Source organism: Anastrepha ludens, chromosome 2, assembly GCF_028408465.1.
Source record: "Anastrepha ludens isolate Willacy chromosome 2, idAnaLude1.1, whole genome shotgun sequence".
NCBI classification, from domain to species: Eukaryota; Metazoa; Arthropoda; class Insecta; order Diptera; family Tephritidae; genus Anastrepha; species Anastrepha ludens.
The window spans coordinates 32,284,104-32,572,461 of NC_071498.1; the positions used below are offsets into that span (position 1 = coordinate 32,284,104).

At 36.7% G+C, this 288,358-nt stretch overlaps 11 protein-coding genes across 19 annotated transcripts; 5 read left to right on the forward strand and 6 right to left on the reverse strand.

Moving 5' to 3' along the window:
* Positions 1-436: 436 nt before the first annotated feature.
* On the reverse strand, positions 437-76,608 carry LOC128867954 (nicotinamidase). Of its 4 annotated transcripts, none has more exons than XM_054109621.1 (8): positions 76,431-76,608; positions 30,345-30,505; positions 26,303-26,489; positions 7,854-7,958; positions 5,512-5,646; positions 4,936-5,233; positions 4,665-4,807; positions 437-1,620 (listed from the first exon to the last, which is right to left on the reverse strand). In XM_054109621.1, the coding sequence occupies exons 2-8, from the start codon at positions 30,428-30,430 to the stop codon at positions 1,501-1,503; spliced, it is 1,074 nt and encodes a 357-aa protein (XP_053965596.1). In that variant the 5' UTR covers positions 30,431-30,505; positions 76,431-76,608; the 3' UTR covers positions 437-1,500. The 4 variants fall into 4 exon arrangements, with proteins under 4 accessions (XP_053965596.1, XP_053965581.1, XP_053965572.1 ...); XM_054109606.1 differs by having other exon boundaries at positions 76,369-76,608; XM_054109597.1 differs by having other exon boundaries at positions 76,268-76,608.
* On the forward strand, positions 63,034-67,923 carry LOC128856284 (uncharacterized). The gene has a single exon (XM_054091613.1). It carries the CDS (start codon positions 63,034-63,036, stop codon positions 67,921-67,923), a length of 4,890 nt encoding a protein of 1,629 aa, XP_053947588.1.
* Positions 76,609-87,033: 10,425 nt separating the features above from the next.
* LOC128856381 (uncharacterized) lies at positions 87,034-93,989 on the reverse strand. Its single transcript, XM_054091712.1, has 6 exons — positions 93,974-93,989; positions 90,195-90,290; positions 88,648-90,109; positions 88,475-88,585; positions 88,100-88,412; positions 87,034-88,042 (listed from the first exon to the last, which is right to left on the reverse strand). Exons 1-6 carry the CDS (start codon positions 93,987-93,989, stop codon positions 87,884-87,886), a joined length of 2,157 nt encoding a protein of 718 aa, XP_053947687.1. The 3' UTR covers positions 87,034-87,883.
* An 821-nt stretch (positions 93,990-94,810) lies between these two features.
* On the reverse strand, positions 94,811-133,314 carry LOC128867974 (uncharacterized). Its single transcript, XM_054109636.1, has 6 exons — positions 132,003-133,314; positions 97,993-98,088; positions 96,446-97,907; positions 96,273-96,383; positions 95,898-96,210; positions 94,811-95,840 (listed from the first exon to the last, which is right to left on the reverse strand). Exons 1-6 carry the CDS (start codon positions 132,037-132,039, stop codon positions 95,682-95,684), a joined length of 2,178 nt encoding a protein of 725 aa, XP_053965611.1. The 5' UTR covers positions 132,040-133,314; the 3' UTR covers positions 94,811-95,681.
* Positions 133,315-168,129: 34,815 nt separating this feature from the next.
* LOC128867978 (cyclin G) lies at positions 168,130-213,633 on the reverse strand. 3 transcript variants are annotated; one of them, XM_054109648.1, is made up of 6 exons: positions 213,502-213,633; positions 176,329-177,449; positions 175,065-175,319; positions 174,315-174,689; positions 173,988-174,205; positions 168,130-169,064 (listed from the first exon to the last, which is right to left on the reverse strand). In XM_054109648.1, the coding sequence occupies exons 2-6, from the start codon at positions 177,427-177,429 to the stop codon at positions 168,989-168,991; spliced, it is 2,025 nt and encodes a 674-aa protein (XP_053965623.1). In that variant the 5' UTR covers positions 177,430-177,449; positions 213,502-213,633; the 3' UTR covers positions 168,130-168,988. The 3 variants fall into 3 exon arrangements, with proteins under 3 accessions (XP_053965623.1, XP_053965637.1, XP_053965631.1); XM_054109662.1 differs by having other exon boundaries at positions 175,080-175,319; positions 213,502-213,632; XM_054109656.1 differs by lacking the exon at positions 213,502-213,633 and adding an exon at positions 203,811-204,582.
* Positions 213,634-217,237: 3,604 nt separating this feature from the next.
* On the reverse strand, positions 217,238-237,217 carry LOC128868018 (cyclin-dependent kinases regulatory subunit). Its single transcript, XM_054109724.1, has 3 exons — positions 237,023-237,217; positions 218,063-218,318; positions 217,238-217,961 (listed from the first exon to the last, which is right to left on the reverse strand). The coding sequence occupies exons 2-3, from the start codon at positions 218,119-218,121 to the stop codon at positions 217,676-217,678; spliced, it is 345 nt and encodes a 114-aa protein (XP_053965699.1). The 5' UTR covers positions 218,122-218,318; positions 237,023-237,217; the 3' UTR covers positions 217,238-217,675.
* LOC128868009 (uncharacterized) lies at positions 224,591-251,175 on the forward strand. Of its 2 annotated transcripts, XR_008455047.1 has the most exons (4): positions 224,591-225,277; positions 226,440-228,529; positions 236,130-237,083; positions 251,087-251,175. XR_008455047.1 is itself a non-coding variant. In XM_054109707.1 (2 exons), the coding sequence occupies exons 1-2, from the start codon at positions 228,307-228,309 to the stop codon at positions 236,321-236,323; spliced, it is 417 nt and encodes a 138-aa protein (XP_053965682.1). In that variant the 5' UTR covers positions 224,591-228,306; the 3' UTR covers positions 236,324-237,029. The 2 variants fall into 2 exon arrangements, 1 of the variants encoding a protein (XP_053965682.1); XM_054109707.1 differs by lacking the exon at positions 251,087-251,175 and having other exon boundaries at positions 224,591-228,529; positions 236,130-237,029.
* Positions 242,368-252,347, forward strand: LOC128867996 (transmembrane protein 216). 3 transcript variants are annotated; one of them, XM_054109686.1, is made up of 3 exons: positions 242,368-242,557; positions 242,673-243,031; positions 251,087-252,347. In XM_054109686.1, the coding sequence occupies exons 2-3, from the start codon at positions 242,773-242,775 to the stop codon at positions 251,278-251,280; spliced, it is 453 nt and encodes a 150-aa protein (XP_053965661.1). In that variant the 5' UTR covers positions 242,368-242,557; positions 242,673-242,772; the 3' UTR covers positions 251,281-252,347. The 3 variants fall into 3 exon arrangements, with proteins under 3 accessions (XP_053965661.1, XP_053965652.1, XP_053965670.1); XM_054109695.1 differs by having other exon boundaries at positions 242,415-242,465; XM_054109677.1 differs by having other exon boundaries at positions 242,368-243,031.
* Positions 252,348-262,293: 9,946 nt separating this feature from the next.
* LOC128857095 (uncharacterized) lies at positions 262,294-263,890 on the forward strand. Its single transcript, XM_054092673.1, has 2 exons — positions 262,294-262,568; positions 262,642-263,890. Exons 1-2 carry the CDS (start codon positions 262,541-262,543, stop codon positions 263,751-263,753), a joined length of 1,140 nt encoding a protein of 379 aa, XP_053948648.1. The 5' UTR covers positions 262,294-262,540; the 3' UTR covers positions 263,754-263,890.
* A 6,179-nt stretch (positions 263,891-270,069) lies between these two features.
* Positions 270,070-281,141, forward strand: LOC128868023 (DNA polymerase alpha catalytic subunit). Its single transcript, XM_054109739.1, has 9 exons — positions 270,070-270,219; positions 270,282-270,476; positions 270,547-271,637; positions 271,702-271,887; positions 271,953-272,802; positions 272,887-273,855; positions 273,918-274,476; positions 274,549-275,021; positions 280,651-281,141. Exons 1-9 carry the CDS (start codon positions 270,204-270,206, stop codon positions 280,860-280,862), a joined length of 4,551 nt encoding a protein of 1,516 aa, XP_053965714.1. The 5' UTR covers positions 270,070-270,203; the 3' UTR covers positions 280,863-281,141.
* On the reverse strand, positions 281,076-287,487 carry LOC128868030 (uncharacterized). The gene is made up of 3 exons (XM_054109749.1): positions 287,398-287,487; positions 281,798-282,230; positions 281,076-281,715 (listed from the first exon to the last, which is right to left on the reverse strand). Exons 2-3 carry the CDS (start codon positions 282,144-282,146, stop codon positions 281,141-281,143), a joined length of 924 nt encoding a protein of 307 aa, XP_053965724.1. The 5' UTR covers positions 282,147-282,230; positions 287,398-287,487; the 3' UTR covers positions 281,076-281,140.
* Between the last annotated feature and the right edge of the window lie 871 nt (positions 287,488-288,358).

The following is a 288,358-nucleotide window of genomic DNA, read 5'->3' on the forward strand; positions in this document are numbered from 1 at the left end:
CACAGTGCGACTCACTTGAGCGAATGATAATTAGTTAAAAAGTTGAATATTGCCAAGGGTAATCCAGGGAATTTGCTCAGTCAGAATCAATTAGCGCAACATTTGACTGCTTATGACTTTTTATGATTATTTTTTGCTCTTTTTTTTGTGGTTTTCATTTTTTTGTTCTTGGTTTTTGGGTTCTGCTTCTTCCACTACACTGCTATCAAACATTTTTTTTGCCATATCGGAAACTTTCATATGTCATTTCTCGCGCAGGGGAACATAAAAAATTAAAACAACCGCTAAGCGCTCCTCTCTAAGCCCTCATCTGCAGCACATTGCCACCGCAAAGTCTAGCGCAGCCAACTTGAACTCTACAAAAATATTGTGCGAGCGCATATGGCCATAACGCAGTGCCTAGCTTTTCATATTACTCGTTCTCGCTTTGCCGGAAGTTTTATCCAATTTGCGGTTGTGCTAACGAAGCGTTTTTCCGCCTTTGGTTTTCGTCTCGTTTTTGTGGCACTTCGTAAATTTTTAAGGTTATGCTGCAAGCACAGCAACAGCATAGCAACAGTCAGGGGCCAAGTGGTAAAGGGGCAAAGAGGTGGGTAAAAGGGTGGACAAAGTGAGGCAAGCGAATTAGAATTGTTAAACTTATTAATGTCGCATTTCAAGTGAATTCAATTAGTCACATGTTGCCTTGACGCTGCATTTGGAAATATGTGAGTGGAAAATTATTCATATTTTGTGGCATTTGCGAGTTTGCAGCTTCATTTTGAGCGAAAGCCCTAAAAGCGCTTAAGACTTAAAGCAGTGAATACTGAAATATTAAAAATTCAGGCTCCCCATAAATACATACACATGCACAGATATATTTGCATTTTTTCTAGTTTTATTTAATTTAGTTTTCTATCTTTAATATCGCATTTCTTCACTTTCACACTTTACACACTCAATGTTCATATACCCTTTCCCATCCAAAATGTTCATGTATGTACGTAAGTATGTATGTATTGTACTATAAATATTGTAAATGTAAGCGTTGCCTTTTCACTGTCATGCGCGCGAGATTTCAATATTTCACTCAGTAAGCGTAAATACCTGGGTTTGGTACAATGTTGTTAAGTATCATTCTTGTATAGTATCTATGTATGTATTATCTATTATTTGTATGTAATAAGTTAAAATATTTAAAATAATTTATTCTTTGTTTTATAAGTTAGGCCACTACTCTACAAATATTCGCTTTTTTGTGTCTTTAAATAGCTCCGTCTCATATCGGCGCATATCCTCACCACTGATATGCACTAGTAAGTATGCGTGTATGTATGTATGTATATTTAATTGTGGTATTTTAACTATTTGTGTATTTTTCTAGAACGTTTCTACCGCATGTCTTTAAAGCTGCTTTGAAAGCTCTTTATGTAAGCGTTTTCATATAGGAAACTGGAAAAATTGGTTCACTCCTGTACTTCTGGCGCGCCGGCGGTTCTTATGTTTCGAATGCAGCGCCATTTAATCGATTGGACGTATGCCGTTACGCTGTGAAAGCGCCGATTCGGGATTCTTCAGTTCCATTGCCAGTTTGTAGCCTAGCTCTGGGCGTCGATCGCGACCCTCGATCATGCCGCGAACCTGAAAAGGAGGAAAGCATAAAAGTTATTTTCCTGCGTCATCGTTATTTCTCATTCTCTATTTTATACTTATTCTATTTATATATACGGCGCAAAATTAATCATCCAATTTTGTTTCTGAATAATTTTTTTATCAAATAGCTAAAAATGATTTTGAGTGGTGAAAATGTTAGATACATACATACCTACAAAGTGGCGCAAAATTAATCACCCTTATGGAAGATTAATAACTATTGCAAATGACATTGGTTCTCAATGTTGTTTTCGTGATTGTTGTAATTCACTAAGGTCCACCAGTGCGGTGTAGTCACCGATTGTCTTTGTCTAACTCATCTTACGATAAGCCTGTGCTGTTTCGACAGGTTGGGTCCAGAGACAGAAGAGTGTTAGATGAGTGGATTTGATGCGGCATGTGAATAGGTGGTTAAAGGCGTGCGGTGTGCCTTCGCATGCTGGTAATATATGGGATATGTCGGGGTCGATTCCGGATAAGTTGTCGTTTAAGAAGTAACATACGTCCAGAATTAAAAACAAAATCGATTTTTTCCCAGATTATTATTCTTTATAGTTTTGGGCGTATTTCTGTGGAAGTCGATTCTGAAAATTCCCCACACATACAAAGTTATGGTAGAAAATGTAACTACCCGACGAGAGAGAGAGAAAGTTTAAGCACTAATAAACAAGGTATAACATTTTTGTATATTCATTTCTATTGTTATCCCTTCTAAAAACAATTTTTCTTTTAACGCATTTTTGGCGCTGCTGGACATATGTAACCCCTTAACCTACTACAATATCCAGAACGAATTGGGCCAAAGATACGCGGGTCTCGCGAGGCAGCTGAAGCTCTTCATCCGCAATAACTCGGGGTTGGAGTCCGATAGCGGCATTCGGGTGGCTGAAGTTTAGGAAGCTACTAAGGGTCTCCCAATCGTTTAATGTCTGTATGTATACTGTCCAGTCCAGTAGTTGGAGTTGTGTTTCGTCCTCATATTTGACAACTGTGAACTGAGCAGCTATACTGGACAGTATACAAACAGACATTCAATAGAGCGCGTAAAGGTCGAAATAAAGATTTTCATCACTTGTATGTAGAGTAATTTGCGGCCACATATTTTTCAGTTGCTAGGCCAAGTTTCCTCTAATTTTAAATTTGCATCTTGATGTTATCCTACTTCTATGCTCCCACCAAGCGGCAGATAGTTTCTGTGAGATTTTGTTCTATGACAGACAGAGGCGTATGCGGAGGTTTGCCATTACCCGCAAAAGGGCCACCGCAATTAGAAAAGGCTTTTACTCTCATTCGATATTTCTTGACCATAGTGGGTCTGGAACGTATGGAACCGGGAAGCAAGTAAATGGTACTCTCGCACAATCTGGTTATGCTATGCGGCCGCATGCAGTTCCAAGAATGCGTGGAGAATTCAGGCTATAGCAGAAAAGCCTACCGAGGCAATGTTCCCTGCACCTAACCTCGTTGATTCACACCATTTCATATTATATAACATTGAGTAAAATAAGACTTAAATGAAACTGTAAAACTCCTTTAGCATTACTCTTTAAGACTGTCCGAAAACATGATTAGTAGCGTAGAGTTTGGGGCGAATGTCTTGTCAGACTATCCAGGAGTAAGAACATCTTTCCATTTGGGAAATTTTTTCAGACAAAACTATTGGTCATCCCCGGGAGATAACGACTTTTGTCGGGTAAGACCTGCCTTTTGTAACTAAATCTATTTAAGCAATGAAAAGCTCTGCTGGAAGGAATCAGCTCTTGGTAGAATTAGTATTTCAGTCGCCGATAATAGAAACACTCCCGAAAACGAAGTTGTGAACGAGCGAGTTACTCAGAGAAGGTTTCTTGATGCTCTCAAACAAGTATCGAATTTCGCACCCGGTAGAAAAACAGAAACATTTCTATTTCCATCAAGCCAAGCTCTTTTGAACCAATTATGAACTCAAACGAAACCTGATATTCGTAAACGAGGTCTGGATGTTGGAAACCAATTTCAGGTTCTTATTACGGATTGGCCTGTTAGTACACACGCTAGAAGATCGGGTACTAATAAGCTGCTACAACAACAACAACCGGGTACTTCATACTTGGCCTAGCCACTATTAACTTGTGCTCCTACGATTTTTTCTCATATATCAGAACATCCCGTTGCAGAATTATAAGTATAAACACTCCACTAATTTTTTATAGAAATTTAGCTCATACCAGAACAAAGACCATACAATGTTTCAAACTTTGTACAAAATTTTTAAACTTTTTCCAATATTCCGTCAAAATTTTCAACTTTTCAACCAAAATTTCTAAAAATTTTCTGGGTATGCAGTTTTATAGCCCATCGGATTTAGGTATTAAAAAGGGCAAATTTCAACTGACTTCAAAATACCATTAATTTTTGACAATTTTTTTCATTGAGGTGTCACGTACTAAGTAAATGTTGGAATTTTTTTATATGGAAGACAAAAAATCAAGCAGCATTTTGAGTCACTTCAAACTTGCAATTCAATATCCTAGAAAAAAATAAACCGCATACTCAAAAATTTTATAAAAATTCGGAATAAAAAATGTGAAATTTTATTGGAAACTAACTGAATTTTTAAAATTAAAGTTTGAAACTTGGATTTATGTGTGTGTTTTTTATAGAACGAAATATATTTTTATAAAAAAGAATTATTGAAATTAATTTGTAAAAACATAGTCAAAATGTACTAATAAATGGGGGCCTTATCACCAACTCACCCACTTTATGCGTATGTAACATATTTGTATGTACAAAGTGACGTAAAATTAATTATCCAAATTTATTTTTAAACAACTTTTTTATTATTATTATTAAAAAAAAAAATTTGATGATGGAGATCTGTGTCTGGACCTTTACGCTCTCCATTATTTCACTCTCTCTATACTGCAGCTGTCTAATTCACAAGTGTCAAATATGATTGATGTACGACGCCATTTGCAATAATTATAAATCTTCCGATAGGTTGACTAATTTTGCGCCACCTTGTATATTAAAATTAATTTTTGGCTTACCTCATTCGAATGCACAACCACACCATGATTACTTATCACCTTCTCCTTGGTATGTTCGATATCATGGAAATCGGTGCCGCGACAACAGTCATCAATCAAAATTGTACGATAACCAACTGACAAGGCGTCGACAGCAGTTGCGCCTGAAAAATTATTAAAAATTATTTTGCGAAAAATTTCTACTATTTCTAATATTTATTATATTATTTTTCTAATATTTTTACATTCTAAATTTATGCTCTCAAAACATACTTTCTTCGCATTCACTCACCCACACACACATCATACGCCAATCCGCACACGTAGATGTCTGTCGTGCCCTTCAACTTCAGCTGGCCATTCAGTGTAGTATCGGAGAGTTTCTTATTGTCCCAGAACACCGAATACGAATCGACTTCAGGATTTGTGCCTTTATAAATTTTGACGCCGTTATCTACTACTTTTAATTCCTTATGCAACTCAGCGCCCCACGAATCCTGCACGCAATGACGTGGCCAAAGGCGTTGCTTCATTGGTGGTGGACCAGCAAAGATGACAGTGTCGAAAACTTGCGCCGAATCAGCGTCGATCTGAAATGAGTGAAAGGAGTTTCTTATAAATAGAGATATGAAATGGAAAGATAATTGTTATATTTTTTTGTTAATATATGAGCAAAAGGAGATATAAAAATTGTGAGAATTTAATTGTTGAATTTATTAAGACTTTTAAAATTTAAAATTTTCTCAAATGACCATCGTCTAAGTGAAATATTTAATAGACCTTTGATGGCGTCTAACAAAGCCAAATCTGCCACAAAGCAAACATAAAATATATATTGTAATTAATCCTACTTGTTTTTTTTTCTTACCGGCGACGACTCATCCAAAGGCCGCATTTTCACATTATCTATAAACGAAACGTGATCGCTTGGATGCCAATCCAGTGAATAGAAAATAGCATCAAAGTCCACAGTCTCCAGCAGATTGTTGATGGGTTCCAAAATCTAAGCAGGAAAGAAAAATTAATTTCAGAAATTTTATAAATATTTCGTTAATGTTGTGCAAAACAAATTCATTTGAAATTTGGGCACAAGACACTCAACCATCTAAAGCTAAGACACAATGGCAAGCAAGGCAAAGGCAACAAGCGAGGAAGTTACTCGAGTAGAGTACTTCCGTTCTCACTTCCCAGCAAAGCTGAAGCTTAATAACATGTCGACAGACACGCGACGTTCTCACTATATCCGTTCGCCGGTCGTTGAATGCATACACATATACACACATATATGTATGTATATGTATACATTTTTATATGCAATGTACTCGTGGTATGAGCGATTCCATGTTAAGTGAACCAAGTATTTTGGACAAGGTCGTACATTTTTCTGAAAATTGATTTATTTGCAGGCTTGGGATAATAAGAAGTAATTTGAAAACATTTTGAAAAAATTGTTTATACATTTTCATTTATTATTATTTTTTGCGAGAAAATATACTTTGAAACAAGAAGTGAAACAATTTTGAGATTTATACCATATTGAAAATTTTGGTGTAGAGTTTTTAAAGTCGAAAATAGTCTGGTCTTTTAACATTTTTATAGATTTTTATGTGTTCTTATTCTTTAGGACAAAATAGACTTAAAACAAAAGCGCTGAAGAAGTTTTGGAAATTTTGGGATTCATTCAGTTTTGAAAATTTTTGTGTAGAGTTTGTAAAGTGAAATATAGTCGGTTTATTTATTATTTTTAAAAATTTTGATTTGTTCTTTTTTTTTGATAAAATATACTTTTTACAAAAACTGAAGAAATTTTGAAAATAATCTTACAATTTTAAGATTTTGTTTAATATTGAAAATTTCTGTGTAGAAATTTTTTAAATTATCTATATTCCGCACTTTTAGTGTTTTTATAAATTTTTATTTGTTCTTATCTTTTACGATAAAATATACTGGTAGTTAAGAAAAGGAGGTGGAAAAAATGTTGAGAAAAATTTTGTAATTTTAGGATTTACTTAACATTGAAAATTTTTGTGTAGACTTTTTTAAAGTCAAACATATTCGGCTCTTCGGTTCTTATAATTTGCGATAAAATATACTTAAAAACAAGAGCTGAAACAATTTTGGAAAAAATTTTATTATTTTGAGAGTTATTCAATATTGAAAATTTTTGTGTAGAAATTTTTTAAATCAGATATATTAGGTTCTTTTTAACTTTTTATAATTTTGTATCGTTCTTCTCTTTTACGATAAAATATAGCTAAAAGAAAAGATGCAAAAAATGTTGAGAGAAATTTTCTAATTTGAAGATTTATTCAATATTCAAAACTTTTGTGTAGAGTATATAATCAAATACATTTAATCAATTTCAGCTTCATAAATTTTTATTCGTTTTTATTTTTTAGGATAAAATAAAATTAAAACAAAAAAACAGAAAATATGTTGATGAAAAAAAATGAATGATTCTACGATTTTTTCGAAGTTGAAAATTTTTGTGTAGAGTTTTTTAAAATGAAATATATTCGTTTCTTTTTAACATTTTTAACAAATTTTGTTTGTTCTTTATTTTTACGATAAACTGAGAATATATTGATACAAAATTTATAATTTCGAGTTTTTGTTTTAATTTTTTTTTTTAATTTTATAATTTTGCTGTAGAGTTTTTAAAGTGAAATATATTCATTGTTTTTACTATTTAGATGAGGCAAAAAATACAGGTGTATTTTTACACCAGTTTAGACGAGTTAAAAAATGAGTAGCCTTTATCTACTACAAAAATATATATTATTTCAAATAGAACATCTACTATAGGGAAAATTTGGAACATAAATATATATAAGCGCAAGATTTCGCCCATTTTTTTACATTTCAACCAATTTTCGTTATCTGACCTAGCTTTCGTCGCGCAGCACCTTATGAAATACATTCTCCTTGAATCTACTTGAATGCTCGCCCACAGGACATGTTTTGTATTTTCGCCTTCGACTACATCTTCGCCTTCACCTTTGCCAGCGAGCTAACTTTTCTTTTTCTTCTTGTTTTCATTTTCTATTATTCCCACTTTATTTCCCTTTCTTCTCTCTTGTATGCAGGCCATCTAAACACACTCACGCATAGGAGAGTACGGATTCATTTTCGCAGTCAGCATCCCCGGCTATCCAACCCGACACAACGCATCCCTACTTGAGTACGCCAAGCGCACTTTTAAGCACTCACCTCATGTCCTTTCTGCTGTGCACTGCAATTACTTATATCCAAGGATCCACTTATAAAATCATTCTGTACATCAATAATGAGGAAAGCGTTCACCGGTCGTACAATCTGCGCCAATGTGGGATGTAGCCATGTTTGTATGTGCAAATAATGGAGAAAGAAAGTAAAGTTAATGTGGGAAAAATTTCGGAGTACTCTGCAGGCACACACGCGCTCGCAGAAAATAATATATAAAAGTTATATATATATATATTGTATATCTACACACACACACACACTAACATTATTTGGTAGAGGCGAAGTTGAGCATAGCAGAGAGTCAAGTAAAATTTACAATAGCCGGTAAGTAGCGGAAGGAAGCTGGTAGGATATGAAATTTGACGATGGCAGCGCAGCAATACTTGTGGTTTAGGTGGTTTGGGGTATATGAAATGTCGGATATTCATGAGGAGCAAATGAATTTTTCAAACATATTTTTGGCATATAATTTCCAGTTTGTAAAAGTCACAAACTCACACAATCACCCTTGTTTTCAAGCATTTGGTCAACGAAAAGCAAACAACCAGCTGCGACATTAACATTAAAAACATCGCTAAGAATAACAAGACTGACCAAAGTAGAATCACAACTGGACAATAAATTTTATTAGGGAGAGAAACAAGTTTCTAGATGGCATTGGGCATTGGACAGTGGTGAATATTGAGGAATATTAAAATAAAAAATTTCAATATTACGATCGTACAAAGCAGTATTATTTTTTATTTATATTCTTCTCCCTTCGTATTAATGATTATATTTGGCCTCTTCATATTTTCTCGCTACCGAAAACTATCGAGGGGTTTCAAACTATTCGTCACTCTCAATGGACATGGGGTCTAAGAGCGGCGATAGTACACGGGTTGTACATCAACCTGATTAGACCCATTATTACATACGCCTCAGTAATCGGGTGGAAGGCTACTCAAGTTAATTCCAGAGTAAAACCCCTAACCAGGCTACAGATGTGTGCGTTCTTGGGTCTCTTTGAGTACTATGAGTCCGGTATCTGGTGATGCCGTTAATGCCATCCTGAACTTGCGACCTCCAGATCTTCAAATTCGAAGGGAAGCGATGAAAGTGGCGTGCATGCTCAAGTTAAACGGAGTCTGGGGAAACGAAGAAAATCCTAGTCACTGTCAGATATGCTGCCAGTCGTCGGAACGGTGCACACTGCTCTCGATGCCAGCGGACAATCGGGTGCCTTACGTTAGCTTCGATAGGAAATATGATGTTTTGATCCCAGATAGACCCATTCAGCATACTTTCTACACCGACAGATCCAAAGCCAGTGATGGATGGTATTTAGACGAAGACACTAAGTATTTCTATGCTAAAGGGGAGATGTCAACGATATTTTTAACGGAAGACTAACCATCTTGAGTTTAGCATACTGGCAAATTAAGAAAAAGTGCCTGGAATTTGTTAAAAATCAAGCTGCACCAAGAGCCCTTGCTAAACTAAGCTGCTTTTCAAATTTACTCGGTCAATATCAGACTAAACTGAACAGTATTGCAAAACACAATAAAGTTTGTCTTGTTTCAGTGCCTGGACATTGCGGTATTACAGGGAGCGAGTTGGCTGATAAACTGGCTAATGAAGGCTCTGTAAGCTTACCATGAAGCCCTTAACCTCGTCTAGGTGTAGATCTAATAAATGGTGCCCACTTTAGATACTCGTAGTTTCACATTTCAAACCTACCCAAAGTCATAGAAATTCACAATTGTTTTTAAATAGAGGACAGAATAGCGTAACTTTTTGCACCGGCTATATGAAAACTTTTCTATATATTTGCTTCGAGTTGTCTTTAATCCATCGAAAATAGGGGATAATAGACACCAGACAGACCAGGTAAGACTTGCACTATAGCTCATTCTTATGACATCATAATAACAATTATTATATTGATCGTTCAGTATGAAATTTCCAATTGCTTGTACTGAAATATAACGCGGAAGTAAGCTGGACGAAATCCTTTTCCAGCTTTGAAAGTACAAAACTGGTGGCGTTGCTGAAACCTCTCAACGCCTGATGAGTTGGTGGTTATAAGATCAAGAAATCAAGTGGCTACTAAATAATTTCATATCCGACATTAGTTTGGACCTTTGAACTCTTATCAGATTTCGAAAAAAATCATATCATTATATTTCATTAAAAAAATCATGAATTGAAACCTATTCGCATGGAAGCCAAAATAATGCAATAAGAAGCATGCAAAAGTCGTTTCGTTTTTCAGTGATTACAAAATTTTTTGGTTTAATAATAAAACGCCAATTTTTCACAAGTAAAAGCCCACCCTGCACACAGCACTGCGCGCAGCCACAAAAGCATTTTAATGCAATAAAGTTTAGTTGCTTTATTAATAGGTCTTCCGCACAATGAATAAGCTGGCCATTATTTTAAAAGTTAATGGTTCATGACCTTAATACAACCACGGGTCAAAGAACTTTGCACAGAGAAAAGCAAGTATACAAATTTATTAAAATCGCCACCCAAAACATGTCAATGCTTTGATTCCAGGAATCACATGCGCGGGACACAGGAAGCCCAGAATAAGTAACAATAATCACTTCATAATTTGTGTGATTTTGAGCAGGTAAGTGAAGGTTCGAATTTTTCTAAAAAAAAACAAGGGAATGCACGCACTCGCGGTCAATAAAATACAGTCTGTCTAATATAAGGCGGTCGCCATAGCCAAATGAGTGGTGCGTGTCTACAATTCTTGAGTGCGTAGGTTCGAATCTCCATGCATGAACATCAGATAATAGAAAGTTTCTATTTGCCGTTCAGAGTCGGCTTAAAACTGTAGTCTCTCCATTTGTGGAACAACATCAAGAAGCAGGAGCTCGGGCAAACTTCTAACAAAAATGTACGCGCCAATTATTTATTTATTTTTATTTAATAGAAGCGTCACCACTCGCATACTGCGAGAAGCATATGCGTTTTTAGCAGCATTTTATTTTTTTTTATAACGGAACTCAATTCAATTCAATTTTGCTGGTTACGCTTCTATTACACAGACTGTAGATGTGCGACATTTTGACTCGCTGCGATTATTTTATTTTTATTTTTTTGGAGTTATTAATTTTTTATAAAAGTTGAACTCATTCTACAGTAAAAACCATGTAACACAAAATTTTGAGCTCTCTGCAAAAATTATGAAAATTCTGCAAATTTACCACAGCTCAAAACTTTGCAATCAGAATATTTTGAATACTTTTTAGTTTGCAATTAAATTTGGAGTGCAATAAAGTGCAAGGTGGAAGTGCTTACAAAATATAAAGCACATAATACAATTTTCGGCAGCCATTTTGTTTTGGTGACATCTGTCAAATCTTTTGTTTATTATTCAGTTGTTTATACCAAATCATCATGGCAAGTTACAGCACGTTCAAATGATAAAACTTTATTATCAAAATGAGTGTTCATTAACGCAAACGTTGCGCGCATTGCGCCCATTTTTCGGTAGCCGTGGAGGCCCTTCCAATTTCTTATGGCCCATATTGAACCATATGGACCTAGACGGCATGTGGTTCCAACAGGACGGCGCTACGTGCCACACAGCAAACGCCATTTTATTCCATTTGAACATCTACCCGCCCTTATTGAAAACCCTTTATAAACAAATTGTCGAAAGTACTTTGTATGGAGGAAAATGCGTGACACATTTAGCAAAAAAATTATCAAAAATCAACGGTATTATTTAGTCACTTGTAATTTGTACTTTATTATAATACAATTCAATGGATTATAAAACTGTGTTCTAAAAATTATTCTAAAGATTCTGATTAAAATGTGTGAAATTTGGTGACAATTTTCATAATTTTCATAGTTTTCGTTCATAGCGTGAAAAAACGATTAAAATGGCTTTTGTTATATAATAAAAAAATTTAATTCAAAAAAAAATAATTAATTATAAAAAATTACTAGACACTAAATAAACAAACGTAAAATAGCCACAGCTGGTCAAAATGTCGCATGGGTGGAAAATTCCATAAGAAGAAAGTATTTTGACGCGGCAGCTGCGATTAATTTAAGCCGGAATTTCATTGCTTACATAGCATATATGTACATTAGGGTGGGTTAGGTTTTTGCTCTACTTGTTTTCGGCGACTGCAGTATTCTACTGACAATTTTTCTTTCACAGTAGCTTTAACAATATCCCACGTATCAATTTTTATAATATTAGAGATCTCGCATACGAATGCGTCTCGCCATTCATTGCTCTCAGGCCCACGCAATGCGCTCTTCATATTGACCTCAGCTGCACGAACAAAACATTACTGGCAGCAGACTCATAATCGTTAGAAACATTACTGCCTACAGAGTCCGGTACTCGAAGTGTAGCCAATTATAAAAGGCCCTAAATTTAGTTTGGAAAATTACTTTTATTAAATTCAAACTAAAAAATGTGTGAAAATAATACAAAATTAGGAAATAATTTACTTTTGCTCGATATGGCCACCTTTTGCCTTGAGACGGTCCAGAAACGAATCGCAAGCTGTCCGAATGTGACTTGCAGGTATTTTAACCCACTCGCGGACAATGGCTTTTTTCAGCGCTTCGAGACTGGATAGTCTTTTTGTTCGGATCTTGCTGCCAAAATGGCCCAATGGTCAAAAATGAATAATCCATCGGATTCGCATCTGGTGAATTTGAGAGCCATTGCGTGGACGTCATGAAGTTCGGAACGTTGCGTTTTAGCCATTCTTGGTTCACTCGAGCTTTGTGAAACAGTGCCGAGTCCTGTTGAAAAGTCCATGGTCTGCCACTGAAATGCTTGCCTGCCCACGGCTTCAAAGCAACCTCCAGAATACATTCCCGAGAGAATATTTCGCATTCACCTTGACGCGAGACTCGATGTAAACGATTGGAAAGCGACCATATGCGGTTAAAGCGGCCCAAACCATTATCTGTGGCGGGTGCTGCCTCCTGGTGGCCAATCGATGACTCAAATTCTCGTACGAACGGTCGGTCAAATAAATCCTATCGTTTTGGGAGTTTACGAATTGCTCAATTTGAAATATTTTCTCGTCAGAAAACAAAATGTTGAGAAATTGACCGCTTTCGGCCAAGCGAAGCAACTCCGTCGCTCTCTCAAGTCTGACTTGTTGCTGCTTTGGTGTGAGATCATGCGCCTTTTGGATGTTGTAAGGCTTGTATTTGAGATCAATTTTCAATATACGGCGGAAGCTATGGTCAGATATTTTCAGTTCTTTCACCATTTGATTGGCACTTCGTAGGGGATGTCGCTCAAGACGCTTCTTCACTTTTTGAACCATTTCACGTGACGTTGCAGTCTTTTGGTGACCACCTCCATAACGTTTCGCGATGCTACCAGTAACATTGTAACGAGTAATGGTGCAATAAACAAAAACTTTATTTACTTTAAGGTGCTCGAGCTCAAGAAAAATCGCTGGTTGTGAGTTTCCAGCCAAATATAATGATTTTCTTTTTTTTTTACTCTCGGCAAAATGCCTCCGCGCGCTTGTAAACAATACTCTGAACTGCCATTTAGTCAACTAACAAACAGCGTAAGCACGGGCGGTCTGAATTTGGTTACACTTCGAGTGCCGGACCCTGTATGTCGCCCCCTAGCATAGTGCTAAATTTTATATAATTATGGGCTGTAATATATGTAGGCCCCTTCACTTCTCATCAGAATGAGCCCTATGACTGAGCGGCAAAACACTTCCGAATGGTTTGGTGGCACAAAAATATGGGCAAATAACTTAAAGCAATCAGTTAATTCAACAGTTAGTTATTTGAAAAAGCGAGCAAGCTTTAAATTGCATAACATACACAAAATATATTATAAAGGGTTTTCCAATAACAGATGTTATCTATCGCTAACGAGAGATGATTAACGATTTTTTATGGCCGCAATTGGGTGATATTGATCTGGACAACGTTTATTTTCAACAACTCGACACTACGTGCCACACAAGCAACGAAACCATTGATATTTTACGGGAAAAGTTTCCGGACTGTGTTATCTCTCGAAGAGGTGATCACAATTGGCCACCGAGATCCTGTGATTTAACACTTTGTGACTTTTTTCTTTGGAGCCACATGAAAGTTAAGGTCTACGCCAACAGCCCAGGGTCCATTCAAAACCTCTAAGATGGAATTCGTGAGGCTATCGAGGACATAGGGCAGCCACTTTGCAATTCGGTTATGGAGCATTTCATGAAAAGGATATTGTCCTGTAAGCGTGGTCGTGGTGGTCATTTGCCTGATGTTATTTTTCACTATTAACGGCATACCTTCCTCTTTATAATGAAGTAAACATCCGATTGGGTTGGTGCGTTATTACCATTCGGAATTCACAGAGAGGTCGTTGGTTCGAATCTCGGTGAAAGCAAAATTAATAAAAATATTTTTCTAATAGCGGTCGCCCCTCGGCAGACAATGGCAAACCTCCGAGGGTATTTCTGCCATGAAAAAGCTCCTCATAAAAATATCTGTCGTTCGGAGTCGGCTTGAAACTGTAGGTCCCTCCATTTGTGGAACAACATCAAGACGCACACCACAAATAGGAGGAGGAGCTCGGCCAAACACCTAACAGAAGTGTACGCGCCAATTATTATTTTTTTTTTAAACATCCGATCATTTATATTAAAAAGTAGCATTTTTCTTTGAATATGAAAATAACTACTCTTCTTGGAAAACCTCGTTATACGGAAATTGTTCATTTCCAACTACAAACAAGGAGTACCAGCTGCCAAGGCTTAATAAAGCTGCATTTCTCCAAGCATGAATGACTGACTAGCTGACAGGCAAAACAAGCTGACAAGCCAAAGCAAATAGTCTATTATACCACACAGGCAGCGCACTGGAGCAGATATGCAGGTAAACATGACTTGTATAAACAAAAACAACAATGGTATGGGCTGGTTTAGTGCTTTGCTTTAGTCTGGCCCCTAGCCTTGTTATTTGTAATTCAAATCATACTTCCATATAACATAATTTCATGAGCACAAATACATATATACTCGTACTTGTATATACCTTTACATATGTGTCACACTTATACATACATTAGAATGCCCAAAAACAAATAATGTAATCCAAGTAGTACGCCGTTAACTGGGGTTCATTTGGCTTGGATATAACAACATATACAATATAAAAAACATATTATACAATATATAAAAAAAATTTTGTAGTTTTCAGATTTATTCAATGCTAAATTTTGGTGTCGAGAGTTCTAAATCAAATATCTTAGATTTTTTTTAACATATTTTTATGAAATTTTTTTTTTCTATTTAGAAACAAATGTACTTGAGGAAAAAAATTTTTGGGAAATTTTTTTGATGAAAATTTTTGAAATTGTTTTTTTTTTTTGTTTTTTTTATACACTCTATTAACACCACCCTGTCCATATTGTTGCATTCACATTTTGCGCATCAAAAGTCAGTTTGGTCGTGCTTTTTCACCAATTTGTGGTGTGCTTCTTCACGTTATCCGATTTAAAAATGTATCCGGAGGAACCGAAAAATAGATAGTTTTTATTTGAAGCCTTTTTAAGGATGAAAAACATTCAGAGGTTTGCCATTGTCAGCTGAGAGGCAACTATAAGAAAGCTTTTGCAATAATTTTAAGTTTAATGTCCACAGAGGGCTTAGAACAAGGCACAGAAGAAGCTTAAAATCAAAAACATCGGCAGACGCTCCTGTTTTGTAAAGGGTTTTCCAATAAGAAGTGTTGGAGAGGTAAAAGATCAATGGTTTCGTTGCTTGTGTGGCACGTAGCGCCGTCTTGTTGAAAATAAACGTTGTCCAGATCAATACCATCCAATTCCGACCATAAGAAATCGTTAATAATTTCTCGATAGCGCAATCCATTCACCGTAACAGTTGCTCCAGTTTCATTTTCGAAAAAATAAGTTCCAATGACTACGCCGGACCATAAACCACACCAAACAGTCACATGTTGAGGATAGAGAGGATTTTCAATAATAAGGGGGCATCCATAAATTACGTGAGGTGTTTTTTTCAATTTTCTGAACCTCCCTCCCCCCCTGGTGAGATGTCGTGAGATTTTATTCAACCCCCTCCCCCATCCCCCAATCTCACGTGAGATTTTTCAAAATGTAGGTTTCTTATGTAAACGCGTTGGATTTTTATTGTAAAAAGAAAAAAAAGTTGCTTCGTGCTTTTATTTACGACTAGTTAAGACTAGTAATCAATATTGCTGAGAGTTATAAGTGTAATAAAAATTTAACAATACTCGTAGAAGACTTAAATCGTAACTACTGCGATTAAAAAAAGAAATCTACTCTAATTCAGTCCATGGAGAATCATGCGCGGTTTCAAGAGAGACTATTGGGGCCAACATGTCCATATGATTTTCAATAAAATCATGTGCTCCTTCAACTTCGTTCTAATCTAGCCACTCTAAGCCGTTGATGCTTGCGCACAGTAACTCATTAGCTCGTCTTGTGACAATCCGTGAGGGTCGCACTTTGCGGAACATACGCGCTTGCTTAGCTGGTGCAATGTGAGCTGCTCGCCTGTGCTCTGCAGCTCTTGTGATAGATGCGAAGTAAATACCGCATGTACTGTAGCATATTTTCTCTAAATCATCACGTATACTTGGGCAATAGAGATCAATAGGCGTGCTGATGAAGGCATTCAGCGGTTCAATCGGTACGCGTATTAGAAATGGAGCAAATGATTTTCCGTCTTGTTCTTTAAAGTCCGGAATTGTCAAACGTCAACCTGAGTGATAGGGCGTTCGGCTCATAGTGGCGCGAAAACAACCGACGGGCTGCACTGTACCGCAAATTCAGATTAAATTGAGCTATTTGGTATAAAACAAATATGGTGGTTTGACAGTAGTAATGTATAACGTCGAAGTATTAATGAAATTATTTTCTTTTGAACGAATTAGTGAATGATCTTAATCATACTAATATACGATTACGCTTGAGATTAAATCTTAAGCATGTACAATTTTTTTGTTTCAATCAGAAAAAAATTGCGTAATATTTGCCGAGACCCCCCCTCTCTCCAACGTAAGATTAGATGAGATTTGACTCGACGAAGAAGGACGAGGAATGGACAAACCTGGGTTTTCTTCAATACTTTCGGCTACAACAACAATATTTTGGGCTGTTCTTGAGCGACCATCGCGGATTTTATTCTTCACATCACTAACTTGTCCCAACAGCTCGAATTTAGTCACCAATTTCTGTATTGCGGTGCGACAAGGTGCTTCACGATGAGCTAAAAATGTTCGAGTTTTACGAACCGTCTCTGCCAAATTTTCACCCTTTTTATAGTGAATTTTAATAAGTTCAATGCGTTGTTTAAGCTATCGTTCCATTTTTATTAATGGCGTAGTTTCTACTTGTCAAATATCAAAAAAGGACAGGTTCAAAAGTGGCATCTACCGAAATAGCGGGCTATTCAAAATAACACCTGTTATTGGAAAACCAATTATGAGAAATTTTTTGACGTTTAGAATTCGAAAATATGACATTAAAGCTAAGACGAACCATACTTTTGTAAAGTCTTTCGTCTACAAAAGACGAAGAGAGTTGATCGGCACACGCATAGAAAATTACGATTTAATTTAACTTTTTTTCTAAGATGAATATTTCATGTATTTATAAAGCACGCAAAATTACTCGTATGAAAAAATATTCTGAGTGCAATTACCATTAAAAATGTTACAATTTACAATGGCAATGCCAGGTTTGACCTATTCATGCTAGTGTTGCCATATCTCAAAACTTAAGCAGTACTTTATTTACGGTACTCAACATTTGTTCCAGAATTTCCGGTTTAAATTTATTTTTTTGTTAACATTTACTTATGCACCCCTTCACTTACGTCCAAGCATATTTTTTAACACCACTTTAAAATATGAAAAAAAATTTTAGTAACCAAACTCGCTCCCTTCAACCATTTTCTGCAACCGCCAGTGGATGTCCTTGCACAACTGCAACCATCAACAGCCGGAAATTACTTTAACACCTTTTCTACTCCACACACACACACACTTGCAAAAACACATAAGTAGTTGGCCTACACTTCTGCCATATTTACATGTGCACGCGCACGAATGCATGCCAACTTATTTTGTTCACGTCAACTGCAAGAATTTTAACTTCTAACCTTCTAACGCTAAGTTTTCACACATTGCTTTCACTTCGGCTCTCCGCTCTCGGCCGCACTTGATTGTAAACGTCATTGCAATATGAAATTGAAATTGAATTGAGCTGCTTGCCAGACAGGAAGGCGAACTCACACCCACCCACACACACGATGGTAAATGTCGGAAAAGTAAGTAAAATAAATTTGCAATAAAAAGTCAATTCCGCTCAAACAACAAAAAATTGCAAAACACTTTCTTGGTTTTTGTGGTTCGAAAGTGCCCTTTCTACTCTTAGCTGGCGGAAGTATTTCGATTTATGATTTGCATAAGTTATGCAATAAAAATTGAAGGAAACTTCAATTGAAGTAATTTTTCTTACCAAGCGCATGGCTGGGAGGGAAGACAAATAAAAAAAGGTTTGGGAAAGGCGTACGATTTTAATTAAAATTTAAACTTAAGGCATAGAAGACTTAATTAATATTCCACGAGAGAGATTAAAATAAAATTTAATTGTGATAAATGTTGGCACTGCCTCCCGAAAATATTTTTCAGAGAATATCTGATATGTGGCTGAAGTCTTCAGAGAAATCCAAAGCCATGCGAAGATTATTTTATTTCGCTTACTCTTAAGAGTTTAAGCCCCATATTTTAATATTAAGTTTTCACGAAGAGTAAAAGCAGGCGGTTTGATGAATTTTTATGCTAGTCAAATGCAAAAATTTCTCCGCACACAGAAAATCTCAAGAAAGGCAAATGAGCGTACAGCTCAAGGAGGTATCTTTTCATTCATAATGTGGAAAGGAAAGGGGTATTATTCTTTCTCAATGACGCATAAGCAATCTAAACGAATCTGGCCAGTTAAAAAAAGGGTCTCAGTTGTTAGTGCCTCGTGGTAGCCCACGTCAATTAAAGCACTAAATAAAGCCAGTTTCTTGTTTGCTCGTCCTTGCCAACTTTCTGCCTTGTATCTAAGTCCTAATTACTCAAAGCGCAAAGGTACATAAATCTTCCGTTGAATAAGTGGCTATCGAACTCAAAAGGGGCCGCCTCAATGCAGGTTGCCTCTTGCATCACTGAAATATTGATTTTAATACTTTAGAGGGCATTAAATGAAATCTACAACTTGATAAAAAAGGTGGCAACGGATTTAAGTCCAGACATGAAAAGAAAGCACAATATTCTCGTTCGGTCTTCTTCCAAGCATGTGAATACCCCGCTCAAACCTAAATCACCAATGAAATACATTTACGATATTTTGGACAAAAAACTGTAGCAGAGATTGAATTATCAACTTTCGTATCGCTGACCTGCACTTTGAAAAATACATTCTGGTCTCCTGTACTCACTAAATGAAATTTTAGACTAATGTATCAGTAATTTACAAAAAACTGGAAGAATAGTACGAGATAAAGCTGCCTGCATGATCCGAACAAAGTATCCTAGAATCGGTTTCGAGATCGTTGTTGATCAGTCAAATTAACGTAACCTGCCCTAAATGAAAATTTTACTTGAACTCCGTGCAGAGTTGCTTGTCTCCCAACGGAAGCATCCCCAGATGCCGGATCGAGCGATGCCCTGCAGATATGTGGGGTAGGTGGGAAATGAAATACCACCCGTAGACCAAAACTTACACACGCCTATTGTATTTGGAGGAGCACATGGACATCCCATCAGCAAGATGGGATAGGCGGTGATACCTATCTGAAACTCCTTTGGCTAACGCATCGGCACATTTACTGCCTCTGATATTCGAGACCAAGCAAAAACTCTTTTTTGTGCGTAAATCTAAATATATGCATTCAATAAGAGATATTGCTGGCGTGGTTCAAGACACACGGTGCGCAAATTTGTATCCAAAATGCAGGCTTGTGGCAGATCACCGGGCAAGAACCAATCCAAAAAGTGATAAGAGGTCGCAAATGGCGATGGATCGGGTACACTCTCAGAAAGACCACAAATTACCCGATCGTCCACGAAATATGTGGAGGCGTTCTAACCTTCGTGATGTAGAAGCAGTTGACCAAGTGATCTATTTTATAGGCACGTAAGCCAAGATTTTCATGTAAAATGTTCCAAGGAGTCAAAGGACAAACGCTAAAAAGTTGATAACGACGACGAATCCATATTTTGGCGTCTTCTTCAACACTTCATTCTATGAACTTCGCGAACACATTCTGTTGACACATGTTGAGTTGCCAAACCTTACTGAACAAAAATGTCAACCAAATTTGCCATTCTCAGTTGTCAGACCATAGTTATCGAAGTCGATAGTTCTCAGTGCAGCTAAAGAAGCACCCAATATTACATACTTCCAAATGGCCTAAACCTCCTTAATCTCTCTTCAACATATTTGGAATTGTATAAATTGTAATAAAATTTCTATCGCCTTCGCGGTTAAATGAATATTACTCTGGCTGTAGCTGGCAAAACAAGTAAATATATCTACAAAATTACAAACAAAATATCATAACCAAAATATTACGCAAATAAATTTAATATTTTAAGTGGAATTTATATATGCGTTAGTTAATAGCAAAAATAGGTTCTGCTAAAATACATAAATCAGTCTTACTGAAAATTTCACTCATTCACTCCTCCATTTTGCGTTATTTACTGTGACAGCGCAAATCCAATCGAATGAAAAAGCGTCGCTCGCGTATGTGTGTGTGTAAGTATAAAGTGCATGCAGTTATTGGCGGGCGGCTAATCGATTCGTCGAATCGAGCTTTGCATTCTCGTTTGAGGTATGGGTAATTTTGCTTATTGAAACGTAAATAATTTTTCATGTATTTTGCAGCTCTTTAAAGCTTCACTGAAGCATTTGGGACACCTCGAAAATAGTTGAAATTTTTATAAAAACCTAAAATGCGAACTGGCAAGCAAAATGCTTTTTCGAATTTATTTGCTGTGTCTTATTAAAGTTTGTTTTATATTATTTTCTATTTATTTTTATTTAAAATTTTTATTTTCCCGTATGAGCAGAGCAAAGGTGGCTTAAGAAAGTATTTTTTACAGCTTTTTGGAAATCAATTTCGAAAAGGAAATTTTCATTATAACACTTTTTAAATAAATGTTGCTTTTTTCAATTTTAAAATCATTAATCATAAATAATAAAATCGAATGCTGACTTATACCGAATTAACATCAACCGCGCTGTTAGTTCGGCATTTTCTAAGCTGGATAAAGAAGCAAAGCGCAAGAGTCTGGTGTTGAACGAGGACAAGACGAAGTACCTCATGTCGTCAAACAAACAGTCAGCGCACTCGCGTTGTGGCGTCCACCTCACTGTTGGCAGTTATCAAGAGACCTCCATTCTTCTTCTTCTTAATTGGCGAGATAACCGCTTACGCGATTTTGGCCGAGTTTAACAAAGCGCGCCAGTCGATTCTTTCTCGTGCTAACCGGCGCCAATTGGACACACCAAGTGAAGCCAAGTTCTTCTCCACCTGATCTTTCCAACGCAGAGGAGGCCTTCCTCTTCCTCTGCTACCACCAGCTGGTACCGCATCGAATACTTTCAAAGCCGGAGCGTTTGTATCCATTCGGACGACATGACCCACCCAACGTAACCGCTGGATCTTTATGCCGTCGTAAAGCTCATACAGCTCATTGTTCCATCGCCTGCGATATTCGCCGTTGCCAACGTGCAAAGGTCCAAAATCTTACGCAGAATCTTTCTCTCAAACACTCCAAGCGTCCCTTCATCGGATGGTGTCATGGTCCACGCTTCTGCGCCATATGTTAGGACGGGTATGATGAGAGCCTTGTAGAGTGTTAGTTTTGTTCGTCGAGAGAGGACCTGCATTAACACCGATAATAATGTCAGCCTTGAAATCCAACGAAGAATCTCTCTACCAACAAGTGCTACTTCGGACTGAGTAGGCTATTGAGTAGTTAAGTCCTCTCTCGACGAACAAAACTAACACTTTCTAAATCTCTCATCATGCCCGTCCTATTGTATAGCGCAGAGGATGACAATACTCGATGAGGCATCCTTTGGAGAATAATTATAAAGGATTCTTCAAAAGTGGTACCTAGAAGTCAGTAGTTAATAATTCCTACACCGTATAGTTTTTTTATCATTCTTGCCGTTTGTCAAGTCTTATGAAAATAGCCAATCTTTAAAAAAACATATCACAAAAATTGGTCTCCGCCATGCTACTAGAATTGAACGAATCGAGAAAGTATTCTTACATTTCGCGTTGCGTTATTTACGCTTTTCGGATCCTATCCCTGCCTACGAAGCTCGATGCTTTTTATCAACTCAAAAACATTGCAGGGCAGGAAAATAATCCCATCTCTGTCTTTCATTTTTGATTTGATTTGTGGTGCTGAATGCTCGGTGAGAGGAATTTGTGTAATATTCCGGCCAGAGCTCTGCGTAGTTCGGAGTTCTTCTATGTAGATCTCTCAAAATCTCTTTATGCTCGAAGAGCTCCTATTGGTTGGTTGATGTAGGTGTTGTCTGAGCGACACAGCCCAGACCCAATTAGCACAAAAGATGTAATTTTGATTCACCACTTGTGCAGGGTGGGCCAAATAAGACCTACTAATGTTAAGCACAAATAACTTTTTTATTTTTCTCTTTTTGTAGGTTATAATTGAGTTGTTGGAAATTTATTATGGAACCACCAACAACGACTACAATACGCTATTCGTTTTACACAATTAGCCACACAAATTGATTTTTTAAATAATGTTTTGATGTCGGATGAAGCGCATTTCCATTTAAATGGTTATGTCAACAAACAAAACTGTAGATTGCGGGGCTCTGAAAATCCAAGGGCAACACACCAACATCAGTTGCACCCATCTAAATGTACTGTTTGGTGCGGTGTTATGGCCACTAGAGTTATCGGTCCATATTTCTTCGAAAATGAGGATGAAACGCCGGAATCGATTTCAGAAGCTTCTTACAGAACATTTATTGAAAACTTTTTGCGGCCAATGGCGGAGCAGTATCCTAATTTGTGGTTTCAATAAGATAGGTCTTATTTGGCATACATTAGTAGGTCTTATTTGGTCCACCCTGTACTTGCCACTGCTTTTTCTTAGATTTTGATTTGACTATAAATCTGCCTGAGTCGTCAATTTTCTTTTCTGCAATTTCGTTCAAGTTGGCCATCAAGAATTCCCCCTAGAGAACACAGACTTGGGCACTCCTATAACTCGAGCCTTAAGTGAATTTAATAAAATCTTTAAATTTTCTGAGATACATTTTTCATTTTCAAAAGATTGAAAATGGTTGAATATTTATTATAAATAGTTTAGTTGTACCTACTTCCTTTTTTAATGCCTATTAACCTTAAATATGTCCACTTAGCCTGTAAGAATCTATTATATTTATTGACTTAATAAATATTTAAATAAATAAAAATTCGAGACTTTTTTGGTGGAATTAATCGTCCGAATGAGTTGAATTGGTAAAAAAAGTTCAAGAAACTGGTTCAGTTGACGATAGAAAGAGGACTGGCAGGCCTAACCTTGGGCATTTTGTTGGAAAGATGCTGCTGTAACGCAAAGTGTCGCTGCACAACCAAAAACAACAACATCGACATCCCGACGTTCTCAAAAATGTGTCATTCATGAGTCGACTGTTTGGTGGGTTTTTGCCTGTAGATGTGTTCGTGGTGGGCATTTAAATTATGCCATTTTCCCGTATAAATTTTAAGAGCCATATTTGGAATAAAAATAGTGAATCTTAAGAGAATCTTAATTTTTACATGTTTTATTTTAAAACAACATCTTAGCGCGTCTTCTGACAGACCTTTTCCAATGTGGCGCAAAATTAATCATCCAATTTTTTTTAATAATTTTTAATGAACATTTTTGATAAAAAAATAAATTTCCAAAATTAATCATCCGCTTTTTCTTTTAAAATTATTTTTAATGAACATTTTTAGTAAAACAAATTATTATTTTTTCTTTGGATTTTATGAAAATTCTTAATAAAAAAAGAAATCTTTTAAATATATTTAATGAAAATGTTTAATAAAAAAAATATTTCCAGTGTTGAAAATCTTTATTTTGACCATTACGCACTGCACTGCTTGTCTGTTTGTGTATGCTGCAACTGTATAATTTATATTATTTATATTACAATATATTATAATTTATTTGTCAAATATGGTGAGGTGCAACGCAAAATTATAAATCTTACAATAGAGTGATTAATTTTTCGCCACTATATGCAGTTTCAGAATTCCGCCTTTATCAATTTCCACCTACTTCGCCTTAGAACGAACTCCCTAACTTCTCTTCCAAAGCCTCGTGCCATTGTTGCTTCTAGCAGATTCATAAATTTACATATTAATTGAGTTTTTGCAGCTAGCAATAAATGCGAGTGTAAATACATTCGTATGTAGCACTTCAACTGCCACTCAAGGATAGCAAACCCACACATATGCACATATATTTGCGTATATACTTTCATACGCATGTGCTCCATATTATGTATTTATCAACTGATGCGAGCAGCGTGCAAATTGCAATTTATGTCAAACGGCCTTCAACGCTTTGCTCGCTATACGTCGTATGAGCAGCGCTTGCAGGATTCAATTATACGCACCACAGTGAAGTTAAGCTTTTCTCAGAATTTAGCATTTTTTCTGTACCACTACTCGCAGAAAATACGAGAATGGAGTGGAAACAAATGCTTAGAAACTCAGAGCAAATGTAAAAACGGATGCATAAAATATAGCAAAAAAAAAAAACGGAAAAAACGGTTGTTGACAGCCATATTAATACGGTTTAATATTTCCGAATATTTAACGGCACCGATGCGTTCCAGCAGCTCTGGTTAATAGAATAAAACTCACACCAGCACAATTCATGGAATAATAACTCAATCAAGCAGTGACAAGCGAGTTAAGCGTCATTTACATAGGAGAATCTGTTTATTTTTTTTGTGTGTAAATATTTGTATGTATGTATATAAAGTAGGTATGTATGTATGTAGTTCTATAAATATGTGGTGTGCTGTACCATATATTCAGACATAGCAAGTACGCAGCAGTCAAATGTAGAAGGTGGCGCAAAATTAACCACCCTATCGGAAGATTTACAATTTTGGCACTCACTTTTAAATTAGACAGCTGCAGCAACAAACAGACAAGCAATGGAACGCGTAAAGACCAAAGTTTGCCAACACTTAAAAAAATATAAGAAAAATTTAAAAAATTTCAAACTATTTTGGTTTGCTTTTGAATAGTTTTTTTTTTAATTTTTGTTTGATTTTGAATATTTTTTTTTTTTTAATTTCCTAACGTTTCCAACAGTCAGAATAATTTTTTTATTTAATAAAACAAAATTGGATGATTATTTTTGGCGCCTGACTTTGTATAAGTCAGTTTAATAATAATGAATTTTATAATTTACTTTCTCGACTAATGAAGTCCTTGAATTGAGACAGGAGTCGTTTTCCATCACTCAAAATCTTTTTTTTTTAATTAGTAAAAAATGATTCAAAAACAAAATAGATGATTAATTTTGCGCCACCATGTGCTAATGGTAATCTACCACGCAACTAGTATTAGTCTCAGGCCCAATTAGTTAAGCAACTGTCCTTTTCCCATAAAAGTCACTGGTATTTTTTGCATGGCGATGGCCGACGGGACGTCAGTCGTCAGGTTTCGATGCATCAGTCTCATAGTAGTTCAAAATAGACACACAAAAAAAGTCCAGTTATAGAACAAAACCACTAATTTCAGATTTAAAAGGGTGATTAAAAAATAAAACAAATTCATGGATACATAACAAAAATCTTGTTTTTTTTTTTGTTTAGTCTAATTTTAGATCTCACATAGTTTTATTTCACTGCCTTAGATTAGCTAACAATGATACAAAGTAAAATATATTCAAGGGTTCATCTTAGTTATACTAAGGCCACGAGTAAGAAATTGTTTTTTATCTTTCTCAACAATATTAAAGCGGTTTCCGTCGTTAAAGTGACGATATATTCAGTTGTAATGTGTCCAACATACCCAATCAAAAGTTACTTAAAAGGATGAATTCAAATATCGTTAATGTGAATAAATCGTTTTATATTCGGTACAAATCTCGACCAGTTTTTTTCGGACTAGTTGCAAACTAGTATGTTTTCTGACCAGTTTGGTTTTCACTGCAGGGATACTATGCATTCCCACATAGCTTGTGACGACATACAACCACATAACTGTAAATGTGTGCGTATACCATTTTATCTCAGTACACTTACATTTTTACTTTCCCAGATTCCCAGATTAAACATTTCCATCCGACCATACCCTTCATGCACTCAAACGCACTTACACCCATTTGTTTGTCCTACATACCGTTTTTATCCAGCGATTCCAGCAAAATTTGAATTCCTCCCTATCGATGAAGCCGTCGCCATCCGTATCGAATACCTCGAAAATATGCTGCAATCGATCCGTTGGCACATCGTAAATGTGTCCCTTGTCGTTGCGGAACAAAGCCCGACAGATGAGCGTAAATTCGGCCAAACTCAGACGGTCATCACTGCAAAGGGAAATAAAAAGGAAAACTATTAAGAAAGACGCATGCAAAAATGTGCATATGTACAGGGTCTTTCAAGCTCGAGTTTTTTATTATAATTTTTTATACCATATTTTGAAATAAATACATTTTTATATATTTAGCTGTATGTTAACATAATACAATAGTGGAAAAACTAAGGGATCAAAAACGTACTTCCCAATTTTTTCGATTCTTCAAATAGCGGTATCTCACTAAAAATGATCACCCAGGAAAATAAAAAAATGTAACCTTTAAGTGTATAATTCCTAGATGTTTTGACAAAAAAATTCATTAAAATTAAATTTTATTAAATTTTTTACATTTTATTAAATTTTTTAAATTTTATTAAATTTTCTTTAATTAATTTTTTTGAATACATAATTCTTAGATTTTTTTGTGAAAAATTAATTTTTTTTCTTAATTTTTTTTTTAATTGAAACAATTTTTTATTTATTTATTAGGAGCACAACTAAGTTCTCGCTATTTTTTTGATGAACATACAACTTTATTCTGAAAAAATGACTACAAGTGAATCATTGAAAGTATTGCCCATCGCTGGCTATTACTTCTTCTCATCTTTCTGGTAGATCTCGTATACCGTCGCGGTAAACTGTTCATCTTTTGAGGCTATCCACGGATCAAGCCATTTTTTGATGTTTTCATACGAATGGAACTGCTGGTCAGCTAGACCATGTGCCATCGATCGGAACAGGTGCTAAAGGACGGCGCAATATCTGGAGAATATGACGGGTGAGGTAGGATTTCCCATTTCAGTGTTTCCAGGTAGGTTTTAACGGGCTTGGCAACGAGAGGCCGAGCGTTGTAATGCTGTAGAATCACTTTTTCATGCCTATCCGCGTATTGCGGCCGCTTCTCGCGCAGTGCTCGGTTCAATCGCATCAATCATAATAAATAACACCAACTTGCAGGCCCGGGGAGAGGGGGGGAGATCCGGGACTTATTACCCCAGGCCCGGAGTTATCAGAGGGGCCCGGACTCGAGAGTAATTCGAATTATATGAATTAGACATAATTGGAAAGGGCCGGCATTTGCAATTTTCCCCCGGGGCCCGGATATGCTCTCTACGGCCCTGCCAACTTGGACCTACCAAATACATAGCATAACCTACGCAGTGTAAATATTCGGCCGAAGCGACGACGTAGAAACATGACCGGGCAGTCCCCATGACTTTATTTTCTTTGGATTGCTGTTATGAATCCATTTTTCATCACCCGTCACGATGCGATGAAGAAAACCCTTCCTTTTTTGCCGCTGGAGCAGTTGTTCACAGGCGAAAAAACCACGTTCAACATCCCTTGGTTTTAACTCATAAGGAGCCCAAGTCCCCTGTTTTGGAATCATTCCCAAAGCAATCCCATACAATCGCTTGGAAATGGATTTGCGGGTAACTCCTAATACTGAAGCAAGCTCTTCTTGCATTTGACACGGATCCTCATTGAGCAATGCCTCCAATTCAGCGTCTTCGAAGGTTTCTGGTCTTCCTTCACGCGGACGGTCGTCAACCTTAAAATCACCGTCTTTGAAGCGACGGAACCAATCTCGGCACGTTGTTTCACTTAAACCAGCATCTCCATAAACTTTTTGTAGCTCTCGATGCGCTTCAGCCGCCGTTTTTGTTCGGATGAAAGAGGAAAATCAACACTTCCCGCAAATGACGATTATTCGGCACAAAATCAGACATTTTTACAAATCCAAACGTATATGATATCAGTACAAACTCACTAATGTGTCGAAGCAGTTTGTTTACCATATATCTATGCTTGGTTTATAACGTTTAGGTTATGTTAGAACCGATTAGCACACACTGCTGGTGGCATCTGTTGACAAACAGCGGGAACTTAGTTGCGCACCTAATAATATTTTTTTAATTGTGAAAGTTTTTTTTAATCTTGGAAAATTTTTTTAAACAAAACAAATTTCATTAATAGTTAGAAATTTTTAAAAATATCTTTTTTAATTTTGGAAAATATTTTTAAATAAAATATTTTTTTAAATTTAAAAATTTGTATTTTTGATTTTGGAAAACATTTTTAATTAAAAAATTTTTTTCACAACACAACAAAACTCAGTACTTTGTTTTTACTTCTTTTTAATTTAATTTTTTTTTTTTTGTAATTTTTTTTTTTTAATTTTTGAAAACACGACTATTCATAAATAAAAAAAAAAATTCAAAGCACACCAGAAAACAATATTACCGTCTGCATTGGCCCTACTCAAAGTGCTCCATGTGTACGTTGCACGATAAATTTTGCGCTTCCACACACATAGATGTATTTCGAAAATTTTGTTTTTCTTTCATTTCGACGTCAACTCATGCCTGTGGAAATTTTCAATGAGCTCAAAACTGCATATAAAACGGACACTATATCTCTTAAGACTCTTTGTGAGTGGTATCAAAGATTTCACACTGGACATTTTTCTCTGCAGGACGAACCTCGAAAAGGACGGCCAAAATTGTCGACCGACGAGATAAACGTGGTTCTGGTGAGGCGAAAAATTTACGGAGACCCACGAATGAGACAGGAAATGAAATGTAGCGAATTGGGCTTGAGTGCTATGGCAGTACTGCGAATATTGCATTATAATTTGCAATACACAAAAAACTCCGCACGCTGGGTTCCACGAATTTTGAATCAGAGCCAAAAGGTAGTAAAGTAAGTTTTGCTCAACAATTTGTAAGAAAATTCGAAAACAGCGATTCTAGTAACTTTGATATGATCGTAATAAGTGGCGAAGCTTGGTTGGTTTTAAGTATGACCTGGATACCAAATAGCCATGGTAGTCCATGGTATGGAGCCCGAGAGGAGCAAATCTACCTGTGAAAGCCAGGCAACAAATGTCAGCAACAAAAGTGAGGATCTCGATTCACTTCACCAGAGCAAAAATATAATAGGTGCTGCTATTTCGTTAAATTCTTCTCAGGTATCAAAATGTAACTGCCAAATGATCTACTTAAAATAGCTTACCAAAAGTGTTCAAAAATTTACTTGAAATGAGGAAAAACGAGGAACTGCGTCGCTACTTCTAACAACACGAAAATGTGCCAGTGCACGCTGCTGAAAAGATAATTAACTTCATTGCGCCTTTTGGCTTTGAAGAAGTACATCCATCGCCATATTCTTCGGATCTAGTGCCGTGTATTTTCTAGTTATTTCCGAAACTTAAGAAAAATTGTAAGGGAAAAGTCTTGTCTAGCAATGAAGAGAAAATAAATGCGGTTAATTCTGCACTTAAGAGGCTGCAAAACCGCGATTTTGAGAACTGTGTTCAACAGTGGATTTACAGATTTAAGAAAATTTATTGAAATTAATGATAATTGTGCGCAGAAGATAAGAAATAATGAAGATTAAAAATAAAAAATTTAAAAAAAAATGTATAATTTTTTTCAATTTAATTTACTGAACTTCTGTTTGTCCACGCTTATATGGGAAAAAAACATAGGGGCACGAGTTAATACTTAGTGGTTAGGGCAGGTATGTATTGCAGCCTACAATAATCGCACTCGACCCGCTGTTTTGTTTATGTTTTTCGAAAAAACAAGTTTCACAAATCTAAATTAGGCATTTTTTATATGCAAATTTTTTTTTAATCTCCATTTTTTTTGTTCCCACACAAAACGCTTTTATTATGTAATTTATTGCATTTGAGAATCACGACACATAGTAAAAAAGTTACAGTCTTTGCGCTAAAATTTAATAGTTGCATAAATTTTTATCGTTCTTTCTACGCTCCAAAGCTATCTACACTCTTTTTTAACCATTAAAAATTCGCTGAATTCCAAATGCATTTTATTGCAACTCAGCTTTCAACACTCACCCGTCCTTATCGAATGCAGTGAAGCAGGCGTCCATTGCTGAACCGTTTGGATCGTCGATTACAATTGGCGGTGTTGGTGAGTCCATTCTCGCGGAAATGTCTCGTTGCAGCCAAATTTTATAGCGTCAAGAAAGTCAACAACAATCACAACAACACAGCACCTGCAAGCAGAAAGCAAACGAAAGTGGAGTATGAGTAAATCGTCAAGTAGCACTGACACTCAGACACACACCACAGACGCACACACATACACACACACACAATGGCAAATGCAAGCTCAATGAAACGCACACAAAAACCTACAAAACTCACGTTCTTTCAGCTAAAACCTCAAGTTGAAGCACGAAAGCGTCTCAGTTAAGATACTCCAAATTGGCACTAACACACTGAGGAAAGCGGCTAAGTCGTTCGTTGACGTCCTAAGGTCAAATATTCACCCAAGAATTATATACTTGCACATTAAGAATATCTTGGCGCGGAAATGTAGGCCTCGCAAAATGAAATATTCACCAAAATTGTGCTGCCGACCTATGACTGCGCCACTGCGCCGTGCGACTGATGGCTAAATGCTTAAGCGACAGCGTTTTTGTTGTCACCAAGCGCAGCTTTTTCAAGTTAAACGCTTCAATGATTTATCGAAATAACAAAGCGTACTGCACTCAATGCTACGGAAGTGTTGTAGGTGTGGTCGTCATGGTGAGCTGTTCATGTGGAACGAGGAGTTACCGCTGCTTGGTCCTATGTATGTACGTTTTGTTTTTGAAACTTTTCATTCAGCGGTTTTGTGGGGACTCGACAATACACCTACAGACCAATTTACCTGAAAACAGACCAATTTACCTGAAAACTGCCGCAATTAGAATTTCTGTAAGTCGCGCACGAAACATGGGCAGCGCGGAAAGCGAGAAAGCGTCACAAAAGGTAGTGGAGGCGGTGGTAGGCGTATGCGACCGCCCGCCGCATCAAATGAGTAATACGTAAATGATAAATCATTTGAAAGCATTTGGGGATTTTTTTATTTATATTTTTGCACAGTCGCGAGAAATTGTTAGTCGTAACGCCATTTAGGCGCTTCAGTACAAAAGTAGTTAAATTTAGGTATCCAATTACGCTTTTCATAGTTGAACTATGGTTTTTACTTCATTTGAGTTCTACGGGGTAAAGAGTTGGACCTGAGCCGCATGTTTCTTATTCACATTTACATAATATACTAGCCGAAAGTATGAAAATAAATGTTTCTTTTGCGCGTATAAACGAGTTAATGAATTTATGGGTTAAATGCGTGTATGTGCGCTTGTATGTGCATGAAAATTGAAACTGTCGCTGAGACTCTCATAGTGGTACACTAACCAACGCAACTTTCAAGGCAACACAAAGTCATTAAACTCACACGCAGACCGCAGGCATAAAACCAGCAGACAAAAGCGACAGACAATGCAAATTTCCATCTCATACTGAATAGATGAACATACACGCACGCATACGTGGAAGTCCCATAGCAGGATGAATTGCGAGACTAACTTAGAATGCTCATTAGAGTATTTGGAAGGCATGCAAGTAAATATACAATATTTGTGACTAATTTAATTCATTTTAACCCAAAAACATTTCAACAACATTTAGTGCTACGGGTAGAGGAAGGAGAATAGCACATGTTTTGTGGTTTTTTGCTAAAACTTTCGGCACGGACTGTGTAAGTAATGTTTAATTTCATTTATCTCAAGTTTAAAATATAATAAAAGTTTTTACAGCCCTCTCAAAGTTAATATGAGCATACGTTACTAACAAAAATAGAATTAAGAAACAGAGCTAGAAACTGAAAAATCAAAAGAAATTCAAGTCGAGATCACATAAAAATTTCTAAGTGCACGAGCATTACGCCCACAAGTAGTGATAAACAATTAAAGATGAAATGGGCAAGCTTTGCGGAGAGTTCTAGTGAATTTCCCATAACAGAGATGAACAATCAACTTCTTCTTTAATTACACTAAAAAAAGGTATTGATAATAGAGACCTTTTACTTTACGGAGGCTATAAATTAATTAAAATCAAACGTTAATTATAGGAAGAAATAGGATTGAAGAATTTTAGTCAACGTTCAACTTTTCAAATTTCAAATTGATGGCAAGGCCTCTAGATAAATGTTGCATACTCGAATCTAGATCGAGCGAAGGAAGTCAACGGTACATTCAGTTTGTAAGGATCCGAGATCTTAGAGTAATTACGCCGTATAAAACTTAAATTTTACCCAAATGATGCAACGATTTCCCACACAATTTTTCACACAGCTGCAAGTATACTGCTTTACAAATAATTAATGATTTTTTAACCAAAAACCAGACCATCAAATCCTGACACAAATCAAGTTTTAGAGATTCTGGAGTGGTGCTGCCACTTACCTGTATATGGTACAAAACTTGATTTTTAAAATTTTTGTCATTTAAATTTTGTAAAAAAAGATTTAAGGTGCCGTTAGAACTCTAACCAAGCTCAAAAACTAAATTTCTTTCAAATTCTAGAGTGGTGTTGTCACTTAATTTTGTTTGGTGAAAAACCAAAAAAACTTCAAGGATCCCATTAAGACTATAACTAAGTTCACAGATTTAATTCTTCAAAAATTCTAGAATGGCGCTGCCACTTAATTGTAATTGGTGTAAGGCTAAATTTTTAAAATTTTGTTCATTTAAACTTTGTAAAAAAATGTTAAGGTGCAGTTAAGACTCTAACCGAGTCCAAAAAGTAAATTTCTCTAAAATTCCAGAGGGATGTTGCCATTTAATATTGTTTGGTCTAAGACTAACATTATTTTGAAAGTCCGTTGAGACTCTAACCAAGTTCATAGACTTAATTCTTCTAAAATTGTAAAGTGGAGTTGCCACGTAATTGTATTTGGTACAAAACTTAATTTTTAAAATTTTTCTCCTTTAAATTTTGTAAAATAATTTTGAGGTTCCAGTAAAACTCTACCCAAGTCCAACAACTCAAGTTTTCTAAAACTCTAGTGTAGTGTTGCCACTTAATTTTGTTTCTTCCGAAACTAAAAAAAAGTTGAAGGACCCGTTGAGACTCTGGCCAAGTCCAAAAACACAATTTTTCTAAAATTCTAGAGTGGTGTTGCCACTTAACTTTGGTTAGTCCAAAACTAAATAAGTTTTTCATTTAAATTATGCAAACAAATTTAAGGTCTCGTTAAGACTTAAACCAAGTTCAAAATCTCAATTTTTCTGAAATTTTGGAGTGGTGTTGTCACTTAATTTTGTTTGGTCCTAAGCTAAAAAAAGTTGAAGGACCCGTTGAGACTCTAACCGAGTCCAAAACACAATTACACAATTTTTCTAAAATTCTAGAGTGGTGTTGCCATTTAATTTTGTTTGTCCCAAAACTAAATTTTTACATTTTTTTTCATTTAAATTTTGCGAACTAATTTAAGGTCTCGGTAAGATTTAAGCTCGTTAAGTTCAAAATCTCAATTTTTCTGAAATTCGGGAGGGGTGCTGCCACTTAATTTTGTTTAGTCCAAAACTAAGTTTCTACAATATTTTCATTTAATTTTTGTAAAACAATTAATTTTTGTAAAACAACAATAAGACTTTAACCAAGTCCAAAAACACAATTTTTCTAAAATTCTAGACTGGTGCTGCCACTTAATTATAATTAGACCAAAAACAAATTTAATTTTTTTAAATTTAAATTTTGTATAAAAAAAAGTTAAGACTCTAACCAAGTTCACAGACTTAATTCTTCTAAAATTCTAGAGTGGTGTTGCCACTTAAATTAGATTTGTTTAAAACTAAAAAAAATTAAAGTTCCGTTCAGACTCTAACCAAGTCTAAAATCTAATTTTTCCAAATTCTAGGGCGGTACTGCTACTTAATTTTGTTTAAATTAATTTTTTTCATTTAAATTTTATAAACAAATTTAAGTTCCGTTCAAATTTATACTTTATACTAGTTTATAGTTTATATATACTTATAAATAGTTTATACTATTTTATAATTTATACAATTTTAAAGTCTTTAATATAAAACATGTCATTTAATACCATGATTTGTTGGTGCAGATTTTTTGTTTGAAAAGAAAGGCGCTTGCGAGAAGCCACTCAAGTGGCACCCAGTGTATGCATGTGTGTGTACACAAGTTTGTATTTTTGTACAAACACTTCTTAAGGCCAATTTATTTCCATACTTACATGCAATCATGTAAGCAGACGGATTACTTAAATGAATCGCAAAAATAATGCAATGCGATTATTCAACGCTTCAAGACAGCAGAGGCGAACCTTCAAACATAAAACGCAACGCCCATCCGCAAAATAATATTTTTGGAATATCACAGCGTAATATTGAATGGTGTAGTCAAAAGTTGAATGAAGACTTTGCGACGTGTGGCATTGTGAGCTCATAGATACACACACACACACAAATAAAAATATATCGTAGTTTTGCAACTTAGAAATAGCTGACAAAAGGGGTAAACGTGAAAAATTTATAGGTGGCGCTCGGAAAAGGTGAGCGAGACGCATGAAAACTTAATGCCACTCAACTGAGATGCAAACAACGGAACGGCACGTCATCGTTTCAACTGGCTTTAGCTACGTCGAATGTGGCAAATGTGCACGTGCACGCCAACTTTTATTTGCTTTCGGAAATTTGCCAAATTTTCGTTATACTTAAAATTTGTTTTCCTTTCCATTTGCAATTTCTTTTGTTATAGCGCACTTTTTTCGGCGCCAATAGGCATTGATGCCACACACAAAAGTTTTCTATTTTTAACGTCAAATCTAACAAATATCACCGCAAAAAAACGCCAAAATCGTTAAAAACGGAAATAGACTAAACTCACATGAGCGTGTGTGTGTGTGTGTGTGTGCGCATGTGTGGAAGCTCCTATGGCACGTGGATGGGTAGCGATCCTTATTTTCATGCACAGTTGTGTGAGCTGCTCATGTTTAGTTGTGTGATTTTTTACCAACAGAGTTTTTACGCTTGGTTGCGGTTAATTTTTACACGCCACTCAATCCCCTGCGTGCCTGCAACTCGAATCAATTTAACTACTAAGCGAATTAACCACTTTTCGGCATTGAAGTTACAGGGTGTGATGTGTGGTGTCAGCCCATTCACTCATTAGTGACAGTGGAAAATAATTTCTTTCTTGCTCACCTCCACATCCAGGCCAGCGCTAACTGCCTATTAGACATTTCGTTCCGCCTTTTCGATAAAGTGAAAAGATTAAAAAAGTTTTCTTTCGCTGCCATGGCTCACTTCGAAATGCAAACGTCATTGTTTGGAATACTTTCCATTTGCAATGCTACAGCAGATCGACAGTAGCGTGCAATAAAAATGAAACTGTTGGAGAAATGCAACAGTGCGAAGCAATTTCGTCTACGAGTTTCTTGCGCCATCTATAAATCATTTTTGTAATTATTCAACATTATTAATCTGTCAACTATTTTTTTAACATACATTCAATATTTCGCATTTCCGTTTTCTTGATAATTGTTTCTGTTCATTGAATAAAGCGTACTCTGAGCAACAGGTTATGGGCCCAGGCACGAAATCGAAAAGAAAAATAAAATTTTTTTCAATTACGTTGGATAAAACTATCGGGACAGATAGTTTAGTTAGATAATAGCCCGACCGTTTAAAATAACTATGGCTGGCACATCTATAAGGATTGATCCGCTAAACGCGGATAATTATGATAGCTGGAAATTACACATGCGTGCTATTCTGATAAAGGCTGACCTGTGGAGCTACGCGTCGGGAGAGAAAGCCTGCCCAACCGGCGAAAATGCAACAAAGTGGAAAGAGTTCGATCAAAAGGCGTGTGCTGATATAACGCTTGCAATATCTTCCTCGGAATTAGGTTTGATCTCCGAATGTGAAACGTCGTATGATATGTGGAGGAAATTGGAGTCTACTTTTCAATCAAAAGGTCCTGCAAGAAAAGCAACACTCCTAAAACGCATAGCCCTCGCGCGAATGAAGGAAGGAGATAACATCCGTGAACATCTAAATGAGTTTTTCCACGCCGTGACTAAGCTAAAAGAAATAAATGTTACTGTGGGTGATGATCTTTTAACAATTTTGCTTCTTTATAGTTTGCCTGATTCCTTCGAGACCTTTCGATGCGCCTTGGAGACACGTGATGAACTCCCCAAGCCGGATGTTCTTCGTGTAAAGATACTGGAGGAAGAACAATCGCGAAAAGCAAAGGAGGCAGCTGCGGAACAGAACGTATTCAATGTTCAACCAAAATTTAAAAATATTCACAAGCAAACCGGCAATGCTAGCAGCAACTATAAACGAAAAGGAAATTCAGTGCCAAAATTGGTTGATCATAGAACTTGCTATAAGTGTGGCGAGGTTGGTCGCATATCGCGAAATTGTCGATCACAACAAAACAACAAAACTTCCAACTGGAATGCACGTCACGCTACTGAAGAAAAGATCGAAAAATCAATGTTGTTCGAATCGGCTCTTTTGCTAAAGAATTCAAGCGAATATTGGTGTATGGATAGTGGTTGTTCCTCTCACATGAGTTCCAACAAAAATAACTTCACTAGCTTCAAAGAAACAAACAAAACACTTAGTTTGGCAAACAGCGATACAGCGAATATCGCTGGCATAGGCAACGTCAGGGTTGTTATTAACGAAGAAGGGAAAGAAGCACCGATAAAATTCGAACAAGTTATGTACGTGCCAGATCTGAGAACAAATTTACTTTCAGTCTCGAAGATTACAGAAAAGGGATTTGAGGTAATATTTAAGCGAGATAAAGCACTTATTATAGAGAAAGGTAAGCCAGTACTTACTGCCACACGCATTGGTGGGTTATATTATCTTAAAAGTTCACAGCCGACAGCAAATATTTCTGAAGCGAATCCTATCAAACTTAACACCTGGCATGTTCGTATGGGTCACCTCAATGAAACCGATTTAAAACGTACCGCAGGTATGGTACATGGTATGAATTTTGACAGCAATGAAAAATTAGCGACTTGTAAGATTTGTGTTAGCCAAAAACAAACACAAGAGAGCTTTCCTAAGCAAAGTGAGCAGCGTACCACAGAACTGCTTGAAATTGTGCACAGTGATGTCTGTGGGCCTATGAGGGTTTGCTCACACTCAGGTGCGAAATATTTTGTGACATTCACGGACGATTTTTCTCGTTACAGTGAAGTTTATTTTATAAAACGAAAATCTGACGTACTGCCAATGTTTAAAATTTTCAAAAATTCTGCCGAAACATTCACAGGAAAGAAAATAAAGTTTCTCCAATCAGACAACGGCTTAGAATATATTAACGGCAACTTTCAAAAATATCTGGACGATTGTGGAATTAGGAGGCGGTTGAGTGCGCCTTATACACCACAGCAAAACGGCATCGCAGAACGAAAAAATAGAACGCTTTTGGAAATGTCTAGATGCATGTTGGCGCAGGCGAATCTACCAGGGACATTTTGGGCAGAAGCAATTAACACAGCGAACTATATCAGGAATAGGTGCCCAACTAAAGTTCTTAAAAGTGAGGTACCGTTAAAACTCTGGTCGGCAAAAACCCCCACAGTTGTTCATTTCAGACCGTTCGGTGCTAAATGTTACGTGTTGATGAAAGGCAACCAAAGCGGTAAATTTGACCCACGATCTGAAGAGTGTATTTTAGTGGGATATTCAAATGAGGCTAAAGCTTATCAAGTTCTTCGAAGAAAGGTTTCACAAATCTGATAACGAGAAAAAAGATTTCGAAATAGAATTGGAGTTGAAAGCGGTTAGAAACGAATCTTGTTGCGAAGACATTGCTGAAAAATCAGTCAGTGAATGTGAAAGTGAAGATGTTTCTCCATCTTCGAAATCGAAATACGGCAGAGGTAGGCCAAGATTAATGAGAGTTGGCTTAAGGGGACGACCTCGAAAGATATATCAAAAGGCGGCCAGTAACAAAAAGGAACAAGCAAATGACAGTGTGTCAGAATCGAGCTCTGATTTTGAAGATTGTGAATATGTTAATATGGCAACGTGTGAAGATCCAGTGACACTAAAAGAGGCATTTAGCAGCGACGAAGCAGCAGCATGGCAAGTAGCTATTGAAAATGAGTACATCGCACAGATTTCGAATGAAACATGGGACATCGTGGAGCAACCTATCAAGCGAAAGATTATTGGCAATCGATTTGTTTTTCGAACAAAAGAGGGAAATAAGAAGAAGGCACGTCTCGTAGCAAAAGGGTGCTCGCAACGTCCAGGGGAGGATTTCAACGTCACATATTCACCAGTCACGCGATTGACATCAATCAGAACAATGGCAGCTTTGGCAGCGGAAATGAATCTTCAGATACACCAAATGGATGTCATCACTGCTTATTTGAATGGTGATCTAGATGAAAGCGTTTATATGCAAATACCAGAATATATGGAAGGGATCCTCAAAAAGGTCATCTCAGGTAAGATTCCGGACACAGCTGATCCAAAAGCTAGTAAAATTCGAACTATAGCAGACAAATGGCTGACAGCTTTATCCGAAAACAAGAACCCCGTATGCAAATTGCGAAAATCGCTTTATGGCTTAAGACAATCTGGTTTTCAGTGGTACCAGAAATTGAGTACTAAATTACGTGAAATGGGATTTCATTCATCGAAATGTGATCCATGCCTTTTTATTATGCGTAAGAATTCGAGTCTTGCACTGATTACCGTTTACGTGGACGATTTATTAATAGCTACAAATGATCAATCGCTCTTAATTGAAATCAAACAGTCTCTTGCCGCAAGCTTTGAGATGAAGGACATAGGTCCAGTAAAAACTTGTTTGGGCATAGAATTTCACCAAGATCTCAAAAAACACAGTGTGTTCCTAAATCAACGTGAATATGCAGAACAAATTTTAAAACGTTTTAATATGGAGGACTGCAAACCAGTCAAAACTCCACTAGAATTCAACACTAAGCTAGAAAAACCCGCTGTACGTGATGAAACTGAAATGAAAAAATATCCATATCAAAGTTTGATTGGTGCCTTATTATATTTGGCTGTTACAACGCGTCCTGACTTGGCTTTCAGCATTAATTTTTTGAGCCAATTCAACTCGAACTACACCGAAATTCATTGGAAGGCAGCTAAGCGTGTTTTAAGATACTTAAAAGGTACAATAAACTACGGCATTCTCTACAAAGAATCAAATAAAAAATTATATGCAATTGCTGATGCAGATTGGGGCGCGAATATGGCGGATAGGCGATCTTATTCCGGCTACGCCTTTATACTTGCTGGAGCTGCAATATCGTGGGAGGCACGCAAGCAGAGGACTGTCGAGCACTGAATCCGAGTATATGGCTTTATGTGAAGCGACAAGAGAGGCCTTATACCTGCGTAATCTTATAAAGGAGATTGGATTAAAGGATAGCTCAATTATAATATATAACGACAGCCAAAGTGCACAAAAGTTAGTGCAGAGTAGCGCTTATCACTCGCGAACCAAGCACATAGATGTACGTCACCACTTCATACGAGAAAAACATCAAAACGGCGATATCATACTAAATTTTATGCCAACTGAAGATATGCCTGCAGATGTGCTCACAAAAGGATTACCTGCCGAAAAACACTACCGGTGCATCACAGATCTGGGTATGGTTGATGCGAATTGATTGTTGCCGCATCCGGAATTCTTCGAGGGGAGGTGTTGGAGAAATGCAACAGTGCGAAGCAATTTCGTCTACGAGTTTCTTGCGCCATCTATAAATCATTTTTGTAATTATTCAACATTATTAATCTGTCAACTATTTTTTTAACATACATTCAATATTTCGCATTTCCGTTTTCTTGATAATTGTTTCTGTTCATTGAATAAAGCGTACTCTGAGCAACAGAAACTATTCTATTTGAAATGCTAAAATTAGCTCCGAGGTGGTTGGTTTATCCTTAATAAGAGCATTTCATTTGCTTCTGGTTTGATTTTTATGCTCGGTTTGAAGATTGTAACCTATTTGGGCTTTATTTCCTACACAAAACGCTTCTTATTTGGAAACCTATGCAAACTTTGTTGAATGAAAAATTTTAGTTGAATATAAGTTTGCCGTTGGAGAGCTGCGCAGGTGCTTACAACAACTAGCATAAAAAGTTATACTTCTGGGCTCACATGCTGATGTTAAAGCCATTCTTGAATGGTCCCGCCTACAAGTACTCAGATGTCGTGCTAACAAACCCCCTGTAATAATAGTAACAATAAGGAAATAACTCAACATTTTGTATACTGCTGGATCTAACCTGACTAAATATTATGGACCTGGATTTCACAGCATCCATTCTATAAGTTCATAAGACCTATTATAAACTGTAGAAAAATCCACTGTAAGGTAGTAATACCAAGCAAAGGAAAATACCTCACATTTGGTATATTAAGCGATCTAATCCAGCGGCTGTTATAGCCGAGTAGGTTTGAACATGACCACCATTTGGTAGAACCAAGGCTCGCAATCCAATAAAATATGAATGATGAATTACCAAATGATAGAAGAGATTGTTTCAAATATCGCTCGCTCCTCGGCTTCTCAAGCAGCCATTAGTTACTCGGAGGTAGCGTAATACTGTAGGGCTCTGCATTTGTGAAAAACTTCATGACGCGCACCACAAATTGAAAACACCACGTGCTGCTCAATCGTCTAATTTGCTAGTTTGATGATTTGGCATCAATGAATAATAAAGAAGAGGAACAATAAACAACAGATTTGATAGACACCAACAAAAGATATGGCCGCCACAGCTTGTCATCGAGTCGTCACTAATAGAGATCTCTTCAAATAGCCGGTCTTACATTTTGCGAGCATTCCGACGGTCAAGTTTTAAAAAGTATATTTCAGAGATTGTCAATATTGCCGCTATTTTAATTTATACTCCAAAAATGAATATTCCAAGTTACGCCGTTTTTAACTAGGACGCTAGTGTTATTTTACCCCTTGAGGGTGGAGTTATTGTAATGAATGTTGCAAGGTGTGCAAATACAAATAATTATTGTGTGGCAATTTTTCGGCTACTTGGCTCTTGCTACGGAAATTATGGCCTACCGTGAGCAGATACTACTTTGTTATTATAATTCTACAATGCAAATAGAAACGATGTGAAACGATATCTTCGACTCTTTTGAAACATTTTTTTCCAATTTTTTTTTTATTTTTCAATTAAATTTTTTATTTAAATTTAATTTTTTTTATTTAAATTAAAAATAAAAAAAATTGTTTAAAAAGAGTCGAAGATATCGTCTAACATTGTTTTTTAAATTAAAAAACAAAAATTTAAGAAAAATGTGTAAGAAACATTTTTTTTGAAAAATGTCGCCTAACCTACCAGCAGAGATCTGAATGGTGCTTTACTGACCTCCAATGATGACCAGATCCACGGATAGAAAGAACACTTTGAAGCAATTAGCAACATCGCTCTTAGCAGCGAATCTGGCATCGCAATGGGCAACACAACAACCTGCAGCAAAATAACAACATCCTGCTGTAGTCAAGCGGAGATCAAGGATACAATCAAGAAGTTGAAGCACAAAAAAGCCGCGGGCGAGGATGGCATACAGCCAGAACTATTGATCATCAAGCCGCAAATTTCAGCGGAAAATCTGCCTCCTCACATCACCGCCGTCTGGAACAATGAAAACTTGCCTGCGTCCTCGACAAAATGCATCATCTTAAAGCTGCACAAGAAAGGCGATTTGCGTGACTGCGGTAATTAGCACCTACAAAGTGCTAGTCACGGTCATACAAGGCAGACTCCAATGTAACGAACGCTCTTTAAGAGACGAACAAGCGAACACTCTTCGCAGCAGCAGTTGAGTGCTGCTCCGCGCTTTACATGCTGTTCGTCGACTTCAAGAAGGCATTCGACGCAATTAAACGAGACTCAATATGACTAGCGTTGAGGAGAAAGAGAATTCCCGCTAAGATAATCCGTTTCATCACGTCCCTTTACGAGAACTCCGAACTGGCAGTGCTCCACAACGGCAAAATTAGCGATCCGTTCACCACCAACGCAGGCGTAAGGCAAGGTTGTTCCCTGTCGCCGCTTCTCTTCGCCATCGTCCTAGACGACGTTATGAGCCAATTGATGCTACACAATGAGGTATGAACCTTGACTTCGCCGTTGACATCTGCCTCCTCTCTCACAAACTCTTTGACATGCAAGCGGAGGCGGACAGACTAGTCAAGCTGGCATGCCCTGTCGCACTGGAGATTAACATTGCCAAGACCAAGGCTATGAGAGTCAACCACAATAAAGCAAGACCTATAATGATTGACGGGTGTTCGGTGGAATTTGTCGAAAGCTTCTGCTACCTTGGCTGCATTATCGGAACGTTAGGTGGCGTAGCAAATGAAGATGTCAACTGTAGGCTAAACAAAGCAAAGGCGGCGTTCCGGCGAATATGTAATATACATACATACAGTATGGGCGAGTTCAGAAATCACCATTCGCACTGAACTGTGAATATTCAGCTCATGTATATTATAAAGTCTGTATTTTTGTACGGAAGTGAAACATAGCTGGTCTCCAACAGTATCTAAAATCTTTCGTAAAGAATAAATGCCTGCGCATCATCTGTAGAATATTCTGCTCGAACACCATCAGCAACGACGCACTGTAGAGATCAACGAATCAGAAACCCATCCCATTAAATGAAGAAAGTGGCGATGGATAGATCCCACGCTTAGAAAACCACCAGATAGCATCACGTGAATGGCACTGGGCTGAGATCTGTAAGGGAGCAGAGGTCGCGGTCGGGCAAAGATCACTAAGCGAAAGTCGATGTTGCATAAACTAGCATGCCGACATCTAATGAAACAACAGCCCAGAACGGTGTACGATGGAAGAGTCTTGTCCGGGCTCTATGCTCCCGATCGGAGTGCACAAGGATATAAAAAAATAAATTGATAATGAAATTTTTCAAAACGAACAATAAAAGGTACTACTTTTACATGAAATTTGGAAATCCAACCTCAATTTCTTTTGCTATTTTTTTTTTTTTTTTTTTTTTTTTTTTATATTTTGTTATCTTTCCATTGAATTGCGCAGAAAGGTGACGCCAACTCACACGAAATGATAAATTACCTTTTTGACTGCATTGCCTGCACACGCGAATTCCTCCATAAATATTTTTTTTTTTTTATTTGGCCACACAAAGCATCAAGAAACTGATGACGTTTTGCGGTGCTCAGCAAATACAAAGGACGGTTAAACTCTACTTTGTTTAGATTATTGGCGTACTTTGTGGCGTATTTTGGGACTAAGTGCCTATAAACGATTGAAGCCGCTTTAAAAGAAATTTTTGGATAGAAGCGGAAATGTAGTTATATGTTTGAACAGGGTAGGCAAAACCGAAAAAAACACACGAAAAAATTCATATTTTTCTTTTCAGGAATACTCTTATTCTTACATAATTTTTTTTTTTTTTTTTTGTAACCATCCCTTTGTATATGGGTAATCGGTGCTTCTCGAGGCGGTAGGGTATGCGATACTGCTTTGTTGAAACAAAAGAATTCCTTCAATTTTTAGGATAAAACTGGTTGGAAATGTCTTCATTGACGACAACAGCCAGAAATAAGTCTGTACTGAATGAAATTTATCATTTCAGCATTTTTTGCTAAACACTAAAGTAGGTTTCCACAAGCTTTTGCAAAATGAAATATGCAGCTGCAAGCACCAAATAAAGTGATGTTGCGACTTATTAAATTAACTGTCAGAATATCAGAATTTCACCCAGTTAAAAGAAACACTTCTTGCTGGCATTTCGAAGCTTCCCAGACTCATGAACTATGGGTGTATATTCCAGACATCTGGGGATATCTTTCAGCTTTCGGCCTCCAGACCAGTGTAGTGTTTTCTATGCTGGATTGAGGGAAATAATAATAGCCGTAAAACGATACCTGGAGATGAAATTTACAAGTTCACTGTTGGCCAGGCAACAATAAAATCCCTCGCAAAGCAGACGACAATTTCCAAGTTATCCATGAAATTCCGCACATATCTGAACGATATAACTGAGTCATTTCACCTAAATGTACCATGGGTTCCTGTTCATTATGACATTGAGAGTAACCGCAGGACTGATGAATCAGCGGATGAACTAGTATTTTTGTTATTAAAGACAGTGTCTGCTCACCTTTCACACAGAAACCTCATAGGTCATGCTAACTTTTACCCTATGATCAGAAAGTACCGGAAATGTTTAAATAAAACAAAAAAGAGTTAAAGTTCAGGCAAATTTATTTTATCTACTTCAAAATATAGCCCGTCTGAAGCAACACACATCTCCGAACATTTAACCCAGTCCACCATGCACCCCTGGTAGGCCGACGAAGGGATGGCCTTCAGCTCCTTCGTCGCATTCTCTTTGCTCTCCTCTATCGACTGAAATCTACTTCCACGAAGTGGTAACTTCAACTTGGGAAACAAAAGGAAGTCGCACGGGGGCATATCAGGTGAATACGGTGCTTGCACGATGGTATTTACTTGGTGTTTGGTCAAATAATCCAGCACAATTTGGGCTCGATGCGATGGCGCGTTATCATCATGCAAAACCCAAAAATTGTTTTCCCACATTTCCGGCCGCTTGCAACGTGTACAGCATCTCTCAAACGCTTCAAAACGCATAAATAGTGACAGATGTGTATCTTACAGTCCTACCGGTTCCCATATACGCGGTTCGTTTAAATTAAACATTCCCGGTACTTTTTGATCATAGAGTATACCGCGCCGTGTATACTCCGTTTCTGCCGTTCTATGTCGGGGGTTGCTAATTTGTTAAAACTTATTGGCAATAAACCTGCTACTACACGCCGTCCGGCTATGCGCAACGGCGGCCCCTACGGTAGCTTAGAGCCCAGCTTAGTCGTCCACTTCCGAAGAACCGAAAACCTCCGTGCTCTGGAACTCGCTCTGTATTGCACTCTATTTGATTTTAGTTGGTAACAGTCTACCTTTTGTTTTTCAAGCTTAACTTATCTTATGTAGACCGGACACTCCGGACTAAATGGGTTATGTTCGGTATCCACATTCAGCCACCAAATCTTTGTTAGCATCACAATAATTTCCACAGAATGAAATTGAAATTTGAAAAAGGCGAGTCAAGAAGCTGTCGAGACATTGAAAACTCCTAAAACACTCAGGCTAAGAACCCCATTGTGTTTAAAGCTCTGGAAAGTAACGATAAAGGAGAGAAGTAACAGAAAGAAAGAGATAGAGTAGAATAGAGACAGAGATAGTTAGTCCAGTGAGAGTTTTTCAGTTTCTTTGGCAAATCTGAAAATATCTCCCAGTTCGAGCAACGAGTCATTATCTTGACATCGGAACTCAAAATTCGTAGCCGTACTCTAGCAAAGGCAAGACACTCATAGAGAAATTGCTCAGTGCTACCCGCCTGCTCTATGGTAAGCAAGACAGGGAGGTAGGGTCCTCAATGATTCCAAAGGTGGTCCGACCATCAACCGAACGTCTTTCCTTCCAAGTTTTAGAAGAGAGTTCTACAGCTTTCTATTTGGGCTTGTCACAGATGTGTTTTGGACTGCTCGTACTGCCTCTCACTCATTGCCCCATACATTTGCTACACTTGAACTCTTTGTTGCAGTTGTTAGAGCCATGGTTGAAACCCAAACACTTATAGCATCTTTTTACTGTTTGTCCATCATGGACGGGGCAGTGACCCCAACTAACATTTAGTTTCTTTGAATCTAAGACCAGTAAGAAAAATTTGCGCTCGATTTCAATTGTCGCAATGAATTCTCCCTTATTGGCTTTTGAATAACAAAACAAAAACACGATTTAGATGGTCGAGGCGAAAGTAGTTTCGCAAGACGAACCCAAATTCTATAATTTCACTTTCAATTTTATAATTCTTTTTGCACTCCCTAAAATGGGTAGCAGTATTTCCTCTTTTCAATGCATACATTTTACTGCGCTACAATGAATCGCCCATTTGGCAAACAGATTTTATGATAGTATGACAACCGTACCTCCTATTCACCTCCTGTTTACATGTGTCAGCCGCTCCGCATTGCATGCCGACAAACATTTCGAATGAATTTTAGTTATCGTTGGCCCATTCATTTAGATTAAGGTTAGAAGTCATGAAAATAATATGAAACAAACAATAGTTAGCTTAAAGTTTGCCGCAGAACAGGGGCAACGACGACTGCAACCTGCCACTGGTAGCAACGACAGCCCGACAGGCTCTGCAATGTGTGACCTTAGCGCAGCAAAAACTTCAAGGCAAAATTTCACAAAAGCAAATTTACATTTTCAATAATTTTCAGTAAACGATTACAATTGCAAACACGTGCAAACGACAAAACGCATACACGCACACACACACACACAGACATGTAGGCATGCACTCAAATGGGCAACGAATAAATGCGCCAAAAAGCTCCGACCAAAGTAACGCACAGCTTCAATATATTTCTGTGGATGTATGTGTATATGAGTAAGTGCAAGCATGTTTGCTACGCACACCAATAAATAAGAAAGCAATTAAAGCCTTTGTCCGTTGCAACATAAATTCCGTTCGCACAAATACCTGCTGTCCTGGCGCAATTGCACAATTATTTTTTGTTGCTGCCACTTCTGCTGGTGCTGAGACCAGTTGGCATCGTTGTTGTTGTACCACAGCTGCCCAAAATTACAGCTGTTCACAAGAGCACAGGCCACAGCAAGCTGGTTGGTTGGTAGGCTTACTTTCGTACGCCATAAAATGGCATGTCGCTCATACGCCCCGGAGGTCATACGACAGAAAACGCGAGGACACGTGAAACTGATGCGGATTCTGTAGTTTAAACTGAATTTGCAGCAATAGCTATTTATATTGTTGTTATTGTTAGAGCTGTAGCAGGGCAAAACTATTAGGAATTTCTGTATAATTTTTAAGCAATGACAGGAATGAACTCGCAAAATTTCCCAATACCTGCCGAAGAGCGAAATTTGGATGTTTATGGTTTTTGTTAGGCAATAAAGTATAATTTTATAAAAAAATTCATTACATTCCTCAAACCTTTATACCTAGAAAATAAATTCAAAATGTTTAGTACCAGAAGCGACTCGAAGTAATGTTGAGTCTCACTACACTGATTTCCAACGAACAAATATCCGTCAAAAATAAACCCCAAAAACAAGAGTTGCGGCCGCGTTAGGACCTGAAGTTCTCTTGGTCACCTCTGAGGGGTTCATAGGGGTGGTCAAAAAGACTTTTCAACTTTGCCAGACAATCATGTTGTCCACCGCGCCCGTTGAGCTGATTCGATGCCCAGGTGTCGAAAAGCTAGGGGGAGATAGCCAAAGGAATCTCCACATTCTATTTGCAAGGTGGAAATACCTCAAGGGTGCTCTACACAAGCAGCTCATCAGTTCCTTGCACAGTTGTTATGACCAAAATGTCAGATATTCCTCGGCTTATTTCGATTTTACCATCAGAGTCCTTAGCACCTTGAATGTCACTAAACTATTATAATAATATAAATTTTTACCTTCCAACAGAATATTGCACTATTCAGCTGCAAAAATGTATGCCTAATGGATACTTCCCTGCAAAATATTTGCTCCTCCACCAATGTGGATAATGCTCCCACAAACCCTATAACATTCCTCCTCCTCGGCTGATTTCCACCCTGGGACCGCTGTAAGCATTTCATCGAGGTGGAGCCGCGTTTATGTCTATTGACAAAACCAGGTATCTGCGTCTAGGTCTCTTTTGTGGACGTATGGAGATGTTACGACGGCGACAGTATCCACTTCTCCCACTCTTTTCATAAGTGGTTCTGGAGGAAATGGAACAACGGAAAATTTGCGATAGCGCAGTATTTACGAACTATCGTCTTGCCTTCTGTCTGATGTTATTGCGAGGGATTAACCCAAGTATCTGCTTTGATGGAAAGGATCTACTTGAACCTGACATGCATATACACTGGTCAGTTCCACCGGCAAGGAGTCAAAAATTTCTGAGAAATCCCGGGTACCAGGTCTGTAATCCGAGTCTACTTTCTTAATCGCGATATGAACAGTAGAAGTCCTGCCTGCAATATTTAAGTTAGGCTACTTGATTGCCTATGCGGAACCCATTTACACGAAAACACAAAATTTCGTCCGGATAAAAAAGGATAAATACCGCAAAAACCGGATATAAAGAGGGGGACGAAGGACTATCTTTGAGGGTTATGGAGAAGACCAAGCAATGAATACTTACAGTTGAGTTAATCGCTTCATATTATTGATGAAATTCATCAATCATCTAACCAAGGCTTCTAAATTATCCATCTAACCTGCTATATCCACAGGTGTAACACAAAAGACGAGAGCCAAGATGTCTAAAGCTCACGTTCCCACGACAGTCGGTTCCACGTTACCGGAACGACTCGGATTTATATCCGGCCAAGGACGGGGGAATTTTTATGCTGCTACAACAGCAACATGTCTAAAGCTCAGCCCGTGGAGAGGTGGACAACGATAAGAGAGAGTGAAGATGTTGAAATGATTTCACCTCATCCTCCTGGCAGCTTCTGCAAAACGGACTCGAAACAGTACCATGTCTCTCTGCATAGACACCCAATGCACAATGCTCGGTAAGAATACCCACAAAGTTCGAGAGCTTTGTTAGCCTTAGAAGTTCCCTCAAGTATGTGCGCTCTACCGGCGGCCAGAAAGATCTTACGACTTTGCGCGTTTGTGCACTAACCCTGCGCTCGCAGAGCTGACGTAAAGCTCACTTTTTCAGGAGCTAATCACAGGTTTTGAGGAAACACCAAAACTCTCATTTCGTGCCGAAATTACCTTAAATATTCTCTGACGCCTGCTTAGCTCATCCGCCCAGCAGTTGCTCATAATATCTCAGTGACCAGGAACCCAAATGAAGCTAATTCGAAGTATTGGAATGCAGTCAAGAGAGAAGTCAGGCATTCTCAGACTAATTTCGAGCACACCAAGAACGGGTCCCGAAGCCTATTAGCAGCTTGGCTGGCGGATACATTATCGTTTGCTAGTATCTTATTCAGCAAAGAGTTACGCGCTAGAGCAGGGCTGGTCCGCAGTGGTCCACTCTCTAGAACTTTTTAGTTAGCGAAGTTTCCTCCAGGAATGTTATAAGAAAAAAACGTTTGTAATTTATTAAAAAAATTTGCCAACATTCGCAGAATTTTTCTCCATTTAGACTCCTCTTTATTTGCTACAATAAAATGTAAAACAGAAAATGTGCCGCTATTTCCAACCGGCTTCGTAAAACTACAAATGGTCACGTCTCTCGAATGAATTACAAAAATGCAAAATCCCATAAAGCAAATTAAATAAACCAATCAAATACCCACAACCCATCGAGCTGGTCAACCAACAATTTGGGGCAGCCTAAATTGAAGGTTCTTGCAACTTTAATCTACAATATTAAAATTGCACTCGCATCGATTGAGCTGTGGCTGTCAAATGCATACAAATAATCAAATCTACATGCGATTTATTGTATGGCACTCATTTACATGTATGTGTGTTTGTGTGTGTACGTATCGGACATTCATGAATGCATCTTCTCGAGTGATGTACTGCATAAAATATTCCATATGCATATTCAAATGCATTCATGCCACGCTCCAAGCAACATTTGGAGCATGCAGATGTATGTGTGTGTGTGTGTGTATGTCATGCTTATTGTTGTTATCGTTATTGTTGACTTTATTTTGTTGTTGTTCACTGTATCCCATATATTGACATTGCCCATAAAATATCGCACGGTCACAAATAACAAATGATCGCACAAAACGTGTGTGGCCTACAGAGGCAAAAAGTTCGACATGTGCCGCATGCCACACACGCACCATGACTACGAAATATTGCAACATCGGTTGCCCGTTCGTGCGTCAAGAAATCACAAATGAATGTTTCAACTGCTCCCTTTGTTGCTACCGCCAGTATTTCACTCTGCAATCAACAATGGGCCTACAGCAACCATACAGATAAAGTGGTTGGAAAACCAAGCAGGGAAAATCAGACCTAGTGAAAGCGTATCTGTTTTTTTTTAGTTTTTTTTTAAGCGCTTGAAAACTTAAAATAATAATACCAAACAGAAATTTTGATGGAATGAACTTTTCATTATAATCTGGTAGATAATTTCATGGCGGCTACGAGTTACGTAGTCCATTCGCTCAGTCCAGTTTTTTGACTACTTTTTTCAATAAATCTGAATAATAAATCTAAATGAGTCCAATCAGCAAAATGGCGACGCAAGCGATGGTCATTTGGCTTTAATTCTTTTACGACCTGTATTTTAGAGGCAGGTAAGCCAAGGTCCCTAAGTAAAATTGTTCACGTAGTCAAATGGCAAACACCCAAAAGTTGAATACGACGATGAATTGATATTTCGGCGGCTTCTTCAACACTTCGCTCTATGAACTTCGCGAACAGATATATTTATTTATTTTTTTTTGTTTCAAAATAAATTTTCACAACCTGGAAGCGTTGTTCTGACATTGAATGATTCATGATGACTTGCCAGAACTGCTTTACTGAACCGAAATATCTACACAGTTTGCCATTCTAGTTTGCCAGTTATCGATATCGATAGTTCTCATGCAGCTAAAAAAAATGTCCCATACAATGAAGAACCAGTACGATTTCCCAAACTTCAAACCACTTCCATACCTACTTGAGGCGGCTGTTAGCACTACGATCTAAGGTACTCAACGATGACTCATCAACTCATTGCTAGTAACAATAATTGGAGCATAAAGGAGCATCTCCTATTTTTATTTTCTTCATTAACAGTTATTCCTGAAATACGCAACAACACTACCATGTCAGCGGAAACTGAAGATTGTCGTTGGAACGCCGTGCTGTGATTAAATTTTTTGTTAAGAATGGCAACAATTTTCGAAGAAACGTCATGGGCTTTTGAGGATTCCACCCGGCCATATACTTGTGCGATAGTAAAAAAATGGGTTCTGCTATTTCAACAAGGTAAAACAACTTGTGAAGAGAATCTCCACCCGGGTCGCCAGTGATGCTACGGATCAAGGAAATTTACAAAAGGTCCAAAATTTAATGCAGGCCGATCGAAGAATTAAATTTCGACAGGTAGCATTAGAAGCTGCAGGGCTTCAGAGAGATGGTATCCCTGAAAAATTAAAACAACTATGCAATAAACGTTGAGCAATGCCACCTGCTGCCGCCGTAGCCGAATAGGTTGGTGCGTGACTACCGTTCGGCAGTGCGTAGGTACAAAATCTCCGTGCATGAAATACCAAAATGAAGAAAAAGTGTTTTCTAATAGAGGTCGCCCCTCGTCAGGCAATAACAAACTTCCGAATGTATTTCTGTCATGAAAAATCTTCCCATAAAAATCAATTTGTCATTCGGAGTCGGCTTAGAACGGTAGGTTCCTCCATTTGTAGAACAACATCAAGACACACGCCATAAATAAGAGGAGGAGGTCGGCCAAACACCTAACAGAAGTGAACGCGCCAATTATTTATTTATTTTTGTAATACCACCAGCTCCGTCAAAGTTGTGACGGAGCTCTGCGAACTAGTTGAAGTTTCAGGCAGGGCGACTTTCTATCGTGCGATTTATGCAGCCTGATGTTGGAGAAGATAGTTTGAGATAAAGAACTGAATCGAGCTGCCATAATTTTATACAAAAGCATGCAACTACTGGCATACTATATGCCGCTGCTATCGATATCTTCTTCTTCGAGATCCGCAACGTTTGTGCCCATTCGAACGACATGACCCAGCCAACGAAGGCGGCTGCACGACATAGACCATCATAAAGCTCATACAGCTCACTGCTCCATTGCCTACAATACTCGCCGTCACCAACGTGCAAAGGTCAAAAAATCTTCCGCAGAATCTTTCTCTCAACCAATTCAAGGGACACTCTATCAGATATTTTCATCGACAGACATAATGGGAGATTTGGAAAGTGTTCGTTTTATTCGTCGAAAGAGGACTTTACTACTTAATTAGCCACTTAGTCCCAAGTAATATCGATATCAGCGGCCTTAATAACGACGCTCGACGATGTTAGTCGAGAGAGTCTGGTAGTGAACGACGGCAAAACAAAGTTGTATAGGCACAAAAAGGTAACACATTCGTGCCTTAGCAGCCCAGTCTTTGTTGATAGTTAAGACAGATGATAGAAAAAGTAGAGAACTTCGTCTACTTGGGAACCAGCATCAACAACGATAACAATGTCAGCCTGGAAATCTCTCTTGCAAATAAGTGTTACTTTGGACTACGTAAGCAATCGAGTAGTAGAGTCCTCTCTCGATGAGCAAAACTAACTAACACTCTATATGTCAATCATAATGTGCGCTCTATGGTATGCCACAAGAGCTTAGACGACAACAAGACCCGATGCAGTTTAGCCCTTGAGATCTTCGAGAGAAAGGTTCAGTAAAGTTCGATGTAATGCTGTATGAGCTGCGTGAGATTCAGCAGCTTCGCTAGCTAGGTCAAGTCGTACGAATAGACACAAACGCACCGACCCTAAAAGTAAGAATCATATTTGAGTGGGCTATTATTACTAAGTAGAAGCAGTCCGACGTCAGGGATACCATATAATAATATGAAGCCGAAAAGAAAGCGTTTCGGCTCATCTTCCTAATCATTGTAACGTTTGCCAGGCCATATCAATTCTGCTTAAGCAAAAATGTGACTACCGTTAGAGAAATCTATAGTTATTCTAATAGCCAAGCGGCAATTAAATCTCTTGGTGGGCTTGTCACTAGTTCCATCATTGCTCGCAAATGCCGGGCATCTCTTAACGAGATGGCGGAATATTTCCGCATCCATTTTATATGGTTCACGGGGCACTGTAAGGGTAGGGAAAATTATAAGACAGACAAATTAACGAGATCTGTTGGTGTCATCAGGGTTATAGAGAGTGCCCCAAGGCGGTGTGCTGTCTCCATTGATCTGGTGCATGGTGATCGATCTTCCGCTCACCATCTTAAACGACTTGGGAGTCTACGCACAAGCATATGCGGACGACGTTGGCTGTTTGGTAACAGGCCCTTCGCTTATCGAATATCTGTAGGAAAGTGCAGAAAACTCTGGATATGATTGGCACTTGGTGCTGTGCGAATGGACTATCGGCAACCCCCACCAAGACTGGCATTGCCTTCTTCACCAAAAGGAAAAAGCTTCCAAAGAAATAAAATTTCTTGGAGTAATTCTCGATATTAAACTTCTTTGGAAGTCACACGTTGAAACAAAAACATCCAAAGCACTGATAGCCTTCTGGCAGTGCAAGGGTGTTTGGCAGTGCTGGTTGGACTGATGACGGGCCATTTTCTATGGGCAAAGCACATGGAAGAGGTGGGCATCTCAGACAATGCACTCTGCTCAGCATGTGGAGAGGAGGATGAGACGGCGGATGACTTTCTGTGCGTCTGCCCAGCCTTCGCTCGAATCAGGCTTGAGGTCTTTGGCACTGATGTATTAAGAAGCGACCACCTTGGCTCCTTGGTATCACAAGATCTACTCAGATTTCTTTGGAGGTCGAAGAAAATTAAAAGGGAATCCAAATGTAGTACAATAGACTCAATTAATGTATGAGTGCTGCACTTGCTAGTTGTCCCGACAAAAAAAAAAAAAAAAAAAGAAAAATTGCCAATTGTTCATATTCTATGTATGCAGACGACATTGGCATATTTTATTCGAATGCGTTTGGTAACCAAATCGTAACCAAACTTCAAGATGCACAACAAAACATGGCAGACTACTTGTGTACTTGGAAAATAAAATTAAACATTGGTAAGACGCAAGCTATCTTTTTCACTAGAAAAAGAAGTCATTGCTTTATACCAAGTACAGGTTTGAAATTAGGTAGTTATGATATCCCGTGGGCCAATACCGTACGATATCTGGGGGTGATTTTTGATAAAAAAGTATCTTTTTGCGATCATGTAAAGTACATACAGGAGAAAGTAAATTTGGCGATTAAAATGTTATATCCCCTAATAAATAGCCTGAGCTTAAGTGATGAAAATAAACTAATAATTTATAAGTCTATATTTCAGCCAATAATATTATATGCCTGTCCAGCTTGGAGTAATTTCGCAAAGTCACATGTTAAGAAACTGCAAATCTGCCAAAATAAGGTACTCAAAATAATGATACGACTCCCATGGCATTTCTCCACCAGAAAGCTTCATGATGAATCAAAAACTAAGATTTTGTCAGATCAAATACAAAATTTGACTAAAAGATTCAAAATTCGTTCCAGTTTTTCGGACAATCTGCTAATAACTGAACTTTCTTAATGTTCAATTAGGCCGTGGTACTTAAATGCGTATAGATTAACCCTAGCTTGTAAGATGTAAAACGGAGGTTTTTCATAGTAGTTTTTTCCTTCGAAAAAAGAAAAAATCGTTTAAAAAACCGAAACCTGTGATAAATATATATTTATAATGAAATGTAGTATTAAGATTTATGTATATCATATTCTGCAAATTGTGCGATAACATAAATATTGTAACGTTTTTCTACTTAATAAACTCTTATCTTAATCTTAAAAACGAAGCCCGAGTGCAGTACAATGGACTTTAAATGTGTCTGAGTGCTATGCTTGCTAGACTGCCCGACAAAAAAACAAACAAAAACGAGTGAAGGCACCACCACTCGCCTCCCTCTTGATACATACTCCTTCAAACCTACAAACTACGTGGTACAAGTAGTGAATTTACGTCGCTCCAAATTCGGCTGGCTCTCTCCTTCACTAAAGGCGATTTTTTTCTGACACAGAGCGCAAAAGGAGCACTGATTTTGATAATAAGTTTCAACGCCATCTTGAACCCTGGCTAAATTTCAGAACTAGACAAGTCTTCCCCCCAAATTGAAATCATGAAATTGAATAAGTAAAATGAAATTATATGGAAGAGAGAAGTAGCTCGAGCTTGGCATAGTAAATTTTCCTGCAGGCCACATTCGAATGTATGGATTTATTTGGTGCTGGTTTTTGCGGGCACCTACCAATAAGCGCCCTTTATCTCCCCTACCAGCTCTGTACTGTAGTGAGAAACAAAAAGAAATATATACCATACATCGAGGAAGGCAGCAAATTGCATGAATTTGCTCCTCTGAGTCCTATTCAGAAATCCTGCAAAAGTATAGCCATATTTGCTAGCACGCGATTGTTTTCAGCTATTGTGGATTGTTTTTGTTTTTGGCTCTAAATATACGTATGTATGTATACATGTATTGTTCCGGTCGCAATTGGTTTCTGTTATTTTTGTCGCATCTTTTGTTACTGCTGATAGTAGCGACAGAATTCCAGTCAGCTGAATGGCGAGCGAATAATGAAGTATTTCATACTCTTTCCTTTTACTTTTGGATGCTATTTTTATTGCCTGCTCTTTGCATAATAGTCAATAAATGATGCAGATTTGCAATAAAATTATTGTGCACCCGAGTTATTGATATTTCATTTTTCGGCTCATAGTTTTTCATTCAGCTCTTTATTTGACTCTGTAATAAAGAATGCGGCCGCTTATTGTAGTGCAATACTTGAGAGTAGCAAAGGACGGTATTTTTTTAATTATAATTCATTTAAAAAAGGATTAAGCCTGGACCAAAGACTAATCCTATAGTCTGAAATAAACCACACAGCAGAGAAAGATACTAAGATGGCATCCCTACTCAGTAAACTGATGGCAGACAAGGAGGAGCCAACTCGAAGGATAAGGAAAATAATGATGGCTACCATCCCTTCTCTTATACAAACCTAAACTGTGGGTAAAGGCGCTAAAGGTAAATTACCGGTGTAAATTCCTAGCATCGGTACAACGAACAGCAGCTCTGAGAGTTGTGTCTGCCTACCGCACCGTATCAGGGCCAGCTGTTCAAGTGATAAGCGGCTCAATGTCGATAGGTTTATTAGCTTTTGAGAAGGAAAAGCTGTGGGCTTTAAAAAATGAGAGGATGGAAGTGCGCAAAATAAAGGACGAAACGATAGAGCTATGGCAAGATCGCTGAAGAAACGAAGCACGCGGCAGATGTACGGCCAGTCCAATAAAAGACGTGGCACAGCAGAAACTTCGGCGCAGTAAATTTGTATACAGTCTAGGCTTTCGAGGCACGGGTATTTCCAGAAATACCCTTTCAAAATAGGGAAATGCAGTAGGCATTTTAAACCCCCTCATACGCAAAACAAAAAAAAACAAAGAAATGCTTTATTTATTATTTTATCCATTTGTGGAAAACATCAAGACGCACTCCACAAATACGAGGTGGAGCTCAGCGAAACACCTAAAAAAGGTGTACGCGCAAATTATATATGTATATGTATATATATTATTTTATTTATTGTATTTTTTTTGACTCATTTTATATATATATTTCTTTTTTTCATTTATTATTTGATTCATTTTATTTATTAATTTTGTTTATTTTATTTTATTCAATTGATTTATTTCATTCATTTTCTATATTTTAATCTATTTTGTCCTTTTATTTTATTCATTTTATTTCTTTCAGTTTTAATTTTTTTTTACTCATTTTATTTATTTTGTTTTATTTATTTTTCTTTCATTTTTTTATTTTATAATATACTTTTTTCATTTTTTTATTTTGTTTATTTTTTTTATTAATTTTATTTTATTTTTTTTTCATTTATTTATTTCATTGATTTTATATATTGTATTTTAATTTATTTTATTCTTTCATTTATTTTCTCTATTTCATTTATTTTATTTTATTTTTTTTCATTTATTTTTTTATTTTTTCTTTTTATTTAATTTTTTTATTTTATTTTATTTTATTTTATTTATTTTTGTATTTATTTCATTCATTTTGTTTATTTTTTTCATTTATTTTATTCATTTCATTTTATTTTATCCATTTTATTTTTTTATTTATTTCCTTTATTGTATTTTATATATTTTAATTACTTTATCCTTTCACTTATTTAATTTATTTTATTTTATTAATCTTTTTATTTATTATTTTATTTTATTTATTCCATTTGTTTTATTTACTTTACTTTATTCATTTTATTTATTTTATTTTATTTTATTTTTTAAAATCGAATCTGTCAATTTTTGGACATCATTTCGTATAACCAACTTAATCAAAAATTACCTAAATAATAATGCCCTTAAGTATCAAATGCGACTTCCCCGGTAACTCTGTATAAAAACACGTGGATTTCGTTTGTGGCATAAAGTAATTTATCAAAAAACGCATTACAGTTACTTCTTTCTTTGCCAAACAGCATTTGTGGTTAATTGTGCCCAGAAAATCTGCGTACGCTTAATGCGAATAGCGTTTTTTTTAATTTACCCTAATGAAACTATTGTATAGAAAGTAACAGCAACGCAAAAATTTTAAACTCAACAAACAGAAGGGGCATTCAACATTAAACAAACAAACAAAATAGTTTACTCTTTCTTTTGTACATCAATCATACACACATACACACACACATACTATGCACAAAGCTAACCTCAAAGCCATCACTCATTGAATACTAATTGCAAATGTTGCAAATTAATTTGTGGGCAACCTTTGAATAACCTCACGGCAGCAGCAAACCTCCATAGTACATATACATACTACCTCACCCCTCTACCACAACACGCCTCTACACAACTCACTCAGATTCTCATGAGCAATCATTTGTCCGTCAATCACAAATCAACTTTTCTACAGTAAACGATTAAAAGACATTCATTGGACAATGTCATTTGTATGTAGGTATGTATGAGTACCTTGCGGGAAATCTTCTAGTAGATACTGAACTAATGAAATCAGACTCAGGCAACAAATGTTACATCATTAGTCTGTAAGACCATTTGAGTTCGTTGACTAATTTTTACTTCAATAAATATATAAAGTTAAAAAAATACAATAAGCAACAGGGTTTTTTTTCGTAATCGTATACATACAATATATGCAAGTGCTAACAGCAAAGTCAGTAGTTGTGTGGGAATATTTATTCAACAATCCAACATAGTCCCCTACATTATTTCTCCATGATCTTATACATAGAATCAACATTTAAGTTAACATTAGCACTCACTATATACTTATATGTATGCACACATAGGTTTTGTGTCTTGCTTGTGCTCTGTTATGTACGCATTACAGTAGTTGAGCTCCCTCGCTTGAGAATCGCAGGTGAACAGCGCTCTTATGTGGGCGTGTATGTTAGATGCTCTATGATTTTTAAAGTCCTGCAGTTTCGTCCCTGAGCTTTATGAACAGAAAAAAATTTAAAAAATATTTATATATTAGCGCAGATTCAATAGTTACCATTTCATTACAATTCAAATGAAATATAGGGTGGGCCATGTAAAATTTGCCTTTTGAATCGGCTATAAAAAAAAAGCTAATCAATATTTTTTCAAAATTTTTTTTAATTTTATTTGTCATTTATGAACGAAAAATAATATCGGTCAAATGACTGCCACAACTTGCTTTACAGTAGGCCATTCGATCAACCCAATTTTAAAGCACATTTTCGATTGTTTGGGCTCCAATTTCATGAATGGCAACTTCGATTTCGTGTTTTAAAGCATCAATCGGCTCTGAATGGTTTGCATAGCATTTGTTCTTAACGGCTCCCCACAAAAAATAGTCCAACGGGCTTAAATCACAGCTCCGAGGCGGCCAATTGATATTGGAATTTCGGCTGATTATTCGGTTTCAAAAACGGTAGCCAAAAGTTCGAGTGTAACTTTGGCAGTGTGACAAGTTGCACCGTCCTGTTGAAACCAAATGTCGTCCAAGTCATCCTCTTCAATTTTTGGAAACAACTCGTTGAGCAAGTCACGGTAATGCTCGCCATTTACTGTAACCGCGGCCCCTCGCTCATTTTCGAAAAAAAATGGCCCGATGATGCCGCCAGACCAAAAACTGCACCAAACAGTGACTCGTTGTGGATGCATTTGCTTCTCTACAGTAGCGTGTGGATTTTCTGAGCCACAAATCCGACAATTTTGCTTATTGACGTGAAAATCAGAAAAGAAGAAGAAGACTCTCCACTTTGGAAATAGGTTTTCAATATTTGCCAATTTTGTTCAAGCGTATAGCGTCCCATTTCGTAAATGTCAAACCTTTAAGTAAATTATGAACACATTTGACATGTCATTTGTGTTACCATTCTCAAAAAGATATGTGGTTCAAAAAGCAAACGCTATATGGCCCACCCTGTACAATAACATCAATTTATTGATTTTGAAAAATTTACATCATTTTCAAAATCAAATTGAAAGAGTAGCCTAACTCATCAGAAGTCGCAATCTTAACACGACGACCGGCACGTGAGGCGCGAGATGCGCCTTTGCTAGCGTCTACTAATTGACTTTGGCACTGCCATACTTTCAAGACGAAGGTCAGCATTCTTCGCATCAGCACCGAAGTGGCTCGCGATTGACGAAATTCAAAAGAAATTCAAAAGATCAGATTTTCTCTACAGGGTATTTTATGTATATTCTATGCATTTATGTATGTATTGCGCAATTGAGGGTGCGTGTATTTCTTTATATTTGACCACAAATTAATTGACGCAATTAAAGAACGAATAATGGAGAAACCCCAGAAGCTGAGGAAACGACAAAGGGGGTTAACCAACAAATGCCAATAAATGGCTATGTAAAGTGGGGGATTGGATATACCATTACAAATCTCAATGTAGGCGAAACTGAAGTCTGTTACCCTGTTGGAAAAAGCATTGGAATATATTGAAGAAAAATTTCAGAAATTCAGAGAAGAGGTAAGGGAGGATGTGGCTTATCTTGTAAAGTGTTTCTGGACCTTCTCTAAAGACATTTCATTTTCATAAATAACTTCGCGCGGTTTTTATTTCGGCTGACGCTTCCATTTACACAGTCTCTCCCATAAATCATTCTCCCAGTGTTATAGCATAAACAGGAAATTAGCATTATAGAAAAAGAAAAATTGCGCTTTATGTGGACCAGTTATTTTCGGTATTTGATTTAAACTCACTGACTAACGGTTTTTTAGACATTCTAAGGCATACCTTATTGGAAAATTGATCTAGAAATGTAGAAAAAAGTAGCTAATATGAATAAACATCAATTTGGAGATGCATCAAACTTTTAATTTCTGAAAGTCAACAACTAACGAAATTGCCTACGAAAATTTGGACTAATGGATAAAAGTTTGTATGCAAAATAGCATTTTTGTATGTAAATAATATATGTGTGCGCATAAGAATGTGTTTACACGTGATTGACTTTTTTGTTTTGCATGCAAATGCTATTTACACCTACTAACAAACCAGGCCGCCAACTTTGGATGAACAATGTTAAAAGTTCGGTAACAATAGGTGCCACTGCACATCGACTTATTTCCAGACACACACAAGCACTTACATATGCTCGTACATATGTACGTATATCAAACATCAATTTCAGTCTCATAACACATACTCCCACAGCTTCTAAAAGCCAAACTTTATTTCTTTGTTTTGGCAGCGAGGACTTGCAACATTTTGTAAAAAAAGGGAGGTTTTTGCTGGCCTACGATTTTTCAACCAAATACCAGCCGAAGAAAAAAGGTGCATCAAGCAGTAAAAGTGAAGCGATAAAGCCACAGCACAAACACATGCACCCCCGCTTGCACAACGAGCGAGACAATAGGCCGACTTTCACATGCACACACATACTTATAAACAACCAGCGCACTGAAATCCAATTTTTTACAAACTCAAATATCTATGCCAAAAAACTCGAATTCAAGCCAATATGTCAAAAGGTAAAAAGTCAAAAAAGAAAAAAAGAAAAACAGCAAATAGGCATAACTGTATATGCAGTACGAGTACAAGGCAATAGAGAATACAAAGTGGGTGACGGCTCGCAACCCAATATTATGTGAATGAATGTACTCACACAAGGGTAGATATGTATGTGTGTATGTGCATATGCATATCTGAACAGCAAAGAACTCTTTGTAAACTTAGTTAGTGTGTTGCTTAACACACTTTTCCCATTTCCCACTTTACTTCGTACAATCTTCTCCACTCGCCTATTGTGTAATAAAATGTTTAAACAAAATGTTCATAGTCGAAATCGGAAAGGAATATTGGAAAATAAGTTAACTTTTTATTGTACAAAGTAAAAAAAAATTCTTTCAAATTTCTAAACAAAGTGTATGCTATTTAAAGTAAAAAAAGTTAAAAAGTTGACCTTCTAAACTGCTACTTTACCACTTCTTCCTCATCACTGCAACTTCTCGCTTCTAACTGTGAGAGCCGGAGTAGAGAACAATGTTCTCAATACCCAGAGGAATCAACTGGAGAGAAATCGACTCAAATGACACTGCAGTATGTTATAGGTACAAATGAGAGAACTATATATATTATATATAATTCATGATGGAAAGAATAATGAGATGGCGCCTATCGTGGTCCCGTTACTTTGCGCTCAGCGAATTTGACAACTAGTTACGTGATTTTAGCTCCAGTATGGCCAGATTACCATTTTCGTAGCTTGATTTAGCATTTTTTTTGTTATTTAGTCTCGGAGTTTTAGTTCTTTCTTCATGACATTTTTCTAGCTGTTCTAATTAAGATGTCATGTTTATAATTTTGTAAAATATACATTTTTTAGTAATTATTTAAATAATTCACTCAGTTTTATTTAGCTTTACTTTTTTTAACATCTGGTGGCATTGCCCGCGATTGCAGGTGTTGTTGGTGTTCTTCTGCTTTCGGCAGTAAAATCTCTCTCTCGCTACTGCAGTGTTGCCTAGCTTTGGATATAAAAACGCCCTAAAATGCCCATTCAAAGAGAATAACCTAACAAATTTTTATTGAATCACTTAAAGAACTTTGTATGCGTGACAAATTGTCTTTAAAATGTGCGTTTTTTTAAATAAATGTGTTATGCTTATGTACAATTTAATTTATGAGGTTTTTTTGTTAAGCGAGACTCTTTTGTTAAGGGAACGACTTTTTTGCTATATTTGAAGTTATGTAAGTAGATAAGGTACTCTTTTTGTAAAAATGTTAGTATGGTTTCTTTAGTTTTTTTCTGGTATTTTCTTGTTTATTTTTACAATGAATATAACTCTTAATGTCCTATGTCTCACTAAGGATTGATGACCGGAAGAAACGATTACACCTCTATGGTTTTAATTCGCATTCAATAAATTCAAAGGCTTTTTAAAATGTGTAAAAAGGTTTTCAATCTTAAAAAGAGTTGAGAGATGGGCATTTAATATTTTTGCATAACCTTAAATGGAGCCAAAAATTAAATTTGCACTTTCAAATTATCAAATTTTTTAAGAGTAAAAAAATGTTCACTAGCACTAAAATCTTCTCAGAGTGACCTTTTTTAACTTTTTTTTGTTTAATAATGTTGGGTTCATTTCGACAACATCGATATACCTCTTGTTGAGTTCACTTCAACAACATCGATATACCTTTTTCATCGCTATACATATTTGCATTTCATTATTCTTTTTATCGCTCTTACGCATTGTTCGTCAGTCAACTCGGATGTTAACTCTCTATCTAAATAAATCATTGTATTAAATAAATTTTAGTTTTTCTTTCAACGGATTTAATTGTGAATTTAAGTGCCTTTCAAAGCAGAAAAAACCGCCGCAACCATTTCTGGTCCTTCGAGCCGGATTACCGCGATCATTTAATTCCATATAGTCTACACCGCGTTATATTAACATAACCTATTTTACCGCACCCGCAAAATGTCCGCATTCGTAAAAACACGTGATTCCGCGCTAAATGCTATAAAAAGGTACATGACCAAGAGCAACGACGAAGCATTTGTGTTAGATTTAGAAAATGTCGAAAGTTATCTGCAGTTATTAAATGAACAGTGGGTACGATTTAAGACAGCCCAAGATGAAGTCGAGCTTTCTTGTGGTGCAGATAACATCGATGTCGAACAGAGCGCGCGCATCCAGGCCGAGACCTGGTACGTTACAGCGCTATCACAATTTAGGCGTGTACAGAAGTGTAGAGCCGAATCAGTTGCGAATTCTACAAATCCGCATCCCACTGTGTCAGCAGCAATTAAACTACCTAAAATGGAACTTCCATCCTTCGCGGGCAATTCCACTGAGTGGATCGCCTTCTACGACGCTTTTGTTACCCTCGTAGATTCTAACTCTTCATTGTCAGGTGGTCAAAAGCTACACTATTTACGTAGCTGCTTAAAGGGTGATGCGCTTAGCATTATCAGCGGTTTCCAAATTTGCGATGCCAACTATACGGAGGCATGGAATCTTCTAAAGTCGCGATATAAAGTCATGCGAGTTATTGTCGAAGCGCACTTTCGGGCAATTGCAGAGATACGTAAATCGACGAGCGACACTGCTGACTCCATTAAGAACGTGTTGAATGCATTCCAACAACACATAAGGGAACTTAAGGCTTTAGGGCGACCAGTGGATTTTTGGGACGATTGGTTAGTACATGAAACTGTAACCAGACTCTCCTACGAAACTCGCAAACAGTGGGAGTTGTCACTCACTAGCGACGATCCTCCTACCTTCGAAGACCTTTCGTCCTTTTTGGAAATAAGGTGTCGCTCATTATCGATGATATCAACGCCGGCAACCCAGTCATGGCCAGGAAAACCGAACAATCAAAAATTGGTCGGAAAATCGGCAAAGGTTTTTCATGCCACCGCAGATCAATCGCGTTGTACGTATTGTAACGCAGGTCACAGAATTTATTCTTGTGAAAAATTCCGTAGTTTAGATGCAAACGCTAGACTCAATTTTGTGAAAGATTTCAAGGCGTGCTTAAACTGCCTAAGTACCGGACATTTTAAGGAACGCTGCAATAGCGCGTCTTCCTGTCGAATATGTCGGCAGCGCCACCATACATTGCTTCATAGTTCGCCAGAGGCATCCACCTCTTCCCACGTCGTCGTCTCACCCCGCACCGCTGCAGGTACGTTACCCGCCGCTAGCTTGCTCCCGCAAACCGCTGTCACATCCGCCTCCGCTTGCCTTAATTCGAAGGTTAACCCAATGCATAAACCACAAAACGCTGTGTTGCTATCAACTGCCCTAGTAAAGGTACGTGATTCTGCTGATCGATGGCAGAATGCTCGCTTATTATTCGATTCAGGTTCTCACGCCACATTCATAACTGAGGCATGCGTACAACGTCTAGGTCTAGCTCGCAAATCTTCGTCCATATTTGTAACGGGAATTGGCGCTTCTCAGGGTGGCCGTTGCAGAGGCGAAACGACGTTATTCCTTTCTTCGCGACATTCAAGTGAATGCTACCCCATCAACGCATTAATTTTACAAAAGATTACGGGCGATTTGCCGTCGCAGAGTTTAAGCGTTCCTGAATGGTCTCACATCAAGGGATTGTTCTTAGCTGACCCGCACTTCATGGAACCCGGCCGTGTAGACATCTTAGTGGGCATGGACTATATGGATCGATTCATTTTAACTGAGCTGCGTAAAGGCCCACCTGGCACGCCAATAATACAGAAAACAGTCTTTGGCTGGACGTTGTGTGGAAACGTAGATACATCCGTTCCACCCGCAAACCATATACAATCATTACACTGTGATGTACATTTAGATAGAGCATTGGCTAGATTGTGGGAACTTGAAGAAGCGCCGCAAACACGATATCTTACCCACGAGGAGCGGTACTGCGAAGAACATTTTGAATCAACTCATATTAGGAAGCCGGACGGACGCTTTGTAGTGGAGTTGCCACTCAAGGTCGACGTGCCATTAGGTGAATCAAGGAGTCTCGCCGTACGAAACTTATTACGCATGGAGCGCAGATTTGCCGGTGATCAGGATCTGTGGACACGCTATAACGAATTCATGCAGGAATTAATTGAAATGGGTCATATGGAGGTCGTGCCTAAAACGAACTATGCGAAATATTATATGCCACACCATGCTGTCGTAAAGGAGTCCAGCGTTACGACAAAATTGCGAGTTGTGTTTAACGCGTCTGCTAAAACCACAACGGGGAATTCCCTCAACGATGCGCTTTATGTTGGTCCTCAATTACAAGAAGACTTGTACTCCATACTTCTGCGCTTTAGAATGCACAAATTCGCAGTAACTGCAGACGTTGCAAAAATGTATCGACAAATCTGTGTTTCAGCTAAACATGTCGACTTACATCGAATTGTTTGGCGCTCTAACCCATCTTTACCTATTACAGATTACCGCATGCTACGCGTAACTTATGGAATTGCGTCCGCCTCGCATTTGGCTGTCAAATCGATGCAACAAACCGCGAAACAATCTTCCAATACGTTTCAGAAAGCAGTCGACGTAATTCTTAAAGACTTTTACATGGACGATCTTCTCACTGGTGCGTCTAGCAAGTCGGAACTTAAAGCATTGCAGCGAAATGTGTCCGATATTCTACGGGAAGGTGGGTTCGAGTTAAGAAAATGGGCGTCAAATTGTACAGAGCTAAATGAGACTATCGCTAGAGAATCCAAGAACATATCACACTACACCGTAGATGGCAACAATGTACATGCTCTGGGACTAATTTGGTATATGGAAGAGGACTATTTTACATTTTCCATTTCTCTAGGAGAACCGCCCCACGTCTTAACTAAGAGAGCATTTCTGGTCGATGCCAGCAAACTTTTTGATCCATTGAGTTTACTTTCACCCGCAACAATCAGGTCGAAAATGTTGTTTCAGGACATCTGGCGTTCCAACACTGGATGGGACGACCCAGTACCAGATACGATAGGCAAGGTGTGGCTTGATCATCGCTCGCAATTACAACTTTTATCTGAACTTAAGGTCAACCGTTGGGTTGGAGTCGGGACGATAGGCTCATTTACTGAGTTGCACGTTTTTGCCGACGCTTCCGAGCGCGCCTATGCCGCAGTCATATATGCGCGCACTGTACATAGGGATGGTCACATTACAATCGGCTTAATTTCATCAAAGACTAAAGTTGCCCCGCTAAAAACAACAACGCTACCTCGCCTCGAGTTGTGTGCTGCACATCTCGCCGCAAAATTGGTCAAGGCCGTCATGCAAAGTTGGAAGGATTTTTGCTGTCCACTGGTAGCATGGACAGATTCCACCATTACGTTGGCGTGGCTGCAAGCACATCCTAATAAATGGGAAACATTCGTCGCAAACCGTGTCGCCTATATTCACGAGGTCCTGCCTCCCGAGTGCTGGAACCATATACGCTCTGAAAGCAATCCTGCGGACTGCGCATCCAGAGGTATATCTCCGCTTCAACTTATGCATCATGAGTTATGGTGGTTCGGACCTGACTTCTTACGCGAAGAGGAACAGTTCTGGAAGCAGCCCGCGCAAATAATGCATAAAACCGAAATAGGCTTACGAAAGGTTAAGGCTTGTATCGCAGCTACTGACGTTCACTGGTCGGTCATCACAAAATACTCATCTTATTCGAAATTAAGAAGAATTATCGCTTATGTATTGAGATTTATACACAATACCCGCTCTAGCTCGCTTGGAATCAATAACAAAAAAACGTGGTTTCCTAATTGTCAGGAGTTGCTGGAATCCGAGCGAAGATTAATCAGCTATACACAAAATTTCTATTTTTCTAATGAAATACGTTGTTGCAGGGAAAAAAGGCCAATTAAACTGCGTAGTAGTTTGCTGCGATTACAACCGTTTCTCGATTCGTTCGGAATCCTTCGTGTTGGAGGTCGGCTGAAATCCGCAGATATTGCAAATGATGTCAGACACCCCGTTATACTGCCAAAAAACTCTCCGCTTTCAAAACTCGTTGTTTTGGACATACATCACTATACGCTACATGCAGGCCCCCGTATAATGCAAGTGATCCTGCAACGCCGGTATTGGGTCGTTGGTGCCCGCAACTTAATTCGTAATATCTATCGCAAATGTGTAAAATGTACCGCTTTAAATCGCAAGCTCGCAACACAATCAATGGGTGATCTTCCTTCGTCCCGCATAACGTACGCTCGCTGCTTCGTTCGTACAGCAGTAGACTTTGCTGGTCCTTATATGTTCAAATTTACGCATGGAAGAGGAGCTAAATCCGTAAAAGGTTATATATCTTCATTTGTCTGCATGTGCACAGGTGCAATGCACCTCGAGTTTGTTGGAGATCTCTCAAGTTCTTCGTTTCTAAACGCCTTTAAACGATTCATCAACCGCAGAGGCTATTGTAAAGAAATGTTTTCGGATAACGGGACGAATTTCGTTGGTGCAGAAAGGGAACTCCGTGAGAAATATCAAGAGTGCATGCAAGACTCCCAACTTCAATCGTTTTTTGCAGACTCTGCTATTGAGTGGCGATTCAATCCACCGTCCGCACCTCACATGGGAGGATATTGGGAAACTGGAATCAAACGCATAAAATATCATCTAAAACGCTCCCTCGGAGAAATTCTTTTAAGCTATGAGGAGTTTAGTACGCTCTTAACGGAGGTGGAAGCTTTTGTCAATTCCCGCCCATTATGCGACATTTCGACGGATGCAGGCGACTTATCGATTTTAACGCCTGGCCATTTTCTGGTAGGCGAACCATTGCGGGCAATTCCAGAACCTGAGGGTCAAGGGTTTTCTGGAACCCTGCAACAAAGGTGGCAGTTGGTCTCTTCTATTCGTTAACACTTTTGGCGCCGTTGGAGAGACGAATACCTCGTTAGCTTGCAACGACGTGCTAAGTGGTTTCGTCCATCACGAAATTTTCAAGAAGGAGACGTCGTCGCTGTCTTTAATGAATCTTCTCCTCCAACAAAGTGGACACTCGCAAGAGTAATTCATTGTCATCCTGGTAGAGATGGTCACGTACGTGTCGTAACGATAAAAACCGCAAACGGACAATTTACTCGCCCAATACCTAAGCTGTGTCTTCTACCAACTCAAGGGGACGTATTTTCCGAAGAAAGCTAAAATGTAGTTATTTAACTTATTTAAAGTCTGAAATTCCTATTTTGCTTAAGTTTGTATTCGAATTTATTTCCTTTGTAATGTACATTTTGAACATATCATGATAGTTCAAGGGTGGCGGTATGTTGGGTTCATTTCGACAACATCGATATACCTCTTGTTGAGTTCACTTCAACAACATCGATATACCTTTTTCATCGCTATACATATTTGCATTTCATTATTCTTTTTATCGCTCTTACGCATTGTTCGTCAGTCAACTCGGATGTTAACTCTCTATCTAAATAAATCATTGTATTAAATAAATTTTAGTTTTTCTTTCAACGGATTTAATTGTGAATTTAAGTGCCTTTCAAAGCAGAAAAAACCGCCGCAACCAAATAATATAGTTTGTTTTTTAACTTAAAGTTTCGGTAGCTTTAAATGAAAAAAAAGAAACCAACACGAAACTTAAAAATTTTTGCATTTTGGGTATAAAAAAGCAGTAAATTTATTGCGAAGAGCAAATGGTTGGCAATACTGCACAACTCAGCAAACGTGACATCACGTACGCTCTGATGGGCGCAATCTTCTTTCTATCATTCTTGTATATAATTGGTGCGTACACCCTTTTGTGTGTTTTTGTACGCATGTTGTGTTTTTTATAATTTGGTGTTTCACCGAGATTCGAGCCAACGTTCTCTCTGTGAATTCCGAATGGTAGTCGCGCACCAACCCATTGGGCATTACAGAAACATTATATTGGATTCTGCAGATATATTGGACACTACAAAATTTCTATGAATTGCAAAAAAATCGGTTTTTTATTGAAAATTTTAAGTTAATGGCATAATATAAACGATTTCTTTCGGATGATGTTGTTGTAACAGCCATACATGTTGGGAGTGCTGCTTGAGGGATAGTCCTTGGCCGGATATAAAACTGGGTCGTTCCGGTTACGTAGAACCGAGTGTCGTGGGATGGAGGGCTCATCATCAATGATTGAAACCATCCATTGGTTTACTCAATTTCGACATGGCTCGTACCAGCACAAATGTCTCCGATCATTCTGGTCACCCAATTCAGGAAATTGTCGAGCAAATCCATAGTACGATACTCGACTGAACACGCGCAAACTTGAAGAAGCTGAAAACTTATCACTTAGATCAATTTTATATATCAGTTTTGCATAAATATTTGACATAAAAGCGCCGTTCGTCAGATATGGGACGCATTTTCTTACAATTGCCAAAAAAAGCAATTATTTTGTAATTTCAAAGAAATGTTCTACACTCCGGCTCTGAAAGTATTCGATGCTGGTGGGAGCAGAGGAAGAGGAAGGCCTCCTCTGCGTTGGAAAGATCAGATGGAGGGCTTCGCTGCACTTGGTGTTTCCAACTGCCGTCGATTAACACGAGAAAGAAACGACTGGTGCGCTTTGTTAAACTCGGCCGAAATCGAAGTTCTTTGTGATGTACAATCGAAAATCAAGTAACCGTGGATAAATTGCGGCTGCATCACAACACACGAAGGGACCAAGCAACAGTCAATGCAGTGACAAGACTTCTCGTAGTAAGCCGAGGCTTTCCAAACTGAGCCGAAAAAGACCGAGGTGATCATGTCGGCCAGGACTCATATTATAGTTCTTTAGAAAGTGCGTAATGTCAATCATACTAATTACCGTAAGGATTGTGCGTCATGATGTTGTTCCACAAATTGAGGGACTGACAGTTTTAAGCCGACTCCGAACGTCAAATGTCTTTTATGAGGAACTTTTCCATGGCAGAAATGCACTCAGAGTTTTGCCATTGGCAACGAACGCTATTAGAAAAAACTTGTCCTATCATTTTGCTGTTTCATACACGGAAACTCGAGCCTACGCGCTCCAAAATGGTACTCACGCAGCAACCCATTCAGCTACGACGGCCGACTGTAATTCCGTAGGGAGAGAGGATTGATTTCAGAAGACCACCTGAGGGTAGCGCGCTACCACAACGGCTTCGAAAAAAAAACAAAAAAAATTCACGATACCGGCAAAGTCCTTTAAGGGTTATATACAGTTAGAAGCCTGAAAAAAGCGAATTTTCTAGAATTTTTTCTGAGAAAACTTTTAAATTTATTGATCTAAAAATTCGTACACATATTGTGTTATATTTAAACTGTATTTTAAGACTTAGTATCAGTAAAAATATTTATTTGGAAAGGAGCTACAGCACAGCTGATCTCGGGAGCGCTTCTCAAAAAAGACGTTTTTGCGGTGACCACTATATCTCTGAACTGGATCTTCTGAAATTAAAAAAAACCAAAAAAATTTCGTTAAAGTAAGGTTAAATCTAGCAATTAATCGAAGGAATGAGCAAAATAAATTTTTTCGGCCTTAAATTGTTTATAAAAAAAAAAATGTATCGGTGGGAAAAAATCTCTCCACTAATTACTAAAAAAATATATTTAAGAAGCTCGTGCTTATATTTGAGGCTAATCGGTTTAGCTGTTTTCGAGTAATGTTGGTCACCGACTTTGAAAACACCATTTTGACAAAAAACGCGTTTAAAGAACGGCCTTGTACTTTCAAGCACTCTGAAACGCCTTTTCAAATTTGCGTATAACTTCGAAAATATTCAGCGGAACGATATTAAATTTTCTATGTCTATTCTTTTATATATGTACATTAAGAAAAAAATTAAAAAAATTAATTTTTTCAAAACTCTAACTGTATATAACCCCTTAATAAAATTCACATAAAATTATATTCTCTTGTTCTCTCTCGCTTAAAATGCCAACTCTTCAAAAAATTTCTTATTGCCGTAAACCTAAGAGCGCAAGTTTCCTTCGCAGCGCAGCATCAGCTGCCAACTTCCAATTGCCACAGATTTAACTTAATTTGTCTGTACGGGTAAGTGCCCAAGCAAAATAAATGAAGTGAAAAAATTGTTTGAATTGGGAAAAGGGGCCAAAATAAGTAACAAAAAATAAAAGCAACAAAAACAAGTTGAATACCTCAAAGCAGTAAAATTGTTTTGGCAACTTATCAAGGTAATAAAATCCCGTAAATGGTTACAAGATTGATTTGGCAATGTGTTTATTTTGATTTCATTTTCGCACACGTTACATTCGGGCTACATAGGAGCATAATTTGTGTACACATGCACACCCTTACAAACCTCCACGCTGGAGTTTCTCCCAAGAACATTAAATATTAAGCATGACCGTTAAATGGGGTGGTCATCGATATTGGACAGATCGGCTAACAGCTGCTGCAATAAAATATACTTGCCCGAAGCTCCATAAATACAACTGTGCACTTTTTTATAGACTTGCCAATTTTTTATTACTTAGTTCAGTGCGCGTTGCATATTTTCAACTTAACTTCCATGACAGCAAAAGTACAGTGTTTTCATATTTGCATACATCCATACCTTCCATGGCTTTCCATGGCAATACTGAAGACATCGATAGTTTTAAATATTATCGATAGTGGTCGATGCCCTCGAGCCTATCTAACTGCGGTTTACATGTCAAATTAATTTTTTATTCGATTAAACTGTTAACAACCCTCGTAGATTTATGTAATTTGTTTTTTACGGCAAATGCGCCATTACTTTTTGGCCAGTAAATAGCGATTTTGGAGTTTTTCGTCGCATGGGCATGCTGTTTACCATTCCGTTAGTCGCAATTTCGATGCGATGGCAAACCTCCGAATGCATTTCTGCTTTCAACGATAGCATAAAACTGGAGCTCTGTCAAGTCAAGGAGATTAGTCAAGGAGAAATTTTGCGAATAAATTCGGCGCCACGCCACCGGGTAATTGACAACAAAATCTTGCTCCATGGTATAAAGATTTTTAGAGGTGAGCTCTTTAGCAGACCGTTATTCGGCTCTGAGCGAATTTGACAGAAGCAGCTTATGGGCTAACATCACTTGGGATGTGTTTACAAAAAATCTAAGATTGTGTTGGTGATATCAACACAAAAATCAAACAATGACACTTCGTTACCATCTGAACAACGACTGTTTAGACGAGTCCGTGAGTATGTGTGAAATGATCGTGGAAATTTCGGCTGGTGATAAGATTGTGCTAGTGAGATACGAAAAAAAATCAACACAGCCTTCGCTCAGGTTGCTTCGTTGACTGCTGACTGATTGGACAAGTGTGTGAATATGAGTGAAATGATCGTGCAGAATTCGACTGAATCTCCCAAGTGACGTGGCTGCCGAAGTTCCCCCCTCACTTTTCTTTTTCACCATAGTTAAAGAACAAGCCTGGTAAATCTATTATCCTTCTGCTCGCTCGTTTCACACTTATTTAAACACTCGTCCAATCAGTTATTCTTCAGATGGCATCGAAGTAAAGTGAGCAGACACTATGCAGATTTTTTTCGTATATCACCCAGTTTTTTCGTAAACAGACCACTACCATGACCCCAGTTACGTCAGCCAATTAGCTGATTCACGGTCTGATGTTGGCCACACCTTCTGAATTTTTTTCACCATGGGTCAAATGCATAATAAAGAACATAGGTGACATTAGCGATTTTGGCGATTTTCGTCACATGAAAATTTTGCCTACCATTCGGCTAGTGGCAAGTTCGATGCGATGGCAGATCTCCGAATACATTTCTGCTTCGAAAAAACCATCAAAGGTAGCATAAAACTATAAGTGCATAAATTTTGAAAGTAACATCAGCAACGCACTTGACAAATTGTGGAAGGAGTTCTTTCAAATACATAATAATTTTCTTGCTAATTTTATTTCTTGCCGTTGATCGTTCTCTCTTTGCAAATTTTGTGTTGTGCAAAGAATTTCAAAACATGTAAATAGTTCCATGGGATAATTTTACAGAGAGATACAAGGCCTGACTTAGCATGAATGAAAACTGAATGAATTGGGTCATTCATAGAACTTTACCGACTTTCTCGGGCACAGCCTAATGGAACACATAGAAAACCTATGGAGTTTTCTGACACAGCTGCAGGAACGAGAGGGGTGAGGAGAGCGATGAATAATTTCTCTGCAACTGCCCGCTCTTGCAATAATACGTCTAAATTCTTCCCTTCTTGGATGTCCAGCAGGCCAAGAATCCGCAGTCATCCACAATATTTCGTCGTTTATATGACAGTAGAGGCACCCATGGTGAAAAGATTTTTAGAGGTGTACTACCTAGCACACCGGTATTCGGCCGTCATTCGTTTTGTGCTTCACAAAATTTAGCTTTAGCTTAGTGAATCCAAAGTGCCTTTCAAATTTTTTTTCACCATACTTAACGAGCAAACCTGGTATCTATCATCCTTGGGAATTAGAGCGTGAACGTGAGCCATTGCTAATGATATCACAATGAGCTTATAAGCGCGGAACTTGGGTCCAGGCTAATGGTATCACTATAGCCCTACTAGCGTAAGTGGGCCTTCTCTACCCTTATGGAGAGTGGCTATCACCGCAAACTAATGTAAACTCACTAGAATTAAAATATAAATGACGAAAGCGTTTCAAATGATCACATTGCTTATAAAATGTAACTATGGCAACCAGTTTAGCGTCCCCCAAAAGAATTCTTCAAAGGCTACACAAGTTTTAAATCTGCAGCGCGACGGATTGTAAAAGTTTTTTTACTTTTTCATACTTTCATTCGATGCAACGAAACCATCTTCCGTAGGTTCCTTTACGACACACTGAAATGCATCAATGCAACTTCGAGGTAAACGAGCAAAAACCTTCGAGGTTTTTTTTCCTGACATCCCTACGACAGCCGCATCATCGGTGCAGCATTGCTGAAAAAATCTTAATAAATCTGAAAGATCTAAGTAGATAGATTACAAGGTTTGGCCCGTAGCGAAATTGTGAGAGCAACTTCGGATGCCACATCATCGGGGATTCGGCAGCAGAATTCTGCGCGCTCATTTCACACGTATTCACACACTTGCCATTGCTGCCTAGAGGTAAGCGCTATTAGAAAAAACGTTTCCGTCATTTCATGTTTTATCCCCGCAATGGGTTTCACACTCAGACTCTACCGAATGATAGTCACGCTCAAACCATTCGACACGACTGCCACCAATTTATTTGAAAAATTTTCCTGCATTTTCAATTCATATTTACGGACACCGTGAAATAAAAAGGAATGCATTGATTATACCATATTTATTTAAAATAAAGGGTTTTCCAATAAGAGGTGTTATTTTGATATTCAATCAATGTTTTCGTTGCTTGTGTGGCACGTAGCGCCGTTTCGTTGAAAATAAACGTTGTCCAGATCAATACCATCCAATTCCGACCATAAAAAATCGTTAATCATCTCTCGATAGCGCAATCCATTCACCGTAACTGTTGCTTCAGCTTCATTTTCGAAAAAGTAAGGTCCAATGACTACGCCGGACCATAAACCGCACCAAAGAGTCACACGTTGAGAATAGAGAGGCTTTTCAATAATAACTCTTGGATTTTCTGAGCCCCAGATCCGGCAATTTTGCTTGTGGTGGAAATGGGCCTCATCAGTCAAGATGATTATTCGATGGAATTCCGGATCATTTTCATGCATTTCGACGATCCAATCAGTTGTTGATTATCGGCAGGCTTGAGTTCTTGTGTTAAATGGACTTTATAAGCCTTAAGACCAAAATTTTTATGGAAAATACGGTGTAATGACGTTCGTGAAATGCCCAATTCCAAAGAACGACGAGGAATGGACAAATGTGGGTTTTCTTCAACACTTTCGGCTACAACAGCAATATTTTCGGCTGTTCTTGAGCGACGTGCACGGGTTTTATTCTTGACATCACTAACTTTTCCCAACAGCTCGGATTCTCTCACCAATTTCTGTATTGCAGTCCGACATGATGCTTCAGGATGACCCAAAAATGTTCGAGCTCCCCGAACCGTCTCTGTCAAGATTTCAACGTTTTATAGTGAAATTTAATCATTTCAATGCGTTGTTTAAGCGTGCATCGTTCCATTTTTATTAATGGCGAAGTTTTTACTTGTCAAATATCAAAAAATGACAGTTTCAAAAGTGACATCTACCGAAATAGCGGGCTATTCAAAATAACACCTGTCCAACTCGCGACCACTTTTTACATCAAAATTAATTTCACATCTGTAACGGATTATTTTACAGCTGACCAAAATGATATGCAGCGCTCTCTAGCGAACAATAGTGTCACGACCATCCAAGGGGACATCTAGCGTTAGCAATGCAAAATTAAATCAGAGTTGAGTTTTTACATGACAAACATATTTTCACTGGATTGAAAAACTCTCGTAACTATAAAATGTACAGAACATAAGCAGTTTAATGCGCGCGATTCTGTCTCTCAAAATCTTTAAATTTTTTTTAACATAGCTTTTTACAACGAATTTCAGGTTAAAGTTTCACAAAGCCTATAAAGTTTCAAAATTAAATATTCACTTGCTTAGAACTACCTAGTTTTGATATATACAATTAATTTCAGTTTGAAAAGTACGAATGTTATTTCACTCAATTCGTTTCTTAGAATATTATAATTGCTTTTATTCATTATTTTTACAAGATTTTACGTTGTAAACAAATGCCTACGTTCCCTTGTGGGTAAAGTAGCGTTGTCATGCCAACAAGTCTGTATTTGAGATACTTACACACGTGCGTACACATGCACGTATGTATGTATGTTCGCGCACACTCTGCCGAGTTGTTATCAATTTGACATTACTGCATTCTCATGCTCAGAGAAAGTAGGAATCTCGCTACTTTACCGCACTCCCAAATATTTTCAACTGATTGCTCAGAACCGGCAAACTTTCAGTAGATATGTACATAGATGAAGATATGTGGAAGGGTACTGCGGAGAACAACAAACACTACGTTCTCTGAACCACTCTTGGGAGCGTGTGAATGATTCAAGGTGCGACACACATTTGTATGCGCATACATATGTATACGTGTGCGTGTGTGTATGCTTCCATTCCACATTCAAATACATAGTTACAACCACTCATATACTTTTGCTGTGCACAACGTGCTTTCTTACACGGGCATATTGATTTATTCTTTACACAATTTTGTTTACATCCAACAATTGTTGGCACTTAATCATTTTATTAGGAAGAACTCACTCTGTGACGTAAACACACACTTCCTTCCATGCGCTCAACTCATTTTCATACTTTTTTTTGCATTGTGTATACTCTTTTATTATTTCTTATACAATATATACACATTTATACTTTGCACTTTAATTTATGGGATTTATAGATTTAAAGAACTGCATTGAATTACTATTTGTTTGTTCACATTTGTCACGCTTTCGTATTTGGCATTCCCGCTAGTCACTTAACACATTTTAATAAATTATAAAGAAACGATAAGCAATGAAAGTCAATCGCGCGACTAGAAGCCATCAAAGAAGTGAAAGCGCTTCCACCTGACGTTACTGTGATCTATCGGCAGCTTTGGGTGTCCGTTTGCTACTAAAGGGCATTATTTGGCGCTCTTGTGGAGCCAGCAGCTGTTTTAGCCAGGGTAACCAGGGTACAATTTTTATTAATATACTTTTTATAAGTGTAGAATTTTAAGTTAGAATGTTTTTTAGCAAACATTTTATACACTTTTATTAAAAGTTAATGATTTTTACTAATTATCTACTTTATGCAGAGTGGGCATAAAGTATACTAGAGTGGCAATATCAAGCATCATTTGGTTAATTTTTCGTTCGGCACTTAAAAATTGTATACATTTTTTTTTAATATATTTAACTCTTTCCGGGGCGCTGGTATAAAATTTATACCACTTATTTAAATGTATTTCCGGCATTTTATGCGCATTGGTATAATTCTTTTCCCACTTATACAGGCATATTTAAACTTATATTTTCTAAAAAAAAAATATAACAAGTGTTTGAAAGAGATAAACATATATGTTTTTTACGCGCAAAATGAGTAGAATATTGAAGTATTAAAGTGTTACTCACAATTTATCATATTTTGTAAATAAAAGCACGTGCAACATCGGTTTCCTACAATTTTAATAAAATAAAGTGTTTATGAATTAATTACTCAGCCAATGGAATAAAAATAATCAAAAGACTTTGTGTGGAAAGTGTTTAAAGTTCCTGGTACAAAGAGTATACCACCGCGCGGTATATATACTTAAGCAGGGTGATATATGCAAAATATTTTATATATTGTTATCGAAAGCATACCATCACACGACAATTTTTCAATTTTCACTTCAATTGTAACTCCAGCTGTGGTTGAGCATATAGTATTCCAAACTAATTTGTATGCCCAGCAATCTAGTAAGTCATACATTCCAACAAGTGTATCAGAAATATATGCATTTATTGGAATCAACTTTTTGATGGGAATAAAGCATCAGGCCAGTTATCGAGATTAGCTATATATCCAAAATAATGCCCGTGAAAAGATTTGACTGGACTTTAAGCAATTTGCATTTGAACGACTCTTCTGTAATGCCAAAAAGAGGATCACCATCATTCAACAAACTCTTCAAAGTTCAACCATATTTGGATATGCTGCAAGAACGCTTTAAACGGTGCTTCAATCCTGGCGAGTACCTTGCGTTAGACGAATCAATGATAAGATTCAAAGGTAATTTTTAAGATACGTTGATATTTGTATTCTACAGAAACTGTTTTAATAGGACGATCAACTTTGATCCAGTATATGCCGAAGAAGCCAATAAAAATAGGGTTCAAAACTTGGATGTTGTATGACAGCACCGGTTATGTCCATCGGTTCGAGATATATACGGTGAAAAAGGAGATCTAGTCGAAAAAAAACTTGGAGAACGGTTCGTTCTCGGCTTAACTACTGATTTTGGGGGGAAACACCATAAAGTGTTTTTCGATAATTTTTTCACTTCGTTCAACTTGATTCTTGAACTGAAAAAGCAGTTGATAAATGGATGCGGAACAGTGCGAACCAATCGAAAATTTCTTCCTACCGATATTAGACCTAGTAAGCACTTAAAACGGGGCGACTATGATTCGCAAATTAGTGATTCTGGTATACTCTTTATGAAGTGGATTGACAAAAGAGAGGTTACAGCTTTATCTAACTTTCATGATCCGAGTAAATTTGTAAAGGTACAACAACGCCAAAGCGATGGTTCTGTCAAAGAAATCGAAAAGCCTGAAATAATACACGACTATTACATATATGCACATGAATAACGTTGACAAGTTAGATCAGCTAAAGAAGTACTACGAGCTGAACAAAAAAAGCCGCAAGTGGTGGCACCGAATATTTTTTCACTTTCTTGATATTGCAGTCGTGAATTCTTTTATTATTTCTAAAAGTATAGGGTACCACTTACCCCTTAAGAACTTCAAACTTGATTTGATTTCAATACTATGCAGTTCAGCCTCACCACCTACTCTTGGAACCAAAAATAAAAAGCAAGCTAGAGTCCGCATAAAGAAAAACAAACCGTATGTAGATCCAAGAAAAAAATTAAACCACTAACTGTATGTAATTTGATAATATACATATACGAGTATTTGGATGACACATGATGGACGGCGTTGCGTAGAAAAAAACGTTCAATTTGGCATCCAAAATAATAACAAAATATACCCTTTGAACGGAAATGAAAACCCAACCCAGAGGCTGTCTCTCTGAAATAAATACTTGACACACTTTCGCTAAATATTGAAATTCTAACATCTTTATTGTCTATGTAAATATAAAATTACTTTAATTAAAGTCACGCACAAGCCCATTCGGCTACTGCGGCCGCTTAACTTGAAGAAATTTTAAATTTTTTGATACCAAATCAAAATTGCATTTTAATGCTGATTTTATGTAACTTCGTTGGCAACTCTGCTACGAACCAGTTGCAAAACCGGCAAGTTTATTTGTTTTTGTTGTTTTACATTTTTTGCATTTTTGTTCGTTTTATTTAAAACATCAGTTTGCCTGCGTTTCATTACTTTTTTACACATTTTTTCTGCGGGTATTTTCGCCAGCTAATTGCTAGTGTTGATTGATATTGACAATTCGAAGGGACTTTTTCCTCAATGACATGGGAGAATTCGGTATTTTTCCACAATGTATTATAATTATATTAGCTTAATTTTTACCTCAGCCACAAGCGAAACTCCAAAAATCGTGCCATTGAACTTTGTTCTATTGAATTTCTGAATTAAAAATAAAAGCAAATGAGGTTTAAGCAATGCGAGGTTGAGCAAATACTTAGAAATTCCATACATATTTTTATATACATACACGTATACATACAAATAAATATAAATCAACTAATCGCCAAACCCGTTTTTTACATATTTGCAGTATACTCGTACAGTGAAATGGAGTCACTGCAACAACAAACCAAGCAATGGAGAAATTAAGTATTAAGAAATGAAAATACCATAAAATATTTGCTTTGAACTCTAATTGAGGCTTGAACGTTCGAATAATTGAGAATTTTTCACTTTAACCCATTAGCTACCTCTCAATATGAGAGGTTTACCCCTTTAGTGTAGACATTTCTAAAGGCTCTACAGGAGCATAATTTTTTTTTTTTTGTCCCCATTTATTTTATACATCTGTCCTTTGACATTAAGTATGTTGTTTAACAATTTGGTCAGGATTTATATACATCGCTTAATGGCCAGTGTCAAAAGCGATAAAATTAAAATAAACGAAATAATAGCAATTAAATAATATATATTACAATAATTCAATACAAGTTTCACTTTACATGATTACATTTTACAACTATTTTTAATTATTTTTTTTTTTACATATATCGTTTTTTAGCATTTATCATACTAGGTCGCTTGGACGGGTTCTCTTTAAACGCCTTTTCCCGTTTATTTCCTTTTCAAGAAGTTTGTTAATTTTTGCATTACTGTGTGTGCGTATTTTTTCAAAGTGCCTTGTTGTTATCTTTTTGATTTCTTCGTCTACTCTTGCTATATTAAAAGTCCTGTGGATGTCATCATTTTTTGTGTACCTGTCAGACATGGTCAAAATTCGAAGAATATTTGATTGCTGTCGTTGAATTTTTTCTATATGAGTTTTTTTAGCCGTTCCCCACACCTGTAATCCATATAGCCAGATTGGTTTAATCATAGTTTTGTACACTAATAGCTTGTTTTGTGTAGTGAGCCTGGATTTAGAGCAGACTAACCAATGAAGTTGTCGAAGTTTTTCTTTTATTTGTTTGACCTTTTGCTTTATGTGGTGACTCCAATTTAGTTTGGAGTCCAAGTGAATTCCCAGATATTTAGTAGTTGATTCTATTGTAATTGCTTTATCATTTATTTTAATTGGAACTGCGGTAAAGTTATCAAATCATTCCTTAACTGCGTTTGTGTGTCGCTGCAGTTTTTCAGTAGCGATAATTAAGCTTTTGTCTGACGCTAATAGTATTGTATCGTCTGCGAACGTAGCAATTGAAGAATTACTTTCGTCAGGAGGTGGTATATCTGCGGTGAATAAAACATATAGTAGAGGGCCAAAAACGCTTCCTTGCGGAACTTCAGCAGTTATTTGATGAATACCTGAACATTGATTGTCAAATTTAATATAGAAGTTTCGGTCGGTTAGATAGCTTTTTATGATGAGATAGTAGTCAAAAGGTAGCATTCTTTTTATTTTGTGGAGTAAGCCTTCATGCCACACTTTGTCAAACGCTTTAGCTACGTCCAAAAATACTGCGGCACAGTATCGATTGTTTTCAAGGTCTGATTGGATTTTATTTGTAATTGGATCTGTTGAATAGTCGAATGTTTTTTTCTAAATCCAAATTAATGATCCGGTATTATACGTTTTTCGTCTAGAAGTTGGCTTATCCGATCATGCAGTAATTTTTCAGCAATTTTAGATATTGTCGGTAATAAGCTTATTGGTCTATATGATGACACGGTAGTTGGATCTTTACCCGGTTTTGGCAATGCTATAATCTCTGCCACTTTCCAGAGCTTCGGAAAGTATTGTAAGCGAAACATTGCATTAAAAACGTTTCGCAAGTATATATATGCCTTGGTTGGTAGCTCCGCTATTGCTTTTCCTGTTATCATGTCATATCCGGGAGCTTTTTTTATGTTTTATTCCTTTTTTGATGCAAGCTATTATTTCGTGTGTATTCGTCCTTTTTATTTTTGTAAAATCATAGTGGAAACTGTTTTGGTTGTTGATTTACTTTTCTTCGTCATTTGATAGAACTTTTTCGAAGTAATTTGCCAATGTTTTCGCTTTTTCCTCTTTTGTAACAGCCCATGAATTGTCATATTTTTTTAGTGGTAGTTGATGTTTTATTTGAGTTTTTAATTTTATAGTACATTTCCATAAAGAGTAGTTTGTATCTTGATAGGGAGTAAGATTCTTCAAATAGTTTTCGATTTCTTTGTTATTTCTCTTATTTAAGGTATCCTTAAGAATTTTTGTAGCTAGGTTTAGTTTTCTCTTGTCGTCAGGTGATCTAGTTTTTTGCCATCTTTTTCTTAACTTTCTTTTTTCTATAATTTGCTTTTTAATAGTAATGTCAGTTGTTGGTGTATTTGTTCTATTTGCTTGCTTTGGTGCCGATCTGATCCCTGCTTCTAGTACTACGTCATTAAAATGGATAATGGCATGTTCAATGTCAAGTAGCGTTTTTAATATCACATTTGGTATAAGTTGATCGTCAATATGGTGGCCGAATTTTTCCCAGTTGGTTCTGTCATTAAGTATGCGAAAAGATGTATCTATAGATTTTATGTGACTTACATATTCAAGTAATATCGGCGAGTGGTCAGAAGAAAGTTCATAGCACGACTGAATTGTCAATTGGTTATGGCTTATGTTTTTGGTTATGCAGAAATCGATCAAGTCTGGAATTTTCTTTACGTCAGTTGGCCAATAGGTAGGTTCTCCGGTACTTATAAATCTGCAATTGTTTTTATTAATTGCGTTAATAAGAATACGCCCCTTTTTGTTGGTGAGTCTTGAGCTCCAATCAATGTGTTTTGCATTGAGATCTCCAGCTGCAATAAATCTATTGTTAAGCGTCTTTATGTATTTGTCATATTGATCCGAGTTTATTATGTGTCTAGGTGGACAGTATATGGAGGAGATAGATACTGGTCCATTTTTGTCATAGATTTGTACTGTCGTGGATTGAAGATAAGGCGTCGAATATTGGAGTTGTTCATTGCGCGTTATGCTTGATTTAATAATTATAGCAGTCCCTCCGTGGGCTCTTCCATCAAGATGGTTTGTCACATACACTTTGTATTTAGGAAATTTCAGAAGACTTTTATCAGGGAAGTGTGTTTCTGCAATCAATGCTATGTCAATATCTTTTTCTACTAAAAATTGTTTCAGTTCTAAATAGTGCTGTGTTAGTCCATTTGCATTCCAAATTAGAATTTTAATTTTTTCACTTTTGTCCATTCATATTCTTTAAAAGCATTGTAATTATATTTATCATATTTGTCATTTGGTTGACTAGGGATTTCACCATGGCTTTAAGCTCTTCAATATCATTGTTTTTTTCAGATCTGTTAATCAGTTCCTGCTCTGCTTTATGTTCCCTTGAAGAAGATGCTACGTCAGCATAGCTTACTCCGGGAATTATGTTTGTTACGGCTGTTGTTATTGGTGTATTATTTTTATTTGTATTTAAAGGAGCATAATGCTCTAGAATATTATTCCTCACCCAATTTCACTAGAGATTTTCTCAGGAAAAATCTGCATAAAAACAACGTACTCGTAAAAGCCTGCAGAGAGTAAATAGTTCCCCATGGCAAAAATAATTGAGAAGGTGAGGCCAATACCAAACCGTTTACTTAGGTTTCAGCGAATTTGACAGAATCAACTGATAGGCTGACGTAACTGGGTCACGAAACGGTTTGTTTACGAAAAAACTAGGATTGTGTTGGTGATATATGAAAAAAATCAACCAATGACACTCCGTTGACGTCTGAACAACGACTGATTGGACGAATGTGTGAATACAGGTGAAATGATCGTGCAGAATTCGGAAATTCGGAATTCGGAAAAATTTGTTTCACCATACCTAACGAGCAAACCTGGTATCTATCATCCTTGATAGCAACCGAAGTACCTCTCATAATTTCCATCACCATAATTTTTTTCTTCACCATGTAAACCTATCATCATTTCCCCTTAAGATATGCAGCACTTTTTATTATCATATTTCTTTAGGGGGCGTCCATAAATTACGTGAGATGTTTAAGGGGGGGCGGCGGTTGGTCGAGTCAAATCTCATCTAATTTTACGTTGGAGAGAGGGGGGGTCTCGGCAAATATCACGCAATTTTTTTTCTGATTGAAACAAAAAAATTGTACATGCTTAAGATTTAATCTCAAGCGTAATCGTAGCATGATTAAGATCATTCACTAATTCGTTCGAAAGAAAATAATTTCATTCATACTTCGACGTTATACATTACTGCTGTCAAACCACCATATTTGTTTTATACCAAATAGCTCAATTTAATCTGAATTTGCGGTACAGTGTAGCCCGTCGGTTGTTTTCGCGCCACTATGAGCCGAACGCCCTATCACTCAGGTTGACGTTTGACAATTCCGGACTTTAAAGAACATGACGGAAAATCATTTGCTCCATTTCTAATACGCGTACCGATTGAACCGCTGAATGCCTTCATCAGCACGCCTATTGATCTCTATTGCCCAAGTATACGTGATGATTTAGAGAAAATATGCTACAGTACATGCGGTATTTACTTCGCATCTATCACAAGAGCTGCAGAGCACAGGCGAGCAGCTCACATTGCACCAGCTAAGCAAGCGCGTATGTTCCGCAAAGTGCGACCCTCACGGATTGTCACAAGACGAGCTAATGAGTTACTGTGCGCAAGCGTCAACGGCTTAGAGTGGCTAGATTAGAACGAAGCTGAAGGAGCACATGATTTTACTGAAAATCATATGGACATGTTGGTCCCAATAGTCTCTCTTGAAACTGCGCATGATTCTCCATGGACTGAATTAGAGTAGATATTCTTTTTTTAATCGCAGTAGTTACGATTTAAGTCTTCTACGAGTATTGTTAAATTTTTATTACACTTATAACTCTCAGCAATATTGATTACTAGTCTTAACTAGTCGTAAATAAAAGCACGAAGCAACTTTTTTTCTTTTTACAATAACAATCCAACGCGTTTACATAAGAAAAATTTTGAAAAATCTCACGTGAGATTGGGGGATGGGGGAGGGGGTTGAATAAAATCTCACGACATCTCACCAGGGGGGGAGGGAGGGTCAGAAAATTGAAAAAAACACCTCACGTAATTTATGGACGCCCCCTTACTAAATTAGTTGTGAATGCAAGCTGCTGCGTATGTCGGCAATTCCATTTTTAGTACCTTAGAAAAGGCTTTCTTGTTGTCCAATACTTGCTCAGAATTTTCTTGGAGTCCAATTTTGCATAAGTGCCTGGCTATAAGCAATAAATATCTTTAGATAAATATAAAGGGTTTTCCAATAACAGATGTTATCTATCGCTATCAAGAGATGATTAACAATTTTTATAGTCGGAATTGGATGGTATTGATCTGGACAACATTTATTTTTAACAAGACGACACTACGTGCCACACAAGCAACGAAACCATTGATCTTTGACGTGAAAAGTGTCCGGACCGTGTTATCTCTCGGTGATCACAATTGTGATTTAACACCTCGTGACTTTTTTCTTTGGGGCCACGTGAAAGAGAAGATCTTCGCCAACAGCCCAGGGTCTATTCAAGACCTCAAAGATGGAATTCGTGAGGCTATCAAGGACATAGGGCAGCCATTTTGTAATTCGGTTATGGGAAATTTCATGAAAAGGATATTGTCCTGTAAGCGGGGTCTTGATGGTCATTTGCCTTATGTTATTTTCCACTTTTCATTTTAACGGCATAGCTTCCTCTTTATAATGAAATAAACATCCGATCATTTATATTAAAAAATAACATTTTTCTTTGAATATCAAAATAACACCTCTTATTGGAAACCCCTGTATTTCTCTTGAAAAATTAGCAGTTGGTAATGAAATGGCGTATTGTAGTTTTAAAAAGTTTTATTTTAAATTTTTGTTATTGTTTTATTTAAATAAAAACTTTTTCGTTTATAAATGTAAGTCTGCATATATCTTTTCGACGATTCAGGGTTAGAGTTGTCACTATCGCAATCATCGCTGTCATCAGAATCTGAATCGCACAGAGTATCCAATCGTGGTTCTGCTGTTCTTTCTAAATGTTCTTCGTTATCAGAATTAGATTCGCCTAAGAAACTTGTTTACTGCAGCACAAGTTTCTACAAAAAGTGCAATTGCTCCACAAGAGAAGTAAGCAACTGTATTCGCTCCGATCTAGATCATCGGCATCACGTTACCTTCCATACTTTGGAGCCCACGAAAGTCAACAAACCTTTAAATCTATGAGATAACTATGAGACAAACTCTCAACACAAGCCTGAGCTGCACACAGCTTACACCATGTGAGATCTCCGAGTAAACCTCCACAACTCCACAGTTCATTTTAAAGCCATCCATTAGGATTGATACAAAGGAGAGTTTGGAAAAAGTAAGTCTTTCATTTCTTTCTTTTCAAACACATGAGCCTAAGCTTTAATAAAAACTAAAAAAAGAAAATTTATTCCCTTCCACAGAATGCGCTGATCTGTAGGTGGAATGTTAGAGATCACTTTGAAGCTTTCCGTTTGATATGACCTCCAGCGATCGCATCGCATACCTACCATAGTGCTCTGCCCCTAAAACACGAACTATAAGAATAATTGGAACGAGCCCCACCTTATATTTATAATTATGCCATAAGATCGGAGCGCGAAACTCAACCCCTTCTTGCAAGATTAAATATAATAAAATCGTAGTCTTCTTTAACACCTATTGACTACTTACGTGTCCAGTTCAACTCCATCGTCACAATGAAACCCGCTTGTAAAATATTTGGCAAGGAGATCTTTGAAATGAGAGAGAAAGCGACTGACCATCTAACGTAAGAGATTCCGAAATGTTCTTTATTGCTAAACAAAGGTAGTTCAAACTCTCTGGGAATCCTGGCTTTAAAACTATTACGTTTTCCTGATTTGGGTACCATGAAGGTCACGAACGAAACGAAAAGGCAGAATTGTATGCTAAAAAAGGGTGAAAGGGCCATTTATGGGACCAACCCCATTTTTCGTCTGAAAGGAGACCATCTCACAAAGAACATGGTAGCATTTATAGGCAGTTAACACCGCATTTCTCTGAACTTCGGTCGCGCGGACAATCTTTCCAAATAGGCAGGATTGGATAGAGGGGAAAATCTGCACCGAAGCTTGCACCTCTGTCTTCACTGACGGCTCAAAGATGGCTCCCGATTCCATTTTCTCTAAATTAGCCAAAATATCTATTTCCTTAAAGCCGCCGAGCACTGTTAGTGTTTTTCAAGCAGAAGTCTTTGCGATCCTGCAGGCACGCAAAATGCTTAGGGAACGCGGGAGCGAGGGAGATATTAAGTCAAGTCACGATTAAGGCTTAGATAACGTCATGGGGCAGATCGAATTTTGCCAACTCCTGTAAGGAAAACTTCAAATCTCTTGGATGTGCATGTAGCATTTCTCTGGTCTGGGTTCCAGGAAAAAGGAACATGGAAGGAAATGAAACTTCTGATGGGCTCGCCAGAAAGTGGTCGACTTAATTGATCTCATAGATGTCCTGCCCGTTCATTGGCATCCCCCTAACTGTTGTTAAAGGGGAATTGCACGACTTATTTCTCAAAAAAGCGCAGTACAGATGAAGCTCCACTTCTTTGTACGCTATTTCAAAAACCCTGGTAACTTAGCATATAGACTCAGAACTCAGAAAGTCCTGGGGACTCCACGTTATTCAATTTCCAAACTCGTTGTTGTGTTTATCGGTTATTGAACGTTCGGCACACACTTAGGAAAGCAATGATTATCTTTTAATCCACATTGCAGAAGCTGCGGGTAGCTTTCAGAGAAGAAGATTGTTGAGCACTTTCTCTGTAAATCAGCGGCTTTGGCTGTTAGACCGTCAAGGTCGCTGGATGCTCTTTCTTCGACAGCTCAGGGCAGTGCTCAAACCTAAATCCCATCTATCTTCTCCATTACAGCTGTAGCTCTAGCTGCGTCTTGATGTTGTTCCACAAATGGAAGGACCTATAGTTTTAAGCCGACTCCTAATGGCAGATATTTTTTATGAGGAGCTTTTTCATAGCTGAAATACACTCGGAGGTTTGAAATTACCTGCCGAGGAGAGCCGCTACTGGAAAAACCTTTCTCTATCAATTTACTGTTTCAAGCTCGGAGACTCGATCCTACGCACTGCCGAATGGTAGTTACGCACCAACCCATTCACCTTCTTACCTACGTAATATTTCCTTCCACAATAAGGCTTTATAGTCTCTACTACTGAGCTCCCTTCCAATGTTCGGGCAGAAGAACAATTTTAGGCTTAAGTTAATTAAGATCTAAATAAAAAAGTGAGCATCGCAATTTTACATTATCAAATACGTGTATTACCTGGTAAATATTATAATTTATGCATTACATACAAACTAATATGGTTTTTTTTTGTCAGGGTAATAAATATCGAAACTATGTAAATAGGCGACGCACATAAAAAAATTATGTAGACTAGTGATTCGTAACAATGTTTAAATTAGATTAAAAACAAAAAACGTTTAGAACTAAATCAACATCTACAGTTAAAATATATCAATCCACTTAGTGACACACTAGTCACGCGTGTGATCACGAATCCAATCCAAATATTGCGAAACTCTTGTATAGACGCCAGGATAGCCAGGCTCTCCGCATTTGTTGCCGAACGACACCACGCCGAGTTGCACCCAGCGCGAGTCAAAGCGCATCATAAGTGGTCCGCCAGAGTCGCCCTGAGAAAGCAGTTTACTTTAGTATAAAAATAAGCAAAAAATATAGAAAAATGTTACCTGGCACGCATCCACGCCACCATCCGAGTAGCCGGCGCACACAAAGTTCTCATTGATGGGTTGGAAGTAGGAACGATCGCAGTCCTCATTCCGCCAAATCGGCAATTCAGCTTGGCGCTGTGTTGTCGACTCTTTGCCACCATAGTAGGTGGTGCCCCAACCAACTACAGTCGCACGACGCCCAGGCAGACGTTCCTTAGGCGGCGCACGTCCCGCACGCGGCAAACAAACTGGGATGACATATTTGGACTTACGCACCGGCTTGTCCAGCACCAAAATGGCGATGTCGTTATAGAAGCCAATACGTGAGAAACTGTGCAATGAAAGGAGTGTTTGAGTTACAGAACCAATCCACTATCTAAAAGATCTACATACCGCTCATGTGCGCGCACTTCTTTCACGGTAAAGGTGACCGGTGCGGAGGGCTCAGCATCGGTGGATAAATCAATATCGCCCAGACGCACAGTGAATTGACGCGCCGCAAAGCTGTAAGAGAAGATAAGTGGTCAAAATTTAGTTTAATAAAAAATGTTAGCCTTTTTACTTACGGTTTTTGTCGTGAGTCCCTCGTGCAATGCGCTGCAGTTAGAATATACTTCGTGCCAATAAGCGAGCCGCCACACCAGAACTCGGTACGTTTGGGACCATGCAAGAAGATCGCCGCCATCCATGGCCATTGGCCATTCGGTGCTTCAACTCCGCCCACAATACGTCCTGCCGAATATTCCTGCTGTCCGCACTCTTCCGGATCAACTATGTTATTGTTGCCTATGAGTTCCAATTCATTGCCCAACGGGTTCGGTGTGGTCGTGGTTGTTGTTGTTGTCGAGGGTTTAAGCTGTGGTATCAACACCAAGCTCGGTGAGGAGGCTGGGCGTTGTGTAGTTGGTCGCTTCGTTGTGAGCGCCACAGTCGGCGCTTTCGTGGTCAGCCTGAGCGGTCGCTGTGTTGTAAGCACTGTTGAAGACTCTGCTAATGGACAACAGACACCTGGCACGAATAAGCTCTTAAAGCAGAGCGACTCGCGCAGACTACTCAAATTCAGCAGCAAAGCTGGACAGCTGCTCAAATCTTCGCAACGACCCAGACGTCCGCTAGGTGTTTTGCAATAGTTCTCCACATCTTTCCCAGAAATATCCTCAGTAGTGGTTGTAATCTGATCAATGCGATCATTTGCGATGTGGCTGGTTGTTGGCAGCGTCGTGGTGGTGGGTCTTAAGGTGGTTGGTGGTTTGTTTAACTGTTGGGATTGTCCGGTTGCACTGCCATTGGCTGGGTTGGTTGCCGCGGGTTTCTTCACCTTATTGCGGTTCTTCTTCTTCTTTTTCTTCTTCTTTGTCTCCTTGGTTTCGACAAACATCGGCTTAGCAGGCGTTCCGTTTTCACCCACACGCTTGTCGGCCATCAACAAACCGGTCAATTTTTGCTCTGTGATTAGATTACTTTGATTAAGCAGTGGCGCGAGAATTTTCGCTGTTGGGCTTATATCATTGAACTTTCTAGATGGCGTTGCGGTCGTTGTTGCAATAGTCGTAGCGCTTGTAGTACTTAGAATGCCAGCAGTGGTCGATTCAACACCACTAGCACTAACTTCATTCGCCGCTGGTGCCTCATATGAATCCGGTTTCGAGTCATGACCACCGCGCGTTATGTCCACCAACAGATGGCCCATTGTGTTGAGAGCACCCAAAGTTTCCGAAATGCGATTGAAAGCCGATTGTGACAACAAACGTGGCACTGACTCATCACTACTGCTATCTGTGCTGCTCTCCTCACCGCTGTCATCATAGTACTCGTCGCCATCATCATCATCCTCATATTCAGAATTTGTATCTCGACTTTCAGATTCTGAATCGGAATCAGAGTCGGAATATGTTGACTCATTGCTAATCTTCAGGCGATTTGTCTGATTCCATTTGTTAGTCTCCACTCGTCCAACTCGTCGAACATTCTCACCCTTTGCGGGGGCTCGTGAGAATGGTGAGTCCGATTGCGACTGAAAAAAAGACGCTGCCTTAAAAGTAGATATGAATCCAAACTTTATGCTTAACTAAATAAACCGATGCTCTGTTCAGTTTGAAACATCTTAACTTACATTGGTCGTTGGTCAAGTGTCTCGGCTCGTAGTCGTCATCTGAATCCGAGCTGGTTGCTTGTACCAGCCCTTGCGACAGGAAAATTACAGAGAGCGCTGAAAATGGAGCAAGAGAAATGTATTATAAATATGGTGGTAGAATTTACTAATGAAGAAAGTACTATTTATAACAAATATGCTGGGATGCTGAAAATGATATTATTCGAACCCTAAGAATTTTTCCGATTTTATTGAAACTAACCGGAAAAATTAAGGATTGCCGTATTTGATGATGTGCTAAAGCTTTGCCTATTTCCCAATCAATACTAAAGGTTTTTATATCCTCTTAGACCCACCGAACCACCCAACAAGGCCTGGACAAAATATCGGCTTGTGTACTAAAAAAATAAACTCATGACGCTTTCAAACAGCATTTTTTTACAGAATTGTATTCAGATTATGCCGAAACACATGAGTTGCCCACTTTTGTATAATAAAATTATTTATTTATATTTACTTAATCCAAGAATTAACAATCTTACAGACTACGAATAGCAAAGAAAAACTTAAAACTAAAAACGTAATAAATTCGAAAGCTTGAAAAAAGGTACCCTTGAAACAGAAAAGTCAAGGAAGACGGCATAACTAATAGCACTAAATTCACAATTCACGATAAATAGGTCGAGCGATTGGAGCATTAGAGAAATAGTTAATTCTCACGTAATCCTCATCCATGTATACACAGATGGCTCAAAACTCGAGCGCAGGTGGGTGGAGGTGTATACTCCGAGCATCTGGGGATCTCCTTCAGTTTTCGGCTCCCCGACTACTGTAGTGTCTTTCAGGCTGAACTGATGGCAATAATGAAAGCCGCGACACTGGTACAGTGTGATGCGATATCTGGAAATGACTTCTACATTTTCACTGACAGTCAGGCGGCGATAAAATCCCTCGCAAAACAGTCGACAACCTCAGAGGTAGCCATGAAATGCCGCACATCTCTTAAAGAGATGCCTGAGTCATTTCGCTTAAGGATAATATGGACGCCTGGCCATTGCGACACTAAGGGTAACTGCGGGACCGATGAACTAGCGACGAGGACCGAGGAAATAGACAATAACATAGGCATATCCTTACAAATATGTAAGCTACTTATCTTTGAAGAAATCGTAAGAAAAGCAAACGAAAGATGGCGTAATGAAGCCACCTGCAAAATCGCCCGGCAACTGTGGCCGACTCTCAATGCTAAACGCACAGAATCTTCGCTAAGCCAAAATAAACACAGCCTTCGCAGACTGATTTCAGTCATAACAAATTGGAAGATCACAGTTCTGCAGAAATAGGAGGTATTCTAAAATTTTTGAAAAGCACACACTGGTTTTTGGAGAATTAAGGAAAGCTCCCCACGCGGCATCACAATGGGCTATGAGCCTGAGTGTGTCCCACAGGACAACCGTTTCAACCTAACCTAACCTAACCTAATCCCCATAGAACGGAAGTAAGCTACGAAAAGTAAGATCGCCTGAAAAGTGAAAAAATTGAATAGTGAATATTCATATCTAAAATATAACAACAGTAAGTACAAAAAATATACATATCTTTTGAATTTGTTACGTGGATTATCCTTTTTTTCAATTTAACCAGTTTTTTTTAGAAAATGGGCCGAAAGTCGGATTTGACATCGGGACAAAAGCAAAAAATTGCAGTTCTTTTGAAAGCCAAGAACCTGAACTATGCAGACATAGCAAAAACCGTTGGCGTCTGTGGTAATTGTTGCCAAAAAGTGGAAATATGCCAACAACGTTTTAGCGGTAACTTCAAACAATCGCCAAAATTGTCGCCGAGAACGCATCACCTCAACCCGGCAGGATCGCAAAATCGTCCAAACAGTTCTCTGGAACAGAAATGCTTCAAGTCGGATGATTTTAGGAGAGGAATCTGGAGTAAATATTTCGGGAAGAACGTTACAACGACGCCTATACGAAAATGAACTTTTTTACAGACGCCCAGAGAAAAACCAAAACTGACACCGTGTATGCGAAATCGGCGGAAACTTTGGGCACAACTTCACAGAGACTTCGACGCGAAATATTGGAAAAAAATAAGTTAAAAAAAAATATTTTTTCCTTTGTCAAATAGCACTTTTTTGCTGTTTTGTTTTTCTTCTTACAGATCGTCTTCAGCGATGAGTGCCGATTGGAAGCGGTCACAAAAACAGCAAATTTTGTTCGCAGAAGAGCTGGAGAACGATATTCTCAAGATTGTGTGCTTCCAAGGGTCAAACACCCCCCAGAGTTGTGGTTTGGAGCTGTATAATCTCAGAGGGATCAGGTTTCCCACAATTTGTTGAGGGAACAATGCCCTGTGTCCAGTAAGTGGACGTGCTGGAAAACGTTTTGCCGCCATATTTAGAAACCCTGAAGTGTCCGAGAGACGAATACACCTTTATGCAAGATGGAGCTCCTGTCACACATCCAGGATGAGCATGAATTGTCTGAATTCAATTGAAATAATGGTTTTGCCATGGCCTGGCAATTCACTGGACCTTAACCCCATCGAAATTTGTTGGACATACCTCAAATCGGCAGTATACCAGCGGAATAATACCAAGGAAAACATCAAAGATGTGTAGTATAATGACCAAAATCTTAAGGTGAAGATAACACAGTGCGTAGTCAGTATGCCTCAACGAATTGCGGCCGCCTTAACAGCAAGGGGAGGAGCCATAAATATTTTTAATGCAAAAATGTCAAGAAGCTTTTAATAAAAACAAATATGTAAACTTTTTTAAATGCTTTAAAGCCGTTTGCTTTTTATTCGCTCTCAAAGCCACAAATATATCATTTTTATCATCGGTCATAATTCAAGGGCCAGGTACTGTATATACACCTGTGCTCACATAGTTGAGACACTTCGAAACTCTAAATTTTTTCGTTCTAAATTTTTTTCGTTATTTAATTATTATAAAAATTTATGTAGTTTAAAATACTGTATTATGGAACAAAAACCTTTGTAGGAAATTTGCGAAAATTTCAAAAATTTCAAAAAATGATCATCAAAATTCTTAACTTTCTAATCGGCATCTTTAGAAAGCTTCTGAGTATGTAACTTTATACATAGTACATTAAATTTTAGTACAATAAAGTGAAAGTTTAGAGTCGCTCAAATGACGCGCTGATTTTTGCCAACTTTTTTTTTGTAAGCAATGTTGACAATTTTCCTCCATATCAAAAACTTCTAAACGCATGCTATGAGGCAAGGCGAATCTATTAAAGGTGGTGTTGGTAAATCAGCTGATATGCTTTTTTTTTCTTTCGCTGTGTCCATGTGGCTGTCAGCACAGAATAAAACAAGGCGAATTAATTTTTTGTTTTCTACTTTTCCAATACTTTGCCGTGACAATCAAACATACAAAAGATTGTTGTTGGTCTAGTGCCACCACCTTTGTTAAATGCGCTTTGCTATGAGAAAAAATTCAAAATTTTCTAAAACTTCAGATTACAAATTATAATTTTTTTTAATTTGTTAAAATATTTTGAAATTTGCACTGAGGTTGACACTTCGTTTATAAAGTTTTTGTTACAAAATGAGCTGTAATTTAATCAAAAAAAAATATGACGAATATTGTAAAAAGATGAAGTGACTTAATTATGTGGGCGCAAGTGTGTATTAAAAACACAGATAAATAAAATATATCAAAAATTAGTTTTTTTTTAATTCGTTTTCTTTTTCAGAGAAGAAGATACCAAAGCACATGTGCTAAATATGTCGATCGGCAATCCGAGCTCTTGTTTACAAACGATTTTTAGCAGCCATTTTTTGCGCATTGCTTTTGCATAATTTTTTGCTCACTTCGTAATTTAAACACTTAATAAATGCAACTTAAAGTAATAAAAATATTTATGTAGGTTAGTTATAAAAAAATGGATTTTTAAACACGCGAAATGTTGGTCAAACTTTAATGGTTCATTGATTACTCACAGCAGTGGCATCATAAAGTAGTGAAACGGAAAGAAAAATAATAAAAAAGATGGGATTGGTGTTAAGTACGGGTGAACTCCGCGGAAGTCATGTAAAGTTGTTTGGGTTTCTTTAATTATTTATTTTTTTTTTGTTTATTTATTGCGACTTTTAGTGAAAGTGAACAACATTTTTGAAGTAAGAAGTGTAAGGAGCAATGGGAAGGCATACAAATAATTGTCAGTAAGCGCTGAAAAGCTTTTGCTACAATCTTTATTCGTACAAATATGTCATCGCTGTAAATTTTGTAATCCCAAAAATATACAAATTTTGCTCATCTCCACCACTATAAGTAAATGCGAGCTCACAAAAAACATACTTTTTGAGAAGTACTTAGTGTTGCCATAAATTCTGTGACAAATTTTGCAATGTATACGGCGAGAACAAATTCACAGTAAAAAGTTCCATTACTTTTGATTTTGCATTGTCTATTCATAGATTATAAACCGTTTCGTGGCAAATTTCGCTAGTTAATATTGGACTGGGGAATTGCACGACTTATTTCTCAAAAAAGCGCAGTACAGATGAAGCTCCACTTCTTTGTACGCTATTTCAAAAACCCTGGTAACTTAGCATATAGACTCAGAACTCAGAAAGTCCTGGGGACTCCACGTTATTCAATTTCCAAACTCGTTGTTGTGTTTATCGGTTATTGAACGTTCGGCACACACTTAGGAAAGCAATGATTATCTTTTAATCCACATTGCAGAAGCTGCGGGTAGCTTTCAGAGAAGAAGATTGTTGAGCACTTTCTCTGTAAATCAGCGGCTTTGGCTGTTAGACCGTCAAGGTCGCTGGATGCTCTTTCTTCGACAGCTCAGGGCAGTGCTCAAACCTAAATCCCATCTATCTTCTCCATTACAGCTGTAGCTCTAGCTGCGTCTTGATGTTGTTCCACAAATGGAAGGACCTATAGTTTTAAGCCGACTCCTAATGGCAGATATTTTTTATGAGGAGCTTTTTCATAGCTGAAATACACTCGGAGGTTTGAAATTACCTGCCGAGGAGAGCCGCTACTGGAAAAACCTTTCTCTATCAATTTACTGTTTCAAGCTCGGAGACTCGATCCTACGCACTGCCGAATGGTAGTTACGCACCAACCCATTCACCTTCTTACCTACGTAATATTTCCTTCCACAATAAGGCTTTATAGTCTCTACTACTGAGCTCCCTTCCAATGTTCGGGCAGAAGAACAATTTTAGGCTTAAGTTAATTAAGATCTAAATAAAAAAGTGAGCATCGCAATTTTACATTATCAAATACGTGTATTACCTGGTAAATATTATAATTTATGCATTACATACAAACTAATATGGTTTTTTTTTGTCAGGGTAATAAATATCGAAACTATGTAAATAGGCGACGCACATAAAAAAATTATGTAGACTAGTGATTCGTAACAATGTTTAAATTAGATTAAAAACAAAAAACGTTTAGAACTAAATCAACATCTACAGTTAAAATATATCAATCCACTTAGTGACACACTAGTCACGCGTGTGATCACGAATCCAATCCAAATATTGCGAAACTCTTGTATAGACGCCAGGATAGCCAGGCTCTCCGCATTTGTTGCCGAACGACACCACGCCGAGTTGCACCCAGCGCGAGTCAAAGCGCATCATAAGTGGTCCGCCAGAGTCGCCCTGAGAAAGCAGTTTACTTTAGTATAAAAATAAGCAAAAAATATAGAAAAATGTTACCTGGCACGCATCCACGCCACCATCCGAGTAGCCGGCGCACACAAAGTTCTCATTGATGGGTTGGAAGTAGGAACGATCGCAGTCCTCATTCCGCCAAATCGGCAATTCAGCTTGGCGCTGTGTTGTCGACTCTTTGCCACCATAGTAGGTGGTGCCCCAACCAACTACAGTCGCACGACGCCCAGGCAGACGTTCCTTAGGCGGCGCACGTCCCGCACGCGGCAAACAAACTGGGATGACATATTTGGACTTACGCACCGGCTTGTCCAGCACCAAAATGGCGATGTCGTTATAGAAGCCAATACGTGAGAAACTGTGCAATGAAAGGAGTGTTTGAGTTACAGAACCAATCCACTATCTAAAAGATCTACATACCGCTCATGTGCGCGCACTTCTTTCACGGTAAAGGTGACCGGTGCGGAGGGCTCAGCATCGGTGGATAAATCAATATCGCCCAGACGCACAGTGAATTGACGCGCCGCAAAGCTGTAAGAGAAGATAAGTGGTCAAAATTTAGTTTAATAAAAAATGTTAGCCTTTTTACTTACGGTTTTTGTCGTGAGTCCCTCGTGCAATGCGCTGCAGTTAGAATATACTTCGTGCCAATAAGCGAGCCGCCACACCAGAACTCGGTACGTTTGGGACCATGCAAGAAGATCGCCGCCATCCATGGCCATTGGCCATTCGGTGCTTCAACTCCGCCCACAATACGTCCTGCCGAATATTCCTGCTGTCCGCACTCTTCCGGATCAACTATGTTATTGTTGCCTATGAGTTCCAATTCATTGCCCAACGGGTTCGGTGTGGTCGTGGTTGTTGTTGTTGTCGAGGGTTTAAGCTGTGGTATCAACACCAAGCTCGGTGAGGAGGCTGGGCGTTGTGTAGTTGGTCGCTTCGTTGTGAGCGCCACAGTCGGCGCTTTCGTGGTCAGCCTGAGCGGTCGCTGTGTTGTAAGCACTGTTGAAGACTCTGCTAATGGACAACAGACACCTGGCACGAATAAGCTCTTAAAGCAGAGCGACTCGCGCAGACTACTCAAATTCAGCAGCAAAGCTGGACAGCTGCTCAAATCTTCGCAACGACCCAGACGTCCGCTAGGTGTTTTGCAATAGTTCTCCACATCTTTCCCAGAAATATCCTCAGTAGTGGTTGTAATCTGATCAATGCGATCATTTGCGATGTGGCTGGTTGTTGGCAGCGTCGTGGTGGTGGGTCTTAAGGTGGTTGGTGGTTTGTTTAACTGTTGGGATTGTCCGGTTGCACTGCCATTGGCTGGGTTGGTTGCCGCGGGTTTCTTCACCTTATTGCGGTTCTTCTTCTTCTTTTTCTTCTTCTTTGTCTCCTTGGTTTCGACAAACATCGGCTTAGCAGGCGTTCCGTTTTCACCCACACGCTTGTCGGCCATCAACAAACCGGTCAATTTTTGCTCTGTGATTAGATTACTTTGATTAAGCAGTGGCGCGAGAATTTTCGCTGTTGGGCTTATATCATTGAACTTTCTAGATGGCGTTGCGGTCGTTGTTGCAATAGTCGTAGCGCTTGTAGTACTTAGAATGCCAGCAGTGGTCGATTCAACACCACTAGCACTAACTTCATTCGCCGCTGGTGCCTCATATGAATCCGGTTTCGAGTCATGACCACCGCGCGTTATGTCCACCAACAGATGGCCCATTGTGTTGAGAGCACCCAAAGTTTCCGAAATGCGATTGAAAGCCGATTGTGACAACAAACGTGGCACTGACTCATCACTACTGCTATCTGTGCTGCTCTCCTCACCGCTGTCATCATAGTACTCGTCGCCATCATCATCATCCTCATATTCAGAATTTGTATCTCGACTTTCAGATTCTGAATCGGAATCAGAGTCGGAATATGTTGACTCATTGCTAATCTTCAGGCGATTTGTCTGATTCCATTTGTTAGTCTCCACTCGTCCAACTCGTCGAACATTCTCACCCTTTGCGGGGGCTCGTGAGAATGGTGAGTCCGATTGCGACTGAAAAAAAGACGCTGCCTTAAAAGTAGATATGAATCCAAACTTTATGCTTAACTAAATAAACCGATGCTCTGTTCAGTTTGAAACATCTTAACTTACATTGGTCGTTGGTCAAGTGTCTCGGCTCGTAGTCGTCATCTGAATCCGAGCTGGTTGCTTGTACCAGCCCTTGCGACAGGAAAATTACAGAGAGCGCTGAAAATGGAGCAAGAGAAATGTATTATAAATATGGTGGTAGAATTTACTAATGAAGAAAGTACTATTTATAACAAATATGCTGGGATGCTGAAAATGATATTATTCGAACCCTAAGAATTTTTCCGATTTTATTGAAACTAACCGGAAAAATTAAGGATTGCCGTATTTGATGATGTGCTAAAGCTTTGCCTATTTCCCAATCAATACTAAAGGTTTTTATATCCTCTTAGACCCACCGAACCACCCAACAAGGCCTGGACAAAATATCGGCTTGTGTACTAAAAAAATAAACTCATGACGCTTTCAAACAGCATTTTTTTACAGAATTGTATTCAGATTATGCCGAAACACATGAGTTGCCCACTTTTGTATAATAAAATTATTTATTTATATTTACTTAATCCAAGAATTAACAATCTTACAGACTACGAATAGCAAAGAAAAACTTAAAACTAAAAACGTAATAAATTCGAAAGCTTGAAAAAAGGTACCCTTGAAACAGAAAAGTCAAGGAAGACGGCATAACTAATAGCACTAAATTCACAATTCACGATAAATAGGTCGAGCGATTGGAGCATTAGAGAAATAGTTAATTCTCACGTAATCCTCATCCATGTATACACAGATGGCTCAAAACTCGAGCGCAGGTGGGTGGAGGTGTATACTCCGAGCATCTGGGGATCTCCTTCAGTTTTCGGCTCCCCGACTACTGTAGTGTCTTTCAGGCTGAACTGATGGCAATAATGAAAGCCGCGACACTGGTACAGTGTGATGCGATATCTGGAAATGACTTCTACATTTTCACTGACAGTCAGGCGGCGATAAAATCCCTCGCAAAACAGTCGACAACCTCAGAGGTAGCCATGAAATGCCGCACATCTCTTAAAGAGATGCCTGAGTCATTTCGCTTAAGGATAATATGGACGCCTGGCCATTGCGACACTAAGGGTAACTGCGGGACCGATGAACTAGCGACGAGGACCGAGGAAATAGACAATAACATAGGCATATCCTTACAAATATGTAAGCTACTTATCTTTGAAGAAATCGTAAGAAAAGCAAACGAAAGATGGCGTAATGAAGCCACCTGCAAAATCGCCCGGCAACTGTGGCCGACTCTCAATGCTAAACGCACAGAATCTTCGCTAAGCCAAAATAAACACAGCCTTCGCAGACTGATTTCAGTCATAACAAATTGGAAGATCACAGTTCTGCAGAAATAGGAGGTATTCTAAAATTTTTGAAAAGCACACACTGGTTTTTGGAGAATTAAGGAAAGCTCCCCACGCGGCATCACAATGGGCTATGAGCCTGAGTGTGTCCCACAGGACAACCGTTTCAACCTAACCTAACCTAACCTAATCCCCATAGAACGGAAGTAAGCTACGAAAAGTAAGATCGCCTGAAAAGTGAAAAAATTGAATAGTGAATATTCATATCTAAAATATAACAACAGTAAGTACAAAAAATATACATATCTTTTGAATTTGTTACGTGGATTATCCTTTTTTTCAATTTAACCAGTTTTTTTTAGAAAATGGGCCGAAAGTCGGATTTGACATCGGGACAAAAGCAAAAAATTGCAGTTCTTTTGAAAGCCAAGAACCTGAACTATGCAGACATAGCAAAAACCGTTGGCGTCTGTGGTAATTGTTGCCAAAAAGTGGAAATATGCCAACAACGTTTTAGCGGTAACTTCAAACAATCGCCAAAATTGTCGCCGAGAACGCATCACCTCAACCCGGCAGGATCGCAAAATCGTCCAAACAGTTCTCTGGAACAGAAATGCTTCAAGTCGGATGATTTTAGGAGAGGAATCTGGAGTAAATATTTCGGGAAGAACGTTACAACGACGCCTATACGAAAATGAACTTTTTTACAGACGCCCAGAGAAAAACCAAAACTGACACCGTGTATGCGAAATCGGCGGAAACTTTGGGCACAACTTCACAGAGACTTCGACGCGAAATATTGGAAAAAAATAAGTTAAAAAAAAATATTTTTTCCTTTGTCAAATAGCACTTTTTTGCTGTTTTGTTTTTCTTCTTACAGATCGTCTTCAGCGATGAGTGCCGATTGGAAGCGGTCACAAAAACAGCAAATTTTGTTCGCAGAAGAGCTGGAGAACGATATTCTCAAGATTGTGTGCTTCCAAGGGTCAAACACCCCCCAGAGTTGTGGTTTGGAGCTGTATAATCTCAGAGGGATCAGGTTTCCCACAATTTGTTGAGGGAACAATGCCCTGTGTCCAGTAAGTGGACGTGCTGGAAAACGTTTTGCCGCCATATTTAGAAACCCTGAAGTGTCCGAGAGACGAATACACCTTTATGCAAGATGGAGCTCCTGTCACACATCCAGGATGAGCATGAATTGTCTGAATTCAATTGAAATAATGGTTTTGCCATGGCCTGGCAATTCACTGGACCTTAACCCCATCGAAATTTGTTGGACATACCTCAAATCGGCAGTATACCAGCGGAATAATACCAAGGAAAACATCAAAGATGTGTAGTATAATGACCAAAATCTTAAGGTGAAGATAACACAGTGCGTAGTCAGTATGCCTCAACGAATTGCGGCCGCCTTAACAGCAAGGGGAGGAGCCATAAATATTTTTAATGCAAAAATGTCAAGAAGCTTTTAATAAAAACAAATATGTAAACTTTTTTAAATGCTTTAAAGCCGTTTGCTTTTTATTCGCTCTCAAAGCCACAAATATATCATTTTTATCATCGGTCATAATTCAAGGGCCAGGTACTGTATATACACCTGTGCTCACATAGTTGAGACACTTCGAAACTCTAAATTTTTTCGTTCTAAATTTTTTTCGTTATTTAATTATTATAAAAATTTATGTAGTTTAAAATACTGTATTATGGAACAAAAACCTTTGTAGGAAATTTGCGAAAATTTCAAAAATTTCAAAAAATGATCATCAAAATTCTTAACTTTCTAATCGGCATCTTTAGAAAGCTTCTGAGTATGTAACTTTATACATAGTACATTAAATTTTAGTACAATAAAGTGAAAGTTTAGAGTCGCTCAAATGACGCGCTGATTTTTGCCAACTTTTTTTTTGTAAGCAATGTTGACAATTTTCCTCCATATCAAAAACTTCTAAACGCATGCTATGAGGCAAGGCGAATCTATTAAAGGTGGTGTTGGTAAATCAGCTGATATGCTTTTTTTTTCTTTCGCTGTGTCCATGTGGCTGTCAGCACAGAATAAAACAAGGCGAATTAATTTTTTGTTTTCTACTTTTCCAATACTTTGCCGTGACAATCAAACATACAAAAGATTGTTGTTGGTCTAGTGCCACCACCTTTGTTAAATGCGCTTTGCTATGAGAAAAAATTCAAAATTTTCTAAAACTTCAGATTACAAATTATAATTTTTTTTAATTTGTTAAAATATTTTGAAATTTGCACTGAGGTTGACACTTCGTTTATAAAGTTTTTGTTACAAAATGAGCTGTAATTTAATCAAAAAAAAATATGACGAATATTGTAAAAAGATGAAGTGACTTAATTATGTGGGCGCAAGTGTGTATTAAAAACACAGATAAATAAAATATATCAAAAATTAGTTTTTTTTTAATTCGTTTTCTTTTTCAGAGAAGAAGATACCAAAGCACATGTGCTAAATATGTCGATCGGCAATCCGAGCTCTTGTTTACAAACGATTTTTAGCAGCCATTTTTTGCGCATTGCTTTTGCATAATTTTTTGCTCACTTCGTAATTTAAACACTTAATAAATGCAACTTAAAGTAATAAAAATATTTATGTAGGTTAGTTATAAAAAAATGGATTTTTAAACACGCGAAATGTTGGTCAAACTTTAATGGTTCATTGATTACTCACAGCAGTGGCATCATAAAGTAGTGAAACGGAAAGAAAAATAATAAAAAAGATGGGATTGGTGTTAAGTACGGGTGAACTCCGCGGAAGTCATGTAAAGTTGTTTGGGTTTCTTTAATTATTTATTTTTTTTTTGTTTATTTATTGCGACTTTTAGTGAAAGTGAACAACATTTTTGAAGTAAGAAGTGTAAGGAGCAATGGGAAGGCATACAAATAATTGTCAGTAAGCGCTGAAAAGCTTTTGCTACAATCTTTATTCGTACAAATATGTCATCGCTGTAAATTTTGTAATCCCAAAAATATACAAATTTTGCTCATCTCCACCACTATAAGTAAATGCGAGCTCACAAAAAACATACTTTTTGAGAAGTACTTAGTGTTGCCATAAATTCTGTGACAAATTTTGCAATGTATACGGCGAGAACAAATTCACAGTAAAAAGTTCCATTACTTTTGATTTTGCATTGTCTATTCATAGATTATAAACCGTTTCGTGGCAAATTTCGCTAGTTAATATTGGACTGGGGAGTTAAATAAAATCGCAGTGCAGTGATTGCATTACTGAAGTGTGGTAAAAGTGCAAGTCAGATTTACGAATGGCTGAAAAACAACTTAATATTTCGGGAATGTTTGTTTACCGCACGATCAAACGTTTTTTCCAAAAGTCTGAAGTCACAGATAGAAAAAGAAGAGGTCGCCTTCGCGTCGTTCGAGCCAGTGCAGCCATAAAAGCTGTTTGAGAAAGAATTGGCAGAAATCCCCTTAAAAAGCAGAAAATCATATCCAGGGAAATAAATGCATCGACCAGATCCATATCAAGACTAATTAGAGATGATTTCTACATGAAAGCCTTCAGTCGCTCAACTGGTCATCTTTTGGTAACGCGCTTGAAGAAAATTAGACTCGACAGATGCAAGGGGCTTCTTCGGTGGCACGGTGTAGAAAATTTTCACTGTTAATGAAATTTTTCTTAATAAATTGAAACTAAGCAGGCGTACAAAATTTCATTACTCTAGGAGCACACCGTCTATTTTTTTGTCAACAAATGTGTGAAACCATACCACTGTACCTCGTATTGTCAGAAAGATCGTCACTAGCAGCCACTTAGCCATCATTAAAAAGTAATACTCTAAAAACACTCTCACGCATAAATTGTTTTAGTCCCAGGCATACCCTACAAAAACACAAACACTTTCTACTGAAAAAGAATTCGCACAGCTGCATGACGTAGCAAATGATAATAAAGGCTGATTACACAAATACACAAATACAGCTAGGCGCAACCTTGAACTATAAATATTACGTAAGTTTTGATAATTCACTTCTTAAGCTGCTTATCAAGAATCCAAAATATATTAGATTGTTATGAAAAAAAGGTTTGAATTACTTAGTACATTACAATGATTATGCGGTTTTTTTTCAATTACGAATTATCTTTTGATATCTGAACAAGCGGACCTAGAATGATGTTGACTCTTTTGAATTACATGCGTTCTTCTTCTTCTTAATTGGCGCTATAACCGCTTACGCGATTTTGGCCGAGTTCCGGCGCCAGTTGGACACACCAAGTGAAGCCAAGTCCTTCTCCACCTGATCTTTCCATCGCAGAGGAGGCCGCCCTCTTCCTCTGCTACCACCAGCTGGTACCGCATCGAATACTTTCAAAGCCGGAGCGTTTGTATCCATTCGGACGACATGACCCAGCCAACGTAGCCGCTGGATCTTTATTCGCTGCGCTATGTCTATGTCGTCGTAAAGCTCATACAGCTCATCGTTCCATCGTCTGCGATATTCGCTATTGCCAACGTGCAAAGGTCCAAAAATCTTACGCAGAATCTTTCTCTCGAACACTCCAAGCGTCGCTTCATCGGATGTTGTCATCGTCCAAGCTTCTGCGCCATACGTTAGGACGGGCATGATGAGAGTCTTGTAGAGTGTTAGTTTTGTTCGTCGAGAGAGGGCTTTACTGCTCAGTTGCCTACTTAGTCCAAAGTAGCACTTGTTGGCAAGAGAGATTCTACGTCGGATTTCAAGGCTGACATTGTTATCGGTGTTAATGCTGGTTCCTAAGTATACGAAGTCTTTTACAACCTCGAAATTATAACTGTCTACAGTGACGTGGGTGCCGATACGCGAGTGCGCCGACTGTTTGTTTGAAGACAGGAGGTACTTCGTTTTGTCCTCGTTCACCACCAGACCCATTCGCTTTGCCTCTTTATCCAGTTTGGAGAAGGCAGACTAACAGCGCGGTTGTTAAGGCCGATGATGTCAATATCATCGGCATACGCCAACAATTGTACGCTCTTATAAAAAATTGTGCCTGAGCGATTAAGTTCTGCGGCTCGTACGATTCTCTCCAACATCAGGTTAAAGAAGTCATACGACAGCAAGTCACCCTGTCTGAAACCTCGTTTGGTATCAAACGGCTCGGAGAGGTCCTTCCCAATTCTGACGGCGCTTCTGGTGTTGAGCAACGTCATCTTACATAGCCGTATTAGTTTTGCGGGGATACCAAATTCAGGCATCGCGGCATACAGGTAACTTCTTTCCGTACTGTCGAATGCAGCTTTGAAGTCGACGAAAAGATGGTGTGTGTCGATTCTCCTTTCATTTGTCTTTTCCAAAATTTGGCGTATTGAGAATATTTGGTCGATGGTAGACTTTCCAGGTCTGAAGCCACACTGATAAGGTCCAATCAGTTGGTTGACGGTGGGCTTCAGCCTTTCACACAATACGCTCGCTAGGACCTTATAGGCGATATTTAGAAGACTAATCCCGCGGTAATTGACACAAATTGCAGGATCGTCCTTCTTATGGATTGGGCAGAGCACACTTAAATTCCAATCGGCAGGCATGCTTTCATCCGACCATATTTTGCATAGAAGCTGATGCATGCACCTTACCAGCTCCTCGCCGCCATGTTTGAATAGCTCACCCGACAGTCCGTCGGCGCCCGCGGCTTTGATGTTCTTTAGCCGCATTATCGCTATTCTCACCTCGTCATGATCGGGTAGCGGAACGACAATTCCGTCGTCAACGATTGGGGTATCGGGATCTTCACTTTCTCGGTGACATGCGCAGCTGTCACTGTTTAATAGGTTCGAGAAGTGTTCCCTCCATAATTTAAGATTGCTCTGTACGTCAGTCACCAGTTCACCGTCTTTGTTCTTACAGGAAAAACATACGTTGCCTCTCATTAATCTAAAGATTTATAAGCATACTTTAACTAAAAGTTTGATAATAATATTATAAAAGAAGAGCGAGTCTCCTTTAGTAACAAAGATATTCAAAACAAAATTGGATGATTCAATTTTAGCCACCTACTACATATAAAGCCCTCGCCTCATTTGACATGGTGTTTTTTGGGTGTTTCTTTAAACCATTGTTAAAAAATAAAAATTTTTGTTTTTCGTTCGTTAAAAAAGTTGTCAGCCTTTAAACAATGGTCTTCACATGGGAATGGACACAGACATAGCCGGTTCTACTACACCGATTTTGATGAAATAAATTGTAAATAACGTAGAGTTGATTTCGTCATTGTGTCGTTATCGATCATTTGGAAAAAAATCTGTTTAGTATTTTTTCGGACCTTTAAAGTAAAAAAAGGGTCAAAAAACGATTTTTTCATCTTTTAAGGATCTCAGATCACACGATAATTACATTCATACCGAACAAGAACCTTTTTGTCTTTTTGATTTCAGACACTTGTGAGTTTCGGAATCCGCTTGTTTTTTGTGGAAGACCATTTTTTAAAGGCTGACATTGTCTTGAACGAACCTCGTATCGGCAAAAAATTTTTTATCAGTAGATTAACAAATAAAATACTGAAAACAAAAATAAAAACTCTTTTTTCGTTTGCGTTTTCCTCGCTCTTAGAGAAACACCGAAAACAACACCATTTCGAATGAGGCGTAATACCGTGAATTTTATATCCGTTAAGTGCTATCTGATCCATGAACATACAAAAGGTCTAAAAAAAAAAGGTCAGTGTATATTTTTTAAAACTTTCATATCTTTTAAGACTTTCGCCAAAATATTTTGGAAAAATATTATAAAGATTTTAACCCCGAGATCTCAAGATTGTGATGTTTTTCGAGTAACAAAAATGCAGCCATCAGTTGATACTAAAGCAAAAAAATATATATATTTTACCAAAAGAAAGTTCCCATGAATCCAAATTACAAAAAAATGCTTAAGAGCAAATTCTCTTACTGACTTAAACGACTTTTTGGTCATATAGAACTGATAAAAATGTTCCTTAAAAAAATTAAGCAAAACCTCAAAAATCATACACCTGTGTTCAAAACAATAGGAGCGCGACGAATTAACGAGTTTTAACATTTCTTTTTGTGCATATAATTTTTTTTTATGTTTTTATACATTCTACAGCGAAAACCATTTGACTTAAGACTCCAAACTTTGTACAGAATTCATAGTACTTTTTATTTAAAACTAAAAAACAAATATTCTGCGCATGAAGTTGTATAACCCATTTAATTCTTGTATAACAAGGTGCAAGTTTGAAGTGGCTAAAATTTCTCGCTGATTTTTGAAAATTTTTTTTCGCTGAGTTGTAGAGAGGGGATAGAGCTTCAAAGTTTACTTAGATTCGCAAAAGACGCAGACGTATTACAAGATGTCTACTACAAAGAAACGTAAGGGTCTAGCTCCATCTGATAACACTAAGGTTCAAAAGGTCTATGTGAAGGCTTTCAGCCAGCCAGGTCAACCTAACCTAACCTTCGCAGAGTTGTTGAGCAGTTTCTTCTTCATGAAAGATTTCCGAACGAGTGCTTTATATGGAAGAAAACAGTCAACATTGTATGCAATTGTGGAAAATCAACGCCATTTTCGAGCAACTTCAAACTTATATTTTCTTATATGGTACTAAAATTCAATGGCTATAAAACTGCATACCTTGAAGTTTTCTAAAAGTTCTGATTAAAAAGTTGAGTTCTTACAAAATTTCGGGATTTGAGGTATTTGGTAGAATACACTTTACTTTTATAGCCAAGTAAAAACTGAAATTAAATTAAAAAAAGGAAGTTGAAATTTGGAAATTCGCACTCCCCTAGAGCAGAGGTGTATGATTATTGATTTTGGGGGTTTTGATTTAGATTTGTCTGACTAAAAGATACATTCCTGCTTTATTTTATTGTTTTTATATTACTTCAATTCAATATTAATTAAATAAAATTACACTAAATTGAAAAAATATATAGGTATTGAAATAATAGACTAAAGCAGGGACACATTTTTTTGTCAGAAATTATAATTTTTTTAATATTTTTTTTTTATTTAAATTGTTTTTTGTCTTTTTTTTTAATTTAAAATGTTTTTTATTTTTTTTTTTTAACTAATAGGACTATGAATAAGTTCGTTTCGGTTTTACAACAGATGGCGTAACTTGATTATTATTCCATCGATCCACATTTCCAAACATTCATTGGAGAGCTACTATCGTAAGGCACAAACGTCAGTATAAGTTTTTTATTTGAAGCGTAAACAACAATATTTTTACCACACTTGAAAATGTCGAATTTCGTGCCAAATAATGTGTTTTTGCGGGGAATTCTTCTTCATTATTTTAATATGAAGAAAAAAGCTGCCGAAAGTCATCGTATCTTGGTGGAAGTTTATGGTGAGCATGCTCTATCTGAGCGAACGTGCCAGAAGTGGTTTGCACGCTTTAAAAGTGGTGATTTTGGCTTGGAAGACGAAGAACGCGAGGGTGCGCCGCCAAAGTTCATGGATACCGAATTGGAGGAATTGCTCGATCAAGATCCGGCTCAAACGCAAGAGGAGGTTGCAAAAACTTTGGGAGTTGATCAATCAACCATTTCCAAACGTTTAAAAGCCATGGGAATGATCCGAAAGGTAGGCCATTGGGTGCCGTATGAATTGAAGCCAAGAGACGTTGAACGCCGTTTTATGGCATGCGAACAACTGCTTCAACGGCACAAAAGAAAGGGTTTTTTGCATCGAATTGTGACTGGCGATGAAAAGTGGGTCCATTACGACAATCCAAAACGTCGGGCAACGTATGGATACCCTGGCCATGCTTCAACATCGACGTCGGCGCAGAATATTCATGGCCTGAAGGTTATGCTGTGTATCTGGTGGGACCAGCTGGGTGTTGTGTATTATGAGCTACTGAAACCGAATGAAACGATTACGGGGGATGTCTACCGACGATAATTGATGCGTTTGAGCCGAGCACTGCGAGAAAAACGGCCGCAATACGCCGATAGACACGACAAAGTTATTTTGCAACATGACAATGCTCGGCCACATGTTGCACAAGTGGTCAAAACATACTTAGAAACGCTCAAATGGGATGTCCTACCCCACCCGCCGTATAGTCCAGACCTTGCGCCATCCGATTACTATCTCTTCCGATCGATGCAACATGGCCTGGCTGACCAGCACTTCCGTAATTACGATGAAGTCAAAAAATGGATCGATTCGTGGATTGCGGCAAAACCGACCGAATTTTTCACAAAGGGAATCCGTGAATTGCCAGAAAGATGGGAAAAAGTAGTAGTAAGCGATGGACAATATTTTGAATATTAAATTTGTAACCATTTTACGTCAATAAAGTTTCAAATTTCGAAAAAAAACCGCACGAACTTATTCATAGTCCTATTAAAAAAATAGTAGAGCGATATCTATTAAAATTCATAAAACGAGATGCTAAAATAGTACTTCTAGTTTCCATAAAAAACATTATGGGTATTGAATATCGCTTGTTAAAACCATTTTTCGTCAAACAATTTTCGATGGCATGGATCATAACAATTAACAAAAAAATACTTTTCTTTACAGCAATTCTTAAATTTTCCCATATTTTCAAACCGAACAGGCGAGACTAACTTGCACTGATGTTTCTATGTCTTGTACCGAGACACTCCACTTAAATTTCTCGAATGACTTCTTAATTTTTTTCACTGTTGGTCGATTATCGACGACGAACGAAAATATCCACAACTTTAAAAATTTAGAATTTTCGCGGATCTACCATTTTCGTAGTACATTTAATTATTTTTATACATTCCTTGTGAAATCTAAGTAATATTTATTTCACAACTGTCAAATAAGAAGCCAACGAACTGGGGCAGCTGTCAAAAATAGAAGCGCTGAAAAAAAGTTGAATTTGAAAAGGAGGTATGGAAATGGGTTAAAATATTTATTTTTATTTTTATTTTTTACAAGCCAGCTGTGATAAAATATCTAGTATGGCCTATATTTATTGAAATATTTCAACTTCCGGTTGATGATTAACTTTTATTCAAAAATATTGACAGCCAATACTAAATAGTTTCCTTCTAACCATTACAAATGTTGTGGCCATTTGAATAAAAGAGATGGCAACATCAAAATTCAGTAATTAAGTACGACTTACAGTTATGTCATATGCAAGTACTTAACCTCATCTGCTATGTAAGACACAAGGCGCGCACACACAAACACACACAAAACAAAAATAGCCCAAACGGTCACAATGACGCAGCAACAAACTAAATAAATAAATAGCCGTAAAGTAAGCAGACGGAGGTGACCTAGCCAACAATCAACGTATTGGCACATGCACAGGTGGGCGAGTAAATGCCCAGCAGGAAAAACGTAACTTCAATCGTTAGTACAAATTTGAGTAAATGCGGCGAATTAGACTAAGTATATTAAGACGAAATTCAAGTAAGACACATACAGTCAAGCACTCAAGTCTGCATACAGGACACACAGTGCATGTAATTTTAATACTTTTTATGAATAAATAATTCATTCTTCTACAAAGATTATATTTATCCAAGTTTCACACAAGCAGCAAATTAAAAAAAATTCAAATTCAATTATATTCAAAAAAAATTTGAATTCAATAAAATTCAAAAAATTCAAACTTCATCTAAATTTCAAACTATTTAATTACAACATTTAGAAAAAATGCAATTATGCAGTTTTATAGCCAATTAAATTTTGGTATAACCAACTTTTACATTAGAATATTTAGACAAACTTTCATAGTGCTGTTTTATAGCCCAATGAATTTTGGTACAATAAAATGCAAATTTGAAGTAGCTCCAAAACCATTGATTATTGACAATTTTTTTTTTTTTTTTGCTGGCACTGTTGCACATTTTCTCCATATAACGATTACAATTTTTTTATATGAAAAAAACACCCAATACCGTCTATAAAAGAAATTAGCTATAAAACTGCATGTTTTAAATTTTTCTAAAAAATTCTGATTAAAATGTTTGAAATTTTTATGAAAAATGTGAGGAACTTTTTTAACTCAAAATACTTTATTCCAATCGATGACGCATGGAAAGTACTTTAGAAAAATACCAAAAGTTAGTTCGATCCGTAAATCGCCTCAAAATACGAGGAATTTTATAGACGCGGTATTAATGAGCCACCCAAGGGTGGAAAAAATAAAAATATTTACTAAAAAAAAGGCAGAATTTTTCTATTTGTACACCAAACTAAGTGTCAAAACTTGTAAAAGTCATATCATCATACTTGCATCGCTATGTTTACGTAAAATAAATATGCTTCGTACCACCAATCTATTTGTCGATTCAATTTTCCTACATGCCCATATTTTTTATGTTTGTAGGCCCATACGCGCACTTGAGCGATATGCGTCATGCATGCCAATGTCTATACTCGCATGGGTGAAAACAGATAAGCGGGTGCGTTACGGCATACTTTTCCTAATAAGAGCGTAAAAACCACACAAAAAAAGTGCAAGACAATTAAAAACTTTTAATCTCGGTTGAGCTGTCTGAAAATTTACACAATTTGACGAAATAGGAAAATATGAACAGACTTTTTTCGAGGTTTGCGCGTACAGCCAAAAAACCCAAATACTAAGAATTTTCAATTGACCACCAAAATCTATACCATTATTTCTAATACTTCACTTAATTTCGATTTATCCGATTTTATTGTTTAGAATTACAGATTTACAGATTACAGATTTTCTTACAGAGATATCTAAATTGTCACTATACACCCTCCATTCCAAAAAAAAAATGAACTTTTTTACAAATAAAAAAAATGTATGATAAAACTGATGTAAAACATTTTAATGATGTATTGTTAAGCAATCTTAATACAAACTATTTACCAATCAATTGTAACGTAACAAGAAATGAAATTGATAACTGCATTATAAATTTAAATAAAGCCATCGACACGGCTCTTAACTCAGGAGCTGTTCCTAAAGTAGAAGTGCGCAATCGTGGGCTTATAAACCTACCTAGTGATATACTACATTTAATTTCTGAAAAGAAACGATTACGTCGCACTGCGTCAAGATGTGTTAATCCTCAGAGAAAAAACACTTTGACAGCTATAGTGCGTAATATTAGTAATATAAGATTATAGAAGAGCGTATTTGTATACACGAAGAAAAATACTGGACAAATTACTTTTCTAATATACGCATGAATATCAAAACATACAATAAAATTAAGGGATTATGTGGATTAAAAAAAGTGTTAAAGATACCAGACCTTGTAATTAATAAAGACGATATTGATATTGACTTCCCTTATGCAAATCCGGCTGGTAACAATAGTAATGACAACATTGTTCTTACAGAAAACTTACATAAAATAAATGCATTAGCCTATAAGTTTGAACAAATACATCGCCAGAACCAGCAACTCGGAGATACAAATTTTACAGCTCATGTTGAAAGTAGTGTGTTAGAATTAGCTAACTCAGCTGAGCCAATTGTACATTTTACGAACAGCATAACAGCTGATGGTGAGCAAACTACAGTTGAATCTCAATACACTTTTATAAATGCGGAGAAAATTGACATAATCTTACGATTAAAAAATAATAAAAAGAAAAAATAATAAAGAAAACAACAAACACTTTCTGGAGATTCTTAGCAATTATCTTTAATCACTCACTTAATATAGGCTATTTCCCACTGGAATGGAAAACAGCAAAAATAAAATGCATTCCGAAACCAAACACTGACCTTAGTTATCTTGTTAATTATCGCCCTATATCTCTTCTTTCAAATATTAGTAAATTATTGGAAGATTTTTTGCTTAAAAAAATAAAACAACATATCGAAGAGCGACATGTCTTAAAAGACTATCAATTTGGGTTCCGGCCATATCATTCAACATGCCACGCACTAACTTTACTCTCTGATTTTATTTGTAGTAATTTAAATCAACGACAGGCGACGATATTAGTCAGTCTAGATTTGGAAAAAGCATTCGATACTGCTTGTGTGGAAGGAATCTTATTTAAAATGTACAGGAATTTCAATTTCGAAGAAAATCTTCGCATAATGTTGTATAGTTATTTAAAAGAGCGATCATTTTATGTTAATGAAGGTATATTTAATTCTTTGACAAGAGACGTTAGCTCAGATGTGCCACAAGGTTCTTTGTTGGGGCCAATTCTCTATAACATCTTCTTAGCTGATTCCCCTGACCCACCATTAAGTTCTGAAATTAATAATTGCGATATTAAAGTGCTCATATACGCAGATGATATAATTATATTGGGATCTCACCAACGCATAACCAAAGCTAATGAAGCCGTTAACTCATATCTAAATGAATTAAATACATACTTTCACAAATGGAAGCTAAAACTAAACTTCAATAAAAGCGAAACAACTATTGTTAAAGGAATACGTAAAAACTTATATCCAAATGCTCGTAAATATGAGCCTCAAATTAAAATAAATGAATTCAACATAAAATACAAAGAACAAATCAAATACTTGGGCATAATTTTCGATAGCAAATTCACCTTTGTAAGACATATAGATTTCATTTTGACAAAAGCAAAAAAAATGTTCTTTAGCTATTGTAATTTATTAAGAAGGCAGGGTGGACTATCGAACTGTATTAAAATAAATATTTACAAACAAATAATTAGACCAATCATATCTTATGCTCATCCGATATGGTTCAACATTTCTTCGAGCCAAATGGAGAGACTCAGACGATTTGAACGATATGTTTTAAGAATTTGTAGCGGTATTAATCGCCAACCTTACAGAAGTGGTACTTTTCGGAAAAGAGTTTCTAATAAAAGTTTGTATGAAAAATGTAAAATATCATGCATAGACTTTTTCTTAATGAAATCGTCAGTAAGATTTGTTGATAAACTGACATTCATAGAAAATGAACTGATAAACAAATATCTGTCAAAGGCAAGGGAAATATCATTACCTCTAACAGAAAAATATTTATCACCAATATATTTAAAAATACTAAAAAATAATAATATGTTACATAAAAATAGTAAAGCAATATATTATCATAGGCGATACAATACTTACAACTTCAACGATGAAAATTTAGTTTATAACATTGATCAATTTATAGCCAAATAAATTATAGAAGTTTATTATACGTTATCTCCTTTTTAAGCCCTTTTTGGGAGAATATAAATAAGTTTTAAAATTATGCCAAAGACATTCCAAATAATAATGATAACCTATTGTATAATCAAAAGAAAAATAAGTTTTAAACTCCTAGATAAATACAAATGTATGTTAGGATAATGCTAAATAATCTAATTTTATCAAAACTTTGTAAACTCCTATGTTAAAATGATTTTGGGCAATAAATGAAATGAAAATGAAAAAAATGTATGGCGCTGTGATTCGGAAAACTTTTGAAATCGAGTTACTATATTAGTCCGGCAGTGCCAAATTTCGAAACTATCATCTGTGTTGATATGAAGGAATTATATAATAAATGTGTAACCTCTCCTAACGGACCCTCCTATAAGCGGACACCTCGCCTGAGCGCATATTTTTTTACTAGACCAAATCCTTGAAGTTGTCCTCTTTGGCTTGGACACCTCTCTTTGACGGACAATAGCAGTCCACCCAAAAGAGGTTTCACTGCATGTAATTGGCGCTTAAATACTTTACTTTTATAAGGAAATTTTTCATGGCAGAAATACACTCGGAGATTTGCAATTACCTGTCGTGGAGCGACCGCTTTTAGAAAAAAACTTTTCCTATCAATTGGCATTTCATGCCCAGAGATTCGAATCCCTGCACTTCCGAGTGGAAGTCACGCATCAGCTCATTCGGCTACATTGGCCGCTCTAAAAATCTCTGAAATTTAAATGGATTTGGAGACTTCTCAGACTCTGCCGGTAATGAGCATTTTGATCGAGTTTTAAGTCTCTGTAAGCCTGCACCATGAGAAACTTGCAGCTGGTCACGATGATGCATTATCTAAAGGATCAAGAGTTGTGAGTGAATAGCTGACAAAAATCGCAATAATTACGTTGCACCATTCGCTGTATTCATTTGGTGAGTACTAAGCCACTAACTAAATATTAGCCTTTTCGGGAGCTCATTAAAACGATTCAAGCAGAACATATCGCTGGTGCAGTCGAGATGACTTGCAGAGTAACAACCTTTAGGTTAGGTTAGATTAAATGGCTGCCCATGTAAGCGCCCACTTCCGCAAAGAACTAAATTCGTACTGCCATCCTGAAGAAAACAGAGGGTGGTGAACAGAACAGAGAGAGAAAAAAAAGGAAAAAGGGGGGCTTTGGTGACGAATAACAAATGCGTTAACCGGCTCAAGCTACTACTGAAATCCACCAGATGTGTGATTCTTAAACCCTCTATATTAGCAGGTGCAGCAAAAAAGGTGGGAGCCAAGATGATTAGGACTTACCGTGGCGAGAGAAGGACAACTAAGGAGTGGAGCACCTCATCCTCCAAGCAACTGCAGAAAGTACTTCGAGCAATATTAAGTCTCATCGCATGGATACCTAACGAACAATGCCCGGTAAGAATACCCACAAAATTCGAGAGTTGCGGCTTTGTTAGCCTCAGAAGATCCCTCAAACGCCTATCGCCAAACGTCGATCTACAAATGGCCAGAAGGATCTTGCGGGTTTGCGCGTTTGCACACTAACTAAGCACTCGCTGAGCTGACGCGAGGCCCATCTTTCCAGAAGTAGACTACAAGTTATCAAGATAAGCCCATTCCTCTCATTTCGGGAGGCAATCGTCTCGAGGATCTCATGCCTATCAAGCTCATCAGCCCGACAGTTTTACGCTATGCCACTAAAACTATTCGAAATGAGCCTAGTGCCATATTCGGATGTAGTCAAGAGAGAAGTCAGACACTAATGCGTGGAGCTTCTCCAAAGACTGCATCCCACCCACTCCTTCCTTGAAGGAATATGAATGGAAAAAGTGCCGCTCGGAACAACCTCTAAGTCTCTTTGAAAACTAAGTTAAGTCGAAGTCTGGGATAACAGAATTCTTGGATTTCCGAAAAGTAGAAACTTATTTTTAGGTATTTACGCACGAACCCAGACATTACTGACAGGAAACTGAGTCAGATCATTAGATGATCGGTACTCACGCAGTAAAACTGGGCTTACCATTTAATCCCTCACAGCAGACGCTGTGGGGACCTTTCCGAGAAAGAGACTATTGAACACTTTCTCTGTAAAGGTCCGAGTTTGGCAGCTAGACGATTAAGGTCACTGGGTGCTACTCCCTTCGACAACCTGGAGTACTGCTCCAACCTAAATCTCATTAACCTTCTTCGTTAAATCAACAGCTCTGGTTGGATACAGATATATTCTCATTGAAGGTCTCAAAATGGTATCAAATCAGCACTTTAGTGCTACTTGGGAAAGGAGAGTCTGGTACTTCAACCATGTCACCTACCTACCTACTAATATTTTAAATACACGCGGCGCAAAATTGAATTTTGTTTTTGAATAACTTTTTTACTAAGTAAAAAATGTTTATACATATGGAACCAAGTGAATACTTAAATCTTCTACAAATGTATTTTTGGATTATAAGTAAAGATTTAGAGTAGTAATTTATTAATCTGGGATTGCAGTTTTTTCTGCTTGCACAAGCCTGCAACTTAAGTTGTGCCTTACGAAAAGTACTTTTTCACTTTCGCTTATTTAATGAGGCAAAAATGGGTCATGCATCGATCACCTTTGCGTAACTAAAAAAGCAATAATAATTTCAAAATTGGAAAGATAACAATAATATTGACATAACCGTACAAAATTTTAATTAAGACTTGCCTCTTTAAAAAAGGAGTTCGTTTATGGTATAAAGAAATATTAACGAGTGCAATTTACTACGCATAGAAAATACAAAAGTGTACTAAATATTTCATTATATAATATTTATATTTATATTTATATATATACGAGTATATTATTTTTTTTTGGTTGTTGCTTTCCCTTTTCTGGTTGCTCACTGCTATGTTACTTAGGGAAAATACTGAACTCATTGTTATTGCCACAAAGAATTACTACTACTACTACTGAACTTATCGGATACGTTTTAATTTTTTGCCAATATTTATTTTAATTTCAGCCACAGAAATTTTGTGGCTGACTCACGAAACCTTGTAAGCATTGGAATGCGATACAATAAGTAATTTTTTTAACTACAGTTATTTTTTGCTCTATAATTAAAATCCATTGCATGACTTTTATATAACTAATGCTCCCTTTTTCAATCTAGCAGAGGTTGAAGACACATTGCTAACCCGCTTATCAAAGAATAAGCACGAGATTTAAGGTCTGGTCAAATACTCAATTTTTATAGATATTTTTAAGGAATTTTTTTTTTTTTTTAATAAAATGCGATTTTTTTATTTTATGGTATGTTATTATTGACATCAAAAAGTATACAAAAACAATTTTTTTTTACATATTTTTTTTAGTAGTGTGGCACCAAAGTAAGCGTCTTAAAAAAACGATAGGTGGCTTGTCAACTTAATTATTACTCTGTAGGCTTGTCATTCTTGAGCTTTACGACAGCATAGCCAAAGCGCAGCGAATAAAGATCCAGCGGCTACGCCGGCTGGGTCATGTTGCCCGAATGGATACAAACGCTCCGGCTTTGAAAGTATTCGGTGCGGTACCAGCTGGTGGTAGCAGAGGAAGAGGAATGCCTCCTCTGCGTTTTAGAGATCAGGTGCAGAAGGACGGGCCTTCACTTGGTGTGTCCAACTGGCGCCGGTTAGCACGAGAAAGAAACGACTGGCGCGCTTTGTTAAACTCGGCCAAAATCACGTAAGCGGTTATAGCGCCAGTTAAGAAGAAGAAGTAGGCTTGTCATTCTGGCAGGTGCTACTTTCGTTTCTTTTCCGCCATAACTTTCCATACTACAGTCTGATTTCCACCCGAAAAACATACTTTTTTTTCAAAAGTCCGACATTTTGTTATTTTCCAAAAAAATTTCCCCAAAAAAAAATATGTGAAAAAAAATTGTTTTTGTGTACTAATTAATGTTAATAATAACATACTATAAAATCAAAACGATCGCATTTTAATTTCTTAAAATAAAAATTCCTAAAAAATATCTATCAAAAATGAGTATTTGACCAGACTACTACCTTAAGACAAGCACATACCTGCCTTGGTATACAAATACTTTAGCTGCTAACAAATCTTACTATTCCAACATGCAGCTGCTTAAATCAAAACTGATATCCCCTGAGTCAGCCCATGCTCACCTACGGTTGTGAGCTTTGGGCGCTGAAAATTGCTAACATTAAGCAGCTAATTTATTTTTAAAGAAAAGCAAGATGGTTCCTGCCGAATTGGCTAAAATCATGAGTTGGAGCTATTAATCAGAAATGGAACCGTAATACAATTTATTAAGCCCCAGAAGAGAAGAAAGCTCGAAAAGCGCTTGAATTATGTCCAGTAAGAGATCAAAGAAGAGGACACTCAAAAAAAGATGGCTCGAAAATATAGAAGCAGACCTTAAAAAGCTAAGCGTGAGGCGTTGGCTGTGACTGTGAATAAGGGAAGATGCCGCTTGGTTATGAATGAAGCAATGGTTCATCAAGAACTGTGATGCTAAGAAGAAGAAAGCGAAGAATGCACCATTTAGGTTGCTTATTTTGAAATACAGTGTACTCTCTTCTAAGCGGACACCTAAAAATACGTTCACATATGGAGTGATTGGCAATAAATTCAGAAAACTTAATCTATCCGTTCACGTATAGCAGATTGGCTGCAAAATTGATAATCAGCTGTCAAGGCTGTTTTGAAAAGTGTTTCTTCGTAGAAATTGGTTTGGTAGAATATTTTAGTGTTTTCAGTTTGTTTAATTATTTAATGAAGTTGAAAATTAAATAATATTAAGATTATTATTTATATTACCGGATTTGGGGGAGGGGAACATTTTTGTGTGGGAAATTTCGCTTTTTAATTATGAATTGGGATTCAAGCTCGAAAAGGAGATAAACAAGTTATATGTGGACCTATTATAAGGGACTGTAAAATTTGTCCGCTTATGGGAGATGTCCGCTTATAAGAAAAGTGTAAAGAAGAGTTAATAAAATAATAAAAGTTATAGGAGGGTTAAGGTATTATGCGAGTGTTGTCCGCTCAAGAGATAACAATTTAAATAAATTCTTAAGGATTTGTGGTACTGAAAAAAATGCCTGCTTAAGAGAGGTGTCCATTAGGAGAGAGTACACTGTATACATATAGTGGACATTCTGTCAAAAAAATATCGGGAAATGTTCATTTAAAAAGCTCGCGTTACCCAGATGTCTAATTTTTGTCTGGTGTAATGTTGACACAACTGTCCTCTATACTGTCGCAGAGTTTGAGCGTGATCTGTCAATTAGCTTGTTTTTGGCATTTAATTATATCAGTCAACCTCAGGTGTGCTCTGCGATTTTCACTATGGCTAAAATGATGAAATAAAGAATATGTTTTAAATTTTGTGTTTTGATTAAGATTTTGTGTTTTTGATTTGATTTGATTTGATTTGATTCGGATTTCGTGTGCCGAATCGTTGAAAAGGTTGCAGAAATCCTATGGTGAATGTGCTTTATCAAAAACACAGACCTACGAGTGGTATAAGGCTTTTGCAGAGGGCCGAGAAGTCGTTGAAAATTTGTCCAGAGTTGGCCGCCTATCAACGTCGGATGAAAAAGTCGACAAAGTCAAGGAAATGGTGCTGGAAAACCATCATTTAAGTTGAGGAGGGTAGCTCGTGACCTTAGTGGACTTCACGAATCAATTCGCAACCTTTTACACTATCAATTGGGCATAAGAGGCGTGGCTGCTCGACTCGTTCCAAAAGAGTTGAATTTCTTTCAAAAATTTCACCAGAAAAAGGTGGCCAAAGACATGCTTGAGCAAGTGAATTCGGACCAAACGTTTATCCACCGCATCATGACATGCAAACCAGTCAATAGGCAGCTGAATGGCGCTATCTACATGAGTCAACACCTAAAAAACCAAGTCAAAGTCGGTACAAGCCATTTAAGTCGATAGAGGCCATTAAGGAGAATTCGCTGAAGAAGTAGAAGAAGATCTCTTCAAGTGCATTTAAAAGGTGATTTGATGACTGGACTAATCGTTGGCGTATGTGTATATATTTTGTGTTGAATAAGAACTGTGCTCTTCGTGTCCACCTCTCAAGAATCAAACTATTCTAAAACATCAGAAAAGTACCTAAAGATTAAAAAAACTTCCACTTTCATGAAGGCAATTTTGTTTGTTATATATAAACTTGTAATAGTGTGAATGGTAGAAATGCTAATCCCGGAATTCGCGGATCCCGTTTGCACCTTCTCGTTTTATGTTTTTTTTTTAAATATAAAAAGCTATACACATTTGCATACAAAAGGTAGCGCAAAATGAATCATCTAGTTTTGTTATTGAATAACGTTTTTAATAAATAAAGATAGAAAATGATTTTGAGTGGTAGAAATCTTTATTTTAAGTGCAATTTGGGTTTCTTCGATTCCGTGCAGGTGTTTTTGATGTTAAAGAAAATGACGATAATGTTGAAAATGTCACTGTCATTCCAGAAATAATCGACGTTGGCCGGGTTGTTAGTAGTCGTAGCATCGCCCAGGACCTGGGCTGAGTTGATGCAGAGTTTGAGGTGGTTACTGAAGAATCGAAATCTTGATTCGGCATCCCTCCACAGACTTCTCTAATGTATTAAGAACTCTAAGAGAAGAGAGAAGCATAACTTCCCTTCATCTCTGTTTTCCCTATACTATTTATGCCTCAACACCTCAAACACAACGCAGAGATGATTCGAAAATCAGCCTCCTCGAATCCAGAATACTCCAAGATACTCATACAAGTAAAAAGTTATTTGCTAAATCAGTAAAAGTCTCATATTGGGATGGATTGCTCTTAAAGCACTTTTTATCTTGTTGTAAAATACATCAAATAAAAAATTAATTGCACTTATGAGCGAACTTTAAAACCAACTACAACTCGGCATTATTTCATAAACTCATTAGTCATTATAAACACAGACTGTTGCAGGAAGTCATAACATCAAAGAGATAAGCGTAAAAACACAAACTACTCACGTAACAAGGTGTGCTGGCTCCAACGCCAACACTAAGGATCGTGACCCCAATCTCTGAACTTTATTGTTGTTTTTCATTACTACAATACGACGTAACGGCTTTTTTGTTGTATGTATTTGGAAATAACAACTCTACACCTCAGTATTGAATTTTGGTTTTTTTTTGTACGGTTTTTGCCATAAAATTTTCCTCCAAACGAAAGTGAAAATAAAAACTGGTGACGAAATTGCAACAACGCGCTGGTGATATGTATGTATGTGTGTGTGTTTGTGCAAGAGTGCATATGTGGCTGTGTGTTCGTGCACATGTCCGCATTTGCAGTTGTCAAATCGCATTTATTTCAGAAATTAAACACGTCATGCTGCTGGGATGCTGCATTATTGCTTTCGTAGTTGTTTTTGTTGTTCTTGTTACTGTTTGCCATGCATACCACTCGTATTTCACACTTGCAACATGCACACAACCACATTCATGGGCAGCCCGTTATGGTTGGAAAAACTTGTTCGCCTGCTGCTTGGTTTTTTACGATCTCGCCAGCCTCTGTCTGTGCATTTCGTTGTTGCAGATGTTTGAGTGATACGCCGTTTTTTTTCTTCAGTTGCGTAACTTGAGGATTAACCTAGCACTACAGCAATAATCCAGGCAATTAAACCCGCTGAAATAACAAAACAGTGCATAAGTGCAGAGGCACCGCCCCTAGAGGAAAGCAGCAAGCGGCTGGTATTAAATAACCAAACAGCCGTAAAAAAATTATCTGTAAAAGTAAATACGTGTATCTGCGAAGAGGAAAATGCGGCATGGCGGAACAAGCGGCTACGCCTCTATGCGCATGCGTAGCTCCTACATCTCAAGCCAAGAGATAAATGTGCGCGATAAAAAAATTGCTCATGCGCTCCGGCTGCCATGAAATGTGAATGGAAAAGGTATGCGGAGCACGAAAAAAATAAAATAAATAAAAAAGGAGTGTAGCATTAAAAAAAATGTAAAAGTAGTTTGAAATGATGAAGTAATAAAATGCGTAACTCGGCAGCTTGACATTAGCGCAGCAGCCTCAGTCCAAAACGCACCGTTCCCTGCCTGCTATGCCTGCTTGCCGGCCGGTTCGTTATGGTGGTTGTCAGCTCTTTTTGTTGTTGTGTCTGCAATGCTTTTGTGACTTGGTTTAAGTGACGTCATGGGCAGCTTGAGGAAGCAATAAGACACGCTCATGTAATACCATATGAACTCACACATACGGACTCACTTTTCCCTCTTTTGTTTATTTTAGTGTTTATCTGCATTACTTTCAAAAATTCCACTTCAATGAACTAATTGGAGTTTTGGTTTATTTTGTAGCTACTGTTTGTCTTATTATGCAGAAATTGTCAGGCAATTACGTTGTTCACCGAAATTGATTGCCAGTTTTATAATAACAGGTACACGACATATTTTTATATGGAAGAAAATGCACATCGGCTTCAAGGAAAAAATTATAAAAAGTGAACGCAATTTTTTAGCCACTAAGGTTAGGTTCAAATGGTTGCCCAGAGAGAGGGCACATTTGGATGAAGAAATCAAATTCGTCCTCTGTGCTACGACAAGGAAGAGGAAACTAATATGACAGAAAAAAAGGGGTAAGGGGAATTATGGATGTCAACCGAGCAGTGACGAGCCGACCATTATCGAGCCCAGGTCCTTGATCGGTGCTTGGCTGTCGTAGTAGATATTTACTTCCATGGCAAGTATTACACAAGTGAGCAGCAACAAGTTTTACACTCAGCTGCTTCTTTGATAAGCTGAACTTGAGTCTGATGGAGAGCTCCTCGTAGAATACTCCTTTGCCAACTCTTCCATCCAACTTCGAGCCATCCGTGAACAGGTTCAGCAGGCCCTGTCACCAAATGGTGCACTAGAGTAAATGTGAGTGGAGAATGAATGTCCCGCTTGGACTAAGAGGGGCTGTACAATAATCAGTCGCCAAGGGGATGAACTCTTTCTGATGATACTTGAGTGTCCGTAAGGCAGGTCGATCCTGTAAGCTTGAGCCTCCTAGTATTATGTAGGTTCCACATTTAGCATTGGGTTAAGTGCTAGAGTAGAAGTAGTTCGAAATGCCCCACTGATTCCAATGAGAGCAGACCTATAACTGGCTTCAAAATACAACTCTAGGTGAGAGGCCCCATCTTTTTCTAATATCACTCTTGCATCCATATAAGTCAACAGTTACCATCCTTATCCTCAATGTTGGGCTTCCATGTTAGCATTCTAGACTTAGGTACCACTAATTAATGAACGCATGCAACGAACTCAGTTCACCTAGGACAGGACTGATTACATCGTCCCAACGGTGGCGTTCAATACTAATTTTACCACTCTCTTTCAATCTCGGGATGAATGGAGTAGGGGACTCTCACCAAACAACTTCGACACTCCAGTCTACGTAGATAAGTCAAAATTGGATTGTGGTATTGGAGCAAGAATTATTATCATAGACTTAGAATTGAAAAATCTGTATGTCTTCCTAATACTTGCAGTTACTTCCAGGTGAAAGTGCTGGCAATTGGGGAAGTTTGTATGCTATAAATAGCAGATTCCTCTTTTAATGTCAATATCGCTTCTCCTTCGGATAGCCAAACTGTAATCCAGATACTGACCTCGACCACATCAACCTCTAAACTGGTGGAACAAAGCATGAATAGCCGTATCCCCTTGAGTGAAAACTATAACATTACCTTAATCTAGCTCCCAGGAGAACGGAATATTGAAGGAAAGGAAAAAGTAAACGAACTGACAAGATCTGCCAAGGGTAACATTCTTGCTCAATCGGTATTCCCACTCCTCAAAATATCTTCGAATCACAGATTGTAGATGGCATACAGACGGTTAGCAAAACGTTATGGCCCACCTACAACCGCAAACAAACGTGAACATTAAACAAATATGAAACGAAGGGATGCCTGCAGACTCACGGTAGTGCTAATTGATTTCTGGCCCACAGGAAAGCAAGCAGCCAAAATGGGTGTCCCTTACAATAAAGGGAGTGGCAATTTAAGGTTTGGGAAAAGGAAAACAGAGGGGAAACCGGTGAATACCGTGGTTGTTCGATGATATTTTTCGAGTTTTTGGTCAAAAAAGTGTCCACAATATGGGCCTTGTGAGACGGTGCGTTATCATGATGCAAGATCCATGAGTTTTCTTTCCACAAATTGGACCGTTTCAGTAGCACATTCTCTCTCAAACGTCGCATAACTTCCAAATAATATTCTTTATTTATCGTAGAACCATTTGGAATGAATTTCGAATGCACAAAACCATGATAATCAAAGAGAACGAGTAGCGTGACTTTCACTTTTGACCGACTTTCACGTGGTTTTTTGGGTTTCAGCTCATGTGGGTATCGCCATTGAGCCGCCTGTTGACTGGTTTGCATGTTAAACTCATATACCCACGTCTCATCACCTGCTATAATACGCTGGATAAACGTTTGGTCCGAATTCACTTGCTCAGGCATGTCTTCGGCCACCTTCTTCCGATGAATTTTTTGAAAGAAATTCAACTCTTTTGGGAAGAGTCGGGCAGCCACGCGTCCCATGCCCAATTGATGGTGTAAAAGGTTGCGAATTGATTCGTGAGGTCTACTAAGGTCACGAGCTACCCTCCTCAACTTAAGTGATGGTTTTTCAGCACCATTTCATTGACTTTGTCGACTTTTTCATTCGTTGAAGACGTTGTTGGGCGACCAAATCGAGGCAAATTTTCCACGACTTCTCGGCCCTCTGCAAAAGCCTTATACCATTCGAAGATCCGTGTTTTTGATAAATCACATTCACCATAGGATTTCTGCAATATTTTCAACGATTTGGCACACGAAATCCGAATCAAATCAAATCAAATCAAATCAAAAACACAAAATCTTAATCAAAACACAAAATTTAAGACCAATTCTTTGTTCCATCTTTTTACCCATACTGAAAATCGCAGAGCACACCTGCGGTTGACTGATATTAAATTCCAAAAACAAGCTAATTGAGAGATCACGCCCAAACTTTGCGACACTATACTGTCCTCTGTAACAACATTCCAGCAAAAAAAATATAGACATATGTGTAACGCACGCTTTTTAAATGAACAACAGACAGAATGTATGTCCCTACATTTGATACCAGATTTATCAATCGGTAACGCTTTTATATGCACTAAGGAACAAATATCATAAAAAGTGAAATAGTCTAATTTAAATTGTAATGCAATGGCATTTAAATGCCTTTTTTAACAACCGAGCAAATTAATATACATAAATAACTAAATAAAGTCGCAAAGAGTTACAACAAAAACAGCTGCCATCAACCATAGCAGCTTTAGCATTAATAAAAGCAATAATAATAACAACTTGCGGCGTCTACCAATGCAAACTAAAAACAAAAGCAATAAAATATAACGACAGTAATAAAAGCAACAACTGTAATAAGAGCAACAACCACATGACCACTTCATTCCGCTTGGGCTTTACACTCATAGTTTTCACTTTCTTTTCCTCAGTCACGGAACCAGTTTCGGTGATTTCTTCCAGCGTTACCAGTGTTTCCTCATTTTCGCCTGTTTTCGCTTTTATTTGCATATGCCCAGTTACAAATTTGTATACTTATATACATATACATACAACGTTGGCTTTTTTTCTTATTTATAAGTCATAGTATGATTTTTATTATGGAGACTTTTTGATGGCTGTCAATGGGCAGCAGAATAAAAGCGAATTGTAAATTTTACCAATATCTGTGCTATGAGTGTACGAGTACGTACAAATATTTAGTTGTTAAATAAATAATTCAACTACATAAAGAGTATAATAAGTATTTCAGAATATTAGCGGCCGTATGAAGTACTGGCAACTGTACGAAAAATGAGGTTAAAGTAGTTGCAAAGCTGTAATCTATGGCCATATTCCAAGCACAGTGAAGAAGTTCATTGTGTTAAAGCAATTTAGTGAGCTTTTCCGTATTCGAAAATATACTGCTTAGATATTTTAAAAGAAACTATGTAGATAAAGTTATGTGCGAAGGCAAAATGTGTCGCTGGATTTGTAAAAAGTATTCAAATCAAGAATTAATATGACCAGGGCTACACCAGAGCCATAAATATTTGGGTCTATCATCAACCCAAGCATGAAAAATCGAGTGTATCTGATAAGCTTAAATGGCTTTGAAGGATTGAAAATATGTCAGAATTAGAAAATCTTGTAAACCATTATCGATCGTCTGAAAGATACATACTCATACATACATATGGGGTAGTCAGAATTTTCAAAAACTTTGATTTATTGTTTTTAAATTTTCTGAAAATATAATATATTTGAAGTGCATCTGACAAATACTTTTCGAGTTATTCAACAATTAACAAAGGGCGCTCGGGCGCTGCGGAGAGTTCGAGAGCAAGTAGCTAGCAGCAGCAACATACCTATGAAAGTGACAGATAAGCGCGTCAACGATAACACGAATGCTACGTAGGCAACAGCAAATCAATATTTTGGAAACTGCTATGACGCTGACACTTTAAATGCACTTTTCTCAAAACTATGTTTTTTGAACTGGTGATCAGTCAACTTAAAAACCGCTTGGTAGATTTTAATAAAATGTATACTGCTTTTGAAAAACATAAAAAACTCGTGCCTGATTGAAGGATTTTTTTCATAAATTTCGTTATTTTTTTAACAATTAATTGTCGGTTTTTTTAGAAAATTTTGAAAGTATTTCCTGATGCCACCATTTTCGTTAATTTTGAAAGAAAATCTTCGTTCAGACACAAGATCTTCAATTAATAAAACTAATTTCTCTTATCCGATGGACTTATGATGATCACCTCAAGGGACTTCTGGAGAAACGGGATCCACACAAACAGCGATAACTTTTACAATTATGATTTTTTTTTTAATTTTGCTAAAGTCAAGTCGAAACCTGCTGTATTAATGCTACAATATGTTTTTATTTTTGTCAAATAAAACAATTGACTAGGAAAATAAATTTATTGAAAATCATAAGGAAGATTGAAAATACGTTATTATGTACGAAGAAGTTAAGGCTGCATACTTGTATAAGCAAAGAAATAATTCAATTCTGAACAGCACTCCTGAGCAAAATAGAGAAACAAATGTTAAACGTAAATATCGCTCATTTACGGAAAGAATGTCAATGATGTGAAAAAAACCGAAATGTCGAAAAAACTATCCCAAATTTTTCCATTTACTATGCCTTTCTAAGGAAAAGTAAAGACACATTTTTATCTAATGAGATACTGTTAGTAGATATCGCAATGATTTTTTTTACACAGCATAAAAAAAAGCTTGTGGCCATTTCTGCATATTTATCTAAAAAATAAATTCTTTCCCAAATTATGACACTATTAAAGGATATAAGCGATATGTAAAGAGTTTTTGTTTTGTTTTAGCAGCTTAAAAATCCATAAACAGTATAAACATCAATAAAATGGCCAAATACAATATATGATTTTATGTGTGGGGAACCAAATCGTAGTTGCGAATAATTTTCCTGCATCTTTCATCATTCACGATAACTTGGACTGCATCTTCAATTTTGACAAAGTGTGGACCATTGATGCCTCTGACAAGTAAATCATACTAAACTGTGACTTTTTCAGGATGAACTGAGATTTCGTAGACCGCCGTAGCCGTATGGAATAGTGCGTGGCTACATTCGGTAGTGCCCAGAAAAACCCCTGGAATCACAGCGCATGAAGCGCCAAATAATAGAAAGATTTTTTTAAGCGGTCGCCCTACGGAAGACAATGGCAAACCTCCCAGAGTATTTCTACTATGAAAAAGTTGCTCATAAAAACATTTGCCATTCGAAACCGGCATAAAATTGTAGGTCCCTCCATTTGAGCAAAAAATCGTATGACGCACACCACAAATAGGAGGAAAAGCTTGGCCAAGCACACAATAAAGTCTGCAAGCGTCAATTATATATGGAGGGCCAAAATACGCGCCTAGATGTTGTTTTAAATTAAAACATATACGTTTAGGTTAGGTTGACTTGTCTGGCTGAAAGCCATCGCATAGACCTATGGTTCTTTAATGGTACCAGATGGAGCTTGACCCTTACGTTTCCTTGTAGTAGGCTTCTTGTATCATAATAAGCTTGCGTCTTTTGCGAATATAAGTAAGCTCTGAAGCTCTAACCTTCAAGAGACAATCTAACCTCTCATTTTGTAGACCTCCTAAACATTTCATTCGGATTCTAGCTAATGCAGGGCAAGAACATAGAAGGGGTTCAAGAGTTTCTTCTAGTTCATTGCAAAATCTGCAGCTGTTTTCGTGTGCCGCTCGCAAGTTGTGGCCTGTCAGTAGACCTACGATAATTCTGATTTCCTTTCTAGGCAGGGCTAGTACGAATCTGGCGTATTTATCTGCATTCTGTGCACACATGATTTTCGTGGTTTTACAAGTGGCTAGAATATTCCACCTCCTGTCTATCCGTGTTTTCATGTCCACAGCGATGTCATTGTATACCGTATTTCAGGTTTCAATATGTCATTTTCTTGTTCGAATTGTATGTAAACAGCGGTTTTGGCAATCTCATCTACAATTTCGTTTTCTGCAATGCCCTTATGCCCGAGTACCCAATGATGTGTAACCGTCTGTCTGCGGCTAGTCGCGCTATGGCTTTCCTGGTTCTAAGAAAGTTTTTAGATGAAATTTCATATGAGTTTATTGCCTTTATTGCCGTTTGACTGTCCAACATATATAGGTGTTGCTCGGTGTCCTTGCTAGCGCTATTTGTGCAGCCTTTCCTACCCCAAAGACTTCCGCTTGAAAAATACTGCAATGGTCAGGGAGCTTAATTGGCCGCCTGATGTCCAACATTTGTTACATAGAAAAAATTTAAGACATAGAATTATAAAAAATCAAGGAGTTTTTTGTTTGCAAAATAAAGTGTACTTTGTTGCACTAGAATTTAATAAACTATAAAAAAATCTTCCTAAATTTTATTGTAATTAAAAATCGTGGAGTTGGGATACAAAATTTGAGGCTATTTTCAATTTATTTTTAATTAAAGTTTGTACATTTCATTTAAATAGTTTTTGTAAACATGCAAAAACAAAGCAAAATATATTGAAAACTGGTCAATATGTTGAGGCGCTATCGCTATGGCAAAGTGGTTTTCATATTTAGAACTTTATTCTGTCGACTTATCGACAATTGCTTTGGTTTTTAGGACATTTTTTTGGTTGGCAGTGTTGGCTGTTTTCATTATATAAAGAAAAAGCACGATACCAGCAGAAAAAAATGTGAAAAACCAACGAGATTTTGAGTCTCTACAAACCGAAATTAACTGGACTATAAGCCTCCTTGGGCGGCCGCCGTAGCCGAATGGGTTGGTGCGTGATTACCATTCGGAATTCACAGAGAGGTCGTTGGTTCGAATCTCGGTGAAGGCAAAATTAATAAAAACATTTTTCTAATAGCGGTCGCCCCTCGGCAGGTATTTCTGCCATGAAAAAGCTCCTCATAAAAATATCTGCCGTTCGGAGTCGGCTTGAAACTGTAGGTCCCTCCATTTGTGGAACAACATCAAGACGCACACCACAAATAGGAGGAGGAGCTCGGCCAAACACCTAACAGAAGTGTACGCGCCAATTATTTATTTTTTTTTTTTTATAAGCCTCCGTAGTTAAAATTATTGTAAAAATTCTGATTAAAATGTACGACATTTTGATGCATTTTTTGGGCTTCGTTATAAATTTGCACTTAGTTTGAAACTTGGATTTATATGAATGTTGTAAGTAAATAAGCTAAAAAAATTATATAAAAAATAATTCAATTTCCAAAACTTTAAAAATAGGTCCCTGTGCTTTATATATTAAGGGGTTAGGGGTAGTCAAAGGCCCGAAAAATGATGACTTTCAATAATTTTTTTTTTTTTTGCGAGTCAATTGCTTTATTTTACAAAATTAAAAACATATTGTAGCATTAATACATCATGTTTCGACTTGACTTTAGCAAAATTTAAAAAAAAAATTAATAATTGAAAAAGTTATCACTGTTTGTGTGGAACCCGTTTCTCCAGACGTCCCTTGCGGAGACCATCACAAGTCCTTGGAGATTCATCTAAAATCAGTTGGACAAGAGAAATTAATTTTATTAATAGATAACCTTGTGCCTGGTCGAATCTTTATTTTTCAAAATTAACGGCGGCCTCAGGAAATATTTTTCAGGTTTTCGAGAAAAAACGACAATTAATTGTTTAAAAAAATCGAAATTAAAAAAAAAAATCCTTCGATCAAGCACGAGTTTTTTATGTTTTTCAAAAGCATTAATAATTTTATTGAAATCTACCAAGCGGTTCTTAAGTTACAGTGCATTTAAAGCGTTTAAAGTTTTGCGAACGCTCCGGAGCGCCCGAGTGCCCTTTTTTAATTGTTGAATAGCTCGAAAAGTATTCGTCAGATTCACTTCAAATTTTCACACAATATTTTTAAGATATTATACTTTCAGAAAATGCAAAACTCAAAATCCAATTTTTTGAAAATTCTGACTGTCCCTGACCCCTTAAACTTTTATTATTTGTTTTAATTAGGCAGAATCACTTAAAATCAATCCCTCGCGTCCTCTGGGACCCTGTCCGATAGAAACAACATAACTATGAAGCTCTATGTAAAATATTATTTATGTACTTGTATTTCGAAAATTTTTAACTTTTTCAGGAAAGTAGTCTTCGATGCTTAGCTCATTTTTGATTAATTTTGTTAAATTCTATGGTATTCCAAACTCAAGCGTTGTTGAGATACTCGATTTTAAGAAATATTAAAAAAAAGTGTTTTTTAATTAAAAAAATATTGTTTTCTATTTTTAATTAAAAAGTATATCAATTTGACGAAATTATCAATAAAATTTGAACCTAGCCCTAACACTGGCTTGACAAAGTTTTAAATTTACAATTTCTCACTTAGTGTCTCCTCCTGCACATCATTAAAAGAGAAATTTTTAAGGAAACTATTCTGCAAATATTTTAAAAACTAGTATGTCTTCTTAGCTACCCGAAAATAAATAATAAGAATTAAAATCATGCATACACACACATACATTTTTCGAGAGCGATGCTTCTAATTAAAAATGAAAGTTTATGGCAGTGACAATCAGAAACTTTCTTAGAAACTGCAGCATCTACTTTACAAATTAAAAATAAATCAATCAATACAATTAGCACTTGCTGATGTTCCAAGGTACTTTCACTGTTTGAAAAGTGCCAACAGAAGTGGCTCAGAATAAAAGGCGCACGCGCACAAAGCAGGCACTTCAAATAAGTTCAAATAAGAGCACTTGCAATCAAGTTCGTTGCTTAAGTCTTTTGTGCACATGAATGCATGCATGTGTGTATGCGTGTATGCGTGTATGGGTGTAGTTAGTCACCTTTTCAGACGTTTGACATTGAAACTGTGGTGTTGAAATGCGTGGTGTTGAAATGCGTAACTGCATTTCATTTGCAATTTGGCAAGCGTAGGCTGGTAGAGGGTGTCTCATTAAGGACGGATATTTTGGAACTGGAAAAAATGCGCATTGTTTATTTACACAGTGCTAATGGTATTATTGTTAAAAAGAGTGGAGAGACATGCAAGGTGGCGCAAAATTAGTCACCCTGCCGGAAGATTTATAATTTTTGTAATTGTCATATTTGATGCTTGAATGCGTGAATTAGACAGTTGCAGTATGCAAACAGACATGCAATGCAGCGCGTGAAGGTCAAAATTCCGATTTGCATCACTTAAAATCATTTTTGTATTTAGTTTAGTAAAAAAGTTATTCAAAAACCAGATTTAATGATTAATTTTGCACCACCTTGTATTTTCATTAGATTTTTATAGAAACTAACAGGCGATAAATGGCAACCTTCAGGCAATTTTTAAGCAGTTAAGCATTTTTTAAAGAAATATATATATAATATATATAATTGGCGCGTACACCCTTTTTGGGTGTTTGGCCGAGCTCCTCCTTCTATTTGTGCTATGCGTTTAGATGTTGTTCCACAATTTTAAAGAAATACCCCATAGAATTTGGTTATAAACTTTGCGCAATTTTCTTATTGACACAACGAATTTCGTCTTTGAGTTCTGCATGCATATAACCCTACTTTCGCAAGTTCCCAAAGAGAGCCACTTCACTAACTTCAAATCGTATGATTTTGGTGCCCAATTCAATCTGTCTTGGTGCGAGTTGTGAACCTCTTGCCATTTCGTTAGTGAATTTTTACAATTTATCTGAGGGCTGCTGCACTAGAAATCTGTGTCATAAATGCTCACAGCTGACAAACTACAACACTGCGTGATTGACGCAAAAAAATAGTGCTAAATCCGAAGTAGCGACCCATTTGGGCATACCCAGTAGCCGTTGAACTTAATTTTATTTTTATATTTTATTTCTATACCTTTGTTTTGGCAAACACCTGGAAATCCGTTAATAAATAATTTGTGTAAATGTTTACTTTAGTTCCGCACATTGGTGGCACATTTTGTAGGTGTATTTAAGCAACATTTTTTTGTTATTTAATTTTATTTGCCTAAGCATTACAAAATTTTCGTGCCAAGTGCTGCCTTTGTGTCGGCAATTAGCGTCCTTGAGACGCGCTCATCAAGCCGCTGGCGAATGGCAAAAATAATTGTATTTTTTTTTTATATTTTAATGCTTCAAATTCGCACTACTTACCACCACAAAATAGTAGAGATGTTGCGGCAAAACGCATTTTGTCGAATTGTGTAAGCGTTTAGACGCCGTTTTGTACAATTCGGTGTTGACTGCTGCCCGAAAATGATGTACAATCTTTTTTCGGTTTCGGTTTTTTTTTTTTTTTGTCTTCGCTATTGCCTAATAGTGCAGTTAACGAGGCGACAAATAAAATTCCGTTTTACTGCCGGAAGTGTTTTGAGAGTTTTGCACTTTTGTGTTGAAAATCCTGGACGCTGTGTTGGCTGGCGATTGTTGCTGGGTACTTCCCAACTGCACACACACACGCTTTCAAACCGGCCGCCTAATGTGCAGCACTTGAGATTGCAATTTCAGATTAGCAACTTTATATTGTTGGTCGGTCGAGCGCTTAATTGGTTGGATTGTTAGTTGGTCGTGAATGTCCGACTCTTGGCAACTACCACTTCAATGGCCTTCATATGCGCTGATGCGTTGTGCCCACAGCGTTTTGCTACCAACTACCAAAGAAAATGAAAGTGATTTGCTGCTAAATTTAACGCGCTGTTGTTATTTTAAGCATTTAAATGTGGCTTTTTACGCTTTTGTTTTTATTTTTACCATAAATTTATGAATTTATATACTTTTTTACTTCGGCATTTTGCAATTTGTCTGCTTGTTCACTTATTAACTTTGTTGCTGTATTTAGTTGCAACTATTTATCGCTTTATATTTTTAGCAGTAATTGTTGTTGTTGTTGTTTTTAATGCATACACTCCAATTGAAAAAGTAAATAAACACTTGAGATTATTACAGCATCGCACACGGTTTCGATTTTTTTCTCAATAAAATCACGCATAAAATTGCAGCACTTAAACGAGCAAATATTAGTTTCACTTTCGTTGCGAAGTGGCTTGTAGCAAAAAGAAAACTAATGAACGCTATTCAATATTTTTTTTTTTTACCAATTCTTCGCTATCCACCACTTTCATATATTCAACGTCATATTTCATGGTACGAACGCTTTTGCAATGTCGCAATACGCTGTGTTGTTGTAAATATGTAAAAAACAAAAAATAAAAAAAATGTTTCGTTCAGTAACTCAAATTAGGTTTTCTAGCCGAAATATCTTCACCGAAGCGTGCAGCAAGTTAAAGAAATGTCTTGTCGCTTCTTTCAAACACATTTACATGCAAGCTTGAAATTTATTTAAATTTATAATTTTTGTTTTGTTACATTTATTTTACATTAATATCCTCGCTACTGTTTCGACTTGAGCGCGCGCACCTCAAACACCTTCCGTTGCCGCCTGTTGTACATCACCAACTGAATTGTACTGCAAAAATATTTTGAATTTTGTCGTTGCCGTTGTCTGCTTGCTGCTATCTGCTGCTGTATGTTGGTCGTTGTTATTGTTTTATATATATATATATATATTTATTGTGCTTTATGCGGGCTGCGCGCGTGCACACGTCGGTTGCGCATGCGCTTGTAGCGCTGAAGTGTTGCAGTAGTCATCGAAGCGCAGACGCAGGCGGAGTTGTAAGCAGCTCGCGAATACTTGCTGGAGTTTAAACGACTGCTAGCACTACCAGTGCCTCCATTGTTGTATCTGTTAAGCAAACGACGCTAATAATGTCGCCGCGCCTATTGTTTATAGTGTTTCCATAAGGTACTGTGGTGCAGTTTGCTTAAATCGTATATAAAAAATTGTAGGCTGTGCTTCCAGCATCATCTCTTAATTGGTAGTGTGTGCGTAATTCAGTATAAAATGACTGATTTGGCCCAATGATTCTTTTTTTTTAATTTTATTAAATTTTATCTGGAAAAAGTATTTATTTTGCCATACTCATGGCTATTATAAAAAAAATTTTTTAGCGCATTTCTCGATTTCCTCATCAGTTTTTTCAGCTAAACCAGATTTTTTAAACATAGGCTCGTTAATGCAATGCTCACCATCTCAAACTTTATTGGGAAACTTAGACTTGCAAGTACCGGTTACTTTGGGGAAAAAGAAATCCATTGTTTGTGAGCAGAATTTTTGCGCAAATGGTTTAAAACTGATCCTATTGAAAATATTTGATGCTAACGGGAAGTCGATGTTCTGTATGGATGTGAAATATGGAACTTAACAACAAGCATATCAGAATTATTGCAATCCCTCCTAAACCGTTGCCTATGAAAGATAATGCGGATATTCTGGCCTGATATTATAAGCAACGATGATCTTTAGGCGGCTACCGGTCAAACACCAGTTCACATAGAAATTATGCGCCGCTAGTGGAAATGTATCGGACACAAATTGCGCAAACCACGGGCTGACATCGCAAGGACAGCGCTAGACTGGAATCCCCAAGGAAGCCATAGGTGCGGACGACCAGCCAACACTGGGAGGTCACAAGTAGCAACAGAGGCGGACAGAGCAGGCCGTTCCTGGAGTCAATCTAAACAAACGAAATTATAACTTGTTTATTGAGGCCCTATACTTCATCTAGGAACTATGGGAAAATATATATATATTATCCACCTTTAGCTCCTGGGCGATACTACAACTACTAACATCCCGGTCAAGTTCGATTATATCTGTGATTTTATCGCCATTTTCCTTCATTTTCTTTAACATCAAAAATGCCTGAATGAAATCAACGAAACCAGAATTCCACGCAATTAGCTGTTACAGTATCTTATGGTGCCGATACTGTAACAGTTAAGCACCATTCACAATTTCAGCCACTTGGCTAGCATTTTCGCCTTTATCAAAGAAAAACCAAAATGTGCCGAATTTTCTCTTTGTTGACTTCCATACAAACACCCTGTAACTCACAACTGAATGGAACAAACAAAAAACAGCAAACAAATTTTCACCCTTGACAAGGAGCATAAACTTTAAATTGACTTACTTTACTTTTGATACTTTACGAGACATCGACCACAACAGCCTTCTACCGAGGAAATAATAGATTTATTTTCCCCCAAACTAATATATAAATATTGTTTAATTACATCTGAGAAAAAATGGGGAATCTCCCATACTTCATTGCGAGAAATTTACGAGGTCTGTTAGAAAAGTATCTGACTTTGTTTTTTATTTCTAACACCTGACAAATTTGAATTACGCGCGCTTACATAAGCAGACCTATAACCTTCCTGCACATATGTGAATTTTTTCCCGCCTGTCGCTAGCGTCAGTTGCTGTCAAGCAGTGTGAACATAACATGGTACATAGTGCTCTCGTCGGTTTTTGAATACAAGCAAATTGACGGAACGATATGTAAGTGTTTGTTGCAGATGAAGTCACCCGTGAGGCCGCCTGTGAGAGTGCAATGCTCTTTTTGTTTAACGTGAGGGCCATGTTAGCTCTTTTAGCATTGAAACTTAAGAACTTTTTGGAGCGTCTAAGACCCTCTACGTTGTTCCAATGCTGATTTATTAGGGTTTAGGCGCAGTGTTTTACTTTTTGTTTTAGGCTGTTTTTGTGAAATCCAAACATGGGACTAGGTCCGATGAAATTTACATCTGCCCCTTTTTTGGCTTGAAAGTCTGCCTTTTCGTTGCCGTCATATCTCTCATGTCCTGGTACCCAAATTAATGAGACATTGTTTTTGATGCCAGGTTGTTGGGTGCCTTGTGGCATTCTAAGAGAGTTTTTGAGTTGTAGGTATAGCTATCTAAAGCTTTTAGAACTGATTGGCTGTCCGAGAGTATTCTAATCTTTACTCTCTTGTGGTTTCTACGTTGCATGATATTTGCTGCTTCCATTATTGCATATAATTCCGCTGGGAAGATGGTGGTGTTCCTGGTGAGAGTGAATGATTTGTGGATCCTGGGCCCCCTACTCCTGCTCCTGTACCATAAGGTGTTTTTGATCCATCAGTGTACCATTTTTGTGAATCATCATTCATCCATTTTGGGTTTGTTTTCCACTCGTTCCTCTCAGGAAAGGTAACTGTGTATCCTTTTGTGAAACAGAGGGTTGGGTCAATGTGGTCTGAAACTTGAGCCAGGCTTATGGTGTTTTTGACTTTATTTAGGATACTTAGGTGACCGGTGAGGTTGAAACCCATTACTGATTTTCTTTTTCGTGTTTGCTCTCGGCAAAATGCTTCCGCGCGCTTGTAAACAATACACTGAACTGTTATTTAGCCAACTAACAGGCATCTGAAGCCCGTGTAACAGCTGCGCGTGCGCTCTGAAATTGGTTACACTTCAAGTGCCGGGCCCAGTATAGGTTTACATAGAGTACAGAATATCTTAAAGTTGAGATTTTTTTTAATATTTAATTGATTTCGCCAGTTTTTCACACAACTTAGTGCGCATTATATTATTCCTTAAAATTTCAGCTTTCTTTAAAAGAAAAGAAAAATATAACAGTTGTGGTACTTTTTGAGATATCGTGCATCGTGAGCTAGCGTTGTGCTCAGAATACGTAAAGCTTGTCCAAGTTGTCATCGTCTTTATTTTCATCGCCTCACAGAAATGACTTGTTACTAACCATTTTTACTACACTGTATAGCACAGCCTAACTGAAGACAATATCTGCTTTCCTTAATGCTGAGCAACCATACGACATACTAAACGCACTTGAAGCATTCCGAGTCCATAAATTAAAGTTTCCTTACATTATTTTATTTATTTTTTATTGTAACTATATTTCATTTTTTCAATTTTTGGTATATTTTTTCCTGTGCTCGTTTTCTTGAAACACAACACAAAATGCAAAGTTTCCCGCCATATTCACACCTTTTGCTACTCTGCTCTGCAAGACATGCATGCACATATACAAACACACACTCGCACACTTATTCTTTTTAGCGTTAACTGCATTCAGTTCAGTTAGTTATCTATCCAGCAAATTTTTCAACACCAAAAACAAACTCGACTTACCGAAGGTGAGAGTAATCGGCTCTGCTATATTTCCAAGCAGCCACCAATGTATGGTATTCACTCATGTGTGTGTGTGTGTGTGTGTTAGTTTATTGTTTTCGTTTGTTGTGCCACTTATAGTTATGGGCCGCATAGTTTTTATTGTAATTTTTTCTCATACTTTTGTTAACAACTTTTTTCATTCATTAGCTTTGGCTGTTCACACACAAAGAGTTTGGTGGCACTTTTGTAAGTTGGTAACTTCCAATTAGTCGGGGCGAAACAATGCAGGCGAACAAAGTGGTGCAGATGTACGAGTATGTATGTATGCATGTGTGTATGTTTTTGAAGCGGTAAATAATGACTCTGCACCGTAAAAACGATCATCTCAAATATTCACATCCACACTTATCTGGGTATACGAGGGTCGGTCAATTAGTATCTAAAAATATGAAGGAATCCAACATTTTGCTTGTCAAAAGCAGCTTTCAGAGGAAGCAAATATCATGACAATCCACTGGCGCATCAGTCCACAGTCGCAATGGCAAATTTTCTTAAATTATGTTAAGAATTTATTTTTCAAAAGATGGGAAAATGGCTTGGCTATCAGAAATATGGTTGGTATGAAGAGTTCAGTGATGAAACACATCCCTACTTCGAAGGTTTCGAGAAGTCAGAGTAAATTTATTTAAATTTTTAGGGACTTACTAAACTACGAAAGTTGCTGTTTATGCAAGGTGGACGTGACGCCATTTGCAAAAATTATGTTTCTTCCGATAGGGTGATTAATTTTGCGCCACCTTTTATCTCTGGCCACCAACGAAAAAATTAGCATTTGTGGTTGAAAACGGTTTTTTGTTTTTCAAAATATTTGGTCCAGTCGTGTTTTCAGGGTGTTTTTTTTAATTGTGCGGAATCCAACGCGAGAACACCTCTTTTACCAGAAGGTGATCACGCAAAGTCTTATTGCTAAAGATGCTCGTCATACTAATGCCCAAGGCTATCTCAATCACACAACATCGGAAAACTTATAATTTTTCCAAATGACGTCGTATACATTATCCAGGCAGACAAACAGTGGAGCCCGTAAAGGTCCAAATAAAGATTTGCATCGCTTTTTTCGGGAAGGGAAGGACCTCTCCCAGCCGTTTAATACCAAATGAGGTTTCAGATGACTCGCTGATACTGGAAAAGATCGTGCAATCCGCAGAACTTTAGCCTTAGGAACCGCGCTGTTGGTTCTGCCTTTTCCAAACTGGATAAAGAAGCAAAGCGAATGGGTTCTGGTGGTGAACGAGGATAAAACGAAGTACATCTTGTCATCAAACAAATAGTCGGCGGACTCGCGTATCGGCACCCACGTAACTGTTGACAGTTGTGTTTTCGAGGTTGGATAACAATATCAGCCTGGAAAGCCAACAAGTGCTACTTTGGACTAAGTAGGCAAATGAGTAGTGATGAAGTCCTCTCTCGACGAACAAAACGAACACTTTCTAAATCTCTCATCATGCCCGTTCTATTGTATAGCGCAGAGGATGGCAATACTCGATGAGGCATCCTTTGGAGTGTTGAGAAAAAGATTCTGCGGAAGATTTTTGGACCTTTGTACGTTGACGACGGTGAGTATAGCAGTTGATGGAACAATAAACTGTATGAGCTTTCCCACAACAAAGACATAGTTCCGTGAATAAAGATCCACTGGCTTCGTTGGCTGCGTCATGTTGTCCGAATGGATACAAACCTTCTGGCTCTGAAAGTATTCGATGCGGTACCAGCTGGTGATAGCAGATGAAAGGCAAGGGAATTTCAGGTGGATCACAACTTTGCTTCACTTTTTGTGTCTGGCGCCGGTTAGAATGAGAAAGAAACGACTGGCACGCTTTGTCAAACTCGCACGAAATCGCTTAAGCGATTATCGCACCACTCAAGAAGAAGAAAGTTAGGTGCTTGCTCGTCGTATAATGATTTTAGTTCATCTATTAATTCTTATCTTGATAATCCGCGTCAAAAATTGTGGAAAATAATCGCGCGAAAATGCTTATGATTTAATGCCATTTTTCCCCGCAATAAATTTTTAAAGCGACTTTAAACAACACTCATATGACTCACAGGCTCACATATGGCGTTCTGAGTTCGTTTATGGTAAAGTATGTCAAGTTTTCCGATTAAAACGTCAGTTGGCGCCCGACAACACCAGAAGTGCCCAAGACTAGAAATATATAATAGCAACCCTCGTAAACACATGGGAACATGAGCACAAGCCATTCCATTTATTTACTTCAGTCCTTAACTTTCTGCAGCATACTTTGTTTTAATTACCCATATTTCTGGAATGGCCTACCTTCACCCTCTGCGCTAGAGTATTTTCACGGTCATTAGTCGGTGACACCTAGGCACCCATTGTATCGCGCAATTATGTGGAAATTTCAATTGGTTAACGCTCCGTTCATTTGTTGGCTTTTTATTGTTTATCACGCGCTTATACACCCACACACACACGCGCACACTGTTTGTTTAACAAAATTAGTTTAAGAAAATTCCAAAAATATTGGGAATCCCAAATTCAATTTCGTAAGCGTTCATGTTTTGGAATAAATGCATTTCAGTCTGTTGGCGTTAGCACACGTCTTAACTTAAGTGTAAACAGTTTGTTCTACAGGTATTACAATTATCTGTTTTACTTTGCTGAACTGCAGTAGCGATAAGGAAAAAGTGGGGCTGAGTGTAGTTCACACATCTTCCCTTCAGACATCTCTAAATTGCATTTGCACTTAAGTAAAGCTTAAGGGGCTCAAACTCAGCAAAGATGCAATAAAGTAACTCCTCCTCTTAGGCTGTTAACCGCTGGTGAGAACAGTGACGAGCTAATCACCGTCAGGGCCAAGCAAGGATGTCTCCAAGGGGTGTTCTTTCTCCGCTGCTGTGGTGCTTGTTCGTAGACTCTCTACTAGCGGGGATGCAGGAACTCGGTTTTCATGTCCAAGCATATGCGGACGATGTTTGTGCGCTATCATTGAATAAATCCCTAAGGAAGCTTTGCACGAAAATGCAGACGACTCTGGACAAAATCGATGACTGCTGCATGAGACAAGGTCTTTCCGTTAATCCGAACAAAACCACCACAGTCTTGTTTACGAGAAAACAGAAATTGGATGGACTCAATCTTCCAACACTGAAAGATGTGACACTTGGTCTTTCCGATGAAGTTAAATATCTAGAAGTAATCTTCGATAAGAAGCTGACTTGGGAGTCACACGTTTCACTGAAGGTGAATCGCGCGTTAAGGATTTTTCAGCAATGCCGCAGAGCCTTTGGTAAAACCTGGGGTCTGAAACCTGCTGTGGCTCTATGGATATAAACAGCACTTATCAGACCAATCATCACTTACTCCTTTGTGGTCTGGTGGCGGCGGAGCATGGTTAAGTCCACAATCCGAGAACTATACAGGCTGTAAAGAAGTGTATGTTTATGGGTTTACGGGTGCCATGAGTACAACCTCTAGTGGTGCCCTAAATACTATGCTTGATTTGCTCCCCTTGGATCTTAAGATACAACAGGAAACAATAAAAGCAATGTGTATACTCCATAAATATGGTTTCTGGCACGAAGACGGAACTTCCAGTCACAGAGATCTCTTTGAGTTGCTATCTGAGCAGTATCCACTGTTTCTGGCACTTAAAGATGAAGGAAATTTGATGTCAGATTTCCATAGCGTGAGCAATGGAGCAATACAGAATTCATTCAGAGGGGTTTGACGGATATTTTCTTTACCGATGGGTCCAAGAATGAAATAGGGTCTGGGGCCGGATGGTACTTAAACGATAGTAATATTATCACTATGCTATGGGGGAATCTTACTTTGCCATCCTGAAAGTAGCCGAATGGATAATCGGGAGGAGATGGAGCGGGAAACAGATTGGAGTTTTCATTTACAGTCAGGCTGAACTGAAGGCCCTGGAGAGTGCGAAGCAAAACCTCAAAGATTGTTCAAGAATGTAAGAAGAAGCTTAATTCTGTCGCAAGACAAAAGAGGCTTGCACTTATATGGATTCCAGCACACTCCGGTGTTCAAGGAAACGAAATTGCCGTTGAATTGGCCAACCGTGGATCAGCCGTTCCCCCCTAAGGGCTAGAGCCAATAATCGGAATCAGTTCCGCAGGAATCATGAATTGGATCAGCGATTATGTAGGCAATCTACATAAAGAGCGATGATCCGGTCTAGAACGCTGAAGAACTGCAAAGAGTTTTGTGACAAGTCCGAACAGAAAACTGTCAACTTTCTACTAAAACTTAGAAGGAAAGACGTGCGGTTGATGGTCGGTGTCATTACAGGACACAACTCATGGGGTCAGCATATGACCCCCATTGAAATCATTGAGAACCCAATGTGCCTATCGTGCTTGGAGGAGGCCGATAGCACAGAACACTTTCTCTGTGAGTGTCCTGCCTTTGCTAGAGCACGACTACGAGTTTTGGGTTCCGATGTCGTGAGAATGAATAATATTCGTTCTCTAAAACTGGAGGATATTTACAGATTTGCCAGAGAATCTGGAAAATTCTCACAGGACTAACTATCTCTATCTCTGTCTCTATTCTTTCCTATCTCTTTCTCTGATACTTTTCTCTTTCCCTCCTTGACTATCTACCCCCTTTCCAGAGCTTTAAATACCATGGGCTTTTTAGCCAGAGTGGTTTAGGAGCCACCAAATGTCCTCGTGCTGCTTGGCTCGAACTTTTCAAATTTCTATTTCAAGCAAAGATTCAACAATGTATCTTCTGTTATCGAAATAAAAATAAAACAAACACAAAAAGGATCACTACCATCTATTTAGTTTATTTACAGCACCCGAATTCTGGCACTTAGGATGCTCGATATAAAGTTTGGCCAAAAAATTGATGAACCCTTGCCAAATAGCGGGCTGTATGAGCTAAGGCGCATGACTTAAAAATCATGACACTAGAGCAACAACAACGATTTGTACATTGAAATGTCACGCCAGAAGAAAATAGAAAAGAAAAGGACGAACTGCATTGAACAGTCGACATGCATTTGTAGCTGGAAGCATACGACGATGGTGAATATGGAACGGTTTTTCGACTATTCATTTTGTGCTGGCATCCGAGTACACTTAGCGAAAAAAAACAAATCAGCTGGTCTACTGATATCACCTTTACTAGATGTGATTTGGGTATCGATCGTTTTTATCCACTATCGGTAGAGAGATTTTTTTATTATATACACTTCGCCTGTACTGAGGCAAAGCACTTGGCTGTGGAACTAAAATTTAAGTAATGCATAAAATTTAAGATAATAAAATGTCAAAGCATAATTCGTTTTAAATCAACTTTTATTTGTGTGAACAAGGATAAGTTCTTAATCGATCCCAATAAGGGATCCCTAGCAACAACCACGAAATCTGAACGAATGCAATGAAATACTTTTTTTTCGTTATTCACTCCACTCGGGAGCATAAGGCCACGACAAGACTCAGTCTTGCGTTGGTTTTGTTAATCTATGTGTATTTTGCTTTCTGGCAGGGTAGGTGATTAGCAATGAAATATAAATATAAAATAAATAAAATAATGTAAGGAGACTTTAATTTATGGACTCGGAATGCTTTAAGTGCGCTTAGTCTGCCGTATGGTTGCTCAGCATTTTGAATGGATCTCATAATAGCATAAGTTGTTATGTTTAGCATTTAAATGACTCTTCTTTTTACTTAATTTTTTCCTTGTTTAAACAATGTGAAAAGGTACATTGTATTCTAAAAATGTGAACGCCACTATCGATAGTATCAAATTTAGTAAGATTGTGCGCATCCAAGTTTGACGTGGGCGATCACTGCATCGCATATGTAATTGTAAAAGTGATCGCTGTTTCTCTAGAAGTCCCTTGCGGTGACCATCTCAAGTCCTTGGAGATTCATCTAAAATCAATCGGACAAGAGAAATTAGTTTTATTAATAGATACTCTTGATCCTGATCGAAGCTTTTTTTTTCAAAAATAGCAATATGGCGGCCTCAGAAATATTTTTCAGATTTTCGAAAAAAAAATCAACAATTAATTATTAAAACAAATAACGAAATTTTTGAAAAAAAAATCCTTCGATCAGGCACGAGTTTTTTATGTTTTTCAAAAGCAATATTTTTGTTTTTTTGTGTGGTGGGTGAGGAGGGTTTAAAATGCATTCGCACTTACAGCGACCGTCGTCAACTGCGTCGAATGGTGTAGCCTCCTCCTCTTCTGGGGAGACTCCCTTCCCGGATCTACCTTGCATTACTTCGGGAAGGCCCAGAACGGTGTCCATTAAATGAACCAAATCTATTCACCCACGTCTGAGTCCATCATATTTGCAGCCAGCTGCATGCTATAGGCTCGTCTTCTAATGTCTTAGTGCCGTCGTACCAGTGGTATGTGTGGTCTGCTCTCAGGTTCCTCTCACATGGGCGTATGGATGTTATACGCTATCGAGGTTTCTTTTGCATCTGCAGCAAAGCAGATGTTGCGGTAATATTATACCGTCTTATGCCGTCGTGAGCACATGACTCGAGGGCTGATTTGTTTTTCCCTACGTTTTGCGCTCCGCGCATTGCAGGTGCATCATTATCCTCTTTGCAAAACTTTTAACTGTGTTCCAACAGTCACGTGATGCACACATGTTACTGATTAAGCGTCTGGGCTCAGCTGTTCGCCTAAGACTAACTCAAGCGTTCGGTGTTCTTCGTTGAAGCGAGTGCAGTAGAAAAACACATGCTCCTCGCTTTCTGTTGCATTGTTGCAGCTTGGACAGAACGAAGTGCCATCAATGTGAAAACGATGGAGGTACTCCAAGAAACATCCGTGACCGCTCAATATTTGGGTTCAATAGTAGTATACGTCACCGTGCCTTCTGGCCACTCATTGGCTAATTTAGGGGATAAGTCTATAGGTCCAACGTCCGTTAACAGTCGAGGCCCATCTGCTTTGCCATTTTTCTAACGAACGCACACGTTCTGCAGCTTTCGCTTCAGTTGTCGGCTTTACTCCTTGTCTGTCATAAAGTTGTCCCATTTCCTGTACAAGTATATCTATTGGGAGATTTCCAGCGATGACGCAAATCGCGTCGTCTGATACGGTCTTGTATGCGCAAGCGACTCTTAGTGCATTTCGCCGGTGATAGTGCACCGATGGCTTAGCTCCTGTCCATATAGGAGCAGTATATAAGATGACTGAATCCACCACACTTGCCAGGAGGTTTGGAAGAATTCTTGTAAGAGCACCGTTGACTGCCGCTGCTTTGGAACCCACAGTTACTAAATGTTGCTTAAAGCAGAGCCGTGCATCAATCATTACGCCTAAATACTTTATTGCCTGTTGCGACTGTATTTCATGGCCACCTATTCGCAATTTCATGCACTTTTTTTTTGTTCGCGCAGTTACGAGGACCGCTTCTGTTTTTTGTACGGCCAACTTCACCCTAGCTGCTGGATCACTACACTTCTCCTGCAGGTGGTCTAGCTTCTTGTCCGTAACCACGAGAGCGATATCATCGGCATAGCCTACCGGTGTTGCTTTATCCGGCAATTTTAACCTAAGTACTCCGTCGTACATGGAATTCCACAGTGAGGGTCCAAGGACTGATCCCTGAAGGACGCCACCAGTGACTTTATATGTATTTAGACCGTCATCCGAATCATACTGCAAGATTCTATCCCTAAAGTAGCTTTGTATTATGTATTAGATATCCTTGGAGATTTCTTAGAGACAGCAAAATGTTTGACCACCTCGCCGAATTGAACGCATTTTTAACGACTAGCGTGAGAATTTAACAGAACTTCATCCGTGTGTGTTCTCCGCCAATGGCGTCGCGCGCTATATTTGTCACCGTTCTAATATATTAGCATCCACAGTCGATCTAGCCCGTCTGAAGCCAAACACAGTATAAAATGTGTTAAAATCTACCAAGCGGTTTTTAAGTAACAGTGATCACCAGTTCAAAAAACATAGTTTTGAGAAAAACGCATTTAAAGTTTTGCTACTTGCTCTCGAACGCTACGGAGCGCCCGAGCGCCCTTTGTTAATTGTCGAATAAATCGAAAAGTATTTGTCGGATTCACTTCAAATTTTCACACAATATTTTTAAGATATTATACTTTAAGAAAATGCAAAAAAAAAAAAATCCAATTTTTGGAAAATTCTGACTACTCCTAACCCCTTAAGCTTATGAAACGCAGTTCGTGATTTACAAATACGTGCTGCCACATCTACAACTGCGCCACCATCTTTAATGATTTGGCTACTGAGGTAACAGAAACATTGGCCGTCATAAAAATCTGCTCATCCATCAATCAGCAAAATTTGGCGATCGCTCAAAAACACAGGTTGTTGTTGTCATCGTTGTAATAACGTAAATATTCAATATAAATGTTTGGGAAATGCTGCTGGCGTGACAGTCCTTGATCAAATATAAATCCGGGTCGTTCCGGTAACGTAGAACCAACTGACGTCGCACGCTCAATCAAAGGATCGGGACGGTTGGTGAAAAGAAATATTGACAAAATTTAAACAGCGAATAGTAAATCCATATATATGAACTCGAAACTAAATAAAAAAACTTAATACGAGTATACGATCATTTTAATACGGTCGCCGTAACTGGTACGGTAGGTGCGTGATTACCATTCGGAAGTGCCCTGGTGCGAAACCTCGGTCATGAAACATATTTTCTACCTTTGAACTATTACTACACAGTAATCATAGTCCAAGTGCATACACATTTTGATGCTATTGGCATATTTAAAACAAAATCAATAAATAAACAATTAATTCGATGGAAACCACACACCAAAAAACCAAAAAAAAACACACACAAAAAAATAACCAACTCAAGGATATTTTCTACGAAATCGCCATCTAAAATTCACTCTATATGCATATTTGACAGTATTTTTTGTTATTTTCATATTTTTTAATTATTGTCAGCCCACACAGAGATCTCGATTTTCCCAGTAAGAAGCCAAAAAAAATTTAATTTGACTTTATCTTCAACCAACTGTCATTCATCTTAACTGACTGATGGAATGGGTTTTTTAGGTTTGGTTTTAGACTGAAAAACAAAAAAATAAAAAACTTAGAAAATTAACACAAATAAGCCAAAGTTAAAACAACAACAAAAATTAATATAAGTAGATAAAAAGTTTACATTTTAAGTAGGCCACGACGATGTCGCGCGACAATTCGAAGTTTTTGTCTGCTCGAGTGTTTTGCTAATATTTTTTTTGTTTTTTGTTATTTGTGAATGAATCGTAGGAGCACTACTGCTGGTTGACTATGGAGTGCAGCGTTTTTTCAGCGAGCGAGCCCACATACATATATGTACATTAGGGCGCTTCATTTTGCATACAAAAAAAAGGTGATATAATATTTTTTCATCGGAAGTATAAAATTTATTGTATTTTAAGACTTTCTAATTCATAAATAAATAAATCTATAAAATATAAAAAAATTTTAAAACTTACGTGAACGAGGTCGAATTAAAAAAACCTCCAAAAATATCATTATTTTGATTTAAAAAAATAAATAAAAATAAATTTTGATTACATTGAACAAATTCGTAAACTTTTTATGCAGACGTAAACTACTCGTATTTTATCATCTCAGGTGATTTTTTGGAAAAAAAATATTTTTATAAACTAATAAACGGCCGCCGTATCCGAATGGGTTGGTGCATGACTACCATTCAAAACCTACGCACGGTTCGAATCTCTGAGCGTGAAACACCAAAATGATAGAAAAGGTTAGGTTAGGTTAGCCTGGTTGGCAATAAGCCACGCATAGACCTTTTGGTCCCTAGCGATACCAGATGGAGACCGACCTCTATGAATACCGAAAGTAGACATCATGTAGGATGTCAGCGCTTTTGGTGAATCTAAGTAGAGCTGGGAGATCCGTTTTTGAGACGTCCTCCAGACTCTCAAACAGTGGGGCTCCTAGGCATTTTAGTCGCGTTTTTAATAATGTCGGACAAACGCACAGAAGGTGTTCTAAAGTTTCCTCAACATCCTCTCTGCATTTCCTGCATTTGTCCATGTTAGCAATCCCTATCTTCTTCACATGTGCAGCCAATAGATTATGACCAGTTAGCATACCTATGGTTGTTCTGCAGTCCTTTCGTGAGGCGGTGGTTAGGAATGGAGTCAGTTTTTTGTCGTTAGTTCTACACATGACTTTTGCTGTTTTGCATGTGGTCAGGTTAGTACACCTAGCTTCCACTTGCCTTTTCATGTGGTCGTCCATTTTGTTGTATATTGTGTTTAGCGGTCTTGGTATGTCGTTCTCTTGTTCAAATGGTAGTTTCACAGCACTTTTTGCTATCTCATCTACTATTTCGTTCCCCATAACGCCTTTGTGACCAGGTACCCAGTAGATATGCAGCCTACTGTTTGCGGCTAGCCTTTCTATGGCCTCCCTGCTCCGTCGAACATTTTTGGACTTAATACAATATGAGCTATTGCTCTTATTGCTGCTCGACTATCCACGTATATATTAATTGTTGAGTTCTTTCTTGTTCTGGTGTAGGCTAGCTCTGTGGCTTTCCCCACAGCAAAAACTTCCGCTTGGAAAATACTGCTGTGGTCTGGCAGCTTGATAGGCTGCCTTATCCCTAGTTTTGAGCAGTAAATACCCGCTCCCACTCCGTCTGGAGTTTTCGAGCCGTCTGTATAGATGTGAAAAGTTCTATGGTCAGGCTTCATGCCTTTGAGCCATCCCTCCTCTTCAATTGTAGTGGCGAAACCTTCTCTCCCAACTAAAGTACGGAGTCATGTAGTGTGTGCAACCTGAGCTTCACTTTCCTATTGAGCTGTGACCGAAGGTTCTGCAGGTGAATATTCCAGCAGCCACTAGCCTCCTCGCGGATTTCGCTGCCAGATTTTCCGCCATAAGGTCAATGGGTGGCATGCTGAGAATCATTTCCAGCGCCGCCGTTGGAGTGGTTTTCATCGCTCGTGTTATGCACAGAGCAGCGAGTCGTCGAATCCTTTCTGGTGGCATTAAGTATGTCAGTTTTCTTGTCGCAGTCCACCATTCTAAGGCCCCATACAGCAATATCGGTCTAACTACTGCCGTGTAGCACCAATGCATCAGAGAGGGTGATAGACATCAAGTAACGCCCAGTATTCTTTTACATGCGTACAACGCGTTACTGGCATTTTTCACCCTTTCCTCAACATTGCGCTTCCACAGCAATTTACTGTCTAGTATTACTCCGAGGTATCTTGCATGATCTTTGAGAAGTAGTTCGTTGTTGCCTAGCTTCGTGGGGGTAGTGATAGAAAAGGTTGTTCCTAATAGCGGTCGTCCCTTGGCAGGCAATGGCAAGCCTCCGAGTGTATTTCTGCCATGAAAAAAGCTCTTCATAAAAACCATTTGCCGTTCGGAGTCGATTTAAAATTGTGGATCGCTCCATTTGTGGTGGAACAACATCAAGACGCACGCTACAAATAGGAGGGGAACTCGGTCAAACACCTTAAAAAAGCTTACACACCATTAATTTTTATTTATAACTTTTATTAAAAAAAATCTCGGTTTTGGTGGTATTTTCAAATCAACTCATTTCACGTGAAAAATACGACGTGCAAAGTATTTTATTTTTTATTTATTTATTAGTGCGTCTTAAAATGCAATAAATTTTAAAGTTTTGATGGAATAACCTGTATGAATTTTTTTTTTTAAGAAGAGTAACGCACTCTAATGTGCAGAAATGTGGACTCGCTCGATGAAAAACACGGCACACTACAGTCAACCAACAATAATGCTCCTATGATTCATTGAAAAGGTGTAAAATATAATCATCATCATCGTTTCGCGCTTCAATTTCTTGTGGGTTTCAACCTGCAAGACGACTTTTCACTATTCTTGCCATTCAGATGCTGTCCTCTCCCAGAGGATTTTTTACCAGAAGATCCTCTGCCACTTCGCCTTTCCACTTTCCATTGTGCCTTCCTTAGCTTTGTACGCTTGCCATCTTAGCCTTCAGTAATCTCTTCTGCACTCACTTCGCCCTCATGCATGTCACATGTCCAGTCCATGTCTTCTCCTGGGACTTCGTAAATTTCACTATGTCTGCCTCTTACATTAACTCATTAATGTCGCCATTGCTAAGAAGCAGAATAAGAATTGTCCAATTAAAATATAAAAACTTTCTAATTCCGTGGGAAAAACCGCAACTTTTTTTGATGAACCACCCTAATTTACATACATACAATAAAACTACCGAAAAATAAATGTGTATGTATGGGCGAGTATATTTCATATGTAAGTGTGTGTATATATGTCAATATATTGCGCGTACGGAATTTGAAGTTGCGTAAACGTCTGAGTGCCCCAAAGCGATGCCTCACTTGTGACATGGACGCTTAGTCAGCCACTCTTCCAATAGCAGTTCAATGCAGTTTAGGCCGAAGGTTAATTTGTAAGCGTTTAAAAAACCATATAAGACCAAACTAATCAAAAATTATTTTCAGTAACAAAAAATAAAAAAATAAAAACAGAGACAGACTGAGCCGCCAGTTGTAGAGAAGAGAAGAAAATTTGTAGTTAATACTTACATAGCTCTCAGAGTATAAAATGTACAGTATTTATCTATGCTTGAAATTTCCGGTTAGCTTTCGCAGTCAATTTAATGTCTCTCAGGCTGATTAAAGACTGATCGCCAGTAATTGAATGTCAAGCGGACTTACGGTGTCGAACTCTAAGATTAAATTAGGGTTTGCAAGCATCAATCAATTCAGCGGGACCTTCTTTAAACCCATTAAGAATTGTATGGCAAGAAGAGGCCTGTGAAAGGTTAACCGGGGTGCAGTGAAGTACTTTTATTCAATACAAAATTTCTAATAAAAAATCATGCCCGCGGAATATCTAACTGCTGCGAAGCCTTTGATTGTCAGATTGTTGGTTTAGCAAAGACCCTTGGGCCGCTTGAGAGTAAAACTAATAAGCCTTTATTTTTAACAAAATTTAATGAAACTTCACGAATTTTTTGCACAACATTCAATAAAATTACCTACGTTCTCTCCAAGCGATTAAGAACTGGGAAATTAGGCAACTATAACTTCGATGTTATGCGGTCAGGAAAGTCTTCGGCTATCCAATCTTGTGTCGCCATCGCTTCGTTTGAAGGTACACAGTCTTGTTGAAAGATGTATGGGCTGACAGCGCGTACACAATCACACGTATCAATCCAGGGTTTCAATATTGTCTCTAGACCCTCAATGTATGCAGCAGAATTCAGTTTTCAATTTAAAACCTGTACTTGGAAATTCTGAAATTTCGAAAGTAGTAGTTTTAATGTCTCTAAATATAGCAAATTTAAATACCTTTAATTTGATATATCATTCGTTTTCATCAACGCTAACGCATTCTCCAGATTTTAAAAACATTTATTAGCTACCTTTTTTTCTTTAATCCAATAGCACTATTCTTTACGAACGATTTAGCAATAACGTAACCTCGTATATTAGTATTATTCTTAAAAAATATATTAACACGTTGGCTGCCACGTCGCACGTTTTCATGCGACACCTAAATGTTACCCTGAGGCCACGTCGCACAATTTCATGCGACACGTAAATGTTACCCTGAGGCCACGTCACACATTTTTGTACATTTTAATATGGAATTTTACATAGAATTTGGATTCTCTGGCCTGTGGTGAATATTTTGGTGTATTTCCCATGGCTGTTGTATATTTTTAATGGTATTTTTTTGGATAATAAAAAAGTTGTTAATTAAAATTTGTCTTATTATTAATTCTTTTAAAAATTAATTCATTTATGAACAAAACAAATATAAAAATATATATGTATGTAAATTCAAATGGAAATCAGTAGAAAAACAATAAACTTAAAATTAAAAATTCAATTTTTTAATGGAGATCAGTGCAAAAATTAATTTTTCTGGTGGGAATATTTAGGAAAACATTCTACACATAGTTGCGGTTTATTGGGCAGTAGGTGGTGGCCCTTTTCAAGCTCTTTCTGGCTGTTCCTCTATCAGCAGATTTTTTTGACATAGCATAATACAATACACAAGCACGCCTTATTGTTTTTCCGTTGTCGTCCTTTCTTTTTTCTATAAAATGTTTTCCTTTTGTTATGGGTTCTGGAGACATGAAGTCCAACAAAGCATTTGAAGTCTCCTGCCGGAACTTGGTTATTGAAATTTGTTTGTTTGTAGCCTTTTTATATATTATAAAGGCATTTACGACAGACATTCCTAGTAACAGTTCAAAAGCCACTTTGCGGTACCACTTAACATCTCTTCTGAGAGTGGTGGCGTAGGCGGTCATTTGATCGGATATATCAACACCTAATTTGGCTTTGTTGTAATCAATAACAGCAAGAGGTTTTTCAAAAGCTCGTTGCCTTCGCTTCCTGGTGGAAAACTAAGTAAAATAAACCAAAAATATCAAATACAACTCAAAAACTACAAAAAATTACTGTCGCACATTTTCGTGCGACGTGGCCCCACAACATGTTTTATGATCTCCCAGGCCATGTCGCACGAAAATGTGCGACACAAAAAAACCATTATAACTGCAAAATTAGCGACCAAAATAAAGTCGCGAGTAGACAAAACTTATTTTTAGGTACTAAGAAACAAAAAAGAACATGAATAAGTTGTTGGCCTCAGGTGGCCAAAATTGTTAAATGGCACTGCTACTGAACGATCAAAATTCTAAAAAGGCTTTGGCAGCCAACGTGTTAATAAATGTATTCTTTTTCATCTGCCAATGAAATATTTTTCAAATCATAAATTCAACATTTTTTTTTTTTGATTAGTCAGATTCAGCCATATTATTGTTTGCAGTGCAATATACAACAAGCAAGATTCGTGCAAGACTCTTGCATACTTATAAGCATTTAAGTTAGCACAACAGGGGGTAATTTATGTAGATGAACTCAAAAACTTAAAAAGGCATATTAGTACTGGTCACATTTTTATAAATTGCTTATAATTCAAAACTTTATCTAATTTTAACCCTTTGAGGACGAGTGTCGACATATAGCCGCCCAAGCCGCTTTACCGTTGCGGATGCGTGTCGGCATTTAGCCGCCCAAATTAGTTCATAGCTGTAAGGCTCGCGACGTCTGTCGTTTTGAGCGATAAGATACGCTTAAGTATAGTAAAAGGGTCACGTTTTCATTTAAAGACATTAGGGGCCATTAGCGATGAAGTCTTCTATCTATCCATATCCCTTATAATGTAAACATACGATGTGAGACGACGGTAGATTCAGAACGAATTTCAGTTCTTCGATTCAGTCTCTCAGTGTCACTGCCTGAGGGACCAGCACGTTTTTTATATATTTTATATTTTATCCTACGCACGATGGCTAAGCGATCTAGAGATGATACGTTAGATAGTGACAGTTCTGACGAATATTACTTTGAATCTGATAAGACGGAAGATGATGACATTATTACGTCAATTCGAACGATACCACACAATGCCGGAATATAAAACGTATACATAAATACAACCAAACGTCTTTTTGTTGTTTTTTTTTTCAATTTGTTTGTTTATAATTATTTTTTGATTTTATGAAAATTTTTTCTTGTTTTAAATAAAGTCTTAGTTTTTATAAATAATAAATACGAATGGCAGATGATTTTTATGAGGAGCTTTTTCGAGGCAGAAATACACTCGGAAGCGCGCCATTGCCTGCCGAGGGGCGAACGCTATTAGAAAGAACCTTTCCACCATTTTGTTGTTTCGTGCCCACAACATTTTTCGAACTGCCGACTGGGAGCCATACACAAATCCATTCGACAACGACGGCATCCACTATTAAGAGCCCAATAAATATCGCGAAAAATCTTAACCTTCCACTAGAAACAAATATCAGAACGCTTACTTGAAACCTTGAACTCTATCAAAATTTCCTTAGCATTAACGAATTACCAAAGGTTAATAATTAGCGGCAGGCTAATCACCTACTCTGCCAAAAATCAAATAGAATAACGAAACCAACGCAAGACAAGTCTTGTCGAGGCTCTATGCTCCAAGGAAAAGTAATAATAATAATCCAGCAACGATATTTACATATGTAGCAGTTTTTCAATCCGTTAAAGCGTCATGCTCATCACTAGCTAATCAAACGCCATATAAAATTCTTCACAGCGGATGTGAAACGGAAGAGGAAAAGTAAGTTTTCGTTCAATAAATACCACTTTTAAGTTTTTAGCGCAAAATTAAGCTCAAATGGAACGAAGTTATGCTTCATATTCCCGTATTTTCAAATAACACGTTCGACGCAAACTTCTACAATATAGAACACACACTTATCGCTTACCACAGACATCCGAACATGTAAAGCACATGGAAGAAAATAGTCAACAATGTATGCAAAAAATAAAATTGTCAGAAATCGAGGCAATTATTGAGAGACTCAAAACTTTTACTTTACTTTACTAAAATTAAATGGACAGTAAAACTACCTACCCCGCGGTTTTTGCTATACACTGAACTATACTTTATAATAAAATTTACAAAAAAAATAATGCATGGAAAATTACGACTTTTGTAAAAAATTTTTGTTTTCCTTTTTCACTCCTCCCGGGAGCATATGGCCTCGACAAGACTCTCCCATCGTACACGGTTCTGTGCTGTTGTTTTTGCACAGTCCCATGAGATGTCGGCATCTGCTAGTTCGCACAACATCGACCTTCTACAAGTGTTTTTTGGTCGACCGCGGCCTCTCCCCATTGCGAGTAAAAAAGAAAAGGTGGCTTTATTCTGTAAGCACAAGTGTTCGTCGTACCTCTCTTGCATGGCAGAAAATCACGCTATTCAACATATCCTACAATCCCAGGACTACAATCAATTCGGCACTTAAAAAAAAAAAAAAGGAAAAATTGAAGTCCGGTTCTCTTGATTAGAGGCAAGACCTAAATATCTGCAAATACTGCAATACCTCAGCTCCAAACATCAAACACATCCTAGACGACTGTACACATTTTACAAACCACAGAAGATCACTAAACAACACAAAACCTACTGATCTACTTTTAAACAATTATACAGAGAACATTATTAAACTTATAAACTATTTAAAATATTGTAATATCTTGAATGAAATTTAGCTAACACCCTACATACACATATATACACACCCAGTATATTAGCTTAAGGCCACAGTAGCCATAGCTTTTTTGTTTGTATTTTATAATTAACTATAAATACAATTGTCAATAAAAAAAAAATAAAAAAAATTTATGGGAAAAAATTACTGTTAAAGCTATCGTATTTGATCTATTAACCCAAGGTTTTATGATAATTCAAGTGAAAACTACAAGTATTGGTTTATTTGAATAGAGACTCTAACCAATTAAGAAAAAATAATAACAAATATAGGAAATTTTTTTTACATTTATGCAGCCCTATCATGCAATTCATCGTAGACTGTTTTTCGTAGAAACTAAGAAATTGTAATCATACAATTCGAATAGCTCCGAACGTACATTCGAAATCCATAGTGTAGCATTCACCGAATACACTCGTAACGTCAAATCTTAGAGTTTCGTACAATTTTTCTACGACACGTTAGACTAACGGGCAAAAATTAGAACGAGTAATCAAAAGAAGATTTAAAAGGAAACAAATAAAAAAGCTGTAAAATGGAAGTCCTGTATCATCTAAACTATAAATAAAAAGACATTTTTGAAGTGTATGTACTTTTATGTGACTTCCACTGGAGTAAAGTTGTAAAAACACGGCAGCAGTACGCCACTTTGTTGGAGCTAATAAAGGAGAAATCAATCATGGCATTGATACTGCAGTAGCCCTTCCGGTGGAGGAAATCATTTTTATGTGCGTCCTATCGACACACAAAATGATGCTAGGAAATCTATATTTTTGATAAAATTCCATCTTGTTGCATTGCCGTTTTTCATTGGCACTCATGTCGAGATTTATCTACTGAGGACACAATCGTGTTTGCAGTGACAACCAACACGTCATTTAGTGCATATATGTACTAGCTATGTGTCTCGACTACCCCACTGGCACTGCGAAATCTTTACCAACTCCGTGCTGATAGCCCCAAGAAACCGCAAAACAGAGGATAGTCGGAGAACTGGAGTTATGGACGACGACCTCGCTGAGCTTGCGCTGCTTTCAATAAAACTCAAAACTTATGTAAATGCAGCTTTATCTGACCGGTAATTTTTGATAAACTTGTTTTAAACCGTATTTAAGTAAACTTTTTCTTTAAGGGGTAACACCACTGTACACGCGTAAAATAAACACGATTTTTAAAGAATTTTTTTGTACAGAAGGAAAGAGAAAGGAATCACTCTGATTTGGGAAGTTATTACTTATATACTAAAATACAAAACTACAAAGTTTGATCGAAAATTTTTACAAAATGACGGCATTGGAGACATTTTTGTAATGTGGTTTCTCTTGAAGGAGCTCCGCGGCACGCAGCACAGAGGGTGCAAATTTTAATCTGGAACAAAGAAACATTTTTTTTCTTAATCTAGATAAAAATAGTTAGAGAAACACGTAGGGGATTTAAAAAATATTTATTTTTGTGGAATTAGCAAGCATTTCAAGGAAAAAACTCCATTTTGGACTAAAAAAACGGCATTTAAATAATTATAACAATCGTTTAAATTAATCTATCGAAAAACCCCTACGCTCTTCTCTTAAGAAGGTTATTATACAGACGTAGTGAAAAACCTGACTAAAAATATTAAAAATTGTTTGAGTTATGCTGCGTGCCAATTTCAGAAAACGTGTTTTGAGAAAAACGCATTTAAAGTATGGAAATTTGGAGAAGTCGTTAGGTAGCAGTCACTAACGATTGGTTAAAAGCTTAAAATATTTAAGAAATAAACTTCGGTAACGTATAAAATTTTTTGTTCTGTGTTTTAAAAGGTTCAAAGAATTTTTTAAGCTTATAAAAAAAAATCAATTTTTTGAAATTTCTACAGTGGTGTTACCCCTTAAGGGGTTAGGTGGGTTTCAGAGGTTGAAAAAAAGAAGATTTTGACTATTTTTTGTTTTAGTATATAAAAGCATATATTTTATTTAAACAATTCACTATATCAAAGATACATATATAAACAGCATTTTGTGAAATTTTTATTTAAAAACTCAGCCGTTGGTACCTCATCTTCCTTGACGTCTCAAAAAAAATGCTCTTGCCGTGGACAGCATAACTCATTATTGGTTCCTCTAAAATCAAAACACCAAACGGATTTCGTTAGTAAATGGATAAATCTCGTTGTTGTACGAAGGAAAAAAATCAAAATTTGAATTTTTCACAGGCTTTGAACCAAAAAACACATTTTTTAATGAAATTTTCGACATACATTGGCTCAAAAAAAAATAGTTGTACTTAAAAAAAAACCGTCGTTCAATAACTAGATAATGTTATTTCAAAGATTTGTTCAAAATTTGAACTAAATCGCTTCATAACTTTCCGAGATATCGTGTCCACCGACTTAAAAAACGGAGTTTTGAAATAAACACGTATACCAGCGAAGCGCTCAACTGACGTGGCCTAATAATGGGCAGAACTTCTGAAGGGTATATCTCTTAGAATTTTACTCGGATCGACTTAAAATTTTAGGCGAGTATTTTAAACATACTGTACTATTTAATGAGACAAAAAAAATCGATTTTTTGAAATTTTCAAACCCACCTAACCCCTTAACAAAAAGACGAACACTTACATTGGTTCGTCCATATCGAAATCATATCAATTCTGAGACTCCGTTTGCTTCTCTCACTTTTCTTCTCCATTAACACAGCCGCACATGTCAACGAATACCTTTTAATTTGAAAATTCAGCTAACTTGACAAAAAACTTAAAGATTATTTGCAAAATTGTCTTGTTTACATTGAAGTGAGCTGATGTCGAAATATCAAAATTTTACATTTGAGTTTGCCAGCACTTTTTTCGTATTCACATGCATGATTCAATAATAAAAGGTTTGCTCAGTAAGCAGCTTTCTCATTCCCTCTTGACAAATCGGCTCCCTTAGCAAGACACTGGGTTGCTAGCTCTAGAAATTTTGACTAAAAGTGGAGGAAAAGTAAAATTTGTAGAAAAAACATTTCATTTTCAAAATGGACTCCTTATGAGCAACAACTCGCTCAAGAGTTTTCATCGGTATGTTCAGGACTATGGTAGTATGACATGAAATATATATCGCTTAAGTCAGGACATGATCGAGTATTTGACGCCATCCGAGATCGAGATGGAGAATTTACAAAGCTTTATTTCGTATGATGTGGTGATTTAAACGGAACTCATGTTTTGCAAAGAGCTAGCGTTTGCTAAAGAGTTACAGCAGGGAGAGTTATTGAATAGTCCCGACGCAATCGATTACATTGCAGATCTCATTATAAAAATGTTGGCAGAACTTGTTTCCAATGAGCCGACCTTCCTATGGATGGATGAAGTGTCGAGAGGAGGCTTAGAAAAGCACAGTACCAGTATGAAAAAGCTTCTCATAAAAAACCATCTACCGGAATAGGCTTCCAATTGTGGAACGCGCGCTACAAATAGGAGGAGGATCTCGGCGAAACACCTAACAGAATTGTGCGTACCAATTATTTATTTATTTTTAACAAAATGGTTTCATATTGGCGAAACGTTGCGATTGGTTTTAAATTTAAAAATTAATTCACAAAATAAAATCTTGGATTATGTAAAATAATTTCTTGTTTTAATATTAGACTTGGCAATTTCCGCTAATCACTTCTATCTATACCATTATTTATATTCAAATATTATATTAATTAAAATTTATTTTTTAAACCGTTCGCAGTTTGTTTCCATTTAAGTAACAAAATACTATTTTGCTACCATTTTTACCAAAAAGGATTTAATTTTTTCCTTTTTATGCACCTTCTTAAATACAACCTTTTGTAAGGGAGTGTCAAAATTCGAATGTCACTAGTGAGCAAACCTTTAATTATTGAATCATGTTCACATGGAACCCACGATTTCAATTTTTTTCGTATTCGTAGTAGACATGCGTATTCGAAGGTTTTCTACGACGGGTTCATGAAAGCGCTGATTATTTATTTATAAATTACTTCGTACATATGTATGTTAATGGATTTGTACAAATTTGTGGATTTGCTGGTTGCAACATTTGCCAATTGTTTAATTTTTACTGTTGGAAGGGCGGAATTTGATGCAATCCTAGGAATTTTGCGGTTTTCTTTCGGTGTAAAAGCCATCGCAGTGCTGCTTTGTACTTCGTACCACATGAGGCACCTTGATTGACATAAATGTCCACAACGTTTGGACTTCGACCAATCGTTTTGTCAATTTGGCGATTTGAAAATCCCTCTTAGGTCAAAATATCGATTTGGCTTCGCTTTCGCGATCTGTTAAACCTTTCTGCTTTCCCATTTTATTAGAATTAACAAGTTTTCGACCAAATGCAATGGAAGCTTAAGGCAGTAGTCTGCTTTAGAAGCCGAAAAAAAGCGTTTTTTTAGCAATTTTTTTTGAAAGGGAAGGAAATGATTGCGGTAAACGGAAATTTAAGACGATAGTGTACTATATTTAAGGTTTAAAAAACAATATTTATTTTTAAAAAATATTGAAATTTTTTAAAGTTGTAAGTATTTTTCTGGAGCGCCTGGAGTCTGCACTTGTAAATCGGTGCCGGTGATGGAGGTCGTGCGATGCATCTGAAACAGTCGAACCAAATTTTTTTTTAATTTTTATAAGTTTCTTTTCTTTATGAACTAAAAAAATACCGAAGAAGTTATAAAATTCCAAATTTTTTCGAAGTTTGAAAAAAAAATTCACTTTTTTAAGAAAAAAAATTGACTTTAAGTTGCAAAACAAGTAGTTTAAATAATACTTTTGTCCAACTTTTTTAGTTCAAATAGAAGATAATTTAATACTGAAGCTAGATCACTTTGGTTTTTTTCGATCGGACATATATTCTTTTTGCTATCGCCGGCACCGTTTTCTAACACTTGTGAAAATGAAAACTCGAGAAAACGCGCTTTAAAGTTTTCGGTCTGCCTTCGCACCTGCTCGACGCTCGGCCACCAAAACTGCTCTAGCTTCGAAAATATGTCGAATTGGCCTCTGGAATTTTAAAGACATATTCTTGGATAGTTTTGGAAGAGATTTAAAACAAAACAAAAAAATCGATTTTTTGAAGCCTGTAAAGCAGACTACTGCCTTAAAGAAACGGACCCTTTTCAAGTGACTGATGACCGTTTTTGTAGCTGGAATTTTTTTTTTTTTTAGCATCAAATCAAACAAACAAATTTTTCGTTTACATAATACTCAGGTTTATTAAATTTAATTTCAATCAGTTGCATTTTTTTATGCATACGTATTACAATATTTTTTTTGTATATATATTTTTTTTAAATTTTTTCTTGATTTACTTTTTTCTCACACATTCTATGCTGTCACTATGGATTTTTCTCGTTTCTACGGTTACTCTTTAATGTGTGTATGCATTTTTGCGTAGTAGAAAGAACTCAACATTTCAAGTCTTAAAAGCTTTTATGTAAAATAAAGAATATACGTACGTACATATGTATGGATGTGTTTAGCAATTTTTTTCTTACATTCTTTTTCACAAACACAGGACAGTAATACTAAAATATTCAAACCTAACCTCACATATTCATACTTAATAAAATAAATTTTTTCTTAAAAATAAATTAAGTCGATTACAATGAATTTCAGAGTTTACAGGAAAGTACAAAATGCATTTCGTAAGAAAATAAAATTTTTCTTATAAATGAAATGAATTTCCGAGTTTTAAAGGAAAGTACAATACAAAATGCAAGTTCGTGAAAATATATGTATGTAGGTATGTATATACTTATATAGTACATATGTATGTATGACGTATGAGTATCAGCGAGCATTTCAGGATGCACACTGCGTTGCTAGCAAATTTTTGCTTACGAAGTTCTTTACCATTTTTCTAATTAATGATTTTTTTTTACAATCTTCTTTTTCATTTTTTATTTGCTGTTTCTTTAGTGAATGTTAAAGTACTTTTACATTTGCTTATAAATTTGATGTTATTACTTTTGGTAACTTTATTGGTTTGTTTCTATAAATTTTAAGTTAATTTAAAAAAAATTCATTCTTAACTAAGTTTTGTTTTCTTTGAATAGATATTTTATAAATATATATATAAATTTCTGTCTCAGTAAATAAATTATATAAAATAATTTAAATAATTTTTGTTCTCTTCTTATAGATTTAAGTCAGATTTAAAAAAACATTTTTTATTCACTTTTTTTTCTTTTATTGTTTTCGACACACTCCCAACAACATAACGCTAAATAAATTACCACTTTTTTATCGAAAATTAACGCTCCAATTAACGAGATTCACATTCAAAAGGCGTCGCCTCTCTGCAACTTTGTTCTTGCGCTTTGCTTTGTTGCCGTTTTTCACGCGGCGAAAGGCCGTCATAGGATTAGTAAATGAATTGATTATTTTAATCTTATTTTAATGTATGATTGAACCGCTTTGCGTGAAAAATGGGGATTACATGCGTAATTGTGTTAGTTAGTATTGCATAAGAAAGAAATGAAAAATATGTTTGCCTCTTCCTCACTTAAAAACTTAGATAACTGAGCGATAAGCCAGTGTGTAATCTGATTGCGATGAAAATTTCAAGGTAAAATAAATGCATCACAGCAGTAGGAATAAATAAAATTTTAAAAGCTGGGATTAGCAACTTATTAAAGCTCAATTGAAAATTACGAAAGTTTGGCATGAATTTAGCAAAAAACAGCAATTAATTTTTTTCTTAAATCATTTTCTCACTAAAAATTAAAAACATTTGAAATGCGCTGTAGCAAGAATACTTTTTCTCAAGCCTTGCCGCCTTACATTATTCTGGCAAATACACTAAATACTATAGGCATTAAAAAATCTTATACTTCACTATATAATTTCACTAATTGCTGGCACATCAAGGCCAAGCATAAAAAGTCATATTGAATTCAGATATGATTGTGAAAAAAGATTTTGCTACTATCTCACATACACGCATACATTAATACCATATATATGTAAGTATGTATGCCAATTATAAAAACTACATTGGATAATTTACGTACACCGTTACTGTGAACAAATGCATTTCACACATACATACATACAATTAAACTTTTGCATATGAAACTACTTCAATAGATTTTGCTAAAAAATGTAGCGTGAAATGTGATAATTGTTATTGTAATTCGCTTCGTTTTCCACTTTTTTCTCTATTATCACCATTTTTAACATTAAAATTGTCCTTATTTGTTCCTTTTTAATATTTTTCACGTTCAGGTTAATATAAAAATTAAAGATTTTGTAACTTAAATAGTGAGTGCGTGAAATAGCTGAAGCAGTTTTAGATGAACCATGACGAAAATATAGTAGGGTAGAACCCAAAGTGAACCTATTATTAAAGGTGGTATCGGTAAATCAGCTGATTTGTTTATTTTTCTCTCGCCGTGTCCATGTGGCTGTCAGCCCAAAATGAAACAAAGCGTAAGTATTGTCTTCTTCTTTGACAATCAAACGTACAAAACATTGTTGTTGGTAAGGTAAGGTCCACTACCACTAGACAAGGCTAGTTTACTAGGGCGACAGCCCTCGGTCGAGAAAACCCCGAGTCATTCCACCACCTTTAATGCATGCGCTTTGATAGAGCAGATAAGAGACACTTTTAGCATTTTTGACGCTTTCAAACCATTTAGTCTCTCTCACACTCTTATTTTAATTTCGCATATACTTGTTTTGGTTTTATATTTTCATACGTATTTCATTCATAAATTAGAAATCGACAGCATTTTTATAAAAAAAAATGTTTAATTTGAAAACTTAATTTTTATAAAAAGAATTTAATTTAAGAAATAAATTTCTATAAAAAAAAAATTTTATTTAAGAAATAAAAATTTATAAAAACAAAAATTTAATTTAAGAAATTAATTCTTAAAACAAAACAAAGGTATTCAAAACAATTTAAAAATTAATTCTTATACAAAAAAAATGTTTACATAAAAACTAAATTAAAAAATTTTTTCTTACACAAAAAACAAATTTATACAAAAAGAAATTTAAAAAATTAACTTTTTTTTTTAATTTAAAAAAATAAAATTTTTTGTTTTTAATTTAAAAATATTTTTTTTTTAACTAACATTTTGTTTTATAAATATACTTCGAGTTCTAAATTTTTAATTTTAATTTTTTTTTTTTATGAAAATATTTCGATTTGTAATTTTTTTTTTTTAATTTTCGATTTGTTATTTATGAATGAAATACGAAATTAAAAAAAAATGTTTATAAACATATAAAGCTCCTACACCGCTAAGGTGTGTGTGAAAAACCATGCTAGTATTTGGATTTTAGTCCTTCAATTCCAATACCATGTACATAAATGGATGTGTATGAGTGTGCGAATAACTGAAAGGTTAGCGCAAGTATGGGCGAATTCTTTTGCCACATCTTTACTCCAAAGAATGGATGCTGCAACCTTGAACGCTACAAGAAGCCTAACCAGTTGCGAATAGGACCACCAGTAGATTCGTTCCCACGATAGTCTGTTTGTACGTTAGCGGAATGTCCCTGACTGGTATTCGGCTAAAGACTGTCGTCACTTCAGCTGCGTTGCTCGTACATGTACAATATGTTGCTACAACAACAACAATAAAGTCAGTATATTACTTTAATAGAGTTCCTTTGCGCTTATATTTAAGTACAGTGTACTCTCTCTTAAGTGGACTAAAAAATCGAAAATAAATACAAAAATACAAAAAATATACAAAACAAAAATTTAAAAGTAAAAAAAAAAAAAAAAAAAAATACAAAATAAAAATATACAAAAAAAATAAAAATATACAAAAAAAAAACAATAAAAATATACAAAAAAAACATTAAAAATATACAAAAAAAACTACAAATATACAAAAAAAAATTATTAAAAAATATATAAAAAACAAATTTACAAAAAAAAGCCAATAGTGGCCGACGCATTGCGATAACAGTTCTACCTTACTAAGTTTTTATCATGATTTCAACAGTAGGAAACTATGTTCATATGAAATGAATTTATGAATTTGTGAAAAAAAATGTAACCCTAACCTAAAATATTTCCAATTGTTAAATATTGCTGTTGATGGAGTCATTGGTGGAAGTAGATGCGATAGTTTGAAGCTCAATCTGTATATCAAAGCGGATTAAGTATTCCTATACACATATGATTTTAATAGATAACTACCTCGGAATCGGTTTGAATATTCGAATCAGCAAACCATCAGATATTCGAATCCGAAAGAAATCCAAATTTGCCTACAGCCTCAATTGAGCTAAGAAATCCCCATTTTTCGAGAACAAACTCAACAAATGAAGTAATTCAAATGATGTTCGGTACTGTCGTCTGTCTCTCATCCTGCTCTAGCTTGAAAAATATGCTTTGAAATACATAAAAAAAATTACACTTGATCTTAATCAGTCGTTGTAAGGCATTTAATGGAAACAGTACAACTAGAAAAACTAAATTATTTTCTTAAGCAAAAATTCACTCAAAATATGTCTATCGATTCGCAACATTTCGCTTGATTAATCGTGTGTTGTAGGGGAGGCTATAGGGAGCTTTCGAAATTTAATGGCGCTTCGTTGCAATCGTGTGGGTAGAGTGACACGCTTTGATTGAAATGAAATGGAATAAAATAACGGGATCTTATAAATTAAATCTCAGATTTAGCCGTCATACGATTTTAGAATGTTTCGGAAACTGATTTGATTTTATTTTGATATTCTACTATGTCAGACCGATTGTGTAAACTTGGGAATTATCAGCGTAATGTGTTCGTATTTTTTCATCTTGCTTTCTTCAAACCCACTGCACACTTGAAAAAAGAAAGATAAAACGCAATTGGCTGAAATATTTTTGAATTTGATAAAAAAAAATTTCAAGGTTCGTTCGATCTACCAGCAGCCACTTCAACCTAACCAAACCTGGTTACCTGGACGACAGTCGGTTCTACGTAACCGGAACGACCCGGATTTATATCCTGCAAAGGGCTGTCACTTCGGCAGCATTCCTCGTATATGCACAGGAAATGTTTATGTTGTTACAACAACAACAACTTCGATCATTTTTAAATCGAGTACTTTTCATATGAAGTTTTAATTTATATTGTTGTTGTCAAAAATGTTACAAAGTTTAATTGACTATTAACAACAACAAACTGAAAATAGCTTAGTTGCTACATATATAAGAAAATCGAGGAATTAGAAGAAAATTATTATGAGTGGAATTTTCTGAAACAGTTTCGAGGCTGTACAAGTTCCCAATTTTTGTCTCGTTTCACGGCACTCACCACCCACCCACACTCTTACTTACAGAAAGCAGCAATCTCGCTCACATATTGCGTGTACTCACTTAGGTTGGATGTAGCAGACGGACGAATAGGCGCAGTTACAAACCACACAGGCGGACAAAGTAAGTAGTAAAGTAGGCCAGCCAGGCACAGCCGGTTTGTGGAGTCTAAAGCGCACCTCCTTACGTGCATTCATAGATGCTCGCTTTTGTCTGTTTTGTTGCGTTCACGCGGTTGGCTGAAAAAAGCCTGCATATTTTCCTAGCAACTTTTATAGAAACTTTTCATTTTTAGTTCTTTACTTGAAGCAAGAAAATAGAAAATCGCTTTGTTTTTTTGTTTTGTAATTTAGTTTTGTGTTGGCATTTGAAATGTGTTTTTGGCGTTATCAAAAATGATACGCAAAAATGCCAGCTACATGTATTTATTTTCATCATTCGTACAGAATTTCACAATTTAAATTAAAAAAATTAAACATTTCATATTCTTGTTGCACTTTTATGCTTACAAAATGCGCTAAATTGCATGTACTTGTATATAGATTTGTATGTATTTACATATTAAAGACTGTTGCACGACGGTGTCTACTCATTTTTCGCACTTTTTACATTCAAAAGCCATACAAAAATAAAAATAAATAAAAAAATAGAATCCTTCAATACATTTTAAAAATAAAATAGTTTGGCGAAAATTTCGTAGTTTCTTAAATTTCCATATACTTGCAATTTGTTTGTTTTTCTTTGCTTGTTTACTTAATTTCTGATTGGACAATTTGTCTTTACATAGGCTTCAGGCTTCATATGCACGACACTTCATAATCAAATATGCCTATGGATATGAGATGTGTGTGTGTATGTGTTTGTTGCTTTAATGTATGCATGTATGTATGTATAACAGGTTCTGCGACCGTACAACTAACTAATAATTTAATTTAAGTTGTTTTTTTGCAAATACTTTCTAGTTTCCACTTTTGTGTATATTTTTTTCCATTTGTATGCATCATAATTTCATTCAAGTAAAATATTATGATTAACATAACCTAGAAATGATTTAACATAATATAATTATTATAATAAAAATAATTAGAAGGAAAAGCTGTTAACATTTTGTTAATTTCGCATTTACGTTGTTTTTTTACAAAAGAATTTCTAAAATAAACCTATGAAAAAAACATGGTTGCTTTCGCTAGATTTACTTTTTCTTCTTCTTCTTCAACTTCGTTCCAGTTGTTTTTGTTTAAGTCAATAATAAAACTCGAAACTAAACGATTTTCAAAAGTCACAATTTGTTGCTTGCTTGCATTATTTACGTTTGTGTGTGTGCATGTGTGTGTGTATACTTAAAAATTAGCAAATAAAATTATTAACAAAAAAGAAATTCTAAAAAATACTTTGCCTTCAAAAATAGTTTGTAGCAAAAAAATTAAATAAAAAAAGATCACTCAATTGAATTTGATTCGAGAAGAACGTATGCGAGCGAGCGTCACGTTTCAAAAGCAGGCTTTGTGAGTGTAAAAGTAACGAAGATAATACAAATAGAGGCATTCACGATATACACGAAATGTAATGGTGTGACCAACAGGAAACCGTTAGAAGCTCTCAAAGAATTTTAAGAAATCAGCTGACTTGCCGGCGCACAACAGAGGTCTTCGAAAACTGCGATTGTACTGGTAATGTAGGAAACAAATTAATGCAGCCACTGCCCACTGATTCGCAGAGCGTCAGAATACGCGTGAAATGGGTGCACACAATTGCGCTCTCAAGTCCCCTAAGACGTATTTGTCAAAGTTGAACTCACAATTTCCCTTCGGTTGACCAAATCTTGTAATCTTTCATTCGTGCAGGGCACTCACAAGCCCATTACGCAAGTGCGTTAAATGTTGAACGCAGAAAAGTGAATGCCGCTAATTTATTTTCATTTTAGCACTAAGCCTGTGAATAAAATCTCATTGTTTTTTCATATCTCAACTATCCTAACTTTTTTCAGTCAAATATGGTATATGAATTCAGTTGAAACTTTTTAGCGCCAAACGCGCCGTTTCACATCACATGACCGCTCGCGCTGCTGTCTCGCTCAATTCATTGGCTCCGAGCGCCAGCTGCAGAGCGCGCAACTCAAATGTAATGCACCACAATGCGTCCGCTTGCCTATGGCAACGACCAAAAACAGCCGGCCAAGGCGAAAAGTGCGCAGACTGCGGCACATAAAAATTGCGCAATATTGTATGTCATATTTTCGAAATAGGCATACAAAAAGGTATGGAATATTGCGTGTGAGGCAAAGTGGGGGTGGTGGATCGGTGCCACTTACACACCTCACCTCGACTCGAGTCGAGAAATATTAGAATTTATACCAAACACTTCAAATTTCGAAATGCTTCCTTGCTGCTGACTATTTGGATTCAAGCTAATGACTTTTAAAATGTAACCAACAGCCAACAAAGGTTTTTTGTCTACAAAAAAAAAAACAAAAAAAAAAAAAGAAACTGAATGGACTTTCAATCCGTGTTTGTGTTTACATAAAATTTACTTTGTTTTATTATTGTTTGTCCATTATATTTTCATGATCTTGCATATTCACTTACAATGAAAGTCTCGAAATTATCAAAATGCTTACTGCTGTATTTACTGCTAAGTTTTTGCCTCCACTTCGCTTGTCGCTGGCATGAATTGTGTCGGAATGTGGTGTGTAGAATTGATTTGTTACAAACACAAGGCAGTACATTTTTTCATATTCTCAAACTTCAACACAATTTATGCCAGAAACGGGTGTGCTCATATTTTAACCCTTTTTCAGTTTGGTTTTTGTTGATTATTTCTTAACTTGGCAGCAGTCATCAATTTGGAAATTCTTAAAACCAGCTCTCGTTATCCTTTAAACTTATCGCGTCATAATCAATTTAAAATTTTCAGTATTTTCATAGTTTTATTGAAAAATAAAATTGCTGTTCCTTTTTTTAAGTTAATTTTAAAATATTTTTGTACTTTTTTAATTAAATTTTCATATAATTTTCTGGTTACTACAAATTTTGCGTGACTATAAATAGAACTAAAAGAAATTTGGAATAAAACGGTAAATTTTAAGTTTTGGCATATTTCTGCACATTTAATTTGTAGTAATATGTTTGTTGTATACAATGATAACATTACAATATTGACTTGTTATAGTAGTAGCGGTGATATATTTACTTTCTTTTTGATTTGTATACTTTAATTGAATACGTGCTTTTATCTATTTTAATTATTTAATTTTTGATTTTAATTTTTGTATTTTTTTTCGTTTTGTTTGTTTTATTTTTACTACCAGAAACAAATACTATAATAAAAGCAAAATTAAACAGCAGATGAACATAACAGAACTGATATTGATTGTAGATTGCAATAATTTGCTTTCTTTGTTTTTTTTTTTCTTGTAATTACTTAATTAAAATTTATAAATTTTTTCTTGTGGGTGTTTTAATACCCTTTAGTTTTCTTTATACATTTTTTGGATATTTTTTTTTTTTGAATTTGCGTGAGCGAACCAAAAATGCTTTGCGCCGCTCTAAGCGGACACATACCAATTAACAAACGTGCCACCTGGCCGCGCATGCGTCTGTGCGTTTTGGAGACAATCAAAGAAAGCGCATCAAGCTTTGCATATGGTTAAGTGCCTGTCTGTCGTTCGTTCCATGCACTCGTTCAATCAAATTTTACCGATTGCACTCAAACACTCAAAGCGTTGACCGGCCTGATTTTTAATCGCCTCCAGAGCGCACATTTCACGCTTGTCAACTGTTAAAGGTGTTCTACCTGTTTGATTGAAAACTCAATTTCCTCGAAGTGTTTGCAGTGAATTAATTGTAATTTATTCTGCCAGGAGTTTCTCGCTACCACTTCGACTAATCAACGAAAAATGTACCAGAACTGCATCTATCCTTGGTATGTTGGTCCGCAACATTTATTTAGTTTTTTTTTTTTTTTGTTTGTTTTTGTGGAATTTTGTTTTTTAAACTTTTTTATTTTTCTTTCGTGTTTTTCCCTTAAGTTTTGAAAAAGAATTAAACATCTTTCCTACAATATACGAGCTTTTCTAACTGTCTACTGTCACACGACTGCGCCGCTTACTAACCCATATTCATTTTTTTTCTCGCTTCCTTTCTTTCGCTTACCTTATGTACGTACATACATATTTAAAAACAAGATTTTAAATTTTCCGTAATTATGATGCATAGCAAAATATACACACATCGCAGAGTGGGGAGTTGGATTTTAGTGTTAAAAAATTGAATATTTTGATAGTTTTTCTCGTTAAACCTTTGCTCACTCCTCGCTTACGTTGTTACGTTGACGGGTTGACTCTCTCGCTTCATCCGCATTTTTAAACCATGTGTTTGCTTTTTAAATATTTTTTCCTTGATTTCAAATAAAAACAAAATGGCTGTTGTGGTAGTTTCTTGCTGGTATGCAGGATATGTTGTTGTTGTTGTTATTATTGTTGTTGTTGTCATCTCTCAACGATTTGTGTTGGGCTCACTGCTGCGCTTCAACTCCACTTTGTTGGCTTTCGTTCGCAATTTGCTCAACAATTGTGCGCCTTCATGTGAAGCAAACTATTTTGTTTTTATTTTATTTCATTTTTTTATATATTTTTTTTTTTGTATTTTTGTTTTTTTGGCATACTCCTCTACTCAAACCGCCTAACCGAAACAAATATCCTGCAGTTATTTGTTGAGTTCGTAAGCAAAAATCTGATGTATTGATCGCATCCTGTAATGCGTGTGTACCGTTGTTACTAACACTGTTCAAAAATCGGAATTATGGGCGAGGTTGGCCAGTCCTCCTCCTCCTCAGAGCTGATGCTTTCGGTTCTGCAAGGAAAATACAAAAGGTTATATAAATGAAAACAAAAACTAAATAATAAATTATTTCAATTATTCAAGCAATTTTTTCGATGGTTTCAAAACACAACAAAAACTCATTAATGGAAAAAAGTATTTGCGCATTGAAATTACAAAAATTATTGAGTTGGATTAAAAACAAAAACAAGGAAATAAGAAAAAACAAAAAAATAAAAATAAAAAAAAATAAAAAATTAAAAAAAATTAAAAGAAAAAATAAATAAATAAAAACAATTAAAAAAAACATAAAAACAAAAGTAAAAGTAAAGTAACAAACACAAAAATTAAATAAAAAACAGCAAAAGTAAAAATACAACAAAAAAAAGCAAACACAAAACATGTTTGTATAATTTCTTGTAACACTCAATAAACGAAGTCGACCAAGAAATTTGAGTAAAGCTCGCACAAATTTCATTGAATTTTCCGGATTGAATTATTTAAAATGTATGTCTATACAAGCTTTTTTCTCTTATACAATATTCAAGATAAAAATCCAAAATTTAGTAAAAAAAGAAATATTAAAAACAAATGTAAAAAACAATATAAAAAAATATAAAAAAATATAAAAAAAAAAATAAAAAAAGTAATTAATTAATAAATCAAAACGAATACATAAAAAATAATTAAAAAAAAATACAAATAAAAAAATGCAAAACAACAATGCAAAAAAAAAAAATAATGAATAAATAAAAAAAAAAAAAATAAAAAAAAAATATATAAAAAAAAAAATATAAAAAAAAAATAAAAATAACAAAAAATGAATAAATAAAAATAATAAAAAATGAATGAATAAAAATAATAAAAAATAAATAAAAATAAAATAAAAAACCAACACTAAATTTTTTTATTGAAATTTGAAGGTGGGGTCTACTCCCACCCTCTTAGCAACGCAATTAAGGTTTTTATTCTTTTTTTTTATAAACCAAGGCTACTCATCTTTCTGCGATATACATGGTGGCGCAATATTAATCACCCCACCGGAAAATTTATAATTTTTGCAAATGCTTAGTCAAATTACGTCAATCGTATTTGACACTCGTGAATTAGACCGCTGCAGTATACAAACAGACAAGCCATGGAGCGCGTAAAGATCAAAATGAGGATTTCCATCACTCAAAATATATATTCTTTCAATTTAGTAAAACAAGTTATTCAAAAACAAAATTGGATGATTAATTTTGCGCCAGCTTGCACATACATCTATTTTTTCTTTTTTTGTGTCGATATATGCAAGAGTATTTCTCATTCAAAATTTTCAATTTTATCTGAGTATTTATTCAATCAAAACTAAGATTAATTAGCGTTTACGTCAAATAATCATCATACAAATTACGAGTGCAGAGTAGGCGGTACATACAAAAATTTCCAGGTAAGCTAATTTGCTATCAATTTTTCCAACTACATGGAAAAGCTGCTAATATCCGCTAATAGTCACTCCCTTTTCCTCACTCCCTCAAATATTTATTCATTAAATTCACAATCAATATTCACCCATCAATTGCGTAACAATTGTTGATAAGGAGGCAGTTGTTTGGTAATGAAGACTTTGAAAGGCAGGCCGGAAAATGAGCATTTGAAAAATAAGTAGAAAATCGCAAACGGTAAAGTATATCACGTGACTCGTTTAAGTGCAATGAACTTCATTCTACGCTGAGATAATAATTTTCATGTTATTCAATTTTTAACTAACGCAAGCAACTAAGTAAGTTCTACGTAAGTGCCTACGTAAATGACGCTTTGGGTATTTATAGAAGAAATTTAGGTAAACAACTCGAAAAGAGTGATTAAAAGCATTAAAAAGTTTGGCTGGTTCAGCAGCAGTAAAACTGATTCGAAAGATAGGTCGAGGCGAAAGAAAGCAAACAAATTTATTAAAAAATCTCGCTTTCAATTGTGTTTATGTTGTATTTGCACCTGTTGTTTTTTTTTTGTTTTTGTTTGTTTTTGCACGTCTTCAACTTGTTTACCACATGAAAAAATATTTATCTGTAAAAAAAAATAGCTTTTGAACCAACAACAAAGCACAGATAATATATGTGTACAAACACAAACACATAAACATACACATATGCATATGCATATAAGCAGTTCGGGTACAAGCGGATGTTTTCGCACAGCTGTACATATGAAACACATAAACACACTTATTCGTATGTATGAATGTACGTACAGTACGCAACATACGTCAAGGCGGACATAAATATGTACCCAAATATGTTAGGGGAAAAATAAATCCATTATTTTCTCGGCAGTTGGCTGTACTGATCGATATCTCGTAAAGTATCGATCAAACTATTTAAAATGTATGCTCGTTCTCAAGTTGACATTTCACATTAAAAAAATTATTTTACTGTTTTTTATTTGTTCCATGCCGTTGTGAGTTACAGGGTGTTTGCACGGGAAATCAACAAAGAGAAAATTCGGTACATTTTAGTTCTTCTTTGATAAAGGCGAAAATGCTGGCCAGGCGGCTGAAATTGTGAATGGGGTTTATGGTGCCGATACTGTAACGGCTAATTACGTGGAATTTTGGTTTCGTCGATTCCGTTCAGACATTTTTGATGTTAAAGAAAATGTCACAAAATTAATCATAACTTAACAACAACTTCTTTACCAAAAAAAATTACATTGAGAGATGGAAGATTTTATTTTGACGTTTACGCGCTACATTGCTTGCCTATTTGTATACTACAACTGTCTCATTCACGAGTGTCATTTGACAAAACTATAAATCTTTCGATAGGTGATTAATTTTGTGCTCCCTGTTATATGTTTGTTGACTTTACAGAACTCTTCGAGTTTTTGAACTATTCAAAATTATATAAATTTATTTGAAATTTGTCAATGAATTTACTATTAAAATTAGGTAAAATAAAATATAATAAAATATAATAAAATAAAATTTAAAAATAACAATTAACTTAATTAAAAAAAATTAAAAAAAAATTAAAAACAAATTAAAAAAATTAAATTAAAAAATGTAAAGAATAAACAAAATAATTTTTTTAAAATTTAAAAAATTAAAAAAAAAATAAAATAAAAAATAAGTTAAAGGAGCAAACATATTGCATAATAATGAGTTTAATTGAGACTTAACCCACTGTTGGGCACATTTTTTAAAACCTTCGGTTGGACACGCGGGTCTGACCTTTTTCGTCCTGTTCGAGGATCTTTTTTAAAAGTCGTATCCATAAATCGATAGTAAATTAATTTCTAGGAAGCTACTTGGAAAATCAAGTCGAAAGCTAAATATAACAGAAATATGTTACATTCACGTTCAAAGTTGAAAAGCCAGTCTGGCCAGACCCGGGTGCCCAACGGAGGGTTAAAACTAAACTCACTGACCGAGAGAGATCAAAATACCATAAAACAAAGAGCATAAATTCCACTCGAAGAGTGAGTGCTCTATTAATCGAGTCATAAAAGCCACATACATACATATGTATATAAACAAAGTCTAGTTGGTGGCAAAGTGAAACCAACAAAATGGCGCAAGACTCTACAAAGAACGTACATATGTATGTAATATATATATGAACCTACATACTATTTATATTTATATTTATGTTGAGGCGAATCTACACGCGCCAACGTCGATAAACAACGTTGGAAAGTAAACAGATTTTTTTTTCGACAACGTTTTTCTCGAATGTGTACTCACTCCTAAAGGCAGTGTTTATTTATATAATCGCAGCAATATGCGCAAAGCAAAGACTTGAAAAAATATGTACACTCATATATGTACGTGCGTAAATTTGTGGCTGAGATTTTAGAGATTGATTTAAGAACTTGTTTATGTGCAAAAACTTCTAGAATTTATGCAGGAATAATACATGAAAAATATTTGCAAATAAGTGAGAGTTTTTTTGTAAACAGTCTTTCAAAAGTTACGCCTAGATGTCAATAGTGAGTAATTCCTAGACGGTGACGGTACCTTTTTTATGTAATCTTTGACATTTTTCAAGTAGACAGATAGCGATAGCGTAAGACGCAAAATTATTGAAACTTATTATGGAAAAGGTACATCTTTAAGAACAACATAACGTAAAATTCGTGATTTTTTTTTGATGGAAACAGTCTCCAAACGAGTCGACAATTCAAAGGTTGGTGGGAAAATGTACAAGAATCTGGTTCTGTGGAGATCAGGACAAGAGACTGGCAGACCAGACTAAGATTTTTTGAAAAGTAAAGTCTATGCTGAATAAGCAACAAACGATTTCAGAGCTAAAACACAACATTCGGATCGAGTTTGCTGAGCTGAGTGCGATAATATATGAGCGAGTCTTTGAAAATTTTAATTCTCGTACACTTTTGTTAGGTTTTGGCAGAGCTCTTCCTCCTATTTGTGGTGTGCGTCTTGATGTTGTTCCATCACAAATGGAGGAACCTCTAGTTTTAAGCCTGCTCCGAACGGCAAATGGTTTTATAAGGACCTTTTTTCATGGCAGAAATACCCTTGAAGGTTTGCCATTGCCTGCCGAGGGACGACCGCTATTAAAAAAAAACGATTCCTATTATTTGATATTCATGCACGGAGATTCGCACCTATGCACTTCCGAATGGTAGTTACGCACCAATCCATTCAGCCACGGCGATAGGAAGTCGGAAAGAATCTATATTTGTACATGCTTTATTTTAAAACACGATCTAGACGCGCACTTTGGATGACCCTTTACTTTCCTAAAATCTTTTTGTACTTTGTATTTTAAAACCTATAAATTCTCAATAGCTTCATCATAACCGATGTAGTAAAAATTTAAAGCAATTTAATTGAACACAAAATGAAGAGCTTTGCAATGCAACAAATCTGCGTTCAAGTTTTCATTTAGAAACTACACACCAACTTCTTCTATGAAGCCATAAAGCACTGGTTATAGATTTTAGAAAACTCACCTTGAGCGACAACAGCCTTCATCCATGGCAATCGTTTGGCCTTCATCGATGGTGGGTAGGTCGGTTGAAAAACGATTGGTTGGGCGCAGCACTTTCAGTGTACGACTGGATAACTTCCAAACTAGACGTTGTTTGTACGGCTGCTTGTTCTGGCCATTATAGTGCGACAAAATGTCGGACACAATGGAGAAGCCGCATGTGAATACCTGATCGGGAATCTACAGAAAATTGAAAACAAGTGAAAAATAATTAGTATATATAGTAAATACACACGTATTGAATCCAATTATGCAACTACTTGCAAGCAATGCCAGAATCTCTACTTACACCCAAATACTCCTGGAGAGACAGTATAAACTCAAATACGGGCTTTAACTCGGGCCGATGACGTTTGTAAGACGCCTTGATGTGGAAATCCAAATGTAGACACATCAGTATCAATGCCAAAGTTGATGGCGTGACGACAGTAGTTTTAACATCACATAGCAAATTCTCCAAACGATTTTCTAAATCTTCCAATTTGATCATACGCAGATAGAATTCATAGAATTCCTCGCATATGCTCTTGGCCAAGTTACGGAAAAGTGCGTAAAAAACGCGCAGAATGGTGACGGCAGTGACCGGTGTGGTGCCCATTTGGACACCCAGTTTATTAGCAATAACATCGGCCATACGCTCCAAATCACCGGCAGTGCAACCACACTGTAGGGCAAGAGAAATTGGCGTATATGGATTAATTTAAATGAATAATCATAAACTTGCATAAAAAGTCATTACTCATTACACTACGATACAAGGTTTGCGTCCGAATGGTTAGTTTTCTTTATTTATCCAAAGTTTGTGCTTCGAAAATTAGAAAAAACAAACACAATCCTTTCAAGCTACTCGACGGCGCTGTGCTGCCCACAACAGCACAGTAGGTCATTGTTAGTTAAATGAACTACCATTTTTTTTAAGTCTATACTTTTTTTTTTGGGTTATATTATTTTAGTTATTTTCCAATTCTACCATTCAAAAAAACTAGATTACTTTCGTTTTGAATAAATAATGAAAAACCAAACCTTTCGTGACACTTACTTTGCTGAGATTTACCTGAGAAATAGTTGCTAACTCATCGGCAGGTATTGGTTTCAATCCCTGCTGCTTGATAGCCAAGTAGAACGATGCGACACTCATGCAAGCCATATGCTTCGGCTTCACGGCCATGCGGTCGAGGAAGCGATCCACAAGGCTCATCGCTAAGAATAATACATCGGAGGGCAGCTCATACCACATTTTAAGGCAACGTAAAACATACGCGGAGCCATCACGTCCACCGGCTGTCACTTCACGCTGTAAGAGATAAAGAAAATGTAATTTCAGGTTCTATACCTTGCAATTGAACATTTCAGCATTTAATTATTTTAATCTACTTTTTTATTTATTTTTAATCTACTTTTCTATTTAATTTTTTTATATTTAATTTATTTTTTATTTGTTTTTTAATCTACTTTTTTTTTTTTTAATCTACTTTTTTATTTATTTTTTAATCTACTTTTTTATTTATTTTTTAATCTACTTTTTTATTTATTTTTTAATCTACTTTTTCGTTTTTATTTTAATTTATTGTTTTAAATTTAATGTTTTTATTTTATTTAATCATTAAATTTTTTTATTAATGTTTTTACTTAACTGTTTTTCTTATTTATTTATTTATTTAGTTTTAGTTTTCGTATTTTAGGATTTTTTAATTTTAGTTTTTTAATTTTAGTTTTTTATTTAAGTTTTTTTTTTAATTTAGGTTTTTTTTTTTTACTTTTTTTTTTATTTTAGTTTTTTTGTTTATTTTAGTTTTATTGTTTATTTTAATTTTTTTTGTTTATTTTACTTTTTTTATTTTAGTTTTTTTTTTACTATACTTTTTTTATTTAACTTTTCTTTATTTTGGTTTTTTTTATTTTCGTTTTTTTTTTATTTTAGTTTTTTTTATTATTTTAGTTTTTTTTATTATTTTAGTTTTTTTTTATTTTAGTTTTTTTTTTAGTTTTTTTTTTATTTTCGTTTTTTTTTTATTTTCGTTTTTTTTTTTATTTTCGTTTTTTTCTTTTATTTTCGTTTTTTTTTTATTTTCGTTTTTTTATTTTAGTTGTTTTTTAATGTTAGCTTCTTTTGTTTTATTGTTTTTTATTTTAGCTTCTTTTATTCTATTGTTTCTTATTTTAGCTTCTTTTATTTTATTATTTTTTATCTTGCTTCTTTTTAGTTTTTTTTTTTTTTGTGTTTTAGTTCTTTTATTTTATTTTTTTATGATTTTTACTTTTTCTGTACTATTACTGACAAAATTATCGAACCGCAAACTCACCTTGGATTCTCTGGGCAGCAACAATATAGTGTGGTATTTATCCTGCAACACATTGTACTCGTTCAACATACGATACAACTCCTCCGACGATAAACCAATCAGTTCGTTCTCCTTCTTTGTCGAATTCGGAGCGTCAGTGGAGTTATCGGCATCGCTGTTGACAGTGTTGTTCTTCTTGCTGTTGTTATTTTTCATATTGTCGTTGGTGTTCTTCTTCATATTCCTATTCTCATTGTCCATTAGCGAAGACTCCATTGGTTGGTTCATCATGTTAGCAGGTGATTCTTGTTGTTGTTGTTGTTCTAGCTCATATTTTTGATATTCCAAGCCAGCAGCACCCGGTGTCCCATACCGGCCCTCGTCAGACATCCTCCACTCATCCACATCTACATCCACGGCGTGCATTTCTGCACTGCCGCTTCCATTCGCCGCTGCCACCGCCGCCGTCGCTGACGTTGACGCTCCCAACATAGCTGAATTCGTACCTTCCGCCACCGTTACCACTCCACCGCCCAACGATACGCCACTCGACGACGACAATTCCGATTGCTCGCATGTCGACATTTCAGCGCTCATTGCCAAATGATTATCGAAATGTTGTTGTTGTTGTTGATATTGTGATGCATGATGCATATTATGAAGATGCTCTTCCTTCTCCTGCAGGACATTGATATTATTTATGTTCAAGTTGTCCATGTTTGAAGCTGAAATCTGATTATTGTTGATGACGATGTTGCGGTGGTGGTTGCTGATGTTGATGTTGCTGTTGGCGGGTAATCCAGTTGTTGGCGAAACCGACGACGCAATCGATGACCGCTGCTGCATCAACTGCTGCTGTACCTCAAAGCCGTTAACGTAGTTGCTGCACTCACCCAAACCTAAACTGTTGTTGTTATTGCTATGGATGATATTAGCGTTGGCGTTCACGTTGACGTTGGCGTTGGCGACAAACTGGCAATACAACTGTTGTTGATGTTGCTGTTGTTGTTGCTGTTGCTGTTGGTATTGGTGGTATTGCTCTTCTTCTTGTAGAGTATTTGACAAACCACTTTCAACGACGGCGTAATTGGCGGCAGCAGAGTAGCGTACAGGGACAGACATTGTGAGGGCTGGCCTAGTACCTATTTTTATGAATTGAATATTTGTTGTTTGATTTAAGAAATTGAAATTAACGTAATAAATTGGTTCTCTTTTTGCTATTTGTAAAATTGCAATGCCCAAAAATATGCGTTTTCCGCTTGCTTTGGTAATAGGCCAACGAAAAATTTGTTTGATTTTATTTTCAGCCACAAGTGGAGAATTTGATTTGATTTATTCTTAAGCTTACACTACCTTTTCTGTGGTAGGTGAATTTGGCGATATCAGCGAGAAGCACCACAAAAGCGATTGCTCGTCTTTTCTATGAGTGGGTTCTCTCAATCTCTAGCTTAAAAATTTCTTTCTGTCGAATTTCCACACTTTGCAGACGAGAAATAAAATTCGTTTGCAGCAACAATACAAATTCTCCCAAAAAAGAAAAGCCAAGGGAAGAAACTAAATTGCGCCACAAAACCACTTTTCGTAGTAGTAAATCAGATGAAATTTGACTTCTGCTCGCTCCTTCGCTGTGGGGGTGACCGGATGTTGAGTGTATTTGGGTTGTGGATTAGCTTTGCAAGTGAATGCAAAGCTGCACAATTTAGTTATTCTTACCGACCGAAAATAAAATTTATTACTTGCTACTTGTGTCGTACACACCGGTCACAATGACAGTAGTCGAGCGTGTGCGTGCACTGAGAACAGTTGCTGGGAACAGTCAAAATGCTGCTGCTAAACTACTTTTGCGTTCAAAGGACCTTCGTACAATTCCTTTCCTCGATTTTTTAGATAGAGGAAAATAGACAATTTGCAAGCAACAAACAAATAAAACCCTCAACTGATTTTTGGTTGTGGAATATTTTAAAATAAAATATGTCCCTTTAATAATTTAGCACCAAAGTAAATATAAAATTCACTTTGATTGGAATTAAAGTAAATAAAAGCACTGAATAGGTTTATTATGTGAGCCTCGCAGCTTTTTTACGATAATAAACACTTGCGCTTTTAAAATGTTTTTATATATTTTTTTTCTAATTTACTGTTTGTGTGTGAAACACAGTGTACTTGAATTTTGGCGATTCTTGTACAAATTTTAGAAAATATGCGTCAAATTGATGCTCTCCTTCTCTCACTCGAAAGTTAACGCTCTTTTGTGCGAACAAATGTTTGCGGTACTTGAAAAATCCTTTTTATCTCTAAAACTTACGTTCTGCGTGTGAGAAAATGATTTAAAAAATAATAATGTGATTAATTCATGAAATAAATTGGATGGGAAGTGACACAATAAAATGAAAAAAATTCATAAAGCTGGAAAAAATTTGTTGATTTTGTTTATATGTAATCAGGAAAGTGCTGGAATAATTAATACTATAGTGGGTATTATTTTTCATAATTTAATAAAAAAGGTTGGAAAATTAGGTTATGAATTTTGTACAACAACGCTGTTGGTGTATGAAACTAAAAATTTAAATTAAAATTTCAAAAAATAGGCAATAAAAAAGGAGTAAATTATTTAAAAAATGAAGATGGAATTTTTATAAATGAAAAATATATATTTTTGAATGAGTAAGGAATATTAAATTTTCTGTAAATAGTATAAAATTAAATGTGAAGCTGAAATGTGCAAAAGTCTTTGAAATGAAATTAAAAAATTTATAAGCAAACTTGAATTTTTGAATTGGTGTGAAATGAGTTGAAATAAAATGAATCTTTGAAATGAGTGTAATTTCGACGGCTATTTTAATTAATAAAATTTATATTTGTAAATCAAATACGAAATGTAAAAGCATTAAAATGTTTATACTAAGTTAAATATGCCACTGGTATCCTAAAGCGCGGATTAAAGACAAATCATTCTGCCTAAAAACTAAAAACAAAAAAATAGTTGCTAGTTAATTAATTATTACTAATAAAGACATGCAGTGGCGTACACCTACTTGGAAAAGCGATATTTTCACCAATGTTGACTACTTTTTTTCTACAAAACCAAAATAAATTCCAAACATTACTTTTTGCAAAAGAAAAAAAAAAATAATAAAAAACAGGAAACTTAAAAAGAGATTATGGAAAGTAAAAAAAAAACTTATGAAAATTTAAAATCTATGAAATGTAAAAAAAAGTTATGAAAAATAAAAACAAAAGTTATGACAATTAAAAAAAAATATTATGAAAAATAAAAATTATAAAAAAAGAAAAATATATGAAGCGTAAAAAAAGATTATGTAAAGTAAAAAAAACCAAAAAATGCTCAAAACTGGTCAAAATATAGCATTTCTAATTAGGTACAATGAATTACAGGGCGCATTTTTCTAAAGTAATAATTAAAACTAGCACAATTAAAATAACTAAGCCCAACCCTAGCTTTCTTAAAAACGGCATAACCCAACACAAAAAAAAATGTATTACTCTAGTTATATAATTGTATCAACACAACAAACACCGAAAGATAAAACTCGAACTAGCAAATGGAGGGCAGCTGAATTACCTAAATATTACAAACTTTATTTTAAAAAATCTTTCTCTTTGTATTCATTCAAAGAAAAATAAACCATATCCCAACTTAAAACTAAAAAAAAACTATACAAACCAAAAAAAGAACTTTCGAACCTCCTCCCCACTTGTCACAATGACTTTTTTCAATGATTTTTATTTAGTGGGCAAGAAAATATTATTCGCCTCTGCCATTGTTTTGAAACTAATTCTATTTTTACAACGTTTGGAAAATGAAAATAAATATTTGTTTGAAAATATTTACATGTTGACATTTATTAATTAAAAAAAAAAAACTATACACTTTGCAAGGTTATATATTTCGTTGTAAGTGGATGTAGGTGTAGGCGACGGGAGTGTTTCACGTAAACAATTTTTTGCATAGAGGCAAGTGATTGAACTTCTTTTCTTCATCAACATTTTTTCATTTTTTTCAATAACAAATTCATTTTAATGAATCATCGGCCTCTTTAAGTATTTAAAAATTTTCAGAACAAAATAAAAAAGGTAGGTACAATTTGCTTGTTGAGCAACTTCTGAGTGAAAATATTCCATAAGAATTGTCAAAGTTTAGAGTGCTATTGAGAGAAGCGCAGCAAACTATTATCGACCGACCGTTTCCACGACAGTCGGTTCTACGTTACCGAAACGACCCGGATTTATATCCGGCCAAGGACTGTCACTCCAGCAGCATTCCCCGTATGTAAGTATGGGGAATGTTTATGCTGCTACAACAACAACAACATTATCGACCGACCAAAGGCACGTAAAAATGTTATAATTGAACAATTATAATACCAATCATAGATTGAATTTTCAAAAAGACAGCAGAGACGTTAAAGCAGAAACAATATGGCTATGTCAAAGTTCAGAGGTGTGAACATCAGAAAGCTTGACACTGCTGTCGCTGGTGCACCGACTGAGTTATGACTAGCAAGGCTAGCGAGTGGTTGGCAGACAAGCAGTAAATAAACTTGTGTTCAACGTGATATACTAAGGCAGCATATGCTACAAAGAAGAGCAGCAATCATCATGTTTAATACAAAAAAAAATCATTACAAAAATATTTTAGTTTATAAATATAACATAAATTACAGTGCAGATGGAAAAAACGAATAATTGAAAATAATGCACTGAAATTCAATGCAAATAGCACTCACAGTCGCATTCATTCAACTATAATTTATCTAACGGATGTTGTGGCATAGTGCACAGCAGTAAAGCAGCACAGCATCAGCCACAACAGCAGCGCTCGGCAAGCACCAGCTGGCCACAGCTGATGGTTGTGATGTTGATTGAGCCGTTAAGTGCTATTTGGAGCGCTTGAATATGCACTTACTGCACCGCATTGGATGTACATAATACTCCGTTCTCCATTGTGGCACGTACTGAAAATGAAATGTTGCAAAGTAGTGGAAAATAAGCAAGCAAAGAAATGTGTAGTCTGTTCTAGTGCGCGACCTATGACGATGAAGATGAATAGCAGCGGTACTAAACCGCTGGCAGCGGCCATCTTATAAGTGCAAAGGGGAAAGTTATGTCGAAATCTGCACTACAGCATAGTTTACTCACTATTTGTATTTACACCAATCATTTTTTCATTAATTATTTTATTCTTGCGCACTTTTGTCCGCATTTTAACAAAATATGTTTGTGTGTTTGCATACCGCTTGCTGTGCGAACAATTCAATTACACACAAATAAGAATGATTGGATTGAGCGATTGGTTAGGCTATCTGCGGTCTGCAGACAATTGACTGTACGCATTTATGTGTGCATATACACAAAGTCAATCAATAATACACAAATTAACATCAAGTTAAAGATAAAAGAAAACCAAATTTCGAAACTCAGAAAACGAGGTTGAATAAATAACTAGAAGTAAATATAAAAATAAATCATGAAATGCAAATGAAAGCACGTACTCGGCTCTACACTTACGCGTGCACGAGTAGTAAGTGCGTGAGACGACGAGCATAGTACTCGTCGATTTCAAGCAAAAAAAAACTTGTAAATAGAAAAAAGAGGGGAAGTTAGTGATTGCCAATGCTGATTGAAGCTAAAGCGAACAGCACTTTGAAGTGAGTTTTGCTTTTTCTATAAAAAAGTCTATAATTTATATGAATAATAAAAAATATATGCCAGCAGGAAGAAAAATATTTAACAAAGGAGCTGCATGGAGGTATAAAAAGAGGTAACAATTTGAAGATTTTTTTAACCCTGTCTGCCAAATGTTAGTTGTTTCGAATACTAACATTTAACTAACATATAAAAAATATCATTGGTCATGATTGGACGAGTGAAAAATAACGCGTTGCCAAATGTATTTCTTATTAAAATTCTTTCTCTTTGAGGTCTTGAAATTCATGAAAATAAAATCTCACACTATGTAGGTTAACAGTTTAGAACACCAGTTTAATATGTATGTATGTATGTACATATGTATATATACAAATATAACAAAAACAAACTTGACAACTCCTAGAGGGTTATTGGAAAAAATCTGATTTAACAGTTTGAAATTTTGTTAACCTTTTGGAGGTATTTTAAAAGGTCAGGGCATTATTTTGTTTATGTACAATAAATTTACAAAAAAATACGCGTTCTAAAATAATAAGTAAACCATTTTAAGCTGCACTGGCTGTGAATATATTTTGCTGTGAAAGCATGCCTGCCGATTGGAATTTAAGTGTGCTCTGCCCAATCCATAAGAAGGGCGATCCTGCAATTTGTGCCAATTACCGCGGGATTAGTCTTCTAAATATCGCCTATAAGGTCCTAGCGAGCGTATTGTGTGAAAGGCTGAAGCCCACCGTCAACCAACTGATTGGACCTTATCAGTGTGGCTTCAGACCTGGAAAGTCTACCATCGACCAAATATTCACAATACGCCAAATCTTGGAAAAGACCCATGAAAGGAGAATCGACACACACCATCTTTTCGTCGACTTCAAAGCTGCATTCGACAGTACGGAAAGGAGTTACCTGTATGCCGCTATGTCTGAATTTGGTATCCCCGCAAAACTAATACGGCTGTGTAAGATGACGTTGCTCAACACCAGCAGCACCGTCAGAATTGGGAAGGACCTCTCCGAGCCGTTTGATACCAAACGAGGTTTCAGACAGGGTGACTCGCTGTCGTGTGACTTCTTTAACCTGATGTTGGAGAGCATCGTACGAGCCGCAGAACTTAATCGCTCAGGCACAATATTTTATAAGAGCGTACAATTGTTGGCGTATGCCGATGATATTGACATCATCGGCCTTAACAACCGCGCTGTGAGTTCTGCCTTCTCCAAACTCGATAAAGAGGCAAAGCGAATGGGTTTGGTGGTGAACGAGGACAAAACGAAGTACCTCCTGTCTTCAAACAAACAGTCGGCGCACTCGCGTATCGGCACTCACGTCACTGTTGACAGTTATAATTTTGAGGTTGTAAAAGACTTCGTTTATTTAGGAACCAGCATTAACACCGATAACAATGACAGCCTTGAAATCCAACGTAGAATCTCTCTTGCCAACAAGTGCTACTTTGGACTGAGTAGGCAACTTAGCAGTAAAGTCCTCTCTCGACGAACAAAACTAACACTCTACAAGACTCTCATCATGCCCGTCCTAACGTATGGCGCAGAAGCTTGGACGATGGCAACATCCGATGAAGCGACGCTTGGAGTGTTCGAGAGAAAGATTCTGCGTAAGATTTTTGGACCTTTGCACGTTGGCAACGGCGAATATCGCAGACGATGGAACGATGAGCTGTATGAGCTTTACGACGACATAGACATAGCGCAGCGAATAAAGATCCAGCGGCTTCGTTGGCTGGGTCATGTCGTCCGAATGGATACAAACGCTCCGGCTTTGAAAGTATTCGATGCGGTACCAGCTGGTGGTAGTAGAGGAAGAGGAAGGCCTCCTCTGCGTTGGAAAGATCAGGTGGAGAAGGACTTGGCTTCACTTGGTGTGTCCAATTGGCGCCGGTTAGCACGAGAAAGAAACGACTGGCGCGCTTTGTTAAACTCGGCCAAAATCGCGTAAGCGGTTATCGCGCCAATTAAGAAGAAGAAGGCTGTGAATATACAGTAGAACCTGTTCTATTATAAACATATTTTTATTTGTTATCGGCATTGAGAGTTGAACTTCTAATTAAAAAGTGAGGTAAACCTGGTTTTGTATAAAGCTAATAGAAAATATATGTAAAAAAATCATTTCTTTAAGATTGTCCTAAAATAAAACTGGTCTCAAACAGCTTCATTTAAATAGGCATTTATTAAACGCCTACAAATATAAAAATGCCAATCGACATATGGAAGCCAAGTAAATGAGCTTGCAGATACACTTAATTTATTCCTTACATACATATGTACATACAGTGGTGCTCACGATTTTAGCACACTATACACAACCTTGACACTGTCCCACTTTCCTCTTTGCTTTTCGACAATTCAATACGAATATTTTTCTCTGGGTGTTGTTTACAATTAAAATAACAAGAACCGTTATAATCCGTAGTATTTGTTTTGCAATTTTTTTCTTAAAATTCAGTTGAGTGCAAGAGCTGCTTGTTTGAGCTGGACACGAAGTTAGCACATATCAATAAATAATTCCTCCCACTAAATATTTTCTAAGTATTTGAACTTTATGGTAAGTTTTTATATTTTAGCTATTATGTTGATTGTAATTAATGTGAAAAAAAAATATGTTAGACATGGCGAAAGGTTCTTGGTGCTCCGAAGCGCAGCGGGAAGTAATTCAACGAATGAATTCTTCTGGGAGCTCTGTGTCTTAGATATCTCGACTTCTAAGGTGTTCACGCAAAATGATTTATAATGCTCTTGCTCATATTAAGCGCCATAAGACATTTAAGAAGGTAAAACAACGCCCACGACGCCGAAAGACAACAGCTAGGGAGGATTTACTAATATCCAAAGCCTCGCGAACAGACCCTTTTAAGAGTTCTAATGCCATAAAATCGCAAGTTTTATCGGAATATGGAATAAATGTTTCTTCTAAAACCATTAGAAGGCGTTTAAATGAAAACGGGTTGCGTGGGTGCATAGCTCAACACAAACCTTTGGTGTCAAAAAAAAATTTGGAGGCCAGGCTGAACTTTGCAAGGGAACATATCCATAAACCAATAAATTTCTGGAAAAATATTTTATGGAGCGATGAATCGAAGTTCTGTCGTCTCGGATATGACGGGAAACAATATGTTTGGAGACCGCAAAATAAGGAACATGATCCTCGCTACACATTAAAAACGGTGAAGTATGGTGGTGGGAGCGTCATGGTTTGGGCATCATTTTCCTGGCGAGGTATTGGACCCATACACAAAATAGATTCGCGTATGGATCAATATGTTTACAAAAACATACTAACTGATGTCATGATTCCTTATGCGGAGGAAAATATGCCCTTAATATGGACGTTTCATGCATAAAAATGATCCTAAGCACACTTCACGATTGGTGAAGAGTTGCTTGGAGGATCACAAAATTAGTGTTTTGAAGTGGCCAGCTCAATCACCGGATCTCAATCCAATTGAGAATTTATGGAATGATGTCGAGAAGCATATTCGAGCCGTGAAACCGAGGAATTTGAACGATTTGTGGTCGGAGATTAAGACTGCTTGGTATGGAATACCCCAGACGAGATGTGCTGCCCTAGTGGAAAGTCTACCACGCCGATGCGATGCTGTTCTCAAGAGTGGTGGATATCCACCTAAATATTAAGTTTTTCTTTCACTAATGTGTTGTTCTTTGAAAATAAATGAAATTCGTGTCCTCCATTATTATAGGGTGCTTGTATTTAAACCAGTTTCAATAAGTAAGGAGAAAAAAACAAGGTTCTGATTATAAGGCCTCTCTTTCTCCTTTCTACAAAGACCCGCCAGGGATAAATATTGCCGCTAGATTATTTGAATATAAGCAATAAACGCAAAATGAATGTTACTGCATTATAGTGTGCTAAAATCGTGACCACCACTGTATGTATATCTCTGCGCTTTCGACATAATAATTTAAAGTAATAAAATCGAATTACAATTTCCACATGTCAAGTACTAAAATGTTGGAATCTAATAAAAAAAAAAAAAATAATAATTGGCGCGTACACTTCTGTTAGGTGTTTGGCTGAGCTCCTCCTCCTATTTGTGGTGTGCGTCTTGATGTTGTTCCACAAATGGGGGGGGGGGGCCTACAGTTTCAAGCCGACTTCGAACGGCAGATATTTTTATGAGGAGCTTTTTCATGGTTGGAATCTAATATTTTTATAAATAATTAATAGATCCAAGTTAAGAAATTGTAATTACAATTTTGAATCATTCTGTGAAAGATCCAGATAACAGCGGAACTGCTTAATTCAGGTAGGTACTGCAGTCACAGGTCTACAGATTTGCACATACATACATATGTACGTAAGTGGGCAAAGAAATGAATATGCATAAGTAAATATATTTATGTGAGTATATAAATATGAATTTACCTATCCCATTCAGCATTCTGTTGTGTATTTATAGCCGAGCGCGAACAAGTACAAGTAGCCGACAAACTGCAGCGAATGCATATGCATACAATACATACGTACATATGTCTACTCAAGTACAAAGTTAATTTAAATATATGTATGTATACACATGCGCTTCGAAAATAATTTGCTAAAGACGCAATACGTTTATTTTGCAACACAAACCAGATTATGTATGTTTTTAACAGCGCATTAAATGCATAAAAGTAGAAGTAATTAAAGCTGCCGAAAGCTTAATAGGAAATCAAGCATGTTTGTATGTGAACAAAAACAAAATACAGACAAAAAAAATCTAAAACGTTAAAAAGAAACCATAACAAAGTTCCAATGCTCAACAGACTAAAAAATAATTAACATTTATTTGTTGTATAATTTTTAAAATTATCAGCACATCAAAACAAAAACAAGGTTGAATATTATGTTTCAATGCGTGTGCCGAAAGTGCAACAACCAGCATATGGAGTACAGTGACTTTGAAAAACAAAGGTTAAGCAGTGCAAACGGCTGCATTCAAACGTGATTTCGATTTTCGATTACCAACACGATGCTTTTATTTTTGTAATACACTACAAATAAGTAATTTGTTATGCCCATTGCCATGAATAAGCAGGTGGTTTTACAGAAATTCACACGAAAACGCGTCATTTTGTGCGTTTGCATGGAAATAAAATTGAGTGTATATATTTATGTATTTATGTAGTTGAATCATAAGTTATTGAAGTTATGCTTTGCTAAACAAAGAAACTCGATTTCGAACTACCGCTTCAACATCTTGTACTTCGCGATCTTGAACTGCAGGAAGCAAAAACAAAACAAATATGTGCATACATATGTACATATATAACCGAAAGTGACTAAGGGGAATTTCGAATAAAAAAAATTGAACAAAAAATTAAAATAAAAGTGTACACAAAAAAGCAAAAAACAGAAAACAAATTTCAAGGCCAGCCCACTAATAGCCAATTAAATTAAAATTCACAACATATTTCGGAAACAAGTATATTTATTTGTACTATATGTTGTAAATTTTCAATGGGGAAGACACACAGAGCATTGCCAGAAACTAAATTCGTTGGTGGGAATGATCAGCCAAATATTATTATGTGCATAATAAGCCTTAGCGAAAAATTCCAAATTCTAGCCATCATATGTGGACGGTAAAGCGGTGTACTTTTAGACAGCTTAACATGTATGTACTGGCCAATCGCGTTACCAACTATCTGTTGTATTACGGAACAACATTAACACACATCTTTATGACAACAATCGTTGGCAAAGAAGAAGAGCAGAAATTAGCAAATTGTGCTTGGACTTTATAATGCATAGCCTTTGACTTTGTTTACTCGTACTAACGATAAACGATTAGTGATTGAATGTCATGTGAGGGCAGCGGGTGATAAGAAGAACACGCTCCTTACGACCGTAACGAATTAATCTACAATGAACGGAACGACTTTCAATGCCATTACTAATTGAAAATGAGCGACCCGTGTCTGAGTGGTCAGACAGTTTTGATGATTTCTTTCAGTTTATCTACATATGATAGGATTCAGTATTCAGTATGCACTGCGGTTGCATTTGTTAAATATGGAAAAAAGATAGAACTACGCTGCTTTATCCTAAGCCGCACTAGGTGCAGATAAAAAAACATAGATTTTTTGTGCTGAAGATAAATTTAATCTGTGCATACACAATTGTATGTGTAATCAGAATGGGGCAAATAGTTTGAAAAAAATATAAATATAAATAAAAATAGAAAAATATAAATAATAATAGAAGTAAAAAAATAAAGTGTTGAAAACAAATTCAAATTGTTTGAGGTCATTCGAAACATCACCAATCACCATCACAAATAATTGTCAAAATGCAAAAAAAAAACACATTATCTCAGACCCCAGGAAAAAAATAGAATTAGTGCGCTACTTACTTTGTAATTACGAAAAAATAAATAAAAGCAAACACGTCAGTAATTAAAAAGAAACAACTTTCCTCCAGGGAACACTTCACAACACTGGCCTGACAAAATTCAAGCGATAATCTCGAAAATGTAGAAGTGTGGTGAATACAATACTGAAGAAAAGATACATACATACATACATTTTGGAGAACCACTTGAGCGTGATAACTCACAAACCAGAATTCGCTAGAACAGCCAAAATCTCTATTGTCGAAAAATAAGAATAAAGGCAAAAAGAAACAAAAAAAAAAAACAAGTACGAGTATGTACCCACTATTTCAGTGTGGTAGCTCAGTGGAAAAGTACTGGACAAAAACTAGCGAATTAAAGATGAAGAAAGAAAATGTTAAGCAACATAAAATATACACCTTCTCCATGCTATACCCTCGCCTTGAAACTTTGAACTTTAAATAACGGTAATTATACTTGGAAGCTAATAAAAACGAGGAGAAGACGAAAGCAGCAAAATTTAAAGAAGCAAAACCAGTCAAAATTAAAGCATAGAAAGTCTTCAAATGTAACGGTGTAAAGCACTTAACAAAGCTGAAGTCTAACGAAAAAAAACGGCGAACAAAAACAAAATACCCAGTACGAAAGGAAAAAACACCAACGATTAAATATGGCAAACTTGGCTAACGAAAATACGTGAATGACTGATGGAGAAAAAATCACAAGACATGCCCAGCCATGACAGAAAGACAAACCGACCAACAAGTAAGAAGTGGGCAAATGTTTTGCCGCTTCGTCTAACGACTAACACGCGTATTTTTTTCTTATAATTTTTTCCCTTTTCTTTTTTTGATATTTTTCGATATCTTCACTTTGGCCAGGCACCATAAAATAAGCGCGTAAGTAAATAAATTTATAATATGACGTGACATGCGAATTTCTACACCAGTCAACCGAGTGAGCAAAAAATAAATCGCTTGCCAGTCAGCTAGACTAAAACAAATTGGGCACGGGAAATTTAGACGAACTCACGTACGCGGAGGATGTAGAGACAGTGGAGACGAGTCAGAAGAGCAACATAATATAATATTGAATAGATTGAGCTTTAAAATTGCATGACTATAAGCGGTAGATTTTAAATATTCATGTTTTCAAGAGAGTACACAGAAAAGTATGTTGCGAAGTGTGGCGCAAGCCCCCAAACCTAACGCAACAACACTGAACCGAAATGCAAACGAGAAAGTTGTTCAGCCTTTTCATTGTTTTGTAGTACACACCTAAGTTGTGCAAAAAACCAAAAATAAATAAAAAAATATTTAGCTATACAGTAAACAGATGCAATAACAGAAAAAACGCTTTCAAGCTGAACAAGTAAAATCATAAAAACAAATAAAAAAACCGAGCAAAGGTGTATAGTAAACAACAATCAGGCGAATAAAGTCTCGCGAGCGTTAAACTCGCACCAATTTGCCATTGAACAAACACAAGCGTGAAAAAAATGTGGCTTTACAAAAATGAAATTTCGTCAACAACAAATTTTATTACATTCAAGATTTTCCATAAATGCAAGCACCCCTTTTTTACCCATTTTTCTCATGTTTCTTTGTTTTTATTTGCATTTATAACGCCAAAGTCGACAAATTGTTGCACATTTCTGCGGCACCACGCAAGAGGCGCTAATACCAATTGGATATATTTATGTATGTATGTATGTTAACCATTTTCGGAAATTGAGGTTAGGTATGACGGAAAAAATATATTGACAAATTGCACGCGCCTGTACGAAGGCAAAGGCGAAGAGAGAAGAAAAAAAAACATAAATAATTTATTGACATTTTCGTAGCGGCAGTTGTTTTACAACAAAAATGAAAGTTAAGCCACCTTTGCACGAGCCAATTTTTGTCGGCTGGAATGTCGACTAGTCAAAGCATTTAAAAGGGTCGAAAAGACGTGCACACACTTGTTTAAAAATATGGCTTAAGAAAAAAACTTTTTTAAGTGCATATTTTTGATTTAGGTAATACTTAAAAATTTTCAAAAGTTTATTTTTTAGAAAAATTAACAAAAAAACTGTCAATTGGAAAAACTGGTAAGGCCAAGAATCTGTCAAAATGTAAACAAACGAATAACCAAACATTCTCCAATGTTGCTTCGGTGCGAAATCGACTGCAGTTGTTTGTATTGCCTCACAATGAGTAGAAATGCAAAAACTCCTGTTAAACAACAGAATCTCATAAGCGAAAAGTTCATCAATGCGAAAGCAACACTGTTCGTCAGCTAATCGAAGCATTTCCATCGAAAACGTGCTCTTAGCGAATTTAACAGAATCAACTAAGGGGCTGACGTAGTAGATATTTCGAAATGTTATTAGCAACGTTTCCTTAGCAAAATTCGAGGCAAAATAAATTGCACAGAAAAGAGAAGAAAGCTTGACTTGGCAGTATTCGAAGCAGCTGAACCGCCGCACATTTCAATTATAAATTAAATATTTTTATTTGTTGCTGTTATAGTCAACGTTTCTTATCGCTATAAATCATGGCGATGGCGAGGATAACCCAATAAATAAAACAAAAACAAAGTAGAGCAACTCAAACAAAAATCGCCACCTTCTTTTTCTGGTGTTCATGACTTTGACATCATGATTCGCTTATAACGCTTGTTTCTTACAATTTTTTCCTAGTTTTTTACTCGGCATGCCTTTTTGATTTTGTATTTTTATTTAAGTGTTTTTTTTTTCGCTGCTCGACTTTTTTTTTGGCTTTTGAAGGTCATTCATGACGGCTTGACTAAGAAAAAAGTGCATGATTGGAAAACAACAAAATTCAAGTTCGCCAGCCAAAAAATTGATTTTTACTTTGTATAAGCAAATCAGGCAGTAAAAACAAAAAGGAGATTGTTTTCGAGATTGTCTTTGCACACAAACACGGAAGCATATCGAAAAGTGGCGAGACGTTAAGTTAATTTTCGTTTATGAGTAATAATTTTAAAGACAGTAGTTGGCAATTTATTTATGATGATTGTGTTTCCATTGTGAAGTAAATATCGGTTGCTAAATAATAACTATTGTTATTTACAGGCATTAAAAATTAATAGAATATACAAAATGGAAAGATAAGTTTAAAAATCCATTATATCACTCAAAAAACATCACGTAATAGCATCAGCTTTTTTTCTAGCTAGATTAAAATGGGAAGCAGAAAGTGAACTGGTCAGAGTGCGCACAACAATCTTTCAAATCATATCAGTTTTTTTGCAACTCATAAAATTAAAAAAAAAATGCGCAATCTGTGATTAGCTTGACTTGAGGTGGAAAGAATGTGTAGAAGAAGGAAATATTTTGCAATTTTTTATTTGTTACATATTTTTCTTAATTGACTCATTATTTCAATTCCACCTCGTAACTCTTCGTTATACGCACCAAAAAACAAAAACGCTTCCATTATAAACACAGCGCATTTCATTACCACACGAGCCAACATATGGGTCAATAAACGAAAGGTGAGCAAAATTATTAGCAGTCAGGTAAACTGGCAATAAACTCATTAACGTAAAATAACTACATTCCGAATTGCATCCCGCTGAGTTTAAACACCTTTGCCTGAGGTAAAACAGAATGATGAGCTGGATAAAGATGGCAGTGTACAACTGAAATTTACTTGTTGTAGGGGCAGTAATTTTCGCAAAGACGTGACTCAAATGGGATTGCAAAAACTGTGTTCATAAATTTTGGGAGAGTGGGCGACCGGAAAGGTAGAGGATTACCGAGCTGCTGCTCGTGCTCGGACAACACGCTTAGTATTCTCATTTCTCTCAATGGTGTTGTTGAGTGTAGACTTATGCAATTGATAGGTGCGAACGCAGTCAAAAGACATATTTAGGGATGATTTTCGTTAGTCATATGAGTTGGATTCATTTAATTACCACCCGGTGGAACAGAATGCGACTTTAAAGCCACATTACCACATTACCTGTTTGTGTATACATTCGTAAAAGGCATAAATGCTTGGAGGAAAGTACACTCATACACGCATACACCCATAAACGACACAATGATTACTCATTAAAGGCTTCAACGTGTGTCATATTTAAGGTGACTTTTGACTTTTCCTTGAAAAATAATACTTTTATCTTGCAAAAGTAAAATTAACACCTAAAAAATAATCCAAGTTCCTTTCTGTTATTTGAGAAGTAGAGCAACCCTCAGTTAAGCCAATTGATCATTATTCCGTAGCCCTTGCAAAAATATGTATAATGAATTGTGTTTGTTTCTTGATTAAGAAAAAAAAAAACTTTTTCTTAGTACATTGCCAGCCAGTCTAGCCGAGTCGCTTTGCCAACGTAATTGTCAATCAGTTGTTAAAACTGAAATGTGTTATTTACACACACACCTTACCATGCACGACAGTGGTTCGTGCACCTGATAAAACCAATTTTTATGTATTTTCGTGCTATTGAATTTACTTGACTTATTACACTCTAGCAAACTCTGGTTAAATAAGCGACGTAATTTGATATGATAAGCCCTAACAAGCTAAATATGTACTTACATATGTATGTATGTATTTGTTGACAGCCGCAGATAGATAATTGAAACTATTGGGTGGTTGGAAATTACAATAAAAACAAATGTAAGAAAAATCAGCCTACATAAGCAGAGAAAAACGAACGCCTAATATCGTCACTCATAAACGTGTTGTGTGTAGTTGTTATGAAGAACACAGGGGGACTAAACTAAATAATTGCTTTTATCCCTACGCTTCAAGTAAAAACTAGGTTACAGTTATGTAATGCATAAAATAAGATTACATAATTGGCAGAACTCACAGAAAAACTGTTAAAAAATTAATTTAAAATAAAATAACAGGCGTGTATTCAAATAAAAATAAAAATCAATGCTTCAAAATCATATGACACAGGTTTATGAACAATGGTGTCATACAAAAATTTGGCAAGTTTGAATTCACTCGAAAAATATGCTTAATTAAATTGTGCATAAGTGCATATTAAGATGAGGAAATTCTAAAATAACTTAGAAAACGTTTTCGCTGCGAAGGTGAAGTTTCATTGACAGTTATAGAAAAATATGTAATTTCGTAAACAAATGCAATATACAATAGCAATACAGTGCACTCGCGGTAACTCGAATAGCCGCTAAGTCGAACGACGTGCTAACTCGAACACATTTTTTTCCCTATTGACTAGTTTGTAACTCGAACAATATTAAAGCGCTATAACTCGAACAAAAAAACAAATTTATTTGTACACACTTTCTTTTCAAACCTGTACATTTTGTACATACATACATATGTAATAGTATATGTATATAAATTATATGTATACTAGTGTATTGTCCATATGAATATTTCGACGTTAATATCCCGTTAGTTTTCTGGGAACAACATCTTGCATTGACTACGTGGACGTAGTGTTACTTCTCTAGCGAGGGAATATGGGGTAGCCAAGTCCACCATAAGTCTTATAAAAAAGAAAGACAAGGCAATTTTAAAAGCAGTAAACAACACGTTTTTGGGTCCTGGGAAGAGGAGAACTTTAAAAGCTTCTGAGTTTCCTAAAATGAAAGCCGCTTTATACAAATGGTTTCTATCCCAAAGAAAAAAGAATTACCCAATAAGTGGACTCATCTTGAAAGAACATAACATGAAAAACATAATTTACTGGTCGAATTTACGCTTTATGATGTTAACAAATGGAATGATGGTGCCGAATTTACCGACACAGAAGTAATAATTGAAACTAGTGATTCTGAGTCTGAGTTTAACAACACAACTGAGACATGTGAGCGGATATCATCTGAGGAGGCAGTTAGCTCTATCAATAAGGTAATTCAGTGGGCCACAACTGTACAAGTAAGCCCCGCAAAGGTTAACACTCTTCAATTGCTGCGTGAAAAAGTCATATTCAACATTGCTGCAGGCAAGAAAAGACAAACACACATTACAACTTTCTTTTCGGCTTAACTTTTCTGTTAAAGCTGACTTTTTTTGTGTAACTGACACAAAGACTGCCAAATATTTGATGAAAAATATTGAAACGAATTAATTATTTTAAACATATTCATGTTCATATCCATATGTAAATAAATAAATAAATTTAATTGAAAAAAATCGATATCGATGACTGTTTTTTTAACATAGCACACTCAATTGATAAGTCGAACAAATTCGATAAATCGAACAGCGCCTGTTTTAATTAGTTCGAGTTATCGCGAGTGCACTGTATACGAGTATGCCAATGAATCATTAATGTAACTTATAAGCACTGCGACCAATTTGCTTCCCACCCCTACTCGATATAACATTTAGACTGAAATAACCCACTTTAGCGCCTCTAGCCTGAAATAAAACAAAAAAAATCTGTTTTGCCAAACTAGGGGGTAGAAAATGCTGTCTCAGTTTTATAAATTGCTATTCCTACAAAATTAATCACCCTAATGGAAGATTTATAATTTTTGCAAATGGCGTCGTACCTCAATCACATTTGACATTTGTGAAGTAGACAGCTGCAGTATACAGACAGTAAAACAGACATGCCATGGAGCGCGTCAAAGTTAAAATAAAAATTTCCATCACTCAAAATAATTTTATTTTATTTAGAAAGTTATTCGAAAGAAAATATGGATGCTTCATTTTGTGCCACCTGTTATTGCAGCCTTTAAGATTTAAATTACGAGAAAATATCTAAAAATCAAAACTATGTAAATTTACACATTTTTTACAAACTATCTGGGTAAAAAATTTCGCCTATTTAAGATCTCATATTTTAATTAAATATTTATAACTATTGCCAACTGCCGCTTTAATTCAATGCAGATACACTTTTCTATAATAGTTTCATAAAACATAAAAATTTCCCTTAAATTTCTGAGTTCCGTTGCCTAAAATACAAAAGCATTAACATATGCGCCGAACTCTTCATTCATAGAATTGAATTATTTATGCCAAAGACCCAACGCATTGCATAACCAATTCAAAGAAAAAAAAATTAAATATATTTAATTCATTTTTATCGCACACACTTCTGCTATGTCCCAATTTCAGGGCTTGCAACGTTTGTTAGTAAACACGTTGTATATGTATGTGTATGCGTGTATGTGTTGAATAGAACTTGAAACAAACAAATTAATTATTCTAGAATATAAATAAGATTAATTTTAAAATGTTTAACATTTTATTTAGGCTAAATTGAAACGGCTACGAATTGCACTCTAGATAAACAAACAAACAAATACAAAATGGAACGAACAAGTCATCGTACCTGATTCGCTTGCGACTAGAAATATAAATTTAAAAAACCCAGAAAACAGACTCACTAGTAGTCGTATTTAATTCATAGGATTAGCCAATGACCGCTCATTGTGCACAAACTAACAATAGCTTTTATAGCGACTAACTTTAATCTACACATAAAGGCACATTAAGTCGTCTGGTTCTAAAAATACACACTGGAGTCCAAAATATACATGAACATATGTGCATATGTATGTATGCTTGCTCGTGTTGTGTGGAATTGTCAACAAAATGATATTAAATTAAACAAACCCAAGTTCGCATATAACGCTTATTTAAACAGTTGTGGTGGAGAGAGAGAGAGAGAGCGAACGAAAAATTTAGACAAACTAGTTTAACATTTAGAAAAAAAAATAAAAGCAAACAAATAGAATCAAGTAAAGATAAATAAAAGCAAAAATATGTGTAAGTCATATAATGTCAATTAACCTCCCCTGCACTTGGTAAACACTGCTAGGCCGACTTGTTTATCATCATTGCCGACCAACAATTAAACTGCTTATCTACTTACAGAACCTGCTGATAAATGATTAATACGGGTGTATTATCTTAAGTGATTGTCGAACATGAATGCTCTTGAATATTTTTTATTAACTGATATCTAATTATTTTCTCTTATTAAAATGAACCTTACACATTGCAAATGGATGATTAACCACAGAAAAGAAAGAGAAAAATAAAATAACAATACTATGAAGCCAATACATAGCAGTTGTTGACTTTTGGAACATCCACATAAGAAGCTTTGTAGAACATGGAAAATTTTGCTACTCCCGTGACGCAGGTTGTTTTTTATTTTTTGTTGTTTTGTTTTTTAATTCAACAGCTAAAAAAATATTTTTGGGAAGCTAAGCTACATATATGACGCAAAGATAAAGATGTGCATATGTACAATACAAACAAATGCACAAATTACGTTTAGTAATATTTTTCGTTTTGGATTTGAATAACTTTTTCCCTAATTAATAAAAATGATTTTGAGAGAGAGAAATCTTTATTTTGACTTTTACGTGCTCCTTTACTTGTCTGCTTATATACTGCAACTGTATAAATCCACTTGCAGAAATTATAATTTTTCCGATATGATGATTAATTTTGCGCCACTTTACATAATTAATTAATTTTTTAACTTCCATTGGGCACCGTCTGGCCTTTTTTCGTCTTGTTCGAGGATCCATTTTGAAAGGTCATATCCATAAATCGACAGAAAATTATTTTTAGGAAGCTACCTGGAAGCCGAACTCGTTAGCTAAAATAGAAATACGTTAAATTCACGTCCAAAGTCGAAAAAGTCTGGCCAGAATATTTATTTTAAATTTATTTCAATTTCGTTAGACATTGTCAAATAAAAACGGGTGCTTTGCATTCCTGAATTCCATTTTTGCTTTGTTTTTGTTAATCAAATTTCACAAGTCAAGCGGACAACAGAAGCATATTTAGTCTTTCTCATGCTGTGATTGGTGCCTGCGAGTAATTTAAGACATTATACCTACATACATACACATCAAACAGCTGGCATCAGCAATAACTGGTGTGACAGGAAGTTCAGTCCATGGCAAATTAAAAACGAAGCGAAAAACAGAAAATTGTTGCTGGTACTCATTACACCTGGTGCCAAAACGATACAGAGATAGTGGCATAACATGAAGAATGAAGAAAAATGAGAAAAGCACAAAATTATTTGCTTTTGCAATCAGCTGGTCAGAAACCAAAAACTTTATAGTAGACAACTGGAAATGTGCGGTGTTTAACAAAAAATAAATGTTTTATTTATCTACTTGCAATATAATTATAAATAATCAGTTTACAAGATCAAGGCAACTACCAGCAGAGACTCTCGGCCTAGAAAAATTAATAAAAAAGCATCATATAACGGAGTTTGCTGGAAATTAAAAAAATTCATGTTTTCTACAAATTTCCAACTGATGCGTGTATTTTACATATAAACTCTTTGTCACCACAGGAAATGCTACTTTATTTTTCTAGCTTCATAAATTAGGATGTATTTATATAATAGTAACTCTAAACTCACACTTGATTACCCAACTCCTGCCCTGCTTAGCTAGCGGCCCAACCAAATTAAATCCGCAGCGAGTCAATGGTTTATAATTTAAAAATTACCACCACCAGCAGAAACATTGTCAACCACGATGAGCTGCTGACAGAGTAGGTGAGCCGGTGGAAGGAGGGTTGACGTTAGCGCACGAAGCGCTTGTACATGATTACAACAATAGTGGACGGCTGCTTACGTTTCATGGTTTCAAATGTTTCAGTATTAAAAAAGGAAAGGTGCTTTAAATAGGGAAATGTTTTTGAGAAACGAAATAAAAAAAACACAATTGCAATAAAAAGCCACACAGCTTAAATTAGGGGTTGCGAGTATTACGTCTCGAGTGTATTGAAATAGGAATGGGCTAGGGTGTACTACTACACCATAAAAACGAATGCTAAATATGTGCATATGCATGTATGTATGTGGAGCGACTGAGGTTTACAGTTTCATTGACAAGCCTTAGAAGGGCTTTATTTATAGAAGCTTGTCAATACGTTTTGCCTATACTGGGCATAGAATATGATATGGTCAGTGAATATGCGCTGCGCAAGCAAAAAATAATAATTAAAATCAAAGAAAAATGCATATGGTGACGCACAAATTGACGGGTGCAGTGAGGCGAATTTGTTGAAGAGGTAATCGAGTGCAGAGTTCATGTCACAGGCTTGGAGCAGCTCAGCCAGACACTTGACAACAACAGGCGTCGTCGGAGCTGTTAATTTATTTCCAGTCGAGTGGCAGCGACGGTGGTGTCACTGGCGCGCACATCACAATGTGAAGATATGGTATGTACCAACAATAAAAACACAAAAAAAAAATAAAAAAATAAAAAATAAAACATCACAGAGTAAGCAACTTCAAATGCGCTTTGAGTGGTGCGGCAAGACTTAACAAATGCTGTTAAACGTATGCGTGTGTGTATGTATGCATTCAACTTGGCTTATGCAAAATGACGTCTGCTAAATATGAATTATTTTCATAAACGTGACCAAGCAGCTGATGCAAGCTAGCTGCAGGCTAGATGGCTTAAAGCCAAGTGACTTCAAGCTCAATACAGCAGCAGAAAAACTGGTAATGATGAACCAAGCAATTTGAACAATTTGTAAATTTATTTCCCAGCTTACAATTCACACATTACAAAAGAGGCAAACAAAAGTCTGTGACAAACAAACAAAACAATGGCTGATGAAATACATATACATAAATTTTGCAGTCAGACGTAATTTTGATTGTACATAAATGTACATATAAAGTGACACTGCTTTGATTGACGGCGCGCATAAGTCGAAAAATTTCACTTTGACGGCAAACAAAACAAAAATGAGCCAAATTCCATAGCATAAAACGAAATCAATGCCTCTCTATGTTTCGGGATAAAAGCGTCTAAAATCAACGACAATGCTGTCTCGCAACGGGTCATCTCATAGTCTGTGCCATAGACGTTCGATGTAGGTACTTTGCCTAATTTTGTGTGAAAATTGTACAGTCGAAAATTTCATACGCAAAAAAAAACATTATTTGCAATTAGTGGCGCGACACATGCGACATAAGCAGTAGTCGTAAACGTTAACGACTTACAAAACTGGAAAAAATGTTTAATTACTCACAAATGGCCGCAACACAAAGCATAAATAAGTGACGACGGCGTCAAGTAGTGATATGACACGACAGTTGCTAGAGTGGCCCGGGTAGACGAGTACTCACACACACACACTTAAATGCAGACAATTTGTTTCTTTGCAGTTGCAGAGCCACTAACCAAGCCTGTGGTTGTCTGCCAGCAGGTATTAGCCAAAAGGAAGTCATCAGCCAGGCAGCTCAAACAAACAAAAATGTTGTGTATACCTGCTTCGAAGGACTAGCACAGCAGGCAGAGTTGCAGTTTAGGCAAACCCAAAAAAAATACTTTATTTATACGAGTAGTTGAAAAAAAAAACATTTGTTTTGACAATGACGCGGATTATTTGTAGCTTGTGCACATCATGTTTATAAACAATAAACAATTTTTATTTACATGAAGTGCAATTGAGAAGGAGTCTTACAGGCGTTGACTGGAGTGAAATGGGTTGAGTGTAAACAAAAAGTCAAAATAGACATCGGATAGCCGACCGAACATTTTTGTATTCACTTGCAAACTATCAGAATGAAAAATGCAGAATTCAACATATACAAAATAAATAAAAGTATTTTGTCTGCTTTTAAATTGCTTCAATATTTAAAGGCATCATAGAAATCAATTTTGGTTTCAGTAATGCCAGATTTTTTATCTGTTAAATATTTCATGTAAGTCAAAAGAAGGCTCAATGCACTTTAAAGTAGATTCAACTTTTTTATATATTTTTTCAAAGATAGCATATTAAAATCACTGAGTCATTCATGATGCAGGTAAGCAGATAGGTAAAAAAATTAAAACCAAACAGAAGCCGATAACATTAATAAGTGACGAATTACTAGATAGCAAAAGAGCATTGAGAAGGAAACAAAATTTAAACAAAATAAATGTCTAAAAAATAAAGAAAAGATTTGCCTAATATGGAAATTTCCGAAAGTTTACAAGTGGAGTTTAATGAAAAGAAATTAGCACAATTCCAAGATATCATAAGTATAAATAAATAGCAAAGAAATGATTCTGATGACTCCAATGACATGCTGTGCATGTTAAAATTTATTTCAATATTTCCACTTTTAAGATTAATTTCAATTTTCATATTTCATTTGGAATAATTTGCTCTTAAAAATTCAATATATTTTCATAAATTTTTTTCTACTTTAAAAACTAACAAAGTCATGCCGATGCACTAAAATGCTCGAACGCACAGACACTGCTACTTTTATAGCAACAAATAACCTTGATTTCGATTAGAACAAACAAACAACACGAGCGAAGATTTGCAAATAAAGTAGCATTAGTCAGCAATTTGTCGAGGAATTTTGTATGAACAAAATTTTAAATTATGTTTAGTTTGGGCGAATGCAGTAAGTGTGGATAATTTGTAGGCATAAACAGGGGTAAAAAAAACAATGAAATGCATGGGTAAAAACTAATATAAAAATGTGAAGTAAAAGGAAACGAAGGAAAATTTCCGAAAAACAACATACAGTCAAATAAAGAATATAGAAAAAACACAGATGTTGACGAAGAAATACTTAAACTGCGAGAAGTTACTTAACACGTCTCGATGCTAAATTTTCGACGACTTTCAATGATCACTTCCAATGAAATTGCCAATCGAGAATGAAGTGTTAGTTGGCAATTCAGGTTATGAAATATTTTCCCAATATTTATATGTTCATATGTATTGCCAACATCTGTGAAGCATTGAGCTGGCATTAAAATATGTTTCAGCGAAAATCGAGAAACAAATATTAAAATGGGGTTAAACAATTGACTCAAAGAATTATAGCGCGTACATAGATACAAACTTGAAATTCAACAAATGTATTTATCATTTTTTGTATGTACTTCAATTTATCAAAAAGAAAACTGATACAACTCTTCGAAAAGCAGACAAATGACGAATAAAGACATGAAAGAATAACCTAATAATTATATATAGTCCGCGACAAAACGATAGCACTTAAAAATTTTTACCAGTTTTGAGTATTTGAGACCCGTTTTTTTTTTTTTTTTTTTGTTAATATACGGAAGGAAGAACTTATCAAAGGAAACAAATTATAAAAAATGCAACGGAGTTTCTTAGCAACTTCAAACTTAAAAAAGAGAATCACCCTATGGAAGATTTATAATTTTTGCAGATGCATTTAGACAGTTGCAGTACACAAACAAACAAGCCAAGGAGCGCGTAAAGAGCAAAATAAAGATTTTTTATCTCCCCTAAGACATGTTCTAAAAATTCTCCTTGAATAGTTGTATATTATTAGCAAGAAATGCGAATTGGTTATTGACATTACATAAAATGAAAGCAAAATTTAAAGAAAACTGGTCACTATTGGCAAAGGAAATCTAAAGGTATTAATACAAATAAATGGCTAAAACTGAAAATCTCATTCTCTTCAAAAAATTATGAAAACAAAAATCACGAGATTTATTTAAAACCTTATCAAGTTGTCCACAAGCAAACGCGTGACCAAATTCGTTAACATAAAGGCTTTGTTTGCTTATTTCAAATTCAGAGGAGGTGACATGGAAGTGCGATATAGGTCAATCGAGAGTAGTATTTACTACAAGCATTACAACAACAACAAATATAGTATGTATGGATGTACAATGTAAAGTAACTTATCAGCAACACAAACAATTCTATATAAAATCTCACAAAATGCTCAAAGAATGCGTCCTAACCAAACTTTTTGCGATCAGAAAATTTAAAAAGAGCTTAAAGCTAAAGCTAACAGTGGTTCTATGTGTACAAATATTTAATGGTGTACAAAGTACATAAATAGATCCTCTAAAAAGCAACAAATGAATATATTCATAAGTATTTACATACATATTTACATCGATATAGTGCTCCAATGTAGACTATACTTATGTACATGTACATACATACATATCGGCTGACGCAATTCTGATACGAAACTTTAATAAAAAAAAATATTTTTTCTAAACTTTCGTGTATATGCGTGCTTTATAGCCATTTCAGTGGATGTGTGTGTGTTCGAGTGGTTAACTGGCGCGCGCGAATATACTAAAACAAAATAAATATAAACAAAGGCAGCGAAAAAATCCAATTCAGTATAAAAATATACAATCACAGATATGGTATAGAAGAAAAAACTAACTTTTGTATATGTAAAGACGCTGATCATAAAAGCGATGAGATGAAGACAGTTGAAACAGCTGGCAAGGAATGAATTGAGAACTAAATCAAACAAAGAAATTTTATGGGCAAACAAAGTGGAAAAGGACTACTTTGTGAAGCGCTAATGAAAGGCTAGTATAGCGGAACAGAGTGGAATCGGTGGCATTTGTTATTTGCAATAGCGGTGGTAGGTTTATAAGAAACGGGTGAGAGTAGAATTGAATAAGAAAATTTTCAAAGTATCGGGTGATTACTGCTTGTATTTGTGAGTAGAATTGCAAATTTTATTTTATATAAATAAAAGTCATATGCAGAATGTAAATGTTCTGGAAAGGTTACTGCAATAACTACAATAGATTGGTATCTATGTTAACTTGAAGCTACATTTTTTTCTCGCTCTCTAAACGAAAAGCTTTTTTTTAGGTCAATAATTGTGCATCGATACTGACAAATCTATGAAAATCCATTATTGTATAATATATATATCAATCTATATATGCAGAAAAACCATCTACTAAATTAATTCAAATAATTCTTTCAAGAAAAAAAAACACAACTATAATAATTTCCATTGCGTCAGCCAGAAAAACCACTGCGCATCAGTTGAAAATTCAAATTGCTATAAAAATTCGTGCAACTTTTGTACGAAAATAATTGCAAAGCTAATAAATCTGCAAAAAAAAAAATTTCTCTTCTCAGCCCTTTTACGATTTGACGACAAATTTTGCATTTTATTTGGTGTTTCTGTTTTTTTTTTTTTTTTTTCATATCAACCCAGCTGTGTGTGAACGCACTGACAGTCGAAACAAATACAATTCATGCGAGTGCCAAAGTACGCGCACAAACGAAACATACCACCACAATCTTACATCACACATCTCCCTACACAACCCAGGCATAAATACCAACAATCCAAACTGTATTGTGCAGAAACTTTTCGATGGGTATGGCTTTCGCTTTGCTCACAGCTTTTTCAATAAGGCCAAAAGTTAGAGAATCTATTGTACAAATAAAAACTAAAAAAAAGCACACAAAAAAAATTACATATCTACCCGACCTGAGCACATAAACTGTCGCGTATTTGTGCAGAAGTACACACACATATTCCGTAAAAAAATTTACATATTTTTTATGCAAATATTTTTCAAATAGGTTTCTAGCAGCCCGTTTGAATCAGGGAAACATCCAAGAGGTTATGTGGGCTACAGTTTCTACAAAAGTCATACAGCTGTGAGAGCCAGTAGAATGACGACAAACAAAAAAACGTCTTTGAGCTTTGCAATTTTAACAATAAGTATATGAAAAATTATAGTATATTTGTATATTTAAATTGAATATATATATATATATATATGTATGCTTACATTTTGACAGCCATTTTGGTTTATGTTGCGCAGGAATGTTTTGTCAGTTAGTTAAGCTTTTATTTGTGTAGAAAAAATTTCGCTATTGCACTAAAAAATTGTTGTTGGTACTTAACGTGGTAACGTTGTTTGTGTTACTTAACATTTAATTTACGTTTGACATTAGTCTAAGAGCTCTCTTTTTTCTACCACTAATTTGTACTTTTACAAAGTTATCACAAAAATTTCAACTTTCGCAAAAAATACGAGTGACGAAATGCAATTGTTTTTAAAAAAAATTTCTTGGTGTTATTTTTTTGATGTGGAATTTATGTTCCTTCACCTATCAGCAGTTCTTTCTACTTGATTGGTGAAACAAAAAATTTTAATTTCTTGCTTCACGAAAACATTTTGCTTGCGTTTGTGTGTGTCGATTTGCAACAGTTTATTTTCTTGCAAACACAGTAAAGTTATCGATTTTTCATTCCCACTGGTTCATATTGCAACTGAGTATTTACAATTACAAAGCCATTTGCATTGGGTTGAAAGTGTTTTTCATTTTATATTTGTTAGGCGTTTAAAACATTTAATTTACATTCACGCGCCATTAATATATTTATTTAGTTATTTTATTTTGTTAAATGCTTAGACACTTTAGATTGATTTCACGATAAACATATACACAAACTACACGCAGATAAAATAGAAAAAGAGTTGGACTTGTTTCAATTATTGCCAAACATAAACTAAATCAACTTGATTCAGAGCCTACACTCGGTCGTTTAGCTGCAGCCAGTCACGAATCGCTTTTACATTGAACGAACTGAAAACGAAATCGTACGGCCATGGACTACACACAAGCAAAGTCGTTCGGTTGGGCTGCAGCCAGCGCTGTTATCAGTGTTGCCAACTTCGTTCATTGCAATTGAGCAGGCTTGTGTCGATTAAGCCATTATTATAACTATATTATATTTCATTATATATTTATTATTTTTTATATTATCTTTTATTGTATTATATATTATATTTTATTACGGTCGACAAAGCACTATTGGAAATTGAACAGCCGTTTTATTGCTTAGAACTTTAGACCTGTAATTCCCACAAACACATATAACTTTTTTAACAATGTTATAATCAAACTAACCAATAAATATTGCGAGAAATGTATTATCCAATGAATTTGAAAAGAAAATTATAAGTGATTGAAGAAGCCGAGTGCGATTTGTTGATTTCCCAGTTAGTGCTAGAACATTAGAAGGAATACGAGCTGTGGAGGCCAGACGGTTCAGTCGTTGACCAGCGAGAAATGCATTTATTTCGCTCAAAAACAAGGAAGCAAGACTTGAGTTTGGCAAATCCCATCTTAACTGAACACTTCAGAAATGGAAAACTGTGTTGTTCTCTGATCAATCCAAATATTATATAAAAGATTCAAAAGATATAAGGCGAGTATGATATATGGTAACTACTAAGTATTTCGGTCTAAGGCTGCTTCTCTGGACAAGGAATCCGTCTTTCCACCGATTAGAGGATGTAATGGATCGCTTTACGTATACCAGCATTTTAAAAGATAAAATGTTAACGTATGCTGGGGACGAAATGTCATTAAATTGGGGATTCCAGCAAGAGAAGGATCCTGAACACACCTCTGGGCTCTGAAAAACGGGATTACAACCAAATGCTATAGAGGTCTTAGATGGGGCCGCACAATGTCCCGATGTTAATCCGGTTGGCCACTTATGACAGATTGTGAATTTCAAATTTAACAAAGAAAATTGTACATCAAAGAAACCTCAGTTTGAAGCTGTGTAAGAAGCCTGGTAAATATATCGCCAGAATAAACTTAGGGTTTTCTTTTTTTAATTTTTTTCAACAGTGGCAACACAGGCTCGTATGCACACAGCCTTCTATCCGGGTGTTGGTACGCTGCCGAGGTTGCCCGATACAAAGTGAAATCCATTGTACAAGTATTTTAGGTGGCCAGTGTACATACACATACGAGCGTTTACAAAGTCACAAACAACAACTGTACACAAAACAGAATTGATTGGTGGTGGGCAACCGACGCATACAACAGCACCAGCAGATAGCACCTTTAACTGTTTCAGCCATCCACACACTAACCACATACAACATGAATTCTATCGATGTATTTTACAACAATATTTTCTATTAGGCGTTCTCTGCTTGTAGCTATTTATTGTGTACATCTGTTGTGCTGGTATTTGTGATTGTGCTGTGGAACGGTTGTGTAATGAAACAATCATGGCTTCCTATTTCTCTTTACATTTTTTATTGTGCCATATTCCGCAATGTTCCCCAAACAACGGACCGCATTGGCAACGGAACAAACTAAATTGAAATTTTCTACTGTATACATATGTGTATATGCAATTTATTGCTGTGGGCTCAGTATTCTGAACAAAGTTTATATATAATAAAATGTGGCCACATAAATATAAGCAGATAATATATAATATCAATTAATGTCTATCTGATCTCTTTTCTATGAAAAATCATCGAGTTTGATACAGAAGGGTTACCATCCTAAAAAACTGATACTTCAAATTTGGTCGATTTTATTACATTCCTTTTTTTGGTCTATGTATAGGGTTATTCAATAGGGAGGGCGAACGACGCAATATTTTTTATTTTTCGTTTGTCATTTGTAAACTTCATTAGTATACATTTCATCATGGAACGCTACACACTTCAGGAACGATTGCAAATCGTGCACATTTTTTATGAAAATAATCGTTCTGTTGCTGCTACTTTAAGAGCATTACGGCCATTTTACGGTCCATTTAACAAGCTGTCCCGTTTTGGGGTTATGTGAAGTCATTGGTCTACAGTAACAAACCGGCGACGATTTGTGAGCTCAGAGCCAATATTGAACGCGAAATTGCTGGAATTTCGGCCGATTTATGCAAAAGAGTGGTCGAAAATTGGGTTCAACGATTGGACTTCGTAAAACGTGCACGCGGTGGTCATGCAAAAGAAATCGAATTTCATACTTAAATGTATATGTTCAAACTCGATAATAAAAAAAAATTAGTTAAAAAAGTCAAACCGTTTGTGTTTTATTCAAAAAAGTTCAAAAGTTGAAGTTGAAAGTTGAAAACCCCTATATTTACATTTTATTTAATGTGCCCTTTTAATTGCCCTTCATAAATGTCCAAAAACTGATACCTTACTTTATTAAACAAAAATAAAAACCATTCCTAGAATTCTTGATATCACCCAAAAATTTTTAAAATTAAAAAGCAAAACTTGAATTAAGATCAAAAAATCACCAAAAATCTCATTACATTTGTATTTTGATTCCGTTGATGAATTTTTTCAACATTTTTGGAGACATTTTCTAAAACATCTCTAGCATCCGAGGTGATTTTTCGGAAAAATATATTTTTGTTTTATAATTTAATGTAAGACAATGTATTTATACATATGTATATATGTTTATTTTTATAAAAAAAAACTATTGTATATTACTAATACTCAATCACATGCCATTTTTGGCAGCTCTTTTGCAGGGCTACCAATGTATGTACATATGTTTATTTATGCCAGTTGCTTCATATCTATACACCCCTCACGAAGGCATTTCGACCCGAAGACGGCCGTGACCTATGTATACATTTTATAACCTCGTCATTTACTTTTAATTCTATTAAAATTAGATACATTATTAACTCCAAATTCCATGAGCAGATGACGAAGAAGAAAATGGACATATTTTTTCTGCTCCACAAATTTCTTCTGTATTTCGTGTACATTATGTATGTATGTATGCACACATGTAGTTTGTTTTTATCAATTCAGCCATTTTAAGTTTTTTTACTTTGCATTTATACGTACAGTATGTACATACATATGTACAAATAAAAAGGGAAAACTGAAAGTACAAAAGAAGTAAGAAATAGACCTGAACAGGTTGGAAATATTGAAATATGTATGCATGTACGGTGCATGTCAGGTAGATGCACATATGCACATACATACATACCTTCATATATTGACGACTGTACTAAAGATAATAGCCGAACATTTTGGCTGGTGTTTACGCGCTAAGAAGCACGTAAATTGCATTAAATTGCCAATAACAGCTGTTTCCGACTGCTATGGTGTGATTTGTTTGTGTTGTTCGTTGCAAGAAGTAAAAAAATTAAGACATTTAAGGTATAAAACATTTTGGTAAAATTAAAAAAAAGTAACTCAAAAAATCGGGCTAAGCAATGCGGCAGTAACAACAGCTAGTGATCAAGATCTTTGTACCTATGTATGTGCATACAAGCACACATAGGCAAAAAATTAAAATACAACGCTAAATATAGTACCAAACATGTTTTCTCTAAATATTAGTGGAAAAAGCAATACGAAATGAAAAAGGGGAAAAATTCATGAAGTTGCTATTATAAACCGTGGATAAAAGCTTCGTTTGGACAATAACAGAAAAAAGAGAAAAACAGCCTCAAGCCTTTTTCTCACCGAAGTTCCAGTGCTGCTCATGTTACCCATTTCAATCAGAACCAATTTTAATTACATTTTTTTTAATTTTAATTTATTTTTTTTATTTTATTTTTTATTTTAATTTAATTTTTGTTCATTTTGATTTAATTTTTTTTTTTTCATTTTAATTTAATTTTTTTTCATTTTAATTTAATTTTGTTTCATTTTAATTTGATTTTTATTGAATTTATATTAATTAATTTTTTTATTGAATTTAAATAATTTGTTTTATTTAATTCAATTTTTATTTATTTAATTAAATTCATTTTTTTATTTACATAACTTAATTAATTTTTTATTTATTGTAATTTAATTAATTTTTTTATATAAAGTTAAAGTTTTTTAAATTATTTTATTTATTTAAATAAATTTTTTTTTATTTTATCTTTAATTTAATTTTGTTTTTTTTTTTTAATTTAATTTTTAGTTTAATTTTTTTTATTTTATCTTTAATTTAATTTTTTTTTTATTTCATTTTTAGTTTATATTTTTTTATTTTTAATTTTTCTCTTTTTAATTTTAATAAAAATTATCTAACATCAAGTGAATTTTGAGCCACTTCACACTTGCACTTTATTTCACTAAATGCGCATTCCCAAGAATTTCCTAAAAATTCTCAACAGAGTGAATTGTTAATGGAAATTGCGTGAAAGTTTAAAAAGTCTGCACAAAGTTTGAAATTTCGATTTATGTGGTTTTTGTTATGGAATGAAATATATTTTTATAAAATTAAAAAAAAAATTATATAATCAAAACTAATCAATATGTGGGATGACCTTATCATTATGCCACTTACTTTACGTACATATGTTAATATGTACATATGTATGTATGTATGTACAAGCGTACCATATGCAAATTATGTTTGTTTTTGTTTTTACTGTTAATAGCGTGAACTGCAGTTAATTTGATTAATTTAATCCATCAATCGATAGTTGCATGAGTCGCCGGCGGGAGTCACTAAGTATTTTGCATATTCAATACAAACTAGAGAAGCAAGAAAGAAACACATACGAGTACACGCAGTGAATGAATCTAATAAGGTTTAATTTATAACAAAAAATATAGAGGCCAACCCTTGATTTGAAATTCAAATGAAACAAAAAATGGCAGAAAATAATTTAGTTTAAAAAAAAATTACATCGCTTCGCACTTTTGCTTCGATTCAACCCAAAGATAAGATAGATTTTTGCCTTTATTGAATTGCCATTGAATCGATTTATTTTCACACAAGGAAAAATGGCACAGAAAAAGAAAATATTGGCAAACAAATTTACATACATACATGTTGCATATATGTACATACATACATATGTACATAGGTATAATACAACTGAAGATTTCATCATAAATTTTTGCATATTTTCGAACGCGTTTTATGTGAAGCTTAGTATGTGCGTTGAGCATAATTTACTACAATTTCTTTCTATTTTTCTTTCAGTCCAGCATAGTCCGGTTTAACCCATAAATAACGGACATGAATGGTGAAGGTTTTCGCCTGGGATCGAACAAATAATTTATTCATCTTTTTCTTCGATCCCTACTACTTCGTCACGTACTAAAATTAATATCTTTGGCTTAAGATCAATACTTCTCTACTCCACATAAGTATTTATGTATGTACGTACACATATCTGTCTTAACAACTAATGATATTGTATCCGTAAATAAAGGGTCTTTCAAAAGTTCCACATAGATAATAGATGTCAGTAGCGAATAATGCCTAGACAGTACCTTTTTTGTGTCATCTTTGACATTTGTCAAGTAGACAGTTGTACAATTTTGCACGATAGAAAGCAATGCGTTAAAATTATTGAAACTTATTATGAAAATGGTCGAGCTTTAAGAACATATCGCAAAATTTGTGACTTTTTTTTGGTGGCAACAAACGTCCGAATTAGTCGACAATTCCAAGGTTGGTGAGAAAATTGTCAAGAGACATCCAGACCAAAAACTGCACATTCTGTTGAGAATATTGCTGCTGTAGCGCAAAGAGGTGCTGAACGAATTTCCGCATCGAAAATATGTGCATGTTATTGTTGTTGTAGCAATTTAGTCATAGGCCACCGGCCTCAATCTTGCCCAATGATAAACCCAGGAAACATGATGTTTCAACGAGGGGAGTGTTATTAGAGTGGGCTTAAGCGAGCACTCAAATGTTTGTTCGAAATTTTCAAGCTTTTGAATGATTTGCCTAGCTAAGCAAAAATTTTTCAATTTTGCCAGCATTTATTTCAACTGTGCATGAATAATTTGTAAAACTTTTGTAAAAAAAAAAAAAAAAAAAAAAAAAAAAAAAAAAATTCCTGACAGAAGCCAAAATAATCATAACAAGCGGAACTCAAATTACTCGAAATTTTTCGAGTTATGGGCATTGAACAAGTGTGCGAGTATTCAGTTATGCTCATGAGCCCGGGTTGTTCGAAAATGTGCGAAACAAATTGAGAGCTCTATTGTGAATGCTTACAGGCAGGCATCCTTACGGGTCACTGAACACCGTGAACTCATCGTTCCTACGACAATCGGGTTTACTTTACAAGAACCACCCGGAAGCCAGCCAAGGACTGTCTGCAACAGCATTTCTCAACAAACACTTATGGGTGATGTTTATGCCGCTACAACACGACTGCGAAGACCGCTGCACAGTTTCGGTACATCGTCAAACTAGTTGTACCCAGAGACACCAACGATTGTGATGCCATTTCATACAAGGTGACCACAGAGGTACAGAAACAAAATGTAACTGAATATGCTTTATAAATACTGAAACTACTTTCGAGTCACCAACTGCCTTGTAGCACTGAATAAAGAAATAAAAATTCTCTTGAATCCAACGTTGCTTATTACTACCATGGAAGTCTTTCGAAGAGAGATTTGGTAGATGGACTAAAAGAGCATGATATTTATTGCTGTGTCGATATTTTCTCCTCGGAACTTGAAAATTTGGAGTTACGAAAAGATCTCAACAACGTTGCGCATGATTTAGCAGCACTGTATTTCACTGCAAACTGGTATGTAATAAGATTGCTTTTCAAAGCAGCCCGCCTGAAAGTAAACTGCAACAGTTATTTAATTTCATTATTTCTCAAAGCATCCGTTCTCAATTATGGAAAATATATTTAAAAAAATATGTCTATAATTATACATGGAAGTCTTGGCCTAAGGATGTCGCTTGCGAAGTAATTGGCTATAAACACTCACTTGATCATCGACCAGCGTAAATTTCTTCAGGACAGAGTTGGTGAATCGAAAGCGGAATATGTTAATAGGAAACATTTTAGAAAAAAAAAAAACATTTTATACAACTTTCTAAGTTTTGTAACTTCGTATATTCATAAATATTTTATCTTTCCAAAAATTCACGTCAAAACTTAAGAAGTTTTTACATGAAAAGAAAGGCATTTTAATTACCTTGCCAATGATGTATGTACTTGGTTTTGAATTAAGAACGTTTTAAAAAAATGTGTAGAAATGATTGATGAAACGCTGCGATATCGATTACTTAGTCGCACAGGCATAAGAAATTACGCGTTAAGCTAAATACACACCAGGCAACCGTTGCAGCAACTCGGCCATGTTGAAGCAACCGTTGCCTCGTGTGTAGATGTGTTGCCTTATGACTTTCGTGTTGCTGCAACCGTTGCCTGAAATATCAAATAAATTTGATTTTTGGGATAGGTTGCTGCAACCGTTGCTTCGTGTGTATCATTGTTTACTGCTTTTACTCGTTCAGTTCGTTGAACACAAGCAAAGAAGAAGGTTCGTGCGGAGTAAAATAAAGTGAAAAAGGAAAAAATGGCAATTGAAAATAATGAAAATTATGTTAATTTTATTAACGAATATAAAAATTTGAGAAAGCTGTGGGATATAAGTAGTGAAAAATATAAAAATAAAAATTTTAGAAAAAAAGCATACGAACAATTAAAAAATTAATACAATAAAATTGATAAAAATTTCAAGTCCGCAAAAGCGTTTCCTGTTGCAAGATACCGCAAAGTTATTGCCAGTCTAATTTCTGCTGATATTGCCTCTCTCATTATGGTATCTTGTTTCGTTATTTTGGCCTTTACGAAGTCCAACAATTTTCTAAACAGGGCTTCGTCCATCCTCATGTAATTTTTATAGTCCGCTGGCTCATTTTCCTTCAGTTCTTTCAGCAGCCTCTCGTTCGAAAATTCGATTTTTTTAAAAGCCAATTTTTGGAGCAGATTTTTTTTCTCTTCTTTTGTTGCATCTCTTCTTCCTCATTTTCGTACAAAAGTTCGTCAATTATAATAAGAGAAGTAATTTTACGCATTTCGTCGATCATTTCAAAAATTTAATTTTACGTATCTTCCGCTTGTACCTTTCCTGCACCACAGTTATACACAATACTGAGATTGAAGCAACAGTTGCAACGTGTTTCTTAAACAAAGGCAACACGTTGCTGCAACCGTTGCTTCAACGGTTGCCTGGTGTGTATTTAGCTTTAGAAACCGATCGTTATAAGCATTGTTTTTGTAAATCTACCCGTGGTGTACTGCATAGATTATAAAAAAAAAAGAAATATTTCATAAAGAAATTTAATTAAGCTTAAAGTTATATTCACCTGATATTCATAGCCTTCTACTTATGACTGTGTAATTTCTAAAAAAAATTGTGAAATTCATATTTCGAACTTTCGAATCATAGAACACCGTTAAAGGTATCAAGTGTTTTCCTTCGTAAAAAGGAAAGCTATAATCATCAAATCAAAAACTTTTCGTCTAAATTTACATCAGCAACAATACTGAACTACAAATTATTTTTGTCGCTGTTGCTATGTGCTCCATTAGCACTGCTTCGATTCCGCACTTATTCACTACACTCTCCGATCAACCACTACCACTACTTTCCCCTCACTCACAATACAGTAACAACACGGTCTACACATGAGTAATGTAAATTACGCATTTTTATTCAATGTTGCCTGAAATAAAATCATAAGATAAAATGTTTCCTGAAACAACTGATTGGAAAACGTACGACATTTTCTTATGCTGCCTCATTTCACGTGCTACAATACTGTTAGATTTGACAAATATGATGCCTGATGTACGTAAATCACATAGTCCCATCGCCTACCCCATTCATATCATTGAACATCCCACACCCAAACGGCATTTAATCCGCGCTAATAATTGAGAAATTGCTTTAGTAATACAAAAAGTGGATTACTTACCCGGATGCTTCTGCAAGTTGAGTCAGTTTTTGTGTTTTTTATTGGTCCCGGTTAGAAGAAAAAATTTTCAACACGAATCGAACAAGAATTGTGACATGGAAGAATTTCGATTTTTCTATTTTGACACTTGCCCCATACCGGTGATGGCGTGAAGTTGGTTGCAATTGCAAATGTCAAATTATTGCTCAAAATGGGACCGCGAATGGTAAATGGTTCGTGTATTCACTAAAACTGCGCGCCATCTCTACATTCAGCGGTTTTTTGTTGTTTAATATTTCGAGTAGCACGCGACTAGTAAGAAATTTTGTATAGAAAATAAGATATGAAGTGGATCGAAAATGTATTAAGATAAAATTTGGCATTTAGGTAAAGCCTTTATTCAAAAATCTGGTTTTGGTTGGACGTCGATTGTGAATGGTTGCCATAAAAAATCACAAGCGTTTCAACATTTTAACAGAAGGGACCGCTGGCATTTATAGGAAGTCAACTCTCCGTCAGCAGATGGCGGTGGTAACTTATGAACAGACTAGAAAGCGATTTCAAAATGCTGTCCTTTTTTAAAGTATGTATGTATGTATATATACATATATAATAGGACTATGAATAAGTTCGTGCGGTTTTACAACAGATGGCGTAACTTGATTATTATTCCATCGATCCACATTTCCAAACATTCATTGGAGAGCTACTGTCGTAAGGCACAAACGCAAGAATGATAGAAAGAAGATTGCGCCCATCAGAGCGTACGGGACGTCACGTTTACAGAGTTGTGCAGTATTGCCAACCATTTGCTCTTCGCAATAAATTTAGTGCTTTTTTATACCAAAAATGCGACAATTTTTAAGTTTGGTGTTTGTTTCTTTTTGTTTTTAATTTAAGGCTACCGAGACTTTAGGTTGAAAAAAAAACTGTATTATTACACAAAAGAAGTTTAAAAAAGGCCACTCTGAGAAGATTTTAGTGCTAATGAAAATTTTTTTACTCTTATAAAATTTGATAATTTGAAAGTGCAAATTTAATTTTTGGCTCCATTTAAGGCTATGCAAAAATATTAAATGCCCCGAATTTCTTAAGATTGAAAACCTTTTTACAAATTTTAAAAAGCCTTTGAATTTATTGAATGCGAATTGAAACCATAGAGATGTAATCGTTTCTTCCGGTCATCAATCCTTAGTGAGACATAGAGCATCAAGAGGTGTATTCATAGTAAAAATAAGCAACAAAATACCAGAAAATACTAAAGAAACCATACTGACATTTTTACAAAAAGAGTATCTTATCTAGTTACATAACTTCAAATATAGCAAAAAAGTCGTTCCCTTAACAAAAGAATTTCGCTTAACAAAAAAAACTCATAAATTTAATTGTACATAAGCATAACACATTTATTTAAAAAAAACGCACATTCTACAGACAATTTGTCACGCATACAAAGTTCTTACTTAACACAACAAAAATTTCGTGTTTTATTTTCTTTAAATGGGCATTTAGTGAGTTTTTATATCCAAAGCTAGGCAACTCTGCAGTAGCGAGAGAGAGATTTGACTGCCGAAAGCAGAAGAACACCAACAACACCGGCAATCGCGGGCAATGCCACCAGATGTTAAAAAAAAGTAAAGCTAAATAAAACTGAGTGAATTATTTAAATAATTATTAAAAAATGTATATTTTACAAAATTATAAACATGACATTTTAATTAGAACAGCTAGAAAAATGTCATGAAGAAAGAACTAAAACTCCGAGGCAAAAAATAATAAAAAAAAAATGCTAAATCAAGTTACGAAAATGGTAATCTGGCCATACTGGAGCTAAAATCACGTAACTAGTTGTCAAATTCGCTGAGCGCAAAGTAACGGGACCACGATGGGCGCCATCTCATTATTCTTTGCATCATGGCACAAACGTCAGTATAAGTTTTTTATTTGAAGCGTAAACAACAATATTTTTACCACACTTGAAAATGTCGAATTTCGTGCCAAATAATGTGTTTTTGCGGGGAATTCTTCTTCATTATTTTAATATGAAGAAAAAAGCAGCCGAAAGTCATCGTATCTTGGTGGAAGTTTATGGTGAGCATGCTCTATCTGAGCGAACGTGCCAGAAGTGGTTTGCACGCTTTAAAAGTGGTGATTTTGGCTTGGAAGACGAAGAACGCGAGGGTGCGCCGCCAAAGTTCATGGATACCGAATTGGAGGAATTGCTCGATCAAGATCCGGCTCAAACGCAAGAAGAGGTTGCAAAAACTTTGGGAGTTGATCAATCAACCATTTCCAAACGTTTAAAAGCCATGGGAATGATCCGAAAGGTAGGCCATTGGGTGCCGTATGAATTGAAGCCAAGAGACGTTGAACGCCGTTTTATGGCATGCGAACAACTGCTTCAACGGCACAAAAGAAAGGGTTTTTTGCATCGAATTGTGACTGGCGATGAAAAGTGGGTCCATTACGACAATCCAAAACGTCGGGCAACGTATGAATGCCCTGGCCATGCTTCAACATCGACGTCGGCGCAGAATATTCATGGCCTGAAGGTTATGCTGTGTATCTGGTGGGACCAGCTGGGTGTTGTGTATTATGAGCTACTGAAACCGAATGAAACGATTACGGGGGATGTCTACCGACGACAATTGATGCGTTTGAGCCGAGCACTGCGAGAAAAACGGCCGCAATACGCCGATAGACACGACAAAGTTATTTTGCTACATGACAATGCTCGGCCACATGTTGCACAAGTGGTCAAAACATACTTAGAAACGCTCAAATGGGATGTCCTACCCCACCCGCCGTATAGTCCAGACCTTGCGCCATCCGATTACTATCTCTTCCGATCGATGCAACATGGCCTGGCTGACCAGCACTTCCGTAATTACGATGAAGTCAAAAAATGGATCGATTCGTGGATTGCGGCAAAACCGACCGAATTTTTCACAAAGGGAATCCGTGAATTGCCAGAAAGATGGGAAAAAGTAGTAGTAAGCGATGGACAATATTTTGAATATTAAATTTGTAACCATTTTACGTCAATAAAGTTTCAAATTTCGAAAAAAAAAACCGCACGAACTTATTCATAGTCCTATTATGTATGTACATATGTATATCCTTTTAAGGTGTTTGACCGAGCTCCTGCTCCTATTGTGGTGTGCGTCTTGATGTTTACTGCAAATGGAGGAACGAGCTTCAAAGCCCGGGTACGATGGTGGCATCAGCCCATTCGGCTACGACGGCAGCTATGGACCTTTCGAATGGCAAAAATAAGAGCTCTTGTAAAATCATTTGCGCTAACCTATTAATTTTAAACCACTGGAGAGACAGAAACAAATAGGTCAACTATAAATATAAATTTAGATTAAGCGTCTTCTATTCGCCCCTTCTCTGCTCGGCTATCTTCACGAAAAATGTGCGTTTGAAATCAACAGCAAAATGCCTTTTATTTTCGTTGTTGCTCTCTATCACTAAGTTCGACTTAGTTGATGAAAAATTTGCAAAAATAAAGGCAACAACAAAGTTATCGAGTAAGATTCGCCGCTAACGAGTTATACCTAATAAAACGGGTATAACTCACCATTTTACAAACAAATGTAATTTTATTCAGCGCTGGCAAGATATGTATATTCATTTATACCAGTTGCTTCATCGAATAACCACCTGTTAACGCACGGTTTCATATAATTTTCATTTTTGTTACTTTGTTTTGTACAGCCAGTATAGTCTTTATAAAACACAATAAGCTAAAAAGTCCAGTTTATATAATAAACATTTATTCTGTATGTTATGTTATAAAAAAGGACAAACATTTAATTATGTATATCAGTAAAAATCCTTAAAATTATGTGCAAACTTTTTTAACTTGCATTCTGTCATATTACACATGCATGTACATACACATATTTCTCTTTTATAGAACAATTAATGCCAGTATTTAGTTTATCTGTGGCTTCATATATGTAAGTTTAAAATTAAATAAAATTCTTTGATTGGTATCGCTGAGTAATTCATGCATTTTTAATGGGCAATTCCATTTTTAGCTGCTTAGGAAAAGTAAGCAGCAAAGAGGTTTTCCTTTACACAAATGTGTAAAAATCAACAAAAGTATTCAAAACAAAATCTTACAGGTATTTATGTGTTTTATGATGGTGCGCGTGCTTGTAGCTCACGTTAGCTAAGGAACACTAATTTATCCATGTACTGATACATCACTGTTGTTGTTGGCATTCACTTGTTTAGTTTTTGTTGTGGCCTTCTCGGAACCATTGACTCCTCCCGACATATTTGCATTCGTACTTGTTTCCGGCAGATCCGTTCGTGGACGACGAAAGAGTATAACATGAGGTTCAGGCGCATGTATCATATAGTGCACCCAACCAGGACTCTGTTGCACTCCCAAATTCCGCCACTCCGTTTCACTCATCAAATGGGATTTGGGCACCAACTTTGTCAGATCCGGAGGTAGTATAACGTGTCTATAAAATATATATTTTTTTGTTTATTACTTATTGCACAATGCGCAAGGCAAATATGAAAACGGATTCCAACGCAACAAGCGAGGTTGGCTCGTACATACCTGTATTCATAAGTGGCATCGAAGTATTTCTCCGAGTATTGTATTTGATCGGCCGGCATTTTATTTTTAATACTGTTTTTTTCTGCTGTAACGGAATGAATTTTGCAAGTATACTTCAACTATTTGCAAGTAGCGTCCTTTGTTTTCACAAAATATTTAGACAACGCAGTACGTGTGTCACTTCTTCTTCTTCTTGGGCCGAAGTCATTCACATCAAAAAAGAACAGAGCTGCTTTTTTGGTAACCATCTGTTGCGCTGTGGATAAACATACAATATTTTATACATTAGGTAATAGTGAGGCTATGAGACTAATTGAACACAAAATTAGGCTGATTGAATGGACATTTTGAGCGTGATATTGCTGTGATGAATTTTCTAATGAGCGGTGGAACATAATTGGGTGCAAGATGCCAAATAGCGGTAAAATATAAAAAGCTTGATTAGGTTACAAAGCAAAGCCCTACAAATACGTCAACTCAGAATCATGGCAAGCATCAAGTAACATTGAAGGCGTGGTCGTTGAAATCGTATTATACAAACGATGACGTCAAAACACTGATTCGTGCATGTTGTTCACAATCGCATCGTCTATATTGTCGACTATATCAACAACAGTTTGGAAAGCTTATGTTTTACATATTTGAACTGCTAAATAAGCAAATATTTTTACATACATATAAAGCGTTTACAGTAAGTGTTACCATGCAGTCTTAATAAAATGTACACATCGGGTTTTTTTAGCTGCATTCGAACCTGATATCGATTACTAGGTTTGACAGCTGAGAAATGCAAACTGTGCTAAAGTTCCTGTTCAGTAAGATTAGGCAAGTCATCTTGAATCGGTTAAAGCCAGAACAACGCTTCCAGATTATGGAAAAATAATTCGAAAGCGAAAAAATCTGTTCGTGAAGTTATAGAGCATTGGCGGCGTAATCGGTCTTTATTTCTTTCGAGATGAGGAATGAGCTGGCGTTACGGTGAATGACAAGCTCCATCGAGCCATGCTGACTGAATTTTTGTTTCCAAAAATAATCAGCTAAACTTGCTATACAGTGCGCTTAACAATCGATTTATTTCAATATTCAAGCCACCTTGAATGCCATACGGCATAAATGGAGGCACCTACGGTTTCAAACCGATTCCGAACGCACGATATATTTTTATGAGAAGCTTTTTCAGGGCAGGAATACACTCGGAGATTTGCCATTGCTTGCCGAAGGGCGACTGCTGTTAGAAAAACTTTTTTCTTAATTTTTGTCTTTCACCTAGATTCGAACCTACGTTCTCTCTGGATTGCCAATGGTAGTCACGCGGCCAAGGCATATCTATACAAGGTAATAGCAGTTGTACAAAAACAAAAAGTTACATGTATTTTGTTCTTGCTTTTTTGGCACAAGTGTCAAAATAATTATTTCCAAGGCGAATTGAATTGTGAATAGTAAATAAACGCAAACAACTTTTTTCATAATAACAAAGTGTTCGATTTTGTTATTAAATGAATAAGCAGAGCAGATAAAAAGAAATTTGCGGAGAGATAAGTGTAAAAGTACATTTTGAATATTATTAATATCTTGCAGACAGAAATTACACATGTGAATCATCATCAACATTTGTGGGTCTGCGTTGGGGTGATGTGCATATATGTAAATGCAAGTAAGCAAGGAAATACTTCCTATATGCAGCACCTGCTATGAGGATTTCATAACTCCAAATTGAAAAGCTGCCGAAAAGCTAGTGAATAAAGGGATACTATAAAAATTCTCGACAAATGTTATTTGAATAAATTAAAGATGAAAAACTAAATCGATTTTTTTTCTATATCCGTTGTGAATTTCTTTGTTACGTTATAAAATATCGTTAAACTAATAATTTATTACAGACTGTGTATATACAAAGGAAAATAAAATGGTATTCTTAAAATACAAAAGAAGCACATAATTTATTTCTGAACAGTTTTTCGAATTAGCCATATTTTATTTAAGCTTAAAGGTTTACAAACTACTTTTGTCTTTTTTATTACAATTTCTTTACTTAACTTATAGAATTGATGTTGACTATGATGAACTATATTATGATAACTATATAAATTACATTCGTTATGTACTACACAAAGCTAGCGTTATAATAATATAACTACATGTACACATACATATATATATATGTACCAAATAGAAACATGGGTATGAGGAGAACACATATGTATGTATATAAATTAGTTTACATGCAGGGGAAAACTGTTTGCTAATTTACGAATTAAAAGTGGATTTGTTCGCATATAAAAAATTAGTTTATTTCAAACTAATAACTATTTGGATTTTGGATGTATTGATTTGCGTTTCATGCTATCCTTACAATCGGGCACTGAATGGGACCGTCTTTTGCAGAAAATGTGTCCTACTCGCAAATGCGGATATATTCTTTAGTGCCATAACATTGCGAAAAGATATTTCAATATTTTTACCACCAAATATATCCATTCCGTCATCGTAAGCACCAATCTATTTGAAACAGTGTCCATTTACCGCAAATAAGCAACCAGCCATTATTAGTGTTTTAAATTGACATTTAAATTGTTCATCTTCATTCCGTTGATTCATTTGTAATGTAACCCCCCAATTGAAGCCACTACACACCAAAGGACTTGCGTTTTATTCAAACGTATTGGGACTAATGAAATCCATAACCTTCACTGGACAAGAGGCTCAGCCTGCTGTTCATATTTTAGTATAGGAAAACAAGCACATCGCCTTCTGCAGCATAAGCGTCTACCATACCGAGATCTGAAACATAAATTGAAACACATAAGACAAAAAGAAAGGAAAGGAAAAAAGAACCCATTTTGCTTACCATCGTTTTGCGCACAATACACATTTCACCATATTTGCATTCAACAACGCAATAATACTATGAAATTATGTACGGATAATCTTTATTTTTTGTGTTTCAATATAACTGCTACAAATACTTTGAGTAACAATGTAGAAACAAAGAAATATGTAAACAAAGCAAATTCGCCTTGGCACAAATTTTTGACAGAAATGCCAATTCGCTCAAGGCGAATTAATTAGCTCTTCTAATGATACTACCTTGTATAGATATGCCTTGCACGCGGCCTTTAAACTGTTACGTGATGCAAAATTTGAATCGCACAAACGATTAAATATTTTTTTGATTTCGTGAGATGGTTATCGTCATCGGTGAAGCACTCCTAGATTGTGTCCAAGGCGTATTCATTAAAGGTAGTGGCGCTATACCATCAACAAAGTTTTGCTCATAGAAATGTCACTATTCACAATGATCGAACTAACCATGAGACCTTGGTGAAAATGAACTAGTAAAGCGAATCTAAACAAGGTGCTTTTAAGAGAGCAGATAATTTTTTTTTTTTTCGTTTTTGCATTTGTGTGCTTGAATGTCAAAGTGACTTGCTTTTTTATTGTTGATTCATTTGCTTGTTTACATTCTGATTGAAATTTTGGCATTCAAACCACCGAATTGCAAAAACCAAATACATGTAATTTTTTTTGTTACGCTAATAATTTCTCCTTGTATAGACGTAAAATTGTAGTATCAATGCAGCATTCGGATTTTTTTTTTTGTCGGGACATCTAGCAAATGCAGCACTCAGACATTAATTAAGTCCATTGTACTACACTTGGATTCCCCTTTAGTTTTCTTTAAATATACCCGATCTCCGAAGAAATCTGACTAGATCTTGCGGTGCCAAGGGGCCAAGATGGTCGCTTCTTAACACATCAGTGCCATCAAAGACCTCAAACCTGATTCGAGAGAAGGCGGGGCAGACATACAGGAAGTGGTCCGCCGTCTCATCCTCCTCTTCACAAGCTGGGCAGAGTACACTGTCTGAGATGCCCAACCTTTTCATGTGCTTCGCCCACAGAAAGTGGCCTGTCATCAGTCCAACCAGCCGTCTGCACTCCCCTCTGCTTAATGACAGAAGGGTTTGCGACAGTCGATCGGACATGCCAGGTAACATCAGTTTAGTCCATCTGCAGCCTCTCTCAGCTTGCCAAGCTCGCTTGTGGGTGGTAGTTACCCATTTGCTAATCGTGGCTGTGATGGCCGCAGAAGGGAGTGGCAAAACGGGCTCTGAGGCCAACTTCTTTGGCCCAAAGCTAAGGAGTCAGAGGCCTCGTTACCCGAGATACCCACGTGTCCCGGGACCCATGTTAGAATCAGGCTATTATGTCTACCGACATAGTTCACCCTGGATTTACAGGACTTGACTACCCCTGATGTGGTTGGAGGGCTGTCTAAGGCCATAAGCGCAGCTTGGCTGTCGCTGCAGACACATATAGATCTGCCTCTCCATCGCTTTTCCACAACAAAGTTCATCGCTTCTTGAACTGCATACACCTCCGCTTGAAACACAGATGCATGCATTCCAAGAGCAAAGTGCAGTTTTGTCCCGCTGGATTCCACGTAGACCCCAGAGCCGGAGCCATGCTCGGTCCTGGAGCCATCCGTAAAAATGCGAAAACAGTGTTTGCCGGGCTCAGTTTCTGAGCCGTCCCACAACTGAGCCTCTGGTAGCACTACACTGTATGTCTTTTGAAGTACGACTCTTGATGGCATGGAGTCAAGGAGCATGGCAAGGATCGTTGGATCGACGTCCATGCTTTCTCGGTGTTCCAATGCCGGACAGGGGCCGTACCAGTTCCCATTGTGTTTCAGACTGCAGATGGCCTTCAAGGCCTCTCCTTGGATGAAAGCATCAAGTGGTGGTAAACCAATCAGAGCATGTAATGCCGGACCTGAAGCATTCGGATTACTACTGGGTAAAGACAATATTAACCGGTAAAGAAAAAGCGGTTCTAAGTAAATTCTTAAGTTTTACACTGTTTACTTGTTTGCTAAATTAATCAGAGACCCAAAATAGATATCCGATAGTTAATTGAATTGAGCATTTCGAAGACGCAAAATTTGAAAAAGTTCCCCAAACGCTTTAGTAAAGTTTTTAATATAATAATAACTTTACGGCCGGTTTTTCAATGCTAGTTAACTGTGGGGAATTTTGCAAACTAACTGTATGCTCGTAAAATTAATTTAACTGGAAAGCAGAGTTGTATTGGTACTGAAAAGCTATAGTAAGCTATGTATGTGTACAGAAGCAAACAGGCAAAGTGAAAAAAATGAAGATATAAGATATAAGATATAATATGTATATATATATATATATATATATATATACATATATATATATATTTATATATTTCCCCGTAATTTCTAGGTCGAACATGGGACCGCAAAGATATATATCTGTGAAAAATATCCAACTTACAAAAAAGTAACGCACAATTCTCTCTCAAATAGAAAAATATAAAAACAAGTACGCGACGTAAAATTTGTAATAACTTGCATTACTGATTACTGCATAACTGATTGGCGTCTTGCTTACAATAAGCACACGCAGAACCCATTTCACAAAGAGACGATTTTCTACAGGCACTATTTTTTATTTTATTTTTAATAGTTAATTTTTTCTAAGCCAATTTTGATATTCCTTTATTTCTTTATTACTAATTTAAATGAACAGACTTTTTATTGAATTTCTTGTTTTTTATTTTTTACTATGTATTTTATTATCAGTTTGTCGCTTTGTTTGATTGTTTAAATTGCAACTGTACACATTTTTCCAGTACGAATTCGCAACTTCCGTTTAAATCAACTGTCACTTTGGGCTCTCAATTTCCCCTACTTTGCAAAGTTTTTTGCGTATGCGAACATCAAAACCTGATGATTTGTGATAATTTTCAATAATTATCAGATTGTCATACAGACTAATTGCCTTCGTTGTTCACATGCACAACATAGAATGAAATAAATTAATCCCAAACATAAAAACGCTAAATAAGATGGCCAAATGTGTGCCATTAAATCACTAGGTGTATTTTGGACGTGTAATCTTGTATACGATCAGCCTCTTAGTTCTCCTCAATTGAACATACCCAAACAGGAATGTTTTAAGTTCTTAAGCCACGAATGAGAATTGCGAAACGGAATCGGAAGTTTGTAAATTATTTTGTTTTATTTATTTGTATAAAAGCTTAAATAACAACAAAATTTTGAAATAAACCGAGAAGAAACGCAGCTGTAGCAAAAAGTTTGTAAATATTTTGTACAAAAAAACAAGTGGTTTCAGTATTTTGGTTGTGTATGTTTGTATGTAATTCTGAAAACAGTTTTACCAGAAAATCTGAATACATCGGCGACGAAAATGCATGATTAATAATTTTTGGACATCAACGTACGAAATTCCACTTTGTCGTACTTTTCGCTCCTGTGCGTGTTTCGTGCGTGCACTGGTGAGCTAACACTTTCAGCAGTCAACATATTCCAATTTGTATAGAAAGTGAAAATTGGAAAAGCCTAGATGACAGAAGTTAAAACAGAGAAACAAAATATTAAGCGAACACAAAACACAACTATGCTAAATCGAAGTGAAAAGCATGGAAAGGAAAATGGTGAAAAGTCAAAATATGTAATTATAAAGTGCGAGCAATGACAAGGTATGGACTGACAGCAACACTACCATATCCAGTGAACTACCAACTTTGCGCACAACGAGTATTTGTGCTCGCCCGTGTACGTAAGGAACAAGTGGCGAAAGCGAATGAACGAGTTGTGGGTGGGTGGTGAGAGTCGGTCAGGTGGAAACGACGTTGGGACAGGAAATAAATGAGCTTTTGGATGTTTTTGTGCTCTCCGTGCACTCCCCCTTATGTATATTTTCATTTTCATTCAGGGCAGAAGGCGCTACACTTAAACAACCGCACTGTGAACGTGCACTGTATTATATGGACTTGTACACACAATAGAATATTCATACATTCGTATGTATATACATAAGTATGTAAAAAGATACGATGGGTTAAGTAAAAAGGCAGCAAGGCAGGCAGGCTGTCAGGCCAGAACATATACAGACGAGCGCGTATAGCACACGGAGAAAAAGTGTACGCGCAGCACGCAAAATTATAAAAAAGAAAATACAAAATAATAGAATAATCTTCGAAAGCGAAAAACAGACGAAATATTAATCTTTCGGTTAAATAAATAAATAGAGGCTAATTACTGCTCAGCACATTACAGACGAGTCAGGCAGTTTGTGGACATACTTAAATTTTTTCTTCACGAGTTTTCTATGATTTTATGAAATTTATTGAAAATTGGAGCATCGCACAAAAATAGATAAAGTACGCGTACAGAAAAAATTCGTGTGTACGTGTGTTGTTCACACATTTGGAAAAAATATTATAAAACGAAAAGTGGAAACCAAAAAAAAAAACAAAAACAAAAACAAAGAGAAGATTTAGAAAAAAACTCTAATAATTCTAAAAATCAGGCAGCAACATTAGTTAACATTTGTACGAACAGCAGCACATCAAGTCGACACACACCCACATATACAGTTATACGGGCAACCGTATGCACAGATAAAGTTCATAAATACATACATACATACATATGTACATACGTATGTATCTCTGGTGGATGCAGTTAAGGCTATGAAACTAGTGAAGTGATTAGTTTTAGTAATTGGAAAATCAGTATTTTTCAATTTGAAGTTTGCATTATCGAGCACAAATGTTAAAGTAGCTTTAAAGTGCACGAAATTATAAGTATTGGTGGACCCGCAGATTGGCGCTGGATGCAAGTGAGCAACAGCAAAACCAGTTGGTTGGAGAATAAATAGCTTAATACAGATTTATCAAGAAAGCAACTGCAGCCATACTCAGCGCAGCGCTGATAAAAACGATAAAGGCACTTCTAAAAGTATCGGTGCAAAATCTAGAGAGCTCCTACCGCAATTTTGGATCCATCCAAACTCGCTCGTGCTGTCTGTAATTACTGCTGGCGCTCGGTGCTCGGTGCTCTCTAGTTTTTCATGCAATACTTCGAATTTAGAGGACATTTTTTGTTGTTGTATATTTCATGTAGCAGCAAGGGCATGCCAACTAAATATTTCCAGCAGTAATGCAATTATTGCACTGCACTATTTTGTGATAAGAATTACGCTGTTCGGTGCAAGTGCTTTTATTCGGTGACGGGTTGCATTCAAAATCAATACAAGTCCCTCAAGCAGGTGCTGCCATAGCATTTCGACGCATCCGGTTGTGGTGGCGTCAAATCCACTTGCTCCAAAGCAACACAGCAGCAGCCTTTTCCGCTTTTAGCAACACATAAGGCAGATGCCATACTGCTCCAGCAAAAACCAGCTTGCGTCTTCCATACACATATTATACACATATGTATGGTATATGCATGTGTATATACATACATATATATCTATGTATGTATATATACTTACATATGTGCATACCATAAATGCCTAAATTATGATTAATTCATTCGCAGCGTCAAGCATCTTCCGAGCAACATTTCCATTTCATCATCTTCGTCGGGTGCTTTGCGCTTGGTCATCATTGCCTGCCGCTTCTCGTGGCTTTCGTGTCATTTCGCTCGCCTTAATAGCCTTTTCTGTGTGTTTTTGTTTTGCTATGCATACGGATTTCCACATTTTATTGCTCATGCTCATGTGTACAGAAATACATAAATAAAATGACAGGAATAAGCAAAGTAATAGCCAGAGGAAAATAAAGTCGGAAAATTGCCGCGAAATTGTGTGGAAAGGTAAAAAGGAAAACAACGATTATTAAATATTAATATATATGTAATAAAAAAAAAACAACAAAAAAACATTAATAACGCGATTTTGCGTGCTTTCGCATATCAAAGTAGGCGAAGAAAAGTAGCAAGGATGTGAAAACTAAGAAATTCTAACGGAAACGGACAGTTACGTATATAATTGTGTATGAAAATTAGGCCGCTGTGTGTGATACATACATATGCACATATAAAATCGCCATGAATTAATCACCTATCACGATAACAACAAACACAGAATCAAGCAACAAGAAGGTGAAGCAGCAGAAACAGCATAGCAGCAGGAACGGTAACGGTAACGGCAAAACCAACACCCAAACAATAGCAGCAACACGGGCAGAGAAGTAGGGAAACCGCAAACGATAAGCGAATTACACATTGGTATTAGCGCAATTTGCATATATTTCTACTCGGCCAACCCCCACACGCCCCACTCCACTTGTTTTTTTTTTCCTCCATGTCAATGCAACCTGCCGCTGGTTGGGTGCTCAGTGGTGTAGCAGGCAGAAATAGTAAGCAACCGCATACTCAGCATAGAGAACAGCAGTAACTACTCAAACCACACGACAATCCCTGATTACGGTTACGAAGTGGCGCCGTTACAAAATACTATCAACTATACCATAAAAAAAATCCTATAAAAGTGCTATCAGGAAGCAACGTGTGCCACAACGGATGCACTAAAGCGACAGGGTTGGGTTAGAGCAATGCCAAAGCCGTTGCCTGTATGCGACGCTAACTAATGACAGCAGCGCCCAACACTCCAAAACCGTCTGATACACGAACCGGGCATACCACCATTGCATTCATTTGTGGTGCAAGCGCGTTGACCACCACTTGTCGCGCAACCAAAACAAAATAACAACGGAAAGCATTGAGTTCAGTGCAAGTCGTGTGTGTTTGTGTGTGTAAATAACACTTAACTGGCATACGAATATACACATAAGTAGTGACAGCTAGGCTGACGTAGTGCACATCGAGCAGATACAGGTGTTCCCATTAACGCTTTGCAACCTTTGGGTAATATAAGTTTAATCGGCCATCTAATGTAATACTAGCATACATCTATTACAATACACACATACATTCACATTCTATGCAAAACAACAATACGTATGACCTATTAATGCAAAAAACAAAACCAAAAAAAAACAGCCTATTAATCAATGCATCTGTGTACGCTGTAAATTAGAAACTACATATAGCATAATTTGATGACTAAAACAGAAAGTTATAGGCAACAACAATAATAATAGTAGCTAAATATTAAATCCTTAGAAAACAAAGTCCAACGCAAAAACACACAAGCAACAGAGCCAAAACTCACAACACATCAATCCACTAGCTAATACAGCAGCCAACAGCTAGCCGCCAACTCAACCGTCGACGTCGCCGGCGAGTAATACAATCAGAGCGCCAACAACAAGAGGGGCGGACATCAACTAGGTAACTAGGCAAGTCGATAGAACTCGACAGCCTATCAAACTTAGCTAGCAAACAACCGACGGGCTGAGGGAACGACACAATCATTCAGCTCCAAACCCGGTGACGTACTCTTATGAAAATGAATGCCAGTCTCATTTACGAAATCCTCATGTATTTGAATTCGTTTTACTTTGGTATGTACGCCACATTTGAGATTGGTGTCGGTGTCCTCAAGGCAATCGGATTGAATTATACTTCGAATGAGTTGACGCGTGAGGGGTGCATACTACTCGCATTGTGCATCGTCGAAACAATACGAATTGTATTAGGTCGGAAGAGCAGTTTAAGCGATCGTGGTATGTAAATATTTTCAACTTTTTTTTTATGTCCATTCAAATATTTCTTTCCCATTATATGAATGCATGCATTTGTGTGTGTGTGTCTGTTTAATGCTGTTTATATTGCACACGTATACGTTTTAACGAAGCTATTGGCATGCCTACGTACCCTGCTAGGAACAATTTAACAACTGCTACCTACTTATGAGTAAATATAGGGTGCCCCATTAAGTCCACATATTTTTGGGGCTTTTAAATAAACGCAGTGCATCTACTCGTATATATATTACTACTCTAAATGCACTATACTGGGGAGGATGCAAAGGACTGCGTGTATTGGCATCACCGGATCATGTAGAACTTGCCTCAGTGCTGCCCTGAATGTCGTTTTGCACTAACTTCCCATTGAGTTTTACGTTATTTTCATCGCTACTCGAAGTGAAATCAGGTTAAAGGAGGTTGGCCTCTGGAGGTCTCTCAAGGGAGATGACATTCAATTTCCAAACTCGCAACTGTGTTTACCGATCATTGGACGATCGGCACACACGCAGAAAAGCAAGGTTTACCATTTAATCGCCACAGCTTCTGCAATGGCATTTTCAGAGACGTTGACTTATAAGCACTTTCTCTGTATATGCCCGTGTTTGGTAGGTAGACGATTAAGGTCACTAGGTGCTCCTTTCTTTGACAGCCTGGATCAGTGCGCCAACCTCTATCCCATCAATCTTCTCCATTGCTTCAACAGCTTCGGCTGGCTTGGGGAGTGCCAGAATGGTACTTCAACCAAAAAACACAATAATCGATAAAATACCGCCTTGTCACGTTGATGAAACTATCTTTGATGTTACTTTGCCATAGTGCCAATTGTCATAATGCAATTTCAGGAATGTGGCATTTAACTGCATTCACTAGAATATATTGATATGCTACCTCGGACGCACAATAACAACAGATTGCGGAGCCGAGGCAGATGCTAATAATAGGTTGAGTAAAGTCAGAGCAGGCAATGACAAACCTCGGAGGGAATTTCTGCTATGAAAAAGACCCTAATAAAAATATCAACCGTTCGAAGTCGGCTTAAAACTGTCGGTCTCTCTATTTCGGGAACAACATGAAGACGCACACTACAAATAGGGGGAGAAGCTCGGCGAAACACTTAAGAAGTCTACGCGCCAACTATTTATTGTTATTTTTAAGTCAGAGCACCGTTCGGACGACTAAATCCTATATGGTTAAGCTTAAAAAATACGCGAAAAACTAATCCGCCTGACATCATAACAAGAGTGGCGCTAGAATGGAACCCGGGAGGAAGCAGAAATCGCGGTCGCCCAAAAAAACACTTGGATCAACACTCCGCGGACTTACAGCAGTCAATATAACGAGTTTCCCAAAGAAACATAGGCTTTATATAATCTCCCCGCTAGTTTTTAAAGACTCGTATTAGAGAGGAAACTCACGTGGAAATTTTAATATTGAGGAAAGAGTAAAGAAGACCGACGTTGCATTATATACGTGCAAAAAAGTAGTCGGTATCAAATGGGGATTAACACCTCGCGTTACACATTGGTTCTATACTTCTGTAGTGAGGCCAATCTTAATATTATATATGATATACTTGTATGGTGGCCATCTGCTCAAAAAGGCGAGTTAAGCTAAAATCAAGGGAGTAAGGTACAAAGAATAGCTTTTTTCTAAATCTCTGGTGCTTTAAGGACTTCCCCAAACAAAGCGCTGGAAGTACTAATCAACTTGCCTGTATTAAGTCTCGTAGGGAAACACGTGGCCGCTGCCTCGGCGCTATGGAAAGGCCGGTGGTTTGGCCACGTTTTACACACTCTGAATAGCCACACACAAGAAATAGACAATTCAATTCCTAGACTCACCACCGACAGACTCTTCAAGACGAGCATACCATCAAGAAAAGAGTGGCAGACACCAAGGCCATGGGGAAGGGGGCACTAAATTTCTATACAGATCGTTCCAAGCTAAACAAAAAGGTTGACTATGGAGTATTTTCGAAGTAGACTATTGGAGAGTCTATCAGACAGAAGTTCTAGCTGTATATAAAAGAAGTGGCCATGCATCTCAATACGCATGTCGTAAGAAATTGCCATTAAATTAATGAGTGTTGCAATACTAAGATCATGTCGTCCGAATGGATTCAAACGCTTCGGCTCTGAAAGTATTGGATGCGGTACCAGCTTATGGGAGTAGAGGAAGGCCTCCTCTGCGTTGGAAAGAGCAGGTGGATAAGGACTTGGCTTCCCTTGGTGTGTCCAACTGGCGCCGGTTAGAACGAGAAAGAAACGACTGGCGCGCTTTGTGAAGTTCGGCCAAAATCGCGTTAGCGGTTATCGCGCCAATTAAGGAAAAGAAGCATAAAGACATTTTGAGAGACCAACATAGAAGAACTCCGAAGTACGAAGAGCTCTGGCCGGAATATTAAAGAAAATCAACTCACGGACAGTCAACAGTACCATGGATCAAATCAAAAATAAAAGACAAAGATAAGATTTTTCGCCAGTTCTATAGTAACATTCCCGATTTTCTGAACAAATTTTTTCTAAAACTTTTATCTTTTACACTCATGTGACGTGTAAATTGAAATAAACAATTAAAATTGAGTAAATAAATATTTTTTTTAGCAATTTTCCTTTTTATCGTTTGCAATCATAACCTTCGGTGAATCTGCACCCATTTTTGTTTTTGTGTTATATGACCAATTAATGGAAAATACTTCCAAATATTTCAATAAAAATTAGTTTCATTTATTAAAAAAATTAAACCCGGTACAAAATTGGTCCAAACGTTCATTGAGGAGTTATGCAAATATACAACAGCAATTAATTTCCTACAGGGCATCCTCTTTACTAAATGTATGTGTGTGCGTAATTGCGAATATGTGTATTAAATCCCTTCAGTTAAGCGCGATGTATGTCAACTAATATAAAAATAATGCGTTTAACTAATATTGAATTGTTTTAGGAAAATTTCTTGTTTAACCAACTATGACTCACTTTTAAAGCAAAAACATTTGCTGACTGGTTTCCCTCAAATCCAATACTCAGTCACAGTTGCAGGGACATTTGCTATGCGAAAAGTGTCTGCGCAACTGGTGTTAATATGAAAGCAGTTTTAGGGGGTAATTTCGGCGTAATCGATTTATAAGAGTTGACGAAAGTCTGAATAGTTTTTTGATTAAGTGGTCCGCACACAAGTGGGTGTCTGTCTTTGAGAAGTGAGTGGTTGCATACTTATGTATATAAAATCTTGTTTGAAAAACGAATAGAAAATCAACTCTATTCCACTTCAATGTCAAATAATCTTGATTAAATACGAGTACCAGACGTTTGGCACGACGATCGTACATGAAATTACCGATATGGATTTAGATTTAATGGAGGTTTGCACTTCGACCTGATGACATTTTATGCCTTCTACTCATCACAGTACCTCATCCACACCCTTATTAGATTCAAGATAGAATTGGACTGAATGTATGTGCTTTTCTTTTGGCTGCAAATGGCCGAGATATCTCACCTTCCCAGAAAGTACATTGAAGTCTCCTGGGATTGCTCACAGAAACGACAAGAGTCGGTGGACCATATTCCGATCATGTGCAGAAGGCTGCGCAGTCTGCAATGGCCTGTGAGAATGCTCGAGTTCATCATTAGGGAGGGTTATGAGTTCTTTAAACCTCTTGTGGTTGAGCCTGCAGTTCCCAGTATCCCAGCTACCCAGAGATGATATGAAATGTTATTAAATTTGAGAAGAAGTTCAAGAACGAACTGGACGAGAAATTACACCTTCCTTCCAAGAGTGTGCCCTATACTGGTGTACAGATGGCTCGAAGACACCTGAAGGCAAAGGCGCTGGACTATTTGGATCCACACCAAAGCTGTCTGTGGCGATAGGTTCTTTTCCCAGTATCTTCTAGCTAAAATCATATGTTATCTGCCCAAAAACAGAGGTCAACTTGGATAGAAACCTCCGAAATGAGCGATTCGCCATTCTGAGCGACTGTCAAGCACCACTCAAGGAGTTGCCATCCTTTGAGGTTATGTCTTCATTAGTCCTTCAGTGCATCGAGAAACTGCATTTGCAAAGAATGCACAATCGCATCCGGCTCACATGGGTCTCAGGACGTAGAGGTACACCTGGGAATGAAGTAGCGGGGGTATTGGCCAGAAAGGCTGCTATCTCGTTATTAATAGGACCCGAGCCATCCCCTGTCATGGGTCATCACACCATCAAGGAGGAGCGTAGAAGTGAAAAGCTAAATATATGAGATGTCAGCTGGCACCAAATTAAGAGGCTACGCCATGCGAAGTCCTTACTATAATCAGAAGAGGTTCAGGCAACCCTCCCTAAGGGCAAACTGAGAGTGCTAACATGAGTTCTCACAAGTCACTGCAAATCGTGTAGCCATGTGATATGGTCCACTTCCCGGAAACTCCAATACATCTTCTTCTCGAATATAATGCTATGGCCAGAAGAATAATTTGATATCTCGGCTAGATACGGTTGAAGAAAAGGCAAAAGAGTATTTTGCGAGAAGTTTCTTATCTCGTGCAAACCGGACCACTACAACGTGTTTCAATATGTAGTCAATATGACATTAAATCATCGACATACGCCCACAATTGTACGTTCTTATAAAAAATTGTGCCTGGTCGATTAAGCTCTGCTGCTCGCACGACCTTTACTAGCACCAGAAGTCACACGACAGAGAGTCACCCTGCCAGAAACCTCGTTTGGTATCAAATGGTACGGAGAGGTCCTTCCCAAGTATGACGGTGTTGGTGGTATTGAGCAATGTCATTATGCATAGCGGTATTAGTTTTGCGAGGATACCAACTTCAGACGTCGTGCCCCAATTTCAGGGTCATTTACCGGGGTGGAATGATTCCAACTTTGGATGGGATATCTAGACTCATATAGTAAAACCATCAAATCTTTATGCATTCACAGTTAAATTTTTTTTTTTTTTTTTGTAATATTATGTTTGCAATTTTTTGCGTGAATGTTTTTAGAATACGTGAAAACAAAAGTTAAACTTCATATCGGAGCGAAATATATTATATATATGTAGTAAAATTTCGCGAGAAATAATTTAGTAGAACATTTTAAACCTCTCTCACAAAAGGGTAATTTAGACCTCTTCTTAGGAAAGTCTAAATAAAATAACATTGGGAGGGTCGCTAGAGGGTTAAAATGTTCTAGAAAGTTGTTCACCGGAAAATTTCATTAGGGGTATTTATAGACAAAAATTGTATGCAAAGACCGTAAAGTCCACAAAGAAATAAAAAATTAAATACGTCCCCCTGAAATAGGTATGCAAGCACTTTTTTATGCTTTCTTTTATATTATTTTTTGTTCATAAGTGTAACTCTAACTAAAGAGTGATTTTTTAGCTATTATCTCTTTAAACAGTTGGGTTAAACAGCTGACGCACGTTTCGTGTTTGTTTTCACTGTCAAACATCTTCGGTTTGGTCTATAATTTAACCATGAATCGTCTTACAAACGAACAACGCTTGCAAATCATTGGATTTTATTATAAAAATGCGTGTTTTGTTAAGAAAGTTTATCGCGCGCTTCTTCCATTTTATGGTCAGTTTAATCGACCCACTGAAGCGGCTATTCGAGCTATTGTGACTAAATTTAGAACCAAATTTACATTATTGGACATCAAACCACCAACACGCCTACGTAGAGTGCGAACTGAAGAAAATATCGCTGCTGTATCGGTTAATGTTAAAGATGACAATCAATTATCGATTCGTCGCCGTTCGCAGCAATTGGGCCTCTGTTACGCAACAACGTGGAAAAAATTTGCGAAAGGATTTAGATGTGAAGCCTTTCAAAATACAGCTGGTGCAAGAATTGAAGCCGAATGACCTACCGCAACGCAGAATTTTTGGTGAATGGGCTCATGGAAAGTTGGCCGAAGATCCACTTTTTTATCGAAAAATTGTGGTCAGCGACGAAGCTCATTTTTGGATCAATGGGTACGTAAACAAGCAGAATTGTCGATTTTGGAGTGAAGATCAGCTAGAAGAATTGCAAGAGCTACCAATACATCGAGAAAAGGTCACAGTTCGGTGTGGTTTATGGGCTGGAGGTATCATTGGACCATTGGAGAAATGATATCCAACTTTTTTTTTGCCCAAAATGCAAGAGCTTGACTTGCATGACATGCGGTCTCAGCAACACGGTGCCACATGCCACACAGCACGTGTAACAATGAACTTGTTGAGAGTCGAGTTCGGTGAACATTTCATTTCACATTCGGGACCTATCAATTGGCCACCCAGATCGCGCAATATAACGCCTTTAGATTATTTTTTGTGGGACTATGTTAAAGCTCATGTCTCTTCAGACAAGCCTGCTTCAATTAACGCATTGGAAGACAACATTAAAGCATTTATATGTGAGATACCGGCCGAAACATTGGAAAGAGTATACCAAAATTGGACTAAGCGGATGGACCATTTGAACCGCAGTCGCGGTCAACTTTTGAAACAACATGAAATAATCTTCAAACATTAAATTATATGGACTGTACTATCGATTTAAATAAAAATTGCATGCATTTTTCTGAATTTTACGTGTGTTTTTTTTTTATTTGTTTGCTTTTGCTTACACCCTGTGTTTTGTCTTTGGTTGAGCTCCTCGTACAATTTTTGTTGTTCCACAAATGGAGGGATTTACAGTTTAATGGCACCTCCATTCGTCAAATAACCGTTTCTATCATTTGTTGATTCATATCCACAATGGCTATCGTACCCGAACACGCACAAACATATTCGACTGCGACGGTCGCCAAAAATGTTACGCAAATTCAAAAATAACTCTTTACCTCTACTTTTAGAATGTAAGAAATTTAAATTAAATGTAAATAAAGTTATTACATTTTTTTGCATGAACATCGGTAAAGTTATTGGGTGACTGACATGATCACGAACTAATTTATTAAGTCATCTTTTTACTATTTCTAACATTAAAAAAATACAAGGTGGTGCAAAATTTATTATCACCCCGCAAGATTTATAATTTTTACAAATGGCCTACCTACGTCAATCATATTTAAGATTTGTGTAGTTAACAGCTGCGGTTTACTCGTACAAACAGATAAGCAGTGGAGCGCGTAAAGATCAAAATAAAGGTTTCCATCACTCAAAAGCAATTTTTGTATTATTTATGTATTTATTTATTTATTGAATTAAATATATAATAAATTATAAAATTTAATAGTTAGGTTTCAGCGCTAGCTAGCCTTGGTAGTGTATGCCCTTGGCTGTGTCGATAATGTAAAAATAGCAGATTATATCTTATCGTTGATGGCACGCATGTATGTAATTATAAATGGTATTGATGTTTTGCCTTGTGGCAGTTTTCATTAAGTTGATTGGGTTGTGCTGGTTTAAGAAGGATGGATGATTTAAATCTGTGGAGTTCCGTTTTTTTAATTAGTAAAAAAGTTAATAAAAAAAATGGATGATTAATTTTGCGCCACCTTCTACATATGCGCCATTTAGCAGTTATATGTATATGCCCTCGTGCACTTATAAATTTCCAAAAAAATTAATTTATGTATTTTTGTTCTCCTCCCACAGGTTGGCAAGCAACAGCATCCGTAATATTAACACTGCCCAGTCTTGCTCTTGTTATCTACTTATGTTGTTTTCAAACCTACGTTCTCAAACTCGAAATTATTCTGAGTGCCTTAATGATAGCCCTCCAAGGTGCTGAACTAGTGTATGCCGGTGTCTTCATTTGCACCATGTTTGGTGACGTTACGTATACCTAGCAGTCGATAAGAATTTATGTAAAACTGATACAGTTCAATTTGAATGAATTTCACGTCTGATGTTACTCAATGAACTCATAACGATGTTGATGCCAAAGGTGCCAATGATCTTAATCTCGCTACCGATGACACTGAAACGGAAGTCAACACGAAAACGTAAACGAAGACGTACTCGTACACCAAAACCGATAACGATAATGATAAGGAAAGTGAAATTTAAGGCAACTATTAGAGGAAAATCCACACGAAATCTAGCAAGATGACATTGATTCTAATAGAAACAACAAATATAGTAATGAACGTGTTAATGATTTCTTTTATACAAATACAACTAGTCCAAAATATTATAACAGAAGGAGAAATGAGCGAAGCCGACGTACCAACCGAACCGTAGGACAGCGTTTCAAGATGAAAAAGGGGAACGGAGGATGACAAACCGATGACGGCAATACATAGTACTTATAGCGGTAGATGCATATACTTATATATAAGTATATATGAGTAGAACGCAAATAGCCACCCAAAACCTATCCAATGTGCGAAGAACAAAATTTAGCATAATTTTTTAAACTTTTAATTGGTGAATTCTAAGCGAAAAAAAAGAAAATAATAATAATAATAATAATATGTTGGCACAATAGATAGCTATAATACAAAGGACGAGATAATGAAGAATGTGCAGAATATTATTGTACATACATACAAACATCCGTCTGTGCTTCAAAGCAGAAACATTTCTAGATTTAAATTCTCCAACCAGGTGAGTATCCTTCTATGCATTTTTGCACACATTTATAAAAATATTACGTTTAGGCTGCAAATTAAATGGTATCTGATTTTCGCCATCGTTTTTACACTTTTATTGAATTTGTGCACTAGTCAATTGTTAGATTTGTGAAACTTGTGAAATCGATGCGTCTGATTGCCGAACGCGACATATCACGAATCCAAAAACACACAAACTAAATTCTATGGGTTGCATACGCTAGCTAGATTGGCGCTATCTTGTGCAGATTCTAAGATGCTCTATGCGCTGCTAAAATTGCCTCAGAGGTATTAAAAATAGCAACCACCGCCACAGCTAGCCGCAACTGTGCAAGAAAAAAACTAAAAAAAAAAATAAGAAAATTACAAAAACAAGAAAGAAATAAAACAAAAACGCTATACTCAACAAAATCAAAACAAATACTCGTAAGAAGGTAATGAACGCATGAGTGTGTAAGTGTAAGGTGCAATAATTATCTTAATTAGGTGCATAGGCAACAGATGCAATCGGCTGCAGCTGTGAATGGCGAAAAATTTGTGTAAACTAAATATTTTATGACTCCATTCGTGAAATGCAGCGTGGTTAGAACACACACACACACATGCATATAAATTCAAATGCAAACTTACATACAAACGTATTTATACGTATATATATATATATATGTGTGTGTATAATAAAATGCACCAGTTTGAAAAAATAATAAACGCTATAGGATTAATCGCTATTAAAAATTCTATTTTTGATCGGCTTCCCAAAGGTTGTTATTAAAAAAAGATTTCTTGCTGTCGATACATTTTACTAATTTGTTTAGATATTCTGTTACATTACACTTTCTTTATTCAAATACTCCAAATACGATGTGCTTCTTCTTCTAGATTGGCTATTGCGTTGATCGTTTCTTTCTCGTACTAACTGACATCAAAACTAGGTGAAGCCTAGTTCTACTGTGCTTAATCTAATCAGCACCAATATTCACAGATTTTTTCCCCTCGAATACTCGAAGGGGTAATCTCATCTTATACAGCCATCATTCATGCTTTTGTGTCATAGAAGATCTGTTCGAGTACACGAGAGTACTCTACTGCAGCAGAAAGTATTTGATGAATCTTTTTTTTGCACTGAACTGTTCTGAACTTTGTTTTTTGTGTCAGCACTAATTTACACTTTTCTGCACTAAATCGCACTAACTTCGTGGTGAAAAGATTTATAGAGACGAAGATAAGACGGTTAACCGGTCTCGGCAATTTTGAAGGAATCAGCTGATTATCTAATGCCACATGGGTCATAAGGGCGGTTTTTTACGAATAAAATAAGGTAGTGGTAGTAATGTACGAAAAGAAAAATCAACACAATCTCCTCTCATATTACTTCCTGTGCTGTCCGAAGGAGGACTGACTGAAAGTATGTGTGAATACGTGTGAAATGAGCGAACAGAATTCTGCTGCCGATTGTCTGTTGACGTGGCAGTCGAAGTTACTCTTACAATTTTGCTTCGGATGGTCAAACCTATTAATCTATCACCCTTGAGAATTCTGTGGCTGTAACGTAGCAGCCGAACTTATTCTCAGAATTTCATTTTTCACCAAAGCTGAAGGCCAAACCTGGTAATCTATCATCCTTGGTCGAGTCCTATGTGACGTGGTAGAAGAAGTTGCTGTTGTCGTTAAGTATTTCTATTGAAATAATCTTAATTAGCGACTATTGCCGTTTTACTACCACTCTTCTCGTATGATGCCTTATTGTTGTTTTAGTCCGATCCATTTTGTGAGATCCAAGTATATGAGAAAATTTTTTATTTCTATGCAGAAGTTACTCTCACAATTTCGTTTTTCACCATAGTTGAAGACCAAACTTGGCAATCTATCATCCTTCAGCACCTAAGCAAATTGTAACTATAAGGGGACATTAGCACAATTGGGGCAATAAGAGCCTAAAAATGCATGCACTCAGTGTACTTATAGGAGTACCTCCCCTCGCTATCGTAGTAGAGAAGAAGGCTATCCTAGGAGCACTAAGACTTAACAATACATATTTCTGGCAAGGGATCGGAAATTTTACAGGACACATGGAAATCGCAATGAAATTCATAAAAATCCTGTAGTGTAGTTTAGAAATCCTGCGATAAAGATTTTTCAAAGATTTAAAAGTATCTCTTTTAGTTCGGGTGCTCGGGTGCTGACTCCGAAGTCTGAACATTGATGAGTTGAAGCCTGCGCATAGTAGAACTAGTGCGGGTATCTATATGCCGACATGTAAAAGATCGATACCAATGGGCGGTTATCTCACAATCTTTCAAGCGGAGATCAATTTGCGGCAGAGAATGCCTACGAGTAGAAACTACTTCGAGGCGCATCAGTTTATTGTCAGACAATCAGGCAGCCCTGTGTGCCCTGCAGCCTCACACAATGACATCTAAGCTCGTTGAGGAATGCTTCACTGTTCTTAATTGTATTGCACCGTATTGCTGAGCTGGGTAGCAGACATGAAGGTCATAACGACAATGAAAAATCGAACTGCCTAGGCGCCACATGAAAATTCCATGGACCAGAACACTTTTGCAGGCTTACCAAAGCTGACTCAAAGGAAATAGTTAATTCATACGGCTCTTAGTGACAAGTCCATGGCAGAGGGGAGTAAAAAAAATGTATCCTTCCTTTTAAAGGAACACTAATAAGCTCTTAAACCTGGATAGAGAGGCCTTACGAAGTCTTTGTCACTTAAGGAAGGTAGGATTAGTAGCATCAAGCGTCTGTCGTTGTTACGAGCTGGGCGATGAAAAACTAGAGTACGCCCTCTGCAAATGTGCAGGTCTCGTAAATGATGTGATCCAGTGGTTGGTTGATTGGTTTAAGTGGTAATTCGTTCCGCACCTCTTTGTTGCCATGTCCTCGCTACTTACTTGTTTAACGGCTATTTACAGCATAACTATATCCAGTCTGTGCGGTTTAAGAACCTTTTCAGGCTGTTGACGTCTAAGCCAGACAGTTTTTCGAGACGCTCAAAAAGTGATTTGCCAAGGGTCAAACCATTCCTTCCATAAAGCAGGAGGAAATGGAAAATCGTTTCCTTTTGCTCCGGTTGTTTCCAACTGTGACAGTGTGTGTTGTGAGGGAGGCCCTTTTTGGCTGCTTTTCTCCGACAGAGCAAAAGCCTGTTATGACTGCCGTGAGTCTCCAGGTGTCCCGTCGTTTCATGTTTATCAGTGTTGACGTTTGCTTAAGGTTGCAGGTGGGCCATAAAGTTTTGCTAATTTTGCATGTCGTCTGGACTCACTATCAAAAATTCGCGATTCGGAGGAATTTTGAGGAAATTGTATTCTTGATTGCACCCAGTGATGTGTATACCTAATCTGTAAGAACGTTATTCATGGCAGATCCCCCTCTTGCCAGTTCATCAGCTCATTTCGTTACCTTCAATGTTCCCCGGGACCCAGATTAAGGTCACGTTATGGTTATCGCTCGAGGTGGTAAGGATATTCCCACTTTGTTTCACCAGTTGAGAGGTTTTTGTAGCCAAATCCAGTGCTTGGACTGCAACTTGGCTATCCAAAAGAATAGCTATATTGCCCTTAAAGAGAAATCAGCGATTAGTGGCCTACAAACTTCCCTATTGCCAGTATTTCCGCCTGGAAAACGCTGCAGGCATTAGGAAGTCGTACAGATTTCTCAATCTTAAATCTATTAGAATATATGCCAGCTCCAACACCACAATCCATTTTGCAGCCATCTGTATAGACTGTAGTGTCGAAGTTTTTTAGTAAGAATCGCTTACTCTTTGAGTCTATTGAAAATTAGCCTTGCCAAGAAGTGGTACATTGAAATGATCAGACAGTTAAGGTAAAATAAAAATTAAAACAATGGTTTAAAAGACTCACACAACAACAACAACGTTCATTGCAGCGTCTGGGGTTCTTGGAGTATTCGAAGAAAAATATCTCTTGTAGGTTTATTGTATTGTGAACATATATTTAACCAATCAGTGGTCAGAGTAATAGGCTGTTGGTTTCTTCTCAGCATGTCGGGCATAAAACATCAAGAAACTATTTTCTAAAAGTGGATACCCTTCAACAAGTAATTGCACGCCACCGAGTGCATTTTTGTTTTGAAAGAGCTGCTCATCAAAACCATCTATCCTATGGCAGCTGCAATTGACCGGAGTGATGCTAAGTCCTCTATAGGGTGTATCCATCACGTAATTGTTAAATTATTAATACTGATTCCGGACGCTCTTTTGCTACTAATAATCAGATATTAACAAACTCTTTAAGTATTTGATAAATGTGGGCACAGCGGCAGGATTTGACTGAAAAAACCAAGGGTTGAGGAGTTTTAGTGATATCTCGAATTTCACCAAAAATTTCTTTACCTGTAATAAAGTCAAATGGTGCTTTAACTACTCCCAAACGTCCTCAAATCTTATTCTCCATTCTTACAACCCTAACCGATATAATAATTGGACGTCTATTAAGTAGTATTTTAAAAAAATACTCCTTTTTTTAGATTTAAGGTTTCATCATCATCATAAATTTCTAGAACTCCAGTGTGGAACACAAGACCACAACGAGTTGCTTCCATTCGGATCTTTTTTGCGCCAATCCTTTAACTTCATTCGAACTAAACTGCATAGCGCGGATATCTGACTCCAGCAATCGTTTCCAGGTATTCGCTGGTCTTCCACGTCTGCGGCTTCCTTGGGGGTTCATTTTCTCTTTCGGATCTCTAATAGCAATGGCTTCTGCTGGGTTCTGGCTCATAAGTCAGCATTCGAGGTAATATTTCGCCAGAATATTTTGAGAATTTTTCGAAGGCATCTGTTTACAAAAACTTGTAATGAGCTTCTGTCAGCTCACGTCGCATTCCACGTTTCACAACCACAAAAACAAATCGACTTTACATTGGAGTTAAGAATTTGCATTTTTGTGCGCCGTAATATGTTTGATGCGTTAGGTTCATGTCTGACATAATTTATTAGAGCTGGAATTCTGCTTGGAATAATGAAATTTAGGGTATCCCTAGGCCCGGTAGATTACTCACAGCTAATCGTAACTTTGAGACGAATTCACGTGTCTGTAGGGTGAATGAACGCCCTTGATGACGTTCCTAACAGAATTGTGCCAAAAAGTCACATTCACATACATACGTACATACATGCAAACATGCAAGGGTATTCATGTAATGTCTGTCGCTTAAGTATCGCTCACATACTTATTGTGAATTGTTATAGAGCGACATCACTTTCATCGGCCGACCGATACTGATATAATACATAGTCAAAGGTACCAATTGAATGTGCAACATTCGGTGCAACGCCAACATGCCGTGGTCAGTCTATAAATACGCGCCGAGACAAAAAGTACACACGGCTATGAAGCTTGTAAGCGACGCATTTTGAATACCCAGAAGCAAAAGTTTTGAATTATTTGTCACACATGCCAAGACATGTTGGTTAGCTGCCGTGCTATTTTTGTAAACAAACCAAATAATTAAAATAATAATGAAGTGCAAAAAAATTTTATTTCGTTAAGTGTATACGGAAAATTTAAAAATTTTGTTTTGTATTGTATTTTTTTTTTTTGTGAAGCATGGAGAAAGACAAGACACACGCAAATCGACGAACTGGAATTGTTTAGTGTTCTCAAGGAGCTAGCGAGTTAGCTCGCAATACATAGCGTTGTAGCAGAATGCCACCGCCAAAGAAGCCACCGATTCATGTGCCGAAGAAAGCCAATCCCAGTCTCGGCTATGAAGTGCTTATATATTTGAATTCTTTCTATTTTGGAATGTTCGCTTGCTGCGAACTGAGTATGGGTCTGCTGAAGGCCATCAATCTATCATACCCGAACAACGTTCTGGCGCGAGATTCGGGTATTTTGATCGGTTTTTGCATTTTAGAGACCATTCGCATCATACTCGGACGCAAGGGTTCACTAGCCGAAAAAAGTATGAAAATTGTTTAACATTTAACTAAAATACGATATGTGTGTACAAATATAGATACAAGGTGGCACAAAATTAATCAGCAACAATATTGTTTTGAAGTAACTTTTTCATTAAATTGAAAAAAAAAAAGATTCTGAGTGACGGAAATCTTTATTTTGACCTTTAAGAGCTCATTGCTTGTCTTTTTGTATACTGCAGCGGTCACCGTTATTTGCAAAAATTATAAAAATATAAAATTATAATTTGAAATGATAAAATTATATTTTATGAATCTGCCGATAGGATGATTAATTTTGCGCCATCTTGTTTAGCACCGCACGATAAAATCTAGTTTCTGGTTGCATACTTGCGAAAGATCTATATAAGATTTTAATAAAATACTCCTGCGTACGTAGTTTCTCTAAATCAATTCGTAATTTCAATTAAAGATCAGAAAGTTGTTCATACCACCACCTATTTTTCATATAGAAATGCAGCAAAATTTTCAAAAAAAATTTAAGTATTCAAAATATATTAAAAAAAAAACTATTTATACAGTACAGCCCATCAACTACTTTCAATAATACAGAATTAAGAATTTGTAGGTCTCGCAGCCGAAAATCGAAGTTTTCATGCTTTGTAATACGTGTCGTATGAGTAACTTTCAAGTGCATGCAGCTTAAATGAAATGTCGAATTGATCTGGAGAACCTGAGAATTCTCTGTTAGGTGAAAAATTGTGTTGTACGATCTAATAAACAGTGAAAATTTTAATTTAGAATATGCAAATGATCGTGAATTAAAAATATATTGCCATTATAAAATTAACTAACCGACCCACTGTGCATGTATTGCGAATAACTGATCTGATCAGTAGTTGTTTAATGTAATATAAGACTGGCGAACACATTCTTCAAAGATTATAGGCTCTTTCGCCAATTTGTGATCCACGCCGTCTCTGAATGGCAGATGGTTTTTACGAAAAGCTTTGCCTTCATTTGATAAACTTGAATAGAGAGTTTTTCAAATAAACCTTTGATCATACTGATGCAATAATATGATGCATAAAAAAAAACAACTAATTTGCGGTGTGCCACTGCCTGACAAACAAACACAGCAAGCCAAGGTGGCGGCTTTAATTTTTAATTTTCTTAATAAGAACAAGTGGACAGTTGGTTAGTTTTCAAATGAGCCACCCTTTCATTCAAACCTACGAACTAAGTATTTTAAAGTGCATAGAGAGTGATTGCGTGTTCACCTGCTGGATGTTGGAAGTGTGGAAACTCATCATGCAGAAATCGACTTACTAATAAATTGGAATGATTTGTTCGTCTCTTAAAAACCGCCCTGAAACTTTAAAATTACATTTAATTAAATTTTTATTTTAACCGATTTTTGCTCCGTTAATGACAATATACATACATTTTTGGTCGACAAGTTGTTTTTACTAAATTTTCTCATTTATTCCCATATGCAAGATTTTTCTTTAATCTTCATCCTTAGTACCGATTAGTCATCAATTTGTATCGGTCCCATTTTTTGATTTGGGTAAAGACGCATCACTGACTTGACTCACATGGCTCATTAGTCTCACCACTGAAAAGGACTGCGTTTTTAAACCGTTAAATTCTTGACTATACTTGTGATTTAGCTTTCATGTATAACGAAAGTGAACGTCAGCTGGCGCACCCGCAGTTTGTGTGATTTTGGGAGGGTACGAAACGTGTCGAAAAAAAATTTCTACCAACTCATTTTATACTGGCTGAAATTTTTTTCATGTATTGTTGACATTTAGTAGAATAAAAAAAAATAGTCAGCTGCTAGAGGGGGAAAAATACGTCAGCTGAACAGGTGAACTTGTAAAAAAAATTGAAAAGTAAAACTACTTTATGCCGATTGAAAGCGGTGGAAAGACCGTCAGCCGAAGCATTGAAAATTCCGCGCGCCGCCGAGATGTATGAACGCAATGATACATTCTTGCTTCGGCTGACGGAGAATGAAACAAGGCGAATTCATTCTTTGTTTTCTGCTTTGCCAATACTTTTCTTTGACAATGAAACGTATAAAACATTGTTGTTGGTCTAATGCCACCACCTTTAAATGAAGAAGGCGTTACATCTCTTCATTTCTGCGAAAAACGGGTTAAGACCGGGGCAAAAGTGTTTCAGGAGGATGTTTTAGTGGTGGTGAAGCAATTGAGCAGTATTCTCTTCAATGCAGAGCGTTGGATCTTCTAGCAAAATTACGCTCCAGTCCATAAGGCAAAAACCACCCAGCAGTGGCTTAAAAACAATATTCCTAGGTTCATAGCCGCAGAAGATTTGTCGTCTGGAAGTGAAGTTCTGAATCCATGGAACTACAGGTTGTATACAGAATTGGAGAACATGGCCCTTCGAAGACCTCGCAGAAATTTGGAGAGTCTTAAACAATCTTTGGCTCGAGCAACGATGCCAATATGCATGGAAACCGTGCGTGCTGCAATAACTGAATTGTTGAAGGCTTTTGTAAAAGAAAATGGTGACCATTTCGATTTAAAATTACTTTAACTTTTGACCACCAGAAAAGAAATTTATATTACGAACCACTTCAAACTTGCACTTTATTATACCAAAATTCAATGGGCTATAACTCTAAGTATTCAAAATTTGTCTAAAAACTTTGATTATAAAGTTTGAAATTTTATGAAAATTTTTTGAATTTGAATAACTAGTACGTTTTTTTTGTCGGGACAGACTAGCAAGTACAGCACTCAGACATAATTACGTCCATTGTACTGCACTCGGGTTTTCTTTTTTTTAATCTACTCGACATCCGAAGAAATCTGAGTAGATCTTGGAGCCGCCAAGGAGCCGTCATCAGTCCAACCAGCCGCCTACAGTCTCCTCTGCTTAGTGACAGGAAGAACTGCGACAGTCGGTCAGACATGACAGGTAACATCAGTTTTGTCCATCTGCAGCTTCTCGCTTGTGGTTAGAGTAACCCGTTTGCTAACCGTGGCTTTGATGGCTACAGAAGGAAGTGGCAGAACGCGCTCCGGGCAAAGGAAGTTGGCCACAGAGTCCATTCTGGCTCAAGACTTAGAGATCTCGTTACCCGCGACACCCACGTGTCCCGGGACTCATATTAGCATCAGGCTATTATGTCTATCGACATAGTTTAGCATGAATTTACAGGTCTTGACTACCCTTGAAGTGGTTGGGGGGCTGTCTAGGGCCATGAGCGCAGCTTGGCTATCGCTGCAGACACATATATGTAGATCTGCCTCTCCATCTGTTTTCCACAACAAAGTTCATCGCTTCTTGAACACCATACACGTCCGTATGAAACACAGATGCATGCATTCCAAGAGTAAAGTGCAGTTCTGTCCCGCTCCCTTTTGAACGCAGCCTGCTTTTTGAACTCTCCTTGCATTAAAACATCAAGTAGTGCTAGACTAATCAGAGCATCTAATGCCGGGCCTGAAGTAGTCGGAAAAGCTCCGGTGCAACAGATGGCCACAGTGCGTTGTAGTCTCATCCAGACCACTGATTCATAGGTGATAATAGGTCTTATCATAGCCGTGTAGATCCATAGGACCTTGCTAGGAGAAAGACCACACGTTTTCCCAAAAACACCCTTGCACTGCCAGAAGGCTATCAGTACTTTGGATATCTTTGTTGCAACGTGTGATTTCCAGAGGAGTTTACTATCGAGGATTACTCCAAGATATTTAATTTCTTTGGATAGCTGGATTGTAACTAATACTTCATAATAAAGTATATTTCAAACCATAAAATTGTGTTTTTCTTATCGAACCGCAAAACTTGTTGAACAACCAAGTAACTCGTAGCAGCGACGGACTTACTTATGCATATCATATTCCAAAAAGCTTCTTCCTATTTTTCTTAGAGTCAGAGTCCTTGGTGAAACATTGCTTTCTTCACAGGTTCTTTTTCTTTCTCCAATTGGGCGAAGATCTAGTGCCTTTCTCGTTGATCGCTCCCTTGTCATTCTAGCCACATGTCTCAGCCATCTACAGGGTTTGATTGAAAAGTAATAAGCCTTCCCGCGCGGAGCGTCTGCCAAGCGATCAACCGAATCGGCTGGTGGGGGAAAATGATCGTTGGACCTTCCGCTTCCACTAGAAATCGGTCCCAGTTCGCTGGCAACAGCCGGTGCAGTCAACATTGATACGCGCGTGAAAGCTGTTTTAAGAGTGTGTTAGGATTTTGCAGTGGCGAAAATGCAGCTGATCATCTTTTTCGACTCTCGACGCATCGTCCACAAGGAGTTTGTACCTCCAAGAAGCACTGTAAACGCGGAATTTTACAACGAAGTGCTCCTTCGGCTGAAAAACCGCGTCGCCCGGGTTCGGCCCGACCTCCTCAACAATTGGACCCTTCATCACGACAATGCGCCGGCGCACACCGCCTTCCTCTGCATTGGCCAAGATGGGGATTCCCCACCCTCCCTACGTCCCAGACCTGTCCCCTCCGGACTTCTTCTTGTTCCCGCGCCTGAAAAGAAAGCTGAAGGGGGGGGGGGGGGGGGGGGGCGTTTCGACTTCATCGAGGCGATCCAAAAAACTGTGACAGCCGAATTGAACACGATTCCGGCGGATGAGATTAAAAAATGTTTCCTGCAGTGGAAGGACCGCTACCAGCGGTGTATTGACGCTCAAGGGTCCTATTTTGAAGAATATTAGTTGTATAAGCCAAAAGGTTTAATAAAACTGCTTAAAAAAAATAAGGCTCATTACTTTTCAATCAAACCCTGTAAGTTATTGAGACTTAATAAATCTTATTATAGTTTCTTTCTTAACCATGTTTTACAGTTCCGCATTGCGCCTAATGCGATAAGTGCCATCTGCCAGTCTAACACTGTGGAACAAATTCAGGTTAGCAAAAATTAGGTCCATTCTGAGAGTGGCGGGTGAAAATAAAGGCGAAATTAGAAGACCCGTATCGCGCCGTTTTTTTATGTTAGTTCGAATGTTTTTTTAATCGGCCTTCGAAGTTCGAAATCGGAGCAAAATTGTTTATATGGTTTTTTGGCTATAACTCGTCGACTAATTGATATTTTTTCAATCTGTAAAAGCCAAATTATTGCAACAATTAAAATTTTTGAAAAAATTGATTTCGAAAATTTTTGTGGTACTTATGAAACAATATACTGAAAATCGGCATTTGACTGCAAACTTCGAAGGCCGATTAAAAAAAATTCGAATTAACATAAAAAAACGGCGCGATACGGGTCTTCTAATTTCGCCTCTATTTTCACCCGCCACTCTCAGAATGGACCTAATTTTTGCTAACCTGAATTTGTTCCACAGTGTAAGCGGACCATAGATCTTTCGTAGCACTCTTCTTTCAAAACACATTAGCGGTTTTGTCTCGTTAGCTTTCAGCGTCCATAGTTCACTGTCATATGTAAGCACAGGTCGTATCAGTGCTTTAAACATTCTTAATTTTTGCTCACGCGATAATAGTTTAGATCTGAGCAATTTTTATTTCGTCATTGATTGTTACCGACATGTCTTGTTTGGCTGATAATGTAAGCCCAAGTAGGTGAACTCATGTACACATTGGAATATGTATGCCCCACACTCCAGATCATTGGATACAATGTTTGATCTTGATCGGACCATATACATATTTAGTTTCTTCTGCATTGATTATCAGTCCAGCTAGATGTATTCTTTTCTCCAGCTTTTTGAACGCAGCCTGCAGCTCATTTCTAGTGTTTGCCATTATTAATAAATATATCATCGGCATAGGCACACATTTGGAATGGCTTGTTGTAGATGCTTCTATTCGGGTTTATTTCGTTTAGTATTGCATGTAGCATTAGGTTAAATATCAACGTTGAGAGGACATCTCCTTGTTTAACTCCTGAGGCAACAGAAAGCGGTTCCGTACATTCTCCTTGCACTATAACTTTTGCTGTCGTATTTGTAAGGGTCATAATAACAAGTTCAAGAAGCTTTGTTGGTATGCCTATAGACTGCAACAAGTATTTTATTTTATTTTGGTCTATGCTATCAAATGCCTGCTGAAAATCGATAAATAGACAGTGAATGTCAATGGCGTATTCATATAGTTTTTCAAAAGGTTTGCATGACTATGAAGCCCTGTTTGATCGTCGACCAGCTGGCTAGACAGGGAACTTTGGAGATGGTTTCGTCGCGAAATGATAGAATTGGGGTTCCCTTAAGAACCTGTGGTCTGCTCCTGGAAAGATGGGCTTCGAGTCAACTCAGCGAGCGCTGGGCTAGTGTGCAAATGTGCAAGGTCGCGAGATCCTTCTGGCCACGGGTAGATCGGGCACGCTCGAGGGAACCCCTAAGGCTAACAAAGCCCCAGCTCTCGAATTTGGTGGGTATCCTTACCGGACATTGTCCGTTAGGTGTTCATGCCGTGAGACTTGGGATTGCCTCAAGTCCGTTCTGCAGAAGCTTTCTGGAGGACGAGGTGGAATCATCTCAACACCTTCTTCTCAGCTGCCCTGCTCTCGTCTGGCAAAGATTTAGACATCTGGGCTCTCATTTTTTCGCTACGCCTGCGGATATAGCGGGTGTAAATATCATAAATTTGATGAAGTTCATCAGTAGCTTGTTGCGGCTAACTACGAACGCAAATCAGCCACCGTCGGCGTCGTCGTAAAATGCACGGTCATCATTGTCTCTAATCTCAAGGCTCTTTCTTACTTCCCTTCTCCTTTCTCCCCTCCCATGTATGGCATCACAACGGACCAATTTTCAATATTTGTCCAAGTGTGCCCTAAGCTAGGGCAGCCATTTAACCTAACCTAACCTAACCTGGCTCTAAAGCCTGCTTGGTAATCATATATTTAAAAAAAATGCCATAAAATGATCTACCAGATTAAATTAAAAGTAATTGCAACCATCGGCCACCGTAGCCGAAAGGGTTGGTGCGTGACTACCATTCGGAATTCACAGAGAGATCGTTGATTCGAATCTCGGTGAAACACCAAAATTAAGAAACACATTTTTCTAATAGCGGTCGCCCCTCGGCAGGCAATGGCTCCGAGTGCCTCAAGTCCGTTCTGCAGAAGCTTTCTGGAGGACGAGGTGGAATCATCTCAACACCTTCTTCTCAGCTGCCCTGCTCTCGTCTGGCAAAGATTTAGACATCTGGGCTCTCATTTTTTCGCTACGCCTGCGGATATAGCGGGTGTAAATATCATAAATTTGATAAAGTTCATCAGTAGCTTGTTGCGGCTAACTACGAACACAAATCAGCCACCGTCGGCGTCGTCGTAAAATGCACGGTCTTCATTGTCTCTAATCTCAAGGCTCTTTCTTACTTCCCTTCTACTTTCTCCCCTCCCATGTATGGCATCACAACGGACCAATTTTCAATATTTGTCCAAGTGTGCCCTAAGCTAGGGCAGCCATTTAACCTAACCTAACCTAACCTAACCTAACCTGGCTCTAAAGCCTGCTTGGTAATCATATATTAAAAAAAAAATGCCATAAAATGATCTACCAGATTAAATTAAAAGTAATTGCAACCATCGGCCACCGTAGCCGAAAGGGTTGGTGCGTGACTACCATTCGGAATTCACAGAGAGATCGTTGATTCGAATCTCGGTGAAACACCAAAATTAAGAAACACATTTTTCTAATAGCGGTCGCCCCTCGGCAGGCAATGGCTCCGAGTGTATTTCTGCCATGAAAAAGCTCTTCATAAAAATATCTGCCGTTCGGAGTCGGCTTGAAACTGTAGGTCCCTCCATTTGTGGAACAACATCAAGACGCACACCACAAATAGGAGGAGGAGCTCGGCCAAACGCTCAAAAAGGGTGTACGCGTCAATTATATATATGTAATATAGGTATATATACCAACGTTCTCTCTGTGAATTCTGAATGGTAATCACGCACCAACCCATTCGGCTACGGCGGCCGCCATAATTGCAACAATATTTCTGTTTCGCATTATCATTTTAAGTTCTCAAGCTCTCAAAAAACACCCTTTACCTTTACAGATATTTATGGTATTGCCTTACCAAATATTTTTCTATTAAATTATTAATATTATCATATTTATTATCTTACTCTGTTTCTATTTTTCCAGGTTGGCCAGTTATTTTATCGGTTTTTCTAACAGTTCCATGCTTTTTCGGTGTCTCCTACATACTCCTCCTACAAGAATATAAACTACGGCTGGAATATGTACTTTGTACATTAATGATCGGTTTATATCTGACCGAAGTTTGGTATGCAATACTATGTGTTTTTTCACTATGTCGTCCAGTAACTTATGAATAGGACTAAAAGGTTTATAAAAATGTAAAATAAGAGTAAACATGTAACGCAAAGAAAAATTATATACATACATACATACATACATAAACAAAATACACAACTACACAGATACACAAATACAAAACTAAAACTAACACATAAATATGTAAATGTAAAAAAATTCAAATAAGTAAAATGCAACAACTTACGAAAGAAATAAATAAATGTAAAATGAAAAAAAGAAGAAATCATAGCAATATACAAAGGAAACGATCAAATAATGCAAATACAAAATGAGTAAATAAGAAATAGTGTAAGATTTATTAAAAACAAAGCAAAACAAAAACAAACAAAACATATTAAATAAAAAAATAAGAAATAAAACTATGTATTGAAAAAATTTTGAAAATTTATATATGTACATATGTATGTGAATTGTAACGCCAAAGGAAGTATATACATAATATACATACATACATATGTATGTACCGAAAGCGAAATAGTGTGAAGAAGTGTGTTAACAGAAACAACAAGAAATACTTTTCAGACTTTTTAAGAGAATTTTTTTTGTAATGCAAATGTATGTTTAATTAAAACCAAAAAATATTGCTAAACCCAAGGAAGTTTAAACAAGGAAACTTTAACGAAATTCAAAAATTGATAAACTGTAAATGAAAAAGAATATATTGTATTAGACACTATATATTTTTTATTTAATTAAGAAAAAAAAACAACCTACAATATTCTAGATGTGCATGTTATCGACTTTGAAGGATTTTTCTTTCGCACATCTCAAAGGAATATTAACGTCGAATTGATTGTTATACAAAGGCATAAGTGCATATGTATGTATTTTATAAGGAAAAAATTCAGAAACCACAAAAAAAATAACAAAAAAAATATTATGAAAATTAATAAGTAACAAACAAATTCAAGCACACAGATTCAGTGTAAGGCAAAACTTATGCGCCCCCTTAGTACATTTTTTTTGTTGCTTTCATTTAGTAAAGTTTGCATGAAACCAAAGTGAATTAGATTGTGTGTACTAATTTTATTTATCCAAACATACTTTCTAAACTCAGCGTTTTATACAAGTAAAAAAATATTGAAAGCCTCCAAAGGAAACAAACAAGGCTACAGCCCTTCCTGTTCAAGAAGTTTGCCCCTCTATTACGATTTTGCGATGTTGGCCAACAGCCATTGATGACACTGTTAATTAGAAGTTATTACAGAGGTAAGAAGAAGAAGAAGAATGCAAATGAAGAAATGCCTGTTTTCAAGTTTTAGCTGAAATGGAAACAATGACGGAAAACCAGTATTCAAGCAAAGAACTGATAAAGACAAGAATAGCTGCACATTCCGGTTCGTTCCATAGTGAACAGAATTCAGAGGGTTTGGCCAAGTTCAGATTGCATAGCAGATTTCTGTTGCCGTATACCCGGTGACGTGCCAGCCGAAGTTACTCGCTGTATTCCGTCTGTTCCACTAACAGAACTCTGTTAAGAAATTCCCCACCCAAAAACCGATTGGAACTAATTAGCACCTGTGAAGGAGACTTAAAATAAAATTATAAAATGAATGGAATGAGACATTTTCGATCAACAGTTCCATTCTTTTTGTTCTAGACTGATTTAAATTTTTTTACAAATATGTACGTAAATCTTCCAAACATTTGAGAGTACGAGCAATAAAGCGTTTCCGCTAAAACCAAATCCTGGGTTTGCAGGTTTTGGGTTTGAGATGAAGCGAATCCTTTTTAGGTGGTGTCGGTAAACCATTTGCATTACCGTTGTATGCTTCTAGCTCCAGCTTCATGTCGGCTGTGCAACATTGTACGTCTTTTTCTTTTCTACTTCCTTTTGTCGTGACAGTTCTATGTACAAAACGTTGTTGTTGGTCTAGCGCCACATCCTTTAATGAATAAAGAACCGTTCAAACACGGAGTAGGCAGTATAGTGGACAGCGACTGCTTTTCTCGTTAAGGGAATGGACTATTTCATAGCTTGAAGAAATTATAAATCTTGTGAGATTAGGTGAAAATATTTCAAACTGTCATTCAGCAGCACTTGCGTAATAGTTCCAGCAATACAATGACGCTAAACATATATCTGAAGTATGTAAGAGCTCAGTAAGTATATAGAGCTCAGCAAAGCAGTAAACGCACTGGTATGTTCTTGATAGACTTACCGATCTTAACCCTAACAAGAACTTATGAAAGTTTATTACCATGAAAATTAATCAAAAACTTTCAAGACGAAAGAAACGCTTTTCGAAGTCGTAAAGAAGTAAAAATAAAAAAGGGGGAGATTATGGCAGTACACTATTAATAATTTAGTTATGAAAAATTATAAAAAAACGTCCATGTGTATTTCTGCTATGAAAAAAGCTCCTCGTAAAAACCATCTGTTGTTCGAAGGCGACGTAAGACTTTAGGTCCCTCCATTTGTGGAAAGTATCAAGACGCAGACCACAAAAAGGAAGAGGAGTTTGGCCAAACACTCAACACAGGGTGTAAGCGCCATTTTATATGTAAATATTACCCACTTCTACACCACTGCTATTCAGGAGGCTGTGTTAAGGTAACTTTGACTCTCATTTCATAGTTTAACAACTCACCATGAACGCTTTCGCATACAAATTCTTTCGTTTGTTGTTATGGGTACTTCCATGTGGACTTCACTTCTGGCTATGATTTGTTTTGCTTAAAATCTTTCCTTGCTTTAACTTCTTATTTTTGAAACGCTGAAATTTGTATATTTCGGTTTGTCCACACTGTGTTTGTAAAATGATAAAAATAAAAGTAGAAAATATAATTCTTTCAAAAAAAAAATGCACTAATGGCGTGCTTATGTTCTGATCAATACTATGTACATACATACATACGTGTGTACACTCGTATGCATATAATTACATGTGTATGTATGTATGTACATGATGTAGCAAAACCAGTAAACTAATCTGCGAATATGCAACAAACACAAAAACCTAGCAAACTCATTCTAAAGCATTAAATTATATGTACATACATATGTATATATACACATATATACATATATATAAGTATATGAACTTTAAATATTCAGATTATACATACGTATGTAAATGTCCTTAGGATACGCGAACTATAAACTATACTTTACACTAGGGTGTAAATTACTAGGTGAATACTCGAAAATACATACATACACACGTAAAACCAAAACAAACCATATAGTTGTATGCAGGTGTAGTTTCATACATACATACATATGTATGTGTGCATACATACTTATGAATAAAAAATATAGAATTTAAATATGTTTAAAAAACGAGCTCTTATAACAATAAATTGCTAACTAATACATACATACAAACATATTTATATATACATACATACATACATACTAGTACATAAAACTGCACACACACACTACATATGCAGCACATGCTGCATATAAAAATCATAATTCAATCACACGTTGTTGGATTTCAGAATTAACACTTTTGGCATGAACCCATACAAATGCTTATGCCTATTTATTTATAATATATACATACATACATGCATATATATGTAAATAGTTAATACTTTCGTTTAGGAAATTAGGAAATTAGGAAATTTTAGATACTCGCATTCTGTACAAAAAATCAAGGTTTCTTTGCGTTTTTTGTTGACTTTTATTGACTAAAAATAGTTTGCTGCCGTCGCAGCAGCAGTACTCGTACATCACGGGACTGAAAAACTTCCCATCATTCGGAACATAGGCACATATAATTAGCGAACAGTCGAACAATGATTATTAAAACTGACCGAAACGAAGCGAACTTCGGCCAATTTAAGCCGAAGCCGAACAAAAACCGAGCCGAATATTTTAAAGAATCTAAATGCATAATTTGTAAAAAATGCCCTATTTTTATTAATAAAAAAGCATTGAAGGTACAGAAGTCTTACTTACATTAATTTTACCTCTAAACATACTTATACTTAAATTTGTGAAAATACTAAACAGGAAAAAACTAACCGCACCGTTTATCGGTATAGAGTTGATTTGCAGCTGTGAACAATCGCTCACTAGCCACCCGCAATTGAGAAGCTGACGGTTTTCAATGTTTGGCTCTTCTTTGGTCAAAGCTGCAACCGACGCCTATGCTTGATCGTTCTCTACATACAGTAGTGGCAGAAACTTATGCGACATTTTCAGTTATTATACATATTTGTACATACAGTCCGGTTCACTTGATTAGAGGCAATAATTTTTATGGAAGGAAGTTGGTATTAAAGCAATCTAGTATTCCAAAGTTTTCTGATAACTCAAGTGAAGACTGTACTTTGCTCGAAAATAAATAGGCAACAAAAAATATTCCATCTAAGGGTATTTCGGAGCAGTAAAACTTCAGCAACTGTAATACTGTGCTTGATTTATTGATTCACTTGAATAGAGGAAGTATCCAAATAATAACAAATATAGGCATTTTTTCACATTTATTATTCAAAGCTTAATAGTTTGTGCTACCACCTTATTTGTAAATTACTTCGTAAATATGTTGATGAATGGTTTTGTATAAATTCTCCAGATAGCCTAATGCACAGATTTTCAGTAATTTTCAGATCTGCGGAATATCAAATACTGTTAAATTAGAGCGATTACTGTACCTTGAATTTCCACTGTTATGGCATCTTTGATTCTCATTTTTACGGTTTGACAACTCAACTTGTCCGCTTTTGCATACAAACTGTTTCGTTTGTTATTACTTCTGTTTGTTTGCCATGGGTGCTTTAGTTTTGGTCATGATTTTTTTTTTACTTAAAATCTTTCTTCTTTCTTTAACTTTTTATTTATTTATGAAACGCCGTCAATACTTCAGATAGAAAATATAATTCTAAATAGAAAATATAATTCTTAGAAAAGAAAATGCACTAATTGCGAACTGATTTACGTGATACCATTTTGAAAATTAAATGGCGGCAATGGGAAAAAAATAACGACAAAATTGTGTTTGATAAATTCATTGAAGTTTACACGGCGAATTCTTGCCTAAGTGAGTGGCCCATTGGCTAGCGTTCGCATAAAATGGACATCGATTGCCGTTGTTGAGCTTAAGCACGTAAAAAATATGATTAGAGTTTAAATAATTAAGCCATAATAACCCCAAAAATACTTAGATGTTTAATGCATTGTTCAAACGTGCGCGCTTATGGAATAAAATTTATTCAAAAACTGGTTGATTTAGTTTCTGCTACTACTATAGTGTTTTTGTGTTTTCGGGATGACGCTCGTGAAGAGGAAACTCTCATGAGTACTTACTGCTATACCGGCATAGCAGTATGCTCGACTTGTAGCTTCTCAGCTACACCTACGTACTAAACACCTCTCCACTACCTACCACTCTCCCCGCGGAACTATACAAAAAAGGAATTAGTTCACGGGGTATGTGTGTACATACATACATACATGCACACCCACAGGGTGATGGTATTCGTAATAAATTTCTTCCATCACTGATTTTTCTCTTTTATTTTATTTCAAGTGCACAAAAAATTACTAGAAAAATATTGTCAGCTACATAATAACTGAACTAAAGCTTTAAATGCATCCAGCGCATTTAGAAAATTCTACAAATACAACGTCCAAAACGCGCATACATACATACATATGAATGTGCATAGTTTAACAATTTTTTTTTAATTCAAATTCGATACCAAAAAGAAGTTCTATACCAAAAAACAAAAAAATTAATCAACACTTACATAAATATAAATTTAAAAAAAATTCTATCAAATATTATTTCCTAGAATGCAACAACAATTTAAGAGAAAGAGTTGGGAAGTTCATTGGGATGTATTGCACGTTTTCCAAAAACTGTGATAGTAGCAAGAATATTTAAAATTGGCAAGTGAAAACCAAAAAAAATTATTCTGTTTTGTGTCTCAAACTAAAAAGCACAACTATACCACTTGTGACTTATTTAAATATGTGTATACAGATATTTTTAAAATACAACAACAAAAAATTAAGACTTGAAATTGGAATTCAAATAGAATATTGATATAATTGAAATCAAGTTAAAAAATTGGCAAATCCCAATCACCATTTTTTAAATTAGAATTTTGTACAAAAATAATAAAGTAATACAAATAATTTGAAAAAAAAAAAATATTTCATAATAATCAAAATAATTTCAAAGCGTAATCAAATTATGTGTGTAAAGAGAAAATGGCTTGAAAAGCGTTTAGTTTCAGTATTTAAAGGAAACTACAGTGCAACTAGAAAAAGTAGTATCCCCAAAATGTAAAAACTTATTTGCTTAGTATGAAATTTGTAGCATACTAGAGTTCTGCCTTTAAACTATTACATTTTTATAAAAAACAAAAGCAAAAATAAGTGTACAAAAACAAACTGACACACATACATACATATGTACACGCATATGTATTGTACTTAGAAACACTTTGATTTTGCTCATGCCAAAAGATTCTGAAATTTCATCAATATTTATATTTATTATGTAAAAAAACCAAACAAAAGAAAACTTTAATAGTTTTAATGGCATTAAGGGCCTTACTTTACTTTTGTAAAAAAGAAACCATAAAACAAAAAACAAATGGCAGACACAAATCTTAATGATAATGAACATTAAAAAAAACTGATCATTGTAAATTTTAATAATAAATGAAAAATAAAAAGAGAGACCTAAAATTAATTATTCTATTGGTAAACAAAAAAAATTTTAGATAAAATTATTAACAAGAATAAAATGGTCAACTAGTGAATTTTAGTAATTTATATACCAGCGTTTATATTTTTGTTATATTATACTAAACGTTAATGAGAAAAAGAAGCAAAAAATATTTAAATTGTATTGCATGTAGATCGTATTTGCAAATGCAAGCAAAGTAAAACAAGGAGCGAAGCAAACATCAGTCCAACAAAGTAAACATAGAAAAGCATACAGAAGCGCATTCGCATTCGAACGGACACGAACACACATACAATAGCATAAATTCGCGAAACAAACAAACAAACAAACACACGCACACATACATGCGAATAAACCAAGAGATGGAATATGCATTATTATTATATTTTATTCAATTATACATATGTATACACCCGAATGTTTGAGTTGAAATAAAAAATTAAGGCGAAATCCCTTTACAAACTTAAAATGCGTTTGTTCTTTGCAAAAAAGTTAATTTATTTATTTATTTACTTGAAATATAATTATAAATAATCATATTACAAAATCTAGACAACCAACAGCAGAGCCCATCGTTCTGAAAAAAAAAAAAGTTTAATAGGTTCCTATCAAGGCACATTCATTAAAGGTGGTGGCACTAGACCAACAACATTGTTTTGTACGTTTGATTGTCAAAGCAAAGTATTGCCAAAAGAGGAAACAAAGAATGAATTCGCCTTATTTCATTCTGGGCTGAAAGTCCCGTGGACACAGCGAAAGAAAAAAACATATCAGCTGATTTACCGATAGATTTTAATATTAACCTTTCATTGGACACCTTTTTTAAAACCTTCGGTTGTGCACCCGGATCTGGCCTTGTTTTGTCCTGTTTGTGGATACCTTTTAAAAAGTTATATCCATAAATAGATAGAAAATAAAATTTTAGGAAGCTGCCTGGAAGTTCAAGTCGTTAGCTATAATAGAAACACACAAAACGTTTTGCGTACGTAGAGGTCATCCAAAAGGCTTGTAGCGACATCCTGAATGACATTCCGGTCATTGACCTGAAACACTCCTTCGAAAAGCTTTTAGATTGCGCAAAACAATGTATCGAGGCCAGACGGGACTATTTTGAATAAATATACTCAAAGTTATCAGAACAAAGCTCCTGTCGTTTCTATTTTAGCTCAGTCTTGTTTATTTTGGACTTCACCTTGTATGTTAAATTCACGTCAAACTTGGAAAATTTACAATAACAAACATTATAATTTTAATAGATTCTTTAGCTTTAGTAATGTTTTTTATTGAGAAATATCTAAATTTGTACGACATTTTTACACTTTTTGTTACGATTTTCAATGAAATTTAATAACTTTTCATGCAACCATGTTTCAGGAAAGAGCGTTTTGGAATCAGGTGATCTCAGTTGTGGGCAGTTTTTGACGACCAGTGTTTTACTTATGGATCTGTATAATGCATATGACTGAATTTTTTGTAAATAACCAAATTAATTTTTTGTGGAACCCTACTATCTGACTTACGTCAATCATATTTGATACTTGTAAACTATACAACTGCAGTATAGAGACAGACAAGCAAGCAATGGATCGCCTAAAGGTTGAAATGAAGATTTCCATTTCTCAAAATACTTTTTGAAGTGAAAACTTCTTTAGAATCGTTGGGAGTGATTTGAGACTCGATGAAACGAAAAAGCTACACTACGAAGCGTTATATGTTGATATACGTATATGTGTGTGGCTGCGTACTGCTGAGCCACGCTAGTATAGTGAGTATTGTAGTATATATACTACACTGCCTATTACTTGCTTTGGTGTTTAGTTCAAGCGTCATACGTATGTATGTTTGTATGTATGGTAGTACGTATGTGTGCGCGCCTGCGTATTACGGAGCCACGGTGAGCAAGAAAGCATTATGTATACCTATACTACACTACCTAATACTTGCTTAGACCAAGCGTCCTACGAATGTTTGTGTGTATGTTAGTACGTCTGTGTAATATACGCGTTACGACGCTCATAATAGCAACCGCGTGTGCTGTATTGCGTCCGTATTTTTATATTCGTAAATATTTTCATTTTTAAATATTTACCGCAATTGCAGTCGGTGTTGCAATATACCACAATCAAAATGACGGTGCTCGTATTGTAACTCCACAGATAGATCTGAATGCAGAGCAACTAGATACACTGTCTGTTCAGCTCTCTAAAGTGGGAGAAATATGAGCATGCGAAATCAGATTGAGCAATGGAAAAACAGTTTTAATTGTGGCAATTTATATTTCACCGAATCAATCAATAAATAGCATCACGGAATTCATTCACGAAAATTTAATAAAGTATACACCAGAAGTATCGCGGATACTTAGAAAAGATTACGATAAAGTTCCAATGATTTTAAGTGGCGATTTTAACGTAAATTTTGCATTGGACACAGCGGTTCCTTTAATTGACTTTCTAAATACAACATTAAATTTAAAAATGTGTAACAATCGCACTGAATCGACAACACGATCAAATACAACAATTGACGCGATATTTCAAAGATATGTTGACAACATCGAAACCAAAGCATTTGTATCATATTTTAGCTATCATAAGCCACTCGTATCATTTGTTGAAATTGAAAACATAGAGGATGAATAATAATAAAATGAAGAAAATAAAATATGAACTTTATAGCAATATTATAATGAACCTATAATTATCCCGCTCCTAATGCTGCTTTCGTCTCATTCTCTCTCAGTTTGTTTTACGGAAGGATTCACTTCTATCGCGTCTAACCGTTAGACTGGTATTTTTGTTTTTTTTTTTTTTGGTAAACAGTTATTCAAAACCAAATTTGGATGATTAATTTTGCGCCACCTGTATATATTTTCTGGCTTTACGAATAGGCTCCGTATGGGATCTCATAGAAGGTTTAGTCTTTGTTTTAATTGTATGTAGTTTTTACGTGATGGATGCCAAACACAACACTTAATCTATTCTGTGGTACTTGTTTATATAACAAGGCATTTGCTCTAAGTCAGACTCTGTTTAGTCCGAAATTAGCATGCACCGGAATGGCCCTACAAGTTACGTGACCGAAGTCGGAAATTGTAAGTTGCTTATATGGTATCCTATGCCAAGGATTCATTGCTGACGATTTTCAGGTGAGCTACAGTCAAAATCTTGCTCTACTTGACGAGCCGCTGCACACCAGCTGCGTAGACAATTCAAAGATGAAGTCATATTTTGATGGATAAAAACTTCAAAGGGATTAGTAGAGCTCCTACCCATCTATTGTGTGCTGCAGAAACTTGAGTGGAGCAGAATTCGAGAAAAGTTTTGCGCAACACGTAATATATGGAGAAGAGTGAGAAACATGAAGATACTTCAGCTATTTAAATTTCAGCAGCTTGCTTAGCAGAGCATTTCGGCAGAGTCATATCAATGCTCCAGTCTTTGGAGTATTTTACGTGATTAGCGATTGTAGCGGCAACTGAAATGGGGGCATTTAATGCTCTAAAAGTAAATAGCTTGGTAGCTTAGCTTAGCTTAGCTTAGCATTCAATCTGAGCATTTGCTTTGAATAGATTTTTAATTATTATTTTTACTCCATATACAGGGTGGGACAAACTTAATCAAAAATTAAGAAACAATAAAAAAAAAATTATTTCCAGAAATGGTAATATTTTTATTTCCACATGTGGAAATCTTTTTATTTCCAGATATGGAAATCTTAGTTTTTTTTAATTTTTTTTTCCGCTAGAATGATTAATTTTGGGCCTAGAGTTATTATTTAGTACAAATAAAAAATGATGATTAATTTTACGCCACCTTGTATTACTAAGAAGTTACCATACAAGTTTTTAAGTTTAGGAAATAAAACAAAACAAATGATTCAAAAGTCTTTATGTCTGCTATTTTATTTTAAAATTATTTACAAGTTTTTACTAAATAAAGTGGAGGGGTTAATAAAAATGTGAATAAAAAGCATTTACAAAAAGCAAGGCACAGAGCCATGGAGAGCATATCCGAGCCCCGGGGGAAAATTCCGCGCCCCGGGGGAAAATTGCAAATGCGGGCTCTTTCCAATAATGTCTAATTCATACAAATACGTATAATCTCGAGTCCGGGCCCCTCTGAGAACTCCGGACCCGGGGGAAAAAGTACCCGTTCCCCCGCCTTCCCTCTCGTCGGGCCTTGCCAAGGCACATTCATTAAAGGTGGTGGCACTTGACCAACAACAATATTTTGTGCGTTTGATTGTCAAAGCAGAGTATTGGCAAAGTAGAAAACAAATAATGAATTCGCCCTGTTTCACTCTGGACTGACAGCCACATGGACACGATGAAAGAAAGAAAAATAAATCAGCTGATTTACCGATACCAGCTTTAATAGATTCTCCTTGACAAAAAGTATTAAATACTTATTTGTATTGAAATAATTTTCAAAAATCTGATATTTCCTCGTTCCACTTTTCACATTTTAATCAAACTTCAAACATATCAAAATTATTAGCGCTAAACGTTTTCGTTAACATTTTAAAAATTCAAAAACCACTAAAAAATTAAAAATTCTAATTTATCCACCTTACTGCAAATCCAAAAACCAAGAAATCGCAAAATATGAACTCGAAAAATATTGATAACAGTGGTAAAAACCTCATCTTCCAGTTGACCCATACATGTGCCTATTTTCCATATTCACAGTACAATTTGTTTTTCAGAGGAAGTAAACAGCGTGAACAGCGGGTCCTCATCATCCACAAGTAAAATAAAGTCCGCCACCAGCAGCAAAGTGCGACACTCCCAAAAGCTCAGTTGGATACCTTCAACTGAGAAGGAAACGTACCGCACAGTTGTGGTCAACTATCGCTACGCCAAAATGGACAAGAGCTATCCTCGATGCACGAGCTCTTTTTCGAAGAGGAAACACTGGGATCGCATGATTGCTGCCATGGCCGCTACACAAAATAGCGATGCGGAGGAGGACGATGACGATGATGCACCTAATTTACGTCGACTTTACGATTGTTCCAAAGAAGATTTGGACATGTACGAAACACCGGATACTCCAATGCCTTCTTGCGAGAATATAACCGCGTCATGCGCGGCGCCCACAAATGAAGCCATCAAGTTGGAGGTGTATTGTTTGCCAGTAGAGCAAGAAGCTGCAGTAGAAGAACCGCAACTGAATACAATTGAGGAAAGTGAAATCGAATCGGTGACTCTACGTGATGAGGATTATAATGATGATGAGGATAAATCACAAGAGTGCTCCAATGAACCGATCTACAAAGCAACCGATAACTCAATGGAAACTGCATCTTGTCCGACATGTACCGATTTTGTACTCCTGGGAGATAATGGCATTGATGAATTGCAAGACTTCAATGCCGACTTTTGTTGTGCTATGACGAAGGACAAAGGGGATGGCACTGACGGAACGTGCATCATCAAGAACATCACAAAAGCGACCCAGAACCCCGAACGTCATAATGAACGTTTGCAAACGACACGACTATCGAGAAAGCGCGTAAGGAATATGCCCAGTCCTAAAATTTATGAGAATAGTTTGCAGTTAACGGTCGCAGAAATACCCAAAGATTCGGGTAATTCGAAGTGCGCACCTCCTCAGGGCGGATTTCGTCAGCGTCAACAGGAACTGCATCGATATCGTATTGCTGTGGAGCAAAAACGTTTGGAATTACTCGAGGTGAAGCTGCAGCGCGAACGCGAAGAAATGCTGCGTGAAGAAATACTCTTCGAAAAGGAGTTCGAACTTAAGGCAACACAACTGAAACAACTCATCGATGATAAAACCGTTGACATATTGTGAGGTTATATACGATGGAAAACTGATAATGGGGAAGAGCGCGATGAAAAAAAGAGAAATAAGTAGATATAAGCTAGAAAAAAATTAGCAATTCAAAACTTTAAATTTTGAAAAAATACCACTTGAAACAAGCAGTTTAAACCTTGATATAAAAAAATTTTTAATTTTATAAAAACATAATAAAATATATGCAAAAAAAACTAGATTTAACCTGACCTATCAATATGAGGGGTTCCACTTGTGATGTTGTGATGTGGAAAAAGATGGTGATATGGAATTCTAGCTCAAGGCAGATATACCGCATCAAGTATGGAGGGAGCATCAATTTTATTTATCTCTTTCTATCGGCATATATGGCCATCAAAATATGAGGATTATTTAGCCATCACGTAAAGCTCCGGTGGAAGCTTCATGAAAAGGGTTCCCGCACACAGAGAAAATATATAACTGAGAACGCTGAGGATTAAGAATCAAATCGGGACCAATTGGTTTGTTGCGAGGTGAAATAAGTTAGGTGAGGTAAAAAACGGGCTGGAAGTGAAACTTCTTTTTTTTATATGAGACTTTGTTTACTATGACCCGATTTACACGAGGAGACATCTGCAAGGGAGACACTGGAAATTCTCTTTTCATGTCTCATTCGCGGCCACACGGGCAAAATTGTTTTCGGCAACATTTTGTCATTTAATGCTTTAGCATCGTCTGGTTCGGATGTTTTCTCGCATGCGGTTACATGTAAAGCGGAAAACGTTCGTCAACAATTTCTTAAATATATGAATGAAAAATGCAAACTGGTTAAATAATAAATAATTTGTTGTTTTTCTATTTAAATATATTTATAAATAGTTGTACTTGAATAAAAAAAATTAAATTAAAAATACTTCATACATAAATAATTAACTTAAAATTAACTTGAGTATCTACAATAGAAATGCGGGGAAAATTAGAATTCAACATAAACATGCCCTAATATATTTTAAATTATACCTACTTTACTAGCAAAAATAATCGTGCATTTCCCAAGCAGTGTTCGGATGTTTGTCATCTTTGTTATCTTCCGTTTGCTTGAAAACCAACACATAACTCAGAACTTTCTCCCACAAAAGAAGAAAACAAATGAAGCAACTGTCAAAAATTGCTTTAAGATTGGAAATACGAATAAGAAGAGCAAAGCGTGTCGCCAGTACAGGAGACAAATTTCCTTCTCTCTTCCGCGGCCGTCCTTCACCCCCGAACAAAATGTTTCCCTTCCAGATGTCTCCTCGTGTAAATGGGCACTATTTAGACAAATTGTGGCACAAATAATTTTGTTACTTCTGACAAAGATCGTATAAAGACGAATATAATACAAAATCAAGAATCAATTTATTTTTACTCGATATGACCACCCTTTGCCTTGACTATGGCGTTGTGACGGTCCAGAAACGAATCGCCCCTACACGAATACGACTTGCAAATATTTTGGCGCACTCGCGGACAATGGCTGTTTTCAGCGCCTCGAGACTGCTGAATCTTTTAGTTCGGACCTTCCTTTCCAAAAGGGCTCGAAGATAATAGTCCATCGGATTCGTGGTTGGTGAATTCAAGAGCCATTGTGTGGACGTTATGAAGTTCGGAACGTTGTTTTTTAACCATTCATGGTTCACTCGAGCTTTGTGAGAGCGTGCCAAGTTCTGTTGAAACGTCGAAGGTCTGCCACCACTATGTTTGTCTGCCTACGGCTTCAAAGCAACCTCCAGAATACTGGAGGCCAATCGATGACTCAAATTCTCGTATGAATGGTCGGTCAAATATACTCTATCGCTTTGGGAGTTACGAATTGCTCAATTTGAAAATTTTTCTCGCCAGAAATTCACCGCTTTCGGCCAAGCGAAATAACATCTTCGCTCTCTCAAGTCTGACTTCTTGCTGCTTTGGTGTGAGATCATGCGCCTTTTGGGTCTTTTAAGACTTGACTTTGAGATGCTTTTTCAGTATGCGCCGGATGCTACAGTCAGATATTTTCGGTTCTTTCGCCATTTGATTGGCCCTTCGTCGGGGATTTCGCTCAAGTCACGTCTTCACTTTTTGAACTATTTCACGTGACGTTGCAGTCTTTTGATGACCAACTCCATGACGTTTCGCGATGCTACCAGTGTCATTGTAACAAGTAGTGGTGCGATAAACAAAAACTTTATTTACTTTAAGGTGCTCGAACTCGGGAACAATCGCTGGTTGTGATTTTCCAGCCAAATATAATGCAATCACACTTTTACGTTTTAAATCCATTACTGAATTTCTTTTTTCGGGTTTACTCTCAGCAAAATGCTTCTCCGCGCTTGTAAACATTACTCTGGACTGTCATTTACTCAACTAACAGACAGCTGATGCGAGTGCCGGACCCTGTAATCAATTTACTCGAATTTAGCGTAATTTTCAAACGTTAGATGGGCCAGATTGCACAATATGATGAAGTCCCTTTGTAGATACCGTTTTTTTATTTTCATGGGCGTCCAATTGCGCTTCGATACCGATTTATTTAATTTAATTTTTTTTAATTATATACATACATAATTTCCTTTAACTCCGGTTGGAGCGTAGGACCAATTATAATGGCTATAATTAATTGCAAAATCAATAACAATAACGCACGCTGGGGACTAATCGCATATGAACGCGTAGATTTATTGGATCACTTCATATGCGAACGTGCTTTTACGATATAGCCCGAATGGGTTGGTTCGTGACCACGATTCAGGAGTGTGTAGGTTCGAATATCCGCGCATGAAACAGCAAAATGATAGAATAAGTGTATTCCTGCCATGAAAAAGCTCCTTTTAAAAATATCTGTCGTTCAGAGTCAGTTTAAAACTGTAGCCCCCTCCATTTGTAGGACAACATTAAGACGTATGCCCTAAATAAGAGGAGGAACTTGGCCAAACACCTAACAGAAGTGTAAGCGCCAATTATTTATTTATTTTTTATGCCCTGAGATTTATCAGATGCAATGAACTGTCTCTTTGATGTTTTGACAACTATATTTTAATTTATACGAAATTTATGAATGGAAATGGGGGTAATTTAAACAAAATTTAAAAATTTATTGGAGGTTAAATTAGTTTTAAAGGTGACACACAGATGGCGCTATTTATCACTTTATCGCGTTGGCAATACTGAATATATATTCATGACAAAGCCTCATCCCTAGCATGATTCAATTATTAAAGGTTTGCTCACTAGTGACATTCGATTCTTGACACTCCCTTACAAAAGGTTGTATTTAAGAAGGTGCATAAAAAGGAAAAAATTAAATCCTTTTTGGTAAAAATGGTAGCAAAATAGTATTTTGTTACTTAAATGGAAAGAAACTGCCAACGGTTTTAGTTTCGCCAATATGAAACTATTTTGTTAAAAATAAATAAATAATTGGCACGTTAGGTGTTTCGCCGAGATCCTCCTCCTATTTGTAGCGCGCGTTCCATAATTGGAAGGCCCTACAGTTTTAAGCCGATTCCGGTAGATGGTTTTTTATGAGAAGCTTTTTCATACTGGTACTGTGTTTTTCTAAGCCTCCTTTGGACACTTCATCCATCCATAGGAAGGTGGGCTCATTGGAAACAAGTTCTGCCATCTTTTTTACATTGAAGTCTGTAATCGACTGCGTCGGGACTATTCAATAATTCTCCCTGCTGTAACTCTTTAGCAAACGCTAGCTCTTTGCAAAACATGAGTTCCGTTTAAATCACCACATCATAAGAAATAAAGCTTTGTAAATTCTCCATCTCGATCTCGGATTGCGTCAAATACTCTATTATGTCCTGACTTAAGCCGTATGTATTCCATGTCATACTATCATAGTCCTGAACATACCGATGAAAACTCTTGAGCGAGTTGTTGCTCGTAAGCAGTCCATTTTGAAAATGAAATGTTTTTTCTACAAATTTTACTTTCCTCCACTTTTAGTCAAAGTTTCTAGAGCTAGCAACCCAGTGTCTTGCTAAGGGAGCCGATTTGTCAAGAGGGAATGAGAAAGCTGCTTACTGAGCAAACCTTTTATTATTGAATCATGATCCCTAGGCTTTGTTTATCAGTATCTGTCATTTCGCGGAAGTATAAACAACGCAGTGTTTTCGTGCTCCGAGTATGTCAACTTTCGTGCCGTCGGAACGCAATTTGCGGGAAGCTTTGCTTTTCTGCTTCAATTTGAAAAAAAATACAGCCCAAGCCCGTGAATTGCTGCAGGAGGCCTACCCAGACCATACTCCGTCGATTTCAACATGTGAGTACTGGTTTCGACGATTCAAAAGTGGTGATTTTCACACCGAAGACAAGGAGCGTCTTGGCCAGCCCAAAAAGTTCGAGGACGCGGAATTGGGGGAATTGGTAAACGAGGACTCGTGCCAAACCCAAGAAGAGCTTGCTGAATCATTGGGCGTTGATAAATCAACCGTTTGCAAGCGTCTAAAAGCGATGGGAATGATCCAAAAGCAAGGACATTGGGTCCCGTACGAGTTGAAGCTGCGCGACGTCGAACGGCGATTTTTTACGTGCGAATTGCTGATCGAGCGACAAAATCGGAAGGGTTTTTTGCATCGGGTGGTGACTGGTGACGAAAAATGGATCCACTACGATAACTCAAAACGCAAAAAAACATGGGGTTTGCCCGGCCATGCATCAACGTCGACGGCCAAGCAGAATATTCACGGCAAGAAAATCATGCTCTGCATTTGGTGGGATCAGGTCGGCGTCGTATATTTTGAGCTGCTCCAACCGGGCGAAACAATCACGGGGGATCGTTACCGACTGCAATTGATGCGTTTAAGCCGGGCATTGAAAGAAAAACGGCCGGAAACGGTAAAAAGGCACGACAAGGTTATTTTGCAACATGACAACGCTCGGCCGCATGTTGCTCAACCTGTCAAAAAATACCTTGGAACGCTTGGCTGGGAAGTGTTACCCCACCCGCCGTATAGTCCAGACATAGCTCCCTCCGATTATCATTTGTTCCGGCATATGAGTCTCGATTTGGCGGACCAGCGGTTCTCCTCGTACGAGGCTACCAAAATATGGGTTGAGTCATGGATAGCCAAGCAGCGGACAGAATTTTGGAGAAACGGCATCCGGAAATTGCCCGAAAGATGGGCGAAAGTTATAGCTAGCGATGGCCAATACTTCGAATAAAATATTTTGTACCGTTTTTTCACAATAAAGCCCCAAATCTTCGAAAAAAACCTTTAAAACTAATTCAACCTCCAATAGAAACCAAATAAATAAAATAAAATAAAATCAGCTGCTCTAGTGATACCATCTGTCCAATGTGCCTTGTTTCCAACCAAGCACAATAGAATACAAGACTGCGTTTTCCGAATTCTATGCAACATCATCCCTTAAGAATATACAAACAAAAGGAAGGGAACTTACTTGTTTGTGGAGCGGAAGAGTAGGTCAAAACAATAGAAACTGTCAATCAAGAAATTATACAGTCACGCACACACACCGCATAAAAACCCCAAAACTTCATTTGGAGGCTCCATATTCATTTGGGTTCACAATTTAAGCCATTCACTGAATATTTACAAACAAGTAGTTTCTCTTCCTTTTATTTATTTTGTATGGTGGATGACGTCAGCCGTTATCGTAGTCTGATTTTCGATTTTGACAAGTCTGACATCAGCTCCCTTCGCAATGCAAACAAACAACATTAGAAGAAATTACATGTTTGTGAAAATTCAGTAAATAGCTTGGTAATATTGTGTTTTGTGAGATTTAAAATAATTAAACTAATGAAAACGAAGTGCCAAGTGTTAAATTCAGTTTTTTGTGTGTAATTTCTTGTGTTTGGTTGTTTCCATTGCTTTCGGTTACTCTTCTTCTTCACAAACAAGTAATTCCCCTCCCTTTTGCTTGTTTATTCATGAGCTATTACGACACGGCGAATTCGGAAGGTGCAGCCGTGTATTCTGTCATTCTTGACCTCATCCTAAGTTTATTGAAGGAACCGGGTTTGGATTAGGTGCTGCGATGAGTAGATGGCACAAAAGGCCTGTAGCGCGAAGTGAGGCCTCCCCCTCAAGACGAATTCATTCCACAAGATGCCATTAGAGCAACTAAGGTTTTGTGGTTTGATTGACAAATAATCTACTAAACAAAATGTATCTCCATTAATAGATTTACCTTGCTCCCTTTTTCATTTAATTTCAACTGTTTTTATATAGATTTTCTATTTATAACCTTGCTATAGGTACATTATGCTTCGTGGTAAATTCACCTCACATTAGCTAACATTTACGTGAAATGCAACACTGTGTCAGCAGCGCCTTTTGTTTTGATTTTCCCGCCATTAGTTTTAAATTGTCAAATTTCGTACTTGCACGAAGCACAGCATAAATGTAAATTATTTTAATCAGTAACTGTATGATATTTATATTTTATAAATTTAAACGAAAAATTTTTTGAATACCAGACCTAAACGCAATGGCTGACTCTCCAAGTAATAACTGCAGTAGAAGTGATGGAGTGTGTGTGTGTGTAAAAGTGTTTTTCTCTCCTTAGGCGAACCAAGGGCAAAGCGGCAACGCGTGGACAAAGCAGGGCGATACGCTGCCCTGGAACGGCTGAAAAAGTTGAAAGGCAACAAGCACAAATATGAAGTTGAAGAAGAAGTGGACAATGTTTATGAAGAAGTCGATGAGCGGGAATATGCGAAGCGAGCCAGAGAAAAGTATGGCGATGATTGGATTGAGGATGGTAAGTATCGCGAAAAATACTCCAATCGCACCATAAAATCTAATTAAACACTGTTTCGAAACAAATGCAGATGGCACTGGTTATGCCGAGGATGGGCGCGATTTTTTCGAGGATGAAGATGAATACTCTGAGGAAGAAGCTAATGAGAGAAAAGGCAAAAACAAGAAACAGAGCAAGAAACGGGCACGCGACAGTGATAAACCGGTGAAGGGAAAAGGTTCCATACGGAATCTCTTCAGTAATGCTGTGCCAAGGAAAACGCAAGTAGCTACATTGGCAGAAGATAACATACTGGCCGATATCTTAGGCGAATTACATGAAAAGCCCAAAGATTCTACTTTGAATAGCGTTCAAGTGGGTTCTGAGACTGAGATGAAATCAGAAAGGTTAATAGCACCTGCTAGGATTGTAAGTAAATCAACAAGCAAATCTGATGCTGCGCTTGCTAAAGAGTACATGAATAGTTTTATAAGCAATATTAAAATGTCCGAAGAAGTAAAAAAGCCTGAGCAAACAAGTGATGATGAATTGTTGGACCGTATACTCAAAACGAAACCTACAGTGGCGAAGAAAAAGCTGCTTGCGGAAGAAGTTAAAGTCGACTCTGGAAAGACAAATGTTGTAGATCAATCAGACGAGCCAGTATCTACTAAGACGATTAGTGCCGCAGTTTCTACAGAAAAGTCAACAGGACCAAAGAAAGTAAAAGAATTAGAGAAGACAATTCCAATAAAGGAAACACACGCAACTGAAAATGATTTTCCAGACGATGATATGGATTTTAGTTGCTTGCAGGACGAGGAAAATAAAATTGAGGAGGGCAAAACTGCTGAAGTTGAAACACCAAAGGAGTCACCAAAGAAACCGACGTTAGCAAAAGCTGTTCCAGCTAAAAATGCCGACGATTTAGAGAATTTGTTAAGCAACTGGGAGCAAATTTGCCAGATGGACAATTTTGAACAAGAAACAAAAAGTGAAAGCAGTACGGCATCGAGTTCCACTGCTGAGGACACGTTAAAATTCTGGTACTGGGAAGCTTGGGAGGATGCCAATAAATGTCCAGGTGAAGTGTTTCTTTTTGGACGCACGCCGGAAAACAAATCCATTTGTGTGCGCGTTGAGAAGATCGATCGTGTGCTGTATCTGTTACCACGAAAATATGTAAGTGACTTATTCTGTTTCTTCTTCACATGGTGCAGAAACTGTAAAACCATTTTGATTTTAGTTACTGGATCCAATTACGAAGGAACCAACTGATCAACTTGTGCAACTGAAAGATCTGTACAATGAATTCGATGAGGATATTTCCGTTGAATTGAAGTTGGATGGTTTTCGCTCACGAAAAGTTACCAAAAGCTTTGGCAACCATTCCATCGGCATTGATGTGCCGCAAGTGTGTGATTACATGGAGGTGGAATTAGAAACATTTTTTTGTTTGACTATCATACGATTTACACTCTACTACCTACTTTACAGATACATTACGATGGCAAGAAACCACCACCAAATTTAAAGAAGAAATATAACTCGATTGCGCATATCTTTGGCGCCAACAGCACCGCCTTAGAACGGTTTTTGCTCGACCGCAAAATCAAGGGACCTTCGTGGCTAATACTGAAACAATTCCGCACAAATCCCGCACCCATTAGTTGGTGCAACACTGATGTCAGCGTCAGCGAGCCAAAGTCCATTATGCTCGCCGATGATCCAAAACCATTACCACCGCCGCCGCTTACTCTATTAACGCTAAACGTACGCACAGCGCTAAATCCAAAAACACTGAAAAATGAGATCTGCATGATTTCCATGCTGGTGCACAATCGTTTTCATATCGAACGGCGTGCACCACAACCCGCTTTTAATAGAAGCATGATTGGCATTACACGCCCTGTAATGGTGGCTTGGCCGTTCGATCTCAAAGCAAAGTTGTCACAATTCAAAGCAATCAATGTCGCGAAGCATGAGAATGAACGCGCGCTTCTAATGTGGTTCCTTGCGATGTACCAACAAGTGGATGCGGATTTAATTGTCACCTTTGATGCAATTGATTGTCAGCTAGACGTGATTACGGATCGCATTGCAACGCTCAAAGTGCCACAATGGTCGCGTTTGGGTCGCGTACGCTTGTCTGCAAACAACAGCGGACGGAAGTGGCTCGAGTGCTTCGCAGGCCGTATGGTGTGCGATGTGAAAAGAACAGCTTCGGAGGAGAAAATCAAGGCGCGTTCGTATGATATGCAAACTCTATGCCAAGCGGTGTTGGAGATTAAAGAGAACGAACGAATGGATGTGAACGATGAAGATTTATTGCAAATGTTTGAGACTGGTAAGACTTCGAGATATTACTTATATTTTTTGTTTTTGTGTGTTTTCCTTTGCCATATTTACCAGCGCTTTTCCCACTTACTAGGCAACGGTGTACTCAAATTGATAACACTGACCATGCAGGACTCTGCTTATATACTTCGCATGATGTACAAACTGGACCTTCTGCCATTGGCATTACAAATAACCAATATTTGTGGCAATACAATGACACGCACGCTGCAACATGGGCGCTCCGAGCGTATTGAATTCCTGCTGCTCCATGCTTTTACTGAAAAAAATTATATTGTACCTGATAAAAAGAAGCGCGAATGGAGCGACCATAGCACTACAATTATTGATGGTGAGATAAATGACACGACGGCACCGGCTGCAAGCAGCGGCCGAAAGAAGGCTGCCTACTCTGGCGGCATGGTGTTGGATCCAATAGCGGGCCTATATGACAAATACATACTTCTGATGGACTTCAACTCGCTGTATCCCAGCATCATACAGGAGTATAATATATGTTTCACCACAGTGCAACAGCCTTACAACGCTGAAGATTTGCCGCAATTACCCGATTCCAGCGTAGAACTTGGCATTCTACCGCAGCAGTTGCGCCGCTTGGTGCAGTCGCGCCGCGAAGTGAAGAAATTAATGGCAAAAACGGATGTGACACCGGAGCTAATGAAGCAATACGACATTCGTCAGTGGGCGCTAAAAATAACTGCCAATGCGATGTACGGCTGCTTGGGCGCTGGACACTCACGTTTCGCTGCACAGCATTTAGCTGCGCTTGTGACGCACAAAGGCCGCGAGATTCTCATGAATACGAAAAGTTTAGTCCAGAAGCTGAACTATGAGGTGGTTTACGGTGATACCGATTCCATAATGGTGAATACGAACATACTGGACTACGATCAAGTGTTCACAATCGGCAACGGCATAAAGCAGAGTGTCAATAAAATGTACAAGCAGGTAGAGTTGGGCATTGATGGAGTTTTCAGTTGCCTGCTGCTATTGAAAAAGAAGAAATATGCCGCTGTGAAGGTGGATAAAGATCCAAAAACAGGTGAGTACGAACTCAGTGGAATGAGAGTAGAAAGAAACTAAAGTTGGGAATCGATTTTAAAGGTTCACTGGTCAAAGTGCAGGAGCAAAAAGGTCTTGACATTGTGCGTCGCGATTGGTCACAGCTCGCAATTATGGTCGGTCGTATTGTGCTCGATGAAATCCTTTCAGATAAGCAACTCGACGAAAAGCTGGATGCGGTGCATTCACATCTCGAAAAGATACGTGCACAAGTTGAGTCAGGCGTGGTGCCTTTGCCAATGTACATTATAACGAAACAGCTTTCCAAAGCGCCTACCGAATTCAATAACGCCTTGTCACAGCCGCATGTGCAGGTCGCTTTACGCATGAATACCACACGCAACCGCCGCTATAAAAAAGGCGACATGGTGGACTATGTCATATGTTTGGATGGCACAACTAATCCGGCTACACAGCGCGGCTATCACTTGGACGAGGTGAAGTCGAGTGAAACGCTAAAATTGGACACGCAATACTATCTGGCGCACCAGATACATCCGGTGGTCACGCGCATGGTGAACGTATTGGAAGGCACCGATGCCAGTCGCGTAGCCGAATCGCTGGGCTTGGATCCGAACAAATTTAGAGCGGCTGCACAAAGGTAGCATAACAATAATAATAATAAAAAAATCGTTTTTGAAGTAATTTCCAAATGCTAACTTTTCTCATCCAGATCGATTCAAGAGCGCACAGTGGATACGACTGGTGAATCATTGGTGAAGACTACTTTGCAGAAATATCGTGAATGCGATAAATTCAAATTTGTATGCATTGCCTGTAAGTCAGAGAATGTTGTGGCAAGCGCTTACCGTCCCAATGCGGAACACTCCCATGACGCAGTGCTGCAGAAATGCGCTAATTCGGCTTGCAGTACCGCGCCGCATCAGTACATTGTGGCCATACGCAATAGTCTGTTACTCAGCATACGTTCATACATCCAACGTTTCTATCAGAATTGGCTGGTTTGCGACGATCCATCATGCAATCAAAATACACGCTTCTACACCCATGTGACGACGGGCAATCGGCCCATATGCCCATTTTGCAAGAATGGTTCGTTAGTGCGTCAATACTCGGAAAGGAATTTATACCAGCAGCTGAGCTATTTCCAGTACATGTTCGATCTGAGCAAATATCAACATAAACGTGAGTATGAACCCATGCATACATACACAGGCACACACTTGTGAAAAATTATGACAACAGAAAAAATTATAAACGAAAGTAATTGATGCTGGAGGTGGACAAATTACACGATTTTCTACGTGAAATGCTTTTTTAGGTGTGAGCGTGAACGAGTTTGAGAGAAAATCTTGTAACTTCCTTTATCGTATCATTTCATTTATTTATTCAAAAACAAAAAAAAAAAAAAAATTTTTTTATAGACGTCTTAACGATCTTAAATTACTTAAGGCAATCAAATAACTTAAAAACAGAGATCAAAAATTCATAAAATTCCTTCTCTGCCACCGAAAAGTCAAGCGAAATAGAACTCGAGTCTCATTAAATCCTCTAAGTACGCGAGCAATAGGACCAGTAATCGCGTAATTCGTGTTAAACAATTTAAGCTGAAATGGGTGTTATTTAGATTTCTAACAGGGATATGAAAGTGAATGCCCCATAACAGAGATAAACAATAAATTTTTCCTTAAATCACACTAAACGCAAAAGACAATGAGAGTATAGACCCTCCATTTTCTAGGAACTTTAAATTAATTTAATTGAAACGGGAATTATGGCAAAAGGATAAAGAGAATTTAAGCGAACTGGGAAGATACAAGGTGAAATCCAAAATAAACAAGACTGAGCTAAAATAGAAACGACAGGAGCTTTGTTCTGATAGGTTAGGTTAGGTTAGCCTGGTTGGCAATAAGCCACGCATAGACCTTTTGGTCCCTAGCGATACCAGATGGAGACCGACCTCTATGAATACCTAAAGTAGACATCATGTAGGATGTCAGCGCTTTTGGCGAATCTAAGTAGGGCTGCGAGCACCGCTTTTGAGACGTCTTCCAGACCCTCAAACAGTGGGGCTCCCAGGCATCTTAGTCGCGTTTTTAATAATGCCGGACAAACGCACAGAAGGTGTTCTAATAACTTCGAGTTTATTTATTTCTGGCCTTCATACACTGTTTTGCGCGATCTAAAAGCTTTTCGAAAGAGTGTTGCAGGTCATTGACCGGAATGTCCTTCAGGTTGTCGGTACAAGCCTTTTGGATGGCCTCTATGTTTTCCTTTCATAGCCAAATGCAATTTTCCGAATAGGTAGAAGTCACAGGGAGCCATATCAGGCGAATACGGTGAGTGATTAACGGTTAAAATGCGATTTCTAGTCAAAAAATCAGTCACAAGAGTGGATCGATGAGATGGTGCATTATCATGCAATAAGCGCCAGCCTCTTCCTTCGCGGTATTCAGGGCGTATTCGACGAATGCGATGCTACAAACGCTTCAAAACACCAAGATAGAAAATTGCATTGACGGTCTGGCCCATTGCCATGAACTCCTTGTGGACAATTGCCTTGAAATCGTAAAAACAAATGAGCATCGACTTGATTTTTGACTTCTCCAAACGCGATTTTTTTGCTGTTGGCTCGTCGTTGGCCTTCCATTCGGCACTTTGACGCTTAGTTTCAGGTTCATGTTGGGAACACCACGTTTCATCACCAGTTACAATATTGTAAGGGAAGTTCTCGTCTTTTCTCGCCTCCATTATGAGGCCTTTCGAATGTTGAGTTCTGAGCAATTTTTGGTCCTCAGTCAACTTGTGCGGAATGAAACGCGCACAGCCCTTTCGTAAGCCCAAATGACCAGTTAAAATGCGATAAATCGAATAAATCGTTGTTTTGGAGATATTCAACTCCGATGCCATGAATTTCAACGATGATTTCGGTTAATTTTTGATAAATTTAGCACTAACTCATTAAAAAGATGGTGCCATCAAAAATTTTTGTATGACGCCAGTCTTCTTTATTTTGGACTTCCCCTTGTAGTTGCCTACCTTGAAGTTTTCTAAAAATTCTGATTAAAGTTTGTTAAGTTTTTGTGTATTTCGTACAAAGTTTGCACCTTTGTTTTATGAGACTTTTGTTATTTTGCAATACAATGTAGTTCATTCATAAGAAATTTACGAAAAAATGTTACATTAAAAACGTTACGAATATTGTAAAAGATAAAGTCGCTTAATTATGTAAGCACAAGTGTATGGATGATTTTGTCAGTTATAAAGTTTTTTCATTTATTAATGGTTTTTTTTTGTATTTATTAATTTTTTTTGTATTAATTATTTTTTGTTTTTTATTAATTATTTTTTTTTTATTAATTTTTTTTGCATTTATTATTTTTTCTCATCTCCCGTGACGATTCGATACAAAAAGCACTGTTTATGGCCGCATATTGCTCGATGGCGGGCGAGATGCTGAGAAGCATTTTGAAGGCGACTTTGTTTGTTTGTTTTTTTTCGTTGAACTCGTGAGGCAAACAGGCTCCCAATTTTTCGGTAAATCCCATTGAATGAAGGCGATTGAGAAACGGTTTATGATCGCAGTTAATTTTTTCCGCCAATACACAACTGGTTTGGCGACCGTTCTCCTTCAAAATTGATTTCAGACGTTCTTCGTCGAATTCAGAAGGCCTTTCGCTGCGGGTCGTCCCATCGACGTCAAAGTCGCCACTTTTTGAACTTTGCAAACAATTTCCGTGCTGTAGACTCGCCTAGAACTCCTTCTCTTAACTTATTTTTATTATTTTAATTATTTTTTAATTAATATATAACTTTATTTTTTTATTTATTTATTAATTTTTAAATTAATATATGACTTTATTTTTTTATTTATTTATATTTATTAAGTTTTTTACTTATAAATTTTTTTTATTTGTTATTTGTTTTTTATTATTATTTTTTTTTAATATTATTTTAATTATTTTTTAATTAATATATATATTAACTTTATTTTTTTATTTATTTATTAATTTTGTTTATATTTTAATTTGGTTGGTTGGTTTAAGGGTGACCCCGCATCGGAATGCCACATAGACCGCAAGTTGGGTCCGTTGTGTTGCCCTGGAGCTCATTATTTTAAATGATTTTCCCACCTAACCGAGATTTTTATTGTAGATTTTGGTCAAAGATATTAATTCGTTTCGAGAATTTGATGAGAGATTCGATTTTCAGGTCCGAGAGTACTGAAAGATTGTCAATTGTTGGAGAGCCTAGAAGAGCGAGTCGACATCTGGCTAGACCGGGACAACTGCACAGCAAATGTCTGCTCGATACTTCCTCATCTTCGTCCTCGCAGTATCTGCACAGGTCGTTTTGAGGAACCCCGAGCCGACGTGCGTGAATGCCCAAAAGGCAGTGGCCGGTGATAAGAGATATTATATGCCTTAGTTCGTGTTTCGAAAGACTTATAAGGGGTTTTGTCTGTTTCAGATTGTAGGATGGTCAGATTTGTCTGGTCGTAACGCAAGTAGTTTCCACTCACCACCTCCGATCAGCAATGCTGTGAAATTCTCGATCGATGAGCATTTTACATGTTGAGAGCGGAATGTGGATTGTGGGTAAGTTACTAACATTTGATTGCGCAGCTCCAGCTCTTGCGAGCTCATCAGCTTTGCAGTTACCTTCGAATCCACTGTGACCCGGTATCCAGATAACTTGGACAGAATTCTGAACACTTATCTCGTTAAGAGATAAGAGACAGGATCGAACCACATCTGAGTGGGTATAAGAGGAGCTGAGTGCTCGAACGGCCGCTTGACTGTTGGTGAAAAAGCGGATATCCTCTAGTGATATTCTATTTTCTAAGAGAGTTTTTGCAGCATACCAGATAGCGCATACTTCCGCTTGGAATACGCTACAGTAGTCGGGTAATCTAAATGATAGATTGATGTGAGGGGAATTGGAGAAGATTCCAAATCCCACCTTGCCGTCTTGTTTTGAACCATCTGTATATATAATCAGAGGGCCATCGATTTCGGTAAGATTTGTCTTCCATTCTTCCCTAGTTGGGAGTGAACAGGAGAATAGCAAGGGTGATGATGGAAGACTTACATGATAGTCTATGTCGGAAGAGATAACAGTGTTCCTGTTCAGTATGGCCGAATGGCCAAGATACTTATTCCATTTCGATATAGCATTAATGCGTGTCGCTGCTTTCGCTGCAATCGCTTTGCCAGCCAGATCGATAGGGAACAAGTGAAGCAACGTGTTTAGAGGCTTAGTAGGTGTTGTACTTAAGCATCCTGTTATCAGGAGGCAGGCTGTTCTTTGAACTCGATCAATTGTGGCTACTCTACATCGTTTTTCGAGTGCTGTCCACCATACAACCACACCGTAGAAGAGTATCGGTTTGATGATCGAGGTATATATCCAATAAATGATCCGAGGTGAAAAACCCCAGGTTTTGCCTATAGCTTTCTTACAAGTATAGAGAGCTATGAAAGCTTTTTTACATCTGTTTTCGATGTTCTATATTTTTAATTTAATTTTTTATTTATTAATCTTTTTTGTTAGTTTTTTTTATTAATTTTTTTTTGTTAATTTTTTTTATTATTATTTTTTTTTTATTAATTTATTTTTTATTTCATTTATTAATTGATTTTTTTATTTAGTTATTAATTTTTTTTATTTATTAATTTTTTTTACTTATTAATTTTTTTTACTTATTAATTTTTTATTTGTTATTTGGTTTGTAATAATTTTTTTCATTTATTAATCTTTTTTATTAATTTTTTTTATAAATTTTGTACACTAATTGATTTTATTTAATTTATTAATTGGCGCTTACACCCATTTTGGGTGTTTGGCCAAGCTCCTCCTCCAAATGGAGGAACCTACAGTTTTAAGCCAACTCCTAACGGCAAATGGTTTTTTATGAGGGGTTTTTTTCATGGCAAAAATACACTCGGAGGCTTCCAATTGCCTGCCGAGATGCGACCGCTATTAAGAACAACTTTTTCTATTATTTTGGTGTTTCATGTACAGAGATTCCAAGCGTGCATAAGTTCCCAATGGTAGTCACGCACCAACCCATTCGGCTAACGCATCCGATTTAATTTTTTATTTGTTCATTTTTTCACTAATTTATTTATTTTTTTATTTCTTTCTGTCTATTAATTTTTTATTTATTTATTTATTGTTCTAAATTTATAGTTTTTTATTTATTTAGTACTTTATTGCTTTATTTATTTATTTTTAATTTCTTTTTATTTTTTTTATTTTTATTTAATATATTTTTATTTTTTTTTCTTTTTTATTTATTTATTAAGTTTTTTATTTTCTTATTAACTTATTTTCTTCGATTTATTAATAAATTTTTTGCTTTATTGATTTATTTTTTGTATTTTTAATTATTTCATTTTTTGTTTATTATTTTCTTTCTATTTATTAATTTTATTTTTGTTATGTATGTACTAATGAATTTTTATTTTTTAATCTTTTGATTTATTTTTTTATGCTTTTTAATTAAATTTTTTTATTAATGTTTTTTTTTATTAATTTATTTTATTTGTTTTTTATATTTATTAGTTTTGAAATATGAATATATATAATTTTTATTTTATGAGATTATTTTCTATTCAGTTATTTTAGTATATTTTCCTTTTAATAATTTTTATTTAATATACATTTTTTATATAATTTTTTTTATATATTTTGCCTTAAATAAATTTTAATATCTATTATTTTTCTTTAATACCATTTTTGTCTATTTTAAATAATTTTTTAATATTTAATATTTGCCTGCTCACACCGATTCCTTTGCTTTCTATTCCAGATGTTCCACTAACTCCAGAGACTGAGGCTGCTTACCAAACGCTCGTCGACACCGTGAATGAGAAACTTGGAAAGTCCGCCTTCTGCACAATCTCGTTGGGGAAATTATTTAGCAGTTTCAAACCGCTTGAGCAGAGTGATGAAATATCGCACAAAAGAATCGATCTGCCGCAAATGGAAATGCAAGTGGCCACTAGCCTCGATGGCAATTAAGTCTTTAACTAATTCACCAGTTAGCGGGGGCTATATTAAGCCTTATGTAGTTCATTTAAAGAAATAATTGTATAAATATTTATAAGAGAAAGTATTTTAACGCCTAATATTTGCTTTGGGGCAAGTACCATTTGTTCTTGAAAATATCATTTTTATTTTTTTCTAAAATTAAGTCGAGTGTTTAACTAACATTCAAACACATAACATCACTTATCAACAAACAATATATACTACTATAACAACAACTGTGATAACAAATATTCAGGCACTTTGTGGCATCAACTTAAAAATTTCGCTATAGGAAACTTGCGAAATGATTCATTGAATATGTCAGTGAATGCACTGCTCACCAGCTCATTGATGATGGGCTTAATAAGCGGAAAGCCAATAGGCCACATGCTATTTATGACACCATCAGCAAAGTTATCCAAACGTTCACGTCCCTCCGCCAACGCATTTGCGACATGCATTTTCAAGCCACCGATGCGATCGATCTCCACATGCACCTTCAGCAGAGCACCGGGTGCACCCAGTCGACGCACGCTTGTCGTTTGGCTGTAATCGTACAGTGTCATGTTCCAGAAGCCACGCCGTTTTACAGGTGTGCCCAATATTTTGCCTGAAAACTCATACCAACCATCTAAACTCTTCTCCGGAAAGTATTGGGCATAAATGATGCGTTTATTCTCGTAATCAGTGCGATATTTGGTAACCTCTGACTGCGACCAGCCATATTCGGATATATTGCGCAAAATCAGTTTGAAGCCACCGAAACCGCCTTGATCGCCACGCCGCAACTCCACGAAGGGTGAACGATGCGGATCAAAAGGTTTGATGTTGTAGGCGGGAACACCTGCGTGATAAGTAGAGTACATGGATATAGGTTTTGGCTAATAATTAGCAAATTTGTTAATGAAATATTTATTTTCGCTCACCCGTCGGAAAGTAGGCACGCAAGTCATTGAACACCCCCTTCATGCAGGCATCGAATTCGGCATCGCCCATCTTACACTTGCCCAAAAGGCGTGTGAAATCGTCGTCTACCGTAAGTTGACCTTGTGCTTGTACGCCGAGATTTGTAGTCGCGCAAGAGATTGTCATCGCCATCAAAATGCATTGCAGCAGCAGCTTCGACATAATTGCGAGTAGGGAAACGCGTCTAACGCGTAGCTCGGGTTGCGCATGTGCGGCACTTACTCGGCTCATACGATTGCTGGTGATGCGGTCATTACGGCTATGACTGTCGCTGCTATTGCCTTGTCCGATGTTGTTGTTGCTGGACATTGAAAATAATTGTGTTTCTTCACGTCTGATTTATGTCTTGCGCTCAATTGTGTTAGGCAGCAGCTGCTGCTCGTATGCTGGAAGCTGTAAGCTAGTGTTGAAATTCAAAATTAAACAAAACCGCACTCGTGTATGTGTGTGTAGGTATGTGTGCAACTAGGTATTTAAGATATTTTGCAATGTTAATATAATAATAAAATTTTAATTTTTTTAATTTACTGCCCAAAATTACGTTTGAAATGCCACACCAGCTGCTTCTCACTGTTAATAGTTCGTCTAAAAATCGCTCAAGCGTACAAATATGCAACTGCGAATAGTTAATGGGCAGTTGAGTATTCAAAGAGTAGCTTTTCCTTCGTTTGCGGATACTTTGCGATGATCGGAAACTCAATTTAGAGTAAAATGACTTGAATCACTTAACGGTTGTTTGTAATAGCCTATTTGTGCGAAGATAGGCATCGAAATATGTATGTATACGCATACATTTACCAATTGTTATATATATGGTATGTAAGTAATGTATGTAGTCATGTATGTATCTATGTCGGTCCGGCAGCTTGTCTTTGTAACGGACAAGCCTAAGTATCTAATAATTGGTATACAGATCACTATTGGTAGTGAAACGGTTGTTGTTATAGCAAAACCTGTGCAAAAACCACGCCCACTTTATATACTTAGTCCTACCTTAAGTTCTGTTACGAGTTAAGTCCATTATATTTGGGTTGGCAACTAAGTAATTGCGGATTTCAGTTCAGTTTGCAGACGTAGTACAAATGTAAAACACATTTTGTTATTTGATAGTTGGCAATTCAGCTGTCAATCAGAAAAAAAGTTTTTTAATCGGTTGCGTAGTTTTTGTTTGGCGTTCGTTGAAAAATGAAAAATCAAAAGGTTACGATTAATTACTGCATTTAACATTACTTTAACGAAATCTGTTTGGTTTTCTTATTTCAGAGGAACCAGTTCAGAGATATAGTGGTCACCGCAAAACGTCTTCTTTGAGAGGAGCCCCGGAGATCAGCTGTAGCTCTTTCCAAATACATATTTTTACTAATACTAAGTCTTAAAATACAGTTAAAAATAACATAATATATGCACAAATTTTTATATCAATAAATTTAAAAGTTTTCTCAGAAAAAATTCGCCTTTTTTCGGCCTTCTAATTCTATATTACCCCTTGTGAAACCACACTAAGACGCACGCTTTTTTTAAATCAAACTTTAGCACTATTTTCTAGAGGGTGTAATTTTTGTGACGTAAAGTTAAAATTGTAGTCTTATCATTTCCACTCATTTTTTACGGTTCGGCATTTTTCCACAACTCACCAATCGCGCACTCAAATATTGAAGAAAAAAACTTATGTGAACTAAGTGGCCAACAAAAAAATTGAGCCCCACAGTCAAAGTTCAGCTGCAAGTGTCCGCTATTGTATGCATGTATGTATGTACAGCATTTCAATAGGTGCGCTTCAACTTTTTTCCGATAGGGAGGGCGAACGACGCAATATTTTTTATTTTTCGCTTGTCATTTGTAAACTTCATTAGTATACATTTCATCATGGAATGCTACACACTTGAGCAACGATTGCAAATCGTGCAAATTTTTTATGAAAATTTATAAATTTTCCAAAAAATCATCTTCAGTGATGAAGCTCACTTTTGGCTCAATGGCTTTGTCAACAATCAAAATATGCGTTACTGGGCAGAAAGCAATCCACACGTGATTCATGAGGCACCGTTGCATCCCGAAAAAATCACTGTTTGGTGCGGTTTACATGCCGGCGGCGTAATTGGCCCATATTTTTTCGTTGACGAGAACAATCGCCACGTTACTGTGAATGGAAATCGATACCGCGACATGATAAACGATTATTTTTGGCCGCAATTGAATGGTATGGACTTAGACGACATGTGGTTTCAACAGGACGGGGCCACAAGTCACACAGCACACGCTACAATTGATTTGTTGAAGAGTAAGTTCGATGAGCGCATTATTTCCAGAAATGGACCGGTCGAATGGCCGCCGCGCTCGTGTGATTTGACGCTTCTAGACTATTTTCTTTGGGGTTATGTGAAGTCATTGGTCTACAGTAACAAGCCGGCGACGATTTGTGAGCTCAGAGCCAATATTGAACGCGAAATTGCTGGAATTTCGGCCGATTTATGCAAAAGAGTGGTCGAAAATTGGGTTCAACGATTGGACTTCGTAAAACGTGCACGCGGTGGTCATGCAAAAGAAATCGAATTTCATACTTAAATGTATATGTTCAAACTCGATAATAAAAAAAAAATTAGTTGAAAAAGTCAAACCGTTTGTGTTTTATTCAAAAAAAAAGTTGAAGCGCTCTTACTGAAAAACGCTTTATAAGGAACACAATGCACTTCCTTTTTGCCAGTTTTTATCAATTTTGGTCGATCGACTGCCTCCATTTGGCGAGTTGTCGACAGTGGAGGTCTCATTCGGGTATTTGTACCGATGGGAGCAAGAGAATAATTCTCTTTTAATCCCAAAAATAATGCCAAACAGGGAATTGCTCGATAAAGCAAAAATGGAGCCGCCAGACGTTTGGATTAGAAGATAGAATAGAAAGTGGATTGGTCACACTTTACGCAACGAAGACGGTAACATAGCGAAGAAGATAATGGAATGAAACCCACTCACAGCGAGAGGGCGCCTGGCAAGCCAAGGGAAACCTGGAAAAGAACTGTAAAAGTATTTTGTTTGAGTTTAATGCCACCTTTAACCGATGCAATACATATATCATGGAATGTAGGTAAGGTTAGGTAGTGCTAGCTGACCTGTAAAAAGATCTCACTTAGACCTCTAGGGTCCATCGAATTATTATTTTATGTATTTCCTAATGGGCGTCTGCGCGAGTTCTAACAAGCTGTTTAGCCTTTTGTCAGCAACAGTTCAAGGATGAAAAGTATGTTGATCCTAGGCACATATGTCGAGTCCTACAAAGGGCAGGGCAGTGCCAAAGTAGGTGTTCAAAGTAAACCTAGCTTCGCTTCGTTGCATGTGTTACACACATCGCTTTGGACTAATCCCATTTTGGCTGCGTGATGTGGGGTGAAACAGTGCCCCGTCAGTACTCCAATCAATATTTTGCAGTCTTTTCTAGACAGTGTAAAATAAAGTTTGCAGTTGTGGTATCCAAGTCCTTTGCATAATTGTGGCAGTTTTGGACGAGATTGAGTGCTCCCATATGGACTGCGTTTCCAGAGCTTAATTCCTCATTCAGTTCCGTTTCCAGAAAGGAGAGTGATGGGTATATTTCTGACGTGGTCAATCTCGGTAAGCGAATACCAGCCTTAGCAAGCGCATAGGTTCTCTCTTTCCTTATATTCCTTTGTGTCCTGGTATACAGTAAATAGTGACCAGTCCATTTCCGCAGAGTTCATCCATTTTGGATCTGCATTCTTGAACACATTCCGAGTTAATCCAAGGAGCCATAATTGCTTTAATAGCCGCTTGGCCATCAATGAAAATTTTTGTCCGAGTATTAAGAGGGGTTAATTCCAAAGCCAATTCAGTTGCTTGTGTTGTGGCATAGATTTCGGCTTGAAATATAATACAGTAATTAGGGCAGGCAATGGCAAACCTCGGAGTGTATTTCTGCTGTAGGTCCCCCCATTTGTAGGGCAACATCAAGACGCACGCCACAAATAGGAGGAGGAGCTCGGCCAAACACCTAAAAAGAGCGTCGGAAAGACTTTTGGAGATCAAATTGCGGTCATGAGATGAGCAGGCATGATATGTAGCTCAGTATAAAAATCTATCGAAAAATGTTCAGAATTTTTAACTTCATATAATATTTATTGATTCTTTTAAAGTTTTATATGTATATTGAGTGCAGTGTATTTTAATTATATTAATTTTTTTTTTTATTTTTGTTTTTTGGTCTTCTGTGTTTTATTTATTTATTTAGTTTTTTATTGTAAATATTTTCTTTTTATTATCTAATTTTTTTACTTTTGTATTATAATTGGTTTTTTCCTTGTTCACTCCTCCCGGGAGCATAGCATAGTCTCGACAAGACTCTTCCATCGTACACAGTTCTGTGCTGTTGTTTTTGTACCGTCCCATGAGATGTCGGCATCTGCTAGTTCGCGCAGCATCGACCTTCTCCAAGTGTTTTTTGGTCGACCGCGAGGTCCCTTGCGGGTTCCAGTCAAGTGCCATTATCGTGATGCTATCTGGTGGTTTTCTCAGTGTGTGACCTATCCATCGCCACTTTCTGCGCTTGATTTGCTAAGAATGGGTTCTTCGTTCGTTAATCTCCACAGTGCGTTGGTACTGATGTTGCTTGGCCAGAATATTCTGCAGATGATGTTGATGAAGGATTGTAGCCTCTGTGTGTGATGGTATTAGAGACCAGCCATGTTTTGCTGCCGTACAACAAGAATTTATAATAAATTTTTTACTTTTTTGTATATATTTATTTTGTTTATGGTTTTTTTTTTGTTTTTTTGTATTGTAACTCTTTTCTTTTTATTATTTCATTTTTTTAAGTTTTTATTACTTTTATTATTTTTTTATTTTTATTATAATAATTTTTTTACTTTTTTATTTATTTTTATTTTGTTAATTTTTTTTTTTTTTATATTTAATTCATTTATTTTTTAGGAGCGCCAATTGCTACCAAGATTTTATTGGAATTTTATGTGACAAAAAAATCTAACTTCACGAAATCAATAGAGCTACCAAAAAGTGTCAGAAAACATTTCCCCACTCTCAAATGCCAACTATTCACACACGCAACAAAAGTTGCACGCCGAATACGATAATACATAGGAATGTACTCATATATATTGCAAATATCAATAAATGGTGCATAGAAATATCGGTCACTTACATCCAAGCGACCAAATGTATGTCACTTTTTGCCTTTGTACTCACATACAAGCTCTATTTGCTGTAAGAAATAAGAAAATAATGAATCTACCAAATTCTTTCACAATCACTGATTTTTATACACAAATATACACAAGTAATTTCTTCTGAAGCAAATGCTTGCAACACTCCGTCGTTCAACGAAGCAACAATCATTCTACTCGTGCATACATACATACACAATTTCATATGCACACACATACGATATTTCCTTGCATTTACATATATGCTGCTAAAAAATACCAAGTGCAATTACGCCAAACTTGTATGTGTGTATGTGTGTCACAATTGCACAAAAGCAAGCATAAACAATTTAAACTCAAAACAAAATTATCCATTTCCCGACTTGGCGTACCCGTTGTATTCCCGTTTGTTGTGCTGGTATCCAAAAATTGGCAGCGCATGCGCTGAAATCGAAAACGGTTTGTACGGCGCTCAACAAGCTACTAAACGCACTGGCAAATATGTTCAAGTGCATAAGCGCCAAAAATTATTGTAAATTCAGAAGTAACTGAGAGGAAGAAGTAAACGTGAAAAATTACAAAAACAAAACACAACAAAAAAATGCTCATAAAAAACATTGAAGTACTTATTGATATTAAGGTGTAGCCCAAATAAAAAAAAAAGTACTACTCATGCAGAAGATGCACATGTATGTACTTGGATAATGGAGCTTTAATAGTTATATTACAAAAACAAAAGAAATGTTGGCATGAGAATCAAGAAGGCTTTGAGTGGCATGTAATGAATGGGTTTTTAATGTAACTACAAATGATAAAAATAATTAATATTTAATAGCTTAAGGTCGTGAATTATGAACTCGATATTTCATGCATACATACATACACACCTAACTGCATACAAATTTTAAATATTCTTCAATTTTCTACTTGCTCCAGAGCGGAAATGAATTTTTTTACACTTCCTGAAACGTCTGTTCGTTCAATACAGAACAAGCTTGTACATTAGGGTGGATACATTTTTTTTCGACATCGTCCCTAACAGATGCGGCTACTACATGAAATTCTAAGAATACAAGTTCACCAGAGCATAGCTCCAAAGTCAATTTCAAGCCCCGAAATGAAAAAAAGAAGCGATTTATAATTAGTAAGAAGTTAATATGAGGTTCGAGGGCAGAGTGAGCGGAGGTGCATATTCCGAACATCTGAAGATCTCCTTCAGTTTTCGGCTCCCGCACTACTGTAGCGTCTTTCAGGCCGAACTGATGGCAATAATGAAAGTCGCGAACTGGTACAGTGTGATGTGACACCTGGAGATGATATCTACATTTTCACTGACAGCCAGGCGGCGATAAA

What these genes read in the sequence shown, in the direction of transcription:
- LOC128856284 (XM_054091613.1), top strand. Translation starts at nt 63,034, where the DNA reads ATGTCCGCATTCGTAAAAACACGTGATTCCGCGCTAAATGCTATAAAA.
- LOC128867978 (XM_054109648.1), bottom strand. Translation starts at nt 177,429, where the DNA reads ATGTCTGTCCCTGTACGCTACTCTGCTGCCGCCAATTACGCCGTCGTT. An exon ending in CTCAGGTAAATCTCAGCAAA is followed by an intron (nt 174,690 to 175,064) that starts GTAAGTGTCACG and finishes CTTGCCCTACAG; the next exon opens with TGTGGTTGCACTGCCGGTGA. An exon ending in CTCTCCAGGAGTATTTGGGT is followed by an intron (nt 174,206 to 174,314) that starts GTAAGTAGAGAT and finishes AATTTTCTGTAG; the next exon opens with ATTCCCGATCAGGTATTCAC.
- LOC128857095 (XM_054092673.1), top strand. Translation starts at nt 262,541, where the DNA reads ATGAACTCGAAAAATATTGATAACAGTG. An exon ending in GAAAAATATTGATAACAGTG is followed by an intron (nt 262,569 to 262,641) that starts GTAAAAACCTCA and finishes TTTGTTTTTCAG; the next exon opens with AGGAAGTAAACAGCGTGAAC.
- LOC128868030 (XM_054109749.1), bottom strand. Translation starts at nt 282,146, where the DNA reads ATGTCCAGCAACAACAACATCGGACAAGGCAATAGCAGCGACAGTCAT. An exon ending in GCGTGCCTACTTTCCGACGG is followed by an intron (nt 281,716 to 281,797) that starts GTGAGCGAAAAT and finishes CTTATCACGCAG; the next exon opens with GTGTTCCCGCCTACAACATC.
- LOC128867996 (XM_054109677.1), top strand. Translation starts at nt 242,773, where the DNA reads ATGCCACCGCCAAAGAAGCCACCGATTCATGTGCCGAAGAAAGCCAAT. An exon ending in GGGTTCACTAGCCGAAAAAA is followed by an intron (nt 243,032 to 251,086) that starts GTATGAAAATTG and finishes CTATTTTTCCAG; the next exon opens with GTTGGCCAGTTATTTTATCG.
- LOC128868018 (XM_054109724.1), bottom strand. Translation starts at nt 218,121, where the DNA reads ATGCCGGCCGATCAAATACAATACTCGGAGAAATACTTCGATGCCACT. An exon ending in GATGCCACTTATGAATACAG is followed by an intron (nt 217,962 to 218,062) that starts GTATGTACGAGC and finishes TATATTTTATAG; the next exon opens with ACACGTTATACTACCTCCGG.
- LOC128867954 (XM_054109621.1), bottom strand. Translation starts at nt 30,430, where the DNA reads ATGGACTCACCAACACCGCCAATTGTAATCGACGATCCAAACGGTTCA. An exon ending in ACTGCATTCGATAAGGACGG is followed by an intron (nt 26,490 to 30,344) that starts GTGAGTGTTGAA and finishes TTCCCTTTGCAG; the next exon opens with TGATGACCGTCTGAGTTTGG. An exon ending in GGAATCGCTGGATAAAAACG is followed by an intron (nt 7,959 to 26,302) that starts GTATGTAGGACA and finishes ACATTGGCGCAG; the next exon opens with ATTGTACGACCGGTGAACGC.
- LOC128856381 (XM_054091712.1), bottom strand. An exon ending in ACACTTGACCAACGACCAAT is followed by an intron (nt 90,110 to 90,194) that starts GTAAGTTAAGAT and finishes CTTTTAAGGCAG; the next exon opens with CGTCTTTTTTTCAGTCGCAA. An exon ending in AGGGACTCACGACAAAAACC is followed by an intron (nt 88,586 to 88,647) that starts GTAAGTAAAAAG and finishes CTTCTCTTACAG; the next exon opens with CTTTGCGGCGCGTCAATTCA.
- LOC128867974 (XM_054109636.1), bottom strand. Translation starts at nt 132,039, where the DNA reads ATGCGTTTTGCCGCAACATCTCTACTATTTTGTGGTG. An exon ending in ATCTCTACTATTTTGTGGTG is followed by an intron (nt 98,089 to 132,002) that starts GTAAGTAGTGCG and finishes CTCCATTTTCAG; the next exon opens with CGCTCTCTGTAATTTTCCTG. An exon ending in GTGGCGTGGATGCGTGCCAG is followed by an intron (nt 95,841 to 95,897) that starts GTAACATTTTTC and finishes CTGCTTTCTCAG; the next exon opens with GGCGACTCTGGCGGACCACT.
- LOC128868023 (XM_054109739.1), top strand. An exon ending in CGATGATTGGATTGAGGATG is followed by an intron (nt 270,477 to 270,546) that starts GTAAGTATCGCG and finishes AAACAAATGCAG; the next exon opens with ATGGCACTGGTTATGCCGAG. An exon ending in GGATAAAGATCCAAAAACAG is followed by an intron (nt 273,856 to 273,917) that starts GTGAGTACGAAC and finishes TCGATTTTAAAG; the next exon opens with GTTCACTGGTCAAAGTGCAG.
- LOC128868009 (XM_054109707.1), top strand. Translation starts at nt 228,307, where the DNA reads ATGAAAATGAATGCCAGTCTCATTTACGAAATCCTCATGTATTTGAAT. An exon ending in GAGCAGTTTAAGCGATCGTG is followed by an intron (nt 228,530 to 236,129) that starts GTATGTAAATAT and finishes CTCCTCCCACAG; the next exon opens with GTTGGCAAGCAACAGCATCC.